At 31.4% G+C, this 278,037-nt stretch overlaps 1 protein-coding gene and 1 pseudogene across 1 annotated transcript; both read left to right on the top strand.

The window, feature by feature from the left end:
• The first annotated feature begins 52,206 nt into the window (after nucleotides 1-52,206).
• LOC139500896 (uncharacterized) lies at nucleotides 52,207-265,366 on the top strand. Its single transcript, XM_071289791.1, has 14 exons — nucleotides 52,207-52,254; nucleotides 59,978-60,148; nucleotides 70,386-70,457; nucleotides 77,981-78,052; nucleotides 224,098-224,169; nucleotides 247,967-248,038; nucleotides 251,826-251,977; nucleotides 256,415-256,597; nucleotides 257,008-257,190; nucleotides 257,706-257,888; nucleotides 258,402-258,584; nucleotides 258,995-259,177; nucleotides 262,099-262,134; nucleotides 264,274-265,366. The coding sequence occupies exons 2-14, from the start codon at nucleotides 59,985-59,987 to the stop codon at nucleotides 264,873-264,875; spliced, it is 2,157 nt and encodes a 718-aa protein (XP_071145892.1). The 5' UTR covers nucleotides 52,207-52,254; nucleotides 59,978-59,984; the 3' UTR covers nucleotides 264,876-265,366.
• LOC139501837 (uncharacterized protein KIAA1958-like) lies at nucleotides 176,902-179,233 on the top strand (annotated as a pseudogene).
• Nucleotides 265,367-278,037: the final 12,671 nt, after the last annotated feature.

The raw sequence follows: 278,037 nt of genomic DNA, 5'->3' as shown, positions 1-278,037 counted from the left end.
AGTTTTCAACATATTCCGGGATTAAAGGCATCTTTTGTTCGAGGTATGAAGAAATCATTAAATTTGATTAAACTGCTTTATGACCAGCGGCAAATATTACAGTCATAATGAAACATATATAATAACAAGTTTGTGATGCAAAACATTGCTCTAGTGAAATAACAATTCCAGTTAATAGTTTCTTGTTTACCAAACCAATGATCAATGTAGAAAAACGTCTGAAATAAACAATGATTGATTTATTGATTATTGGTGTTTAATGCCACTTTCATCACTATGAGATATTTCATACGAACAGTAATTTTTATTATCTGAAAATGCCGAAAAATTGAGAGAAAAATAAAGTTGTGCTAGCATGAGCCAAGTGAATAGTTCATGCATACATATATTTTGTCGCTGCGATGCTGTCCCATTGAGGGAAACTCACATCTCTCTTTCACGTCAAACTTGCGCATGTCTTTTGGGTTTTTTTTTTTTGTCGTTAGGTTGCGGTTCATTGACGTTTACACCACACTTGTTTTTGATGGACATTGTAAATTTTCAAACATGCAGTAAAGGAGTTATTGTAGGCTGATAAAAGCTGAAGAGAAGACAAATAGACCTGACAGAAAAAAAAGAAATGATCTTATTTTCAAAAATGACCTGTTGGCTCGCTCGTATTTCGGTTGTCCATAAATATAGTTCCTGTCATTTTTATGAATGTGAACTATAAGTACTGTGTCTTTTAGGTGGACATTAGTGGCTTAAAATTATTAGTTATGCTATTTCTTTTATAGGGAAGATTATCGTCATTTTTAAATATTTATTTTAATCAGATGGCATTGTGAATTTAAGTGTCAGAGTTGTATGGATGGCAAATCTGTCTAACTAACAAACGAAATAGAAAATCGTAGGTTAAAAAATGCGACTTTTCCAATGTGTCTATTGACTCCATTTAAATATCTAAGCAGTTCAAAAATGTTCACAGTCGAGTATAAGTCAAGATTTTCCAGAGATTTTCATCTTTTGTTTTCCTTTAGTAGCAGTATACTTCAAATGTGTAAATGCCAAAAAAATGTCTTCACTGGGAGCCCCAGAGCTGAAACATGTAGACTTCAGTTTGGCAGGGACTTAACTCTAAGGCTAGTTTTTGGTCATTTTGCACATAGGAACTTTACAGAAACAGTTAGTGTTAAACCATTGTGCTTCACGACGACGTGTCTTCTTAATTACAGAATGATGCATTGAAATAGAGACTGCGCGATACATTCACAGAATTTTAGAAGTTTTTCGACATATAAAACACCCTTTCATTTTGAAAATTAATATTCTATATTTAATGGTGTCGACTTAAAGTTGCAAGACGAGTTTACTTTAAGTATGAAAAGTTTAACTTAGTATATATTTATAAACAAAAGGTCTCCACACATAAATTAAGATGGACACAAAGACCTAAAAAGCAGCTCCTACCTATATTTTTTTGTCCGTAAAACCCTTTATCATTAGTTTATTATACTTCTTTTCGTGTACAATTTTTTTGGACAAACAATCGATTGTCGTTTTCAAAATATTCCGGGTTTAAAGGCATCTTTTGTTCGAGGTATTGGAGAAATCATTAAAATTGATGAAACTGCTTTATGACCAGCGGCAAATATTACAGTCATAATGCAACATATATAGTAACAAGTTTGTGATGCAAAACATTGCTCTAGTGAAATAACAATTCCAGTTAATAGTTTCTTGTTTACCAAACCAATGATCGATGTAGAAAAACGTCTGAAATAAACAATGATTGATTTATTGATTATTGGTGTTTAATGCCACTTTCATCACTATGAGATATTTCATACGAACAGTAATTTTTATTATCTGAAAATGCCGAAAAATTGAGAGAAAAATAAATTTGTGCTAGCATGAGCCAAGTGAATAATTCATGCATACATATATTTTGTCGCTGGGATGCTGTCCCATTGAGGGAAACTCACATCTCTCTTTCACGTCAACTTTGCGCATGTCTTTTGGTTTTTTTTGTTTTTTTTTTTGTCGTTAGGTTGCGGTTCATTGACGTTTACACCACACTTGTTTTTGATGGACATTGTAAATTTTCAAACATGCAGTAAAGGAGTTATTGTTGGCTGATAAAAGCTGAAGAGAAGATAAATAGACCTGACAGAAAAAAAAAGAAATGATCTTATTTTCAAAAATGACCTGTTGGCTCGCTCGTATTTCGGTTGTCCATAAATATAGTTCCTGTCATTTTTATGAATGTAAACTATAAGTACTGTGTCTTTTAGGTAGATATCAGTGGCTAAAAATTATTAGTTATGCTGTTTCTTTTATAGGGAAGATTATCGTCATTTTTAAATATTTATTTTAATCAGAATATTCCGGGTTTAAATGCATCTTTTGTTCGAGGTATTGGAGAAATCATTAAAATTGATGAAACTGCTTTATGACCAGCGGCAAATATTACAGTCATAATGCAACATATAAAGTAACAAGTTTGTGATGCAAAACATTGCTCTAGTGAAATAATAATTCCAGTTAATAGTTTCTTGTTTACCAAACCAATGATCGATGTAGAAAAACGTCTGAAATAAACAATGATTGATTTATTGATTATTGGTGTTTAATGCCACTTTCATCACTATGGGATATTTCATACGAACAGTAATTTTTATTATCTGAAAATGCAGAAAAATTGAGAGAAAAATAAATTTGTGTTAGAATGAGCCAAGTGAATAGTTCATGCATACATATATTTTGTCGCTGGGATGCTGTCCCATTGAGGGAAACTCAAATCTCTCTTTCACGTCGACTTTGCGCATGTCTTTTGGGTTTTTTTGTCGTTAGGTTGCGGTTCATTGACGTTTACACCACACTTGTTTTTGATGGACATTGTAAATTTTCAAACATGCAGTAAAGGAGTTATTGTAGGCTGATAAAAGCTGAAGAGAAGATAAATAGACCTGACAGAAAAAAAAAGAAATGATCTTATTTTCAAAAATGACCTGTTGGCTCGCTCGTATTTCGGTTGTCCATAAATATAGTTCCTGTCATTTTTATGAATGTAAACTATAAGTACTGTGTCTTTTAGGTGGACATCAGTGGCTTAAAATTATTATTTATGCTATTTCTTTTATAGGGAAGATTATCGTCATTTTTAAATATTTATTTTAATCAGATGGCATTGTGAATTTAAGTGTCAGAGTTGTATGGATGGCAAATCTGTCTAACTAACAAACGAAATAGAAAATCGTAGGTTAAAAAATGCGACTTTTCCAATGTGTCTATTGACTCCATTTAAATATCTAAGCAGTTCAAAAATGTTCACAGTCGAGTATAAGTCAAGATTTTCCAGAGATTTTCATCTTTGTTTTCCTTTAGTAGCTGTATACTTCAAATGTGTAAATGCCAAAAAAATGTCTTCACTGGGAGCCCCAGAGCTGAAACATGTAGACTTCAGTTTGGCAGGGACTTAACTCTAAGGCTAGTTTTTGGTCATTTTGCACATAGGAACTTTACAGAAACAGTTAGTGTTAAACCATTGTGCTTCACGACGACGTGTCTTCTTAATTACAGAATGATGCATTGAAATAGAGACTGCGCGATTCATTCACAGAATTTTAGAAGTTTTTCGACATATAAAACACCCTTTCATTTTGAAAATTAATATTCTATATTTAATGGTGTCGACTTAAAGTTGCAAGACGAGTTTACTTTAAGTATGAAAAGTTTAACTTAGTATATATTTATAAACAAAAGGTCTCCACACATAAATTGTAATGGACACAAAGACCTTAAAAAGCAGCTCCTACCTATATTTATTTGTCCATAAAACCCTTTATCATTAGTTTATTATACTTCTTTTCGTGTACAATTTCTTTGGACAAACAATCGATTGTCGTTTTCAAAATATTCCGGGTTTAAAGGCATCTTTTGTTCGAGGTATTGGAGAAATCATTAAAATTGATGAAACTGCTTAATGACCAGCGGCAAATATTACAGTCATAATGCAACATATACAGTAACAAGTTTGTGATGCAAAACATTGCTCTAGTGAAATAATAATTCCAGTTAATAGTTTCTTGTTTACCAAACCAATGATCGATGTAAAAAAACGTCTGAAATAAACAATGATTGATTTATTGATTATTGGTGTTTAATGCCACTTTCATCACTATGGGATAATTCATACGAACAGTAATTTTTATTATCTGAAAATGCCGAAAAATTGAGAGAAAAATAAATTTGTGCTAGCATGAGCCAAGTGAATAGTTCATGCATACATATATTTTGTCGCTGGGATGCTGTCCCATTGAGGGAAACTTACATCTCTCTTTCACGTCGACTTTGTGCATGTCTTTTGGGTGGTTTTTTTTTGGTCGTTAGGTTGCAGATCATTGACGTTTACACCACACTTGTTTTTTATGGACATTGTAAATTTTCAAACATGCAGTAAAGGAGTTATTGTAGGCTGATAAAAGCTGAAGAGAAGATAAATAGACCTGACAGAAAAAAAAGAAATGATCTTATTTTCAAAAATGACCTGTTGGCTCGCTCGTATTTCGGTTGTTCATAAATATAGTTCCTGTCATTTTTATGAATGTGAACTATAAGTACTGTGTCTTTTAGGTAGATATCAGTGGCTAAAAATTATTAGTTATGCTGTTTCTTTTATAGGGAAGATTATCGTCATTTTTAAATATTTATTTTAATCAGAATATTCCGGGTTTAAATGCATCTTTTGTTCGAGGTATTGGAGAAATCATTAAAATTGATGAAACTGCTTTATGACCAGCGGCAAATATTACAGTCATAATGCAACATATAAAGTAACAAGTTTGTGATGCAAAACATTGCTCTAGTGAAATAATAATTCCAGTTAATAGTTTCTTGTTTACCAAACCAATGATCGATGTAGAAAAACGTCTGAAATAAACAATGATTGATTTATTGATTATTGGTGTTTAATGCCACTTTCATCACTATGGGATATTTCATACGAACAGTAATTTTTATTATCTGAAAATGCCGAAAAATTGAGAGAAAAATAAATTTGTGCTAGAATGAGCCAAGTGAATAGTTCATGCATACATATATTTTGTCGCTGGGATGCTGTCCCATTGAGGGAAACTCAAATCTCTCTTTCACGTCGACTTTGCGCATGTCTTTTGGGTTTTTTTGTCGTTAGGTTGCGGTTCATTGACGTTTACACCACACTTGTTTTTGATGGACATTGTAAATTTTCAAACATGCAGTAAAGGAGTTATTGTAGGCTGATAAAAGCTGAAGAGAAGATAAATAGACCTGACAGAAAAAAAAAGAAATGATCTTATTTTCAAAAATGACCTGTTGGCTCGCTCGTATTTCGGTTGTCCATAAATATAGTTCCTGTCATTTTTATGAATGTAAACTATAAGTACTGTGTCTTTTAGGTGGACATCAGTGGCTTAAAATTATTATTTATGCTATTTCTTTTATAAGAAGATTATCGTCATTTTTAAATATTTATTTTAATCAGATGGCATTGTGAATTTAAGTGTCAGAGTTGTATGGATGGCAAATCTGTCTAACTAACAAACGAAATAGAAAATCGTAGGTTAAAAAATGCGACTTTTCCAATGTGTCTATTGACTCCATTTAAATATCTAAGCAGTTCAAAAATGTTCACAGTCGAGTATAAGTCAAGATTTTCCAGAGATTTTCATCTTTGTTTTCCTTTAGTAGCTGTATACTTCAAATGTGTAAATGCCAAAAAAATGTCTTCACTGGGAGCCCCAGAGCTGAAACATGTAGACTTCAGTTTGGCAGGGACTTAACTCTAAGGCTAGTTTTTGGTCATTTTGCACATAGGAACTTTACAGAAACAGTTAGTGTTAAACCATTGTGCTTCACGACGACGTGTCTTCTTAATTACAGAATGATGCATTGAAATAGAGACTGCGCGATACATTCACAGAATTTTAGAAGTTTTTCGACATATAAAACACCCTTTCATTTTGAAAATTAATATTCTATATTTAATGGTGTCGACTTAAAGTTGCAAGACGAGTTTACTTTAAGTATGAAAAGTTTAACTTAGTATATATTTATAAACAAAAGGTCTCCACACATAAATTGTAATGGACACAAAGACCTTAAAAAGCAGCTCCTACCTATATTTATTTGTCCATAAAACCCTTTATCATTAGTTTATTATACTTCTTTTCGTGTACAATTTCTTTGGACAAACAATCGATTGTCGTTTTCAAAATATTCCGGGTTTAAAGGCATCTTTTGTTCGAGGTATTGGAGAAATCATTAAAATTGATGAAACTGCTTAATGACCAGCGGCAAATATTACAGTCATAATGCAACATATACAGTAACAAGTTTGTGATGCAAAACATTGCTCTAGTGAAATAATAATTCCAGTTAATAGTTTCTTGTTTACCAAACCAATGATCGATGTAGAAAAACGTCTGAAATAAACAATGATTGATTTATTGATTATTGGTGTTTAATGCCACTTTCATCACTATGGGATAATTCATACGAACAGTAATTTTTATTATCTGAAAATGCCGAAAAATTGAGAGAAAAATAAATTTGTGCTAGCATGAGCCAAGTGAATAGTTCATGCATACATATATTTTGTCGCTGGGATGCTGTCCCATTGAGGGAAACTTACATCTCTCTTTCACGTCGACTTTGTGCATGTCTTTTGGGTGGTTTTTTTTTGGTCGTTAGGTTGCAGATCATTGACGTTTACACCACACTTGTTTTTTATGGACATTGTAAATTTTCAAACATGCAGTAAAGGAGTTATTGTAGGCTGATAAAAGCTGAAGAGAAGATAAATAGACCTGACAGAAAAAAAAGAAATGATCTTATTTTCAAAAATGACCTGTTGGCTCGCTCGTATTTCGGTTGTCCATAAATATAGTTCCTGTCATTTTTATGAATGTGAACTATAAGTACTGTGTCTTTTAGGTAGATATCAGTGGCTAAAAATTATTAGTTATGCTGTTTCTTTTATAGGGAAGATTATCGTCATTTTTAAATATTTATTTTAATCAGAATATTCCGGGTTTAAATGCATCTTTTGTTCGAGGTATTGGAGAAATCATTAAAATTGATGAAACTGCTTTATGACCAGCGGCAAATATTACAGTCATAATGCAACATATAAAGTAACAAGTTTGTGATGCAAAACATTGCTCTAGTGAAATAATAATTCCAGTTAATAGTTTCTTGTTTACCAAACCAATGATCGATGTAGAAAAACGTCTGAAATAAACAATGATTGATTTATTGATATTTTGGTGTTTAATGCCACTTTCATCACTATGGGATATTTCATACGAACAGTAATTTTTATTATCTGAAAATGCCGAAAAATTGAGAGAAAAATAAATTTGTGCTAGAATGAGCCAAGTGAATAGTTCATGCATACATATATTTTGTCGCTGGGATGCTGTCCCATTGAGGGAAACTCAAATCTCTCTTTCACGTCGACTTTGCGCATGTCTTTTGGGTTTTTTTGTCGTTAGGTTGCGGTTCATTGACGTTTACACCACACTTGTTTTTGATGGACATTGTAAATTTTCAAACATGCAGTAAAGGAGTTATTGTAGGCTGATAAAAGCTGAAGAGAAGATAAATAGACCTGACAGAAAAAAAAAGAAATGATCTTATTTTCAAAAATGACCTGTTGGCTCGCTCGTATTTCGGTTGTCCATAAATATAGTTCCTGTCATTTTTATGTATGTAAACTATAAGTACTGTGTCTTTTAGGTGGACATCAGTGGCTTAAAATTATTATTTATGCTATTTCTTTTATAAGAAGATTATCGTCATTTTTAAATATTTATTTTAATCAGATGGCATTGTGAATTTAAGTGTCAGAGTTGTATGGATGGCAAATCTGTCTAACTAACAAACGAAATAGAAAATCGTAGGTTAAAAAATGCGACTTTTCCAATGTGTCTATTGACTCCATTTAAATATCTAAGCAGTTCAAAAATGTTCACAGTCGAGTATAAGTCAAGATTTTCCAGAGATTTTCATCTTTGTTTTCCTTTAGTAGCTGTATACTTCAAATGTGTAAATGCCAAAAAAATGTCTTCACTGGGAGCCCCAGAGCTGAAACATGTAGACTTCAGTTTGGCAGGGACTTAACTCTTAGGCTAGTTTTTGGTCATTTTGCACATAGGAACTTTACAGAAACAGTTAGTGTTAAACCATTGTGCTTCACGACGACGTGTCTTCTTAATTACAGAATGATGCATTGAAATAGAGACTGCGCGATACATTCACAGAATTTTAGAAGTTTTTCGACATATAAAACACCCTTTCATTTTGAAAATTAATATTCTATATTTAATGGTGTCGACTTAAAGTTGCAAGACGAGTTTACTTTAAGTATGAAAAGTTTAACTTAATATATATTTATAAACAAAAGGTCTCCACACATAAATTGTAATGGACACAAAGACCTTAAAAAGCAGCTCCTACCTATATTTATTTGTCCATAAAACCCTTTATCATTAGTTTATTATACTTCTTTTCGTGTACAATTTCTTTGGACAAACAATCGATTGTCGTTTTCAAAATATTCCGGGTTTAAAGGCATCTTTTGTTCGAGGTATTGGAGAAATCATTAAAATTGATGAAACTGCTTAATGACCAGCGGCAAATATTACAGTCATAATGCAACATATACAGTAACAAGTTTGTGATGCAAAACATTGCTCTAGTGAAATAATAATTCCAGTTAATAGTTTCTTGTTTACCAAACCAATGATCGATGTAGAAAAACGTCTGAAATAAACAATGATTGATTTATTGATTATTGGTGTTTAATGCCACTTTCATCACTATGGGATAATTCATACGAACAGTAATTTTTATTATCTGAAAATGCCGAAAAATTGAGAGAAAAATAAATTTGTGCTAGCATGAGCCAAGTGAATAGTTCATGCATACATATATTTTGTCGCTGGGATGCTGTCCCATTGAGGGAAACTTACATCTCTCTTTCACGTCGACTTTGTGCATGTCTTTTGGGTGGGTTTTTTTTGGTCGTTAGGTTGCAGATCATTGACGTTTACACCACACTTGTTTTTTATGGACATTGTAAATTTTCAAACATGCAGTAAAGGAGTTATTGTAGGCTGATAAAAGCTGAAGAGAAGATAAATAGACCTGACAGAAAAAAAAGAAATGATCTTATTTTCAAAAATGACCTGTTGGCTCGCTCGTATTTCGGTTGTCCATAAATATAGTTCCTGTCATTTTTATGAATGTGAACTATAAGTACTGTGTCTTTTAGGTAGATATCAGTGGCTAAAAATTATTAGTTATGCTGTTTCTTTTATAGGGAAGATTATCGTCATTTTTAAATATTTATTTTAATCAGAATATTCCGGGTTTAAATGCATCTTTTGTTCGAGGTATTGGAGAAATCATTAAAATTGATGAAACTGCTTTATGACCAGCGGCAAATATTACAGTCATAATGCAACATATAAAGTAACAAGTTTGTGATGCAAAACATTGCTCTAGTGAAATAATAATTCCAGTTAATAGTTTCTTGTTTACCAAACCAATGATCGATGTAGAAAAACGTCTGAAATAAACAATGATTGATTTATTGATAATTGGTGTTTAATGCCACTTTCATCACTATGGGATATTTCATACGAACAGTAATTTTTATTATCTGAAAATGCCGAAAAATTGAGAGAAAAATAAATTTGTGCTAGAATGAGCCAAGTGAATAGTTCATGCATACATATATTTTGTCGCTGGGATGCTGTCCCATTGAGGGAAACTCAAATCTCTCTTTCACGTCGACTTTGCGCATGTCTTTTGGGTTTTTTTGTCGTTAGGTTGCGGTTCATTGACGTTTACACCACACTTGTTTTTGATGGACATTGTAAATTTTCAAACATGCAGTAAAGGAGTTATTGTAGGCTGATAAAAGCTGAAGAGAAGATAAATAGACCTGACAGAAAAAAAAAGAAATGATCTTATTTTCAAAAATGACCTGTTGGCTCGCTCGTATTTCGGTTGTCCATAAATATAGTTCCTGTCATTTTTATGAATGTAAACTATAAGTACTGTGTCTTTTAGGTGGACATCAGTGGCTTAAAATTATTATTTATGCTATTTCTTTTATAAGAAGATTATCGTCATTTTTAAATATTTATTTTAATCAGATGGCATTGTGAATTTAAGTGTCAGAGTTGTATGGATGGCAAATCTGTCTAACTAACAAACGAAATAGAAAATCGTAGGTTAAAAAATGCGACTTTTCCAATGTGTCTATTGACTCCATTTAAATATCTAAGCAGTTCAAAAATGTTCACAGTCGAGTATAAGTCAAGATTTTCCAGAGATTTTCATCTTTGTTTTCCTTTAGTAGCTGTATACTTCAAATGTGTAAATGCCAAACAAATGTCTTCACTGGGAGCCCCAGAGCTGAAACATGTAGACTTCAGTTTGGCAGGGACTTAACTCTTAGGCTAGTTTTTGGTCATTTTGCACATAGGAACTTTACAGAAACAGTTAGTGTTAAACCATTGTGCTTCACGACGACGTGTCTTCTTAATTACAGAATGATGCATTGAAATAGAGACTGCGCGATACATTCACAGAATTTTAGAAGTTTTTCGACATATAAAACACCCTTTCATTTTGAAAATTAATATTCTATATTTAATGGTGTCGACTTAAAGTTGCAAGACGAGTTTACTTTAAGTATGAAAAGTTTAACTTAGTATATATTTATAAACAAAAGGTCTCCACACATAAATTGTAATGGACACAAAGACCTTAAAAAGCAGCTCCTACCTATATTTATTTGTCCATAAAACCCTTTATCATTAGTTTATTATACTTCTTTTCGTGTACAATTTCTTTGGACAAACAATCGATTGTCGTTTTCAAAATATTCCGGGTTTAAAGGCATCTTTTGTTCGAGGTATTGGAGAAATCATTAAAATTGATGAAACTGCTTAATGACCAGCGGCAAATATTACAGTCATAATGCAACATATACAGTAACAAGTTTGTGATGCAAAACATTGCTCTAGTGAAATAATAATTCCAGTTAATAGTTTCTTGTTTACCAAACCAATGATCGATGTAGAAAAACGTCTGAAATAAACAATGATTGATTTATTGATTATTGGTGTTTAATGCCACTTTCATCACTATGGGATAATTCATACGAACAGTAATTTTTATTATCTGAAAATGCCGAAAAATTGAGAGAAAAATAAATTTGTGCTAGCATGAGCCAAGTGAATAGTTCATGCATACATATATTTTGTCGCTGGGATGCTGTCCCATTGAGGGAAACTTACATCTCTCTTTCACGTCGACTTTGTGCATGTCTTTTGGGTGGTTTTTTTTTTGTCGTTAGGTTGCAGATCATTGACGTTTACACCACACTTGTTTTTTATGGACATTGTAAATTTTCAAACATGCAGTAAAGGAGTTATTGTAGGCTGATAAAAGCTGAAGAGAAGATAAATAGACCTGACAGAAAAAAAAGAAATGATCTTATTTTCAAAAATGACCTGTTGGCTCGCTCGTATTTCGGTTGTCCATAAATATAGTTCCTGTCATTTTTATGAATGTGAACTATAAGTACTGTGTCTTTTAGGTAGATATCAGTGGCTAAAAATTATTAGTTATGCTGTTTCTTTTATAGGGAAGATTATCGTCATTTTTAAATATTTATTTTAATCAGAATATTCCGGGTTTAAATGCATCTTTTGTTCGAGGTATTGGAGAAATCATTAAAATTGATGAAACTGCTTTATGACCAGCGGCAAATATTACAGTCATAATGCAACATATAAAGTAACAAGTTTGTGATGCAAAACATTGCTCTAGTGAAATAATAATTCCAGTTAATAGTTTCTTGTTTACCAAACCAATGATCGATGTAGAAAAACGTCTGAAATAAACAATGATTGATTTATTGATAATTGGTGTTTAATGCCACTTTCATCACTATGGGATATTTCATACGAACAGTAATTTTTATTATCTGAAAATGCCGAAAAATTGAGAGAAAAATAAATTTGTGCTAGAATGAGCCAAGTGAATAGTTCATGCATACATATATTTTGTCGCTGGGATGCTGTCCCATTGAGGGAAACTCAAATCTCTCTTTCACGTCGACTTTGCGCATGTCTTTTGGGTTTTTTTGTCGTTAGGTTGCGGTTCATTGACGTTTACACCACACTTGTTTTTGATGGACATTGTAAATTTTCAAACATGCAGTAAAGGAGTTATTGTAGGCTGATAAAAGCTGAAGAGAAGATAAATAGACCTGACAGATTAAAAAAAAAGAAATGATCTTATTTTCAAAAATGACCTGTTGGCTCGCTCGTATTTCGGTTGTCCATAAATATAGTTCCTGTCATTTTTGTGAATGTAAACTATAAGTACTGTGTCTTTTAGGTGGACATCAGTGGCTCAAAATTATTAGTTATGCTATTTCTTTTATAAGAAGATTATCGTCATTTTTAAATATTTATTTTAATCAGATGGCATTGTGAATTTAAGTGTCAGAGTTGTATGGATGGCAAATCTGTCTAACTAACAAACGAAATAGAAAATCGTAGGTTAAAAAATGCGACTTTTCCAATGTGTCTATTGACTCCATTTAAATATCTAAGCAGTTCAAAAATGTTCACAGTCGAGTATAAGTCAAGATTTTCCAGAGATTTTCATCTTTGTTTTCCTTTAGAAGCTGTATACTTCAAATGTGTAAATGCCAAAAAAATGTCTTCATTGGGAGCCCCAGAGCTGAAACATGTAGACTTCAGTTTGGCAGGGACTTAACTCTAAGGCTAGTTTTTGGTCATTTTGCACATAGGAACTTTACAGAAACAGTTAGTGTTAAACCATTGTGCTTCACGACGACGTGTCTTCTTAATTACAGAATGATGCATTGAAATAGAGACTGCGCGATACATTCACAGAATTTTAGAAGTTTTTCGACATATAAAACACCCTTTCATTTTGAAAATTAATATTCTATATTTAATGGTGTCGACTTAAAGTTGCAAGACGAGTTTACTTTAAGTATGAAAAGTTTAACTTAGTATATATTTATAAACAAAAGGTCTCCACACATAAATTGTGATGGACACAAAGACCTTAAAAAGCAGCTCCTACCTATATTTATTTGTCCGTAAAACCCTTTATCATTAGTTTATTATACTTCTTTTCGTGTACAATTTTTTTGGACAAACAATCGATTGTCGTTTTCAAAATATTCCGGGATTAAAGGCATCTTTTGTTCGAGGTATATGAGAAATCATTAAAATTGATGAAACTGCTTTATGACCAGCGGCAAATATTACAGTCATAATGCAACATATATAGTAACAAGCTTGTGATGCAAAACATTGCTCTAGTGAAATAACAATTCCAGTTAATAGTTTCTTGTTTACCAAACCAATGATCGATGTAGAAAAACGTCTGAAATAAACAATGATTGATTTATTGATTATTGGTGTTTAATGCCACTTTCATCACTATGGGATATTTCATACGAACAGTAATTTTTATTATCTGAAAATGCCGAAAAATTGAGAGAAAAATAAATTTGTGCTAGCTTGAGCCAAGTGAATAGTTCATGCATACATATATTTTGTCGCTGGGATGCTGTCCCATTGAGGGAAACTCACATCTCTCTTTCACGTCAACTTTGCGCATGTCTTTTGTGTTTGTTTTTTTTTTGTCGTTAGGTTGCGGTTCATTGACGTTTACACCACACTTGTTTTTGATGGACATTGTAAATTTTCAAACATGCAGTAAATGAGTTATTGTAGGCTGATAAAAGCTGAAGAGAAGATAAATAGACCTGACAGAAAAAAAAAGAAATGATCTTATTTTCAAAAATGACCTGTAGGGTCGCTCGTATTTCGGTTGTCCATAAATATAGTTCCTGTTATTTTTATGAATGTAAACTATAAGTACTGTGTCTTTTAGGTTGACATCAGTAGCTTAAAATTATTAGTTATGCTATTTCTTTTATAGGGAAGATTATCGTCATTTTTAAATATTTATTTTAATCAGATGACATTGTGAATTTAAGTGTCAGAGTTGTATGGATGGCAAATCTGTCTAACTAACAAACGAAATAGAAAATCGTAGGTTAAAAAATGCGACTTTTCCAATGTGTCTATTGACTCCATTTAAATATCTAAGCAGTTCAAAAATGTTCACAGTCGAGTATAAGTCAAGATTTTCCAGAGATTTTCATCTTTGTTTTCCTTTAGTAGCTGTATACTTTAAATGTGTAAATGCCAAAAAATGTCTTCACTGGGAGCCCCAGAGCTGAAACATGTAGACTTCAGTTTGGCAGGGACTTAACTCTAAGGCTAGTTTTTGGTCAATTTGCACATAGGAACTTTACAGAAACAGTTAGTGTTAAACCATTGTGCTTCACGACGACGTGTCTTCTTAATTACAGAATGATGCATTGAAATAGAGACTGCGCGATACATTCACAGAATTTTAGAAGTTTTTCGACATATAAAACACCCTTTCATTTTGAAAATTAATATTCTATATTTAATGGTGTCGACTTAAAGTTGCAAGACGAGTTTACTTTAAGTATGAAAAGTTTAACTTAGTATATATTTATAAACAAAAGGTCTCCACACATAAATTGTGATGGACACAAAGACCTTAAAAAGCAGCTCCTATCTATATTTATTTGTCCGTAAAACCCTTTATCATTAGTTTATTATACTTCTTTTCGTGTACAATTTTTTTGGACAAACAATCGATTGTCGTTTTCAAAATATTCCGGCTTTAAAGGCATCTTTTGTTCGAGGTATTGGAGAAATCATTAAAATTGATGAAACTGCTTTATGACCAGCGGCAAATATCACAGTCATAATGCAACATATATAGTAACAAGTTTGTGATGCAAAACATTGCTCTAGTGAAATAATAATTCCAGTTAATAGTTTCTTGTTTACCAAACCAATGATCGATGTAGAAAAACGTCTGAAATAAACAATGATTGATTTATTGATTATTGGTGTTTAATGCCACTTTCATCACTATGGGATATTTCATACGAACAGTAATTTTTATTATCTGAAAATGCCGAAAAATTGAGAGAAAAATAAATTTGTGCTAGCTTGAGCCAAGTGAATAGTTCATGCATACATATATTTTGTCGCTGGGATGCTGTCCCATTGAGGGAAACTCACATCTCTCTTTCACGTCGACTTTGCGCATGTCTTTTGGGTTGTTTTTTTTTTGTCGTTAGGTTGCGGTTCATTGACGTTTACACCACACTTGTTTATGATGGACATTGTAAATTTTCAAACATGCAGTAAAGGAGTTATTGTAGGCTGATAAAAGCTGAAGAGAAGATAAATAGACCTGACAGAAAAAAAAAGAAATGATCTTATTTTCAAAAATGACCTGTTGGCTCGCTCGTATTTCGGTTGTCCATAAATATAGTTCCTGTCATTTTTGTGAATGTAAACTATAAGTACTGTGTCTTTTAGGTGGACATCAGTGGCTCAAAATTATTAGTTATGCTATTTCTTTTATAAGAAGATTATCGTCATTTTTAAATATTTATTTTAATCAGATGGCATTGTGAATTTAAGTGTCAGAGTTGTATGGATGGCAAATCTGTCTAACTAACAAACGAAATAGAAAATCGTAGGTTAAAAAATGCGACTTTTCCAATGTGTCTATTGACTCCATTTAAATATCTAAGCAGTTCAAAAATGTTCACAGTCGAGTATAAGTCAAGATTTTCCAGAGATTTTCATCTTTGTTTTCCTTTAGTAGCTGTATACTTTAAATGTGTAAATGCCAAAAAATGTCTTCACTGGGAGCCCCAGAGCTGAAACATGTAGACTTCAGTTTGGCAGGGACTTAACTCTAAGGCTAGTTTTTGGTCAATTTGCACATAGGAACTTTACAGAAACAGTTAGTGTTAAACCATTGTGCTTCACGACGACGTGTCTTCTTAATTACAGAATGATGCATTGAAATAGAGACTGCGCGATACATTCACAGAATTTTAGAAGTTTTTCGACATATAAAACACCCTTTCATTTTGAAAATTAATATTCTATATTTAATGGTGTCGACTTAAAGTTGCAAGACGAGTTTACTTTAAGTATGAAAAGTTTAACTTAGTATATATTTATAAACAAAAGGTCTCCACACATAAATTGTGATGGACACAAAGACCTTAAAAAGCAGCTCCTATCTATATTTATTTGTCCGTAAAACCCTTTATCATTAGTTTATTATACTTCTTTTCGTGTACAATTTTTTTGGACAAACAATCGATTGTCGTTTTCAAAATATTCCGGCTTTAAAGGCATCTTTTGTTCGAGGTATTGGAGAAATCATTAAAATTGATGAAACTGCTTTATGACCAGCGGCAAATATCACAGTCATAATGCAACATATATAGTAACAAGTTTGTGATGCAAAACATTGCTCTAGTGAAATAATAATTCCAGTTAATAGTTTCTTGTTTACCAAACCAATGATCGATGTAGAAAAACGTCTGAAATAAACAATGATTGATTTATTGATTATTGGTGTTTAATGCCACTTTCATCACTATGGGATATTTCATACGAACAGTAATTTTTATTATCTGAAAATGCCGAAAAATTGAGAGAAAAATAAATTTGTGCTAGCTTGAGCCAAGTGAATAGTTCATGCATACATATATTTTGTCGCTGGGATGCTGTCCCATTGAGGGAAACTCACATCTCTCTTTCACGTCGACTTTGCGCATGTCTTTTGGGTTGTTTTTTTTTTGTCGTTAGGTTGCGGTTCATTGACGTTTACACCACACTTGTTTATGATGGACATTGTAAATTTTCAAACATGCAGTAAAGGAGTTATTGTAGGCTGATAAAAGCTGAAGAGAAGATAAATAGACCTGACAGAAAAAAAAAGAAATGATCTTATTTTCAAAAATGACCTGTTGGCTCGCTCGTATTTCGGTTGTCCATAAATATAGTTCCTGTCATTTTTGTGAATGTAAACTATAAGTACTGTGTCTTTTAGGTGGACATCAGTGGCTCAAAATTATTAGTTATGCTATTTCTTTTATAAGAAGATTATCGTCATTTTTAAATATTTATTTTAATCAGATGGCATTGTGAATTTAAGTGTCAGAGTTGTATGGATGGCAAATCTGTCTAACTAACAAACGAAATAGAAAATCGTAGGTTAAAAAATGCGACTTTTCCAATGTGTCTATTGACTCCATTTAAATATCTAAGCAGTTCAAAAATGTTCACAGTCGAGTATAAGTCAAGATTTTCCAGAGATTTTCATCTTTGTTTTCCTTTAGAAGCTGTATACTTCAAATGTGTAAATGCCAAAAAAATGTCTTCACTGGGAGCCCCAGAGCTGAAACATGTAGACTTCAGTTTGGCAGGGACTTAACTCTAAGGCTAGTTTTTGGTCATTTTGCACATAGGAACTTTACAGAAACAGTTAGTGTTAAACCATTGTGCTTCACGACGACGTGTCTTCTTAATTACAGAATGATGCATTGAAATAGAGACTGCGCGATACATTCACAGAATTTTAGAAGTTTTTCGACATATAAAACACCCTTTCATTTTGAAAATTAATATTCTATATTTAATGGTGTCGACTTAAAGTTGCAAGACGAGTTTACTTTAAGTATGAAAAGTTTAACTTAGTATATATTTATAAACAAAAGGTCTCCACACATAAATTGTGATGGACACAAAGACCTTAAAAAGCAGCTCCTACCTATATTTATTTGTCCGTAAAACCCTTTATCATTAGTTTATTATACTTCTTTTCGTGTACAATTTTTTTGGACAAACAATCGATTGTCGTTTTCAAAATATTCCGGGATTAAAGGCATCTTTTGTTCGAGGTATATGAGAAATCATTAAAATTGATGAAACTGCTTTATGACCAGCGGCAAATATTACAGTCATAATGCAACATATATAGTAACAAGCTTGTGATGCAAAACATTGCTCTAGTGAAATAACAATTCCAGTTAATAGTTTCTTGTTTACCAAACCAATGATCGATGTAGAAAAACGTCTGAAATAAACAATGATTGATTTATTGATTATTGGTGTTTAATGCCACTTTCATCACTATGGGATATTTCATACGAACAGTAATTTTTATTATCTGAAAATGCCGAAAAATTGAGAGAAAAATAAATTTGTGCTAGCTTGAGCCAAGTGAATAGTTCATGCATACATATATTTTGTCGCTGGGATGCTGTCCCATTGAGGGAAACTCACATCTCTCTTTCACGTCAACTTTGCGCATGTCTTTTGTGTTTGTTTTTTTTTTTGTCGTTAGGTTGCGGTTCATTGACGTTTACACCACACTTGTTTTTGATGGACATTGTAAATTTTCAAACATGCAGTAAAGGAGTTATTGTAGGCTGATAAAAGCTGAAGAGAAGATAAATAGACCTGACAGAAAAAAAAAGAAATGATCTTATTTTCAAAAATGACCTGTAGGGTCGCTCGTATTTCGGTTGTCCATAAATATAGTTCCTGTTATTTTTATGAATGTAAACTATAAGTACTGTGTCTTTTAGGTTGACATCAGTGGCTTAAAATTATTAGTTATGCTATTTCTTTTATAGGGAAGATTATCGTCATTTTTAAATATTTATTTTAATCAGATGGCATTGTGAATTTAAGTGTCAGAGTTGTATGGATGGCAAATCTGTCTAACTAACAAACGAAATAGAAAATCGTAGGTTAAAAAATGCGACTTTTCCAATGTGTCTATTGACTCCATTTAAATATCTAAGCAGTTCAAAAATGTTCACAGTCGAGTATAAGTCAAGATTTTCCAGAGATTTTCATCTTTGTTTTCCTTTAGTAGCTGTATACTTCAAATGTGTAAATGCCAAAAAAATGTCTTCACTGGGAGCCCTAGAGCTGAAACATGTAGACTTCAGTTTGGCAGGGACTTAACTCTAAGGCTAGTTTTTGGTCAATTTGCACATAGGAACTTTACAGAAACAGTTAGTGTTAAACCATTGTGCTTCACGACGACGTGTCTTCTTAATTACAGAATGATGCATTGAAATAGAGACTGCGCGATACATTCACAGAATTTTAGAAGTTTTTCGACATATAAAACACCCTTTCATTTTAAAAATTAATATTCTATATTTAATGGTGTCGACTTAAAGTTGCAAGACGAGTTTACTTTATGTATGAACAGTTTAACTTAGTATATATTTATAAACAAAAGGTCTCCACACATAAATTTTGATGGACACAAAGACCTTAAAAAGCAGCTCCTACCTATATTTATTTGTCCGTAAAACCCTTTATCATTAGTTTATTATACTTCTTTTCGTGTACAATTTTTTTGGACAAACAATCGATTGTCGTTTTCAAAATATTCTGGGTTTAAAGGCATCTTTTGTTCGAGGTATTGGAGAAATCATTAAAATTGATGAAACTGCTTTATGACCAGCGGCAAATATTAAAGTCATAATGCAACATACATAGTAACAAGTTTGTGATGCAAAACATTGCTCTAGTGAAATAACAATTCCAGTTAATAGTTTCTTGTTTACCAAACCAATGATCGATGTAGAAAAACGTCTGAAATAAACAATGATTGATTTATTGATTATTGGTGTTTAATGCCACTTTCATCACTATGGGATATTTCATACGAACAGTAATTTTTAGTATCTGAAAATGCCGAAAAATTGAGAGAAAAATTAATTTGTGCTAGCATGAGCCAAGTGAATAGTTCATGCATACATATATTTTGTCGCTGGGATGCTGTCCCATTGAGGGAAACTCACATCTCTCTTTCACGTCAACTTCGCGCATGTCTTTTGGGCTTTTTTTTTTGTCGTTAGGTTGCGGTTCATTGACGTTTACACCACACTTGTTTTTGATGGACATTGTAAATTTTCAAACATGCAGTAAAGGAGTTATTGTAGGCTGATAAAAGCTGAAGAGAAGATAAATAGACCTGACAGAAAAAAAAAGAAATGATCTTATTTTCAAAAATGACCTGTAGGGTCGCTCGTATTTCGGTTGTCCATAAATATAGTTCCTGTTATTTTTATGAATGTAAACTATAAGTACTGTGTCTTTTAGGTTGACATCAGTGGCTTAAAATTATTAGTTATGCTATTTCTTTTATAGGGAAGATTATCGTCATTTTTAAATATTTATTTTAATCAGATGGCATTGTGAATTTAAGTGTCAGAGTTGTATGGATGGCAAATCTGTCTAACTAACAAACGAAATAGAAAATCGTAGGTTAAAAAATGCGACTTTTCCAATGTTTCAATGCGACTTTTCCAATGTGTCTATTGACTCCATTTAAATATCTAAGCAGTTCAAAAATGTTCACAGTCGAGTATAAGTCAAGATTTTCCAGAGATTTTCATCTTTGTTTTCCTTTAGTAGCTGTATACTTCAAATGTGTAAATGCCAAAAAAATGTCTTCACTGGGAGCCCTAGAGCTGAAACATGTAGACTTCAGTTTGGCAGGGACTTAACTCTAAGGCTAGTTTTTGGTCAATTTGCACATAGGAACTTTACAGAAACAGTTAGTGTTAAACCATTGTGCTTCACGACGACGTGTCTTCTTAATTACAGAATGATGCATTGAAATAGAGACTGCGCGATACATTCACAGAATTTTAGAAGTTTTTCGACATATAAAACACCCTTTCATTTTAAAAATTAATATTCTATATTTAATGGTGTCGACTTAAAGTTGCAAGACGAGTTTACTTTATGTATGAAAAGTTTAACTTAGTATATATTTATAAACAAAAGGTCTCCACACATAAATTGTGATGGACACAAAGACCTTAAAAAGCAGCTCCTACCTATATTTATTTGTCCGTAAAACCCTTTATCATTAGTTTATTATACTTCTTTTCGTGTACAATTTTTTTGGACAAACAATCGATTGTCGTTTTCAAAATATTCTGGGTTTAACAGGTCAGGACCACTACCTTATATGGAAATGCATAAATTAGCATACTTATGTTCTCGCACATGTAATTGTTTATTTACATGTGACGCAATTTATTTTTACCTAGGTTTTTGACCAATCCACTAAATGAGTCACAATGCATGATGGACTACTACGTGTTTACAATCAACCAAGAACACGTGTTATTTACTGAAATACAACACATTTTTTCGTGCAATGCGGGATTCACAATTTCGCTTAGTTTTTCATTTTGTGTATCCTCATTTATAGTTCGTGATATAAAGTATTACTTCCATGCTCAGATTAACGAAGAGTTGTTTCTATGCGAAGAAAAAAGGGTTTGAATTACCCGATATATAGCCATTAACATGTTTGATGATGGCACAGAAATTTCATGTATTTGTCCACCAGAAGCAACGAAACAACAGCGAAAAAACCCATAAGACAAACTTACTGGTGTAAAGTAAGCCGTCGATAACAGCCGGGGCTGATATTCAAGAGTACAGCAATGTTCGTATAGATAATTAAAGGCAAATGTGGGATCCTTGAATTTTGTGTTCGTAAAAAAGGCGAAGAAATATTTACATACATGGCAGTGTTAACAAAATCTATAAGTATTTTTGTTTGTCACATTTCAGTATATGGGACTTCCAAACTGTTCCCCTTTTTTTGAAGGTAGTGAAGTCAGCAACTGTAGTTTCAGTTTGTTCGTTTTTTAACGGGCTCGGACATTTGCCAAACTGAATAAAATCATTACAGCTGATTTCTTAAACCTGCAAAGTAAAACTTTGGTTGGCTTGCTTTGTTTGTATAGTTGTTTATACAAGCTTTGAAAATAAGATTGACATCTTTAAACAATATATTTATATAGGCATAGTTTAACTTGTACATTTTATATTTTGTACAATATACAAACAAAGCAAGCAAGCTAACCAAAGTTTTGCTCCACATGCATTAGGAAATAAGCTGTAATGATTTTATCAATATGTATGTGCGACAAGGTGGAAAATTTAATATGTTTTTATGAAAATTGCAGCGTTGGGTCTATAATAAAAAAGAAGATGTGGTATGATTGCCAATGAGACAGCTGTCCACAAGAGATCAAAATGACACAGAAAATAAAAAAAACATTTATAGATCACCGTACGGCCTTCAACAATGAGCAAAGCCCATACCGCATAGTCAGTTATAAAAGTCCCCGATATGACAATGTAAAACAATTCAAACGAGAAAACTAACGGCCTTAATTATATAAAAAAAAAATGAACGAAAAACAAATATGTAACACATAAACAAACGACAACCACTGAAATACAGGCTCCTATACAATATATTTTGTTTTGATGGGATAGATTTCTTGTCCTTCTATATATACACATGGAAAAAAGTATTGCAACACCTTGATTTTTTAAAAATTGAAAAATCAGTCTCTTATTTTGGATGGAATATGATAAAATATTTGTAAAATGATATCGAAACGTAGTTAATGATAACATTGGCTTTAAAACGAACAAAAAATGTATGAAAAAAAAAGGTTTTATCGAACCAAAATTTTTATAACAAAATGAAGTGTTTTTTGTACAAAAAAATGCATTTTACAAGTTTTACTGTAGTCGAACTTTACAATGTCAGACATTTCAAAATTAATCTTTAGATGATTGTTCACATCATGGTTGGTCGATATACGCCAAATAATTAGAACTTTATGCGCAGCTTCCATTCAAACGGATAACCGCATCTTAATGTCTTCTGATTCCTGCCATAAGTTGACTCATTTGTTGCTAAGCTAGCAGCAACCATTCTTGACACAAGGTATTGTTTATTTCATGACCTGTTTGAACTGGGGTGTCCTTTCGTGCACTTTACGCCCATCAGTGTCCCATATATGCTCGATATGGTTCAAATTCGGGCTACGAAAGGGCCAAGGAAGATAAACCGAATTCCATTGGAACAATGGATCTTCCTCCACAACGTTAATTTCCAACTTTGGCGAGCTCTGCACAATATTGGATACGGGCATCTGTGTGTCTGTTCGTAGGCAAAGGTCCCCGAAATGGTATTATCGCACGATAACCAGTAGCGATGAGCCGATCTTGAACAGTTCTTGCTTAAAGGCTCCTGTATGGTCATTATTCACTTTTTAGGATTGTATTTTTTGCAATGGGGTTCCTTCTGACCAACCTTCATTATGCTTAATTTTCCCTAGCAGATGTTATAGGGGATCTTCTTGACCTCGGAAGGTCTTTAACATCGTTTCTTGCCTGGATTTTATTCTCAAAACGACTTATAGTGGAATGGAGATGACCAACAATACGTGCAATTATCACAGCGGCATACCTGCTTCCCTCATGTTGGATATCTGCCATCTTGCTGCAGTTATGAGTTGTGGATGACCAATTACAAGGTGTAAATAACATAAATTTATAAACTTGGTTATTTTAAGTGTTGAAAACAATGAGGATTAAAACATCTGTTTTAGTGTTTACGAGTACAGTAGCTGCATGTGCAGATAAGAACTGAAAGAGTCGATATTTATTGATTAAACTCATGTGATATTTAAATAATGTTTAACTAGTTCTATTTCAAAAAATAATTTAATAAAAAAATAAAAAGTATTTTTTTAATTTGAATTTTAATTTGGTGTTGCAATACTTTTTTCCAGGTGTATATTTAATTTGGCCGTTTTTGTTTTTTTTTTGGTTTGTTTTTGTTTGGATTGTTTTACACAAGTAATTTTTGGGTCATTAATTGCTTACTTTTCAGCATTGGACTTATAACTGCTTACTTTACTAAATTATGTCTTTGTTGGAAAGATGTCTCATTTGGCACTCATACCTCATCTTCTTATTTCTATATACAAAGCACGTTTTAGAAAAAAAAATAATAGGTAATATGGCACCCACAATGATCCAGAGACTTTCAATATTGGAGATATTTTACATATGTCAACAGGACAGCAGCCGAACGATAAAAAAAACCTCTGAGGTATATTTTCTGATAAAATTAGCAACAAACGGATATTATCGATGGATGAAACTATAAAATATGTATTGAGCTATATACCGTACCCGCTCAGTGGCGGATCAGGGGGGGGGGGGGGTTCCGGGGGATGGACCCCCCTTTTTTTGGACGATCAGTGCATTTGGATGGGGACATTTAGTTGGAACCCCCTCCCCTTTTGTCCAGGGTTAGGACCTCCCCCCTTTTAAAATGACTGGACCTGGCCCTGCCGCTTTCATAACACTATTAGTTCAGGTCCTGATAAAAAAATACACATTCAGTACAGAAAGAAGTGTTTCAATGAAAGTTTCGTGTTTTTCTAGGCAGAAATGATTTTGCAATGACATTATACAGGTTAAAAGAGCTCAAATTATTTTCTTACTAGACAGTGGTCACTTCATTGGATATTTCACTGTGTCGTGGCGTGAAATTAATGCAGGTTCAATTCATAACAATGCACAAAACCGGTTCAACTACTTTTGTAAGGCGAAAAAGAAAGTCGAATCGTGAAGCCAATAAACAATATTTTTTTAATCTGAGCATGCAAATTGAAGATTACGTTATATATTTTACATTAAATATATTTGCAGAATAAAAACTTTGGTAATGAGAGTCCCAGACAATATATTAATTGACTGTTTTCCCACTAATTCCACGTGTTTTAAGTAGTAGTTTACTCGTAGTAGCCCACAATGCAATTGTAGTTCATTGAATCGATTGGTCAGTTTTTCAAGGCCATATTGGCCTTGTGTTTTGGAAATTACTATGCAAATATATTCTGACGTCAGAAAATCTAGAGTTCTCGACCTGTTTAAAGGCATCTTTTGTTCGAGGTATTGGAGAAATCATTAAAATTGATGAAACTGCTTTATGACCAGCGGCAAATATTACAGTCATAATGCAACATACATAGTAACAAGTTTGTGATGCAAAACATTGCTCTAGTGAAATAACAATTCCAGTTAATAGTTTCTTGTTTACCAAACCAATGATCGATGTAGAAAAACGTCTGAAATAAACAATGATTGATTAATTGTTTATTGGTGTTTAATGCAACTTTCATCACTATGGGATATTTCATACGAACAGTAATTTTTAGTATCTGAAAATGCCGAAAAATTGAGAGAAAAATAAATTTGTGCTAGCATGAGCCAAGTGAATAGTTCATGCATACATATATTTTGTCGCTGGGATGCTGTCCCATTGAGGGAAACTCACATCTCTCTTTCACGTCAAACTTTCGCATGTCTTTTGGGGGTTTGTTTTGTCGTTAGGTTGCGGTTCATTGACGTTTACACCACACTTGTTTTTGATGGACATTGTAAATTTTCAAACATGCAGTAAAGGAGTTATTGTAGGCTGATAAAGGCTGAAGAGAAGATAAATAGGCCTGACAGAAAAAAAAAAGAAATGATCTTATTTTCAAAAATGACCTGTTGGCTCGCTCGTATTTCGGTTGTCCATAAATATAGTTCCTATCATTTTTATGAATGTAAACTATAAGTACTTTGTCTTTTAGGTGGACATCAGTGGCTTAAAACTATTAGTTATGCTATTTCTTTTATAGGGAAGATTATCGTCATTTTTAAATATTTATTTTAATCAGATGGCATTGTGAATTTAAGTGTCAGAGTTGTATGGATGGCAAATCTGTCTAGCTAACAAACGAAATAGAATATCGTAGGTTAAAAAATGCGACTTTTCCAATGTGTCTATTGACTCCATTTAAATATCTAAGCAGTTCAAAAATGTTCACAGTCGAGTAAAAGTCAAGATTTTCCAGAGATATTCATCTTTTGTTTCATTTAGTACCTGCATTCTTTAAATGTGTGAATGCCAAAAAAATGTCTTCACTGGGAACCCCAGAGCTGAAACATGTAGACTTCAGTTTGGCAGGGACTTAACTCTAAGGCTAGTTTTTGGTCATTTTGAACATAAGAACTTTACAGAAACAGTTAGTGTTAAACCATTGTGCTTCACGACGGTGATGAATTATTGTAATGTTCATTTTCATCCTGTCATATGTTTTTTTTTACTTTGATGACAACAATGCCTTAATTTCTGATATATTGATTATAGCAAGCAGCTGTAAATGATAATGAGGCATACAAATCATAAGTCTCAGGGAATAAAATAAATGAAAAATGTTTTAAATTAAAATGTTGAAAGTGTCGAAATCGACAGCGCAACAAAAACAACATCATAATTACCTGATTATTTTTTGTTGATTGCACATTTGTTCAGCACAAATATCCTCAAACTGTTCAAAACTGTATTAATATGGAAAAAGAAATCACTTTTTATCTTTACTTACAACATACTGCTCAATATTTCAGGATGTTGCAATCAACTTTTTCATAAATAAAAAAAATCACTAAGATGTCCCTTATTTTGATGTTTAAACATGTTAAATTACGGGTAAATTTTATGGTTTGGAAAAAGGGTAAATAAATTTATTCAACTATTATCCTTGACGGTTATTTTTAGACTTGTGGTAGTTCAACAAGCTGTACAATTCATGTAAGAATTGGAATTGTGTATGGTTTAATACATGCTGATTGTAAAAAAAAACATATGATACAATGTAGATACAATATCTACATGTATAACTTTTTTTTCAAAAATTTACATACGATAACTCTCATAATTCTCTTGATTATTTCTGTGGCATTGTCTTTGGAATCCATGATTAATCAAGGGATTTCCCCTTAAAGGAGGTTATCTAAAAATGATTTGGAAAGTAAATATAATTTAATGTTATATGTATTAATTATGAATTTAAATAGATATAGTAAAAAAATGATTGTACAAAGGTAAATAATAAAAGACAAAAAAGTAAAGTTAAAAATTTCAAAAAAAGAAAAAAAATATATACTTAATAACTTTGCTTCCAAAAATTCAAGTTATTATTATGCAGTTCATAAATAAAATGAAATTTTCATGATATTAGTAGATTGGCATGCTAAAAACCTCCAATTATTTAATTTTATTTCCGATGATGTTTTTCTTTGAAAAGGTTACTTTATATTAACATTTTTATTAAAATATTACCATTACAAAACTTTTAAAAATCATCTATATATATAATTATTAAGGGCATCCGATACAGTTTCAAGGGAGGTAACTCTAGGCGCGACGTTCAACGTTCAAATTCCCATAAATGTGCCACTTTGCGCATCTTGACCGCAATGTCACGCAATGCTTCAATAAATATATAATTCCTGTAGGTTAATAATTTTACCTTATTGTCACTTACCACAGCTTCAGAATGAACCCATTCTGATTAATTTACGATGAAGAATATCGACTCCGAAAATTTTATAACATTGCTAATCTTTTTTACAAAATTGCACAAATCCCCAATTTTCAGTCTCAATTATCTCGAAAACAAGCACGGTAACGTATGTTTTTTTGTAGTTTTTTTTATAACTAGCCAAAGCCTACAACATATTTCAAAATTATAAAAATGACATTATATCGAGAAACTGTATTGGATGCCCTTAAACACAAATGATGCATGAACTTCTTTTTTCCAAAGGTCGTCATTTTGTCTCTCATTTCTGTCCACATCTTCTCTTCTATTATCTTTTGTAAAGTGAAAGATCCTGCTGTTTTCCTATGACCGTATCAAATGTCCAATAAAACAAACACTACCATGACCAAAAGTAATCGATATACGTCAAAGTATGTTTGATCTTAACATATGTCAGGCTTATTTTTAAGATTGTAACATGATGTAGTATAATTCGCAATGACTAGTATATTATTGTTCAAAGTTCAGTACTTTATATTTCCCCATCCGTAATAATTGTCTAAAATGTTAATTTTGTATATGTCATTCTTCATAGAAAGGCTCACATGATAGAAAGCACGCAATCTTCACAAAAAGCGTAAACGGAGATTACATTCCAATTAAGGAGCTTACATTTAGACGATTTTATCCTTTATAAAACAAAAAGGTGTTTCTGAAATAGGTGTTTCTGAAATAGGTGTTTCTGAAGGGAAGAGTTTTACAGAATTTAAAGTTGACACGTTTAATACACCATTCCATGGAGATTACGAGCTTAACAAATATCTGCAGTACTTACATTACAAAACGTCTGTGTTACAGTTTTTTAAATATTGAAATGAAGTCAAAAAAGAACTTTTTGAATATGAACCAATTATTCATTAACTTTGGTTTCATATTACCATCATTTTTCTTATTTTGTTATAGTTCCTTTTGAGTTTGTGTCAAAGCTTAACAATGTCAGATAAAATCTCACTTTGAACTGCAGGAGAATATTCGTTTTTCGTAGATGTAAAATTTAACAAAACCCCATCGGATTAGGGATGTGCTCCTCCTCATTTTAATTGAGTTCGAACGATTGAGCGTTTAACCTTACACCTTGTAAATTTGAACCTAGCTAGAATAATTTCTGCTATAAGACTAGTATGTATGTGTTACAGCGCGAAAGCTTGGATTCCGGAAGTGTTTAAACATGGTTAATACGAAATCAACTTTAAAATCTATTTTTAACTTAATATAGTACATGCGAGATAATAGACCTCGTGAGTATATATTTAAATGGCCTGCTTTGTTCAATGAAAATTTTAAATTATGAAATATTATACTGAAAAGAAAAACAATAAATTCAAATCATTTAATTGCTTTGAACCTCTAAATTAATATCTATAGAGAAATTCAATACTTTTTAAAAATAATTCTAGTTATGTATTGAGTATTAGAATTGAGACCTGAATAGGGATGCAGGAGGTCAACGGAATAAGCTAGTGTATGCTTGTTCATACTGCAAATTTGATTTATTTGGTTTAATCGAGGAACTCAAAATGAAGACATGTAGATATTGTTAAAGATATAAGTTAAAGCTATAGACCCTCTACAATTCCTTTCTTGTTGTTTTTCGTCATCAACATTTACTCATTTAAAGATAAACTGTTAAGTGAAACAGTAATTACTCTATAGATAAATTGCCCTTTTATCACACAATACTATACATTGATAGTCAATGGAGGGAATTCTTATGCAGGTGTTAGAATACATCTAGCTCCGTCATCAAATTTTACTGCAATCATGCTTTTTATTTTTATTTGTTCGATACTTTTAAAACGATAAGTATATTTGTTCAAGAGATATTTCATACCTAGACACTTTATCCATTATGGACATGATGCAAGGTAGTTGCATTCAAAATTAATAAATAACATCTATTTTTATTGGCTTTTTTAAATATACATGTATATTTTAAATGATTTTCTTCGATGTAATTTCTTGAATGTTTTTATTTGTCTAATTCTGTCGGCGAAAAAAAATTATTTTCTTTGGAATACTAAACTAAATTATGGCAATTTGCACGCTGAACTGTTTTGGTTAGCTCTGAAACATTTTTTTTTTTGCAAGAACTAAACTTTTGAAAAAATCAAATGAAAGCAAAATGTATACGTTACTTTCAAAGTTACATTTGTGAAGCGCTTTGGCTGCAAGCGGTGATAATGGCACAGCTGTTAATACACTGAGACAAAACGAAACAATAACTTAGCAAATAACAATGTGATAGTCCCGTGTGCAGCCATCTTTCGATGTTTTGAAACGTAAACGGCAGGCTGTAGTGTTAAAGGAAATTTTGGAAATAAACCGGCTATAATTTATGAATATTTATCGTAGAAGATATGGTTTTATTGGCAATGTGGAAACGCGGTTGTAAGCAATGATAGGGCACCGGTATAAATCTTTAATGCTGTGTAAAGGATGTCAGGATACCCACTCATTTTCTTGCGTCATATCTATCAATTCGACGTTATATATTAATTTGTTTAGACTTAAAACATTCTTGAATATTGATTAATCAAACATGAATACGTTTAGATAGTTCAATATTTATTTGTTTGAATACTATTCCAAACTTAAGTTTTTCTCTTCTATGTTAATTGTCTTCGAAAATTTCACATCTATATATATATTCGGTTATACAACTAATTTGTAGCAGTTCAAGAAGAGTCTGTTAGTTATCCAACTCAAGTAGTTCCTAGTGGAGCGAGATATATAGAACTTGCATTTTCTGATCGTACGGAAGTTTACGAGTTTCGTTCAACCGAACCATATGATCCAAGAAACTGTCGTATACGACTTCCTTTTCTTACAGATGCAACATTTGGTACAGAGGAATCCGCTAGCTGTCATAACAATACAGTTACTTCTAATATTAGAGGCCATTCATTAACATACAGGTAATTTTAGATAAAAATTGCGGTTTTATGTAGGAATGGTAAGCATTTTTATGTTCTGAGACTTTGTGATTTACATGTACAACAACCAGGTTTAAATAAGTTTATTATAATTTCGATTAAAAGTAAATTATTTCACACGAAAAGATTCATTATCTTTGGGATATCAATGTTTGTATCAAGCTAGAAACAATACGATCATCATTACAGATAAATCTTCATTATTGTTGCTCCACTAAATTATTCCTGGAATAGAGAATAGACATGTTGGAAAAACTCGCTTGTCACGGGAAAAAATGCGCAATTACACGAAAAATGGAAATTGCTAAAAACCCTTGATTGCTTGTGACAAAGATAGAATGAAATTTAAAACAGTGTGGCTGTGGCCATTGATTGACACATTAAATTCATCCATTGACTGGGACAATTTACGTGAACGTTTGTCTGTATTTTCCCAATAACAGGTATATATCTTCTTAAACTAATTCGCCATCCCCCACCTCCCAACCTTTAACGAGAAAATAAGTATGATCACTGTAAAGATTAGCGCCGTCGATTTGCCTTGTGAAAATGTTTACTTTCTTTTCGCTCCTTATGATCCCTGATTTAGACATATTATGAAAAAGTGTGTTTCAAACTGTTTTCTTAACGGTCGGTGACAAGTATTTAATAAATATTCAAAAAGGAGCCCAACAAAACAATAGATGCTGCAAAGTGAATCGTTTTAAAACTGCAACAAAAACAAGTAAACTGGATGTATTTTGTATTAAGGCCAATAATTAACCTGGCAAAAGGTAACATACAAACCACTCAAAATGATGTTGCAGGTAACTGTTGACGTACACTTCCCGTACAATGCATCGTTAAACATCTCAATGTTCTTTCTAGCTCACAATATTCCATATGAATCAATGGAAATGTCAGGCGTTTTAGAATGGTCAGCAAATCGGATTTGTTTTTTCTCTATCAATTTATGAATTTTGAACAGCGATATACTACTGCTGCCTTTATTCATGGTATTACAAAAAAAATGTGTGAAATCTCGTTCTGTAATATCGGTGATAAGATGCCGGTATTTCGGTCCCTTCCATATAAACATATCCGTAGTCATCTGTGACACAAGTATATTTTTTAACGGTCAATCAACTCGTGATGTCGTTCGTAAATCGTTACAAGGGATGAATTTTGCATTGGCTCCATTGTAATCAGCAACGATCCGTTAAGAAATTCATTATGGAAACGCAAGCTATGGAATATGGCATATATTGTAAGACAATTTCTTCATGTTCAGGCGCTACAGGAATGTTGCTAAATAGAAATGGAAAGTTAACAATCGGATAACTGAAATCTTCGCTTGTTTTGTAAAGTTCTGCTCTGAAACGACCCTTATTGACAAGTTCTTTACGTGCCTCACGATATGAGGCTGAATTAACTATATATGTCAATTTCCTCTGAGATATATGTGTTCAATTTAGTAACCATTTGTTTTGGTTGTTTTGCAATTAAACCATTAATATAGCGAGATGATAATGATATACATTTGAAGTTATCTCATTCGCAATGAAAAGCTCACGCATTGAAGTCTGCAACAAAGTGCCTTTTTAGATACATATAATCTGAAAAATCAGTATTAAGAGTTGTCCATCCTTTCCCATGATATGTTTAAGTAACTGATTAATATGTTCTTTTCAAATTGTAGCTAATTATTTTCTGTGTTTTTATGTTTAGTATGCAAATGTAAGCAAATTATTTAGGTTGCCTGTTCTATTGAAACACAGTTGAGCTACTTCTTCTAGCTGTTGATATTTTTTTATTTTCAGTATGCAGGTGGAAGCAAGAGAGGCAAGTGATGGAACCAGCACTAGAACTATTTATAATCAGTCGTAATGTTTGTCCGCGAACATAGTTTTCCGACCAAAATTGGCACTCCGGATTATGTAATAAAGATGTGATTTTATATTTTCTATTAAATTTTAATACAAAAAAGTCCTTCTCATTCTTTGCAACTTTATCCGCAATTCCGGACATCATAGTCTAGTTGATAGTCATAATACTAAGAAGATGTTGTATTATTGCCTATAAGACAACTATCAATGAAGGACCAGATGTGAATAACCACATGCCACCATGCCGCCTTCAACAATGAAAAAACCCAATCTGTATGGTAAGATCGACGAACCCCGAGATACCAAATATGAAACATCAACATCTTCCGGATAATGCACATACGCAATGAATAGAATTAACGTGTGGTATACCAAAAAAATACTCCTGTAGAATCTTCTGAATAGAAAATTGACAGGTTATAATACGGAACACGTTTAATCTATAAATTGTGTTGAACTTCCAATGTGTTAAAAATGAGATGTGTGGCAAAGCGTAAAAAGGACAACAATGCAACAACACAATAAAACATGAAAGATACCAAACCAGAGATAAGCATAATGCAGCAGGGCCTTTCAAAATATAAATTTGTATTTAATGATTACAATATAAATCTCCAGAAGTCTAGATAATTTATGACCCTATATTTATGGTACAGAGAATTCTAATATCAACCATGCACAGTGTTAACATCACTGTGCTATTTTTATCCCAACGTACTAATAAATATGGAACCCGACTTTATAAACTTTGAATATTGCAAAATAATCTTGACCAATGAAATTGTAGGATTTGATGCTTCTTGATTGTGAAGAATGAATATAAATCATGTTCTCAGTTATGGAATTATCCTATTGTTGAGACCTTTTTACGACAGTTAAAATTGAGGATGGAAATGGGGAATGTGCCAAAGAGACAACAACCCGACCATAGAAAAAAAAACAACAGCAGAAGGTCACCAACAGGTCCTCAATGTAGCGAGAAATTCCCGCACCCGGGGGCGTCCTTCAGCTGGCCCCTAAACAAATATATACTAGTTCAGTTATAATGAACGGCATACTAATTTACAAATTGTACACAAGAAACTAAAATTAAAATAATACAAGACTAACAAAGGCCAGAGGCTCCTGACTTGGGAAAGGCGCAAAAATGCGGCGGGGTTAAACATGTTTGTGAGATCTCAACCCTCCCCCTATACCTCTAGCCAATGTAGAAAAGTAAATGCATAACAATACGCACATTAAAACTCAGTTCAAGAGAAGTTCGAGTCTGTTGTCAGAAGTAGTAACCAAAGAAAATAAACAAAATGACAATAATACATAAATAACAACAGACTACTAGCAGTTAACTGACATGCCAGCTCCAGACTTCAATTGAACTGACTGAGAGATTATGATTTCATCATATGAACATCAGGCACAATCCTTCCCGTTAGGGGTTTAGTATCATACCATCATAACATATATGAGAAGAACATAACCCGTGTCATGTCAACAACTGGTTTTTGAATAATGTGTTTAGTTCCGATGCAAAGATCCTATAAGTGAATCAATATTAACGCCAAAATATGCAATCTTTAATGACCTGACAACAGTATCGTAACTATATCCCTTCTTAATAAGTCTATTCAAAGGTTTTGTAAGTTTTTGAGGTGAATACTGACACCTTTGTGCTTGATAAAGAATATTTCCATAAAAAAATTGAATGTGAAATACCTGAACGTATGAGAAGTCTGCATGTTGCGCTATATTTACGAATGATGTCCTTATACCGATGATAAAATTTAGTAAATATTTTGACTAGTTTGTGATATCGAAAACCCTGGTGTAATAATTTTTCAGTAATACATAAATTTCTCTCATTTAAATATAAAACATTGTTACATACACGAGCGAATCGTACAAGTTGAGATATATAAACACCGTAAGATGGTGACAAGGGAACGTCACCATCTAAAAATGAATAATTAACGATATGAGATGACAAATCATCTCTTTTATCATAAATTTTAGTAGTCAGCTTTCCGTTAGTGATATAGATATCAAGATCGAGGAAAGGGCAGTGGTCATTGTTAGTATTAGCTTTATTTAAAGTAAGTTCAACAGGATAACTTTCTTTAATATACATACTGAAGTCATCATTATTGAGAGTCAAAATGTCATCCAAATATCTAAAAGTATTATTAAATTTATTTATCAGATGTTGTTTTGATGGGTTTTTGCTTATTTTTGTCATAAATTGTAACTCATAGCAATACAAAAACAGGTCCGCAATAAGTGGTGCACAGTTAGTCCCCATTGGAATTCCGATAATCTGACGATATACGGAATCCCGAAATCGAACAAAAATGGTATCTAGTAAATATTCAAGGGCATATATAGTATCAAAACATGTCCAATTGACATAGTTTTTTTGTTTATTGCTACTAAAAAATGACCTGAACATATATATTCACATTCTGACTTTTTAAATGCCCATTTAATTAGGTGTGTGAATTTTTTCTTAATGAGGATGTGAGGCAATGTGGTATACAGGGTAGAAAAATCAAAACTTTGAACAGATTCAAAATCACCAATATAAGCATGCAATTTATCAAGTACTTCCAACGAGTTCTTGACACTCCAAAAGTAATTAATTCCACTATTTTCGAAGGCCTTATTTGAACAATTTATTATTAGGTTTTTAATTGTACCAAGTGTGCTGGTAAGAAGAATAGACAATTTAGTAGTGGAACAATGGCTTGACGACAAAATAAATCTATATTTGTAAGGTGTTTTGTGTAGCTTCGGAAGCCAGTACATAGTTGGGACTTTCATTGTATTTGGCTCTGCTTGTAAAGCGGTAGCTAAAAGTTTATGTTTGTTGCAATCAATGTTTATGTTCTACACATGAGTTACATCTGCCCCAAATCACATTTATCAATCTGAAAGGATTTTTGGTTGAAACTGACCGATAAAACTTAATATTTCTAAAGAAAAAAATGCATATTTAAGTTTATGTATTTGTCAACGGCGCGAAAGCTTGGATTCCGGAAGTGTTCATAACTAAAGTTAGAAATTCCCTCAAAAATCTATCTTTATCTCATTGCAAAATGGTTAAGGTCTCACTGCGTTTCTAGTATCAATAACCACTTCACTGCGTTATCATTTAAACTACTCCAAAAATAATTTAAGATGTTATACTGATCTCAAATAAAAAAGCAAAGGTCGACTATTTGGTCAAAATCTCAAATCATATTGAGTTAGCCCCCTTAATAGACTTTATATGATATTTATAGAAAAATATATACTTTTTAAGATATTTTCTGAATTTTGAAATTAGAATTAAGTCTTGGATAGGGATACTGGAGGTCAACGAGATTAGCTAGTATATGATTGTTGATACTGTAATTATGATATAAATTGATTGCCCTCTAATTCCACAATGACATTGATTGTCCATTGGAAAGTCATCTGCATGTGTAAGTTTAGATCTATATCTGTCATCAAAGTTCACTGGTATCATCTTAGACTTCTTAATTGTTATTTGCATGCTTTTTAAACGATGAGTATAGTTGATCAAAAGAGAATTTACAAATTCATTTTATACCTAGAAATTCTTTATGGAAGGTAGGTGCATATTTTCATTTATTAAAAAAAAAAATGGCATCCACAAAAAAAATATTTTGGGAATACTTAGTAAAAATGTGCCACTTTGAATGCTGAACTGTTTTTGGTTAGTTCTGACAAAAAGTAATTTTGTTTGCAAAAACTAAACGAACGAAAAAATTAAATGTAAACGAAATGTATGCGTTACTTTCATAGTTAAATTCTGTAAGCGTTTTGGCTGCACACGCGGTGAAAATGGCAATGCTTACGAAACAATTACTAAGCTGAAAAAAAACAATATGATAGTCTCCTAAGTAGCCATCTTTAAAATTTCTAATACTTGATGTTTTGAAACGTAAAAAGCAAGCTGCAAGGTTATATGAAATTTTGGAAATACATCAGTTATAATTTATGAATATTTCTCGTAAACGATATAGTATTGTTGTCAATGAGAAAACTATCCATCAAACCCTACACGGCGTGATTGTAAGCAATGATGAGTCACCTTCGCAGAATAAATCGTTTCTGATGTGCAAAGGATTTCAGGAAACTCCTTCATTTTCGTACTTCATATCTATCTTTTTTTTTACGTTATATATTTATTTCTTTAGTATTAAAACATTCTTCAATATTTTTTAATATTAGGTTTAAATACTTTAATTTGTTTAAATACTATTTCAAACAGAAGTTTTTTCTTCAATGTGTATTGTCTTCTGAAAATTTACACATACATATTTGGTTATGCACTAATTTGTAGCAGTTCAAGAAGAGTCTGTTAGTTATCCAACTCAAGTAGTTCCTTGTGGAGTGAGATATATAGAACTTGCATTATCCGATCGCACAGAAGTCTAAGAGTTTTGTTCAACTGAACCATCTGACCCAAGAAACTGTCGTATACGACTTCCTTTTCTTACAGATGCAACATTTGGTACAGAGGAATCCGCCAGCTGTCATAACAATACAGTTACTTCTTATATTAGAGTCCCATCATTAACATACAGGTATTTTTTGATAAAAATTGCAGTTTCATAATTTCAATCCTGGTATCTATGATGAGTGTATGTAACGTTGGAATAGTAGACATTTGTATGTTCTGAGACTTTGTGATTTAAACGTACAGCAACGAGGATTAAATAAAAAAGTATTTTTCAAACTGTTTTATAACGGTCATTGTCAAGTACTTCATGAATATTTAAAAACGATACAACAATAACAATAGATGTCACGAAGTGAATCGATTTAACGGCAATTATAAACTGCAACCAAAAAAAGTAAACTTGATGTATTTTGGATTAAGGTCAAGAATGGACCTTGACACAGGTAACATACCAACCACTCAAAACGATGTTGCAGGTATAATTGGTGACGTGCAAAAGGTGTTGTGCCTTTCCCGTGCGGTGCATCAAATCTTAATGTTCTTTCTTCCTCACAATAGATCATGCTTCACTGATTACCCCCGTCGTGTTGCTCACTTAATTAAAATTGGTGATCAATCTCATTCGTTGATGTCGATGATAAGATGACGGAATTTCAGTTACGACCATATAAACATATACGTGGTCATCTGTTACACAAGTACATTTCATAACGGTCAACTATTTCGTGGGGACGTTCGAAAAGCTGTACAAAGGACAGGTACAACTTAACCAATTAAACCCCTTGTTTAACTGACTCAATTCTAAGCAGCAACGAGTCCTCTTTTTGCCCCACGAAATGGTTGACCGTTATGAAATGTACTTGTGTAACAGATGACCACGTATATGTTTATATATATTTTTTTTCTACATTTGAAAATACCTGTACCAAGTCAGGAATATGGTAGTTCTTGTCCATTCGTTTTTGATGCGTTTTGTTATTTGATTTTGCCATGTGATTATGGACTTTCCGAATTGATTTTCCTCTGAGTTCAGTATTTTTGTGATTTTACTTTTTTCTAAAGAATGTCAGTTGTTGACAAACAAGACATCTAAAAAACAAAAATGACCAATGAAAAATTACGAATCTTAAAGATGCCATACTGAGAATATGAAACATTTTGTTATTCTAAAATATTGATTTATTCCATCCATAAACAAGATTTTGAATGACACAAAGTACATTCGAATTCGTTTGCCAATGCGTTCCAATGAAAGATTCCAATGAACTATCTAGCATTATAATGGTGCAGCCGATTTGTGGAGATAAATAGTTATTGATATCAAGTAAAGTAAGAGTTGTCCCTCCTTTACCCATGATGTTTATTAGTCACTTAAAATGATGGCCATTATTTAAACAATTTTGATTTAATTCTTATAGGTTTTTCATTATTATTTTTAGGATGGAAGTGGAAGCAGGAGAAGCTAGTGAAGGGACTAGCACCAGTTACATGCATAACCAGTCGAAAAATTTCTTAGTTTAATATGGTTTTTGGATCCGAAGTTGACAATCTTGATTATATCATAAGATGTGATTTCATGTAAAATGTATATCTTTAAAATATAAATATAAAAAAGTCCTTCTAATTTTGTGAAATTTCATGAGCTGTTCCTGGCATCATTTTCTTCTTGATATTTCACAAAAAACTAAGAAAATGTTGTATGTTCCATCTGATAGCCTTTGAGACAACAATCAATGAAGTACAAAAGATATGAATAACTACACGTCACCTTCAACAATGGTCAAAACCTATACAGTATAGTAATTTCAAAAAGAGCATGAGATTAAAACAAAATCAAAGGCATAATCTATACTCAAAACAATAAACGAAAACCTTTTAATTAACATCGATATCCTCTCGATAAAGCACATATGTGTTGAATGTAACGGGGTTAACAGTAAAATGATTTCATAGATAGTGTAATTTATATCATTATTTAAATCAAAAAAGTAAACACAATATAACATTGAGTTAACGGTTGATTCATTGTTGGTGTTTGACTTCTAGCAGGAACGGCTATATCATGTGTGTTAGTTTTTATTGTAGAAACACGGAAAGAACAACTTAACTTCGGCATGATTCACCATCACGCAATCACGAGTTGATTGACCGTTATGGAATAACTGTTTCACCGATGTATCGGATATGTTCCTTATGTCGTTGCTACAATCCACTTCCCTATTCACGAATGTGACCTAACGAATTAGACTATTTACCGGCAATTACAAGAATGAAGGACATTTAATTTGTTTTACATTAATCAGTACACGTGCTATGTCATTGATAAATCTTATAAATATTAGCATTGATGTAAACGGGAAACACTGATACCCTGTTATAATTATAAGATAATAAATATATAATTTTTTACCTTATATGTGATAAAACATTCCAAAGCATGTGAACTTTGAGAAGGATTTCCAAATATGATTCTTCAAAAAAAATTAATTCAAGTCAGCGTTAACTGTTGTCAATGGCCATTTGAAACATAACATCCATACTATTTTCTTTTTCCCCTATGTTTCTATTGTGGTTATTGTACCTTTGACTATGGATTGATGCTTTAAAAAAATCATAAAAATTCCATTTTTCGTCGCAGTTAATTTTTCCTTTACAGATGAGATTGAAAAATTATGAAACAATCTAATTATCAAGAAAAAAATTATTTAAATCAATGTTTTCTGTAGTCAACTGCATTTTGAAATGCGAACTCCGAACCTCCGTTCGACAGATGTTGTATGTACAGTTTACAAATGGATCGACATAATAAAACGGTTGACTTTATAACAGTTTCTGCTTTGCCCACTTTCATCATTTAGAAATAAAAAGTGGTAATTGTTATTTAAAGTTCTATCGAATTTGAAGAGATTTGATACAGATAAATGTATCAAAATGACGTTTTGTGTTTATGAATTTAATATACCGTGGCCACACAGGCACTTGTCCACATGCACTTGTCTCAGACTGTTTTTCCCTATATACCTTAATGTGTGTATTATAAAGGAATATTGGAATTTGTTTTCTGAGACAAGTGCCTGTGATTATAAAGAAGACTTAATTCAAATACACATACGAGACATCATGTGTCATAATAAAATTATATCTCGGTGAACAATTAAAAACTATGAGAGTTTTTATAAAAATTTCTTAAACAACTTGGGTCATCTCGCTTGGAAATGTCCAATATTCTTGAACATGGTTTGTAATAACATAAGCAACACGACTGGTGCCACATGTGGAGCAGGATCTGCTTACCCTTTCGGAGCACCTGAGATCACTTCCAGTGTTGGTGGGGTTCGTTTTGCTTAGTCTTTAGTTGTCTATGTTGTGTCTTGTGTACTTTTATTTGTCTGTTTGTCTTTTTCTTTGTTAGTCATGGAGTTGTGAGTTTATTTTTGATCTATGAGTTTGACTGCCACTCTGGTATATTTCGTCCCTCTTTCGACAGGTAAATTGCAAATACTAGTTAAGTAAGATCACACTTGAACATATGTGTCTCCTATGTGCGGACTTCCAACCTTGCTAATGATTTTTGTAGACGAACGACTAAGACCCCTAAATATAACTTGAACTTGACAACCAAGTCGCATGATAACCTTCTGCAGGGCGGGGTGTACTTCAATCCTTTATTGGCAGGGATGAGTCTATATCTTTGCCTTATCCCACCCTTTTTTATAAAGAAATACATACCCGGATATCATACATTTCATGACCAAAACAATGTAAAAATACATCTGATACTGTTATCGTGATTACACTTTCCATGGAGATATCAATATATTCAACAAATATCTAATGCTTTAAACGACTGTTGTTCAAATCGAAATCTGATTATCCTCAGATACATACTAACCTAATCAGCAATCCTGTTAACTTTTTGACCTTATCATATATAATCAAGCTTGAAAAAAACCTATTCTAGAGTCTAATACCTACCACTCATTTTACTGGAAATACCATGATACGCGTCAGCCTGTACAGCATCCTTAAAACAAAAATACGAAAAGGTCGAATATTTAGTGAACGCTGCATCTTTCCTTTTAAAAATATGCATGCAATGAAAAAAGTGTTAGTTACATTAGATACAAAAACAAATGTGTTTCTATGCTGCTGTGATTTTCATTAGTGTACTGAAGTGGATTTTTTTTCTTAACATTTGTTTGTGAGGGTTACAAACTAAATAAAGGAGATCATCATTTTGTATGTTCTCTTTGTTGGGAAATGGATATACAAGACGATGATTTTTTTTCATATGTGTTTTTTTTCTAGTTTGCAAAACTCAATTAAACGCAATTAATAGTTGCTTGCTGTACGTCAAGAGGCAACTATTTACTATTGATAAAATAGGTAGAATCTTTTAAGCGGCAGGCAGGATGAAGAGTAGTAAATGGTGACTGTCACTAGAAAACAATGGTGAGCTGTATAGCCACATAAACTTTCCCTTTAACCAGGGCACCTTTGAACCTTCAAATTTATAGCATTGATTCTAAAACTTAAAGAGTGGTATTCTCTCTACATGCACTCAGACTGGACTAAGCTACGAATCCATAAACAAACAAAGCCATATGTGACTAGTGACCATATTTCTAACAAAGTAATACGTTTGCTAGACAAATCCTGATTTATGAACTGTTCAATGCGCAGAGGTTTGATGTCTTGGAAGTTTATTCTCAATTTGTACATGTTAACTGTAAAAAGATGTTCTGTTTGTAATTGCATTACAAATAAAATTAAAAACCAATTGAACAATTTTTTGGGTCTTTCCACCCATAAAGGTAAATTTTTATATTCAACTATTAAACTCAGTAAGATATATCATATCCAACGTCAAATGATAGCTTATTGTACACTGATTCCAAAAATATAAGGTTTCTATACATTTGTTTGAATAAGGGAGATAAATTGTTACTTCCGGTTTGAAGCATGCCACTTCAGGTTTCATTTGATAGTTTTCTTGATACTGATTCCAAAAAGATATGGTTCAATATACTTTTACATAAAATAAGTACAAAAAATAGCTACTTCCGGTTGAATTTTTCATGGTCAAGTGGCTTGCAACGTAATGCAAAAGTCCCATGGCTTTATCATGTATACATATGAGGTAAAAGCAAAGTTCTAGAACGCAATTTTACCTATGACTTTGCGCTCAATTTCAAGGTCGTAAACCAAGTGTTTCAATCAAAAGACTATAGGTCTTAATTATATATGGTTAATGAGTAATATCACTATATGCCTAATTCTTAATATAAGAGAGGAGAAACTCCAATTTAATGTTAGCGTACCCTTTCAACCAAAATTTATGTGTGACGACCTGTCGCAACTTACAGTTTAGTAAATAGTTGTTGTCGATATCTTATACCGTTTTTGAAAAGAATTGAAAATAAGCCAAAATCAATTTTTAATATGACCTTTACCTCTGACCTTGACCTAATTTTCTTATTTCTGGATCAAGGACCTCAAATCAAAAGATCATAGGTCTCTATCACTTATGGTTTACAAGATAGAATTGCATATCACTTATAACAAATGCTTAACGGGAAATAAGTCGAAACGCGCGTCTGGAGTAAGTGTATAATTTTAATCCTGGTACCTATGATGAGTTTATCCCATATGGAGTGTTCGTTTAGATAAATACTTATTAACTAGATGTTATCTAATACATAAAATCCTGAACTTTTTGGAAAAGTAAAATAACAAAAATACCGAACTCCGAGATTTTCAAAGCAGAGTCTGCATGTACTGTCCCAAGTCAGGAGCCAGTAAATCAGTGATTGTCGTTTGTTTATGTGTTACATATTTGTTTTTCGTTCATTTCTTATATAAATCAGACCGTTAGATTTCTCGTTTGAATTGATTTACATTGTCATTTCGGGGCCTTTTATAGCTGACTATGCGGTATAGGCTTTGCTTATTATTGAAGGCCGTGACATATAGTTGTTTTAAATCATTTGACTAGTGACGCCGCTCACGAGACCCCCGACAGAGTCCATTATTGGCATATGGAGGAATGAGTTTAGGTGAAACAAGATCAACGCTTTGCTGTCCGAAGGCCTAGAGCCAAAACACAGGCCGAGCTTTCTCTACCGGTAACGTAAACGGTTGAAGTACCAGGGTATAATTAATTCAATGAGACAAAATATGAATGGAAAATCCGTATACATATACAAAACCTGTTTACATTGCATTATCATATTCAACTTATAACATTTAGCACTTATAATTTCTCAATAAAAAACATCTGCAGTGAACAATGAAAATCACAACAGGAAAATATATTAATATACATTTTTTATTTGATGTAAAATAATTTCTGTACTCGTTCCTATTCTTTATTTTGACGCCTTCTACTTCTTTGAAAAGATGTAACTTGAGTTAAGCCTTGTTCTTTGTTTAATTGCTCTGCTATTGCATAAGCCATTCCCCATTCACTAGTGACAATGATGATCTCTTGGAAATTTAATAATGATGACTGTGTTGCTTTCATGATTTCAGCTGCCAGAACTGATAAAAGGTTGCATAAGGGGTCTCAAGGCCATTAGGACCTGAAAATATATTGGATATTTTGGTTTAAAACAGCCCGGCATAAAGTTAAAAAAATTAAAACCAATAATTGAAGCACCCTGCTACCATAATATTTATATAACTGCCATTATGGAACTCTTTTGTACATGAGGCATGACAATTATAGTATACAGGGTATGGTATCATATCCTCAATCTGAAAAACAACAATTGAAAAAAATGTCCTTTAAATCAGTAAAAATGTAGTACACTTTAAAAGCATGCGGAGAATTTTTTATAATTACATTTGATAAATATGAATTTCGGATTGTTTAGTGATAGATGATTTTAATATTGTAAAAATATAACGCGGTGTCCAGAAGGAATGGAGGCAATTCTGTATTTATCTTTTTCTAGTCACATGACATTCATAAAGTCCATCACTTATAATCACTATGCCCTTGTAATCATTCCTTTTGACTGACACTGAACACACATTAGCATCTACTCTCAATTTTTTAATAGACGCTTTTCAAAATTTGAACCTTAATACTCATGTAATGTTTTGTTTGCTGAAGGTTGATTCTGTAGTTTTGCCTGTGTACTAAATGATTTTGCTGAAGGCTTCCGTTGGAAACATTTAAAGTGCTTACTGGAATCTTGCTGTACAATTGCAATCATGCCTTGATATCTGTCTATGAAATGGATTTCTATCAATGAAGTTATCTTCGTTGCTTTAAGCTGTAATTTATAACTGCATTGCAATACATTTGTTAACCAATTTCACTGGGGGAAAGCGGCTGGTCGTAACTTCAGTAACGAACGGCCGAATATGGTAGATAACAGTATCGATTAGATTTTATATTTCTTAAATACCTTGATCAAAAGCATTGTTGGTAGAGAAACTTGGTAATTGTCTGTATAATATGTAGGAAAACACGAATATCAAGCGTTCTCGAGATAGAATAACGAAATAATGGTTTATACCTGTAACTTGGCATTGCACAAGGTCATGTTTTTCTCTGGCTGTTTAATTTTATGATGTCTTTACACTAAATCCATTGGATGTTGGATGTGTACGGATTGATAGTTTAGTCTTAGATGCATGATTTTTTTAGTAGTTGTTAGTGGCTTTGAACTAGCTGTCAGATAACTGCGAGTACTCTCAGATCTGTTCATTGTGTCTTTTTATGTCGGGATGTGTAAGTACCCGGCCACGTCCACTTATATTTTTGTCCATCTGATGAGTTAAGCCTTTTTCAACTGATTTTTATAGTTCGTTCTTATGTTGTACTGTTATACCACTGTCACAGGTTAGGGGGATGGTTGGGATCCCGCTAACATGTTCAACCCCGCCACATTATTTATGTATGTGCCTGTCCCAAGTCAGGAGCCTGTATATTCAGTGGTTGTCGTTTGTTTATGTGTTACATATTTGTTTTTCGTTCATTTTTTTTACATAAATAAGGCCGTTAGTTTTCTCGTTTGAATTGTTTTACATTGTCTTATCGGGGCATTTTATAGCTGACTATGCGTACGGTGACCTATAGTTGTTAATGTCTGTGTCATTTTGGTCTTTTGTGGATAGTTGTCTCATTGGCAATCATACCACATCTTCTTTTTTATATTATACGACGGTAAAAAAAAGAAGCCGTACGTAACTTTGAATGTGGTCGTTCGTATCGTGAAGTATTAATATAGAACGGCTGTTCGTGACGTTAAAAGAACAAACTAAGCACAATGTGTACATCATGTATATGACTTTATGACATGTACATGTATTTTGGAACATAAAATTTGGAATTTGTACTTTTACTACATCAACAAAATGTACGCATCGAAATGTTGTATTGCTATTTTATTTGACAAGTAACATACATGAAGAAATTTTACTAAATAAAAAACAGAGCATTGAGATCAGACAGATAATTATAATACGAATGACAATACATACATATATAAGAAAACATTACTGTCCAAATAGACATCTAGTATGGGCTTTGCTCATTGTTGAAGGCCGTACGGTGACCTATAGTTGTTAATTTATGTGTCATTTGGTCTCTTCTGGAGAGTTGTCTCATTGGCAATCATACCACATCTTCTTTTTTATATCTAGAAATATATATAAAAAAGTATTCGTAATTCTTATTTGAAGCTATATATATGTTGTGTACAAGTTATAAGTGTTGTGACACCTTCCTTATTGCAACAGGTGATACAGGTTTATCTTATAAAATATACCAGTGTAATGTTTTAAATTAAAAAAAAAATACTTCAACCTAACATAAATTTAGTGCTATACACTTGACTTTTGTCTTCAAACTGGAAATGAGGATACCTGAATGGTTTAAATTCTAATTTTATATTTTTAATTATACCATATTCATATCCATACAAAATCTTTGTGTGGTCTTATAATGTTTTTGTATCAATGCTCATTATCATACTGTATCATGAAGTTGTGAAAATATGACAGAAATATGCGAAGCAAAAGACTGCTTGCTTGCATCATCCATTTTTGTACAGCAGGTCATAAAATACTGATAACTTGTACAAAAAATCTGTACAAATTATAATTTGTATAACATTACAACTTGTACACACATATATATCACGTAAAACCTTTTTTTTAAATAGTATGTAGTTGGATTTTAAATAAAGTTAAATGAAAATAAAATTCAAAAGATACAGAATCACCATTTATTCATTTATACTTGTTAATGTTTCTTCTAAATTAAGACATAAATTATGGAAATTTCTGTTGCTTAAATCTATAAAATCTCTTACAACGTTGGACAAAAGAAACGTTACATAGAAGAAAAAACCCGGAATATATAAATTTAACTTTTAAAAATATTGCGCTATATTTGAAGCATTCGGATAAAGAAAATCTTCATTGTTACCTGGAAATTCGGATTGCTTGAAAACAATGAAAAATTGCATGAAAACAAATGGTTTGTTTTTGTGTTTATAAATGTGACGTTTCTTTTGTCCAAGAATCTATAATACTAAAATTACGAGGTCCAATTTGTCAGCCGTCATCACGTAAAAACGATGAATCAAAGAATTCAACTTTATATATAACTAATATAGTACAATGGTGTTGATTAAAAATTACACCACTCTAGGCCCGTTTGTTTTCCACGTAATTAATATTGCCAATAATTAAGAAGTTCCGGATCGAGTCCGACACCGATACCAATAGTATATTCACCTGTTACCTATTACCTTATCTGTACGTTCCGCATCTGACAGGCGCACCACCAAACAGTGTGTTTAGAATTTTGCTGTAATACTGTTGAGTAAAAAATACTCCATTCCAGGCCCTTTTGTTTTTTTAATTATTAATATTACCAATAATTGATAGGTTCCAGGTCGACGGGTTCAAACAGAAAGATTTTGAAAGCAGAGAAAACTGTGCACCTTATACATGTTTATATAATCGGCATGACTTTATCAGGTGACAATACCAATACTAAAATAAGGCATACGCATAGTTATATATCAGTCACGGACAGGGCAATTTATCAGCATACATTCATTTGAAAGAAATAGTGAGTTAAAATGCCGTATAGCATTTTTAGACAAATTCATGTGTTACCAAACTGGCTGCAAAATAACATCTGACAGAGCCGATACAATTCTTAATAAAAGAAAATAAAAAAATCAATAAAACGAATAATAAAGAGATCAGACAGTGCCATTTATCTTTGTTCTTTAAACATTCCAATGGTCGTAAATTATACAGACTTTTTTTTATAAATGTTATATGAATTTTACGTTTTACAGTTTACCTGATATGCAACAGGCAAGGTGTGTTCTTTAAGCGTCCCCAAAACGCCCATTACTATTGTAGCAACCATTAAAGTTTATAGGGGCATAGACAGATTTCGAAATAAAAAGGCAAGATGACAATTTTGATGAAACAAATGTCGGCTTAATCTTGTGAAGAAGAAACGGGCAGGATATGGCAATATCTCAGAATCCAAATATTGTTGATAATTGAAAACAAATATACGCGCACAATTTGTCGCACCCTGAAAAATCACAAGGTTGTATCCTAAATAAGCACTTTCTGTCTCAAAAAATAATTCACTTTGGCACAAGAACTTGTAACGAATTTAATAATTTACAAAATATGAAACAAACAAGTTTGCGTTTAACATCTATGGCACGCCGTTATTATATTTATTCAATTTTGAGATATCTTATCTAGTTACATAAGATATCTTATAAACTAATTGAGATATCTTAATAACAAAATGAGATATCTTATATATTAATTGAGATATCTGATTTATTAAATAAGATATCTTATTAAAATGTTTATAAAGATATCTTATTAAATATATAAGATATCTTATTTAAAATATAAGATATCTTATTTAAAATATAAGATATCTCTATTAATTTATCAGATATCTTATTAACTATGTAATATATATTTTATATAGTTAATAATAGAGATATCTTATTTACTTAATAAGATATCTCCATAAGTTAATATTATATCTCTATTAGTTTATAAGATATTTCTATTAATTAATAAGATATCTCTGTTAGTTTATAAGATATCTCTATTAATTAATAAGATATCTTATAAAGTATGTATTTAAAAGATATCTTTATAAAGAAGTAAGATATCTTATATACTTTATAAGATATCTTATTAATTAACAGAGAAATCTTATAAACTAAAAGAGATATCTTATAAACTTTTAGAGATATCTTATTAACTTATAGAGATATCTTATTTAATTGGTTATAAAGATATTTTATTTAATATATAAGATATCTCCATAAGTTAATAAGATATCTCTATTAGTTTATAAGATATCTCTATTAATTAATAAGATATCTTATAAAGTATGTATATTAAAAGATATCTTTATAAAGAAGTAAGATATCTTATATACTTTATACGATATCTTATTAATTAATAGAGATATCTTATTAACTTATAGAGATATCTTATAAACTTATAGATATATCTTATAAACTAATAGAGATATCTTATAAACTAATAGAGCTATCTTATTTACTTTCAAATTAAATAAGATATCTTATAAAAATTAAAGATATCTTAATACTTAATAAGATTTCTTGTTAAATAAATAAGATATTTTCAAATTTGAATAAATATAAAAACGGCGTGTCATAAACATCATGTGTATATCAGTGGTTTGTCAAATGAAGAGAAATAATTTGAATGTCAATTTTTTAAAATTTTTGATGTTCACGTTCATTTTCCATAGACATACAAATCAATGCAAAATTAATTAGATACATTAATGTTTAACACAAGAATCAGGTATTAACCCGGGATGATGTTCAGTGAGACACCCTTCAGTGAGACATCCTAATTGAAATTTAAATTTAAAGACGATTAGTTTTCTAAAAGCAGTATAAAACTATAAACATATTATAGTTATAATAATCAAAAGAATAATAATAATAATCCGAAAATTTGAAACTTTATATTATCCCATTTCAACAGATAAATTAAAACACAGTTGTTTTGAAAAAAAAGTTCATATTTTTTTTTATATGTATAAATGAAAGTTCTACTAATTACCAGACATAGTTATACATTTTCTTGTACTTGCCACAACATATTGGACTTCCAAGTTGGTATCATTCATGTTTGTGTCTTTATCTAGAGTAAAACGTAAGGCATTAAATCGAACATCCAGTCTATAGAACACATTTTCTATTCATTTTGTCTTTAAGAGGATTTGGGAAAAATTATTATAGAATATTCATTCTATTCCTCAAAGTATGTAAAAATGCATATTTTCAATTGAAGTGTCAAAAACTTGGAAGAAGAGCTGGACAGTAGGTGGCATAAATACCAGGCAAATATAAAAAAAATAAAATAATATTTCTAGATTGTACAGGCGGAGTAATGAATATGTATAAATCTTGTTTAGTTTCAGTAATTTTTCACGAAAATAAATCTTATCCATGACTGGAAACTTCCATACATATTATTTCATTTTGAATCCGTATTCCACGATTTGTCCGTATTTTGTAAACAGCGCAATATGTCACAGTGCATTAAAATTGTTAAATTGAAAGAAGTTTTCGGTATGCAGTTGACAAATCAATAGAATTATAAGTAAGTTACGCACAGCCGTAAAATTCGTTACGAACAATTATTCTATTTTCATTCTTAAAGTTATAACGGCTTCTTTTTGTTTTTTTACCGTCGTATAGAACCATTATTTCGTTATTCTATCTATAGAACGCTAGATATTCGTTTTGTCCTACATATTATACAGACAATTACCAATTTTTTCAACCAATACTTTCAATTAAAAGCATTTAGGAAATTTAGAATATTACGTGTCATCTGCCATATTGGGCTGTGCGTTACGGAAGTTACGAACGGCCGCTTTCCACCAGTGAATTTCTTTTTTGTCCACCAAAAATACCTGCAAAAAAAAAAATCCCATTACATTTTCTTCCAGTTCATGATAAATACAAATTCATAAACATATTGTATTTCGTATTTTTACCATTACGAAATATTATTAAGAAAAAAAACATTTTTTTTATTATACTTCAGTGTGTTTTTTCTATATCAAAAGTAATGAAATAGTTGTGCTATTTCATTCCACAGAACCATTTGCCATTCAATAGTTTCAAAGACTATTGCCCCGGTGAATAGTTTCATAATCATCTTTCCCGTACTTTTTCATGCTTATTTTTCATTGGACGACAATGATGTCATTGACTACTCTGCTTGGTTACGTATGCTTTGCAACGTCAAACTCCCGCTAATATTGTAAACGGTGGGATCTGTTTGTGTTGATTGTAATTTCACTTATAAGAAGCAATCATAAAAAAGAAGAAAAAATCTTCATGGGGATTTTTTTAAAGATCTAAAATGTAGTACCTTATCCTTAATATGGGTTCGCTCTCCGTATATTAAAAGTGAGTTTGCGTTTGGTGTATTTTAGCTAGAATTTGTTATAAGCACAGAAAGTTTAACACAAGCAAGTATTTCTAGTCTTGATTGAAATTAATGAAATATTTATTAATACAAAACGAATTATAAAAAAGTATAGTTCATCATGTGCATATAAAGTTATGTGATATTTTTGTTTTCTTGCAAATGATATATATACACTTTTAGAAAATTAGTTATTTGGTATATATAAAAAATACTTAATGGCTGTGTTGTTCAGTATAATAAAACACCTAATGACTGGGTGTGCGGGTAATAGCAAGTTTGTTGTCCCTTCGCATACCAACTATTGCTCTCGGCTTTGCCTCGAGCAATAGTTGGTACCTCAGGGACAACAAACTTGCTATTACCCTCACACCCAGTCAATAGGTGTATACTATTTTGCGTATTATCATGATTATATTCTATTTTTTATATTTAAGTACACTTTTTCTTTCTTAATTTATTTTTAAGTTTCTGTTTTGTCCTGTTAGGATAAATAAATATTCACATACTTCTCTGTTCAAGACGAGTTTCACTTAAATTTATATATGTCACTATCACAAATGTCTGAAGCAAACATCTGTTATAATAATTGCATATTTAATAAATGCTAAATAAAGCACTATTTATAGTAGTCATCTGGCACATTTTAACGTAACTATTATCCTTGTGCGTATTTGATTCAAGTTTAAAATCATTTGCATACTTCCGGTTTGCTTAGAGATAGTATGTAAACATACACATCATAGTATTTAAAACCAAAGGTAATATGTTTTACACATGGTATTCACACAAAATAACTTTTGAATGGTTGCACTAATACCGGATATTACCTACAAATGTCTTGCGAAATATACATTTACCTAAATGTGTTTCTCCTTTCTGAACTCCTAAAACGAAACTAAGGTGAACATGGTAAAATTTGCTATCCATATTTATATATAAACTCATCATAGATACCAGGACTTAATTTTGTACACACGCCAGACGCGCGTTTCGTCTACAGAAGACTCATCAGTGACGCTCGAATCCAAAAAAATTAAAAAGGCAAAATATAAACAAGATGCAAGTCTAGTCAATTTCACTTCGTAAAATTCGATTTTTGTCTTAAAACTCAGACTTTGTGATATCCTATTTTTGTATATATTAACCATTTAGGGAAGAAAAAAACTGTCAAACGTATGCAATATTATCACTACAAATGAGGAATAACATGTATATGTAGGACAAACAGGCGATACACTGTATTAAAGAACTATTAGATTAAAATGTTAAGGGGAACTGCAGCTAAAACAGTATTTGGCTCAGAAATGTACCGAAAAACTAAAGATGCCATTTGGATTAAAATATTAAAAACTTTACATCCTGACGGACTGAACACTATGTACGAACGAATTTGAAAAAAATATGAAAAAAGAAAAAGTGCGACAAATGAACGGCATATAAGTTATTGTAACGTAATGAACATGTATCAAAGCGATAAAATTGTTGTTTCAATGGTTCATGTGGTTTTGATGTAGGCCTCTTTTGTAAACATTTTAAGTGAGATCTTGCTGTGCAATTACTATCCTGCCTTAGTCTTTTTATCATTGGAGTTCCCCTAGTGAATTTCTTTTTGTCCACCAAAAGTACCTGCCAAAAAATAATCCCATCATATTTTCTTTCAGTTCATAATTAATAATTATTTATAAACATTTTGTGTTTCGTATTTTTACCATTACGAAATATTATTAGGAATGAAACCATTTTTTTCTATTTTGCTTATTATCATGATTCTATACTATTTTTTTTATATTTAAGTACACTATTTCTTTATTATTTTTTTTTAAGTTTCGGTTTTGTCCTTTTAAGATAAATAAATATTTAGAATATTTCTCTGTTCAAGAGAAGTTTCACTTAAATTTATATGTCGCCACCACAAATGTTTGAAGCAGCAAACATCTGCTATAATAAATGCACATTTTATAAAGGCTAAATGAACTAAAGTTTTTGTAATTCATGGTAAATACCAGTTGCTCTTGTAGTTATTTAAATGATATATCGGTGTAAATAAGTGTACTTTAGTTTAGCACAGAATACCACTATTTATAGAAGTTACCTGGTTGATTTTAGCGTAACTATTATCCTTTGTGCGTATTTGTTTAAAGTTTAGGTTTGCCTAGAGATAATATGTAAACACACAGATTATAGTTTTTACAACCAAAGGTAATATGTTTTTACACATGGTATTCACCCACAAACAACTGTTGAATGGTTGCACTAATACCGAATATTACCTACAAATGTCTTGCGAAATATACATTTACCAAAATCAAATCTAAATGTATGTCTCCCTTCTGCACTCGTACAACGAAACTAAGGTCAAGTTTGCTATCCATATTTATATATAAACAAGATGTAAGTTTAGTCAATTTCACTTCGTAAAATTCGATTTTTGTCTTAAAACTCGGGCTTTGTGTAACCTATTTTTGTATATATTAATCATTCAGGGAAGAAAAAACATGTCAAACGTATGCAATAATCTGTCCAAATGAGGAAGGAAAAACTGGTATATTTAGAACAAACAGGCGATACACTTTATCAAAGGATGTTGCTGAACTTTTAAAACATAAGAACAAACAAAACAGACAATCCAGTAGCAACCCACTTGATTCAACATAACCATTAGATTAAAATTCTAAGGGGAACTGCAGCGAAAAGAGTATATGGCTCAGAAATTTACCGAAAAATTAAAGAAACCTTATGGATCAAATTATTAAAAACTTAACATCGTGACGGACTGAACACTTTGTACGAACGATATTGAAAAAAATATGAAAAAAGAAAAAGTGCGGCAAATGAACATCATATAAGTTATTGTAACGAAATGAACATGTATCAAAGCGATGTAATTGTTGTTTACATTTTAAGTGATTACTGAGATCTTGCTGTGCAATTACTATCATGCCTTAGTCTTTGTCTATGAAATAACTTTATACATTGGAGTTATCTTCCCGTGCATTTTGTTGCAATTTAAAACTGCCTTGCTACCCATTTGGCAACCAGTTTCTTTTGGTACACCAAAAAGTACACGAAAAAAAACATTAAATTTTTCTTTAAATTCATTAAAACAATGTAATTAGTAGTTTTTTTCCAAAGTTACAAAATCCTATAAAAAAATTATAAGGGTCTGATGTACTTTATTCATTTTTTATTTTTTGCCCGTAACCATAAGTCACCATTCATTCTGCATTATTTTAAGTTTCGGTTTTAATAATGGTCATTCGGAATGTTTTGTTGTACAAGTAAAGTTTCATTTAAATAAACATATTTTAAAATCACAAATGTATGATCGAATCAAACATTTACTATAATCAATACATGTTCTATAAAGGGCTAAGTTTAACTAAAGTTTCTGTTCACGGTAAAAACCAGTTGCTCATGTAGTTACTGTTATTTATGTGAGCTCTCCGGTGTAAATAAGTGTGGTTTAGTTTATTTTTAGAACCATCGTTATATATTTACAACCTTTATATTACCGAACAGAATAGAACTATTTATAGAAGTTACCTGGCACCTTTAAACGTAACTATTATCCTTCTGCGTGCTTTGTTTAAGTTTTAAAAAATGCATATTTCCGGTTTGCTGAGAGAAAGTAAATATACACATTTTAGTTTTTACATCCGTAGGTAATACGTTTTTATACGCCCGTCAAAATTTGACGGGACGTATTATGGTATACAAATGTCCGGTGTCCGTCCGTCCGTCCGTCTGTCCAGCGTAAACATGTCGCACCGTAACTTGAGAACGACTTATACAAATTTCATGAAACTTAACATAGTTGTTTTGTATGATGGTCAAATGATCTGTATACTTTTGGGGGAAAATAAGATTAAAACTTTTTGAGTTACGGCACTTTGTAACTAAAACAGGGGTGTGTTTTTTTCACATGTCGCACCGTATCTCAAAAACGATTCTTTATCATGGCTAAAAACTTTAAACACTTCTTAGTTATATTAATCTTAATATCTGTATACTTTTTGGTGATGATTCAAAATTTTATTTTTGAGTTATTGAGTATTTTGTAAAAAAGGGGGAGGGTTTTTTTACATGTCGCACCATATCTCAAAAACGATTTATGATTATTGCTTAAAACTTTACACATGTCTTTGTTATATTAATCTGAAGATCTGTATTCTTTTTGGTGATGATTCAAAATTTCATTTTTGAGTTATTGAGTATTTTGTAAAAAAGGGGGAGGGTTTTTTTACATGTTGTGCCGTATCTCAAAAACAATTTATGATTATTGCTTAAAACTTTACACACTTCTTTGTTATATTAATCTAAAGATCTGTATACTTTTTGGTGATGATTCAAAACTTTATTTTGGAGTTATTGAGTATTTTGTTAAACAGGGGAGGGTTTTTTTACATGTCGCGCCGTATCTCAAAAATAATTTTTGATTATTGCTTAAAACTTTACACACTTCTTTGTTATATTAATCTAAAGATCTGTATACTTTTTGATTTTGATTCAAAATTTTATTTTAGTGAAATTGAGTTTTTTGTAAAAAAAACCAGGGTTGCTTAAACTTTCTCAGAAACTATTTATGATTATTGCATAAAACTTCCACACAAGACGTCGGGCGTATCATGCGCTCATGGCTCAGCTGTTTATTACACATGATATTCAAACACAAATAACTGTTAAATGGTTGCTCCATTACCGGACATTACCAACATTGGTCATGCGACGTATATAAATACCAAAATTAAAAACACTCACGATATGCTTCTCAATTCTGCACTTGTAGAACGAAACTGATGTCAAGTTTAATAATCCGTATAATCTAGATGTAAATCTAGTCTTGATCTTGATCTTCATCTTGATAGGTTTACGGTGATACACCCAAGGATATTAATACATCGCGCGTGTGTCAAGTTATTTATTTAAGATGCACCCCCCCCCCCCCTTACAATTTCACTAAAGGCTTTAGCTGGTTCTTCTGCTGTCTGAATTTTGATGAGGATATCCGGTGGTAGTAGGTTCCTGTCTTTAATGGTATTTGGAATGAAACTGTATTTTAATGTGTCTGTTTTCGTTCGAAGTCTGAGGAAATGTTGGCTGTGCAAGTTCTTGGTTGTCCGGAATGGTTTGTCAGTTGGTCAGATCGTAAGTTTGCTTGACCGTGTATACTTTTGCAGAAAAGGATCAGTCTGTTTTGTGTACGGCGGTCTTTTAGTGATGGTTGTTGCAGTTGTTCTAAAAAATTGCTGTCATACTTCCGGGTTCATAGTTGTAGTTTGATGTTATAAACCTAGCCGCTCTTTTCTGTACATTTTCCAGTTGGTCTTGGAGATATAGTTGATGTGGGTCCCAGGCAGTGCTTGCATATTCTAAGACAGGTCGTATCAGTCCTTTATATGCCTGGAGTTTAACTTCAAGTGGACATGCTAATAAATAGATTTCTTTTTAGTAAACCTAATGTCCTATAAGATTTATTACATATCTCCTCTATGTGCTTTCCCAGTATAGATCATTTGTGATGTTTACTCCTAGATATTTTATGGATGTTAAAAATTGGAGTTCCGTATTTTTAGCTCACCTGACCCACAGGGCCAAGTGAGCTTTTCTCATCACTTGGCGTCCGTAGTCCGTCGTCCGTCGTCGTCGTCGTCGTCTGTCGTTAGCTTTTACAAAAATCTTCTCCTCTGAAACTACTGGGCCAAAGTTAACCAAACTTGGCCACAATCATCATTAGGGTATCTAGTTTAAAAAATGTGTGGCGTGACCACGACAACCAACCAAGATGGCTGCTATGGCTTAAAATAGAACATAGGGGTAAAATATATATTTTGGCTTATAACTCTGAAACCAAAGCATTTAAAGCAAATCTGAAAGGAGTCAAATTGTTTATCAGGTAAAGATATATCTGCCCTGAAATTTTCAGACGAATCGGACAACCGGTTGTTGGGCTGCTGCCCCCAAATTAGTAATTTTAAGGAAATTTTGAAGATTTTGGTTATTATCTTGAATGTGATTATAGATAGAGATAAACTGTAAACAGCAATAATGTTCAGCAAAGTAATATCTACAAATAAGTTAACATGACTAAAATTGTCAGTTGACCCCTTAAGGAGTTATTGCCCTTTATAGTCAATTTTTAACCATTTTTCACAAATTTTAGTATTCTTTTAAAAAAATCTTCTCTGAAACTACTTGGCCAAAATTAACCAAACTTGGCCGCAATCATTATTAGGGTATCTAGTTTAAAAAATGTGTGGCGTGACCCGGCAAACTAACCAAGATGGCCGCCATGGCTTAAAATAGTACATGGCGTGAAATCTAGATTTTGGCTTATATCTCTGAAACCAAAGCTTTTAGAGCAAATCTGACAAGGGGTAAATTTGTTAATTAGGTCAAGATCTATCTGCCCTGAAATTTTCAGACAAATCTGACAACCCGTTGTTGGGTTGCTGCCCCCAAATTAGTAATTTTATGGAAATTTTGCAGATTTTGGTTATTATCTTGAATGTTATTATATGTTATTATAGATAGAGATAAACTGTAAACAGCAATGATTTTCAGCAAAGTAAGATCTACAAATAAGTTAACATGACTAAAATTGTCAGTTGACCCCCGAAGGAGTTATCTCTGAAACTAAGCATTTAGAGCAAATCTGACGAGGAGTAAAATTGTTAATTTGGTAAAGATTTATCTGACCTGAAATTTTCAGACAAATCTTACAACCAGTTGTTGGGTTGCTGCCCCCAAATTAGTAATTTTAAGGAAATTTTGGTTTTTATCTTGAATGTTATTATAGATAGAGATAAACTGTAAACAGCAATAATGTTCAACAGAATAAGATCTACAAATAAGTCAACATGACCAAAATTGTCAATTGACCCTTTAAGGAGTTATTGCCCTTTTATGTCAATTTTTAACAATTTTCATAAATTTTTGTAAATTTTTGTAAATTTTTATGAAAATATTTTCAACTGTTATTACTGGGCCAAGTTAATTATAGATAGAGATAATTGTAGCAAAAAGAATGTTCAGTATAGAAAGATCTACAAACACATCACCATCACCAAAACACAATTTTGTCATGAATTTATCTGTGTCCAATGTTCAATATGCAAATAGACCAAGGTGAGCAACACAGGCTCTTGAGAGCCTCTAGTTTAGAGTGTATTTAAATGATGTAATTTTCTTCTTGCGACTCAATGTCATCATGTTGCATTTTACTGGTTGAAATCTCATACCCCAATTAGTCGCCCAGTTTCCAAAGTTATCTATATCTTTCTGTAGTTTTGCACAGTCATCTTCAGTTTTAATTTCTCTGTAGCATACACAGTCGTCTGCATACAGCCTAATTTCTGATGTTACGTTTTCTGCTATGTCGTTAATATGGACCAGAAATAAGATTGGACCATGAATCGTTCATTGGGGTACTCCTGACAGGACTGACGATGTTTTGGATTTAAAAGATCGTGCGGTACGGTGTCAAATGCTTTTTCAAAATTCAAAAGTCTATTTCACTTCGTTTAATTCGATTTATGTCTTAAAATGCAGGCTTAGTGTCATACTTTTTTACTTATTTATATATATAAAATAAGAAAATAGAAAAAGTGCGGCAAATGAACGTCACATCAGTTACTGTAAAGTAATGTATCCAAGCGATGTTATTGTGATGCTGTGATTTCTTCTAATGGAGATGCCCGTAATTGCCGAAACGTATGGACACTTGTGTTCTAGAGTTCAGCCCCTTAACAAATGGCCGTATTCCCACTTAAGTTTCCCTCAACCAAATGTTATAAATTTTATACACAATGCGTATTACCACAAAATAAAAGTCGGGTTTTAATTAAGGTGGTGTATTTTTTACAGATTTAGAGTTATGCCCTTTACAAATGGAATAATTGCTATTTTTTTTTCGTTTCCGTTCTCTAATTTAATATATTGCCTCAACCAAATGTTATAAAACTTATACACAATATTTATAACCACAAAACTCAGATCAAGTACGAATATGGGGAGTCTCACTATTATCGTTCTTGAGATATGTCTCTTTATAACGTTATATGCAAGCGGGGGCATCATCTGTGTCCATGGACACATTCCCAATTTGTTTTTGTTGATGTATTATACTGATCTTCAAAACTCAAATTCTGATATATGAATCTAATAAAGTGAATCAGTAGAGAAAGCACTGATTGTAATTTGCCACTTTTCCTTTGTGGTGATTTTAATTGCGATATATTGTCCAGCACAAGAAACTCATTGAAAAAGTTACTTAACCATTTACATTTACAAAGTGTTGTTAGGGAGTCTACAAACTTTAAAACCCAAACTGGAACTTGCATTGCTTTATGTGTGACAAATCGGGAAAAACGTGATTTAATCGGCTATTGTTCTAACTTAGATATGCAGTTCTCATTCTCCTGTTTTAGCTGAATTTTCTTTAAAAACTTTTTAACAAAACTCGTTTTAAAGGCAAATGTATTATTCCAAGCGTTAAGATTATGAGGGTATAAAAAGCCAATTGGTAAAAACTGACTTGGATGATGTAGTTTTTAGCTCAAATAATTTTACTAATGTTTAAATGAATCTTTGGAACTATTTTCAATACATATATACCTACTTAAACTATTACAGTGTTACAAATAATAAATCATTTATGAAAAAAATAAAGTAGAAACAAGATAGATCTAAGACCCCGTAGTAGAACTTATTAACGTTAGTTCTGAAAAGTAAAATAACAAAAATGCCAAACTCGAAGAAAGTTCAAAACGGAAATTCCCTTATGTTAAGCTCAAAAAACACAAACCTAAACGGAAAACTACTGCCATAGTTTTGCCTAGATACAGACATATCCTTTTGTAGGAAACGGTAGTGGAATAACCCTGGGAGGCATTTCTGCTCCTGACAACAGTTATAAAATCTCTTTAAAGGGAAACAATAAGAATGAATTAGGCTAGACTAAATAAGATAGTGGTGTATTTGATGTCATTTTTAAATTTCGATGTTTAAAGGAGATCTATAATTATTTCTGTTAATTTTATTCGCATTGATATAAAGACTCTAGTTATGTTGGGAGTTTGACATCCTTACTGTATAAACACAAACAGTAAAGATAAAATATTCCTATTGCATTCTACATATTTCATAGAAAAGGATGATAGGAATCACACATTTCTGTGTTTTTACCAAAGTTGTCATTTGGTTGTTGTTTCATTGACGTGTACCGAAATACTCATTTTAATCATATTCTCTATGTGCTTATTACACACTGTTCGGTCAAATTATTTTATAGCGTACAATCTCACTTGTAATTAGTTCGATGGAAGTTTTATTATATACCACTAGCACTAGCTTTATAAGAAGCCAATTATAGTGTTTCCATTTTGTACGTTGGAAAGGAATCTCTCAATAGTATTGGGTCCTTAACAAAAGCGTTATGTCTGTCGCAACTATATTAACAAACTGATATTTATGCTGATTCCCTCTTTAGCACAATTATTTCAAATTGTGCAACAAACACAAATTATGTTTATACTTACTGCTTATCATGTCAGTAACAAAAGATAAACGTCTTGTATTAGATGCGAAATATTTTCTTTTTGTCGATAAAAATTTGAAAATACCTTGTGTTGATTAGTTTGCTATTTTTTTATAAAGATTGATTGGACAAAATAAAAATGAAATGAACATATGGTCGAACTTTACTCTCATTGACGACATTTTATTATTCAGCGAAATACTTATTTTGTTTTTATTGTTCACACAAATGGAAACAACACGTCATACATTGCATGTGTCCGACGCGTTTTTCTTGATCTTTTATGTTGAATGCAATGATTGAATTTAAGTATTTTTGACTCTATCAACTAGTTATATATTATACATCCGAAGTACTTTCACATTCTAATGGATTTTTTTTTTTCAGGCGTATAATGGAGAAAATATATTTTGTAATTTTTATGATTACATGCACTGTCTTTGAAGCCACGGTGAATGGGTGTCCTTCTTCATGTACCTGCACGAACACAGATGTTAGATGCGGAGAAAGATCTCTAACAACAGTCCCATTAGACATTCCAACTTCAACAAGAACATTGTGAGTGTTTCAAGTGTCTATTCAACTAAAACAAAACATACAAACTGTACGTTTGTTGGTGGTCATAAAAAAATCAGTATTTCAAAGTTAAGAAAAAATTTACGAAGCTAGTTTAATAAAATAATTGTGTAAATCAAGTATATTGCTACCTATCAGAATACCTGTCTCAGTATAACTTTGCAGAGGGAGTTGTTATTTCTCACTATGCAAGTACAACATAAGTTGTAGACATTTAAAGGTAAATATTTGTTTGAATGAACTGATACTTATCCGAATACCTGCATCAGTATAACTTTGCCGGAGTGATTTGTAAAACCACGATATGCACTTACTTACAAGTACATTTTTAGACTTTTAAATGTCAATATTTAAGGTTTTATCGTTACAATAAATATGCAAACACTGGAGCACTGATCTTTTATGCATGTTTTAACCTCTGCGTACAAAATAACTAACAACAGTATATTTTTATTGAATAATAAATCTTTTTAAACAACAAAGCTTTTCATTAGAAACATGAACCATTAATATATACTATTCATTTATAAAATGTACCTTGTCTGTACATATGAGTCAAGCAAAGAGTGTAAATTTATCTTTACAATAGGGTTTATAAGTTTTTAACCTCAGTACAAAAAATAACAATAAAAAAGGAAAATTACAATTTGACACTTTGTACATGGCATTTCTGTAATGATCACGCGTAATTAAAAGCAATACTATTTTTTTTTTAAACCAAATCAAAATAAAGAGATGTTGTAGGATTTCACTATGAAACAACTATAAATCAAAACAGTCCGAACGACAATCAATAGATAATAAACCGACTACTCACAATTCAAAACTGTCACCGTATGGTAAGATTTGAAAGGCTTCAGTCATTCTTGAAGTTCTTTTATATACGTCTTGTAAGTCTTCTTTTCGAATTTTAAAGGAGAAAGTTAAGATATCATGCAAATGTGTTACACCTGCAACACATGCATTGCGCCTTTCTTGAGTTGAGACCTCACCATGAGCTGTCTTTTGTCATAGTGTATTATTTTTGAAAGATTTCCGTGTTACTGACAGCTCATAGTTTTCCTTAAATTATCAAAGTTTTTAAACAAGATTCGAATAAGAGCATACTATTATATTTGTACACATCTGGATCTGTTAAGACTGTTTTTCCCCCCTCTTTGTCTTCAACAAAAATCTGTTATGCTATCTCATCATGTGTCTCAGTAGACATTTTTAAAAAGTCATTCATACCGTCACCTATCCCAATGCTGACTAATATATTAATATAAAAATAATTTGAAACTGATATTGATAAAAGTTTGATATAAACTTGAGAAAAAAAAAATCAAATCAAAAACGTTCTAAATGTAATACGTCCAAATATATATAATTTATAATTTCAATTATTTAGTAGCAACTCCTGTTTATTTACTTATCGGAGGAAATATTCTAACCACGGCTTGCAAACATTCAAAGATTCAACAATTTTTACACAGATAGGCTTTATTCATATCCTTGTCTTAGATTTGAGTGCTATACTTTGTGGTTACTTATTTTTCAATGTCTGTCTTGTCCCAATCGGTAAAAGTGCGGACTACCATTTGTCCTTAAATTTTTTTAAACTTTCTTTTCAACTTGTACAATTGGTTTAGTCCAAAGACTAGAAAATTATTGTACCGACGTTTTTTTTATTTGGTATTGTCATAGAGTAAGAGAAATAACATGTATCGATGGTTTTGTTTTTTGTGAACTATTAGGGTTATACAATTAACACGTACAGATGATTGTGTAGTTGGTAATGTCACAGGATTAAACATTTAAATGCTCCGATGGTTTTGTATTAGTTCATGTCTTATGGTCAGTGACTATTATATCATGCACAAATGGTTTTGTATTAGTTCATGTCTTATGGTCAGTGACTATTATATCATGCACCAATGGTTTTGTATTAGTTCATGTCTTATGGTCAGTGACTATTATATCATGCACCAATGGTTTTGTATAAGTTCATGTCTTATGGTCAGTGACTATTATATCATGCACCAATGGTTTTGTATTAGTTCATGTCTTATGGTCAGTGACTATTATATCATGCACCAATGGTTTTGTATTAGTTCATGTCTTATGGTCAGTGACTATTATATCATGCACCAATGGTTTTGTATTAGTTCATGTCTTATGGTCAGTGACTATTATATCATGCACCAATGGTTTTGTATTAGTTCATGTCTTATGGTCAGTGACTATTATATCATGCACCAATGGTTTTGTATTAGTTCATGTCTTATGGTCAGTGACTATTATATCATGCACCAATGGTTTTGTATTAGTTCATGTCTTATGGTCAGTGACTATTATATCATGCACCAATGGTTTTGTATTAGTTCATGTCTTATGGTCAGTGACTATTATATCATGCACCAATGATTTTGTATTAGTTCATGTCTTATGGTCAGTGACTATTATATCATGCACCAATGGTTTTGTATTTGTAGATGTAATAAGGGATGGATAATTATTAAGCATGCCTAATTAATAATGAAGTATGTTCTGATGTGTTTGTATTTTTGTTTTTAGTTCTAAAGTTTACATGATTAACATGTACCGATAATTTTTGAGTTTGATAAGGTCTTAATGTTGGACAAGAGACATTTATTATTGCGTTATCGTTAGATGCCCAATAAATCAATTTGAAATATCGGTGATTCTCAAGAGTAACCCGAAGGATGTCAGATGTTGAACAGGGCAAGTCGATATGCTCCCAGCAACACCGTTTTCCAATCCTTTTAGGGGTTGGGGGTTGGGGGTTTGGGGGGGGTCGGTCGTATAGCTCAATCGTTCGTTCTCTATATGTCTTGGTCAGTTTTGTTCGACTTATGAGCTTTGCATTTCTTTTTTACCTCATTTTTTTAAAGAAATAATGTTAGAATTACTTCTTTAATAATAGACCGCAAGTGACCAATATTATGATTGATTGCTGTCAGTTATCTGACAGAGTATACACATATGGTACGTACTGACCACTGACACATGGATAGACTACACAAAAGAATCCAGTCCATATCACATGTTTTACATACATTTTGTTAATCAATATTGTTCTTCGTCTCTTTTGTAGAATTGTTATGCTTCAAATATATGTATTCTTTATGTGCAGTCTTTTTAAAATTATTTAATAGATCGATTTTTGATTAGATTTTCGATGAAAATTTAATTTGTTTAGATTATGTAACAGATTGAAATATCTTTGCTATCTTTTTAAAAGACAAAGACTAAACTATTCATTTTGCAACATTACATTTTCTTAAAATAATGTTTTGAACACTTTAACCAGTTGAGGAACGGCATACCTAAACAGTGGCTATAGAATTGTATTAAAAGTATATATCAATACAATCGAAACGACCTTCTTAATAGGACCCTGTTTTTATTGTTTGCATGTAAATGGTTGGAATTGTTTTAGTTTATGGTAAGGTTTCAGGACCAGTGTAAGTATTAAGGTTAGTGTTTGAAAGTGGTTAGTTTTAGGGTGAATGACAATTAAGTACGGTCTGTTAAGGTAAACAAAAATATCTCAATGATTCAGACATATGTTTAAGATACGAGAAAATAGTTCTCCTACGTGTACTTTGAACGATATATAACAGGACGGTAAAGGGTATGATACTTACACAAAAACTATTCCCACAGAATTAAAATGAGAACGATTAAAATCGACATTATATCGTGTTTGCGATAGAGTCCCGAAGAATATAAAATCAAAATTGAATTTTGCAATCGTAACTTTAAAACGTTACTCATAAGTTAAGGAAAGCTGTCGTAAGTTACTACTGAACGAGGAAAGAAAACTGTTTAATCTGTTATTAATACTTTTACAAACAATATTTTACTAAAAACATAAAGGAAACCATTGTGCAAAGTACATAATATGTGTTAAGAATATGGGTTCCTTTTGGGCAACTAAGATAACTGAGTTTTATGTGACTTTATACTGATTGAACACAAATCCATTTACCTTTACCCTGTTGCGAAAAGATATTGACATAATTGCATAAAGGAATCAATCTATGTTGTCCGTAGGTCCTACTTAAAGTCATCCAACATTTGTTTCGACCTAGCTGTTATAAAATAAGCCAACTAAGATAGCTATTATTGTTTTTAAATTCATTATTTATAAAGCGGTATATTTGTTTAGGAACATCACGAGTTTTTATAGGTTCAAGAGATGACCATGCATTTGTTTTCATTTTACGTTCACTTGATCAGTTAAGCTATTCACGTATAATTTCTATTTAAGACACACATTAGTCAGAATCTATGATATTTATTAACCATATCTGCATCACTTTAATTTTACGACAAATATTTCATTTATAAAGTGTAAATTTTACCATTTTAAAGAAATGAAAAATTAGGACGTAAGATTGAGGCAATTCAATAATAGATAACCTTATAGATATCACTTTTGTTCATTGAAAGATTACCCGGCATCATTTTATGACAAGTTACTAAACTGCTACACTACCAATAATTTACCCACACTTTTTTGGTACATTTCTACCCTCGTGCATATCAGTACTGTTAGGAAAGACTGAAAACTTATAATGTTATACTTTCAATGAAATCAGTACTGATAAATCAAGAGGACACTTTAGTTCTAATATGAGCTCATTATAAGCATCCACCTTTAATGTTTTGGTACTTGTACGAAACTCAGGATTCAATGGTACATGATTAAATGTTGGGTTTTTTTTTCTGATGAGTGCCATATTGATACATCATTTGGTTTATAGGTCTTCAATTTTCACATCGAACATTCCCATGTCTGCTCCTGTCTCCATTGTTAATCATTCTGAGGAAAGAAAATGTAATGAATTTATAAAGGCTGCTATAAATTTTCTTATGTTAAAACTTTCCTCATTTCTGTGTTATGTATAAATAAAAAGAATGCACAATTTTGGAAGGGAATGGTCTGACATCAAAATGTACTTATTACTTTATATACTACCAGAAGTCCAGTAATGGACTGGACTTCTGATACTACATGTATATATTATAATCAATCAAAGTTTAAATTTGTTTCTAAATTAAAAAAAAAAGGAAAATATGATAATTTAATTCATCATCATCAAAGCATTGGTGTTTGCCAGTGGCAAGTATTTCATACACGTGTAGCTTTTACCATCGGTCTATTTATGTGCTCTTTATAATAAGATCCGTGAAACAACGACAAAAGACATTTAAATATATACTAACTACTTTATACAAAAGTACATTAATGTTTAATAAATTGAAGTGGAAATACAATTTAATTGAAAATTTATCGTACATAGTCATATATCATGTAGCACCAGAGATGTTATACATCTATCTATGGTAGCACACAGAAACGTGTCCGATTCCTCCAAAACGCGTCAATGTGACGTCAATGATTTGATAAACATGTCACATTGCACTGGCGAAACCACTTCTGCGGGAAGCCTGTCAAGCAGTACCCTCATAGACATACATTTTGTAAAAAGACATTTAGGCATCACCGGATAATATTAAAACAATAGAATTTACTTACTATTAAACGATGTTTTAAACTTTACAAAACTTATTAAATGCAATGTTAATGGATTTTTTTCTAAATACGCATGACATATTTTCCACTGGACATTAAGTAATCAATAGTTAAGTATGTTTTGTAAACTTAGCCTGCAGTTATGCTTGTTATGAATTACCTATGCTGAACAAACTAATGCTTATCAATGACATACAGTAAACATGGTCAAGCACCGGAAAAAAAATACAATATAAAATGTACATAGTTTTCTAAATTGTGAAGTACCTCTGTCTGAACTTTATTATAATAATAATCATATTGATTAAAAAAATCATAAATTAAAGCGCTTCAAATAAAAATAACTTTTTATTGTGCAATTTTTTTCTTAAACCAGACCTATAGTCTGTGTCTGCAAGCAGAATAATGCGTGCACAGTGTAGCATACCTTGGATATTTGTCTGTACGGATTACTAAACCTTTCCTCCAGATTTTTTTTTGGCACCTGCTTCCACTTTTTTTTCTAATAATTTATAATCCAACCGAAAAATATGGGTTCTATCGTATCCCATACCATTAATATTGAATTGCGGTAAACGTTTTTTACTTTACAGAGTATCATTGGGGGTATATTAGTTTTGAATATTCAGGCGTTTTTAACCGGACACATTCTTAAATTATCGGACACGTTTTTGAGATTGTAACAATACAAAAAAGGTTATTGTACTAAGTCAGGAATCTGGTATTCAGTAGTTGGTTTTCCCGTTTGAATGGTTTTACAATAATAAATTTTATTGAGAGCCTTCAATGGGTGTCGTCTGTTTATGTGGTTTATAAGTGTTTCTCGTTTCTCGTTTTTGTATAGATTAGATCGTTGGTTTTGCCGTTTGAATAGTTTACCGTGGCACTAATAATTTTTGGAGCCCTTTATAGCTTGCTGTTAGGTGTGAGCCAAGGCTCCGTGTTGAATTGCCGTACCTTGACCATAACTGTTTACTTTTATAAATTGTCACTTGGATGGAGAGTTGTCTCATTGGCACTCACACCACATTTTCCTATATCTATAGACCATTGGTTTTCCAGTTTGAATGGTTTTACACTAGTCACTTTTGGGGCCCTTTATAGCTTGCTGTTCGGTGAGAGCCCATGTAGGCACGGTGTTGAAGACCGTACTTTGACCTATAATGGTTTACTTCTACAAATTACGACTTATATGAACAGGAGACTTTTCTCATTGGCAGTTATACCACATCTTCTTATATATAATACAACACTGAGGCACCCAACCCATCCACCCGAATTACTCGTTTGTGAGGGCTGCCTAGAGTCAGAGACGGATTTAGGAGGGGTGAGGGGGGCAGGGGACCCCCACTTATGTAAATTTCTGGATCCGCCACTGAGAGTGGTTACACCGGGCCAAAAATGCATCGGACTGAAACAACATACTGGTTGTGTGTACGCTGACAATCAAATTAAAATTAAAAAAATGTATAAAATATTGTAAAAAATAATTTTTCATTTGAGTGCATTTACGTAACAATAACACAATGTAACCGTAGAAATAAATATCATTGTTACACTCGTACGTATTCATGCAGTTCCTTAGTCAACCCTAGGCCTGCATTTCGGCGATATAGCCGAAACTTCATTGTAACAATAACTTTTTTATGACTGTTACATTTCAATGTAACCATAGCCAGTACCAAAATAAAACAGAAATTTAAATATTTCACAGACATCTTTCTTTATAATATAAAAAAAGGAAGACTGTTGGATGATTTTTACCACATCAAATGCCCAATGATCAAATCCATATATCGCATTGCCCAGATTGCATAGTATGCTAAAAAAATATTTTAAAAAACCCGAAGTAACAGAAATGATGTTGTAAAACCATAACAAGATAACAAAACAACATGTATTACTCTACACGCATTATAATTATTAACTCTAAAGTCATTCAACCTTTGTTTCGACCTAGCTGTTATAAAATATGGCCATTAATACAATTTTTTTTGTTTTTTGATTCATTTTTTTTATCTTTCGTCAAATATTTCAGCTATCGACGTATACTTACTATGTGTTGCATGACACACATTTGTCAGAGTGTTTACTATGTATTCAAACAATTCTGCCTCACTCCATTTTCCACAAATAATTTATTTATTTTGTAAGGTTTACCATTTTAAAGAAATGAAAATTATGGACGAAAGATATATGCAATTGAAGAATAAGATAACTTAAGGGATATCACGTTTGTTCATTGAGAATTTATCTTGCATCAGTTTTACGACAAAATAGTAAATTGCTTCAGGGATGATTATTTTTTTATTACAATTTAGGCCCATATCCCAAGACGGATACTTTTTACAATCTGGCGCTATACATATTCGATTGATAATTATCATTTTCAGAACAACCAAACCATTTAACTTTGGTTAATGTTCACGTATTTATGTTCTATTTTGTTACACATGTTTGGATTTATAGGTATTCAACAGTATACCAATTTTATTTTAAATAGATATAAAAAGATGTGGTTTGAGTGCCAATGCGACACCTCTCCACCCAAGTCACAATTTGTAAAAGTAAACCATTATAGCTCAAAGTACGGTCTTCAACACGGAGACTTGGCTCATACCGAACAGCAAGCATTAAAGTGCCCAAAAAATGACAAGTGTAAAACCTTTCAAACGTGAAAAGTAACCGTCTATCTATATAAAACAAGAAACAAGAAACATTTATGAACCACATCAACAAACGACAACTACTTAACATCAGATTCCTGACTTAACAGGTACAAACCTTCACCCCTATCTGAAAAAAAACAGTGTAACATCACAACACAGAAAGACACACTATAAAATATCAATTGAAATGGCTTGACTCAATCAAAGGACATATTAACACAAGTTAACATACGCTGATCGAATAAATATGATCTATGATACAATGTAAATATAAAATCAATTAAATAAGGTGTGAATAAATAAAATCAATAAATCGCTGTGAGATGTTAAACAATTAGAAAAAAAAACATTGAACAAAAAGCCGCCAAATATTGAGACATAACGATATATTTTGGTTTCGTCTGGATGTTTTACACAACGAATAAATGAAAACGTTTCAATTTAGGCTCTAAAAGTGTTAATAATTATGCAAAAATGTAATAAATACTGAATCGGCAGGGCTACAAATTTTATCCCAATTTCTAGGTTTCATAAAAAAACACAACGGAAATATTGCGCGAATTATAATTTACACTTAAAGCATTGTTTGGAATTCAAAAGGACAATTTTGGTAACTGAATTAAAAACTGTTTACTGATATTCACTGATATTCCGTACGGCTGTCAATAGTTGTATTGACCTGGCTGCTGTTAATCATAATAACAAACACAAATGGTTTGTTATTCAAATTCATCCTTCGTGATGCGGATCTGAGGACAAGATTTTTTTTTTTATTTTTGTGAGAAGAGTAGACATTGGAAATGTTATTCTCTAACTGACAGTATAAAGATTAAAAGCACTGTCATCATGTCATGTATGCAAGGAATAATCAAATCAGTTTTTGAACAGACCTTCGTACATCACTGCCAGTTGTCTTTGATTTTTAAAACAAATGTAATGCAAATTGGAATTTTACAAATATTATTTTCAGGGATTTGAGGAACAATAACATTACAAGAATTGATGCCAACACATTTAAAGGATTGTCGGCGCTGAAAGAATTGTGAGTAACTTAACTCCACCAAGAAGAAAAAAAACCCATGTAGTGCTAGTTTGCTATGATAAATGCATTATATCACACATCTCATATTATTAATTTATTCATATTAAATCATTGTTGTTAAGATGATATCTTTAGGCATTTCTTTATTTTTTTAAATTATTTTATTGCAACGTTTCTACTTGTGTCGACAAGTAGCAAGGTCGCATTCATGAAATAGTTGATCGACACGAACTACTATTTAAAATAAACATGACTGATGTATGTGCATAGCAAAAAGTAAAATATAAAAATGTCGACCTCTAAACGGTAAGTCCTTCATCAAATTGCAAAATCAAAAGTTCAAATAGATCGAACGAATGGAATACAACTGTCATATCTTGACTTGGTGCAGGCATTTCCTTATGTAGAAAATAGTGGATTAAACCTGGTTTTATACCTAGCTTAACTGCTCACGCTTACCAACATCCACATTGTCGTTGTTGACGTCCTTGTCGGATTTATTTGAAAGTTTTCATTGAATGTGTTCAAGTCAAGACATTTATTATCAGATGAAAGAGCCCTCCGGAATAGCGACAAATAGAGGATTGTGTGGTTACCGTTTGAAAAGTTTTACGGACTTTTGAAAGACATTTTATTAATGATAAATGATGTTTTGGATTCTTATTTTTTTTCTTTTGGTAAATTGTTTGAAGAATTTTCTGTAGGTTTGTTTGTTATTCTGTATAAACTAATTTTCTGAATGCTATATTTATATATATATATTCTTTATAAGGCAAACGCCTTTAAAAAGAAGCTCTTAATGTCTATTAATCAACACAGTAATCATTTTCTCTGTTTTGTCTATCAATATTTTCTTTTAACTGAGAATCAAGATTAAATATTGTGCTTCCGCCACCCCGTCCAATTTAAGAACGTGTGTGTTATTCTATGAAAAACATTTGGTCATATAATTTTATTTTGCAGGAACTTATACGGAAATAAAATTTCAACGCTTGATGTGAATATCTTTACAGGTTTGACGGCTCTTCAGACATTGTAAGTAACTTGATCTTGAATAAAAAAAAATATTTTGTCATCATGTATGGCGAGTTTGCAATGATCTTACTTATATTTATGAAACATTTTCAATTTTGCAACCAAGATTTATAAATGTGTGTTCACAAGGTGTTTGGTAAACGGTTCCAATTTCAAGAAATCAAAAATTACCACGTTAGGTTTGATTTCATTGATTTTTTTAATATGATCTAAGGTATTATAAATATTTAGTTGCCCTGTGTCTGTCTAGCAAAAGGTAGTTTACTTGAACAGATACTTGACCAGATATGAAATTGTGATATGAACTCCACTAGAATCTGTTTTTCATAAAGTAACCTAACCGCGTTACCATTTTTTGCGAATATGTGTTCAACGTCAATGTAGGTCAGCACTTCATCTTTGAGACATAATTTTTCTAAGTATTTATTTACATTTGTAGCTTTTTCATTAACTGTGTGAATATGATTACTGTTCCCCTTTCTCGGAATAATACCACACACACAAATATCAATACCAATACACCAGTATTTGGAAATGCTTGTTTCACTTTTAATACAGCTTGTGTTAGAAAAACATTCACCTGATCACTGTCGTGTTTGTTAAGTCATTAGTACCAAAGCTTATGATGACCTTGCCTACATTTGAACCATTGCTTTTCACTCGGTGATTTTCAAAAGCCGCACCTAAACACTGATCATTTTTTTCTAGGATGGCACCATTTATAGAGGCATTGATTAAATTGTCTTCAAATCGACCAACTCTCAAGCAATTTGAAGCTCCTAACATTACGTTTGTCCCTGTTGATTTGGTGTGGTATGTATTAGGCGTTTGTAGATGGGTTTCTGCCACTTGTAGGGGTCAATGGACTGACTTTCATGTTTGTCGTTTTCCTGAGCTTACTTACCTTCGGGAATTTCACTTGCATAATTACCACAAGACTTAAACATGGTATTGTGTTTAAAATCAGGACAGGTATTACGGACATACCCGTTTTTGTTACAGAAAGAATATTTTGATTCGTTTTGACAATCCCTTGCAAAAGGCCCTATTTCTGAACAGTTATAGCAGCGCTTACTATGATCAGGTTCATCTTTGCAAGCATAGGAAGGATGGTTTCTTTGTTTGCAATGTAAACATTCTGCACGACTATTGTCAGCAAACATTCGGACATCATATCTCCAAAATGTTGTTTTGTTTGGTATTGTCGGAGCACAATTAGTGATTTGAATGTATCTTGAACCATTTTCAATATTTTTTCCACGAATATATCCCCGCTTTACTGAACCCGGGACGACTTTGGCATACTGGAGCATTTGTGTAGCTACATAGCAGTCATTTAGTTCATAAGGAAGGTCTTTGATTGTTATGTTTGTTATTGTGTTGTCTACATCAGTAAATTTAACGCTTTTGTTTTTATTGTCAAATAACACTTTACTAACCTTTCTTTGGCATCTATGTCGCTTAAAGTCACAACACAGCTTTTTCTGTCAATTGGGTGGATTTAACACTCTGTAATTTTATTTGTTTTTCAAGCTCATTTTGATATTTCATCGTGTGTTATTCCCTTAAGGAGGCTCGAGGGTATAAACATTTCAGAAAAAAATTAAACTTTTGTTTTTCATTACAAATTTTATTTATTACCTTTTGTAGTTGTTACTTTATCATATGGTACAAAAAACAATAAAAAAAATTAATTCGTATTGGCCTCAGATGACTTTTAAAATGTAAACATCATCTAAAAATTTCCAAATTATCTCCCTTTGGTGGAAAAATGCAATTTTTTGGCTTTAAAATTGAAATATCTCTTTTAACTCATCGGTGACCTATATTTTTTAATACAATTTCGATATATGCTTTACTTAAACTAATTTATTGTGAAATTTGAGCAATTTCTGTAATAAATTTCTTTTTTTATTTCGATATTACCTTTATTTCTCCTATTAGTTCAACAGAGAAAAAAAAACACTTTTACAAAGATGTATGCTTCTTTCGAAGGCAGATTTTGAGCGCAAATGAACGGTGACCCCATTTTTTATTTTATTTTTCTATAACTTATTTAACTATAAGATAAAGTTCATTTATAGAAAAATATTGAGAAATCCTATATAAATGATTTAGACCCGCGAACCCCCTTAAAACCACGAGTATAGAAATGAACCGAAAGTGTTGTTTGTAGTGGCCATTTTGAAACACTGGTGAGTTGGATTTAGATATCGCACAGAAAAAAATGTCAATAGAATCTCACTATTTCCTGACTACAAAAGTCTATAAGCACAGGAAACACATAGCAAAATTCTCTATGCATACGAAAATCCAAAAACAAATTGACTCCAAGACAAACGAAGGTTTTTATCATGCTTTTTCAAAAAATATAACAAAAAGTATGGGTCACCGAACTTTTTTTCACGCTACAAGTTGTGCAAAATTGTCAGATTTTGAATAGATTATGCAAAGCACATACCGTACGGTCAGCTATAAAAGGATCCGAAATGAAAAATGTAAAACAATTCAAAAGAGAAATCTAACGACCTAATAATGTACAAAACAATGAACGAAAAACAAATATGTAACACAGCAACAAACGTCAACCACTGAATTACAGACTCCTAACTTGGGACAGACTCATGCATACAGAAGGTGGCGGGATTAAATATGTTAGCGGGATCCCAAGTTCTTTTTTCAATTTAAAATTTGTAAAAGAAATAAAAAAAAATGCCAAATAAAGTGGTGTTGTTATAATGCACCTTACCGGTGTGGTATAATACTAATTAAGATAGTCAGATTCAATGGCACGATTATTTTGTTTTGACTTAGGAACCAGACACCTCCCACCCTATTTGAATCCGAACATGCATATTCTAAATTATATGGTTAAGATGTCAGTGTTATTATAAACAACCTGTTTGTAAAAGATTACAATTAATAAGCATTAAAGTAATTACTTTTTTACTTTCTTTTTTCATTTTTCATAAAGTGAAATATCCATCTTTGACAAAACCTGAAGTCAGGAAGTGTTTACATTGTTTGCAGTCATATCACTTAGTACTTAAATGATAAAAGCTTATCTGACATTTATTATCAGATGAAAGAGCGCTCCGGAATAGCGAAAATAGAGGGTTGTGTGGTGGACCGTTCAGAAAATTTTTATGATTTTTGAAAGACATTTTATTAATGATAAATGAAGTTTTGGATTCTTATATTTTCTTTGGTAAATTGTTTGAAGAATTTTCTGGTAGGTTTGTTTGTTATTCTGTATAAACTAATTTTCTGAATGCTATATTTATATATATATTTTTTCTTTATAAGGCAAACTCCTTTAAAAATAAGCTCTTATTGTCTATTAATCAACACAGTAATCGTTTTCTCTGTTTTGTCTATCAATATTTTTTTTAAAACTGAAAATCATGATTAAATATTATGCTTCCAACACCCCGTCCAATTTAAAAACGTGGATGTTATCCAAGGAAAATGAAAATATTTGGTCATAAAATCATTTGATGGATGAAAACATTTATGTAATTACCCGAAGAAAGCACAAAGTCGTGATACATGTACATATACATGTAACAGGGGAAAAAATATCCATACGTCAAAGTACGATTTGCAGTGTGGATCAAAAAGATTTTCAAAATACTACACAGAAATGTGTTAAATTATGCATGTTTTGGCAACAACAAATGTTGTATCACTTATTTATTAAATAGATTAAAAAAAAAACAATTACATTATTTGTTCGAAGTTTAAAATGTGGCTCAACGACGTTGTTTGGTATTTCAGTCTAACAGACGATAAACATGATTGTGTCTGCTTAACCAGATCAAAGATGGAAAATTAAAAAAAAGTAAAACACCAATTTGAAAAAAAAACGATAGTTTGCATTTTAATAAGACAAAATAATGACCGAACAGAGGTCATTATATAATGCCTTGAAGCAAGTTTCATTGAGACAATGGTAATGTATCATGCGGGTTGATTCTTCAAAAGAAAGACCGATCGTTCTAAAAGAAAATAACTCAATATAAGTAAAGCTACACTGGTATCAACGTTGCTGTTGGAAAATATGGTCACAACGACAATTGTTTTATTATTTAAATTCGTCATTAATAATGCAGTAAAACTTTCGCAGGACCAGATCATGAAGCAGACCTTGGGCATGTTAATTTTTACATGAATTATCTAAATCATACATGAAAATTACATATTTATTGAATTATATAATTTCTGCCAGTATGTATGCGGTATTTTAATCAGTTTTCGTAAAATAAACCACTTGTCCATTCTTTTTCTTTTTCCAAGGTAAATATGTTTGCATTGACGAATATGACATATATACAGAAATACGTTTCAACAATGTTATTTTGAAAGTACTTATACGGAAATAAAAATTCAACGCTTGATGTGTATATCTTTACAGGTTTGACGGCTCTTCAGATTTTGTAAGGGACTTGCTCTTGAATAAAACAAAACTTGCCATCATGTATGGCGGGTTTCGCAATAAATTAACTTATAATTATGAATCAGTTTCAATTTTACAACCAAGATTTATAAATGTGTGTTAATTTAATTAAGTATTACATGGTGTATGGTAAACTGTTCCAATTTCAAGAAATCAAAATTCCCACGTTAAGATTGATTTCATTGATTTTGTAATATAATCTAAGGTATTATGAATATTTAGTTGCTCTGTGCTGTTTAGCCAAAGGTAGTTTACTTAAACAGATACTTGACCAGATACGAAATTCTGAGTAAAATTAAAAACATGTGTACACTGTTGATAAACTATTTGTTTTTCTGATCGGATATTGTTTCATGTCTTATCGTTTGTAGTTTTTATTTTATTGTTCATTCCCGGTTCGTATGTAAAAGTAAAGATAATTAGTCACCCAGTTCATTATTATGATTATAGTTTAAAGCAACTATAATACGCGCAGGATTTATTTGTTTTACACAGTTTTATTATGAATAAACCCGACATAGTTAGTTAAAACAATTGATAACACATATTGACAAAATTCTATTCTAATAATGATGTAAATGTTAGAAAATACGTCAAATAACACCATTACATACCTAATCCAAATGTTTATCCAATTTTTAGAAATTTACCCTTGACGTCACTTTTTGTGGCGCTGATACATTCGTGAGACGCACAATTCTTTTTTTTTCTTGTTTAGTGTACTGTCGTTAATAAATAATAGGTATTCGTTGTTATTCTGTGGTTAACATTTCGAAATGTACTATTATATTATTTATTTATATATGATTCTGTCCTGATTGTTCTATTGCATTTATTTGTACTGTATTCCTGTCATGAAATGTTGTAATTTTAGCGGTATTGTTAACATTGCCATTTATAGCCACACAACCAGGTTAAACCCATCATTTGTTCTGAAAATGTCCTGTACCAAATCCGGAATATGGCAGTTTGTAACTTATAGTTCGTTTCTATGTATGTTGCATTTAGCGTATGTTTTTTGATGCACTATAGTGTTTCTGTTGTTTTGTTGTTTTCCTCTGGTAGATGATGTGTTTCCGTCGCTTTTAGTTGTTACCCGGATTGGTTTCTCTTAATCGACTTTTGAACAGTGCTATATTAATTAGTAGTACATATATTCTGATCGAGTGCAAAATTTGTAAAATATTTATTTCATTGTAACTCCAATTTACAAAAATGTTTTCATTTGTCACTGAACAAGAAAGGAAACCTGGTTTTGGACCAACAGAACTCCCCAAAAATTCTTTGATTAAAGTCATAAAAACTTCTAATTAAAAAAAAATGTTGCATATGTTTTTTTATAACTAAATGGCTAGTTTTTATCATAAAACTTATGTACATATACTTTTTTCTCAAGAAATTTCTATAATTTGTCCAAATTTTGAAGAAACTTAGTTTTTTTTAAGTGTTTGCTTACCGGAAACAATTTGCCAATATGTTTTCCGTGTGCAGTGAACTCAGCGTGACCTTTCTCGTAAAAATCTGGTGATCGCAATACGCATTGATCTGTCATTGATATAAACTATTATCTTATTGTACATGTTATATATGTACTCAATGTCAATGATTCGTTGCTGATTGTTTACTATAAAGTGATAATCGTTAAACTATGGCTTAAAAGCACGAAAATTAATTAGCTGCAATAATTTTACATTTTAAACGGACCAAGATCATTTTTTTTTATTATTATACGATATGGATGCGTAAAAAATGATATAAAATCGTGCACAGAAGACTTAGTTTATGATGTATACATGCAGTGGTTCACGAATTAGATAAACATTATTTTTCACCAGTTACTCATTTCATATGACTTTGAAAATACATAACCGAATTAAAAATTAGGAACTGGCCAGCATCATTTTGAAACTATTGTCTGCTTAGACATTTGATGTAACCATATCTTCGCCCGAGATTGAAATGATCAAAACAGGATTTTGATATCGAGTGCAGAAGATGCAAATTAAGATGTGCAAACACTTGTTACGACGAATATGTTGTAAATATGATCTCTATCATATTTATCTGTTTATGCAAAGTCATTATCGATTATGTGGTTAAACTTTATGAAGATCAGATTTTTTAGCTGAACATCAACATGCTATCTTTTGTATAAATAATTAAAGTCATACATGATTAATAGCTAGAATTTTATAGTATTATAAACATCTGTGTGTTAGTATACACTATTTCAGTTTCCAAAACAAAGTCTACTTATAACATTAAGGTGGAAGGGGTGTTTTAATTAAAATCCATATCATTTTTTAATAATTTGTATGGGTCACCGGACTTTTTTCACGCTACAGGTTGTGCAAAATTGTAAGATTTTGTAAAGATTATGCATGGAAAATCTAATTTTGCGTGATAAAAAGAAACCTACATGCTATTATTTTAAGATAAAATGTGGGAAGATATCTCTAATTTCAGATAAGAAAATGAAAAAATAGGATCACCGACCTTGTTTTCTTGCTACATATTAAAAGGTTAAATTCACAACACTTTCTATTATAAGAGTAATCTCCCCTACTATTTGAATTATCTCCCTCTATTTTGCAAATTTGAAGAAAAAAATCAAACACAAATAGGATGTTTTATTTAGAAATTACAGCCGTAAATATGATAAAACACATAATTTTCTATATTTACATCAAAAGTCTAACACATGAATTACATACTACTCTCAAAATCTGCACATTTTATTAAAGATCTAGACCAACTGTTATCTGCTACTTTAATATCCAAGATGGAGGAAGACAACCGAGCCACCTTAACAACAAATTTGAACTATATTTCCCAGATCAAATTTATAAATTATAGAATGAGGTGACTACCTACAACAGTTATTCAATTGTAGGTATAACCTACAGCAGGGTGTTGGCTACGGAAAATACCAGCAGTGGTTTTCGTCTGATGTGGATTAGCTGAACATGAACATTTTATATTTTGCATTAATCATTAAAGTCATACATGAATACACATAATAATAAAATTTTATGCAGAAATATATTTCAAAATTGTTATTTTGCAGGTGGTTGAGCAACAATCAAATATCAACGCTTGACATGAACATCTTTCGAGGTTTGACGGCTCTTCAGACATTGTAAGTAACTTGGTTCTATAAAATCAAACAAAACAAAAAGAAAACCAATTTCCCTTTATGTTTTGCGTGTTTATTGTCGCATTGATTTAACTTATCTTTTTGAAAATTTAGCAATTTCCAAATTTATATTCATTAATGCGTGCTTATTTAGGTTGAGATAACATGTAAACTGATTAATTTAAAAAAAAAATAAGAACGTAAATGTTATTGAACTTTTAATAAACTCTTATGTAATAGAAATGTTTTAAAAACAGAGGTTACCTGTATCTGTTTAGAAGAATGTAGTTTACTTGAGCAGATACCTCAGAACTCTGAATAAAGTTGAGACCAAACCTTGATAAATAGCAATACCATTATAAATAATACATTTGCACTTCCTTGATAAGAAGTACATATTTCAAGAACAGTAAATTCTTGGCACTATGGACAACTTCAATTTGACTTTGCCCCACATAATGACAGGAGAATATTTTGCAATATTCTAAGAACATTTTGACATACCGTTTTGAATAAAATGATAACCGTTTCTAAAAAATACAAATAAAGATATTTACGTTTAGATTTATGTTATTCAATTGATAAGACAACTCAAAGTCCTTTTATATCTGACTTTCTTCTCATTTTGTGTTTTTAGTAATAATCAAGTTATATTAATGTATCTATAAACATTTATCGCTATATATGACGATGCAATTATGACTCTGATCGAGTGAAAAAGTTATTTCTTCCATTTACGACCAAACAAAATATCAAAAGTTTTAAATAGTTTTTACTGAATGAGAAAGTGAACCGTTGAAAGACCAATATTACTCACAAAAAATTTGCTTTTTTGCCTAACATAATATACATAGATTTACGACAAAAGGAACGATTTTTCGTTCTCTTTTGTTAATTTTCTTTTCTGGATGTTGATGTTCCTTTGGCACCATCTTACAGTGTTTATACTAGTATTTCACAACTCGTTCGCTATTCCCGTGTCTGTTGCGACGTTTTTGATTTTAACGTAAGTAATCTATCTATGACTGGTAAATTATCAAGTCAGGGATTTGGTTACAACAAATTACTTAAAACCTTTACTTAATTCTTCAATAGATACAAGTATCAGTAAATTTAAAACAAGCTAAATATTATTGTTATTTACATATGCACATTCATGGATTTAAAATCTGTCGACGCTATCTTAGCATTGCACAAGGTCATACTTTTCTCTGACTGTTGATGACGTGTTTACACTAAATCCATTGGATGTTGGATGTGAACTGATTAATAATTTAGTCTCAGATGCAAGATTCTTTTATAAGTTGTTGGTGGCTTTGAACTAGCTTTCAATAATGGTTGAATAGTATAACATAAGAACGAACTACAAAAATCAGTTGAAAAGACTTAACTCATCAGATAGATATATATAAGATTCATCTAACAAAACACAGAGTGGACGTGGCCGTGTACTTGTAAATCCCAGCAACAAAAAAGACACTAAGTACAGATCTATGAGTACTTGCAGTTACTGACAGCTTTTTCAAAGACACTAATAAAACAATCATGCATCTAAGACTAGATTATCAATCAGTACACATCCGACATCCAATTGATTTAGTGTAAACATTTCATAAAGAGTCAGAGAAAAACATGACCTTGTGCAATGCCAAGATACAGGTATCTACAGATTGGAGCACCATGAATGTGTATATGTTTATAACAATACTATTTAGATTGCTATAAATGTACTAATAACAAAATCAATATTAATACCAATAAAACAATATTCAATGATCTAGTTACAGTGCTGACTTGGTAACCTTTTAGAATAAGTTTATTTAAAGGATCGATAAGTTTACTAGGATCGTTTCTGAATTTCCGGGGACAGTAAACAACATCTCCGTAAAAATGAGGATGTGCTATCCCATTTGAAATAGGTATTTACTACATAATTTTTTTATCAGTTTTGGTGGACGTTTCGTCCCCGAGGGTTTCACCAGCCCAGTAGTCAGCACTTCGGTGTTGACATGAATATCAATTATGTGGTCATTTTTATAAATTTCCTGTTTGCAAATTTTGAATTTTTCGAAAAACTAAGGATTTTCTGGTCCCAGAAATAGATTACCTTAGCCGTGTTTGGCACAACTTTTTTGGAATTTTGGATCCTCAATGATCTTCAACTTTGTACTTGTTTGGCTTTATAACTATTTTGATATGAGCGTCACTGATGAGTCTTATGTAGACGAAACACGCGTCTGGCGTACTAAATTATAATCCTGGTACTTTTGATAACTATTTACACCACTGGGTCGATGTCACTGCTGGTGGACGTTTCGTCCCCGAGGGTATCACAAGCCCAGTAGTCAGCACTTCGGTGTTCACCTATATCGTTATAGGTCACGATAGATATCTGGATCTGGGATTAAACAGTATTCTGATAAATAAACTTATCATAGCTACCAGCATTACAATTAGAAATTAAGACCAATATAAAGTTGAAAACTAAAGGTCACCGTATAGAATTCAACAATGAACAAAACGCATACCGCATATATGGTAAATGTTTCACTTGACTAATTTGCTGACATTCACATAAAAGGATCAAATTGCTGTGTAGATCGTTAAACACTTCTATAGTTAGACCAAACAGAAAAAAGCAAAAAAAGAGATCTTATGTACTGATTTTGTGTTATGGATAGATATTCCATATCCTTTGTTTTTTTTTCTTCTATTTTATGTCTTTTATTAAAAAACATCATACAAAACAAATGAAGTCAGTTGTAAAAGATCAAATACATCATTCTATTCCATGCAAAACCCGGACCATTTTTACCACCACAAAAAAACCAGTACATTAGGATTGATTTTATAATACTTTAAGGTGATAAAAACTTTGTCACAGGAAAGTTTATCCTGTATCTGTTTAAAACAAGGTAGTTTACTTGAGCAGAGATGAACAAATCATTTCAAGTGGACAATAAACATCTTTTGAGAGAACTTTACCAATTCGACTCTATACGTCTTCTAATAGTAATTCACATTATCAGAACAACCACAACATTGTTCTTTGAACTATTTCCATGTGACTTTTTCTATTTTCTTATTTAGATACAAATTAATATAAAATACGTATAATTAAATATCTATATTTAACGATCAAATTAAAATTTGCAGGTAGCGCGAAAGTTTTTATTAAACTAAAATCTGAACTTTTTATCATAGCTCTAAAACATTACCTCATTTGGCAAAGTTGTCGCAATCTCGCTTTCAAAAGTAAAATCTATTGATCTGGTAGTATTCATTTGCACAACGGAGAGAAGTAATACATATTTCCAAAACAGTAAAATCTTGTCACTTTTACAACTTCAATTTGACATTGTCCAAAAAAAATAAAACTACCAAATATCTATAGTAATTTTCCCCTCTTTTTCTGCAATATTCTTAGAATATTTATAAATTTCATATTGATTCAACTGGTTACCGTTTTTTAAAAATACAAATTAAGATGATGTTCGTCTTTAGGGTAATACAGAAGATATACATAAATTCTTACATTGGTAGCAGTTGATTATCGGATTTATCCAATCGAGATAATTAAATATCCGAATTTTAAATTCCGAGCATCGGGGAGGACTTTTAAGTTGATAATTTACAATCGTGATTGAAATTATCCGATAATCCACGAATAACTATGTAATAATCAGTAACTCTAATGAATATCAAATTCATTTTCATTTTTGATAAGCGAAAATCCCTTCCAGTGGCCTCCACATTCCACAAAATTGTCTATTTCATTAAAACTTGATCATCGGCAACCAGACGTTGATTAATTGTTTTATATATTGGTTACGGAAAGGGTTGAATAGCCACAAAATTAGGGAAAAGTTATTATAAGAAATCTATAAAAGTTATCGCTGTCTGACGACAACATAATGACTAAATGCAAAAGTCAACACATAATTGTTCCATCAATAGACCACAAGTTTTACCCCAATTTTAACTAAAAGAGAGAGTAAAACCATTTAAAGACCAATATTACTTCCAAAAATTCATTGACCAGTTTTCAAAGAGACAAACAACACTTCCAATGCTTTCTTTTTCGAATGCAAATATGTTTGGATTAATAAAAACGGAAAATGTATGCAAATTACGTTGTTGAAATATATTTATTGTTTTGAGGGACCTAGCTGTCAACCGATTTTTTTCGAAACTTGATGTAAACATATTTAAAGATTTGACGTCTCTGGAGGCATTGTAAGTAACTCGATTCACAAAAGAAATATTTGACTCCATGTGTTGCTGGTTTGCAATCGCAATGATTTGATTTATCTTTTGGGAAAACTTTGCCATTTTTTTTAACAATTTATAAATGTTTGTCAATTCGATTTAATATATGTAAAATGTACAATTGTAAAGAAATAACAAATAAGAACTTTTAGATTAATGTTTTTGGATTGTTCATACAAGTTTGGGAATTATTTCAAAGGGGAGGTTTCTCTGTATCTGTTTATGACAATATAGTTTACAGGTGCAAAGATGAGACCAAACCTTAAGAAATTGAAGTCAATGAAGAGTTGATAAAACTAAAGGGTTAAACGTATAACCAAATCCGAGCAAATAATTAAATATGTTCATGCTGTACATTCTACTATTTTTATGAACGAAAAAAAAAATGACGTTTAGATTGACTTGCTTATAATTGAATGTATATGATATCTTAAAGTTGTCTGAATTGTTCAATCTAGAATGGAGAGGTTACGCAATATCTTTTGATGACAAGATTGTTAGCTAGATCAGGGTAGGTCAAATTCTTCTCAAATTGACATATAACCTTGCTTAGTGAACAATCGCTATCTATTTTGCGTTATACATCTTTGAAAAGTAGTTCACATTTTATCAATTTTGTGTCTTAATTAGAAGAAAGTTAATTCTAACAGGATTGAAAAAAATCATTTCAAATTAACACCAAATGATGTAATTACGTTTCGATGGATCGATCCATTTTATGCAGAAATTTGTTTAGAAAAAATTAATTTACAGGTACCTATACTAAAACCAAATTTCAACACATGACATAACTCTCTTTAAATGGTACCATTTTAAGAAATAGATAATAGGGACGTTTAGATATATGTAATTGAATTGATAATATAACTTAGGTGACATTAATTTAGTCAATGAAAATGTTGCCTAAATCTTTTTATGGCAAGATAGTTAATTAAAACCGGTTAGTATAAATATCCTGACAAATAAATTTAACTGAGGTACCACGATTAAAAATTAAATTAAGACAAAAAATCTGGCAACTATAAGTCACCGCACGGAATTCAAAAATGAACAAAACCCATACTGAATAATTAGCTATAAAAGGCTCCGACAAATGTAAAAAAGTTCAAAAAAGAAAACTAATGACCTTATGTAAAAACAATAAATGATAAACAGGTAAGACATACAACAATATACAACAACCCTTTTATCATGTGATGACATTATCCTAAAAGGATTAAATTCCTGTGTCGGTCTTATTACACGCCTTAGATGTACGTACACTAGACAGTAAATAACAGAAAACGATTTGATATGTTTTAGATCTATTATGAATGTATGTTATGAACCTTTACTTAATCATTCAAAATTGACAAATCAAGTACACTATGCATGATTGATATATTATGGGAATTTATGATAATTTAAGGTGATATGAAATTTGTCAATCGAGAGATTATTCTATAACTGTTTAGGACAAGATGGTGTACTTGAGCAGAGATGACTGAATCATTTCAAATTAGAACTAACCATCAAAGAGGAATACCATTTTCCGGCGCTATGCGTCTTCGAATAGTATTCACATTTTGTGAACAACCACAACATTGTATTTTGAAATATTTCCATGTGCATTCTCTATTTTCTCCTACTTTAGGATAATTAACCAGATAAAAAGTAATTCAAAATATGTATAAACAAATATCAAAGTATGACGATACGATTTTAATTCGTTTTTAAAGCGAAAGTTTTTCGAAAACTAAAATCTGAACTTTGCATCGTACAAATTTAGTTCTGAAACAGTCCTTCATTTGCCAAACTTGTGGGAAGTTACTTATGAATAAGAAATGCAAACCATTTTTTTAAAGCAATACCACTTCCCAATATAAACTCATTTGATAATAAAAACACAAAGAAACCATTGTGCCAAATGTAATCCATGAATGTAGGATTTTAAGGGTTTTAATATGGACAACTTAGGCAATTGAATTAAAACTTAAGAACTGATTGTCTTGCCAGCTAAAGCATGACAATTTTTATTTAACTGAAATCTAAACTCTTCATCGTGAATCTATAACGGTTTCCAGTTTATCAAAGTTGTCGAAAGTTACTGCTGAATGAGAAAAGCTTACCATTTTCAAAATTAAAATGGTTTTATTACCAAAACCACAAAGGAAACCTTTGTTCAAAATACGTAATATCAGTGTAGGTATTTATGTGGCTAATAAGAACAACTTAGGTAACTTAATTAAAAATCTGGAATGATATTCCTATCCGCAGCATTTTGTATCTTGTCTACTTACATGGTGCTCCGTGTAATTCACCATAAAAGTTCACATATAACAGCTCGATATGACAATGATGAAATGATGACATGATGTTTTAATACTTGAGGTAAAAAGAACCAAATATAAGTATAGCTACAATGGTATCGTTGTAGCTGTTGTAAAATATCGTCACTTGGACAAATTTTTTTTGTATTCAAATCCGGCATTTAGTATTAAGAAACGCTGTTGAAAAACAGATTTAATAGAAGACTTTGCGCATGTTATTTTTACATATATAATTTAAGTCATCCATGATAAATAACTTTTAGAATAATTCATTGTAGTCCTTGTTTTCCAAGGTAAGTATTATTGCATTGATGAATATGAAATATTTTATGCAGAAATACGTTTCAAAAATGTTATTTTGCAGGTCCTTAAATGACAACAAAATTTCAGCACTGGACGTGAATATCTTTCAAGGTTTGACGTCACTCAAGATATTGTAAGTAACTTTATGCCGCAAAAACATAATTTGCCTTCATGTGTTGCTGATTGCTGTCGCAAAGATTTATCTTCTCTTTTTGCTACCTCAGTTTTATATTAATAAGAATTAAAATGTGCTTTGTTATTTAAATGCAATATCAGTATTCAGTTCAAATATATAATCTTAAATTAATCCTATTTCTATCTTATTCATTCTTATGTGACGTCATTTTTCATTTTTTGATGCTCTGTTTTACTAATTCAAATGACGTCATTTTTTCGTCATTTTTCAGTTTCAAATAGGACGTCACTTGGCGTAGAGGTTTAAACGTATTCGGGTGTGTCTACTTTTGTGTTTCAAATGTCTGGTTATGTAAATGTATTTCAGTTGTTTCCTGTAATTAGTTAATACTTCAGCTTTATCATGTACATTTTTTTAATATTCATTTTATTAAATTTACTGTTTGCTAAAGTATAAATTACTCTAAATTATAGGGATTTTCTGGTTACTTAACAGAAAACCCTTGTCGTTTTTGGCACAACCTTTTTGATCTTTTGGTCCTCGATGCTGTTCAACTTTGTACTCGTTTCGGCTTTCAAACTTTTGTATCTGTGCGTCACACATAGGTCTTGTGTGGACAAAATACACTTCTGGCGTATTAAAATTTTGAACTTGTTGCCTTTTGTTGGCTGTTGTTCGTGTGATTCTTTGTCAATTGTGTTCTCCAATTTATTTATATTGTAGTCCTGTGTTGTCATTTTGATGTTATATTTCACATGGCCATAAAAGTGCGAGGTTTGGCATGCCACAAAACCAGGTTCAACCCACCATTTTTTCCTTTGAAAATGCCCTGTACCAAGTCAGGAATATGGTCATTGTTATATTATAGTTCGTTTCTGTGTGTATTACATTATAACGTTGTGTCGTTTGCTTTCTCTTATTTTTGAGTGTAAATTCACATTGCGATAAGACGTGTCACGGTACTTGTCTATCCCAAATTCATGTATTTGGTTTTGATGTTATATATATATGTTATATTTGTTATTCTCGTGGGATTTTGTCTATGTGTGTTACATTTTAGTGTTATGTCGTTGTTCTCCTCTTATATTTAATGCGTTTCCCTCGGTTTTAGTTTGTTATCCCGATTTTGTTTTTTGTCCATGGATTTATGAGTTTTGAACAGCGGTATACTACTGTTGCCTTTATTTGATAACATTTTGCAATTTACCTACTAAAATTGATAAATCCTGTTCATTCAATTTGGTATAACGTGTAAGCTAAACCAATTTTTAGAATTAAAAAAATTAGAACATTCAGATTAATGTTTTTGAATTTTTAAGATAAGTCAAGGTGATATAAATGTTTTGAAAACAGAGGTTACCTTGTATCTGTTTAGGGCAACGTAAATTACTTTTCGAAAAAAAAATTGAGACCAAACCTTGCTAGAGAGTAATAGCATAATCGATCTAGTGGTATACATTTGCACATCAGAGATTAGTAGTACATATTTCCAAAACAGTAAAATATGTGCACTTTGACAACTTCAATTTGACTTTGCCCAAAAGAAAGAACAAGAAAATGATACAAAGTTACCAAATATCTATGGTCATTTCCACCTTTTTTCTGCAATATTAATAGAATATGTATAGATGTCGTTTCAATTAATCTGGGTGCCGGTTTTTTTTTTCTTCAAAAAAGATATGGACTAGCGGATTTAAGTTCTTTAAGGTATAGAACCACTAATTCAGGCCCGGTCGGAAAGAACATACAAGAAAGTAGTACATATTTTAAACAAAATAGTTCCTACGCATAGCTGTATCTTTGTCAATAGTGGGAATATTTTGGTAGTTTTTGTATCAAATGAAAGCTTGGGCACTTGGGATTAAGGCAGAACCCTTGTTAAAAGTTTTACTTGAATAATAAAGAAGTATATGAAATTTTTATAGGAGGGCACATTTGGCCTGTTGTTCAGATGAGAAGTTCCTGTTTTTGTACTATCAAACTTCTGGGAACCAGTACACTCTAATATGCAATTAAAGGTATGTTGATTCTTTCAGCACAAGTCAGGATAAGGTACAGTTTTGACATGAAATAACTGCCACTTTATTTGAACTTAAGACAAAGTAGCCATAAATGCTTGAAATTGCAGAATTTAACATAAAAAGCAATGGGGCTATGAATTAGTGGTTTTATATCTTAAATGATGAGATTAATCCAAGTACTTTTCTCTCTGACCTCCTTCTTTTTTGTTTTTTTATGGTAATAACCAAGATATAACTTTTTATAACATATCAAAGATGATTATACACATCGTTATAGCAGTTGTATATTTCGATAAAATCCGACTCTGATCTGTTACAAAAGTCAAAACATAATTGGTCATAACTTGTATCCCAATCAACAATGCTTTGGTCAATTCTTACTGAACATGAAAGGGAAACCTTTTTTATACCAATATTACTCCCCAAAAATCCTATTATAAAAACTCAAAGGAAACCATTGTGTAAAAAATAGAGCATGGCTCGGACTTTCATATGGTTAATACGAACAATTTAGATAACCGAAATAAACATTATGGACTGATATTTCTGCCGGCATCATTTCATCACTAGGTCTGCCTAGACATAACCCCATTGAGTTTAACCATATCTTTGCTCGAGATTGAGATGTTGAAATGGGAGTTTTGATATCGAGGGATAAAAATGCGTATCATTATGTCAACACTCGTGACGACGAAGCTGTAGTAAATATGGTATTAAGAACATTTTGTTTGTATTCAAATTTGTAATCAATTATGTGATTAAACTGTCTGAAGACTAGATTGTTTTAGCCGAACATCAACATGTTATTTGGTGCATTAATCATTTAAGTCAAAACTATAACCTTGTATTTTTATGTCAACACTTGTTATGACGAAGCTGTAGTAAATAAGATAAATTCGTTTGTATTCAAATTTGTGATTGATTGTGTGATTTAACTTTCTAAAGACTTGATATTTTAGCCAAACATCAACATGTAACTGGTTGCAGCAATCATCTACGTCATACATGAACTTTAACCTTGTGTTGTAATGTAGACATTTATTACATTGTTTACAATGAATAACAGTGATTTCCCAGTAAAATAAAAACCGATAACTTCACATGTGAAATAAACGCAATTAGTTCACTCCCCTAACGTAAAACAACAATTTGGTTTCTACATTGTTTTCAATTCAAAAGCCCATTGTCAATGTAAAAAAAGAATAACTTATCAAGAAATATTGAACTCGTGATCGCACAACACTGATAATTAACGTATACGCTACGCGCATTTGTGAATTAACGGGTTGTTTGGTCACTCGTTGAATATTTTTCTAATTATAAATTATAATCCTGGTACATTTGATAACTAATTATTGTCCGCAGTAAAACGGTATTTAATTTTACCAAGTTGTCTTTACCTGATACTTAACGAGAAAGGTAGAAAATTATCAGACCAATATCACTTTACCAAAAATATTTTAGTAAATAAATTAAAAGTAAATGGTTATGAAAAATGCAATTTACCGTAAAGTAATAGATGAGGTTGAAATGGACAACTTAGGTAACTGAACTGAAACTGTTGGCATTATTTGGCGGTTATTTATTTGTCTACATGCACACAACAACGTAATACTTAACGTAATGGTCACTAAATATGAAACTCATTAAATGGAGGGACAAATGATACAAGTCAGAAGACATCACTTCAAATCTTTAAACACTGTTGTACAAGATGGTCATTGAATTATTTGTATTCAAATTCATCATTGATAATGCGGTAATACTATCTAAGAACAACATCGATTTCTATATACTTAAGGGCAGATGTTGAAGATGTTTTCGTCTAATGATAATAATGGAAGCCATAAATGAATGAAAACTTTATATGATATATAAGAAAATCTACCAGTATGATGTCAATATATATCAACCAGTTAATAAACAGATATACTTCTGTTGGTCAATAACTGCAATGACGAATACACTAATTTTTCGGAAAAAAATGTTACTGGTTTGATCTTGTACTATATCACCCTCTCCTTTTATTAATTGTTTTTTCAAGTAAGACAAGATTTTGAAAAAGCAACATATATAATCAATGTTCTTATCTTTTTAAAAATATTTTCCATCGAGCTTTTAAAATATGGATCGATTTAGTTTGTTGAATGTTTAAAGACAACCATTTTGATGAAAATAAACAAACGTCGTTTAAATTGATCCTATTGATGGTCATAAATTGCCTTTGTTTTCAAAGATATATTAATTTGTGTCAATTGTATTTAGTATTACAAGTAAAACTAGAAAGATATGCAAGAAATAACAATTAAGGTTATTGAATTGCTGGTATACGGTAAGGAGTCTGAATTTGTAAATGGAGAGGTTTGCCTATATCTGATTAGGACTAGATAGTTAACAGGATTAAAGACGACAGCATTCTTAATCAAATTTAGATAAAACCTTGATGAATAGGAAAAGTATTATCGATCTTTTTATGTTTCAAATAACTAAATACAACCACCTGGTTGTAAGTACATTGTAAACTTTATATATTTGAACACCACACGATTTAAGTGTCGAAATAAAACACGTTCCTCTGTCACCCTCAAACAGTGACGTTACAAAATAACAATGAGAATAAACTTTACAAACAATTTGAAGAAATTTATTTAACAAATCAACATGAAGGATCTGTCAGTAATACCTTTAATTGGTTTTCAAACAGATATACTATACTTCAATTTTTCTACTGTAAATATGTATGGATTGTGAATACAAAATATTTTATGCAGACATATGTTTAAAAAATATTATTTTACGGGTGGCTGAGTTCTAATCAAATTGAAACGCTTGACGAAAATATATTTAATGGTTTGACGGCTCTGGAGTATTTGAAGGTAATTTGAATCCTTAAACAACTGTTTGCCCCATCTGATGCTGGTTTTCCATGCAATGATGTAATTTGTCTATTTTTAATTTTTTTAATTTCGTGCACAGATATATTAGTTTGTGTCAATTTGATTTTTGTATTATATGAAAAGTGTACAATTTAAAGAAATAACAAATGATGACTTTAGATTTATGATATTGTATTGCTGTTATTAGTTAAGGGGGATAGAAATTGTCACATTGGAGAGGTTTCCCTGTATTTGTTTAGGACAATATAGTTTACAGGAAAAAAGATGACACAATTCAAGCAAGCCTTAATTAAGAGTAATATCATTTTCGATCTTGTGCAATATATTTCTACATTTTTTTAGTAGTACATATTATCAGACCGATACAATATGTGCACTTTAGACTATTTCAGTTTAACTGACTGTATATTGCCCCAAAATTAAAGGAAGATTATATAAATAAACTCATCATATATACCAGGATTGAAATTTTATATTTGCGCCAGACGCGCGTTCCATAAAGCTATTGCATATCTATAATAGCCATTTTGTTTTGATTTTTTTTTTTAATTGGCTGCACAATTCCTCAAAATATATAAAAATAAAATAATAATTGTGTATCTTTTCATATAAAAATAATAAAAAATGGTTGGAAATCGATAAAACAGTGAATTTAGTGAACATATTTTTTTTTAATGGGTCGTATCTTTCATTAATTGTCTAGATTTTATGTTAATATGAAACATGCATTAATAAATATTGATATATAATGATATAAAGCAAAAATTAAAATTGTTCAATTTCTTCTCCAAAACAGTATTTCATTTGGCAAAGTTGACGTTTCTTACTACTGAATGAGAAAGGCGGAAAATTATCATATAACTATGTATTATATTATAAAAATCTGTCACTATGTTTCCGTTGTTCCGTTGTTTTCCTTTTATAGTAGTACATGTATTCTATTTTCCGGATAAATGTTTCATAATGATAAAGAAATAAGGGATGATTTAGAAATTGGCATGTTGTGTATACATGATCTAATGGTGAACACTATACTAGTGTATGTTGCCCACTAGCTGTCCTTATGTTTTTTTTTTTGTTGTTTGATTGCTGTTTCGTTGTCGTTAAACCCAATATGATTTCTTACAGTTTCAATTCCGTTTGATGTAGTCTACGTTTAATTCTGTTCAAAACAAACCATAGTTGATAGGGTTATTCAATATATAAGACTTACAATTTGCTCAGAGGAAAGTAATAGAATAGGTTTGTATATACATTTTATCGTTTCACTTTTTAAGTTTTAATTCCCAATAATTTTATTTTAAGTTATTAATTTTAAAGAGTTATCTAAACGCAATCTAAATGGTCACAAACTTACCAGTTAATTGTTTCCCTATGTGACACCTACACGCAGGGTTTCCGCTGGCGGTAAATAATAATTGTGGCGATAAAAATTCGTCATTTGCGAAAGAATTTGGCGAAAGGAATATATATATAACGATTTATTTTCCTCCATCTTGTTTATTTACTTTTTTTCAAGTTTCTCGGACTTTAACCGATCAGACAATACTCGGAATTCACCTTGACCTCATTAAGATTTGGACAGAAAATCAATAATCAGCTGATCGCATTTTATAACTATCGACAACAAAGGACTAATTAATAAAGGTGTTGATTGAATTGTTTGACAAAATGATATGGTTAAATGGCTTCCGCTAAATGTCACATACAAAATTTATTTACCACTTTGCGACGCACGTGTTTGAAGCAAACTTTTGACGTCTCCTCTCCTTTTAAAGATAGTTTAGAAAAGAAAGCTGTTGTTGTGACGAAAAATGTTCAAACGCAAGACAAATCTCCGATTTAAAACTTTAATTATCCTTTGACTTACATATAGGTAATTGATTAGGGAGACTACTTTAAAGTCGTTTGAGTGACACACGTGTTTCAAGCGTAGTTGTACGTCTCAACTTTTTCATTTACGATGATCAAGAAAAGAAAACTGTCGTTACATGAAGAAATATATCCAAAAGGTTGGGAACACCCACTCGAAGGAGAGTAACCCTTCAATGTAATGACTACACATGAAATGAGGGATCAATTTCGTGTGATAAAAGCTTTTGTTTTATTGTAAAGACCACTTCTTAGTTTCTTTATATTTTGTTATATTCCAGGACTTATATCTTCTTTATTATAAAAAGTATAGTGGCACCCTCATTTTTAAAAGTTGTTTAAAACACAATGAATATTTTCCCCTTTTAAGTTAAAAAAATCTGTTGTTTTAATGTAAACGTTTAGTGTTCATTCATTAAAATGTAGACTCTAAAATAAGTTTGAGAGAATAATCATAGACACAATGGGGCAAAATCATCTTATGTAAGGAAAAAGGGGGGAGGGGGTAGAAAAAAAGGTAAATTTTAAACGAAAAATATATTTGTTACTTTGCGAAAAAAAAAAAAAAGTGGCGAAAAATATATTGTTTTGGCGAAAGAGGTGGCGAATAAAATAATTGACCCAGGGGAAACCCTGCCTTCACGTAAACCTAATTTTAATAAAATTTAATTGGTCGTAGTAAATTCTATTGAGCACAAAACAAATCCTTTTCTTTTTAAAATATGAAAAAAAAAAAAAAATGTACTTGGAAACAATGACCTAATACTTTAAATTACTCAAAAATTATCATTAAATCTTCCTATGAATGAGAAACTGTTTTCCTCATGAAAAATGTTTGAAATAGTTAAACAACTTAATCAACTAAAATATATCCAAGGGATTATTATTATGCCTGTACATGTATATAAATGCCGGATACCATATATTACATACATTTGTATATTGAATAATCAATAAAATATAGTGCTGTCAAATAGAAACATTATCATACATTATCATATGGATATCAAAAATCAAAACAATTCACTTTTTCTTTCAATATGATTTGCAAACAGTCCTCTTTCCAGAGCATTTTTCTGTCTGTGCTATTGCTCTGTGTAGGTTAATTATTTTAAGCATCAAGTGTATAATTTGATCTCTGAAACACATTATATATATATATATATATATATATATATAATATATAGAATTAAGTCAAAGTAAACATTAAACTAATGCATGGCGGAAAAGAAATATACGAAAACGATAGATGCAATGTGCATGTAGCCTTGCAAATGATATTAAAAATTATGATTAATTTATACAACTTAGGACTTTAATTTAAGTATTGTTGATGGGATGTTGAAGTTTCCAGAACATAGAAAATACAAAAGAAAATCTATCAGTACACTATTCTATCAAAATGTGCTTGGTGTCCATTTTACAATATAGTGTTTAAGAACTTTGTGTTTTCTTATTCATTCTGACATCTGTGTCCCTGGATCTGAACCAGAAATTGAGAAGACGTTATGCGTATCTATTTATCTTTAAAAATTATATTTTATTTTCAAAACCTGGGATAAATCACTGATTTCCAATTTTAGACCAATCTCATTATTATCAGCAGTGGGAAAAGTATTTGAAAAAAAATTGTATTTAAAAATGTATGAAATTACTTAATTAGTTATATTTCAAATACAGGAAAAGCGTTTCTGTTTCAAGTTCATATTCGCCTTTTGAGAATACTAATCCAGGAGTTACACAAGGCTATGTATTCACCGTGTATCATCAGTATAGCGGATAGAGGTACTAACCAAGCGGGCGTGATCGATTTTGACCTCATACGGCAACGAAAATCTTTGTTTTGTTCACATAATATCAATGTGTATCTCAATCTAAACATAATTGTTTTAAGAAATGACTTGGTCGCAGGTTGATGATTAGAGATGTTTCACTATTTTAAAAAAACAAGAACGATTACTAAAAACATGTCCAAATACTTGTCAAAGAAGTCGGCACTCGTCTCATCCGATATAATTTTATATTCAGTGCAACTCTTTTTCTGATAGAAGGCCATTGTGTGTGTGTAATACGTATAGTTGTATCAATAATTGGCATTGAAATTTTTCATGCATACGTTTTTCTCGTTATTTTATTCCGAAAAGAAGCATTTCTGTACGGTGCATAGTTAAGTTGCTGTACACCGTACAAAAAAAACAAAATTTTCATACTCGTTTATTACCCAAAAAGTTTCAAGGAAAGAGTAATCACCGGTAGGTTTATAATTGGTAACTATGGCATTTGCCCTGTATTATACTTCTTTCAGGTAAAACATTTAAATGTCTCGACAATTGTATCGAAATTGAAAGTTGGTGTTGACATTCACAACTATTTACGCACTTACAAATTAATTGTTCTTATTAGAATATAAAATATGTCTTATAAATAGGAAAAAATTGATGCGAAAATTATTTTGGAGCAGGAATTTCAGATGTTGATAAAACAAAACAAAGACTTTCGTTACCGTGTCAGTTTAAAATCGACCATGCCCGCTTGGTTAGTACCTATATCCGCTGTACGATGATACACGGTGGTATTAGGTTCCCTACTATTCCTTATTCATGTATATGACATAGCTGGTATTTTGATTAAGTCTAACTCGATTGTGTGCTAATGAAACATCCCTTTCTTATTCAAGTATACTTATTAGTCCTTACACAATAGCGAATGTCTTAAATAGCGATTTAGAACAAATTTAATCATGGTCTAAGGATTGGTTTATTGCTTTTAATCGTAACAAGACAATTACTATGCTATTCTCTTGTAATTCTTCTCCAGATGATATTAAAATTGAACTTCAAAATCAAGTAGTAGAATTGTCTCCTGTCATAAACATTTAAGTATTAATTGTGATTCTAATTGTAAATTCTATACAATATAGAAAACGTTTTAAAGTGTGCAAGCACAAGATTAAATTTCTTAAAAAATTGAAATATGTATTGACTAAAAATTATCTTATTCGCATAAACTTAACACTTAAAAGACCAATTATGTAATATGCACGTGAGTTATGGGATGGCTGTACTCAACAAGATTCCGACAATCTAGAACATGACGTTCAGTTGGAAGCAGGAAGATTAGTAACTGGGTTGCCTGTGTTTGCTAGTCCGGAAGTTATATATATTTTCAGTGGTACAGGTAGACATTTGCTAGTGGACAGTAGAAAATTGAAAAAAAGCTCAATATGTTCTATTCTTTACATAAAGTGGGACTGCCTCTACGATTAAATGCCATTTTTTCAGTATAGATAAAATATCAGAAAATCTTTTTTTTTTCATCTACTACTATCGAATGAAATAGCCTAAACCCTGACATATGTATGTCCAGAAATATGAATATATTTATCTAACTTGATACAGACACAATTGGACGCCAATCTTTATTATTAATGACAGTTGATTGGATAAAAATGATGGATTGCCACGCCTATATTAAAACTGACATCCTATGAACAGACTTAAAATAGCTCCCAGTATTCGAATTTGATTAAAAGAAAAAAATTATATCTCGTATTGTTTCAATATTAAAAGTGTTGAGTAACGTACATGTAGTTGAATTTTCGATTAAATTTGTGAAGGCGTGTATATCCCCATTTGTTAGGTTATTAAACACGAAGAAATAAAAAAAATATATCAGCTGGTATTAAGAGTTGAAAATATTAGCAAATTAAATTGATGATACAGTATAATTTTTTTATTTGTGTTCCTCGACAGTGTTTGCTAAATATTTTTTTCTCGAATCCCGAAAAGTGAAGAGTTTTTAATACGTGTAAATTCCGAAGTCACACAAACGATAAAGTCCCAACCCGACGTTCATAGATTGTTTGTTCAAGAGTTTAGTTTCATTTTTTTTTAAAATCAGACACGTAAATAATAAAGATTATTAGTGCTAGCTTCACAAAGAAAGTATCCAATGACATGCATAAAATATCTAATGCCATGGGTCACGCATGGTCTTATTTTATAGGGATGCCTATGTGGCACATCAAACATAAGATTGATTTAACAATTGTACTTTAGAATTTCAACAAATCTTAAATTCACTTGAATACATTAACCTGTTATCTTATCGACTTTACAGCTAATTTCCTATGCTTGTAGAGTAAAACTTTAGCAGGCTTGCTTGCTTTGTTTGTATAAATAAAACACGAATTAAAGCTTTGTAAATAACATTGACATCTTCAAACAATATAGAGGTATATTTTAATCTGTATATATTATATTTAAATTTGATTGGACATTATCCCAATTACAATTGTATAATATACAAATTAAGCAAGCAAGCTAACCAAAGTCTCGCTTTACATGCATTATGAAATTAGCTATAAAGTCAACATGCAGATAGCCGTTATATCCTGAGAAAAGACCACGATGAAATTTGAAAGTTAAACAGATCTTATTTTTCACGGGAATAAATATTTTGTTAAACCGTTGAAGTGGCCAGATTATCAATGACGCAATTTTAAAAATAAGACGACAAGGTCGAAAATAGTTCTACACGTCTTATAGCAAATAAGTCTCCTCACTCAGCTTGTGGTTATGTGGTGGTGGTGGATAGATTCACACCGACTTACAATTGACCTTTTCTCTGCGGTTACAAGGCTCGTTGTCGAAATCAACACTAGGGAGATACCATTAATTTTTTACAGGGTAGGGGTGGGTGAATTGTGGCCAGGATGAAAAATGTTGTCCTGCATTTTTCTTTAAATGTAATCTCAAAGTAGATGTAGTCCTGCTTTTTTTTTTTTTTTTTACACTGTATTCTGTCCTGCCTATCTTAGTTATTAATTTATCCTGACTCGTTTCTCATAAAGTCATCATGACTTTCCTTTTTGGTAAGATGACCATACTGACTTTTTTCTTTTAACTCTTTCATGCTTTTTTTTCAATTTTCATATGTCAGACAAATTCTTCGTGCATGTGACTTCATACTTCAAACGGGAAGAAATGTCTTAATTGATAAGTTCTACATTGCATTTAAAACATCCATTGAAAAAATATTGTATAATTAGAAATCCTTGCCCGCTGTTGGAAGTGCAGTTTCGCCATTTTTCGTGCTTGTCATAAGACGATATTCTAGGGGTTTCGATTGTTAAACTCGTTAAATCAAATAACGAACATATTCCATCTCAAACTGAGAAAGAGTGGCTCATTTACATTTATCAATGATTATCGTTTATAAGATGTTGTACTTTCAATGTTATTTATAAACGCAGAGTAAAATTTTGATGTTTGGTATACAAATTTTAAATTATTCATCATAAAAAATATTCAGAAGACAATGGGACATATTGAAGAATCATTTTTTATTTATTGTCTTATAACAATTTTTATTCACAAAGGCTTATAATGATAAATGAAATCAATGTTTTTGCTGTCAATATTTCAAATGCAGATTTAAACCTTATCAATATTAAACCCAATCCTGCAAGCAGCTGTGGTCATCCTGTTAAGGATTTTTTAAGTGCCTTTTTATCAACGAAGGAAGAGAAACATTGTTTTCAAAATTAGAAAGATCTACTTTGTCCATTTTGCTTTTATCGGCTGGTTACGGTGACCTTTCATTTTAACAAAACAAAGACATTTTTGAGTCTGTGCAATCTTATGTACACTAAGATTTAGAACATTCAATTAAAATGTGGAATTCCTACTTCCCAACTCTTCACTCAAGTTCAGTGTTATATATTACTCTTATACGTTTTGTTTTTAAAAGAAGGCTATATTTTGTCAAATGACGAGCATAATAACATCAAAGCGAATTGCAAGAAGCGGTTTCGTATTTCGTTATAGAAAAAGAAAATACTAATAGCTTAATATGTAAAATAACGACTCTCGTACGGTGTCGCGTTTATATCTTTTTAATGCATTGGTGCAATTGGATGCAAAAAATAACGACCATAAATTGTCAGGTTTGCGAGATCAGAGAGTAACCTAACAACTAAAAATTGAAAACCTAGAGATCAATGTTTAAAATTCGTCAGCAATGAGCAGTTTCCATAAATAAAACATGATTTAGTCGAATATTTTGCGAGTAAAGAAAAAGGGACTACCGTAGATTTGTTATTAACCCCAAATGTTTGATAGGTACAAATCAGTATTCAGGAGTTACCTTTTTTTGCATTACACCACATTACAACAGAAATTAGAAAAGACATGTAGGGCCTCGGAGTATTTCTAAGACATTGTTGTTTTCCTGTTCTATCTAGCGTTCTTTCTGGAAAACACGATGTTAGATTTTATAAATGCTGACAGGCACCGACCATTGAAAAACAATCGATCTGTTTAAATAAGAAATTAAAATTATTGTTTAGTCTTTTTATGGCAAATAAAAAAAATGACCGTTTGATTTAAAATTGTTTACATGTTAAATCATTTAGAATAGATTTATGAAAATAACGTATTTTAATGTGAAAAGGCTAGACTTTAATGTGTGACGTAGGGATGTGATTGGGTGGTTTTATTTACAATTATTTCCCATTATTTCCCTAGTATAAATCTGCAATAATTATTGTATCATCATGTTGTTTGATTTTAACATTATAACACAACTAAGAATATGACGGATGAATTTATAGTTAGCTGTTTTTAAATGTTCAGTGGCAACTATTAGGTGTATCATTAGGAGGACATTTGCAATGTTATAATAACATTAGATGTATGTTTCATTATAATACGTTATTCTGATTGGCTACACTGCAATCTTGCGTTATTCCTTAATCAATTTCATTACACAATAAATGTATTATTCATACTGATACGAGGTCCCACAATAGAGTGCGCAGGTAAATAAAATAAAAACTTGATAAAAGTCGTGTTTTCATAATCCTAGCTAAAAAATGTAATTATAAGTATTGAATGTTTCCTTTTGTAACTTCATAGGGTTGTAAAGGCGTTGACCTTGCGCACATTTTAAAAGAAAGCGCTTAAATGTACCTTGGTCAACGCGTTTACACCCCAATGAAGTTACAATAAGAAGCATTCAATACTTAGAACAAATATGAACAAGGACATCATGTGTTATTCAAACATGTGTATTTCGGCACAAGCGATGACCTATAGACCTTGTGTATCATATGTATATTTAGAGTGGAAAATAAAGAAAACAAATTACAAAATTAGAATAGAGTATAACGGGCAAAATAAAGAACAGAGGAAAATGGCATAAGAAAATTAAAGAATAGAGAAAAATGGTATAAGAAAAATAAAGAATAGAGGGAAATGGTCTAGTTTTTTCCAGGACAATGTGATGATTGTTTAAAGTCAAGTGCATTTATAGGTAAAATAACACACAATCGTTAATTTGTACATTGGTAGGGATTTATGTTTGGAATTGATTAGGCACATAATGAGTAATTGTTTTTATTTGAAATTTTTCGAATATTTGTTTTTTTTTCGTGTGATTTTAAAATAATTAAAAAAATCTATAATAAGAAAAAAAGAAATGGTTTAATTACGACATATAGATAAAACTGCTATTCAGTCGATTTTAAAATACATGCTATAAAAGAGAATACATAAAAATATTGAAAAATCTTTTTGAACAAAAAGTCAACCTTGAGACCCCGATTATACTTTTGTAAGTACACTAAATTAATTCCGACTTCCATCATAAATAACTTGAATTGTTCATTTGGAGAAAAAAAGGGTGATACCTTAGGCTATTTTTAAAAAATATTGACTGACTACTCTGCAGACTGTAGTCTACTCGCACTTTCACCAAGTTCGTATTTCTACGGCTAAAAAAAATATAATCGTATCTTTTAAATTGTTTTTTATTTCAGTGTTTATTTTTCAAACTTTTTATGTTAATAATGTTGGATCAACATCAAGTCAGATTAAGTTATAATTTACTAAATTATTAATTACAAACTGAAAAATGCACCAATCCAAATTGCACGTATATTATCACCTATATAAAAAGATTTAACAGAACACAATTCATGTTTTATATTTTAAAAAAAACATATACGCTAAACGAAACTATGCACGCCAAGAAACGATGTACGCTCAACGATACGATATACGTTAAACGAAACGATGTCCGCTAAACGATACGATATAAGCTAAACGATACGGTATACGCTAAACGATACGGTATACGCAAAATGAAACGATGAACGCAAAACCATACGACGATAAAAGGGCGCTTATGTGATCTTTTATGGTATGGTTTATGGTACATCGTTCGTATTGTTTACTTTTACGTTACACGGACTGTATAACATTTATAAATGCATAAATTCGTAAATGCAAACAAATTGGCAATAAATTGGCAAACGGAAGTCTTATATATCCGTTTGTAAACTAGTTGATATATTGTACATATATATTGGCAAGAGTAATACACCGGTGTTCAAAAGTCATAAATCGATTGAGAGAAAACAAATCCGGGTAACACACTAAAACCGAGGAATACGCATCAACTATCAGAGGAAAACAAAGGACCAACAGGAACACTGAAGTGCAACAAAAACAAACGCCCACATACATAGAAACGAACTATTTGATAATAAACTGACATAATCCTGATTTTACATTTTAGAAAAAAGGGTGGTTTGAATTTGGTTTAATGGCTAGCCAAACTTCTCGCTTTATGACAATGTTAAAAAAAATCGCTCAAATGACAACACTACCTGACAGAAATACAACACAAACTCACGCAAAAACATTCAGCACAGAGAAATGCACAAACATATAAACCAATAGTCTTCACTAAATGCAAACCGCAGAACAACAACGTACATATTCAATCAACAACAGACATCATCGGATATCTCAATCAGTGCATCTCGAACTTTATACAGTTATTTTAACAATATTGACAATGTTGGTATTGAAAGGCAATTTTATAATTATTTGGACTACGAACAATAAAACATAGCACATTATCCAACCACCACCATAACATAAACATCAAAAATAAATACATGAATGTTGGATGTACAAAACACCGAGACGCGTTGTATAGCAATGCAAATTTACATGCACTCGGTATAACAGTCATATTTGGGATGGTCACGTTCGGTACTTAGCCGACAGATAACAAAGATATTAAACCACAATCGAAGACGTGGTAAAATTGTCATTTGTTAGTTGAGACACAGCCACATCAACCAATTCGTGATGGTGTTCATAAAATTGTACGGTGTTTCATTTCAAATCTTTACTCTGTTGGAGCAGTTTCTGCGTAAGCAGTACACGCCTGTAAAAATACGATTTGATTATTGATTTAATTTTGACGTTATTTGAAAGTTTACAAATAAGATTTGTTAACGGTACATTTCCATGAAATCACAAATAAGACCGATAAACGTTATGTTATTGAATTGAATTGAATAGATTACCTTAGCTGTATTTGGCAAAACTTTTAGGAACTTTTGGTCCTCAATGCTCTTCAACTTCGAACTTTCTTTGGCCTTTTTATCATTTTTTTTCGAGCGTCACTGCTGAGACTTTAGTAGATGAAACACGCGTCTAGCGCAAATATAAAATTTTAATCCTGGTATCTATGATGAGTTTATTTATATATATGTTATTGAATTGATAAGACAGCTCAAAGTTCATTTACCTTTGAATGTCTTCTAATTTGATCCGTTTGGTGTAATAAACAAGATATTAGTTATTATAACATGTATAAGATTTGAATAAACAAATATCGCTATAATACGAGAAAATTCGTATTCTAATCGAGTGTAAAAGTCAAAACATAATTGTTCCATTGTATCTCTAAATGTGTACCCCAATCTGCAAAAGTGTAATTGGTTTTTATTGATTGGTCAAGAGAAAACGTTTTAGGACCAATACAACTCCCCAAAAATTCTTTGATAAAAAATATAAAGGAACCCACTGTGCAAATATAATATATGGGTAACGGATTTTAGGTGGTTTAAACGAACACCTTAGATTATCAAAAATCAAGAATTATTGACTGATATTCTCCAAGTATCGTTTTTAATATGTTGTCTGCTTAGACATAATTCCATTTAGTTTAATCAACTATTAGCTTGAGTTGGAGATGTTGTAATGAAGATTTACTGCAATATATCAACCAGTTAAAAATATATACTAGACTGCCGTCGGCCCATGATTACTTTGACGAATACCCTTTTCTTTTTATTCATTAATTATTTCAAGTAACATAAGTTTGAGAAAGCAAACATATAATCACTGTTTTTGACTTTTGAAAGACGTATTGCAATTTCTTAAAGATATTTTTACATCGTTTAATTTATTTCGTATAATGTTAAAAGTGTGGCATTTTTTATAAAATATAAAGGTTATTTGAATTGATGTTACTGAATATATCAGATATTAATATGTCAATGGAGTGGTTACCTTGTATCTTTTTACGATTGAATAGATAACTGGAACAGGAATGACAAACTGTTTAGTATGATTAAGATTTATCTTTCCTTTTTCTGTATTTGACTTTTTCATTTCTTTTCTGAGTTTTTCAAAATTCATCTGCTAAGTTGAAAGTGAAATGTGAAAATTTAATGTTAATTTGGTTTTGGTATCATTTCTAAGAAACAATTAATACAGACGTGTATATCTATGTAATAAAATTGATAATATGACGTTGGTGACATGAATTCCCTATATCGTTTTAGGTCACGATAGATAACTGGATCCGGGATGAAACAGTATTCTGATAAAATAAACTTATCATAGCTACCAGATTTACAATTATATATTAAGACCAATATAAAGTTGAAAACTAAAGGTCATCGTATAGACTTAAACAATAAACAAAACGCATACCGCATAATTAGCTAGAAACGGCCCCTACGGCAAATGTACCACTTGACTTATTTGCTGACATTCACATAAAAGGATCAAATTGCTGTGTAGATCGTTAAACACTATTATAGTTAGACCGAACAGAAAAAAGCAAAAAAAGAGATCTTATGTACTGATTTTGTGTTATTGATCCTTTGTTTTTTTCTATTTTGTGTCTTCTATGAACACATCATACAAAACAAATGAAGTCAGTTGTAACAAATCAAAAACATCATTCTATTCCATGCAAAACTTGGACCATTTTTACCACCACAAAAAAAACTCAGTACATTAGGATTGATTTTAAACATACTTTAAGGTGATAAAAACTTTGTCACAGGAAAGTTTATCCTGTATCTCTTTAAAACAAGGTAGTTTACTTGAGCAGAGATGAACAACTCATTTCAAGTGGACAATAAACATCTTTTGAGAGAAATCACCTTACCTATTCGACTCTATACGTCTTCTAATAGTAATTCAGATTATCAGAACAACCACAACATTGTTTTTTGAACTATTTCCATGTGACTTTTTTCTATTTCCCTCTTATTTAGGATAATCAACCAGATACAAATTAATATAAAATACGTATAAGCAAATATCTATATTTAACGATCAAATTAAAAAATGCTTGTAACGCGAAAGCTTTTATCAAACTAAAATCTGAACTTTTCATCATAGCTCTAAAACAGTACTTCATTTGGCAAAGTTGTCGCAATCTCGCTTTCAAAAATAAAATCTATTGATCTGGTAGTATTCATTTGCACAACGGAGAGTAGTAATACATATTTCCCAAACAGTAAAATCTTGGCACTATTACAACTTCAATTTGACAATGTCCCAAAAATATAAAGCTACCAAATATCTATAGTCATTTTCCCCTCTTTTTCTGCAGTACTAGTATTCTTAGAATATTTATAAATTACATATTGGTTCAATTGGTTACCGTTTCTTAACAATACAAATTAAGATGTTGTTCGTCCTTAGGGTAATACAGAAGATATACATAAATTCTTACATTGGTACCAGTTTATTATCGGATTTATCCAATCGAGATAATTAAATAACCGAATTTTAAGGTCCGAGCATCGGGGAGGACTTTAAAGTTGATAATTTACAATCGTGATTGAATATATCCGATAATCCACGAATAACTATGTAATAATCAGTAAATCTAATGAATATCAAATACATTTTCATTTTTTATAAGCGAAAATCCCTTCCAGTGGCCTCCACATTCCACAAAATTGTTTATTTCATTAAAACCTGTAAGCATCTTTTGATTCATTCAGTCAGCTGATGACGGTTATGAACCGTAAACTCATTCAATCTTCGTGTGAGATCATCGTCAACCACACGTTGATTAATTGTTTTATACATTGGTTACGGAAAGGGTTAAATAGCCACATAATTAGGGAAAATTTATTATAAGCAATCTATAAAAAGTTATTGCTATCTGACGACAAACTAATTACTAGATGCAAAAGTCAACACATAATTGTTCCATCAATAGACCAAAAGTTTTACCCCAATTTTAACTAAAAGAGTGAGTAAAACCGTTTAAGGATGTACTTAGGTGAGGTTTTGGAAATTGTGTTAAATGTTCGGACTCCTTGGTGTTTTTCCATACAATACAATGTAAAATATTTTTCATATAAAAATTAACAGATCATGAAAGGTTGTTTACCAAAATTTTAGAAGATTCTTGATTTTTTTTGTTTAATTTTGAGACCCAAATAATACCTGTGCAAATATAAGGTAAAAGTCCGAGTCAGCCTTTTCCCGCCATATTTTAAATCTCAAATATCTCGAAAAGGAGGTCCATGACCTATCAATATTTTTAGCTTACCTTTTTCCTTAGTTGATACTCTACCAGCTTAAGGTATCAATTTAAATTTCTTAATTTCTTAATTTTTACCTAACCTCACCTAAGTACATCCTTAAAGACCAATATTACTTCCGAAAATTCATTGACCAGTTTTCAAAGAGATAAACAACACTTCAATGCTTTCTTTTTCGAAAGTAAATATGTTTGGATTAATAAAAACGAAAAATGTATGCAAATTACGTTGTTGAAATATATTTATTGTTTTGATGGGACCTGGCTGTCAACCAATTTTTTTCGAAACTTGACGTAAACATTTTTAAAGATTTGACGCCTCTGGAGGTATTGTAAGTAACTCGATTCACAAAAGAAATATTTGACTCCATGTGTTGCTGGTTTGCAATCGCAATGATTTGATTTATATTTTGGGAAAACTTTGGCATTTTTTTAACGATCTATAAATGTTTGTCAATTCGATTTAATATATGTAAAATGTACAATTGAAAAGAAATAACAAATAAAAACTTTTCGATTAATGTTTTTAGATTGTTCATACAAGTTTGGGAATTATTTCAAAGGGGAGGTTTCTCTGTATCTGTTTATGACAATATAGTTTACAGGTGCAAAGATGAGACCAAACCTTAAGAAACTGAAGTCAATGAAGAGTTGATAAAACTAAAGGGTTAAACGTATAACCAAATCCGAGCAAATAATTAAATATGTTCATCATGTTCATGCTGTACATTCCACTATTTTTATGAACGAAAAAAAAATGACGTTTAGATTGACGTGCTTATAATTGAATGTTTATGATATCTTAAAGTTGTCTGAATTGTTCAATCCAGAATGGAGAGGTTACTCAATATCTTTTAATGACAAGATTGTTAGCTAGAGCAGGGAAGGTCAAATTCTTCTCAAAATGACATATAACCTTGCTTAGTGAACAATCGCTATCTATTTTGCGTTATACATCTTTGAAAAGTAGTTCACATTTTATCAATTTTGTATCTTAATTAGAAGAAAGTTAATTCTAACAGGATTGAAAAAAATCATTTCAAATTAACACCAAATGATGTAATTACGTTTCGATGGATCGATACATTTTATGCAGAAATGTGTTTAGAAAAAATTAATTTACAGGTACCTATACTAATACCTAATTTCAACACATGACATAACTCTCTTTAAATGGTACCATTTTAAGAAATAGATAATAAGGACGTTTAGATATATGTAATTGAATTGATAATATAACTTAGGTGACATTAATTTAGTCAATGAAAATGTTGCCTAAACCTTTTTCTGGGAAGATAGTTAAGTAAAACCGGTTAGTATAAATATCCTGACAAATAAATTTAACTTAGGTACCACGATTAAAAAAGAAATTAAGACAAAAAATCTGGCAACTATAAGTCACCCCACGGAATTCAAAAATGAACAAAACCCATACTGAATAATTAGCTATAAAAGGCTCCGACAAATGTAAAAAATTTCAAAAAAAAAAGAACTAACGACCTTATGTAAAAACAATAAATGATAAACAGGTAAGACATACAGCAATATACAACAACCCTTTTATCATGTGATGACATTATCCTAAAAGGATTAAATTCCTGTGTAGGTCTTATTACATTCCTTAGATGTACGTACACTAGACAGTAAATAACAGAAAACGATTTGATATGTTTTAGATCTATTATGAATGTATGTTATGAACATTTACTTAATCATTCAAAATTGACAAATCAAGTACACTATGCATGATTGATACATTATTGAAATTTATGATAATTTAAGGTGATACGAAATTTGTCAATCGAGAGATTATTCTATAACTGTTTAGGACAAGATGGTGTACTTGAGCAGAGATGACTGAATCATTTCAAATTAGAACTAACCATCAAAGAGGAATACCATTTTCCGGCGCTATGCGTCTTCGAATAGTATTCAAATTTTGTGAACAACAACAACATTGTATTTTGAAATATTTCCATGTGCATTCTCTATTTTCTCCTACTTTAGGATAATTAACCAGATAGAAAGTAATTCAAAATATGTATAAACAAATATCAAAGTATGACGATACGATTTTAAATCGCTTTTAAAGCGAAAGTTTTTCAAAAACTAAAATCTGAACTTTGCATCGTACAAATTTAGTTCTAAAACAGTCCTTCATTTGCCAAACTTGTGGGAAGTTACTTATGAATAAGAAAGGCAAACCATTTTTAAAGCAATACCACTTCCCAATATAAACTCATTTGATAATAAAAACACAAAGAAACCATTGTGCCAAATGTAATAAATGAATGTAGGATTTTATGGGTTTTAATATGGACAACTTAGGCAATTGAATTAAAACTTAAGGACTGATTGTCTTGCCAGCTAAAGCATGACAATTTTTATTAAACTGAAATCTAAACTCTTCATCGTGAATCTATAACGGTTTCCAATTTATCAAAGTTGTCGAAAGTTACTGCTGAATGAGAAAAGCTTACCATTTTAAAAATTAAAATGGTTTTATTACCAAAAACACAAAGGAAACCTTTGTTCAAAATACGTAATATCAGTGTAGGTATTTATGTGGCTAATAAGAACAACTTAGGTAACTTAATTAAAAATCTGGAATGATATTCCTATCAGCAGCATTTTGTATCTTGTCTACTTACATGGTGCTCCGTGTAATTCACCATATAAGTTCACATATAACAGCTCGATATCACAATGATGAAATGATGACATGATGTTTTAATACTTGAGGTAAAAAGAACCAAATATAAGTATAGCTACACTGGTATCGTTGTAGCTGTTGTAAAATATCGTCACTTGGACATTTTTTTTTGTATTCAAATCCGGCGTTTAGTATTAAGAAACGCTGTTGAAAAACAGATTTAATAGAGGACTTTGAGCATGTTATTTTTACATATATAATTTAAGTCATCCATGATAAATAACTTTTAGAATAATTCATTGTAGTCCAAGGTAAGTATTATTGCATTGATGAATATGAAATATTTTATGCAGAAATAAGTTTCAAAAATGTTATTTTGCAGGACCTTAAATAGCAACAAAATTTCAGCACTGGACGTGAATATCTTTCAAGGTTTGACGTCACTCAAGATATTGTAAGTAACTTTATGCCGCAATAATTTGCCTTTATGTGTTGCTGATTTCTGTCGCAAAGATTTTTCTTCTCTTTTTGAAAACATTTTGCAATTTTCCTACTAAAATTGATAAATCCTGTTCATTCAATTTAGTATAACGTGTAAGCTTAACCAATTTTTAGAATTAAAAAAATTAGAACATTCAGATTAATGTTTTTGAATTTTTAAGATAAGTCAAGGTGATATAAATGTTTTGAAAACAGAGGTTACCTTGTATCTGTAAATCACTTTTCGAAAAAAAAAATTGAGACCAAACCTTGCTAGAGAGGAATAGCATAATCGATCTAGTGGTATAAATTTGCACATCAGAGATTAGTAGTACAAATTTCCAAAACAGTAAAATATTAGCACTTTGACAACTTCAATTTGACTTTGCCCAAAAGAAAGAACAAGAAAATGATACAAAGTTACTAAATATCTATGGTCATTTCCACCTTTTTTCTGCAATATTATTAGAATATGTATAAATGTCGTTTCAATTAATCTGGGTGCCGGTTTTTTTTCTTCCAAAAAGATATGGACTAGCGGATTTAAGTTCTTTAAGGTATAGAACCACTTATTCAGGCCCGGTCGGAAAGAACATACAAGAAAGTAGTACATATTTTAAACAAAATAGATCCTACGCATAGCTGTATCTTTGTCAATAGTGGGAATATTTTGGTAGTTTTTGTATCAAATGAAAGCTTGGGCACTTGGGATTACTGCAGAACCCTTGTTAAAAGTTTTACTTGAATAATAAAGAAGTATATGAAAGTTTAATAGGAGGGCACATTTGGCCTGTTGTTCAGATCAGAAGTTCCTGTTTTTGTAATATCAAATTTCTGGGAACCAGTACGCTCTAATATGCAATTAAAGGTATGTTGATTCTTTCAGCACAAGTCAGGATAAGGTACAGTTTTGACATGAAATAACTGCCACTTTATTTGAACTTAAGACAAAGTAGCCATAAATGCTTGAAATAGCAGAATTTAACATAAAAAGCAATGGGGCTATGAATTAGTGGTTTTATATCTTAAATGATGAGATTAATCCAAGTACTTTTCTCTCTGACCTCCTTCTTTTTTGTTTTTTTTATGGTAATAACCAAGATATAACTTTTTATAACATATTAAAGATGATTATACACATCGTTATAACAGTTGTATATTTCGATAAAATCCGACTCTGATCTGTTACAAAAGTCAAAACATAATTGGTCATAACTTGTATCCCAATCAACAATGCTTTGGTCAATTCTTACTGAACATGAAAGGAAAACCTTTTTTTAATACCAATATTACTCCCCAAAAATCCTATTATAAAAACACAAAGGAAACCATTGTGTAAAAAATAGAGCATTGCTCGAGACTTTCATATGGTTAATACGAACAATTTAGATAACCGAAATAAACATTATGGACTGATATTTCTGCCGGCATCATTTCATCGCTGGTGTCTGCCTAGACATAACCCCATTGAGTTTAACAATATCGTCGCTCCAGATTGAGATGTTGAAATGGGAGTTTTGATATCGAAGGATAAATATGCGTATCATTATGTCAACACTCGTGACGACGAAGCTGTAGTCAATATGGTATTAAGAACATTTTGTTTGTATTAAAATGTGTGATCAATTATGTTATGAAACTGTCTGAAGACTAGATTGTTTTAGCCGAACATCAACATGTTATTTGGTGCATTAATCATTTAAGTCAAAACTATAACCTTGTATTTTTATGTCAACACTTGTTATGACGAAGCTGTAGTAAATAAGATAAATTCGTTTGTATTCAAATTTGTGATTGATTGTGTGATTTAACTTTCTAAAGACTTGATATTTTAGCCAAACATCAACATGTAACTGGTTGCAGCAATCATCTACGTCATACATGAACTTTAACCTTGTGTTGTAATGTAGACATTTATTACATTGTTTGCAATGAATAACAGTGATTTCCCAGTAAAATAAAAACCGATAATTTCACATGTGAAATAAACGCAATTAGTTCACTCCCCTAACGTCATACAACAGTGTGGTTTCTATATTGTTTTCAATTCAAAAGCCCATTGTCAATGTAATAAAAAGAATAACATATCAATGAATTCAAGTATCAAGAAATATTTAACTCGTGAACACTGATAATTAACGTATACGCTACGCGCATTTGTGAATTATTCGGTCACTCGTTGAATATTTTTATAATTATAAAATATAATCCTGGTACATTTGCTAACTAATTATTGTCAGCAGTAAAACGGTATTGAATTTGACAAAGTTGTCTTTACCTAATACTTAATGAGAAAGGTAGAAAATTATCAGTCCAATATCACTTTACCAAAAATATTTTAGTGAAATAAATTAAAAGTAAATGGTTATGCAAAATATAATATACCGTAAAGTAATAGATGAGGTTGAAATGGACAACTTAGGTAACTGAACTGAATATTCGGAGGTTATTTATTTGTCCGCATGCACACAACAACGTAATACTTAACGTAAGGGTCACTAAATATGGAACTCATTAAATGGAGTTACAAATGATACAAGTCAGAAGACATCACTTAAAATCTTTAAACACTGTTGTACAAGATGGTCATTGAATTATTTGTATTCAAGTTCATCATTGATAATGCGGTAATATTGTCTAAGAACAAAATCGATTTCTATATACTTAAGGGCAGATGTTGAAGATGTTTTCGTCTAATGATAATAAAAGAAGCCATACATGAATAAAAACTGTATATCATATGATGAAAATCTGCCAGTATGTTGTCAATATATATCAACCAGTTTATAAACAGATATACTTCTGTTGGTCAATAACTGCAATGACGAATACACTAATTTTTCGGGGAAAATGTGACTGGTTTGATCTTGTATTATATCAGCCTCTTCTTTTATTAATTGTTTTTCAAGTAACACAAGATTTTGAAAAAGCAACATTTATAATCAATGTTCTTATCTTTTTAAAAATATTTTCCATCGAGCTTTTAAAATATGGATCGATTTAGTTTGTTGAATGTTTAAAGACAACTATTTTGATGAAAATAAACAAACGTCGTTTAAATTGATCCTATTGATGGTCATAAATTGCCATTTGTTTTCAAAGATATATTAATTTGTGTCAATTGTATTTAGTATTACAAGTAAAACTAGAAAGATATGCAAGAAATAACAATTAAGGTTATTGAATTGCTGGTATACGGTAAGGAGTCTGAATTTGTAAATGGAGAGGTTTGCCTATATCTGATTAGGACTAGATAGTTAACAGGATTAAAGACGACAGCATTCTTAATCAAATTTAGATAAAACCTTGATGAATAGGAAAAGTATTATCGATCTTTTTATGTTTCAAATAACTAAATACAACCACCTGGTTGTAAGTACATTGTAAACTTTATATATTTGAACACCACACGATTTAAGTGTCGAAATAAAACACGTTCCTCTGTCACCCTCAAACAGTGACGTTACAAAATAACAATGAGAATAAACTTTACAAATAATTTGAAGAAATGTATTTAACAAATCAACATGAAGGATCTGTCAGTAATACCTTTAATTGGTTTTCAAACAGATATACTATACTTCAATTTTTCTACTGTAAATATGTATGGATTGTGAATACAAAATATTTTATGCAGACATATGTTTAAAAAATATTATTTTACGGGTGGCTGAGTTCTAATCAATTTGAAACGCTTGACGAAAATATCTTTAATGGTTTGACGGCTCTGGAGTATTTGTAGGTAATTTGAATCCACAAACAACTGTTTGCCCCATCTGATGCTGGTTTTCCATGCAATGATGTAATTTATCTATTTCTAATTTTTTTTATTTTCGTGCACAGATATATTAGTTTGTGTCAATTTGATTTTTGTATTATATGAATAGTGTACAATTTAAAGAAATAACAAATAATGACTTTAGATTTATGATATTGTATTGCTGTTATTAGTTAAGGGGGATAGAGATTGTCACATTGGAGAGGTTTCCCTGTATTTGTTTAGGACAATATAGTTTACAGGAAAAAAGATGACACAATTCAAGCAAGCCTTAATTAAGAGTAATATCATTTTCGATCTAGTGCAGTATATTTCTACATTTTTTTAGTAGTACATATTATCAGACCGATACAATATGTGCACTTTAGACTATTTCAGTTTAACTGACTGTATATTGCCCCAAAATTAAAGGAAGATTATATAAATAAACTCATCATATATACCAGGATTGAAATTTTATATTTGCGCCAGACGCGCGTTCCATAAAGCTATTGCATATCTATTATAGCCATTTTGTTTTGCTTTTTTTTTAATTGGCTGCACAATTCCTCAAAATATATAAAAAATAAAATATCAATTGTGTATCGTTTCATATAATTATAAAAAAAAATGTTAGAAAATCGATAAAACAGTGAATTTAGTGAACATATTTTTTTGTAATGGGTCGTATCTTTCATTAATTGTCTAGATTTTATGTTAATATGAAACATGCATTAATAAATATTGATATATAATGATTTAAGCAAAAATTAAAATTGTTCAATTTCTTCTCCAAAACAGTATTTCATTTGGCAAAGTTGACGTTTCTTACTACTGAATGAGAAAGGCGGAAAATTATCATATAACTATGTATTATAATATGAAAATCGGTCACTATGTTTCCGTTGTACCGTTGTTTTCCTTTTATAGTTGATGTGCTCCGCTCGGCTTCAGTTTGTAACCCAGATTTGTTGTCTCTCAATCGATTTATGACGTTTGAAAGCGCTATACTACTATTGCCTTTATTTTCAATATATATCAACTAAGTTACAAACCGATATATTAGACATCCGCTGGCCAATGTATTGCCAATGTTAATCTGTTTGCATTTACGAATATGCCAAACGTAATGATGAAATACGTTATGATATATTGTAGGTCCCTTTAGACCAATCAAATTTCAAAATTCCAATGTATTGCTGGACTGCTCTTGTATTATACTACACCTATTATTTAATTCATTGTTTTTAAAGTAAAATAAGTTTTAAGTATGCAATATAAATAATCAGTGTTTTATTTTTTTTTTCAAATAATGCTATTTTCCGAAAGATTTAAATACTGTTTAATTTATTTGGTATAACATATAAAGTCTACTGTTTTCAAAGAAATGAGATGTCGTTTAAATGATACTATTTGATAGATCAGATAGCGCAATGTCATCTACATTTTGTCAATAGAGAGGTTACCATTTGACTTTTCATATTAAATTAGTTAACTTGAGTAGGAATGACAAACTGTTCAGTATAATTGAGATTAAACTTTAATAATGAGTAAATCTCATTTTGAGCACTATCAACATATAGTAGTTTATGATGCTTTGTATTTTACTTTTCTTTTCTCCTTTTTAAAAACCGCCTGCGCTTCTTAGAGAAATGAATGAATTTCGCTTTAATTTGATTTGGTATCATTTTAAGAAATAACATAGTAATAAGGATGTTTAGTTTTATGTCATTGAATTGATTATATTTTTAATGTGGCATGAATTTAGTCAATGAAAAGTTGCCTTGATCTATGTTATGACAAATATCAGGTACAGAACCACTATTTAAAAGGAAATTTAGACAAATATATAAGTTAGCAACTATAATAAAGGTAACAGTAGTATACCGCTGTACAAAACTCATAAATCCATGGACAAAAAAACAAAATCGGGGTAACAAACTAAAACCGAGGGAAACGCATTAAATATAAGAGGAGAACAACGACACAACACTAAAATGTAACACACAGAGAAATAGACCAAGCATCAGACAAAATCCCACGAGAATAACAAATATATACATATCAAAACCAAATACATGAATTTGGGATAGACAAGTACCGTGACACGTCTTATCGCAATATGAAAATACACTCAAAAATAAGAGAAAACAAACGACGCAACGTTAAAATGTAACACACACCGAAACGAACGATACTATAAAAATGACCATATTCCTGACTTGGTACAGGACATTTTTAAAGGAAAAAATGGTGGGTTGAACCTGGTTTTGTGGCATGCCAAACCTCGCACTTTAATGGCAATGTTAAATATAACACTGAAATGACAACATAATATTACAGGACTACAATACAAATAAATAGGAGAACGTATTAGACAAAGAAACACATGATTAATGGATGACAAAAAGCATCAGGTTTAAAATTCAATACGCCAAAAAAGCGCCTCGTCCACACAAGACTCACCAGTGACGCCCAGATATAAAAGATCGAAAGTGAAAAAAGTACAAAGTTGTACAGCACTGGAGATCAAAAGTTGTAAAAGGTTGTTTCAAATACGGCTGTGGTTTTATGCTTGGGATAAGAACATCCTTATTATTTAGAACAATAAATGCTATTGCAAACAGTAAATTTTATCAAATGAATATAAAAGATATACATGATAATGAAACTGAAGTATGAACTAATTACAGAAAACAAACACAGAAAATCAGTCACCGCATGATATTCAACAGTGAACAAAACCAATGTCGAATAATTAGCTATAAAAGGTCCCGACATAACAAATGTACAAAAAGTTCAAAAGGGAAACGAAAAAACTACACTGAAAAATTATTATATAGAGCAAAACACGACGACCCTTGACTTATGTGCTGACATTCGTCAAAAGGATTAAAATCCTGGGTCTTTTAGCACTCATATCAGACAAAAATAACATAAAGCGAAGTTCAAAAGAGAAAACTAACGGCCTGGTTTATGATAGTTTTAGATATTTTATGAAAGTATGTTATGAACCTTTATTTAATCATCCAAAATAGACAAACCAAGTATATTATGATTGATTTTATTGGAATTTTATGGTTATTTAAGATGATAAGACATTTGGAAATGAACTGCGGTTTACTACTGTTGCCTTTATTTATCCTGTATCTGTTTAAGACAAGATGGTGTACTTGATCACAGATGACAGTATCATTTCAAAGTGAGACCAATCCTCCTTTAAGAGGAAAACAATTACCAATCCGGCGCTATTACATCCTCGAATAGTATTCACATTTTCTAAACAAACATAACAGTTCATTCGAACTACTTCCAGGTGCCTTTATTTTCTTTTTCTTCGGGATACTTAACCAGATACAAAGTAATATATGTATAAGAAATTAATTTCAAGATATAACTATACAAATTGAATCAACAATTAGAGCGAAAGTGTTTATCAAACTTAAATCCCAACCTTGTATCGTTCAATTGTATTTCTGAAACAGTACTTCATTTGAAAAACTAGTGGGAAGTTTCTTATGAATACGAAAAGAAAACTATTTTCAACGCTATATCATTCCAAAGGTGAACTCATTTGATAATCAGAAACACAAATGAAACCGTTGAGCCAAACTTGGTATATGAGTGAAGGATTTTATGGGGTCAACTGAATTGAAACAAAATTGAACAGCTTTATTTTTTTCATTGTTTTGTATTCATGTTCAGCATTGAGAATACCGTAAAACTATCTAAAATTTAAATTTTATAGCAGACATTTACGATGTAATTTTTGACATTGATCATTTGAATAAATATAATGTATGGCAAATAAGACAATTTCAATTTTGAATTTATCAACTTCCCCCAACTGAGTAGCAATCAACCAAATTAACCTGCATATGGGATATAAATTTTCCATCTCATTCAGTATTCAAGAACTTGCATCCTCTACTCAGACTTTATAAAAACATCACCATTGTCTGAGCAGAAAGTTGATGAACCAGGGTTGTGTAAAAAGATGAATGAAAAAAATGTCATCGGAAAATACCAGATCCTAATTACGTGTTACATGTAAAGTGTTCTATTATTTGTCTTTGTAGATTGATAACTTGTACGGTTTATACAAAAAATAAGATGTGGTATGATTCCCAATGAGACAACTCTTTATAAGAGACCAAATGACACAGAAATTAACAGCTAAAGTCACCGTACGGCCTTCAACACTAAACAAAGCCTGTACAGCATAGTCACTTATAACAGGACCCAAACTCACAAATGTAAAACAATTCAAACGAGAAAACCAAACGGCCTAATTAATGAACCAAAACATTAACGAAAAACAGTATGTAACACACAGCAAAAAACGACAACCACTGAATTACAGGGTCCTGACCTGGGACAGGCAAATAAATACAGAATGTTGCTGGGTTAAATATGTTTGCGGGATCCAAATCCTCCTCCTAACCTGGGACAGTGTTGTAATAGTACAACATAAGAACGAACTATATAATCAGTTGAAAAAGGCTTAACTCATCAGATGGAGACTTATAGAAATACATCTAACAAATGTACAGATTTGAGAGAACTCGCAGTTTTTGACACCAAGTTAAAAGCCAATAACAACTAATAAAAATAAGAATGCATCTAAGACTAATGTATCAATCAGTACACATCCAGCATCTAATGGATTAAGTTTAAATACGTAATAACCAGTCAAAGAAACACATGACCTTGTGCAATGCCACGATACAGGAGTCCACAGATTGTAGATCCATGCAAGTGTACATGTATATAACAATAATATTTAGTTTGCTTTTGATAAACCGATAACAAAATCAAAATAAATACCAATACAAAAAATATTCAAAGATCGAATCACAGTATTTGAAAGGTGACCATTTGGAATAAGTTTCTTTAAAGGATTGATAAGTTTACCAGCATCGTTTCAAAATTCCCGGGCACGGTACACAACATCTCCATAAATTTGGGGATGTGCTTACCCGTTTAAAATAAGTTTTGACCATCCAAAAAAAGGAAAATTAACAATAGGGAACAAAACAATCGTCCCTTGTGTCGTAAATTTTAGTGTGGAGTTTCCCTCGTAAAACTGAAATATGTAAATCCAGGAAAGGACAGTTATTAGCGTATACATTTGATTTATTTGAGGTAAGTTCCTTTGGGTGAATTTCGACAGTATCTTTTGAAAATTCTTGATTATTCAATGAATAAATATCATCAAGATAACTGTAAGTGTTGTTAAATTTTTAATTAAATGCAATTTAGACGGGTCTTAACTGAAGAGGGGCAAAAGTTACTAGAGGGACAGTTAAACTCATAGATCGAAAATAAACTGACAACACCAATGCTAACAAAGAAAAAGACAAACAGACAAATAATAGTACACAAGACACAACATAGCAAACTACACTCAGCAACACGAACCCAACCAAAAACTGGGGTTGATCTCAGGTGTTCCGGCAGGGTAAGCTTTTGATCGTCCTTCTGATTCTGTCATAAACTGTGATTCATAACATTACAAAAACAAGTCCGCTATGAAAGGGGCGCAATTAGAGCCCATATGGGGACATACAATCCGACGATAAACTTTGTTGTTGAAGCGTACATAAAAATTATCAAGGAGAAAATTAACAGCTTTAATCATCTCATTACACCTCCAGTATGTATATCTAGCATATTTACCTTTCCCATTAGAGAAGAAGGCTTTAAATTAGTTACATCAAATATATTTGCATTCAGATTTTACGAAACGACCATTTAATCAAATAGGAAATATTTTGTTCGACGATTTACAGTGTCAAGTTAAAGGAGTATTGTTTTCTGATGTTACTGACGTATCACTCAAAACAAAGTTCTGCTGTTTTTTGTTTTTTTGTGTATGTTTACGATATAATAGGTGGTTCTGTTCATTTGTCCATATTCCATATATTCGGTTCAGCTTGATTAAATAAAAAAACAGGTTTAATTCATCATTTTCTTCATAAGGAAATGTCTGTTCTAAGACAGAAATATGACAGTGGTTTTCCATTCGTTTGATGTGTTTGAGCTTTTGATTGAGCCATTTGATAAGTGACTTACCAGTGCTGAATTTTTCTCGGAGTTCGGTAGTTTTTGGATTTTAATGTTATAGTCCTTCATAAAAGATATTTATTAAATTATAAATATATGTTAGTATGTATGCAAAATTTCATTCAGTTTTCACAGATATACCACTCTTCCATTTTTCTTTTTCCCAGGTAAATATTAACATTGATGAATACAGTCCATGTAACGTAAAAGTTAACACTTTTTTCGATCGAGAATCGTACGTACAGCGTACGGTAATCGTTCGTATAGAGTTCGGTCATCGTTCGTACATCATTCGTATAGCGTCCGTACAACGCTCGGTCAGCGTTCGTTCATCGTATGGTAAATGTCGTCGTGTAGGGTTCTGTATATCGTATGGTTCATGGTATCGTTAAGCGTTTTATTTGTCGTATGGTACATGGTATGGTTTAGCGTTTAGCGTTCCGTTCATCGTATGGTATGTGATATCGTTTACCGTTTCATCAATCGTATGGTATATCGTTTTGTTGAGCGTCTGATATACACGTATGTTAGGGTTTTATTTCAGAAAGTTATTTCAATTATTATAATTTTGAGTTAAAATGTTTAATATAAAAAGATTCGAGATAAAAAAAAAATTTATAAGTTTGGATTGGATTAAATCTCAAACTAATAAGATTATGGAATATATATAAAACGAAGGGGAAACGTTTTCTACCATCCCATTTTGACATGAATAACATGAGACCAAATACCGCGATATAAGTCTCTCTCTCTCTCCTCCACTAAATATGTCTCTGATCCAAATATTTCCTTGACACAATAAATTATATATATAAGGTTCTATTAATGAGGCTTTATATGAGATACACGTTTTAAAACAATATGTATTAAAAAAAAGACAACACATCTATGGTATTTGTTTCCTTCAATGTCAGAGTCTGATATAAACCTAAAATTGCCAGGGATATATACAAATTCGTCGAAGATATCTATGGAATCAGCGTTGCTTGTGATTCGTGCTGTTGGTGTAAAAACTGTTATTTTGACTGTAAAAAATGAGTAAAATACAGAATTAAAAAAGAACTCTACCTTTTTTATATTTCTTTAATTTAGAGGTAAGCTTCTGGCCACGTTTCACCTATTCTGTCGCAAATCATTTACCTTAAATAACGAATCAATTGTATTCTAAAAGAATTTGATTTGTTCTTTGTACGAATACATGCAATATTTGTCACTGGACGTTAGGTATGCAATCGATGATCAAATATAAATCTACAGTATTTATAAACATACTGCAATTGTATATATGAAAGAGACTAAATAATATATTTTTTTTAAATTAGTTTACACATATTTGGAGGATCGAAATAATCAGTTCTACAAATAGTTGTTATTAAAAGACTTGACATTTTACAAATATCACATGCATCTTTGAAATTTTTTATCGACGCACCAAACTTTACCTTTCATCGTGGATAGCTCATTTTCCGATTCACTTAAGGTTTCTAACGATCTTCTTACTTGTTCATTACATTCTAAAATTAAAATCCTACACAAATTGCAAAAACTTTTGTTCTCCGGCTAGACTGCGTAAAAGATGAACACTATTTTGTTTGTGTACACACGGTGTTTTGAAGACCGATATCGAGTTTCGCTGAAAAACTTAATTACACCAATTCTTTTTTTTTTTGCATCACTTTATTGTTAAAACTGCAGCATTCATTTGCGCGTATAAAACAATCATTTAATTGCGACAATATTATAGACTTGTTTTCAAATGTTTGTTATTAGTGCACTAAGGAGGTCCTTTCTGGTATTTACAGCTACAAGTAGAAATACCGCAAAGGGCCTCCTTAGTGCACTAAGAACAAAATAGTGCACTAAGGACCTGATCGAATGATAGAATTGACACAAAAAGCATGGCACACAGAAGGAGACTTTCTTAAAGTACATAATGTCAAATTTTATAATCATATCTTTAGTAATTATCAAGTTATTTAACAGTTGAAGTCAGTATTCTAATGTTTCATGTACATGTACGTGTAAATAGGTTAATCCTTTCGAGGTAAATATGACACAATTAATAAAATTGAGAATGGAAATGGGGAATGTGTCAAGTTCCATTTATTGGCGCAATTCATATTATAAGAAAAGAAGAAATGGGCGCGATCATTCAAATCCTTACAGTCTTTACAATATGACAAATTACACCTAACCGTTTTGACAAACCAGTAAATTCTTCGCCCGGGGATATGCATCTGACATTAATCTTCCTTCAGCAACTTTACAATACCCATCCGTGTCATTTCCGTATATTGTACATCTAGATAGCATGTGTGATATATATTCTCCTGAAATATCCATTTAAGTGATTTTTTTAGAAGAACTTCATATCGGGTAACATTAAATATACATAAACAAAAAAATACAATTTTATCTTATTGACTTATTCGTAAATCGAAAAACGCACAACTCTGAATAGAATCATTTAGCATTGAATGATTTCTCTAACTCAAAAATAGTTATACATGTACATGTAGATGCCTCTTAAATTTTATTTTTCTCGTTGGGTTGCTTGTCCATTAATTGACGTTTACGCTATATTCTTTTGTTCAGTATTTGTGAAAAGCCGCTCATCTATCAATTTCACAAGAAATGTAATACTCGTAGGTCATGAACATTGAAGTTTAACTTGCTATCAATTTTTCGTATATGCACAAAGATCAAATAAAATGAAACACTTTGAATATAGTTTTAAAAAAACCGGTTATTTTTGTTTCAATTCTTTTTCTGTCTCTTTTCCTAATAATTATGACACGTGTCACTGGTTAATATAGAACTAATCAACCATTAATAATCCCATACAACAAAGTTTTGATTTGTTGTCATACTTGCTTATATTATCAATATTACGTATTGTTTTCGGCTGAGACTACTACATGTATAACAGTTATAGTAGTCTCAGTTTTCGGCAATATTGTAACAATATCCTTTAGAATTGTATTTGCTTCAGTCATTTATATATATTAATTTTTTTCATGATTTATATTTTTAGATTAATAAATAATTGCATATTTTTTTAAGCATTATTTATTTGACATTTTTAATATTTATTTGACGTGCATACCGATTTGATTGGCAAATAACTGTATAAACACTTGACGCATATATGAAAATTTCGGAAAAATTAGGTGAATATTTAATATTCGGCTCTTAGGATGTTTTCTTGTAGGTTAAAAGCAGTGGGACAATATACCTCTAAGTAGTAAAACTTTAAGATTTGTATTCTTTAAATTGTATAACTTTCATTTTCTGGCTTTCTCCCCAATTAAATTATATTGATAATCACGTTTTAATGCCAGATCTTTTATTATTTGTTCTGTTAAATCAAAGACATGTAGTACATGTATTCTATTTTCCGGATAAATGATTCATAATGATAAAGAAATAAGGGATGATTTAGAAATTGGCATGTTATGTATACACCTATCTATTGGTGAACACTATACTAGTGTATGTTGCCCACTAACTGTCCTTATGTTGTTTTTTTTTATTGCTGTCTCGTTGTCGTTAAACCCACTATGATCTCCTACAGTTTCAATTCCGTTTGATGTAGTCTACGTTTAATTCTTAAACGAAGTCTAAATGGTCACAAACTTACCAGTTAATTGTTTCCCTATGTGAAACACCTACACGTAAACCTAATTTTAATAAAAAATTAATTGGTCGTAGTAAATTCTATTGAGCACAAATCAAATTCTTTTCTTTTATTTTTTTACTTGGAAACAATGACCTAATACTTTAAATTACTAAATTGCAAAAATTATCATTAAATCTTCCTATGAATGAGAAACTGTTTTCCTCATGAAAAATGTTTGAAATAGTTAAACAACTTACACTTAATCAACTAAAATATATCCAAGGGATTATTATTATGCCTGTACATGTATATAAATGCCGGATACCATATATTACATACATTTGTATATTGAATAATCAATAAAATATAGTGCTGTCAAATAGAAACATTATCATATGGATATCAAAAATCAAAATAATTCAGTTTTTCTTTCAATATGATTTGCAAACAGTCCTCTTTCCAGAGCATTTTTCTGTCTGTGCTATTGCTCTGTGTAGGTTAATTATTTTAAGCATCAAGTGTATAATTTGATCTCTGAAACACATTATATATATATAATATATAGAATTAAGTCAAAGAAAACATTAAACTAATGCATGGCGGAAAAGAAATATACGAAAACGATAGATGCAATGTGCATGTAGCCTTGCAAATGATATTAAAAATTATTATTAATTTATACAACTTAGGACTTCAATTTAAGTATTGTTGATGGGATGTTGAAGTTTTCAGAACATAGAAAATACAAAAGAAAATCTATCAGTACACTATTCTATCAAAATGTGCTTGGTGTCCATTTTACAATATATTGTTTAAGAACTTAGTGTTTTCTTATTCATTCTGACATCTGTGTCCCTGGATCTGAACAAGAAATTGAGAAGACGTTATGCGTATCTGTTTACCTTTAAAAATGATATTTTATTTTCAAAGCCTGGGATAAATCACTGATTTCCAATTTTAGACCAATCTCATTATTATCAGCAGTGGGAAAAGTATTTGAAAAAAAATTGTGTATAAAAATGTATTTAATTACTTAATTAGTTATATTTCAAATACAGGAAAAGCGTTTCTGTTTCAAGTCCATATTCGCCATTTGAGAATACTAATCCAGGAGTTACAAAAGGCTATGTATTTACCGTGTATCATCGGTATAGCGGATAAAGGTACTAACCAAGCGGGCGTCATCGATTTTGACCTCATACGGCAACGAAAATCTTTGTTTTGTTCACATAATATCAATGTGTATCTCAATCTAAACATAATTGTTGTTTTAAGAAATGACTTGGTCGCAGGTTGATGATTAGAGATGTCTCACTATTTTCCAAAAACAAGAATGATTACTAAAAACATGTTCAAAGCTTGTCAAAGAAGTTGGCACTCGTCTCATCCGATATAATTCTATATTCAGTGCAACTCTTTTTCTGATAGAAGGCCACTGTGTGTGTAATAAGTATAGTTGTATCAATAATTGGCATTGAAATCTTTCATGCATACGTTTTTTTCGATATTTTATTCCGAAAAGAAGCATTGTGTACGGTGTTTAGCTGACCACATAAATCTTTCTGTACGGTGCATAGTTAAGTTGCTGTACACCGTACAAAAAAACAAAATTTTCATACTCGTTTATTACCCAAAAAGTTTCAAGGAAAGAGTAATCACCGGTAGGTTTATGATTGGTAACTATCGCATTTGCCCTGTATTATACTTCTTTTAGGTAAAACATGTACATGTCTCGACAATTGTATCGAAATTGAAAGTTGGTGTTGACATTCACAACTATTTACGCATTTACAAGTTAATTGTTCTTATTAGAATATAAAATATGTCTTATAAATAGGAAAAAATCCATGCGAAAATTATTTTGGAGCAGGAATTTCAGATGTTGATAAAACAAAACAAAGACTTTCGTTACCGTGTCAGTTTAAAATCGATCATACCAGCTTGGTTAGTACCTATATCCGCTGTACGATGATACACGGTGGTATTAGGTTCCCTACTATTCCTTATTCATGTATTTGATTAAGTCTAACTCGATTGTGTGCTGATGAAACATCCCTTTTCTTATTCAAGAATACTTATTAGTCCTTACACAATAGCGAATGTCTTAAATAGCGATTTAGAACAAATTTAAGCATGGTCTAAGGATTGGTTTATTGCTTTTAATCGTAACAAGACAATTACTATGCTATTCTCCTGTAATTCTTCTCCAGATGATATTAATATTGAACTTCAAAATCAAGTAGTAAAATTGTCTCCTGTCATAAACATTTAAGTATTAATTGTGATTCTAATTGTAAATTCTATACAATATAGAAAACGTTTTAAAGTGTGCAAGCACAAGATTAAATTTCTTAAAAAATTGAAATATGTATTGACTAAGAATGATCTTATTCGCATAAACTTAACACTTAAAAGACCAATTATGTAATATGCACGTGATTTATGGGATCTATATATTTTCAGTGGTACAGGTAGACATTTGCTAGTGGACAGTAGAAAATTGAAAAAAAGCTCAATATGTTTTATTCTTCGCATAAAGTGAGACTGCCTCTACGATTAAATGCAATTTTTTCAGTATAGATAAAATATCAGAAAATCCTTTTTTTCATCTACTACTATCGAATGAAATAGCCTAAACCCTGACATATGTACGTCCAGAAATATGAATATATTTATCTAACTTGATACAGACACAATTGGACGCCAATCTTTATTATTAATGACAGTTGATTGAATAAAAATGATAGATTGCCACGCCTATATTAAAACTGACATCCTATGAACAGACTTAAAATAGCTCCCAGTATTCGAATTTGATTAAAAAAAAATTATATCTCGTATTGTTTCAATATTAAAAGTGTTGAGTAACGTACATGTAGTTGAATTTTCGATTAAATTTGTGAAGGCGTGTATATCCCCATTTGTTAGGTTATTAAACATGAAGAAATAAAAAAATATCAGCTGGTATTAAGAGTTGAAAATATTAGCAAATTAAATGTATGATACAGTATAATTGTTTTATTTGTGATCCTTGACAGTGTTTGCTAAATATTTTTTTCTCGAATCCCGAAAAGTGAAGAGTTTTTAATACGTGTAAATCCCGAATTCACACAAACGATAAAGTCCCAACCTGACGTTCATAAATTGTTTGTTCAAGAGTTTAGTTTCATTTTTTTTTTAAATCAGACACGTAAATAATAAAGATTATTAGTGCTAGCTTCACAAAGAAAGTATCCAATGACATGCATAAAATATCTAATGCCATGAGTCACGCATGGTCTTATTTTATAGGGATGCCTATGTGGCACATCAAACATAAGATTGATTTAACAATTGTACTTTAGAATTTCAACAAATCTTAAATTCACTTGAATACATTAACCTGTTATCTTGTCGACTTTGCAGCTAATTTCCTATGCTTGTTGAGTAAAACTTTAGCAGGCTTGCTTGCTTTGTTTGTATAAATAAAACATGAATTAAAGCTTTGTAAATAACATTGACATCTTCAAACAATATAGAGGCATATTTTAATCTGTATATATTATATTTAAATTTAATTGGACATTATCCCAATTACAATTGTATAATATACAAATTAAGCAAGCAAGCTAACCAAAGTCTCGCTTTACATGCATTATGAAATTAGCTATAAAGTCAACATACATACCGTTATATCCTGAGAAAAGACCACGATGAAATTTGAAAGTTAAACAAATCTTATTTTTCACGGGAATGAATATTTTGTTAAACCGTTGAAGTGGTCAGATTATCAATGACGTAATTTTAAAAATAAGACGACAAGGTCGAAAATAGTTCTACACGTCTTATAGCAGATAAGTCTCCTCACTCAGCTTGTGGTTATGTGGTGGTGGTAGATAGAGTCACACCGACTTACAATTGACTTTTTCTCTGCGGTTACAAAGCTCGTTGTCGAAATCAACACTAGGGAGATACCATTATTTTTTTACAGGGTAGGGATGGGGGAATTGTGGCCAGGATGAAATATGTTGTCCTGCATTTTTCTTTAAATGTAATCTTAAAGTAGATGTAGTCCTGCTTTTTTTTATTTTACACTGTATTCTGTCCTGCCTTTTTTAGTTATTAATTTATCCTGACTCGTTTCTCATAAAGTCATCATGACTTTTCTTTTTGGCAAGATGACCATACTGACTTTTTTCTTTTAACTCCTGTCATGCTTTTTTTCAATATTCATATGTCAGACAAACTTCTTCGTGCATGTGACTTCATACTTTAAAAGGGATACGACATGTCTTAATTGATAAGTTCTACATTGCATTTAAAACATCCATTGAAAGAATATTGTATAATTAGAAATCCTTGCCCGCTGTTGGAAGTGCAGAGTCGCCATTTTTCGTGCTTGTCATAAGACGATACTCTAGGGGTTTCGATTGTTAAACTCGTTAAATCAAATAACGAACATATTCCATCTCAAACTGACAAAGAGTGGCTCATTTACATTTATCAATGATTATCGTTTATAAGATGTTGTACTTTAAATGCTATTTATAAACGCAGAGTATAATTTTGATGTTTGGTATACAAATTTTAAATTATTCATCAAAAAAAATATTCAGAAGACAATGGGACATATTGAAGAATCATTATTTATTTATTGTATTATAACAATTTTTATTAACAAAGGCTTATAATGATAAATGAAATCAATGTTTTTGCTGTCAATATTTCAAATGCAGATTTAAACCTTATCAATATTAAACCCAATCCTGCAAGCAGCTGTGGTCATCCTGTTAAGGATTTTTTAAGTGCCCTATTATCAACGAAGCAAGAGAAAAATTGTTTTCAAAATTAGAAAGATCTACTATATCCATTTTGCTTTTATCGGCTGGTTACGGTGACCTTTCATTTTAACAAAACAAAGACATTTTTGAGTCTGTGTAATCTTATATACACTAAGATTTAGAACATTCAATTAAAATGTGGAATTCCTACTTCCCAACTCTTCACTCAAGTTCAGTGTTATATATTACTCTTATACGTTTTGTTTTTAAAACAAGGCTATATTTTGTCAAATGACGAGCACAATAACACCAAAGCGAATTGCCAGAAGCGGTTTGGTATTTCGTTATAGAATAAAAAATACTAATAGCTTATGTAAAATAACGACTCTCGTACGGTGTCGCGTTTATATCTTTATAATGCATTGGTGCAATTGGATGCAAAAAATAACGACCATAAAATGTCAGGTTTGCGAGATCAGACAGTACCCTAACAACTAAAAATTGAAAACCTAAAGATCAATGTTTAAAATTCGTCAGCAATGAGCAGTTTCCATAAATAAAACATGATTTAGTCGAATATTTTGCGAGTGAAGAAAAAGAGACTACCGTAGATTTTTTTTTAACCCCAAATGTTTGATAGGTACAAATCGGTATTCAGGAGTTACCTTTTTTGCATTACACCACATTACAACAGAAATTAGAAAAGACATGTAGGGCCTCGGAGTATTTCTAAGACATTGTTGTTTTCCTGTTCTATGTAGCGTTCTTTCTGGCAAACACGATGTTAGATTTTATAAATGCTGACAGGCACCGACCAATGAAAAACAATCGATCTGTTTAAAATAAGAAATAAAAATAATTGTTTGGTCTTTTTATGGCAAATAAAAAAAATGACCGTTTGATTTAAAATTGTTTACATGTAAAATCATTTAGAATAGATTTATGGAAATAACGTATTTTAATGTGAAAAGGCTAGACCTTAATTTGTGACGTAGGGATGTGATTGGGTGGTTTTATTTACAATTATTTCCCATTATTTCCCTAGTATAAATCTGCAATAATTATTGTATCATCATGTTGTTTGATTTTCACATTATAACACAACTAAGAATATGACGGATGAATTTATAGTTAGCTGTTTTTAAATGTTCAGTGGCAACTATTAGGTGTATCATTAGGAGGACATTTGCAATGTTATAATAACAGTAGATGTACATTTCATTATAATACGTTATTCTGATTGGCTACACTGCAATCTTGCGTTATTCCTTAATCAATTTCATTACACAATAAATGTATTATTCATACTGATACGAGGTCCCACAATAGAGTGCGCAGGTAAATAAAATAAAAACTTGATAAAAGTCGTGTTTTCATAATCCTAGCTAAAAATGTAATTATAATAAAATTGAGAAAGGAAATGGTGAATATGTCAAAGCGACAACCACCCGACCATAGAGCAAACAACAGACGAAGGCAACCAATGGGTCTTCAATGTAGCGAGAATTCCCGCACCCGTAGGTGTCCTTCAGCTGGCCCCTAAAATATGCATAATAGTACAGTGATAATGGACGTCATACTAAACTCCGAATTATACACAAGAAACTAAAATTTAAAATCATACAAGACTAACAAAGGCCAGAGGCTCCTGACTTGGGACAGGCGCAAAATTGCGGCGGGGTTAAACATGTTTATGAGATCTCAACCCTCCCCCTATACCTCTAGCCAATGTAGAAAAGTAAAAGAATAACAATACGCACATTAAAATTCAGTTCAAGAGAAGTCCGAGTCTGATGTCAAAAGATGTAACAAAAGAAAATAAATAAAATGACAATAATACATAAATAACAACAGACTACTAGCAGTTAACTGACATGCCAGCTCCAGACCTCAATTAAACTGATTGAAAGATTATGTCTTCATCATATGAATATCAGGTACAATCCCTCCCGTTAGGGGTTTAGTATCATACTATCATAAAATATATGAGAAGAACATAACCCGTGTCATGCCAACAACTGTTTTTTTTAGAAATAAATGTGTTTAGTTCCGATGCAAAGACCCTATCAGTGAATCAATGTTAAAGCCAAAATATGCAATCTTTAATGAACTGACAACAGTATCGTAACTATATCCCCTTTTAATAAGTCTATTTAAAGGTTTTGTTAGTTTCTGAGGAGAATACTGACATTTTTGTGCTTTATAAAGAATATTTCCATAAAATTTTGGATGTGAAATACCTGAACGTATAAGATGTCTGCATGTTGAGTTATATTTACGAATTATTTCCTTATACCGGTGATAAAATTTAGTAAATGTTTTGACCAGTTTGTGATATCGAAAACCCTGGTGTAATAATTTTTCAGTAATACATAAATTTCTCTCGCTAAAATCTAATACATTGTTACATACACGAGCGAATCGTACAAGTTGAGATATATAAACACCATAAGATGGTGACAAGGGAACGTCACCATCTAAAAATGGATAATTAACAATAGGAAATGAAAAATCATCTCTTTTATCATAAATTTTTGTATTAAGCTTCCCGTTTATGATATAGATATCAAGATCGAGGAAAGGGCAGTATTGAATGTTTCCTTTTGTAACTTCATAGGGTTGTAAAGGCGTTGACCTTGCGCACATTTTAAAAGAACGCGCTTAAATGTACCTTGGTCAACGCGTTTTCACCCCAATGAAGTTACAATAAGAAGCATTCAATACTTAGAACAAATATGAACAAGGACATCATGTGTTATGCAAACATGTGTATTTCGGCACAAGCGATGACCTATAGACCTTGTGTATCATATGTATATTTAGGGTGGGTTGCTCCAAATTAAGGAGGTATAGATACAGGAAAATAAAGAAAACAAATTACAAAATTAGAATAGAGTATAACGGGCAAAATAAAGAACAGAGGAAAATGGCATAAGAAAATTAAAGAATAGAGGAAAATGGTATAAGAAAAATAAAGAATAGAGGGAAATGGTCTAGTTTTTTCCAGGACAATGTGATGATTGTTTCAAGTCAAGTGCATTTATATAGACAATAACTGTTTAGTGTCTTTAAATATCAGCTGTATTTGTACGAGGCTAGGAAACAAGGTGTATGCGAGCTTTTAGCGAGCTACTACGCCTGTTTCGAGCCGAGTACAAATACAGCTGATATTTAAAGACATTAAACAGTTATTGTCTTTATCCTGCAATTAGTTCTGTATATTGTTTGTGTTTTGAAAGACACAAAAACTAACATGTTTAGAATTTATTTTCGATTTGTAATCCCTTGAGGCCCGCGTAGTAATATCAAAATCACACATTACGCTGAAGACGGGTTTGCAAAAAGAATCTCGAATGGTCAACAATAATTCATCGCTCAAGGTGAATAATTATCTATTTTAACATAACAACTAATTTCAACAGTAAAAACAAATAATAAAATATTGTCAAATTTGAAACAGAAGTGTACGAGTTGTCCTACGCTTCAGACTTGACATTCACTAAACATGCATGCTGAAATTGACATGGTTAATTTTGTAACACAATCATACACATTCAAGTTTTGAAATCGACAATTGTCATCGTCATTGGAATGCAACTGGAATACACATTCTGAGGTCACACAGGTTCAAACAATACTCAGTCCGGCAGTGGGCGGAGCTTTATAGCGATATCTGTATAGTATACAGATACAGCATAGCGATATCTGTAGGGCTGTATCTGTATAGTAGGACACCCAATTGCAGGATAAAGGTAAAATAACACACAATCGTTAATTTGTACATTGGTAGGGATTTATGTTTGGAATTGATTAGGCACATAATGACTAATTGTTTTTATTTAATATTTTTCGAATATTTGTTTTTTTTTTCGTGTGATTTTAAAATGATTAAAAAAATCTATAATAAAAAAAAAAGAAATGGTTTAATGACGACATATAGATAAAACTGCTATTCAGTCGATTTTAAAATACATGCTATAAAAGAGAATACATAAAAATATTGAAAAATCTTTTTGAACAAAAAGTCAACCTTGAGACCCCGATTATACTTTTGTAAGTACACTAAATTAATTCCGACTTCCATCTAAAATAACTTGAATTGTTCATTTGGAGAAAAAAAAGGGTGATACCTTAGGCTATTTAAAAAAAATATTGACTGACTACTCTGCAGACTGTAGTCTACTCGCACTTTCACCAAGTTCGTATTTCTACGGCTAAAAAAAATATAATCGTATCTTTTAAATTGTTTTTTTATTTCAGTGTTTATTTTTCAAACTTTTTATGTAAATAATGTTGGATCAACATCGAGTCAGATTAAATTATAATTTACTAAATTATTAATTACAAACTGAAACATGCACCAATCCAAATTGCACGCATATTATCACCTATATAAAAAGATTTAACAGAACACAATTCATGTTTTATATTTAAAAAAAAACATATACGCTAAACGAAACTATGCACGCCAAGAAACGATGTACGCTCAACGATACGATATACGCTAAACGAAGCGATGTCCGCTAAACGATACGGTATAAGCTAAACGATACGGTATACGCTAAACGATACGGTATACGCAAAATGAAACGATGAACGCAAAACCATACGACATACGATAAAAGGGCGCTTATGTGATCGTTTATGGTATGGTTTATGGTACATCGTTCGTATTGTTTACTTTTACGTTACACGGACTGTATAACATTTATAAATGCAAACATTCGTAAATGCAAACAAATTGGCAATAAATTGGCAAACGGAAGTCTTATATATCCGTTTGTAAACTAGTTGATATATTGTACATAAAGGCAATAGTAATATACCGGTGTTCAAAAGTCATAAATCGATTGAGAGAAAACAAATCCGGGTAACACACTAAAACCGAGGAATATGCATCAACTATCAGAGGAAAACAAAGGACCAACAGGAACACTGAAGTGCAACAAAAACAAACGCCCACATACACAGAAACGAACTATTTGATAATAAACTGACATATTCCTGATTTTACATTTTAGAAAAAAGGGTGGTTTGAATATGGTTTAATGGCTAGCCTAACTTCTCGCTTTATGACAATGTTAAAAAAAAAACGCTAAAATGACAACACTACCTGACAGAAATACAGCACAAACTCACGCAAAAACATTCATCACAGAGAAATGCACAAACATATATACCAATAGTCTTCACAAAATGCAAACGCAGAACAACAACGTACATATTCAATCAACAACAGACATCATCGGATATCTCAATCAGTGCATCTCGAACTTTATACAGATATTTTAACAATATTGACAATGTTGGTATTGAAAGGCAATTTTATAATTATTTGGACTACCAACAATAAAACATAGCACATTATCCAACCACCACCATAACAGAAACATCAAAAATAAATACATGAATGTTGGATGTACAAAACACCGAAACGCGTTGTATAGCAATGCAAATTTACATGCACTCGGTATAACAGTCATATTTGGGATGGTCACGTTCGGTACTTACAAATAAGATTTATAAATGTTAACTGTACATTTCCATGAAATCACAAATAAGGCCGATAAACGTTATGTTATTGAATTGAATAGATTACCTTAGCTGTATTTGGCAAAACTTTTAGGAACTCTTGGTCCTCAATGCTCTTCAACTTCGAACTTTCTTTTGCCTTTTTTACATTTTTTTTCGAGCGTCACTGATGAGACTTTAGTAGATGAAACACGCGTCTAGCGCAAATATAAAATTTTAATCCTGGTATCTATGATGAGTTTATTTATATTTATGTTATTGAATTGATAAGACAGCTCAAAGTCCATTTACCTTTGAATGTCTTCTAATTTGATCCGTTTGGTGTAATAAACAAGATATTAGTTATTATAAGATTTGTATAAACAAATATCGCTATAATCGAGTGTAAAAGTCAAAACATAATTGTTCCATTGTATCTCTAAATGTGTACCCCAATCTGCAAAAGTGTAATTGGTTTTTATTGATTGGTCAAGAGAAAACGTTTTAGGACCAATACAACTCCCCAAAAATTCTTTGAATAAAAAATATAAAGGAACCCACTGTGCAAAATATAATATATGGGTAACGGATTTTAGGTGGGTAAAACGGACACATTAGATTATTAAAAATCAAGAATTATTGACTGATATTCTCCAAGTATCGTTTTGAATATGTTGTCTGCTTAGACATAATTCCATTTAGTTTAATCAACTATTAGCTTGAGTTGGAGATGTTGTAATGAAGATTTACTGCAATATATCAACCAGTTAAAAATATATATACTAGACTTCCGTCGGCCCATGATTACTTTGACGAATAACCCTCTCTTTTTATTCATTAATCATTTCAAGTAACATAAGTTTGAGAAAGCAATATATATAATCACTGTTTTTACTTTTGAAAGACGTATTACAATTTCCTAAAAGATATTTTTATATCGTTCAATTCATTTCGTATAATGTTAAAAGAGTGCCAAATTTTGATAAAATAAAAACGTTGTTTGAATTGATGTTACTGAATATATCAGATATTAATATGTCAATGGAGTGGTTACCTTGTATCTTTTTACGATTGAATAGATAACTGGAACAGGAATGACAAACTGTTTAGTATGATTAAGATTTATCTTTCCTTTTTCTGTATTTGACATTTTCATTTCTTTTCTCAGTTTTTCAAAATTCATCTGCTAAGTTGAAAGTGAAATGTGAAAATTTAATGTTAATTTGATTTTGGTATCATTTCTAAGAAACAATTAATACAGACGTGTATATCTATGTAATAAAATTGATAATATGACTTGGGTGACATGAATTCCCTATATCGTTTTAGGTCACGATAGATAACTGGATCCGGGATGAAACAATATTCTGATAAATAAACTTATCATAGCTACCAGATTTACAATTATATATTAAGACCAATATAAAGTTGAAAACTAAAGGTCATCGTATAGAATTCAACAATAAACAAAACGCATACCGCATAATTAGCTAGATACGGCCCCTACGGTAAATGTACCACTTGACTTATTTGCTGACATTCACATAAAAGGATCAAATTGCTGTGTAGATCGTTAGACTCTTCTATAGTTAGACCGAACAGAAACTAACAAAAAAAGAGATCTTATGTACTGATTTTGTGTTATGGATAGATATTACATATCCTTTTTTTTTCTATTTTATGTCTTTTATGAACACATTATACAAAACAAATGAAGTCAGTCGTAAAAGATCAAATACATCATTCTATTCCATGCAAAACTTGGACCATTTTTACCACCACAAAAAAAAACCAGTACATTAGGATTGATTTTATGATACTTTAAGGTGATAAAAACTTTGTAACAGGAAAGTTTATCCTGTATCTCTTTAAAACAAAGTAGTTTACTTGAGCAGAGATGAACAACCCATTTCAAGTGGACAATAATCATCTTTTGAGAGAAATCATCTTACCAATTCGACTCTACACGTCTTCTAATAGTAATTCAGATTATCAGAACAACCACAACATTGTTTTTTGAACTATTTCCATGTGACTTTTTCTATTTTCTTCTTATTTAGGATAATCAACCAGATACAAATCAATATAAAATACGTATAATCAAATATCTATATTTAACGATCAAATTAAAAAATGCTTGTAACGCGAAAGTTTTTATTAAACTAAAATCTGAACTTTTCATCATAGCTCTAAAACAGTACTTCATTTGGCAAAGTTGTCGCAATCTCGCTTTCAAAAATAAAAATCTATTGATCTGGTAGTATTCATTTGCACAACGGAGAGTAGTAATACATATTTCCCAAACAGTAAAATCTTGGCACTATTACAACTTCAATTTGACAATGTCCCAAAAATATAAAGCTACCAAATATCTATAGTAATTTTCCCCTCTTTTTCTGCAATATTCTTAGAATATTTATAAACTACATATTGATTCAATTGGTTTCCATTTCTTAACAATACAAATTAAGATGATGTTCGTCTTTAGGGTAATACAGAAGATATACATAAATTCTTACATTGGTACCAGTTGATTATCGGATTTATCCAATCGAGATAATTAAATAACCGAATTTTAAGGTCCGAGCATCGGGGAGGACTTTAAAGTTGATATTTTACAATCGTGATTGAATATATCCGATAATCCACGAATAACTATGTAATAATCAGTAAATCTAATGAATATCAAATACATTTTTATTTTTTATAAGCGAAAATCCCTTCCAGTGGCCTCCACATTCCACAAAATTGTTTATTTCATTCAAAACTGTAAGCATCTTTTGATTCATTCAGTCAGCTGATAACGGTTATGAACCGTAAACTCATTCAATCTTCGTCTGAGATCATCGGCAACCACACGTTGATTAATTGTTTTATACATTGGTTACGGAAAGGGTTAAATAGCAACATAATTAGGGAAAAGTTATTATAAGCAATCTATAAAAAGTTATCGCTATCTGACGACAAAGTAATGACTAAATGCAAAAGTCAACACATAATTGTTCCATCAATAGACCGAAAGTTTTAACCCAATTTTAACTAAAAGAGAGAGTAAAACCGTTTCAAGACCAATATTACTTCCAAAAATTCATTGACCAGTTTTCAAAGAGATAAACAACACTTCCAATGCCTTCTTTTTCGAAAGTAAATATGTTTGGATTAATAAAAACGGAAAAATGTATGCAAATTACGTTGTTGAAATATATTTATTATTTTGAGGGACCTGGCTGTCAACCAATTTTTTTCGAAACTTGATGTAAACATTTTTAAAGATTTGCCGCCTCTGGCGGCATTGTAAGTAACTCGATTCACAAAAGAAATATTTGACTCTATGTATTGCTGGTTTGCAATCGCAATGATTTGATTTATCTTTTGGGAAAACTTTGCCATTTTTTTAACGATATATAAATGTTTGTCAATTCGATTAAATGTATGTAAAATGTACAATTGTAAAGAAATAACAAATAAGGACTTTTACATTGTTTTAGATTAATGTTTTTGGATTTTTCATACAAGTTTGGGGGATGAGGATTTTTTCAATGGGAGGTTTCTCTGTATCTGTTTATGACAATATAGTTTACAGGTGCAAAGATGAGACCAAACCTTAAGAAATTGAAGTCAATGAAGAGTTGATAAAACTAAAGGGTTAAACGTATAACCAAATCCGAGCAAATAATTAAATATGTTCATGCTGTACATTCTACTATTTTTAGGAACGAAAAAAGAAATGACGTTTAAATTGATTTGCTTATAATTGAATGTATATGATATATTTAAGTTGTCTGAATTGTTCAATCTAGAATGGAGAGGTTACTCAATATCTTTTAGTGACAAGGTTGTTGGCTAGAGCAGGGAAGGTCAAATTCTTCTCACATTGACATATAACCTTGCTTAGTGAAAAATCGCTATCTATTTTGCGTTATACATCTTTGAAAAGTAGTTCACATTTTATCAATTTTGTATCTGATTAGAAGAAAGTTAATTCTAACAGGATTGAAAAAAATCATTTCAAATTAACACCAAATGATGTAATTTCGTTTCGATGGATCGATACATTTTATGCAAAAATTTGTTTAGAAAAAAATAATTTACAGGTACCTATACTAAAACCAAATTTCAACACATGACATAACTATCTTTAAATGGTATCATTTTAAGAAATAAATAATAAGGACGTTTAGATTTATGTAATTGAATTGATAATATAACTTAGGTGACATTAATTTAATCAATGAAAATGTTGCCTAAATCTTTTTATGGCAAGATAGTTAATTAAAACCGGATAGTATACATATCCTGACAAATAAATTTAACTTAGGTACCAGGATTAAAAATGAAATTGAGACAAAAAATCTGGCAACTGTAAGTCACCGCACGGAATTCAAAAATGAACAAAACCCATACTGAATAATTAGCTATAAAAGGCTCCGACAAATGTAAAAAAGTTCAAAAGAGAAAACTAACGACCTTATGTAAAAACAATAAACGAAAAACCGGTAAGACATAAAACAATATACAACAACCCTTGTATCATGTGATGACATTATCCTAAAAGGATTAAGTTACCGTTTAGGTCTGATTACACTCCTTAGATGTACGTACACCAGACAGTAACTAACAGAAAACGAATTGATATGTTTTAGATCTTTTATAAATGTATGTTATGAACCTTTACTTAATCATTCAAAAAAGACAAATCAAGTACACTATGCATGATTGATATATTATGGGAATTTAATGATAATTTAAGGTGAAACGAAATTTGTCAATCGAGAGATGATCCTATAACTGTTTAGGACAAGATGGTGTACTTGAGCAGAGATGACTGAAGCATTTTAAATTGAGACTAAACATCAAAGAGGAATACCATTTTCCGGCGCTATGCGTCTTCGAATAGTATTCACATTTTTTTAACAACCACAACATTGTATTTTGAAATATTTCCATGTGCATTCTCTATTTTCTCCTACTTTAGGATAATCAACCAGATGCAAAGTATTCAAAATATGTATGAACATATATCAAAGTATAACGATATCATTTAAATTCGCTTTTAAAGCGAAAGTTTTTCGAAAACTAAAATCTCAACTTTTCATCGTACACATTTAGCTCTAAAACAGTCCTTCATTTGCCAAACTTGTGGGAAGTTACTAATGAATAAGAAAGGCAAACCCTTTTTAAATCAATACCACTTCCCAATATAAACTCATTTGATAATAAAAACACAAAGAAACCATTGTGCCAAATGTAATACATGAATGTAGGATTTTATGGGTTTTAATATGGGCAATTTAGGCAAGAGATATTAAACCTTAAGGACTGATTGTCTTGCCAGCTAAAGCATGAAATGTTTTATTAAACTGAAATATAAACTCTTCATCATGAATCTATAACGGTTTCCAATTTATCAAAGTTGTCCAAAGTTACAGCTGAAGAAGAAAAGCTCACCATTTTCAAAATTAATTATTTTTTTACCAAAACACAAAATGTGTAATATCAGTGTAGGTATTTATGTGGCTAATAAGGACAACTTGGGTAACTGAATTAAAAATCTGGACTGATATTCCTATCAGCAGTATTTTGTAACTTTAGTCTACATACATCGTGCTCCGTGTAAATTCACCATATAAATTCACATATAACAGCTCGATATCAAAATGGTGAAATGATGACATGATGTTTAATACTTGAGGTAAGAAGAACCAAATATATTTATAGCTACACTGGTATCGTTGTAGCTGTTGTAAAATATCGTCACTTAGACATATATATTTTGTGTATTCAAATCCGGCATTGAGTATAAAGAAACACTGTCTAAAGACCAGATTTAATAGAAGACTTTGAGCATGTTACTTTTACATATATAATTTAAGTCATCCATGATAAATAACTTTTAAAATAATTCATTGTATCCCTCGTTTTCCAAGGTAAGTATTATTGCATTGATGAATATGAAATATTTTATGCAGAAATACGTTTCAAAAATTTTATTTTGCAGGGCCTTATTTGACAACAAAATTTCAGCACTCGACGTGAATATCTTTCAAGGTTTGACGTCCCTCAAGTACTTGTAAGTAACTTTATGCCGTAAAAACATAATTTGCCTTTATGTGTTACTGATTTGCTGTCGCAAAGATTTATTTTCTCCATTTTGCAATTTTCCTACTAAAATTTATAAATGCATGTTCATTCAATTTGGTATAACGTGTAAGATTAACCAATTTTTAGAATTAAGAACATAAGAACATTCAGATTAATGTTTTTAAATTTTTAAAATAAGTCAAGGTGATATAAATGTTTTGAAAACAGAGGTTACCTTTTATCTGTTTAGGGCAACGTAGTTTACTGTTCGAAAAAAAAATTGAGACCAAACCTTGCAAGAGAGGAATAGCATAATCGATCTAGTGGTATACACTTGCACATCAGAGATTAGTAGTCCATATTTCTAAAACAGTGAAATATTAGCACTTTGACAACTTCAATTTGACTTTGCCCAAAACAAAGAACAAGAAAATGATACAAAGTTACTAAATATCTATTGTCATTTCCACCTTTTTTCTGCAATATTATTAGAATATGTATAAATTTCGTTTCGATTAATCTGGGTGCCATTTTTTTTTTCAAAAAAGATATGGACGTGCGGATTTAAGTTCTTTAAATAATGAGATTAATCCAAGTACTTTTCTCCCTGACCTCCTTCTTTTTTGTGTTTTTAATGGTAATAGCACTAGTAACCCGAATTTAACTTGAACGGACAAAAACGTGTTAACGCTATTTAAATGAGATTGATCGTTTATTGATAAAGATTGACAAAAATTAAAAATTATATTTAATTCATATCAATTCATATCAATTCATTTTAACGCCAGTCAAATAGATTTCTCTGCGGTGAATCAATTGAAATAAAGTTGCTGGTTAGTTGCGTTAAACTAATAGGCCACGCCCCCGTTAAACTATTTCAAACATGCATTAATTCATTTTAAACATGGATGAGACCCGAGCTTTTTACAGGTAAATCACCCAAGCAAAACGGCCTCGATGTATCTATCGTTTTTTGTTTCAAACTTTAAATGCGTAGTCTTATTAAGTCACATGCTCCACAATTTAATTAAACGAACGTATAATACACGTGACATTTTCATATATAAGGCATTTAAATAAAAACATTAAAATATATATGCACGCGTGGTTTAAAAATGTCAAACTAGGGAATCTGTTGAAAATAAAATAGTTAGATGGATAACATAAATTTAATTTGCTCAAATGCACTAGATCTTTATCGCACATATATATGTGCGTTTCAAAAATTACTGAATGCTATGAAACCTCATGGCATGTAAGTAACATGTGATCCTTTGCGAGGTCCTTTGCAACTATTTGCGAAACTTTATGTATTCCTGTATATTTACCGTTTCTCTTTTCTCTTTTTATGTTTACTATATTGTACTCGTAAATCAAATGTAGACATGGAAACTTCACAGCAATTATTTATTGTGTACATAATTTAAATCGATGTATCTTATATTTCCGGTAAGCAACAAATATTCATTCTCTTGCCGTATATTGATATACGGAAAAGCTTGTAATGAAAAACAAGGTTTTGATGAATTGAATAATAAAATTGATGAAGACAATGTTGACGTATGTTGAATATGATAAACAGAAAGTCATACCCAAAATTATAAATGAAGTAGCAGCCCACTGAACTTTTAAAACTGTGTTAAATTGTAATACCGGTCACTGGCCAAATCGGGCGTTAATTGTGGAAGAGAAGCAAATATCAAACAAAAATATTGTTCTTACGATTCTGTAAAAAGATTATTGTGCTGTCATGCACCCTGACGTACTTGTAATAAATGAACATATATATATGAGATAAATTTTAGTCTGCGATAACGATGGGTAAGTTGATTTAAGTTTAACGACCTAGACTGGCTATTTATCGGCATACTCTCACGTTTTTTAATGTTTTAAAAGAAAACATATATTTACGTTTTGGGCATTAAATATAAGTCTACTTACCAAATTGAAATGAACATAAACATTGTTAAAAAAAAATGGAAAAGAAACATTCTGCATTGTTGTTTTCATATAATTTTATTTCCTATATATTTGAGCGGAAATTTCTAAGTTAAAACTGATTGTAGTATAGATAAAATATTTCATCTATGTGCTCTCGTTGAAGTTCGCGTTACATATTAAAATGAATTTCATTGGTCGGAACGTTTGCAAACTTTCAATTCAATACACAATATAGAGTCCAGTTCGGCAAAAAAAAATCAAATTAAGACTCTACTTTGTCCGATTAAACAAACAGAATTTAGAAAAATAACACTTTTACGATTCTTTCAATAGTTATCAGGAACCAGGATTATAATTTAATACGCCAGACGCGCGTTTCGTCTACATAAGACTCATCAGTGACGCTCAGATCAAAACAGTTAAAATGCCAAACAAATACAAAGTTGAAGAGCATTGAGGACCCAAAAAATCCTAAAAGTTGTGCCAAATACGGCTAAGGTAATCTACTCCTGGGCGTAAGAAAATCCTTAGTTTTTCGAAAAATTTAAAGTTTTGTAAACAGAAAATTTATAGAAATGACCATATAATTGATATTCATGTCAAAATATCTATCTTTTTCTCCGCTGAAAACCATTACTATTGATATTAGAACAAGTCAAAAGTTGCCGGAGCCGGTTGATTTATGATGCATACGAAACTTTAATAATTAATTATACGGTTTGTATTTTTCCAAATAACTACTATATCCGATAAAAATCGAAAAATAAATTATCGGTTAAAATTACCGATTTTTCTATGAGACAAACATTATCCTTATATGAGTCAAATTTGTAATATAGATTCATAAAGGACAAACCATATCCTCATGTTTTTTTATGCAACACTAGTAAGCATAGTTCGTCTGTTCTCGCTTCAAACCAAGCCATCATAAATACACCAGAGATGACTAAAATGAAAGTCTTTTCGCTCATTGAGATTTTTTGGGAGGTTCGACCATTAATTACCGTAAATTTTCGATTTTTGTAAAATTACGAAAAATATGTTATAATCCTTGACCTTCCCGAAGCTTATACTTCGTTTAGTCGATTGTATGAAAGTTTTTTTTAAGAAACCGGTCTTTTACTGCAAAAAAAAAAAAAAGATAAAAGCGATTTTTGTTTGAAGTAACGAATCTCATTCTTACAAGAAAATGAAAGTTTTCGTGTTTTAGGTTGTGCTGAAGCAAACGTAAAAGTTGAAATAAAAATTACACTCCGAGATTACACTAAAGACATTTCGCTAGCACACATGGGACTAGATTTATTAATTGTTCAATTGCAAGTCAAAATTAATAATCATGCAAAACAAATGATAAAACTTCCCAATTTAAAATTGAGAAAAAACCGACAGGAAACCAAAGTACAAAGGTACGGCATTTATTTAAAACAATCTCCATCCAACTTCAAAATGTGAGGTAAATCGATTAGCTTACGCTAGCCAAGCAACCAACAGACAAAATAAATCTTGACTCTCCGATCAAGACTATCTATAGACACGGAATAAAAAATAACGGAAAATAATAGCATGTTAGAAAGGTTGCAAACACATTTATACAAACATGAAGCAGCTGTTTTTTTACTGAACTGGTCAGTGGTAATACAAAACTAGGGTTTCAAAAATATGAAGAAAAAGAAAAAGACATTTAAACATGCTAAAGTTTCTGAAAAAGCAAATCAGACATAGTGTTTAACTGAAATTGAAAAAAAAGGATCATGATAGTCTATAATATGTAAACATTTATTTCAGAAAGCCAACAACAAAATGAAAGGAAACTATGTATTGCTTAAAAACATTGACCAGGGCCGTAACAGCCTCATGTTTGAAATTTTAAAACAAAGTCACAGTACAAAGGCTTGTCTTCATATCAAATTGTTTTCACGGCGAATGTCTTGCAAGAAGCAAACTCCCATTACTCCGATGTCGCCCCTGCTTAATTTTGCGTGATCCATGCATTCCCTATTTCCATTCTCAATTTTATGTTTCTGAATTACTTGTCTTTTGTTCATTTACTTCCCTACTAAATGTCTATAGTCTAAGTGTTAATTTTCATTTGTAAATGTCTGGTTTCGCAATAATGCATGTCCACCAATATCCAGACATTGTGCGAAAAAATATAGTTTAGAAGATATTATTCTATGCTGAATACAGAAAACATATAGTCGTTTCTTCATGAAGATTTGAACTCTATCATTAAAGAGAACCAAACTGGCTGTCCTTTTTGAGTATTTCCATCTGGTGTCTTACATTTAAGGGTTTAACTAGTATTAACATGATTAAGTCGTGTCAACTTACTGTCAAGACAGACGCCTTTATAGAAAATAAAGGAATATGGGGTAAACATACACGGGACCTAATCGAACACAAAGTCAGAGCTTAACAAAAATACAAATTATCAATGGTCAGCGTTTTTATTCCTGTTCATCTTTATAGTCGCTAGAGGGTCTTCAACGATGAAAGAATCTGAGAGTACTTAAGTTTCTGACAGCTAGTTCACACTGTTACGTTTGGAGTCTTCCTGTCCGTCATCCCGCAATCTGATAATATGATTATCTGTCTCAGGACCTGCGCATATATAAAATACTTGCCACTGAACATTGAACCAAGTAAAATCAATACACATCGTTTCATATATAAAAATCAATCTACAGATGATTATGCATTTCTTAGTTGGTTAGATTCCCTTTTGTGGGAGTTGAACACTTTGCGGGACAATTTTCTTCTCATGGGAAGATATATTTTTCCCATGGGAATATTAGTTTTTTCTTTTCTTTTTTTTTTCAGAATTTGTAAAAGTGCTATGAAATATCGAAATGGACTGACAATCATGCACTAGTAACCAATGACTGGAACAATATAACAGGCATTTCAATAAATTAAAAGTATTTCTATCATACTTTTACACTCAAAAGTCTTTTTATATCGTTGAATGATTGATAGAAATTCTACCGTTCAACGAATGATTTTACAATTTGAATCTTTCACCTTTGTTTTCGGTCAATATCATCGTGCATTTCATGTAATATTGTTCGCTGAACTGTCACGTATCAGAAACATGCCTTTTGAATTTCAGAATTAAAATTATAATTTTGTTTTAATCTATAATTATACATGGGGAATGACGAATCGTGTTTTAGATAGTTTTCTAATTATAACCTTTTAATTTCGTGAATTTACATCATAATTATTATGAATGTAATTATTCTTTTTCGTCTACGTAACTCGATATGCGTGTTTTTCGCCACTACAAAGATGAGCACGAACTTTTTTTGTTCAAATTTCCTCATCATGCTTATGCAATGTTGTAACTCGTCTACACAAAAATCTTTTATTTCAATTCATTTTTGGTCTTTTCTAGATCTTTTATAACCCCTCAGGTAATTTTCAAAGAAAATCCAGAGTTTTCGGCATTTACAAGGACGCGTACGGATGAGGATTAAATATAATCTTTTTGTGATATATTCACTTGTACTTTACCCGTAGGCTGTCTTCGTGTACTGCAATTTATGGTTTACATGTTTAAAGGAATACGAATACTTTATTTCTCATAAAACTTCAATTATTAGTTATCAAGAACATACATACACATAACTATAAGGTAAAATTAGTACATGCATGTGTAAACGATACAATTAAATTAGCTTGGAGGACTGACTTTCACATTTATAACTTTTACATAGTTTTTCTAATATTACAATATTTGATGAGTTTAACTGTTGATCAGCTTTAAAGATATAAGGGTTTGACTAACAGTAGTTCCTTAAACATTTCCTTCTTTTTCTATAGTTTATATGTTCTACAATTCATAATGTAATGGTACTCATCATCAATGTTGTTTGTGTCACAGAGACGACATATTCTGTCTTCTCTGTGTAAATCCTGAAACCTTCTGGACTCAATCGGCAACTACCACATCTATATCTGCGTAATATATGAATTTAGAAATGTAAAAAGGAGTTTTCTAATTGATAATTCTTTTTGATAATATGACAGCATTATGTTTTATGCGATTCTGCATAAAAGCAAAGAATTCTTCTTGAAACTGGTCTTTGGGTTTCTGTTTAATACATTTTGACACCCATTTATCACAAACTGTGCACAAGGACGGAAAACAAATATACGTCCTTGCTGTGCACTATAATTCGAAATAGTTGTAATTTGCAATTTTTTTTAATTTCTATTGTTTCCTCACTAGATAGGTGAAAGTATGTATAACATTTATTGTAAATTGCGAAAATGCATTACGAGCATAAATTTATAATTTTAAGTTAGAATTTAGAGTCTCAACTTTTTTTCAAAATCTCTGTAATATTACTCATGTATTATATATGTTTAAGTCAAAGGCGTTTGATTGGATAATAGGTAAAGGTAGGCGTGGTTTTTGGTAACTTTCCTCCAATCAACTGCCCCATTTGAGAAACCTGTGTGCGCTGATGCGTGTAAACTGGGTATTGTAACGGTACGTGTCTTACATCAGAACCTATCGTGCGTGACCAATGTTTATTGTATAATTTCTTGTCACGTGGTCAAATTATCTGAAATACAAGTTCTAAAGGTGCACTACAGCAGAATTACAGTTTCAGTTGTTATAATTCAGACACAAATTAATATGGTTATTTTGAAATCTGCTGCATGGTTTATTCCATTGGCAATCATATTCACGAAAAGTTGTAAATCTTGAATATTCTGTAATATCTTTATGAAGCGTGATTGAGAAATAGATTCACACAGATACTGCAATCATTGTCATCTTTAAAATTTACTTTGCATGCACTAAATTTCTAATCCATTTGTTTAGAACAATAAAATATGTTTAAACTACTAAATATCTAAATGAGATTACATAGGAATAACTTGTGGTGTATTCATGTATACTAGTATGTAATAATAATAAAAAGAAACCAACAGCACTATTTGACGAAGACGAAGACGAAATAAAGGATTGAATTTTAACGTTCAGTGACATATATTACAATGATGTCGAAACAGAACTTGAACTTGACAATAGGTTGTCATAGAACCGTCGCTTTTCCAAAGTACGCTTAGTTGCGATTTCACAACTTCGGGTTCGCATTATAGTTATACATGTACAAAATAACTTACAATAAACAAATTCTGATGATTTCTTCAACTGTTCGAGGACTTTCTAGTTGTAATATAAATCTGCGATTTTTCTATATTCGTACTTTCGACGAAGCAAAGCAGTTCGATCTAGATCTGGACATGTATCATCATTAAACATTTACAATATTCAATAGTTGTACATTTTTTTTGGTACATGTAGAACATGTAGAAAAATCCGTCTTTTTGAATAAAATCTTAATTTACGTACCATTGTAAAATTGAGAACGGAAAATGAGGAATGTGTCAAAGAGACAACAACCCGACCAAAGAAAAAAAACCAACACTGAGTAGAAGGTCACCAACAGGTCTTCAATGAAGTGAGAAATTCCCGCACCCGGAGGCGTCCTTCAGTTGGCCCCTTAACAAATAATTACTATATATATATATATATATAGTCCAGTGATAATGAACGCCATACTAATTTCCAAATTGTACACAAGAAACCAAAATTAAAATAATACAAGACTAACAAAGGCCAGAGACTCCTGACTTGGAACAGGCGCAAACATGTTTATGATCTCAACCTCCCCCTATACCTCTAGCCAATGTAGAAAAGTAAACGCATAACAATACGCACATTAAGATTCAGTTCAAGAGAAGTCTGAGTCTGAAGTCAGAAGATGCATATACGGACCCTGGATTTAAATCAGATATGATCTGGCGGTTTTTTATCTTTTTTTCAAAATACATATTTTTAATTGTGACTATCTTTAGTTTCGAATCTTTCTTTCATTCTAATTAATTTAGTTTAAATGAAAATAAGGAAATTGGAATTAAAACACTGTTGAAGAGAAACTACATATTCGGGTTAAATTCACCTTAGTTTGTTAATTCAAGTTTGACATCTAACATCTTAATCCGTAATCCACATTTACCCGACAACCTTAAATTGTTTATTGAATTTTATCAATCAAATATCCTCACACAGGAAACTAGACAAAATAAGTTATTTGTAATGGTATTTATCAAAACTAAAATGATTGAAAATATCTTTGTAGAATATGAATTTGCCTAATAAGCGAATAATTATAATACATATATTTCAACATCTTCAATAGAGAGATTACTGATAAGATGCCCAAAATATATGTACATGTATACATATTGCGATTAGTGCTATATAGTATGTCAATGATATCGAATGCCCGCTGAGTGTTAAACATGTTTGACACTGCTGGTTTTAATTTTCTGACTCGAGTATAAATTTAAGAAAAGTTAATAGTTTCTGAATATTTTTAGATTCAATATTTTATCATTATTATTATTTTTTAAAGTCTCACCACATACAAACATAAAATGAGAATCACAGAACTAAACAAAACATTTAAACATTTGCATTGTGTGCATCAATCTTTAAAAAGATAAATGAGACGCGTCTAAGACACAATATATAAATATAAACAAATGTTTACTCATTTACATTCAAAATTTACAGTGTCCGTATATAACAAATGAAATGAAACATCTTTTTATTTAAGAACAAGTGAAATAAAATGCCGTTTCTTTTCAATAAAATATTGTTGATGTTTTTGGCATCTATTGCAGCAACATTGTCGTTATTGAATAAATATATAAATTTTTCGCTATTTAATATTTATCAATTGAAATGTTAAGCCTAATGTATTATTATATGTCTATAATGGGCATTTTAAAAGGACAGGAATATAAAAAAGAAGATGTGGTATGATTTCCAATTAGACAACAGTCCACAAGAGACCAAAATGACAGAGACATTAACAAATATAGATCACCGTACGGCCTTCAACAATGAGTAATGCCCATACCGCATGGTCAGCTATAAAAGGCCCTGATATGACAATGTAAAACAATTCAAACAAGAAAACGAATCGCCTTATTTATATAACAAACAAAAAATGAATGAAAAATAAATATGTAAAACATAAACAAACGACAACTACTGAATTGCAGGCTCCTGACTTGGGACAGGCGCATACATAAATAATGTGGCGAGGTTAAAATTGTTAGCGGGCTCCCTATCCTCACCCTAGTCTCGATCAGTGGTATAACAGTACATGTACAACATAATAAAAAAAAAAGAGGGTTTGGATGGGGTTCAATGATTAGAGAATAATGCCCTTGAAAAATGACGATTAGAGAATAATGGGCATAAAAAATAAAGATTAGAGAAATGCGTGGTCTAAAAATATAATGAACATTGAATGATCAATAAAAGAAAACGCTAAAAGATACCTGAATTTTATTGAATGATTAATAAAAGAAAATGCTAAACATTATCTGGTAACAGAATTTTCTCTTCTTAAAATTTAAAGAAAATTATCAAAGTTATCATTGTAAAAATATGATAAAAGTGAAAACAAACTTGGTAAACCTTTTTTGGTTTCGTGGTAACAGACTATAAGATTCAGTCAATATGAACGGGTTTCCGATACTTCTACTCGGGCTTTAAATTCAGTGGCGGATCCAGAGGGGGCGTAGAGGGCGTACACCTCCCCTTTTGCTTGGACTTTTTTTTTAAATGATTAATCAGACTAGACTTCGTGAATTAATAGGGAGATGCAGCATCTAAAATGTCCAACCCTTACACCTTACCAGCAAAATCAAAATCATTTATTTAAAGTGAAAAATCGCGAATTATCCCTTTAAGGCTTGTTGAAGATCTTCATCAAATAACGAATGAATATAAGAAGATGTGGTATGCTTGTCAATAATTTAATTCACCGTACATGTGGAATACCGTATGATAGTTTTTTTGGTCTAAACAAAAATACATCTACTACATGTCTTTGATTTAACAAATGATAAAAGATCTGGCATAAAAACGTGATTCTGAATATAATCTAAAAATTGAAGAGAAAGCCAGACTAAGACGTTATACAATTTAAAGAATACAAATCTTAAAGTTTTATTACTTAGAGGTATACTGTCCCCTTCTTTTAACCTACAAGAAAACTTCACGAGAGCCGATGATTAAATATCCACCTTGTTTTTCCGTATATATACTGAGCTAAAAAGGTTTAGCAACACTTTTTTTTATATATTTTTTTTGTTGTTTTTGGAAAAAAAATATTTAAACATCATTGATATAATCCTTAGTTTTACCTGTAACAGTCGTACTTTTTTTCCTGCTGATTGATTTCGCGCCATTTCAGCTTTGCACGTGTCAATGATGTTTTACCTTCTATACCTGTAATTTTAAAACGATATTAAAAAATTCTTTTTCACTAACGTTCAGAAACACACCATTGGTAAGAAAAACACAAACACCGTTGAAAAATTTGCTTGGGGCGTCAACCTGGCCACCCCGAAAATGACAGTCAGAAAGGTCTTGAAACGGTTGATGCCGGAATGAGGGTTGTTGACATCATGGCTCGATTTAATGTGCACTAGACAACAGTTCAGAGACTAACAAACAGATATCGACAAATTACAACTGCATAGGATAGGTCGATATCTCGTAGACAAGAAAAAACTATCGTCAAGGGAGGAGCGCTTCCTTCGCTTTACGTCAACACGTGACAAGTTTTTTTCGGCTCAAAAAGTACTGCATTGACTAAGGGAAGTTGCTGGTGTTCCTGTCAATCCTTCATTGGTGCACTAAGGGCATGGCTGAGAAATTGATTTTGAGAAACACTATACTCATTTAAGCATTTTGACCCTCCCGCGCTCCATACAAAGAAAATCCTAATTAATGTGAGTGATAAACATTCATGTTGCTTCTGACATATCATAATTCCCTTTTTGTGTTATTAAAATTATATGTTTAAATTTTATGATTTTGTAATAAAACAAAATTTGACAATTTTGTTGCTAAACTTTTTTGGCTCAGTATATATATAACTTAAGAAGCAATTCAAAGGATATTCAATTTGTTTCAATATTGCCGAAAACTGAGGCTACTATAAATTTTATACATGTAGTCGTCTCAGCCGAAAACAAAACATAATATTGATAATATAAGCAAGTGTGACAAACCAAATTGAATCACAAATTTGTTGTTTGGGATTATTCATGGTTCACTAGTATTCCTTTCACGAATTTGGCTATACTTTTGGACCTTTTGGATTATAGCTCTTCGTCTTTTATATTAAATTTGCTTTTGATTTCATATATTTTGGCCTCGAGCATCACTGAAGAGACATGTATTTTCGAAATGCGCATCTAGTACAAGAAAATTGGTACCGTTAATTGTATTCTATATTAACCAGTGACACGTGTCCTAATTTTTAAGAAAAGGGATAGAAAAAGTATGAATCAAAAATATCCGGTTTTTCAAAACTATATTTTCAAAATGCATTGCATAATTTAAACCGATTTAAAGTGTTTCATTTTATTGTATGTTTGTGCGTATACGAAAAAATGATAGAAAGTTAAACTTCAATGTTCATGACTTACAAGTATTATAATATTTCTTGTAAAATTGATAAATGAGCGGTTTTCACAAATACTGAACATTAGAATATATCGTAAACGTCAATTAATGAACAAGCAACCCAACGAGAAAAATATAATTTCAGAGGCATCTACATGTACATGTATAACTAGTTTTGAGTTAGAGAAATCATTCAACATGTTCATTGCCATATGATTCTATTCAGATTTGTGAGTTTTTTCGATTTACGAATAAGTCTATAAGATACAAAAAATTAATTGAAGCAAAAAAAAAGAAAGAGACGTGAAATAACGAATTAACATAAGTTTACAAATACATACCTAGGTGCATTTACCAAAACAACATTTGAACTTATTAATACATTTTTTCATATTATTGTAATTTTATGTTTATGTACCCGATATGGAGTTCTTCTGAAATTAAAAATCACTTGAATGGGTATTTCTGGTGTATATACATGTATCACACTTGCTATCTACATGTACAATATACGGAAATGACACGGCTGGGTATTTTAAAGTTACTGAAGGTAGATTACTGGCAGGTGTATATCCCCGGGCGAAGAATTTACTGATTTGTCAAAACGGTTAGGTGTAACTTGTCATATTGTAAAGTTTTGAATCGCGCTCATCTATTTTTTTTTTTATTATATGAATTGCGCCAATAAATGAAACTTGACACATTCCCCATTTCCATTCTCAATTTTATTAATTGTGTCATATTTATCTCGAAACTATTAACCTCTTTACACGTACATGTAACATTAGAATACCTACTTCAACTGTTGAATAACTTTATAATTACTAAAATTCAAAATTATGTACTTCTCCTTCCCTATGCTATGTTTTTGTGTGTCAATTCTATCTTTCCATCAGGTCCATATATAGTGCACTTTTTTTGTCAGTCTAAGTGCACTAAGGAGGCCCTTTCAGTTTGCGATTTCTGTACCTACATGAAAATACCTAAAAGGACCTCCTCAGTGCACTAAGAAGAAACATTTGAAAAGAAGTCTATAATATTTGCGCAATTAAATGATTTTTTTATTGGCGCTAATGAATGTTGCAGTTTTTATGATAAAGTTATGCAAAAAAAGAATTCGCGTAATTAACTTGTGGTGCAAATTAATTCTTTTTTAGCCAAACTGGATATCGGCCTTCAAAACATTGTGTATACACAAACAAAGCAAGATTTATCTTTTGCTCAGTCTAGCCGGAGAATACAAGTTTTTGCAATTTGTGAAGGATTTTAATTTTAGAATGTAATGAACAAGTAAGAAGATCGTTAAATCGGAAAATGAGCTATGCACGATGAAAGTTTGGTGCGTCGATAAAAATTTCATGGATTCACTTGATAATTGTAAAGTTTCAAGTCTTTAAAAATAACACCCATTTGTAGAACTGATTATTTCGATCCTTCAAATATGCATGTGTAGAATAATAATAAAAAAAATATATATTATTAAGTCTCTTTCATATAGATACTGTAGATTTGTATTTAAACATCGATTGCAAACATAACGTTCAGTGAGAAATATTTCATGTATTGGTACAGAAAACAAATCAACTTCTTTCAGAATACAATTGATTGGTTATTGAAGTAAATGATTTGCGACAGAATCAGTGACACTTGGCCAGAAGCTTACCTCTAAAATAAAGAAATATAAAAAAAAGGTAGAGTTATTTTTAATTCTGTATTTTACTCATAAAGGACTTAAGCACTTTTTACAGTCAATGCCGAAAATATGAAATACATCGATTTAAATTATGTACACAATAAATAATTTTTGTGTACATAGTTTTCCGTGTCTACATTTGAATACGAGTACAATATAGAAAACCATCATGTTATATATTTAACTATTTTTTTTCAACAGATTCACAAGTTTTGCATTTTTAAACCGCGTGTGCATATATATTTTAATGTTTTTTATTTTAATTCCTTACATATGAACATGATACGTGTATTATTCATTCGTTTCAACGTTTTAAATTGTGAAGCATGTGACTTTAATAAGACTATACGCATTTAAAGTTTGAAACAAAAAACGATAGATACATCGAGGTCGTTTTGCTTGGGTGATTTACCTGTAAAAAGCTCGGGTCTCATCCATGTTTAAAACGAATTAATGCATGTTTGAAATAGTTTAACGGGGGCGTGGCCTATTAGTTTAACGCAACTAACCAGCAACTTGATTTCAATTGATTCACCGCAGAGAAATCTATTTGACTGGCGTTAAAATGAATTGATATGAATTGATATGAATTAAATATAATTTTTAATTTTTGTCAATCTTTATCAAATAACGATCAATCTCATTTAAATAGCGTTAACACGTTTTTGTCCGTTCAAGTTAAATTCGGGTTACTAGTGTAGCCATGATATAACTTTTTATAACATGTATAAGATGATTATACACATTGCTATATCAGTTGTATATTTCGATAAAATCCGACTCTGATCTGTTACAAAAGTCAAAACATAATTGGTCATAACTTGTATCCCAATCAGCAACGTTTTGGTTAATTCTTACTGAACATGAAAGGGAAACCGTTTTTAGACCAATATTACTCCCCTAAAATACTATTATAAAAACACAAAGGAAACCATTGCGTAAAATATGGTGCATGGCTCGAGACTTTCATATGGTTAATACGAACATTTTATATAACCGAAATAAACATTATGGACTGATATATCTGCCGGCATCATTTCATCACTGGTGTCTGCCTAGACATAACCCCATTGAGTTTAACCATATCTTCGCTCGAGATTGAGATGTTGAAATGGGAGTTTTGATATCCAAGAAATATGCGTATCATTATTTCAACACTGGTGAGGACGAAGCTGTAGTAAATATGGTATTAAGATCATTTTGTTTGTATTCAAATTTGTGATCAAATATGTGATTAAACTGTCTGAAGACTAGATAGTTTTAGCCGAACATCAACCTGTTATTTGGTGCATTAATCATTTAAGTCAAAACTATAACCTTGTATTTTTATGTCAACAATGTTACGACGAAGCTGTAGTAAATAAGATAAATTTGTTTGTATTCAAATTTGTGATCGATTTTTAGCCAAACATCAACATGTAATTTGTTGCAGTAATTATCTACGTCATACATGAACTATAACCTTGTGTTGTAATGTAGACATTTATTACATTGTTTGCAATGAATAACAGTGATTTCCCAGTAAAATAAAAACCGATAATTTCACATGTGAAATAAACGCAATTAGTTCACTCCCCTAACGTCATACAACAGTGTGGTTTCAACAGTGTTTTCAATTCAAAAGCCCATTGTCCATGTAATAAAAAGAATAACTTATTAATGAATTCAAGTATCAAGAAATATTGAACTCGTGATCGCACAACACTGATAATTAACGTATACGCTACGCGCATTTTGAATTAACGGGTTGTTTGGTCACTCGTTGAATATTTTTCTAATTATAAATTATAATCCTGCTACATTTGATAACTAATTATTGTCAGCAGTAAAACGGTATTTAATTTGACAAAGTTGTCTTTACCTTATATTTAACGAGAAAGGTAGAAAATTATCAGACCAATATCACTTTACCAAAAATATTTTAGTGAAATAAATTAAAAGTAAATGGTTATGCAAAATACAATATACCGTAAAGTAATAGATGAGGTTGAAATGGGCAACTTAGGTAACTGAACTGAAACTGTCAGCATTATTCGGTGGTTATTTATTTGTCTGCATGCACACAACAACGTAATACCTAACGTAATGGTCACTAAATATGGAACTTATTAAATGGAAGGACAAATGATACAAGTCAGAAGACATCACTTCAAATCTTTAAACACTGTTGTACAAGATGGTCATTGAATTATTTGTATTCAAGTTCATCATTGATAATGCGGTAATACTGTCTAAGAACAACATCGATTTCTATATACTTAAGGGCAGATGTTGAAGATGTTTTCGTCTAATGATAATAGTGGAAGCCATAAATGAATAAAAACTTTATATCATATGATGAAAATCTGCCAGTATGTTGTCAATATATATCAACCAGTTTATAAACAGATATACTTCTGTTGGTCAATAACTGCAATGACGAATACACTAATTTTTCGGAAAAAATGTTACTGGTTTGATCTTGTATTATATCACCCACTACTTTTATTAATTGTTTTTCAAGTATCACAAGATTTTGAAAAAGCAACATATATAATCAATGTTCTTATCTTTTTAAAAATATTTTCGATATTTATTTTTCGATTTAGTTTGTTAAATGTTTAAAGACAACCATTTTGATGAAAATAAACAATCGTCGTTTAAATTGATCCTATTGATTGTCATAAATTGCCATTTGTTTTCAACGATATATTAATTTGTGTCAATTGTATTTGGTACTACAAGTAAAATTAGAAATATATGCAAGAAATAACAATTAAGGTTATTGAATGGCTGGTATACGGTAACAAATCAACATGAAGGATCTGTCAGTATGTCTATAATACCTTTAATTGGTTTTCAAACAGATATACTACACTTCAACTTTTCTTCTTTTTCTACTGTCAATATGTATGGTTTGAGGAATACAAAATATTTTATGCAGACATATGTTTAAAAAATATTATTTTACAGGTGCCTGCATTATAATCAAATTGAAACGCTTGACGAAAATATATTTAACGGTTTGACGGCTCTGACGGAATTGTTAGTAATTTGAATCCACAAACAACTGTTTGTCCCATCTGATGCTGGTTTTCCTTGCAATGATGTAATTTATTTATTTTTATTTTTTTTTATTTTCGTGCACAGATATATTAATTTGTGTCAATTTGATTTTTGTATTATATGAAAAGTGTACAATTTAAAGAAATAACAAATAATGATTTTAGATTTATGATATTGTATGGCTGTTATTAGTTAAGGGGGATAGAAATTGTCACATTGGAGAGGTTTCCCTGTATTTGTAGGACAATATAGTTTACATGAAAAAAGATGACACAATTCAAGCAAGCCTTAATTAAGAGTAATATCATTTTTGATCTGGTGCAATATATTTCTACATTTTTTTAGTAGTACATATTATCAGTTATCGTTTCAAATAAACAATTTAAAAAAAAATGTTTGAAAATCGATAAAACATTTTAGGTGCATTTAGTGAACATATTTTTTTTTTTTGTAATGGGTCGTATCTTTCGTTGATTGTCTTGATTTTATGTTAATATAAAACATGCATTAATAAATATTGATATATAATGATATAAAGCAAAAATTTAAAGTGTTCAATTTCTGCTCTAAAACAGTATTGTATTTAGCAAAGTTGTCGTGTCTTACTACTGAATGGGAAAGGCGGAAAATTATCAGACCAATGTCTCTTCCCAAAAATATTTTGATAAAATAAATTTAAAATATAATTTTGCGTAAAGTAAAGTATGAGGTTCAAAATGACAACTAAGGTAACTAATTGAAAACGTTGTGCCAGCATCCTTCGGGGGATATTTTCTGCATGCACAGAACCAAAATTTATGCTACTTAACGCCATGGCCACTGACTTTGGACCTGCTTAAATGACAGAATAAATCAAACACGGTAGAAGACCACACGTATGATCTACCAGCACTGCTGTAAAATATGGTCAGTGAATCATTTGTTATTAAATTAATCATTAATATTGCGGTAAAATTGTCTAAGAACAACGTTGATTTTTATAGATTTAAGGGCAGACATTGAAGATATTTGTCTTATAAGGATAATGTAAGACATAATTGGTAAATAACTATGTATTATATTATGAAAATCTGTCACTATGTTTCTGTTGTTCCGTTGTTTTCCTTTTATAGTTGGTGTGCTCCTCTCGGCTTTAGTTTGTAACCCGGATTTATTTTCTCTTAATCGATTTATGACTAATGAAAGCGCTATACTACTATTAAATTGAGAATGGAAATGTGGAACGTGTCAAAGAGACAACAACCCGACCAAATAAAAAACAACAGCAGAGGGTCACCAACAGGTCTTCAATGTAGCGAGAAATTCCCGCACCCGGAGGCGTCCTTCAGTAGGCCCCTAAACAAATATATACTAGTCCAGTGATAATGAACGCCATACTAATTTCCAAATTGTACACAAGAAACTAAAATTAAAATAATACAAGTCTAACAAAGGCCAGAGGCTCCTGACTTGGGACAGGCGCAAAAATGCGGCGGGGTTAAACATGTTTGTGAGATCTCAACCCTCCCCCTATACCTCTAACCAATGTAGAAAAGTAAATGCATAACAATACGCACATTAAAATTCAGTTCAAGAGAAGTCCGAGTCTGATGTCAGAAGATGTAACCAAAGAAAATAAAGAAAATGACAATAATACATAAATATCAACAGACTACTAACAGTTAACTGACATGCCAGCTCCAGACTTCAATTAAACTGACTGAAAGATTATGATTTCATCATATGAACATCAGGCACAATCCTTCCCGTTAGGGGTTTAGTATCATACCATCATAACATATATGAGAAGAACATAACCCGTGTCATGCAAAAACTGTTTTTAGAATAAATGTGTTTAGTTCCGATGCAAAGACCTAATCAGTGACTCAATATTAACGCCAAAATATGCAATCTTTAATGACTTGACAACAGTATCGTAATTATATCCCTTCTTAATAAGTCTATTCAAATTCTATTGCATTTATTTGCAATATGTTAACTAGTTTACAAACCGATATATTAGACATCCGCTGGCCAATGTATTGCCAATGTTAATCTGTTTGCATTTACGAATATACCAAATGTAATGATGACATACGTTACGCTATATTGTAGGTCCCTACAAATAATCAGTGTTTTATTTTTTTTTTTCAAATAATGCAATTTTTCGAAAGATTTACATACTGTTTAATTTATTTGGTATATCATATAAAGTCTACTGTTTTCAAAAAATGAAGATGCCGTTTAAATGATGCTCTTTGATAGATCAGATAACGCAATGCCATCTGCATTTTGTCAAAAGAGAGGTAACCATGTGACTTTCATGATACATTAGTTAACTGGAGTAGTAATGACAAACTGTTCAGTATAATTGAGATTAAACTTTAATTATGGGGAATTTATTAAATAATTCTCAATTTGAGCACTACCCAAATATAGTACTTTATGATACTTTGTATTTGACTTTTCTTTTCTACTTTTTAAAAACCGCCTGCACATCTAAGATAAATGAATGAAGTTCGCTTTAATTTGATTTGGTATCATTTTAAGAAATAACATAGTAATAAGGACTTTTAGATTGATGTTATTGAATTGATTATCTTTCTTAAGTGACATGAGTTTAGTCAATGAAAATGTTGCCTTGATCTATGTTTTTAAAAAAAGTTTGTTATTTGCTTTTTTTTAAATTGACTGCACAAATTCCTCATAAAATATAAAAAATGATACGTGTGTATCGTTTCAAAAAAATAATAAAAAAAGAAATGTTAAAAAATTGGTAAAACAGTTGAAGTGAATTTAGAAAACATAGACTGTCTTGTAATATATCCTATCTTTCGCAAATTATCCGGATTTTATATTAATATAAAGCATGCATTAATAAATATTGATATATAATGATATAAAGCAAAAACTAAAATTGTTCAATTTCTGCTCTAAAACTGTATTTCATTTGGCAAAGTTGTCGTTACTTACTACAGAATGAGAAAGGCGGAAAATTATCAAACCAATATCACCTCCCAAACATATTTTGTTAAAATAGATTAAAAGGAAATTGTTATGTAAAATATAGCATTGCGTAAATTAATGTATGATGTTCAAACGCACCACTTAGGTAACTAAACTTAAATCGTTCTGTCAGCATCCTTCGGGGGCTATCGTAGGTTAGGCATTAAAACAATACACAAAAACGTATATTATATACAGCAATACACAACAACCCTTGACCTATGTGCTGACATTCGCCAAAAGGATTAAATTTCCAATTAGACCAAAATAACAGACAGCGAATTGATATGTTTCAGATATTTTATGAAAGTATCTTATGAACCTTTATTTAATCATTCAGAATAGACTACCAAGTACAATATGATTGATTTTATTTGAATTTTATGATAATTTAAGATGATAAGACATTTGTCAATGAACAGCGGTATACTACTGTTTCCTTTATTTGTCCTGTATCTGTTTAGGACAAGATGGTGTACTTGACACAGATGATAGTATCATTTCAAATTGAGACCAAACCTCCTTAAAGAGGAAAACAATTATCACTCCGGCGCTATACGTCCTCGAATAGTTTTCACATTTTCTGAACAAACACAATATTTTATTCGAACTACTTCCAAGTGCCTTTATTTTCTCCTTCTTTAGGATAATTGACCAGATACAAAGTAATATAACACATGCATAAGAAATTTCAAGATATAACGATAAAATGTGAATCAACATTTAGAGCGAAAGTGTTTATAAAGTTTGAATCTCAACTTTGCATCGTACAATTTACATTTTAAAAACTTATGGGAAGTTAAGGCAAATAATTTTCAAAGCAATATTACTTCCCAAGATAAACTCATCAGAAACACAAAAGAAACCGTTGAGCCAAAGGACAAGGTACGATAAGCTATTGCAACTGGCCCCCTATTTTCGTTGAAATTAGAATGCATAATATCCAAGAAACATGGCTATTTCTAAAGAGAATAGTGTTTAATCTAACAAAAAATCAATATAACTTTTCTTTTTCCGTGTGAAAAAATTATCAAATACCTCTCTCTTTCTCATGATAAACGTAAATTTTATGAAAATCTGAAGTTTTTACGTACGTTTGAGCAATTTTTAACTATGAGCGGACGCGAGTACCACGAAGATATTTCAATGTGTTGTTTGTCGTAAGGAAATAATTCTCTGTTCTAAATATATTCGTGGTACTCGCGTCCGCTCATGTTCAAAATTCCTACACTGAAAATTCTTTGTTTTTACGAAACGTCAATAATATGTGAACAAAGGATCGGAACGAACTTGCATTTCCGAATTTGCTCGAGTATCTTATTTTAACTCAGGTGATCTTGATTGAGTTATAAAACGTCAATGCCGGGAAGGAAAAAAGCTTTTTCGTTCTTTATCATGTTTACGGGCTTTTTATAAGTTTTTTTTTAAGTCGGGCAATTAAAGGAACAAGTGATTTTGCATCATTTTTTTTAAAGTGACAGTGGCGGTGTTGTCAAAGAACAACCAGCAAACTGTACATTCAACAACACTAAATGAATAAAGACCCTACCAAATTATAACCTTTTTATCAGTGTACAACGTACGTAAATGGCAACTGAAAATTTAAATCGATTTCACGTGGAAACAAAATTAGAACCGATATTACCTCCCCTGTCAATGGATTATACAGGAAATTATTTGATATATATTTTTTTTAAATAATTTTAAAGAAACAAAAATCTTAACTCATTAAATTTTTGTAAACCTTTGAAAAAATACAAAGACAAATATGACACTATATAATAATCTCAACAAAATTCGACTTTCAAAATCCGAAGATACATTACAGATGCATGCTTAATTATTTAAAACGAAAATCCATGCGTCTACTCTCGTATATAAGCTGATCAGACAGCTATTACTTTGCTAAAAGCTGACATTACAACATGATAAAAGTTTCAGTTAAAAAATATAATACTATCTTTTCTGTGACTATTTTATTTTATTTCTTTTCACTTTTTCTTTTTTAGAATCTTTTCTCTAATATAAAATAAAAGGAGAAGCTGATATGTGTGCGACTTGTTAATCGATAAAAGGATAACAAACTATTTTTTGTAAAAGAAATAAATTGTCTTTTTGACCCATTCCCAATCCTGTCCATTCCAATTTTAGACAAATTGAATGTTGTTAAACTTGTATTTTGTGTATCATCTCAATGGATGTAGGAAAGACATTTCCTTACTCAAGAGAAGCACAACTTGTACCTGTTAGATATTGAGGAACAAAAAGATTCAGTGTCTTTTTGTCTTTGGAATGTACAAGTACACGGCCACGTCCACTTATTTGTATTTTTATTGATCTTAGCCTTTTTTAACTGATTTTTAAAGTTCGTTCTTATGTTTTACTGTTACACCATTGTCCAAGGTTAGGGTGAGGTTTCAGGTTTTAAAAAAAATGGACGTTTATGTCAATTTTGAAAGTCAGCAGCCAAGTTTACACATTTCTACTCTAACTTATAATTATCAACTATTTTTTTGTGCTCCATGTATGTAGTAAAGAGCATGCATTCGTCCTCTCAGAACCTGAACGAACATTAAGTTGTTCCCTTGTCCGTCTATAAATACTTTCATGCATACATTGTAGTTCCGTCCGTCTGTACGTTCCAAAATTGGTTTCCCATCTCTAACTTTAGTTTGCCTCAACCAAATGTTAAGAAACTTATACACAATGCTTCTCACCACAAGACACAGATCAAGTTCGATTTTGCTGGCGTCACTTGATATGCATTTTAACAAAAGGAAAAAATGCTGAATTTTTTGTTTCCGTTTTCCAACTTTCGTTTGTCTGTACCAAATGATATAAAACTTATACACACTGTTCATTACCATAAAACACAGATAAAGTTTGAATGTTGATGGCGCAACTTTTCCAGTTCAAGAGTTATGCCCTGTACTAAAAACATGCCAAGAAATTGCCTCCGTTGAAATTCTGCAAACACCCCATAGAGCAAATTACATGGATGATTAATATTGACCATTCGGTATATGGCCGTGTTCTAAGCGACACGTACATGAAGGTCATAAATTAATTTCTTGAATGAAATCAAATCTTTAAAAGCTACTAAGGACTGCCGTAGGAGGTCGACTGGAATTTTTAGCGAGGATTTTTTGGCATGGAGTAACAGATAGAAAACTCAGGGTTATAATTCATAGAACAGAAAAGGGGCAGTGGCAAATATTTCATGTATATTTTGAACACAAAGAGAGAATTTACCCGCATCCTTTGCCAAAAAAAAACTTTCTTTTTCTTATTTGTGCCTTCGGACTTTATGTTTTGAATTGCAGTTTCACTTTCCATATTCTGTTTTAATTCAAATGTAAGCTCCACGTGGTAAAAATCACGTGATGCAGGAATATAGTATCTTGGAGTTGGGTTATTTCTTTCTTTTCGGGCGGGGACTCCAAGCAAACAACATGCATGTGTATAACGGCACTGTAGATTTTCGTATTAAATAAAGAAAGTTGCCGGTCCGGTAAATGAATAAATTGGTTAGAAAGCAAGGTTTTAATTTAAATTAGATTCCTAAGCTTAATTCGAGGGTTGAAAATAGAAAACACAAATAAAAGGGGTGTCCACAGGGAATATTTGTATCTTATGAACTCTACATGTATATTTGCAATTTTTTTTTTTTTTTATTTAATCAAAAAAGAGAAAAACAAATGTAAGATAAATTGTGAATGGCCTTTCTTCCTTTCTCCCATGCCAAGAAATTGCCTCCGTTGAAATTCTTCAAACACCCCATAGAGCAAATTACATGGATGATTAATATTGACCATTCGGTATATGGCCGTGTTCTAAGCGACACGTACATGAAGGTAATAAATTTATTTCTTGGATGAAATCAAATTTTTGGCTACTAATGGCTGCCGTAGGAGGTTACCGGAATTTTTAGCGAGGATTTCTTGGCATAGCAACATTGCTGAATTGTTCGTTTCTTTCTCTAACTTTAGTTTGCTTCAACCAAATGTTATGAAACTTACAAACAATGCTTATAATCACAAAACACAGACCTAATATGAATTTTGGTGATTTCTTTTTTCTGTTCTATGGGTAATGCTCCTTTACAAATGAAAAAAAAAATGCTGATATTTTGTTTCCGATCTCTTACTTGAGTTTGTCTCAATTCATTCAATGTTATGAAATGCATATACAATGATTATTGCCACAAAACTCAGTTTAAGTTCAAATTTTAGTAGCGTCACTTTTAAAGATCTTGAAATATGCCTCTGTATAATTTTATATGTTAGCGGGGGAATAAACTGAGTCCCATGCCAATGAACACATTCTCCGTTTATTTAAGTTAAATTATTCAATCTTTGGGTGTTTATTCATCAGAGCATGCGCAATTCATATTGTTTTGAAAATAACAATATATAAAAAAAAAATATTGTGAAAAAGGGGGAGGGGGTATATGTCATAAGGCTGAACATTGTTAGCAGCAAAGAATATTAGATTATTATACAGTATGCAAAACTAAAAAAAAAATATGTATCTGCTGTCTCTCTTTTATATGAAAATACATACTAAGATATGCATAAAAATTATTTTATCTGATTTGCGATGGTTGATAAGCAAGATAGTATATCATGGATACGTTCCTGTGTAACCAAGGAAACACTGAATTAAGAATTATATTGGAATTGCACATCTGCACTTAACATGCTTAAGGTACTCATAAATATCCTTTAGTTCCACGTTTCAAGCTTAAAAATTACACTCAGTGATACTAAACATCTTTTTATATGTTCTTCAACTGTTAACTTAAAACTAATATAGGAGTCGACTTAATATGAGTTGTATGAAAACATTTGAATTTTTCATTTTTTTTATGGATAAAATTGGATAAAAAAATACTTTTGTGTGGTCACTAGGCAACATTGTGGTTGCTAGGTTACTATTAAGAACTTTTTAAAATGATAGACCCAACAATAGTAAATATTCAAGTGTTTGGTAACACATTACCATTCATTTTAATAGATTCAGACGTCTTTTTCCTTGGGCAATTGCAATAAAGTTGGATATTATACATTTATATAGTTCGTTTTATAAAAAAACGTTGCTAGGCAACTAAATAAACACATAATCACAAAATGTTCAACATTTATTTAGTCACTATGCATAGACTAATGATGGATTGAATATGAAGTCATTTGAAGAGGGGGCCAAAAATGCCCCTTATTATACCTTGTATATGAGTGTAGGATTTTTTGGGGTTAATATGGTCAACTGAATTAAAAAAAATGAGCAGCTAATTTTTTTTTCATTATTTTTTTATTCATATTCAGCATTGAGAATGACGTGAAACTGTATAAAAATCTATTTTTTTTGCAGATATTTAAGATGTTATTTTTAACATTGATCATTTGAATACATATAATGAATGTATGGCAAATAAGACAATTTCAATTTTGAATTTATCAATTTCCCCCAACTTAGTAGCAATCAACCAAATTAACCTGCAAATGGGATATAAATTTCCCAACTCATTAAGTATTCAAAAACTTGCATCCTCTACTCAGACTTTATAAAACGTCACCAGTGTCTGAGCAAAAAGTGGATGAACCAAGGTTGTGTAAAAAATGTATGAAAAAAAGTTGATTACGTGTTTTAAATAGCAATTCTCTGTAACCACCAACCAAGTTGCGGCACGCATAGTCTCAGATTTTCTTGAAACTTGGTCTGTTGGTAGCTATCGATAAACTAACAAGAAAAATGTTGACAAAAAATTTGTTTATGCCCCCGTTGCCATGGTTACGGGTCCCCTTGGATTTTGCCTCAAAAATACATATTTTGAGGATCAAAAATTACCAATTTTAAGCAGATATCATGCAGACATTTCAAGTTTTATGAATATTTTGACTATAATTAATTAAAATATAACACTTTATGAGAAAGATGAAAGATAAAAATTATTTCTGAAAAAAGGGGAAGAAGGGGGCAGCACTGGTTCAAAAAGTGGAATTTTCAATGTATTCAAAAAGGCAAATAATAGGCATTTTGCATGACATAATTTCACACTTTTGCATCAACAACCAATTATACTACAGTGATAAATGTAAATTATGGCTGTTGCCTAGGAATAATGAATCATTAAAGGTTTGGGAAATAGGTAGCTAGGGTGGTTGCTATGGGAACATAAAAGTGTCATTTTTGATATTTTGAAGAAAAATTTTGACATTGTTATTTAAATAGTTCAAAAACAGTGACAAATACAAAATAAAAATTACTTGGGACATGTTGTGCATTCAATGACCTGAAAGTTGAACTCAAGGTCAAAGGTTATTTATGACCTTGACTTTGACCTTCGGTCTTTTTTTATTTAATTTTGTTAGAAATTTTATCAAAAAAAAACAAAAAGTATTTAAAAAAAGTGTTTAGAAAAAATTTTGCTTACATTTTGTTTGAAAGCAAAATACCAGAGGTCAAGGTCACGTTAAAAGTTCAAAGCAACGGCTCTTACTTGATTTAAAGTACCTAGCAACCATGCATAGTTGGGTTCAGATTGATACGAACTATGATATACATCCTAATAAAAAGTTGAGGGGTCAATATTTTCAACATAAACTATACCAGCCATTCTCATATAATCAGAAAATGCATATCAACCATCCTTGTATTGGTGCTTTACTAAAGACTTAATTCATTCTTCCATTTAGACTCTCAAATTTCTTTAAAGAACATGTATTTTGTTTCTTTAATAATTCACATACATGAGTGTACTCATGTAAATTTCAGTTAATCGCCAGCAAATTTGTATCCTGTTCTTACTTAAATTTCAAATGCTGTTTTTTTCAAAAGTATTTCATCAATATTACGAAAAAATACCAGTTGAATTATTATATCATTTACTAGGGGTATCGTGTTTAACTTGTATGGTCTTAATCTTGAATCTTCAACGCATGTAAAAAAGTTATGTAACAAAACATTATTTTTGTTAAAACTTATATGGATAAATGAACAATTTAATAGTAAAAAATACCAACAAGACTCAATCATTTACTCAAAATATTCGAAAATTTCTTTTTACTCCATATAGGCGTTTTGCCTTTTAATGAATACTAGTACTTAAAGGGAAATTCCGCGATTTTTTACTTATCATCTAATTATGTTCATCTTAACATAAAAAACACATTTGCAAAGTTTTAAATTTATATTCCTTCTAATAACGGAGAAAATCAAGTATTTGTAACTTTTTTGGTTGAATTCTCGAGTGGGTCGTGACGTATAAGCCCGATTTATTGAATTCTGGGAAAAAATAAAATCTGTTTAACTCTTATAGCTTATCGACAATATACGTAATTAAAAGCGCACAGCTGACGAATGGTCGTAGTTATTAACCACAATATAATAATGAACGAAAATGAATATGCATATACCGTTTTGTATTCATTGAATTAAACTCCTATAAAATTATATGTCTCTGTCTCTAGTAAATGTTTTTGAATAAATTTAATTAATTATTGTTGAGATTTTATTCATAAAATATTTATTGAATATTTTTACTATTTACTTGTCTATTTACCGTTATTGTTTTGATAATCATTTCAATGCAACTAATGTGTGAGCAGAGTGCGTATATTATTTTGTAAAGGTCATTGTATATTTCTCGACTGGAGGTCAATTCGTTTACCTTGTAGCTATTTAGCCGCAGGTGTGAGTTCAAGCGTACACAGGTATAAATGTTGTAATTTGGAAAGGATATACAGAAAGGATTAGAAAGAGTATGATGTCACGATGTTAATACAATAAGATTTAATACACGATGAGAATAAAGATTCAATAATTAAATTGTGTAAATTAATTGAAAATAAAATTCAGATTCATAAATCCGAAAATGTATACAAATAAAAGGAAACAATTTTTGATTACTTTCTTAGCGGCAATTGGCGTAAAGATTCAAATTTGAAGTAAAAAATAGTAGTTTTAATCTTTAATAAAAACTAAATGCAATATTACCCAATTTGATATACCATTGTACATCTGTTTGATATCATTGACTTTACCGGAATTTCTTAACTTGTATTCAAATCTGGCTGTGTTTAAATGCTAATAAAACTATTGCAATTTTAAAGTTTTTAATTGACAAAAAAATACAACATACATGATTTTTTTTTAAGTTTCTTTTTAACATTTTATTCTTACATAATTAAATTCATTTGACAATCATTTACACGAACTTTTTGTGAAAAAATACCAATTATCTAAGCTAAGGCATTATTTTTTTTAAGGATTTTTGAGGATTTTTTTTTTAATTCTATGATAATATATGTGCAATGTTGAACATGATAACCGTCATTAATCCAAATAAGTAATACAGTATTTGTAATAAAGTTATATTTTAGTCATGCATAACTGATATTGACGAATTTAGAATAGTTCGTCCATACATCGTTGTTCTTGAAACAATCCTTATTAGTATACATGTAAGTTTCCTGACGTGTAAGAGCCATTGAGGATGATCTCCAGAGAAAGCAGACTAGTAGCGTTTCGTTCGTTTGTTTGTTGGGAAAGGAGAGGAAATGCAACCGCTTGTACAGATAAACAACAGAATTACCATACAAGCATTTATAGTCAACACAATCAGAAACAGTTCCCATCGTTAGACGGGGAATATGAAGGCTTTCAAGAATGAACAAGTGACATGTCTAACTCGAACAGTTAGAAAACGGACTATCGACATCGACCGCTTGTTCTTGATATTTGAAATTGTATGCATATATACGTATACGTTTATGATAGTGATGAGTTCTTGTGTCTGACAAAAACTAAATTCCTTCATGGTAATATCTTGTCATACGTTTATATTGGTTTGTAAGTTAATTACTCAAAATCGTTATTTGAAAATCCTGTTTGTGAGATGTATATTCATTTCAATACAAAAATTTCGTCTATATATTTCACAAGTGTATAACACGGAGAAGCTCTGAAGGTCCATTACTCCCATTTTGTTTGGGTGTGAACCATCGATGTTGACAGCAATCATTATATCAAAGAATAAGATGATGATGGTAGAAAGAATTATGGGCGTCATGTGGCAAATATTACATGCATATCGAACAATGAGTTGTCAATCTGTATGAAAAGATTTCCAATACAACCATATTATTGAGAAGGAATGTTTACATGCTATACTCTCGTACTAGTATTACAGGGTTCTTGTGGCGTTCACCTTAGACACACATCTTTTTAACGATGTTTAAAAAAAAGACAGAACCAATTTAATGTCATATTTCCCTATTTTTTAAAATATAACTAAAAGTCTTTCATCTGACAAGAATACCCTTATTTAGCGAACAAGTAATTTATTCTTTTTTCTGTTATTGAATACCAAGAAAGAAAAAAAAAATCCCGAAATTAATTTGAAACTTTGATACTCAAAAGTTTCCCAACAAAATATTCACATCCCTTCGGGATAATTAGTGTTCGTCCAGTGGCATATATAACAATTGTGATGACGAATTCCTTCCTTTGTTCGAGAACAATCTTATTGAAATATAAATCTGTGATTTTACTATGTCCACAACTTCAATGAACCAAAGCAAAAGTTATACATCGACCTGTATTTAAATCAAATTGGTTCTCTTCTTCTTCTGGTATACAATAGTCTATCGACATTCGATGATTACATACTGTTGGCATACGTGGACTAGTCTATTTACAACACTTTTATCCCTATTTATTCAAAATATATGTTTTTTTCTTATGTTCAATGCAATGTATACATGTATATATTTTAAATTGCGCTACAGTTCCGTAACTTTCTATCCAGTCGTATAAACGAATCGTCGGCAAGTGCGTACATTTTTTTTAATCAATATTTCTGGTATGTTCTAATCTGTCCTTCACTTTTGACAATGAGTATATATTACATTTTCCCAATTCACCCTTGGAAAAAATATTTAAATAGATTTTAATTTCATCAAATCTTATTTGTTGGGTATTATTTATATTTTTTATGAATAATATTCTTTACACCAGAAATGTTATTCATAAACAAGCGTATGAGTTTGGTAATGACAAGTAAGACAGAGTTGTATATTATACATCTGATAGTTCAAAATGGAAAGTTAAATGTTATCAGCCGTGTACACTGATCAATACCTGCAGAAGTGAAACGATGCGTGAACTTGCAAGCCCGACAGGAAATCGCTTGAATACCTGGACGTGTCACCTCATACCCCTCACAATACCTTTGGAAGTAATACCTTTAGCCATGCTGGTGATCAGAAGAGGGAAGATGAAAATTTATTTGAAAACAGTTTATTACTTTAAAGAATTATGAACAAATTAGATTTTCGAAAACAATTTTCACGGAACACTTATTTATGATTTCAACTTTGACTTTTCACCTTATTCCAATATCAAGTTTAAAAACAACATACCATGGTTAGTTAGTCGGATAAAACAACCGTACGATTGACAAGATATCGACACGCAATTACGACTACATCGGTTACTGTAGTTTTGTTTCTTTGTGGTTTATAGACATATCGTTTCATTAATCGGGAATGAAGGACAAAATGGCGGAACGCAGAGAATTAATACTCTAAATTTAAAATCGATGGTGATCGCTTATCTCGCGGAATAAAACTTTAATATCTATGAATTTGAGCATTTTTATACAGAATGAACATAATATCAATTTTTGATTTTTTTGCGAAGTTTCCCTTTAAGGAGAAAAATTCAAATAACAGCATTTTTTCTTGTTTCCTTATCCCAATTATGTACTCTTTTTTAGTTACTCTTGTAGCTATACATGTATAGCTTATTGTATATTAATATAATTATGTAAATACTTACATAAACGATAGTTACCCAAAATTGACTTAAAAGGGTATTTACTCTTATTAGGGGTTGTCAAATGAATCTAAGGTAGATTCATGGTATACCGCCATCTTAGATTGCACAATCACAGTACAAATTGGTCTTGTTATTTGCCTAAATCGACAACAGAGAAGGTACTTTTAAAAAGGGGCGTTTCGGCCCCCTCTCAAAAGAAGTCTTTATTCAAACCATTGCTAGCTTTAGTATAGAAACTTAAAAAAAAATGATTTTTTTTTGTTCCGGTAAAAAGAAGGTTGCCGAGCAACCATCTTTACTTCTTAATATAATTAGCACATACGAATTAATGTATCTGTACAAATAACCATATTTTCCAGATAAGATGGTTGGTTTGAGAATAACTTGAAGTTACAAATGAATAGTCACTTCAATTTGAGTTCATAAATTGCTTAGCAACTACTTAGCAACAGAAACATTCCTGAGCATTGGTTAATAAATTGTGATTTGTAACCTCTGAAGTATGAATCTAGCAACATAAATTTTATGAAAAAACAATTTTTTTTAATAAAAATTTTCTTTTTAAATGAGCCATTTAAGGAGAAATAACACTTTCAGTAAAAAAAATATACTGGACCTCTAGGGATTATTTTTGAATTATTACTTATAGCGAGAAAACGAGTTCAGTGACACCATTGTTTCTTTTTATTTCTTAAAACATATGATGAAACCTATCTTCCCACAATTATTAAAAATTCTATCTCAAAGTTATTTTTTTCAAGAACAATCCAACCAAATTGAGGCAATTTTCAATGATTCGTAGCTTGTGAAATAGCACGGTTTAAGACCCAACCCTTTTATTATATTTAAAAAAAAGCATAGTAAATAGTTATCAAAGGTACCAGGATTATAATTTAGTACGCCAGACGCGTGTTTCGTCTACATAAGACTCATCAGTGACGCTCATATCAAAATATTTATAAAGCCAAACAAGTATAAAGTTGAAGAGCATTGAGGATCCAAAATTCCAAAAAGTTGTGTCAAATACGGCTAAGGTAATTTATGCCTGGGATAAGAAAATCCTTAGTTTTTCGAAAAATTCAAAGTTTTGTAAACAGGAAATTTATAAAAATGACCACATTATTGATGGACTAAAGTTCATTTCTTTGGATACTGTTGTGCAGTCTATATTTTTTTGAATAATTAATGTCTGGTTCCCTTTGAAAGTTTCATTCCATTTGCTATATCCAACAGACTGTGTGATGAGTTTTTTTTCAAATCCGGGAAAGTTTTTTGCCGTGTATCATAAAGAGCTGAGCACTTGAGTAAAAAGTGTCCTAGAGTTTCTGTTTCCAAATGACACAGAGTACAATGTACTTTTTCTTGTTCCCTTTTGAATTTCTGCATGTCACATTCTGATGGTATGTACTGGTTAGTAATCTTGCTTTGATTTGTGCCTATTTTACCTCATATGTAATTGATGGTAAAGAGTTCCATACTGGGTGAGTCTGATGTATGTTGGAGCTCTGCTGGATTTAAGAGTGGGTTTTTCTTTCATTTCGGTTTGTAGCTTACTTGTCCATTTATCGGCTATGGCTGTGTTAATTTGGTTTTTCCATTGAAATATTGTTGGAAGATTTTTTAAATGCAACTAATTAAACTGATGTAAATATTTCCAATGTAAATTCTTGAGTACCAATTTACTTATTTTAATCTTTTTTATCAACATCCTTTTAAAACTTCTTAACATAGCTAATGTCTTTTTTAAGTATACTAAAAAGAAAAATAATGGCCTGCTGTAAATATATCCCCTTACCACCTTTTCTGTTGTATTTATGTTAATTTTAAAGAGAAGGTCTATATTTTACTAATAAAAAATATACCACAGGACTAACAATCCTCATCTTGCAACGCCTCTCCGTAGACAAAAAGAGGACTACTGGATAAGACTATTGGGAACTGGTTGCAATGACAAAATTGATGGTATAGGTATTAAGTCCTTTGTGTAGCTCGGTGAATGCGATGAATATTTTCAACTTTACTCCTCGACGTAGACACAGTCATAGACATCGTCATTTAACTACTCTGCATGATGTCTCTATTAATGACTTGCCGCCATTTATACAAAAACCGTGAGGTATTCATCCCATTCGCACGAAACTTTATTCATTACCCCTTTCAAAACTTCATTCCCTGTTCAATTTATGTTTGGAAACCACTGTTACAAACCCTCATTCAAACTAATACAAACATACAGCTATCATTTCGGAGTTGCAAGTCACAGACTTTTCAAACCAGTTCGCATTGGAAAAGATGAAAAAGAGAAAAGATCTTTTCTTAATCTTTCCTTTGCCAACAAAGGTCTCGATGGAGTCAACTAAGGCAATATCCTTTATCATAAATAAGTTCAGTCGAAAATACCTCCTTATTTCAAAGATCAGTCTATATCAATCATTTCTTATACCTATACCAAACCAAATGCAACTTAAATTTTCAATTACAAACACGTTTTGATCTCAATATTGACGGCTTCAAGTCTAAACCTCCTGATTGCACTTTTGCTAGTTTCCAATTCACATATAATCCGGCTAGCCACGTTATTACTGGTGACCGCAACATTATCAATAACACTTCCCTGCGAAATGTGTTATCCAAAGGTCCGAAATTTCGTGAGCCTAAATCCATCAATTGGATATACAACTTCAAAATACCGATGGATTCAGTCGAGGATTATGCCAGGCAATGGTCTAAGAAGACGTAGATACTATTTCCGAATGGATTAAGGCTGTGAGGTCGATGATACAAATCAGAATTCAGATACTGAATGGGTCTTTCAATACCCATGCTACGTCAATCTTTGCAAAACACTTGTCCTACCTCCATGACAAATATGTTGGTGTCCCCGCTGATAAAGCCCCAAACAACATCGTGTTTGTGTGTAAAACTAATACATTAACTGCTTGATAATGAATAAGGTATTGACAATTCACTTGGAAACTCAACATATAAACTCACGACACTTACCAAGGAGGAAATTCTGTATACTCATAGGTCTGTTCTATGTTCCTTTGGAATTTCAACCAAAGATGAAGAACTGGATCTTCCATCATGGTATTGTTACGCCCTGGTGATTTGAAAGCTTATATTGTCACTGTGATATTAACTTGTGTAAATAAGGTAGATGTGTTTATGTTATTACTGTGGTCTCCGTGTCCACACTTGACATATGCAGATGTCCATTGTTGTGTTCTGATTCTTATTTTACTGGAAAAAAAAGCTTACCTGGACCTTACATTATATACTTACTTCTTTAAATCTATATATCGACTTTATTTATTTGTGTAATTGTTCGTTTTGTGTTTTTTTATACTTAGTTTCAGTATAACGCACTAAATGTAACGTTACGTGTTCCTGTTCTTGTTTATGAATAACTTGTGTATTACGCATGTTCCTACAGGGAGCTTCTCTCCAAGAACCCCATGCAGTTACCAGTCTCTCTTAAACTATAATTTGCTGCACCAAGAAAAAGTACTTGGTGACAATATTAAATGCTGACGAACTGTTTGCTCGGGTAACTCACTAACGATGCACCGAGTATTCTGAATAGTATAATGCCGTTTCCCAAGTAGATTTGCTGCACCGAGTATGCTGAATATTTGAATGCAGTGCACCAAGTAGAATTTCCTGCACCAAGTATGCAGAGTATTACAATGCAGTGCACCACGTATATTTGCCTGCACCAAGTATACAGAATATTAGAATGCCGTGTCCCAAGTAGATTTTCTTGCACCGAGCGCTAGGAGAATTGATTTATTAAACTTGGTGCAAGTAATGTACCTTGCCCTATTGCTTATTAATTAGGTCTTTCCACTTTTCTGTGGAAAGACCTATTGTTTTTCTTCTGATTATTTTTTTTTTTCTTCCGCCTAATTTTGTTCTTGCGATAAACATTTGTTTCGCAATATGTCGCTTAGATATTTTGTATATGATATCGAACAGTTTATGCGCTTTTGAAATTTACCCTGCGTAAACAAATACTTTTCTTTGTAGGAGTTATCTCCCCAAACACTGTTTTCCTTGTTAGCGCATCTCCTTCGCAACCGTAAAAGATTATGACAAATTTATTTTACAAAATTGCTCGTTATATCCTTCGCATGATTTGTCCTATTTTGACCGAAGCGATATGACCGCTCCATATGAGAGTTATTTCCCCTTATGCATCTGATATAAGTGATATGAATTTCTATCTTATAAACCATAAGTGATAGAGACCTAGGATCTTTTGATTTGAGGTCCTTGGTCCCAAAAAATGAAAATTAGGTCAAGGTCAAAGGTCAAGGTCATATTTTTATATTTGAATTTGGCTTATTTTCACTTATATCCAAAGACTGTATAAGATATCAACAAATTATTTTTACTAAATTGTTAGTTGCGACATGTCGTAAGATGTAAATTTTGATTGCAAGCGTACATTGAATGTGAAAGGGAGTTTTCTCCCCTCTTGTATTAAAAAATACGCGTTTGGTGATATAACTCATTAACTAAATATAATTAAGACCTATGGTCTTTTGATTTGAGGTCCTTGGTTTATGACCTTGAAATTGATCTCAAGGTCATAGCTTAATTTGACGTTCTATATTTTGACCTTTGCTTTTATTCTATATGTATACATGATAAGATATACAACTTTTAGAAAAAGGTATCAAGCCATTTAACCTTGAAAAAAAACAACCGGAAGTGACCTTTTGTAAACCGGAAGTAGCTATTTTTTGTACTTTATTAATATAAAAGTATATAGAACCAGATATTTTTGGAATCGGTTTCAAGTAAATATTTAAATATAATCGGAAGTAACATTTTTCAAACCGGAAGTAACAAATTATCTCCCTTATTTAAAATAAAATGTATGGAAACAATATATTTTTGGAATCAGCTTATTAGGAGCTATCATTTGACAATTGAAATGACATTTTAAACTTAGTTTCACAACTTTTCATATCAAAAAGGATGGAAAGACCTTCAATTGTTCTCTGAATTTTTTTTTTTTTTTCTTCTGCCTAATTTTGTCCTTGCGATAAACATTTGTTTTGCAATATGTCGCTTAGATATTTGGTATATGATATCGAACAATTGATGCGCTTTTGAAATTTACCCTGCATAACCGAAAACTTTTCTTTGTAGGAGTAATCTCCCCAAACACTGTTTTCCTTGTGAGCGCAACTCCTTCGCAAACGTAAAATATTATGACAAATTTATTTTACAAAATTGCTCGTTATATCCTTTGCATGATTTGTCCTATTTTGACCGAAGTGATATGAATGCTCCATACGAGAGTTATTTCCCCTTATTCATTTGATATAAGTGAATTTCATTTCTAACTGGTAAACCATAATTGATAGAGACCTAGGATCTTTTGATTTGAGGTCCTTGGTCCAAAAAAATGAAAATTAGGTCAAGGTCAAAGGTCAAGGTCATATTCTAAATTTTGAATATGGCTCATTTCCACTCATTTCCAAAAAAGGTTTAAGATATCGACAAATTATTTTTTCTAAATCGTTTGTTGTGACATGTCGTAACACGTAAATTTTGATTGCAAGGGTACGTTGAATGTGAAAGGGAGTTTTCTCCCCTTTGGTATTTAAAAATACGCGTATGGTGATATAACTCATTAACTAAACATAATTAAGACCTATGGTCTTTTGATTTGAAGTTCTTGGTTAATGACCTTGAGATTGATCACAAGGTCATAGCTTAATTTGACGTTCTAGATTTTGACCTTTGCTTTTACCCCATCTGTATACATAATAAAATCATGAGACTTTTTGACAAACGGTATCAAACCATTTAAACTTAAAAAAAACAACCGGAAGTGACCTTGTGTAAACCGGAAGTAGCTATTTATTGTACTTTATTACATAAAAGTATAAAAAACAAGATATTTTTGGAATCAGTGTCAAGTAAATAGTCAAATATTATCGGAAATAGAGTTTTTCAAACCGGAAGTAAGAAATTATCTCCCTTATCTAAAAAAATATTGTTTAGAAACCATATATTTTTGGAATCAGCGTACAATAAGCTATCATTTGACGATTGAAATGACATTTTAAACCTATTTTTACACCTTTCATATTAAAATACATTGTTTTGGTGGAAAGACCTTCAGTTGTTCTCTGAACAATTGGTTTTTAATTATTAACGTATTTTGTTTCATGAACTACTGTATTAGATGTATTGTTTAAATAGAAATAATACGATTTATGAACTTCCTTTATGATTTTTATTATTACTTCCTTCACCGGAGGCCGACAAAAGTAACAACGGGTATCCTGACAAGAAAACCCCGGAACGTAACAGTATTGGATACCTAAACTACATAAGTGTCCTTACAAACAACGGTATATTGCTGGGTCTTCAAAGTGCTCCACGAAACCTCTTTCTAAATTTATTACATCTATTTTATCAGCAATCAAAGCCGGGCTTCAGAGTTATTGCGAAACTGCCTATTCTAGAGGTGGCGTGAATCAGATATGGATACTAAAAAATTCCAAAGATCTTTTAGAGTACATACATTCTAAGACTCTTTCATCTTGCAATAGTATTAAAACATTTGACTTTTCTACACTTTACACAAGTATTCCCCATTCCGAACTAAAGAACAAATTGAAAGAGTTGGTATTATTTTGTTTCATAAAAAAAAATGGCTAACGTAGATACAAATCCTACTTTGTAAAGGATCACTATGATTCAAACCAAAAATTGTCTAAAACTGACATTGTCAAGATGCTTGATTTCTTGATTGACAACATATTTGTTATGCTTGGAGGACGTGTTTTTCAACAGACTGTCGGCATTCCAATGGGAACCAATTGTGCCCTCTTCTTGCCGACTTTATTATTATGAATCTGACTTCATACAGGAACTTCTCAGGAAGAAAGATAAGAAGTTAGCAATATCCTTTAACTTTACTTCCGCTATATAGATGATGTTCTCTCAGTAAATAATTCAAAAGTTGGTGACTATGTTGAGCGCATCTATCCCATATTGGTAGATAAAGGATACAACAGATACAGTTAAGTCGGCCTCATATCTTGACTTACATCTAGAAATTGACAATGTGGGTCGGTTGAAAACAAAACTTTACGACAAAAGAGATGATGTCAGCTTCCCAATTGCGAAATTTCCATTTCTAAGTAGCAACATACCAGCAGCGCCTGCATACGGAGTATATATCTCCCAATTGATACGATATTCCCGTGCTTGTATTTCCTATCATGATTTCCTTGCTAGAAGGTTGCTGCTCAAAAGGAAGCTATTAAACCGAGAGTTCCAAATGGTGAAGTTGAAATCATCCCTTCGTAAATTTTACGGACGCCATCACGAGTTGGTTGACCGTTATGGAATAACCGCTTCACAGATGATATCGAAGATGTTCCTTACCATGCTTACGTCGTTACTACAATCCCCTTCCCTTTTCACGAATGTGACCTACCGAATTAGACTATTTACCGGGTTTGTAATAACATGAACAACACGAGGAGCGCCACATGTGGAGCAGGATCTGCTTACCCTTCCGGAGCACCTGAGATCACCCCAAGTGTTTGGTGGGGTTCGTGCTGCTTATTCTTTAGTTTTCTATGTTGTGTCATGTGTACTATTATTTGTCTGTTTTTCTTTTTCATTTTTAGCCATGGCGTTGTCAGTTTATTTTCGATCTATGAGTTTGACAGTCCCTCTGGTATCTTTCGCCCCTCTTTTACTACCGTATGACATGGGTGCTCCGTTGCGGAGGAATCTACTAAGAAAAGAAAAGATACCTCGATTTAAAATGAAATTGAAACCAATATTAAAGTTGCTACTGTAAGTCACCGCACAGAATCATTTCAAATTGAGACTAAACATTCTAAAAGAGGAATAACATTTCCGGCGTTATACGTCTTCGTATAGTATTCACATTTTATGAGCAACCACAACATTTAACGTTGAACTATTTCCATGTGCCTTTATTCTCTTTAGGAAAATTACCGAGATACAAAATAATATAAAATATGTATAAAAAAAATCAAGATATATCAATAAAATTTGAATTCAATTTTTTATCTATTCAACTTTGCATCGTACAAATATATATCTAAACAGTACTTCATTTGGCAAACACAAGAGAAGTTATGAATGAATAAGAAAGTCAAACCATTTTCAAACCAACATCACTTCCAATTTTAATTTATTTGATGATCAAAAACACAAAGGAAACTATCGTGTCAAATGTTATATATGAGTGTAGGATTGTATGGGATTAATATAGATAACTTAGATAACTTCATTCAAAAATTTGGACTTACTTTCTCGCATTGACACTTTTGTCTGCTTACACCGAATGGCGCTTTTTTCACCCTATTACAGCTCAATATTGAGATGACGAAATGAAAGGATGTTTTTGATTTTTGATGTAAGAAGAACCAAATTAAAGTATAGTTACACTGGTATCGATGTAACCGTTTTAAATATGGGTAAACAGATATAAGTTTTGGTATTCATAATCAGCATTGAGTATGCCATAAAACTGTGTAAAAATCGGATTTCTTAGCAGCAATTAAAAATGTTAATTTTAATATTGATCAATATAAAAAATAGAAGTCGAAATTATTGCAAAAAAAAAATTTTAATTTTGAAAATATTAATTTCCCCCAACTTAGTAGCAATTTACCAACTTCACCTGCAGATTAGATATATATTTCCCAGCTCATATGGCATTCAAAAGCTTGCAGCTGCTTCTAAGACATTATAAAAGGTCATACGTGTGTGAGCAGATAGTTGTAAAGAAATAACAAATAAGAACTTTTAGATTAATGTTCTTGGATTGTTCATACAAGTTTATGGGATAGGGATTTTTTCAATAGGGAGGTTTCCCTGTATCTGTTTATGACAATATCGTTTACAGGTGCAAGATGAGACCAAACCTAAAGAAATGAGAGTCAATGAAGAGTTGATAAAACTAAAGGGTTGAACGTATAACCAAATCCGGGCAAATAATTAAATATGTAGATATAAGAAGATGGGGTATGAGTGCCAATGAGACAAATATCAATACAAGTACAAAAATTAAAAAAAAATGTAAACCATAATAGGTCAAAGTACGGTCTTCAACGCGGAGCCTTAGCTCACACCGAACAGCAAGCTATAAAGGGCCCTAAATATAACAAGTGTAAAACCATTGAGTGTTCTTCCCAGGATTTTTTTAAGGCGCAAAATTCAATATTTTTATAGTGGCCTTTTGTGATCTGAATCGATCAGTCATAAATCATAACATGCAATATTGCTTTTTATCTTACCTCCTATACATTTCTATGAATATGATTGGTTAAAAACGTCCGCGTGCAAACCGTGTATATTCAATATTAGGTTAGAAGGGGGGCGGGGCTTATTCCATACACGGTTAGTAGTGGAGTTACGTCCCTTTGTATAGTAAAGATGGCGTCGACGACAGGTTCGAAACGTTTCGCAACAACAACAAATGAAGAAATTGATGCAAAAAGATTGAATATGAATGCGGAAAATACCTTAAAAGCAAACAGAAAGTGTGCTAATATACTGCGGGACTATCTTCAGGAGAAACAACAAGATGATGAGTTTAAAAAATTTGATTGTGTCCGACTGAATGAGACTCTGTGTCATTTTTATGTCGACCTACGGAAAAGGGATGGTGAACGATACAAAGCATCGTCACTGGAGTCCATCAGGCATGGCATTAACAGATACCTTAAGGCTCCTCCGCACAGTTAAACGTTTGATATTGTGAAGGATTCTCCATTTAATGACAGTAACGCAAACTTTAAAGCCGTCTTGGCAGAATCGAAACGTTTTGGACTAGGTGACGTTGAATATTTCCCCGTTATTAATGAAGTTGATCGTGAAACACTGTATACATCTATGTATCTTTCATCTACAACTCCAACTGGCCTGGCAAATAAAGTTCAGTTTGACATCAGACTTTATTTTTGCAGAAGAGGAATTGAAAATATGCACAGTATGACCAAATGTACCTTCACAATTAAAACTGACATTAAACAGGATTAAAATATGTTACTAAGGCTAACTTACTAAAAACCATAGGGAATCGGATAAGGAGCTTGTCTCTGGAGTAATGCCAGAATCACCAGGTGAGTGTATGACAATAAAGGGGGGGGGTGTTATTAGACAATTGAAAGGATGAGAAAAAAAAGATAATTAGAACATTACACCATACTAATTGTGTACAAAAAATATATGATAAAATTGAGAATGGAAATGGGGAATGTGTCAAAGAGTACACAACCGACCAAATAAAAAACAACAGCATTACTAACTTTATATCAAATATACAACATTGGCGATTGCCACACAGACATGAATGACAATCAATGATATTCCTGAAAATATAAAAACTTAAAACAACAAGTACATTTAGTAACTATAAATAGTTATGAAAGGTAGCAATATCATTATCTAATTATAGACTAAGACAGGAATCTGTAATTTATTGTTGTGTTGTTTATTGCTGTAAGTAAAATGCATATCATACATGTATTTCTCATTTGAATAAATTTACATGTGTCATTTCGGAACCTTCTACATGTCTGAAATATCAATGTAAATACAAGAAATACATATACCAATTGTTGAAGGCTGTACGGTGACCTGTCATTTATAGTTAAACGTTGTTAATGTCTGTGTCATTTTGGTCTCTTGTGGACAGTTGTCTCATTGGCAATCATACCACATCTTCTTTTTTATGCCCCACCTACGATAGTAGAGGGGAGTTATGTTTTCTGGTCTGTGCGTCCGTTTGTCCGTCCGTTCGTCCGTCTGTCCGTTCGTCCGTCTGTCCCGCTCCAGGTTAAAGTTTTTGGTCAAGGTAGTTTTTGATGAAGTTGAAGTCCAATCAACTTCAAACTTAGTACACATGTTCCCTATGATATGATCTTTCTAATTTTAATGCCAAATTAGAGTTGTTACCCCAATTTCACGGTCCACTGAACATGGAAAATGATAGTGCGAGTGGGGCATTCGTGTACTGAGGACACATTCTTGTTATATATAGTACCTACGTCTTTGTTGTTGATGTTAAACCTGAAAATATCTAAATGATTACTCTATATTTCAGGATCTGTGTATTGTCCTGTTGCCTCATACGAGAACTATATTCGTAGATTACATCCATCAAATGATCGTTTATGGCAGAAACCGTTGGATAGTTTTTCCACAGAGGCTGATGTCTGGTATTGTAATATGCCACTAGGAGAAAAAAAAACTAAGTACATTTATGTCAGAACTCAGTAAGAAGTGTAAGTTGTCTATTGTTTATACCAATCACTCAATACGAGCAACTGGAGCCACAGTTTTATCACAAAACATGTATGGATCTGCGCAAATAATGGCAGTCACTGGGCACAAGTCCGTACAGTCACTCACAACGTACCAGCGTGTTGATACTAACGAGAAAATTAAAATGGGTAAAACTATATCTGACAATCTTGTGCAAAGAGCAGTTATTGCTTCCAACCATTCATGCAATAGATCCAAAAGTGATGATAGTGGGTCATTTATGGAACAAATACAAGATATTGACATTGGAGATATTTTAGGAGACTTTGATGACAACGGGCCGAAACCCATCCAATACAGACAAACAACCACATGCATGCAGTCGACAAAACCTCAGAGTCAGATCTTCTATGACAATGTAACTGTTATACACAACCTTACCATCAACAAGTAGTTGTGAGGAAATTATCACACTTGTCATGTTGACATCAACATTAATTTTTCAATTTGTACACAAAAAATGTGTTGCATGTTGACTTCGACACTGTTTGTCGCCTAAATGTATTGAACATTTTGTTTTAATTAATATTGTTATATCAAGGTTATTGATATTAAATTGTTAATGTTGACATTTGTTTTTCTCTTTCAATAAGACCAATGAAAGTAGATTCTTAAAGTTGTAGATTTGAACACTTTAATATAAAGACCTGGTATGATTGTAAATGAGACAACTATAGTCGAGATTCAACAAATAAAGATAGTCGGTAAGATAAATTCGTTACATAGTGTGCTAGTAACCTAATACGATATATACGGGGTAAGTAAATTCCATATGGGGTTCGAGCTTCGCTCTCACCCCATATGGAATTTACTAACCCCGTATATATCGTATTAGGTCACTAACACACTATGTAACTAATAGTGTTGTGTGTTTAATAATGCAGAGTATTAATGAATTTACTATATATGAAATAAATTGATTTTAAACACAAAAGTTATTCAGTTATATTCAGTCAATTAAAGAAGTCAAAATATAAATATTCATCTCTGTACTCTCTGCTACTTCTAGGGATATTGTTTCAAGATAGTGTTATTTTGTTGGACAGTCTGTTCCTCAACGTTGTCTTAATCCTCTTCAGGGTTGAAAACCCCCTCTTATAATAACTTTTGCTTATACTCCCTTAACATTTCTAAGCCATGAAAACTCAGTCAGCCACTTGTCACTGAAACCAGAAACATGGTGCTTGCTGTTATCACTTGCTAAAACTTTAGATCAGTTGGGATTAGGTGAAGCAACTATAGCATCGGCTTATACTGACAGCTGAGTGTACAGGGAGATGTATTCCCCTTTTCATAAGAAGTCATAGATGTGGAAAAAAACTACACCTTCCATCATGTCTTTTGCTTAGAATTCACCCTTTGTTATTTGCAGAGAACATGTTCATTCAATATTAATAAAATTGAATATGGTTAAGATAGTTGGTATACAACTTTTTAAAACAAAAATATTTTAATGAACATGCAGCTGACAAGTTTCCGAGGTTCGACATTTATATCGGCCTGGGGAGAACACTTCATTTAAACCGGAAAACCAACGGTCTAATCTATATAAAATACGAGAAACGAGAAACACTTTTGAACCACATCAACAAACGACAACTACTGAACATCAGATTCCTGACTTAGGACAGGTGTAAACAATTGCAGCGGGTTAAACGTTTTAATGTTACCAAACATTCCCCTAATCTGAAACAATAGTGAAACATCACAACATAGAAAAACACACTATAAAATATCAATTGAAATGGCTTAACTCAATCAAAAGACAAATTAACACGATCCAACATACACTGAACAAATAAATTTGATCTTTGATACAATGCAAATATAAAATCAATAAAATATACCGTGTGAAATGTTAAACAATTTTAGAAAAACAACAATAAGCTAGAACAAAAATATGCACCATTAGCATTTGTACACAGGTAAATGAAAATAATTTTGTAGTTAGGTATCATGTACAATTCAAACGGAGAAAGGAAATAATTTTACAAAATAAATAATTTTGATGTTCATAGTACGAAGAAGTGAAAATTTATAGTACTACCAAATACTTATCAAAGCTGGTATATAGGCCAGTTATTACCCTGAATAAGTAAACATTAAAAAACAAAAAAGTATTACAAATAGTATCAACAGGTCAAATAAGATTTGAGAGTACTCGCAGTTACTGAAAGCTAGTTAAAAGCCTAAAACAATTAATAATAAAAAATCATGCATCAGAGACTAAAATCAACTAAAACACATTCCAGGGATTTAGCATTTTAACGTCATCAACAGTCAAAGAAGACATGACTTGTGCAATGCCAAAAATAAATGTATCGACAGGCAGTAGGATAGTTAGAAGTTAACCTCTTTATAGATCAAAATCAACGTGGTGTGTCTTTATACATCCCTTTGAAAAGAATACAAATTGAGTTATGTTTTAATTTGCTGATGACAAAATCGATATTAGTGCCAAATTGAATGTAAACTATATTTAAAGATCTAATTACAACATTGGTAAGATAACCTTTACTTATAAGTTTATTTAAAGGTTCGATGAGTTTACACGGATCACATAGTGATTTCTGCGCTTTCAGTACAATATTACCGTAACATTTAGGATGTGAAATACTGTTTTTAATCAGTTTTCTACAGGTACAGCCAAATTTACTAATCAAATCTTTGTATTTATGAAATAATTTAGTAAAAGTTTTACGTAAGTTATGGTAAAGAAATCCCTGACTTAATCATTTACCAGTGATATCACTACACACACGGGCAGAACGAACGAGTTGGTATATATAAACACCGTACGATGGAGCCAAAGGAACATCGCCGTATAAAAAAGGAAAATTAGCAATAGGGAATGAAAAATCGACTCTTTTGTCGTAACTTTTAGAATGCAGTTTTCCTTTAGAGATTGAAATGTTTAAATCTAGAAAAGGGCAACTACTGCTGTTTATGTTAGATTTAGTTAAAGTAAGTTCTTTATGGTAAATTTCGGTAGTATATTTAGAGAACTCTGGATTACTTGACGAAAAAATATCATCCAGATAACGGAAGGTATTGTTGAATGTATCAACCAAATATAACAATGACGTGTCTTTAATGGGTTTGGTCATAAACTGAGATTCATAGCAATACAGGAATAAATCTGCTATTAAAGGGGTGCAGTTAGTGCCCATATGAATACTTACTACTTGTCTATACCATTTATCGCCGAAACGTACATATATGTTGTCCAGGAGAAAATTTAAAGCTTCCATCACATCTTCACATTTACAGTAAGTGTATCTAGCATACTTTCCTTTTTCTTTACAGAAACAGGCTTTAAACGAGTTACAGCAAATAAATTTGCAATGAGATTTTTCAAAAGACCATTTAATTAAATATGCAAACGTTTTCTTGATAAGATTGTGTGGAAGTGTAGTATAGAGAGTAGAAAAATCATAACTGTCGACAGAATTAAACGGACCATCAAAAGCGTGGTTTTTTTTTTATCTAAAACCTCTCAAATTAATTAATACCATTATTTTCATAAGGTTTATTACAAAAGTTATTAACAAGTTCTTTGATAGTAGTAAGGGAGGTAGTTTGGTTGGTTCAGATTGGTAGTAGAACACTTACTAGATGCGCAGATGAAACAGAATTTAAATTGGTTTTTTTTGTTTTGCAATTTAGGTAACCAGTACATAGTAGGGAATTTCAAATGTTCGGAAGAGGCTTTAAGCTTGGTAGTGTCAGTGATATTCTTGTTCATAATTTGAATTTCTGTGGAGCGTACGGACCTGAATGTAGAAGAATTTATAATTTCGTTTTGGAGAACTTCTTTGTTGTATATGCGTCACACCACCACTATATTATTGGCTGCTTTGTCTGCCGGTACGAACACAAACCGCTTTGCGAGTACTTGGAGTTTATTTTTTATTCTAGAAAAGGGAATATTATGGACCCTATTACTAATTTCAGAATTGTTTTCAAAATGAGATATGCGAATATTAACAGTATTCATAATTTTATTCAAATAACTGTCTAGAGATTTTTTATCAGCATTTTCACGTTTACACCAATCTTTACAGTAGACAGACAGAGCATCTTTAATGACCAGATGACACTGTTTCCAATCTATTTTAGATGGAGGACGATATTTCGGTCCTTTCTTGGGAAAAGTTATGACCTCAAGGTCTTCGACAATGTTAAGGTCTCCTGTAAGGACATGACCATAGGGAACATATCTAAAACTAGTCTTAAGTGGAAGGAACATTATTTTCTATATTGACGTCTGATGTAACTGACGTTTAATTAAAAATCAAACTTTTTTTTATATAAGAATACGAAATAATAGGTGGTTCTATATTATGTGCATGCTTTACATTCTACTATTTTTTTAACGAAAAAGAATAAATGACGTTTATGATAGCTTAAGGTCGTCTAAATTTTTCAATCTAGAATGGAGAGGTTACTCTATATCTTTTGATGACAAGATTGTTGGCTAGAGCAGGGAAGGTCAAATTCTTCTCAAATTGACATATAACCTTGCTTAGTGAAAAATCGCTATCTATTTTGTGTTATACATCTTTGAAAAGTAGTTCACATTTTATCAATTTTGTATCTTAATTAGAAGAAAGCTAATTCTAACAGGAATTTAAAAAATCATTTCAAATTAACACCAAATGATGTAATTACGTTTCGATGGATCGATACATTTTATGCAGAAATTTGTTTAGAAAAAATTAATTTACAGGTACCTATACTAAAACCAAATTTTAACACATGACATGAATCTCTTTAAATGGTATCATTTTAAGAAATAAATAATAAGGACGTTTAGATTTATGAAATTGAATTGATAATATAACTTATGTGACATTAATTTAGTCAATGAAAATGTTGCCTAAATATTTTGATGGCAAGATAGTTAATTAAAACCGGATAGTATAAATATCCTGACAAATAAATTTAACTTAGGTACCACGATTAAAAATGAAATTGAGACAAATCTGGCAACTATAAGTCACCGCACGGAATTCAAAAATGAACAAAACCCATACTGAATAATTAGCTATAAAAGGCTCCGACAAATGTAAAAAAGTTCAGAAGAGAAAACTAACGACCTTATGTAAAAACAATAAACATAAAACAGGTTAGACATACAGCAATATACAACAACCGTTGGTTATGTGCTGACATTATCCCAAAAGTATTAAATTTCTGTGTAGGTCTGATAACAGTCCTTAGAGGTACGTTCACCAGACAGTAAATAACAGAAAACGAATTGATATGTTTTAGATCTTTTATGAATGTATGTTATGAACCTTTACTTAATCATTCAAAATAGACAAATCAAGTACACTATGCATGATTGATATATTATGGGAATTTCATGATAATTTAAGGTGATACGAAATTTGTTAATCGAGAGATTATCCTATAACTGTTTAGGACAAGATGGTGTACTTGAGCAGAGATGACTGAAGCATTTTAAATTGAGACTAAACATCAAAGAGGAATACCATTTTCCGGCGCTATGCGTCTTCGAATAGTATTCACATTTTTTGAACAATCACAACATTGTATTTTGAAATATGTCCATGTACATTCTCTATTTTCTCCTACTTTAGGATAATTAACTAGATACAAAGTAATTCAAAATATGTATAAACAAATATCAAAGTATAACGATACCATTTGAATTCGCGTTTAAAGTGAAAGTTTTTGTAAAACTAAAATCTGAACTTTGCATCGTACAAATTTAGCTCTAAAACAGTCCTTCATTTGCCAAACTTGTGGGAAGTTACCACTGAATAAGAAAGGAACCCATTTTTAGAGCAATACTACTTCCCAATATAAACTCATTTGATAATAAAAACACAAAGAAACCATTGTGCCAAATGTTTTACATGAATGTAGGATTTTATGGGTTTTAATATGGACAACTTAGGCATTTGAATTAAAACTTAAGGACTAATTGTCTTGCCAGCTAAAGCATGACAATTTTTATTAAACTGAAATCTAAACTCTTCATCATGAATCTAAAACGGTTTCCAATTTATCAAAGTTGTCGAAAGTTACTGCTGAATGAGAAAAGCTTACCATTTTCAAAATCAATTTGTTTTGATTACCAAAAACACAAAGGAAACCTTTGTTCAAAATATGTAATATCAGTTTAGGTATTTATGTGGCTAATAAGGACAACTTTGGTAACTGAAATAAAAATCTGGAATGATATTCCTATCCGCAGTATTTTGTAACTTTAGTCTACATACATCGTGCTCCGTGTAAATTCACCATATACATTCACATATAACAGCTCTATATCAAAATGGTTGAATGATGACATGATGTTTTAATACTTGAGGTAAGAAGAACCAAATATAAGTATAGCTACACTGGTATCGTTGTAGCTGTTGTAAAATATCGTCACTTGGACATACTATTTTTTGTGTATTCAAATCCGGCATTTAGTATTAAGAAACGCTGTTGAAAAAAACAGATTTAATAGAGGACTTTGAGCATGTTATTTTTACATATATAATTTAAGTCATCCATGATAAATAACTTTTAGAATAATTCATTGTAGTCCTTGTTTTCCAAGGTAAGTATTATTGCATTGATGAATATGAAATATTTTATGCAGAAATACGTTTCAAAAATGTTATTTTGCAGGTACTTATGGCAGAACAAAATTTCAGCACTCGACGTGAATATCTTTCAAGGTTTGACATCACTCGAGACATTGTAAGTAACGTTATGCCGCAAAAACATAATTTGCCTTTATGTGTTGCTGATTTTGTTATCTTCTCTTTTTGAAAACATTTTGCAATTTTCCTACTAAAATGATAAATGCCTGTTCATTCAATTTGGTATAAGGTGTAAGCTTAACCAATTTTTAGAATTGAAAAAATTAGAACATTCAGATTAATGTTTTTGAATTTTTAAGATAAGTCAAGCTGATATAAATGTTTTGAAAACAGAGGTTACCTTGTATCTGTTTAGGGCAACGTAGTTTACTTTTCGAAAAAAACAAATTGAGACCAAACCTTGCTATAGAGGAATAGCATAGTCGATCTAGTGGTATACATTTGCACATCAGAGATTAGTAGTACATATTTCGAAAACAGTGAAATATTAGCACTTTGACAACTTCCATTTGACTTTGCCCAAAAGAAGGAAGAAGAAAATGATACAAAGTTACTAAATATCTATTGTCATTTCCACCTTTTTTCTGCAATATTATTAGAACATGACATTGTATAAATTTCGTTTCAATTAATCTGGGTGCCGGTGTTTTTTCTTCAAAAAAGATATGGACTAGTGGATTTAAGTTCTTTAAATGATGAGATTAATCCATCTCTCTGACCTCCTTCTTTTTTGTGTTTTTTATGGTAATAACCAAGATATAACTTTTTATAACATGTATAAGATGATTATACACATCGCTATATCAGTTGTATATTTCGATAAAATCCGACTCTGATCTGTTACAAAAGTCAAAACATAATTGGTCATAACTTGTATCCCAATCAGCAACGCTTTGGTCAATTCTTACTGAACATGAAAGGGAAACCGTTTTTAGACCAATATTACTGGTCCGAGACCACAATTATTTCGTAGTGCATTTCTTTTAGAACATAAATGAAAATAAAAAAAGATCCCACAGGTTTCTCACAGAAACTTTTACAGTGTGTTGTACTACTTTTGGGACAAATTATATTAAAATTATAGAAAACTTCATCGGCTCTAACTCAAAATATGGACAATTATTTGTTTAGGGCGTCTTGAATTCTTTTGACAGCTTCCGAAGTGCTAATTTTAAACCTTTTTCAGCTGGACCAAATCACTACTTTCCTTTAAAATTCTGGACCCAAATTTTTTTACAGTGTAATTTCACCCCTACTTGCAATTTGAGGCATTAAACATGGAGAAATAAATTTGGAAGGGGTATAAAAATTAATGGCAAGCAACCCACCAAAGGAAACCATTGTGTAAAAATTAGTACATGGCTCCAGGCTTTTATATGGTTAATACGAACAATTGAGATAACCGAAATAAACATTATGGACTGATATTTCTGCCGGCATCATTTCATCACTGGTGTCTGCCTAGACATAACCCCATTGAGTTTAACCATATATTCGCACAAGATTGGGATGTTGCAATGGGAGTTTTGATATCGAGGGATAAATATGCGTATCATTATGTCAACACTGGTGACGACGAAGCTGTAGTAAATATGGTTTTAAGATCATTTTGTTTGTATTCAAATTTGTGATCAATTATGTGATTAAACTGTCTGTAGACTGGATTGTTTTAGCCGAACATCAACCTGTTATTTGGTGCATTAATCATTTAAGTCAAAACTATAACCTTGCATTTTGATGTCAACACTTGTTACGACGAAGCTGTAGTAAATAAGATAAATGTGTTTGTATTCAAATTTGTGATCGATTGTGTGATTTAACTTTCTAAAGACATGATATTTTAGCCAAACATCAACATGTAACTTGTTGCAGTAATTATCTACGTCATACATGAACTTTAACCTTGTGTTGTAATGTAAACATTTATTACATTGTTTGCAATGAATAACAGTGATTTCCCAGTAAAATAAAAACCGATAACTTCACATGTGAAATAAACGCAATTAGTTCACTCCCCTAACGTCATACAACAATGTGGTGTCTACATTGTTTTCAATTCCCATTGTCAATGTAATAAAAAGAATAACTTATCAATGAATTCAAGTATCAAGAAATATTTAACTCGTGAACACTGATAATTAACGTATACGCTACGCGCATTTGTGTATTATTGTTGAATATTTTTCTAGTTATAAATTATAATCCTGGTACATTTGATAACTAATTATTGTCAGCAGTAAAACGGTATTTAATTTGACAAAGTTGTCTTTACCTAATACTTAACGAGAAAGGTAGAAAATTATCAGTCCAATATCACTTTACCAAAAATATTTTAGTGAAATGAATTAAAAGTAAATGATTATGCAAAATATAATATACCGTAAAGTAATAGATGAGGTTGAAATGGACAACTTAGGTAACTGAACTGAAAATGTCAGCCTTATTCGGAGGTTATTTATTTGTCTGCATGCACACAACAACGTAATACTTAACGTAATGGTCACTAAATATGGAACTCATTAAAGGGAGGGACAAATGATACAAGTCAGAAGACATCACTTCAAATCTTTAAACACTATTGTACAAGATGGTCATTGAATTATTTATCAACCAGTTTATAAAGAATATGGATATACTTCTGTTGGTCAATAACAGCAATGACGAATACATTAATTTTTCGGAAAAAATGATACTGGTTTGATCTTGTATTATATCACCCTCTCCTTTTATTAATTGTTTTTCAAGTAACACAAGATTTTGAAAAAGCAACATATATAATCAATGTTCTTATCTTTTTAAAAATATTTTCCATCGAGCTTTTAAAATATGGATCGATTTAGTTTGTTGAATGTTTAAAGACAACCATTTTGATGAAAATAAACAAAGGTCGATTAAATTGATGGTCATAAATTGCCATTTGTTTTCAAAGATATATTAATGTGTGTCAATTGTTTTTAGTATTACAAGTAAAATTAGAAATATATGCAAGAAATAACAATTAAGGTTATAGAATTGCTGGTATACGGTAAGGAGTCTGAATTTGTAAATGGAGAGGTTTGCCTATATCTGATTAGGACTAGATAGTTAACAGGATTAAAGACGACAGCATTCTTAATCAAATTTAGATAAAACCTTGATGAATAGGAAAAGCATTATCGATCAACTAAGCAAATACAACCACCTGGTTGTAAGTACATTGTATATATATTTCAACACCACACGATTTAAGTGTCGAAATAAAACACGTTCCTCTGTCACCCTCAAACAGTGAGGTTACAAAATAAATATGTATGGATTGAGGAATACAAAATATTTTATGCAGACATATGTTTAAAAAATATTATTTTACGGGTGGCTGAGTTCTAATCAAATTGAAACGCTTGACGAAAATATCTTTAATGGTTTGACGGCTCTGGAGTATTTGTAAGTAATTTGAATCCACAAACAACTGTTTGCCCCATCTGATGCTGGTTTTCCATGTAATGATGTAATTTACCATTTTTTATTTTTTTATTTTCGTGCACAGATATATTAGTTTGTGTCAATTTGGTTTTTGTATTATATGAAAAGTGTACAATTTAAAGAAATAACAAATAATGACTTTAGATTTAAGATATTGTATTGCTGTTATTAGTTAAGAGGGATAAAAATTGTCACATTGGAGAGGTTTCCTTTTATGTGTGTAGGACAATATAGTTTACAGGAAAAAAGATGACACAAGTCAAGCAAGCCTTAATTAAGAGTAATATCATTTTTGATCTAGTGCAATATATTTCTATATTTTTTTAGTAGTACATATTATCAGACCGATACAATATTTGCACTTTGGACCATTTAAGTTAACTTTGTGACTCTAAATTAAATGAAGATTATATAAATAAACTCATCATATATACCAGAATTGAAATTATATATTTGCGCAAGACGCGCGTTCCATGAAGTTATTGCATATCTTTTATAGCCATTTGGGTTTTTTTAAATGGCTGCACAATTCCTCAAAATATATCCAAAAAAAATAATTGTGTATCGTTTCAAATAAAAAATTAAAAACAATGTTAGAAAATCGATAAAACATTTTAAGTGAATTTAGTGAACATATTTTTTTTTGTAATGGGTCGTATCTTTCGTTGATTGTCTTGATTTTATGTTAATATAAAACATGCATTAATAAATATTGATATAAAATGATATAAAGCAAAAATTTAAATTTTTCAGTTTCTGCTCTAAAACAGTATTTCATTTGGTAAAGTTTTCGTTTCTTACTACTGAATGAGAAAGGCGGAAATTGTCAGACCAATATCACTTCCCAAAAATATTTTGATAAAATACATTTAAGGAAATTGTTATGTAAAAAATAATTTTGCGTAAAGTAAAGTATGAGGTTCAAAATGACAACTAAGGTAACTAAACTGAAAACGTTGTGCCAGCATCCTTCGGGGGCTATTGTCTGCATGCACAGAACCAAAATTTATGCTACTTAAGGCTATGGCCACTGACTTTGAACCTGCTTAAATGACAGAATAAATGAAACAAGGTAGAAGACCACACGTATGATCTGCCAGCACTGCTGTAAAATATGATCATTGAATTATTTGTTATTAAATTAATCATTAATATTGCGGTAAAATTGTCTAAGAACAACGTTTATTTTTATAGATTTAAGGGCAGACATTGAAGATATTTGTCTTCTAAGGATAATGTAAGACATAATTGGAAAATAACTATGTATTATATTATGAAAATCTCTCACTATGTTTCTGTTGTTTCGTTGTTTTCCTTTTATAGTTGATGTGCTCCTCTCGGCTTTAGCGTGTTTAGTTTGTAACACGGATTTATTTTCTCTCAATCGACTTATGACTTTTGAAAGCGCTATACTGCTTATTTGCAAAATATCAACTAGTTTACAAACCGATATATTAGACATCCGCTGGCCAATGTATTGCCAATGTTTATCTGTTTGCATTTACGAATATGCAAAATGTAATGATGAAACGTTATGCTATATTGTAGGTCCCTACAGACCAATCAAATTACAAAATTCCCCATGTATTGCTAAATTGCTCTTGTATTTTATTCATTGTTTTTAAGTAAAATAAGTTTTTAAGAATGCAATATAAATAATTAATGTTTTATTTTTTTTCAAATAATGCAATTTTCCGAAAGATTTAAATACTGTTTAATTTATTTGGTATATCATATAAAGTCTACTGTTTTCAAAAAATGAAGATGCCGTTTAAATGATGCTATTGGATAGATCAGATAACGCAATGCCGTCTGCATTTTGTCAAAAGAGAGGTAACCATGTGACTTTCATGATACATTAGTTAACTGAAGTAGTAATGACAAACTGTTCAGTATAATTGAGATTAAACTTTAATAATGGGGAATTTGATAAATAATTCTCATTTCGAGCACTACCAAAATATAGTACTTTATGATACTTTGTATTTGACTTTTCTTTTCTACTTTTTAAAAACCTCCTGCGCATCTTAGATAAATGAATGAAGTTTGCTTTAATTTTATTTGATATCATTTTAAGAAATAACATACATGAACATAGTAATGAGGACTTTTAGATTTATGTTATTGAATTGATTATATTTCTTAAGTGACATGAGTTTAGTCAATGAAAATGTTGCCTTGATCTATGTTATGAAAACATAGTTTGTTTTTTGCTTGTTTTTGAATTGACTGCACAAATTCCTCATAATATATAAAAAATGATAATTGTGTATCGTTTCAAAAACATAATCCAAAAACAATGTTAGAAAATAGATAAAACAGTTGAAGTGAATTTAGAAAACATAGACTGTCACGAAAATCTATGATAAACGGGACGATTTCAACTTCCCAATTATCAATTTCCCATTTCTCAGCAGTAACATACCCTCTGCCCCTTCGTATGGTGTTTACATATCACAATTGATACGTTATTCACGTGCTTGTTCACACTATACGGACTTCATATACAGGAGTGTGGTCCTTACGCAGAAACTGCTCCAACAAAGTTATGAGGAGGACAGATTAAAATTGACACTCCGTAAATTTTATGGACACCATCACGATTTGGTGGATCCATACCATGTTTCGTTGACCAAACTAGCTAAGGACATTTTTACCACATGGTAGATTGTGTTTTGTCATAATGTCGTCTAATCTTTTAATTACCAAACGTGACTTATTCCCGATTGTGACTGTTTTGCCGAGTGTGAACTCGCATTACTATAAGACGTGGTACGGTACTTATCCATCCCAAATTCATGTATTTAGTTTAAATGTTTAATGTTATATTTGTAATTCTCATCGGATTTTGTCAAATGTGTTGACGTCTTTTCTATTATATTTATGTGTTATGGTAAAGAAAATTAATCACCCCCTTCATTTATCAGATTTGATTTCGTTCAAAGTAATCAGTACGATATTTTACGTTTGAAGTTAGATTCATAACAAACCTGACATAGGTTTATAATATAGTTAATTGCTACCTCAGTTTTATATAAATAAGAATTAAAATGTGCTTTGTTATTAAATGCAATATCAGTATTTAGTTCAAATATATAATCTTAAATTAATCCTAATTCTATCTTATTCATTCTTATGTGACGTCATTTTTCATTTTTTGATGCTCTGTTTTACTAATTCAAATGACGTCATTTTTTCGTCATTTTTCAGTTTCAAATAGGACGTCACTTGGCGTAGAGGTTTAAACGTATTCGGATGTGTCTACTTTTGTGTTTCAAATGTCTGGTTATGTAAATGTATTTCAGTTGTTTCCTGTAATTAGTTAATACTTCAGCTTTATCATGTACATCTTTTGAATATTCATTTTATTAAATTTACTGTTTGCAAAAGTATAAATTACTCTAAATTATAGGGATTTTCTGGTAACTTAACAGAAAACCCTTGCCGTTTTTGGCACAACCTTTTTGATCTTTTGGTCCTCGATGCTGTTCAACTTTGTACTCATTTCGGCTTTCAAACTTTTGTATCTGTGCGTCACACATAGGTCTTGTGTGGACAAAATACACTTCTGGCGTATTAAAATTTTGAACTTGTTGCCTTTTGTTGGCTGTTGTTCGTGTGATTCTTTGTCAATTGTGTTCTCCAATTTATTTATATTGTAGTCCTGTGTTGTCATTTTGATGTTATATTTCACATGGCCATAAAAGTGGGAGGTTTGGCATGCCACAAAACCAGGTTCAACCCACCATTTTTTCCTTTAAAAATGCCCTGTACCAAGTCAGGAATATGGTCATTGTTATATTATAGTTCGTTTCTGTGTGTATTACATTATAACGTTGTGTCGTTTGTTTTCTCTTATTTTTGAGTGTAAATTCACATTGCGATAAGACGTGTCACGGTACTTGTCTATCCCAAATTCATGTATTTGGTTTTGATGTTATATATATATGTTATATTTGTTATTCTCGTGGGATTTTGTCTATATGTGTTACATTTTAGTGTTATGTCGTTGTTCTCCTCTTATATTTAATGCGTTTCCCTCGGTTTTAGTTTGTTATCCCGATTTTGTTTTTTGTCCATGGATTTATGAGTTTTGAACAGCGGTATACTACTGTTGCCTTTATTGTAATATATCCTATCTTTCGTAAATTCAAATTTCTGCTCTAAAACTGTATTTCATTTGGCAAATTTGTCGTTATTTAATACAGAATGAGAAAGGCGGAAAATTATCAAAACCAATATCACCTCCCAGAAATTTTGTTAAAATAGATTACAAGGAAATTGTTATGTAAAATATAGTATTGCGTAAATTAATGTATGATGTTCAAACGCACCACTTAGGTAACTAAACTTAAATCGTTCTGTCAGCATCCGTCGGGGGCTATCGTAGGTTAGGCATTAAAACAATACACAAACACATATATTATATACAGCAATACACAACAACCATTGACCTCTGAGCTGACATTCGCCAAAAGGATTAAATTTCCAATTAGACCAAAATAAGAGAAAGCGAATTGATATGTTTTAAATATTTTATGAAAGTATCTTATGAACCTTTATTTAATCATTCAGAATAATCAAACCAAGTACATTATGATTGATTTTATTTGAATTTTATTATAATTTAAGATGATAAGACCTTTGGTATACTACTGTTTCCTTTATTTGTCCTGTATCTGTTTAGGACAAGTTGGTGTACTTGACACAGATGATAGTAACATTTCAAATTGAGACCAAACCTCCTTAAAGAGAAAAACAATTATCACTCCGGCGCTATACGTCCTCGAATAGTTTCATGTTCTGAACAAACACAACATTTTATTCGAACTACTTCCAAGTGCCTTTATTTTCTCCTTCTTTAGGATAATTAACCAGATATAAAGTATATAACACATGCATAAGAAATTTCAAGATATAACGATAAAATGGAAATCAACATTTAGAGCGAAAGTGTTTATAAAACTTGAATCTCAACTTTTCATCGTAAAAATGTATTTCTAAAACAGTAATACATTTGAAAAACTTGTGGGAAGTTACTATTGAACACGAAAGGCAAATAATTTTCAAAGCAATATTACTTCCCAAGATAAACTCATCAGAAACACAAAAGAAACCGTTGAGCCAAATTTGGTATATGAGTCAGCCTAAGCAGGACTAGAACTTAAAGTATAATACTGCACTCTCAATATGTTAAAATTTAGTCATAAAAAATCACCAAAGTCAGCACAATACAAGACAAGAACTGACATACCGGTATTAATGATTATGTGACTTACGATTTTTGCTTTATCCTACATATTGGTCTTTTAATCTTGTTCCTAAAACCGAAAAAATCTTATATTACAATAAATTTATATTTTTGATTGGAGACCAGAATATTGTAGAAAAAATAGCTAAAAATTATTTGCGTTTCAATGTAAGAAAGAGTCCAGGAAACGCTCATAAACGCTCGTTGATGAACCAAGGTTGTGTAAAAAAAGGAATGAAAAAAAGTTGATTACGTGTTAAAGTGTTCTTTTATTTGTCTTTGAAAATTAACAACTTGTACGGTTTATACAAAAAAGAAGATTTAGTATGATTCTAAATGAGACAATTATTCACAAGAGACGAAATGACACAGACATTAACAGCTATAGGTCACCGCACGGCCTTCAACAGTGAGCAAAGCCTGTCCATCATAATCAGCTGTTAAAAGACCCGAACTCACAAATGTAAAACAATTCAAACGAGAAAACTAACGACCTAATTAATGTATAAAAAAATGAACGAAAAACAGTATTTAACATAGCAACAAACGACAACCACTGAATTACAGGCTCCTGACTTGGGACAGGCAACTAAATATAGAATGTGGCTGGGTTTAACATGTTAGTGGGATCCCAATCCTCCTCATAACCGGGAACAGTGGTGAAACAGTACAGAATAAGAATGAACACTATAACCAGTTGCAAAAGGGTTAACACATCAGATGGATACAAATAGAAATACACATGTACATCTAACAAGTGTACAGATTTGAAAGTACTTGCAATTTTTGACAGCTAGTTAAAATCCAATAATAACTAATAAAAATAATCATGCATCTAAGACTAATGTATTAATCAGTACACATCCAACATCCAATGGATTTAGTGTAAATACGTAATGAACAGTCAGAGGAAAACATGACTTTGTGCAATGCCAAGATACAGGAATCCAAAGATTATAGATCCATGCAAGTGTACATGTATATACAATATTATTTTAGTTTGCTTTTATTTAACTGATAACAAAATGAATATAAATACCAATAAACATAATATTCAAAAATCTTATTACAGTAGTTGAAAGGGAACCATTTGGAATAAGTTTTTTAAAAGGATTGATAAGTTTACCAAGATCGTTTTCAAAATTTTCATAGAAACGAACTATTTGATAATAAAGTGCCATATTCCTGACTTGGTACAGGACATTTTAAGAAAAATGGTGGGTTGAACCTGATTTAATGGCTCGCCAAACCTCCCGCTTTATGACAATGTTAAAACAAATCGCTAAAAAGACAATACTTCGTGATAGAAATACAGCACAAACTCACGCAAGAACATTCATCACAGAGAAATGCACAAACATATAAAACAATAGTCTTCACAAAATGCAAACCGCAAAACAACAACGAACATATTCAATTAACGACAGACACCACCGGATATCATGGATATGTCAAACAGGGACGCGCTTACGTAACTAACATGCAATCTCGAACATTTACAGATATTTTTCCAATACTTGTCCAAACAATTGTCATGACAATGTTGGTATTGAAAGGCAATTTTATTTGGACTACAAACGATAAAACATAACACATTATCAAACCATAACAGAAACATCAAAAATAAATACGTGAATGTTTGATGTACAGAATACCGAGACACGCTGTATAGCAAAACAAATTCTCACTCGGTATAACAGTCATATTCGGGAGTACGTCACGTTCGGTACTTAACAGACAGACCACATTGATGTTAAAGCACAATCGAAGACGTGGTAAAAACGTCATGTGTTAGTTTAGACAAAGCTACATCGTATAGATCAACAATTCGTTAAGGTATCCATAAAAATGTACGGAGTTTCATTTCAAATCTTTACTCTGTCGGAGCAGTTTCTGCGTGCACACTCCTGTAAAAATACGATTTGATTATTGATTAAATTTGACATTATTTTGAAAGTTTACAAATAAGATTTATAAATGTGTGTTCATTTAATTTGGTATTAAATGTTAACTGTACATTTCCATGAAATCACAAATAACACCGTAAAACTTTATGTTATTGAATTGTTTCATAAACTCTTGATTTGATTTTTGTCAGTGGATACGTTACCCTGAGATAGTTATGTGAGCATAGACGACAGAATTAGAATTAGAATTAAAAACAAACTTTGATTAAGAGGAATAGCATTATCGATCTTGTCCTACACATTTGCATATCGTTGATTAGCATTTCCAGATCAGTAAAATCTTTCCACTTTAGACTACTTCATTTTGAATTTTCCCCTTATATCAGTAGTCATTTTCCTCTCTTTTGCTGCAATATTCCTAAATTATATACAAATTTTGTTTTGATTAAACTGAGTACCGTTTCTAAGAAATAAAAAAATAAGGTATGGACGTTTATTTAAAAAAAATAATATTGGTACCTATGATGAGTTTATTTACAACCACTGGGTCGATGGTATCACCAGCCCAGTAGCCAGCATTGTGTTGACTTCAGTTATCATTGATATGTTTATAATCATAAATTAACTGTTGAAACTTTTCAACAGTTAAATTCATCGGCAGATACCAAGATCTTGTTGATAAATATTCCGTATCATCTTCGCAAATAATACAGGATGGTCTTGAAGTATAGATTCTAAGTACTGACGTTGATCATTATCTTGATTACGTGTTATAATATTCTTACAAATCATACAAGACAAATGAATTCAGTTGTAAAAGATCAAATACATTTTTTCTATTCCATGAAAAACCCGGACCATTTCTTTTCCACCACAAAAAAAACCCAGTACATTAAGATTGATTTTATTTGCATTTTATGATAATTTAAGATGATAAAACATGTGAATGAGGTTATCCTGTATCTGTTTACGACAAGGTAGTTTACTTGAGCAGAGATGAACGAATCATTTTAAGTTGACCCTTAACTACTTTAAGAAAAATTACTTTATCAATCCGACTCTATACGTCTTCGAATAGTAATTTACATTATCAGATCAACCATAACATTGTTCGAACTATTTCCATGTGAATATTTTCTATTTTCTCCTACTTAGGGATAATTAACACTAGTAACACGAATTTAACTTGAACGGACAAAAACGTGTTAACGCTATTTAAATGAGATTCATCGTTATTTGATAAAGATTGACAAAAATTAAAAATTATATTTAATTCATATCAATTCATATCAATTCATTTTAACGCCAGTCAAATAGATTTCTCTGCGGTGAATCAATTGAAATCAAGTTGCTGGTTAGTTGCGTTAAACTAATAGGCCACGCCTCCGTTAAACTATTTCAAACATGCATTAATTCGTTTTAAACATGGATGAGACCCGAGCTTTTTACAGGTAAATCACCCAAGCAAAACGACCTCGATGTATCTATCGTTTTTTGTTTCAAACTTTAAATGCGTATAGTCTTATAAAAGTCACATGCTTCACAATTTAAAACGTTGAAACGAATGAATAATACACGTATCATGTTCATATGTAAGGAATTAAAATAAAAACATTAAAATATATATGCACACGCGGTTTAAAAATGCAAAACTTGTGAATCTGTTGAAAAAAAAATAGTTAAATATATAACATGATGGTTTTCTATATTGTACTCGTATTCAAATGTAGACACGGAAAACTATGTACACAAAAAATATTTATTGTGTACATAATTTAAATCGATGTATTTCATATTTTCGGCATTGACTGTAAAAAGTGCTTAAGTCCTTCATGAGTAAAATACAGAATTAAAAATAACTCTACCTTTTTTTATATTTCTTTATTTTTTTTGTTCCAAGTGTCACTGATTCTGTCGCAAATCATTTACTTCAATAACCAATCAATTGTATTCTGAAAGAAGTTGATTTGTTTTCTGTACGAATACATTAAAAATATTTCTCACTGAATGTTATGTTTGCAATCGATGTCTACAGTATCTATATGAAAGAGACTTAATAATATATTTTTTTTATTATTATTCTACACATGCATATTTGAAGGATCGAAATAATCAGTTCTACAAATGGGTGTTATTTTTAAAGACTTGAAACTTTACAATTATCAAGTGAATCCATGAAATTTTTATCGACGCACCAAACTTTCATCGTGCATAGCTCATTTTCCGATTTAACGATCTTCTTACTTGTTCATTACATTCTAAAATTAAAATCCTTCACAAATTGCAAAAACTTGTTTTCTCCGGCTAGACTGCGCAAAAGATAAATCTTGCTTTGTTTGTGTATACACAATGTTTTGAAGGCCGATATCCAGTTTGGCTAAAAAAGAATTAATTTGCACCACAAGTTAATTACGTGAATTCTTTTTTTGCATAACTTTATCATAAAAACTGCAACATTCATTAGCGCCAATAAAACAATCATTTAATTGCGCAAATATTATAGACTTCTTTTCAAATGTTTCTTCTTAGTGCACTGAGGAGGTCCTTTTAGGTATTTTCATGTAGGTACAGAAATCGCAAACTGAAAGGGCCTCCTTAGTGCACTTAGACTGACAAAAAAGTGCACTATGGACCTGATGGAAAGATAGAATTGACTCAAAAAAACATAGCATACGGAAGGAGAAGTACATAATTTTGAATTTTAGTAATTATAAAGTTATTCAACAGTTGAAGTAGGTATTCTAATGTTATATGTACGTGTAAATAGGTTAATAGTTTCGAGATAAATATGACACAATTAATAAAATTGAGAATGGAAATGGGGAATGTGTCAAGTTTCATTTATTGGCGCAATTCATATAAAAAAAAAAGAGATGAGCGCGATTCAAAACTTTACAATATGACAAGTTACACCTAACCGTTTTGACAAATCAGTAAATTCTTCGCCCGGGGATATACACCTGCCAGTAATCTACCTTCAGTAACTTTAAAATACCCAGCCGTGTCATTTCCGTATATTGTACATGTAGATAGCAAGTGTGATACATGTATATACACCAGAAATACCCATTCAAGTGATTTTTAATTTCAGAAGAACTCCATATCGGGTACATACACATAAAATTACAATAATATGAAAAAATGTATTAATAAGTTCAAATGTTGTTTTGGTAAATGCACCTAGGTATGTATTTGTAAACTTATGTTAATTCGTTATTTCATGTCTCTTTCTTTTTTTTTTGCTTCAATTAATTTTTTGTATCTTATAGATTTATTCGTAAATCGAAAAAACTCACAAATCTGAATAGAATCATATGGCAATGAACATGTTGAATGATTTCTCTAACTCAAAACTAGTTATACATGTACATGTAGATGCCTCTGAAATTATATTTTTCTCGTTGGGTTGCTTGTTCATTAATTGACGTTTACAATATATTCTAATGTTCAGTATTTGTGAAAAACCGCTCATTTATCAATTTTACAAGAAATATTATAATACTTGTAAGTCATGAACATTGAAGTTTAACTTTCTATCATTTTTTCGTATACGCACAAACATACAATAAAATGAAACACTTTAAATCGGTTTAAATTATGCAATGCATTTTGAAAATATAGTTTTGAAAAACCGGATATTTTTTATTCATACTTTTTCTATCCCTTTTCTTAAAAATTAGGACACGTGTCACTGGTTAATATAGAATACAATTAACGGTACCAATTTTCTTGCACTAGATGCGCATTTCGAAAATACATGTCTCTTCAGTGATGCTCGAGGCCAAAATATATGAAATCAAAAGCAAATTTAATATAAAAGACGAAGAGCTATAATCCAAAAGGTCCAAAAGTATAGCCAAATTCGTGAAAGGAATACTAGTGAACCATGAATAATCCCAAACAACAAATTTGTGATTCAATTTGGTTTGTCACACTTGCTTATATTATCAATATTATGTATTGTTTTCGGCTGAGACGACTACATGTATAAAATTTATAGTAGCCTCAGTTTTCGGCAATATTGAAACAAATTGAATATCCTTTGAATTGTTTCTTAAGTTATTTTAATATATATACTGAGCCAAAAAAGTTTAGCAACAAAATTGTGAAATTTTGTTTTATTACAAAATCATAAAATTTAAACATATAATTTTAATAACACAAAAATGGAATTATGATATGTCAGAAGCAACATGAATGTTTATCACTCACATTAATTAGGATTTTCTTTGTATGGAGCGCGGGAGGGTCAAAATGCTTAAATGAGTATAGTGTTTCTTGAAATCAATTTCTCAGCCATGCACTTAGTGCACCAATGAAGGATTGACAGGAACACCAGCAACTTCCCTTAGTCAATGCAGTACTTTTTTAGCCGAAAAAAACTTGTCACGTGTTGACGTAAAGCGGAGGAAGCGCTCCTCCCTTGACGATAGTTTTTTCTTGTCTACGAGATATCGACCTATCCTATGCAGTTGTAATTTGTCGATATCTGTTTGTTAGTCTCTGAACTGTTGCCTAGTGCACATTAAATCGAGCCATGATGTCATCAACCCTCATTCCGGCATCAACCGTTTCAAGACCTTTCTGACTGTCATTTTCGGGGTGGCCTGGTTGACGCCCCAAGCAAATTTTTCAACGGTGTTTGTGTTTTTCTTACCAATGGTGTATTTCTGATCGTTAGTGAAAAAGAATTTTTTAATATCGTTTTAAAATTACAGGTACAGAAGGTAAAACATCATTGACACGTGCAAAGCTGAAATGGCGCGAAATCAATCAGCAGGAAAAAAGTACGACTGTTACAGGTAAAACTAAGGATTATATCAATGATGTTTAAATATTTTTTTCCAAAAACAACAACAAAAAAAATTATAAAAAAAAAGTGTTGCTAAACCTTTTTGGCTCAGTATATATACGGAAAAACAAGGTGGATATTTAATCATCGGCTCTCGTGAAGTTTTCTTGTAGGTTAAAAGAAGGGGACAGTATACCTCTAAGTAATAAAACTTTAAGATTTGTATTCTTTAAATTGTATAACGTCTTAGTCTGGCTTTCTCTTCAATTTTTAGATTATATTCAGAATCACGTTTTTATGCCAGATCTTTTATCATTTGTTAAATCAAAGACATGTAGTAGATGTATTTTTTTTTAGACCAAAAAAACTATCATACGGTATTCCACATGTACGGTGAATTAAATTATTGACAAGCATACCACATCTTCTTATATTCATTCGTTATTTGATGAAGATCTTCAACAAGCCTTAAAGGGATAATTCGCGATTTTTCACTTTAAATAAATGATTTTGAAAATGAACTTATTGATAACTATACACTTTTTAATTCTAAATAATTATGTTTATCCAGAGACATATAATTGTATTATATGTCTCTGGAACAAGCATGTGCATACAATAATGCATGTATGTATACGCATGAGGTTCTCGCTACATTAAAGACCCGTAATTTAGGCCTTCCTCTTTTGTCTGCTCTATAGTCGGGTTTTTGTCTCTTTTACACATTCCTCATTTTCATTCTCAATTTTTGTAATATACGACGGTATATTGTTCCTGTATCAAATACCATGTACATGTACATATATGAGGCTATGAAAGTAAGTTTACAGAAATAAAGATGATAGTGGAATAAGCACTTTAAATTACAGAATAAAGAGAAGAAAATATAAAGAATAGATTAAATGATTCATGATTGCTTAACGCCCAGTTACAAATATTACACTCTACCCCTCCATCTTTTTGTCCATCCTATTTAAAATGATTCTTATAGGAGGGTCTGAGTTGGGGGGGGGGGCTGTTTTTCTGTAAACATTTAATTTTCACCCCTTTTTTTCTAATCTTCAAAAAATAAGTCTATTCTTTAAAAGTAATTTTTTACGCATTATTCTCTAATTTTTCCCCAGTATTCTTTAATCTTTAAAAAAAAAAGTAAAAATCATTCTTTTAAATGAATGAGAACGGTGATTTCCAAACAACAGCAAGGCTTTCATTTGTTACTCAACAATGACGTGTTGGTGTGTATTGTTCTGCATGATTTAAGTGCTAGTTCTATGAAGTAACAAGTCCAAGTTTTCATCAGTTCTTTCCAGTGATTTTGACTACACATAAGAAGATGCCAGTGAGACAACTCTTCGAAGAGACCAAATGACACAGAAATTAACAACTATAGGTCACTGTACGGCATGCAACAATAAGCTAAAGCCAACCGCATAGTCAGATATAAACAGGGGTGGATTCAGGCTTTTTGAAAGAGGGGCTGTAGTTTTGTAACGAGGGGAGCGAGGCGAAATTTGTTTTTGCCCCTTTTTAGGACTTAAAACATAAAATAAGTGAAATATGCACTTTTTAAACGGTTCCTGGCGTGGGGCATGCATATTTTGTAGTTGCTGGTAAGGTGTAAGGGTTGGACATTTTAGATGCTGCATCTCCCTATTAATTCACGGTCTAGTCTGATTAATCATTTAAAAAAAAAGTCCAAGCAAAAGGGGAGGTGTACGCCCTCTACGCCCCTCTGGATCCGCCACTGAATTTAAAGCCCGAGTAGAAGTATCGGAAACCAGTTCATATTGACTGAATCCTATAGTCTGTTACCACGAAACCAAAAAAGGTTTACCATTTTATCATATTTTTACAATGATAACTTTGATAATTTTCTTTAAATTTTAAGAAGAGAAAATTCTGTTACCAGATAATGTTTACAATGTAGCATTTTCTTTTATTAATCATTCAATAAAATTCAGGTATCTTTTAGCGTTTTCTTTTATTGATCATTCAATGTTCATTATATTTTTAGACCACACATTTCTCTAATCTTTATTTTTTATGCCCATTATTCTCTAATCTTCATTTTTCAAGGGCATTATTCTCTAATCATTGAACCCCATCCAAACCCTTTTTTTTTTATTATGTTGTACATGTACTGTTATACCACTGATCGAGACTAGGGTGAGGATAGGGAGCCCGCTAACAATTTTAACCTCGCCACATTATTTATGTATGCGCCTGTCCCAAGTCAGGAGCATGCAATTCAGTAGTTGTCGTTTGTCTATGTTTTACATATTTATTTTTCATTCATTTTTTTTTGTTATATGAATAAGGCGGTTCGTTTTCTTGTTTGAATTGAATTTTGATCTCTTGTGGACTGTTGTCTAATTGGAAATCATACCACATCTTCTTTTTTATATTCCTGTCCTTTTAAAATGCCATTATAGACATATAATAATACATTAGGCTTAACATTTCAATTTATAAATATCAAATAGCGCAAAATTTATATATTTATTCAATAACGACAATGTTGCTGCAATAGATGCCAAAAACATCAACAATATTTTATTGAAAAGAAACGGCATTTTATTTCACTTGTTCTTAAATAAAAAGATGTTTCATTTCATTTGTTATATACGGACACTGTAAATTTTGAATGTAAATGAGTAAAAATTTGTTTATATTTATATATTGTGTCTTATACGCGTCTCATTTATCTTTTTAAAGATTGATGCACACAATGCAAATGTTTAAATGTTTTGTTTAGTTTTGTGATTCTCATTTTATGTTTGTATGTGGTGAGACTTTAAAAAATAATAATAATGATAAAATATTGAATCTAAAAATATTCAGAAACTATTAACTTTTCTTAAATTTATACTTGAGTCAGAAAATTAAAACCAGCAGTGTCAAACATGTTTAACACTCAGCGGGCATTCGATATCATTGACATTGACATACTATATAGCACTAATCGCAATATGTATACATGTACATATATTTTGGGCATCTTATCAGTAATCTCTCTATTGAAGATGTTGAAATATATGTATTATAATTATTCGCTTATTAGGCAAATTCATATTCTACAAAGATATTTTCAATCATTTTAGTTTTGATAAATACCATTACAAATAACTTATTTTGTCTAGTTTCCTGTGTGAGGATATTTGATTGATAAAATTCAATAAACAATTTAAGGTTGTCGGGTAAATGTGGATTACGGATTAAGATGTTAGATGTCAAACTTGAATTAACAAACTAAGGTGAATTTAACCCGAATATGTAGTTTCTCTTCAACAGTGTTTTAATTCCAATTTCCTTATTTTCATTTAAACTAAATTAATAAGAATGGAAGAAAGATTCGAAACTAAAGATAGTCACAATTAAAAATATGTATTTTGAAAAAAAGACAAAAACCGCCAGATCATATCTGATTTAAATCCAGGGTCCGTATATGCATCTTCTGACTTCAGACTCAGACTTCTCTTGAACTGAATCTTAATGTGCGTATTGTTATGCGTTTACTTTTCTACATTGGCTAGAGGTATAGGGGGAGGTTGAGATCATAAACATGTTTGCGCCTGTTCCAAGTCAGGAGTCTCTGGCCTTTGTTAGTCTTGTATTATTTTAATTTTGGTTTCTTGTGTACAATTTGAAAATTAGTATGGCGTTCATTATCACTGGACTATATATATATATATATAGTATATATTTGTTAAGGGGCCAGCTGAAGGACACCTCCGGGTGCGGGAATTTCTCGCTACATTGAAGACCTGTTGGTGACCTTCTGCTCAGTGTTGGTTTTTTTCTTTGGTCGGGTTGTTGTCTCTTTGACACATTCCTCATTTTCCATTCTCAATTTTACAATGGTACGTAAATTAAGATTTTATTCGAAAAGACGGATTTTTCTACATGTTCTACATGTACCAAAAAAATGTACAACTATTGAATATTGTAAATGTTTAATGATGATACATGTCCAAATCTAGATCGAACTGCTTTGCTTCGTCGAAAGTACGAATATAGAAAAATCACAGATTTATATTACAACTAGAAAGTCCTCGAACAGAATTTGTTTATTGTAAGTTATTTTGTACATGTATAACTATAATGCGAACCCGAAGTTGTGAAATCGCAACTAAGCGTACTTTGGAAAAGCGACGGTTCTATGAAAACCTATTGTCAAGTTCAAGTTCTGTTTCGACATCATTGTAATATATGTCACTGAACGTTAAAATTCAATCCTTTATTTCATCTTCTTCTTCGTCAAATAGTGCTGTTGGTTTCTTTTTATTATTATTACATACTAGTATACATGAATACACCACAAGTTATTCCTATGTAATCTCATTTATATATTTAGTAGTTTAAACATATTTTATTGTTCTAAACAAATGGATTAGAAATTTAGTGCATGCAAAGTAAATTTTAAAGATGACAATGATTGCAGTATCTGTGTGAATCTACTTCTCAATCACGCTTCATAAAGATATTACAGAATATTCAAGATTTACAACTTTTCGTGAATATGATTGCCAATGGAATAAACCATGCAGCAGATTTCAAAATAACCATATTAATTTGTGTCTGAATTATAACAACTGAAACTGTAATTCTGCTGTAGTGCACCTTTAGAACTTGTATTTCAGATAATTTGACCACGTGACAAGAAATTATACAATAAACATTGGTCACGCACGATAGGTTCTGATGTAAGACACGTACCGTTACAATACCCAGTTTACATGCATCAGCGCACACAGGTTTCTCGAATAGGGCAGTTGATTGGAGGAAAGTTACCAAAAACCACGCCTACCTTTACCTATTATCCAATCAAACGCCTTTGACATAAACATAAATAATACATGAGTAATATTACAGAGATTTTGAAAAAAGTTGAGACTCTAAATTCTAACTTGAAATTATAAATTTATGCTCGTAATGCATTTTCGCAATTTACAATAAATGTTATACATACTTTAACCTATTTAGTGTGGAAAAAATAGAAATTAAAAAAAATTGCAATTTACAACTATTTCGAATTATAGTGCACAGCAAGGACGTATATTTGTTTTCCGTCCTTGTGCACAGTTTGTGATAAATGGGTGTCAAAATGTATTAAACAGAAACCCAAAGACCAGTTTCAAGAAGAATTCTTTGCTTTTATGCAGAATCGCATAAAACATAATGCTGTCATATTTTCAAAAAGAATTATCAATTAGAAAACTCCTTTTTACATTTCTAAATTCATATATTACGCAGATATAGATGTGGTAGTTGCCGATTGAGTCCAGAAGGTGTCAGGATTTACACAGAGAAGACAGAATATGTCGTCTCTGTGACACAAACAACATTGATGATGAGTACCATTACATTATGAATTGTAGAACATATAAACTATAGAAAAAGAAGGAAATGTTTAAGGAACTACTGTTAGTCAAACCCTTATATCTTTAAAGCTGATCAACAGTTAAACTCATCAAATATTGCAATATTAGAAAAACTATGTAAAAGTTATAAATGTGAAAGTCAGTCCTCCAAGCTAATTTGATTGTATCGTTTACACATGCATGTACTAATTTTACCTTATAGTTATGTGTATGTATGTTCTTGACAACTAATAATTGAAGTTTTATGAGAAATAAAGTATTCGCATTCCTTTAAACATGTAAACCATAAATTGCAGTACACGAAGACAGCCTACGGGTAAAGTACAAGTGAATATATCACAAAAAGATTATATTTAATCCTCATCCGTACGCGTCCTTGTAAATGCCGAAAACTCTGGATTTTCTTTGAAAATTACCTGAGAGGTTATAAAAGATCTAGAAAAGACCAAAAATGAATTGAAATAAAAGATTTTTGTGTAGACGAGTTACAACATTGCATAAGCATGATTAGGAAATTTGAACAAAAAAAGTTCGTGCTCATCTTTGTAGTGGCGAAAAACACGCATATCGAGTTACGTAGACGAAAAAGAATAATTACATTCATAATAATTATGATGTAAATTCACGAAATTAAAAGGTTATAATTAGAAAACAATCAAAAACACGATTCGTCATTCCCCATGTATAATTATAGATTAAAACAAAATTATAATTTTAATTCTGAAATTCAAAAGGCATGTTTCTGATACGTGACAGTTCAGCGAACACTATTACATGAAATGCACGATGATATTGACCGAAAACAAAGGTGAAAGATTCAAATTGTAAAATCATTCGCTGAACGGTAGAATTTCTATCAATCATTCAACGATATAAAAAGACTTTTGAGTGTAAAAGTATGATAGAAATACTTTTAATTAATTGAAATGCCTGTTATATTGTTCCAGTCATTGGTTACTAGTGCATGATTGTCAGTCCATTTCGATATTTCATAGCACTTTTACAAATTCTGAAAAAAAAAAAAAAAAAAAAATAATATTCCCATGGGAAAAATATATCTTCCCATGAGAAGAAAATTGTCCCGCAAAGTGTTCAACTCCCACAAAAGGAAATCTAACCAACTAAGAAATGCATAATCATCTGTAGCTTCATTTTTATATATGAAACGATGTGTATTGATTTTACTTGGTTCAATGTTCAGTGGCAAGTATTTTATATATGCGCAGGTCCTGAGACAGATAATCAAATTATTAGATTGCGGGATGACGGACAGGAAGACTCCAAACGTAACAGTGTGAACTAGCTGTCAGAAACTTAAGTACTCTCAGATTCTTTCATCGTTGAAGACCCTCTAGCGACTATAAAGATGAACAGGAATACAAACGCTGACCATTGATAATTTGTATTTTTGTTAAGCTCTGACTTTGTGTTCGATTAGGTCCCGTGTATGTTTACCCCATATTCCTTTATTTTCTATAAAGGCGTCTGTCTTGACAGTAAGTTGACACGACTTAATCATGTTAATACTAGTTAAACCCTTAAATGTAAGACACCAGATGGAAATACTCAAAAAGGACAGCCAGTTTGGTTCTCTTTAATGTTAGAGTTCAAATCTTCATGAAGAAACGACTATATGTTTTCTGTATTCAGCATAGAATAATATCTTCTAAACTATATTTTTTCGCACAATGTCTGGATATTGGTGGACATGCATTATTGCGAAACCAGACATTTACAAATGAAAATTAACACTTAGACTATAGACATTTAGTAGGGAAGTAAATGAACAAAAGACAAGTAATTCAGAAACATAAAATTGAGAATGGAAATAGGGAATGCATGGATGACGCAAAATTAAGCAGGGGCGACATCGGAGTAATGGGAGTTTGCTTCTTGCAAGACATTCGCCGTGAAAACAATTTGATATGAAGACAAGCCTTTGTACTGTGACTTTGTTTTAAAATTTCAAACATGAGGCTGTTTCGGCCCTGGTCAATGTTTTTAAGCAATACATAGTTTCCTTTCATTTTGTTGTTGGCTTTCTGAAATAAATGTTTACATATTATAGACTATCATGATCCTTTTTTTCAATTTCAGTTAAACACTATGTCTGATTTGCTTTTTCAGAAACTTAAGCATGTTTAAATGTCTTTTTCTTTTTCTTCATCTTTTTGAAACCCTAGTTTTGTATTACCACTGACCAGTTCAGTAAAAAAACAGCTGCTTCATGTTTGTATAAATGTGTTTGTAACCTTTCTAACATGCTATTATTTTCCGTTATTTTTTATTCCGTGTCTATAGATAGTCTTGATCGGAGAGTGAAGATTTATTTTGTCTGTTGGTTGCTTGGCTAGCGTAAGCTAATCGATTTACCTCACATTTTGAAGTTGGATGGAGATTGTTTTTAAATAAATGCCGTACCTTTGTACTTTGGTTTCCTGTCGGTTTTTTCTCAATTTTAAATTGGGAAGTTTTATCATTTGTTTTGCATGATTATTAATTTTGACTTGCAAATGAACAATTAATAAATCTAGTCCCATGTGTGCTAGCGAAATGTCTTTAGTGTAATCTCGGAGTGTAATTTTTATTTCAACTTTTATGTTTGCTTCAGCACAACCTAAAACACGAAAACTTTCATTTTCTTGTAAGAATGAGATTCGTTACTTCAAACAAAAATCGCTTTTATCTTTTCTTTTTTTTTTTTTTTGGCAGTAAAAGACCGGTTTCTTAAAAAAAACTTTCATACAATCGACTAAACGAAGTATAAGCTTCGGGAAGGTCAAGGATTATAACATATTTTTCGTAATTTTGCAAAAATCGAAAATTTACGGTAATTAATGGTCGAATTGAAGCTTAATACCTACCAAAAAATCTCAATGAGCGAAAAGACTTTTATTTTAGTCATCTCTGGTGTATTTATGATGGCTTGGTTTGAAGCGAACTATGCTTACTAGTGTTGCATAAAAAAACATGAGGATAGGGTTTGTCCTTTATGAATCTATATTGCAAATTTGACTCATATAAGGATAATGTTTGTCTCATAGAAAAATCGGTAGTTTTAACCGATAATTTATTTTTCGATTTTTATCGGATATAGTAGTTATTTGGAAAAATACAAACCGTATAATTAAATATAAATCAATTGCTTTTAAAAAGCAATTGTAAACGGTCTTTCCCCTTTTGAAACATAGATTGATTGGGGGGGGGGGGGTGTTTGTTTTGTTTGTTTGTTTGTTTGTTTGTTTGTTTGTTTCTGTAAGGGGTCTATAGTATTGTGTTACCGGAGAAGTTTCATGTTTAGTTTGGAAAGTTTTTCTTTTATTTTAGGTCCAGCGCGCGCGCCAGATTGAGGAGACATCACGTGACGCGGGTATATAATAACGAAAACTTAGTCTTTTTATTTCTTTTTAAACAGACAACATCTATAGAGATGGAATGTACACAATGTAATTTCTTTTGTCATTGTAGGAAATTGACATTTTGATCACAGTTCACCAGCAGTGCATGATTTGGATTTAATTGATCCGCTGTAACTTTAAAACACGTTTAAGGATTATTTTCTTAAAATGTACATTTTTCATCACCAGTTTGTAACAGATAAGTTTTTCAATCCAGGAGCGGACATTTTTATTGTAGGATTTCACTGAGATTTACGGACCTAGCAAGCGATTTTTACGGCATTGCCATTTCTTTTCTCTAGGAAAAGTCCTGAGAGATATCGGCACCACGTTGTTTTATGAACCTTTAGTACATGTATGCCCTGCTGACTGTAAATTGGGATCGATTGGACTTGTAGTTTCAGTGTTTAGGTGATAACAAGGAGGTGGATTTTTTTTTCAGAAGAGATGTAAGATCAATATTAAAACCCAATTCTTCAGAGAACAATTGAAGGTCTTTCCACCTCGATAATAAGAATGAAATTTAAAAAACGATGTTAGAAAATGTCACTCTTTGTTGATGTTATTTGGTTCTTCAAATTGATATAAAAAATAAGACTAATAGGTATATGCAGAAGACTTGAAATTATTTTTAGCAAAGGTCAAAATCTAGAATGTCAAATTGACCTTTGACCTTGACCTCAATTTCAAGGTCATAGGTCAGGGATCTCAAATCAAAAGACCCCAGGTCAATCATTTGTATGGTTGTGGAGAAATACTGATTTCAAATACATAAGGGGAGAAAACTCCTATAAGGGTTAACCAAAACACTTCGACTGAAATAGATTGAAGTTGCGCCTTTTTGTAAACAGCAATTTGGCAAACAAATCATATCATTTACTGTAACAGTTTCTTTTGAACAACGATAACAAGCAAAATTCAAAATTTATAACATGACCTTGACCTTTGACCTTGATATCAATGTCAAGGTCATAGGTCAGTGAACACAAAACGGAAGTCCGGAGGTCAATCACTTGTATGGTTGTGGAGAAAATCTGATTTGAAATACATAAGGGGAGAAAACTCCTATAAGGGTTAACCAAAACACTTTGACTGAAATAGGTTGAAGTTGCGCCTTATTGTAAACAGTTATTTAGCAAACACATCATATCATTTACTGTCACAGTTTCTGTGGTATAACGATAACAAGCAAAATTCAAAATTTAGAACATGACCTTGACCTTTGACCTTGACCTCATTTTCCTTCAAATGGACCAAGGACTTCATATCAAAAGACTGTAGGCCTCTACGACTTATAACGTATGAATTGATCCAACAAATCGCCTATCTTAAATTTTCAAAGGGAAATAACTCCCTTAAGATGTCTTCCGATCACTAAAGTCAAAATAATTCAAATCATTCTCAAGAGTAGACGACCAATTTGGTGAAAACAGTTTGCTAAAATCTTTCACGGTTTTAGAGATATAGCGATAACAAGAAAAAGGGGACGCAGGGAGATAACTCCTATAAGAATAAGTGTTCGGTCACACAGGGTGAGTTTGGAAACCCCCATTACTGTACAACATCATTGGCCAAAAAATCCATTCTATATGTTGTAAGACAAAAAAGCATCTCAGACGGCAGAAGAAAAAAAAAAATTAAAAACCAATTGTTCAGAGAACCATTGATGGTCTTTCCACCAGTTAAGACCTTTTTATATAAAAATATTACAATTTGGTTTAAAATGTCAATTTTAGCGCCAAATGACAGCTTATTGAACGCTTATTCAAAAAAATATATGGTTTCTATAAAAAAAATATATCGAAAAGGGAGATAATCTTTTACTTCCGGTTTAAAAAGTTTACTTCCGGTATTGTTTGATAGTTAACTTGACACTGATTCCAAAAATATATGGTTCTATATACTTTTACATTGATTTAGTACAAAAAAAGCTACTTCCGGTTTACAAAAGGTCACTTCCGGTTGTGTTTTTTAAGGTCACATTGCTTACAACTTAATGCAAAAAGTCCCATGGCTTTATCATGTGTACATATGAGGTAAAAGCAAAGGTCAAAATCTAGAACGTTTAATTAGCATATGACCTTGAGCTCAATTTCAAGGTTATAAACCAAGGACCTCAAATCAAAAGGCTCTAGTCGTCTACTTTATATTGTTAATGAGTTATATTACCATACGTATGATATTAAATATAAAAAGGGGGAAAACTTGCGTCAAATGTCTACGTACCCTTTCGACTAAAATTTATGTGTTACGACATGTCGTAACCAACAATTGTGTGAAATTATTTTGTCGATATCTTGTATGATTTCTGAAAATAAGAGATAACAAGCCAAAATCAAAATTTTAATCATGACCTTGACCTTTGACCTTGACCTCATTTTGATTTTTTTGGACCAAGGACCTCAAATCAAAAGACCCTAGGCCTCTACCACTTATGGTTTTCCAGTTAAAAATGCATATCACTTATATCAAATATAAAAGGGGAAATAATTCTCATATGGAGTCTCCAGATAGCTTCGGTCAAAATGAATCAAATCATCCTGAGGATATAACGAGCAATTTGGTAAAATAAATTTGTCGGTTTCTTATACGGTTGCGAAGATTAAGCGATAACAAGAAAAACAGTGTTCGGGGAGATAACTCTTACATGGATAAGATTTTGGTTACGCGGTGTCAGTTTCAAAAGCGTATTAATTGTTCGATATCATATACCATATATCTTAGTGACATCTTGCAAAACAAAAAAATTGCGAAGGAACAAAAAGTTGGCGGAAGAAAAAAAATAATAAATATAAATCAATTGCTTTTAAAAAGCAATTGTAAACGGTCTTTCCCCCTTTGAAACATAGATTGATTGGGGGGGGGGGGGGTTGTTTGTTTGTTTGTTTGTTTGTTCGTTCGTTTCTGTAAGGGGTCTAGTATTGTGTTACCGGAGAAGTTTCATGTTTAGTTTTGAAAGTTTTTATTTTATTTTAGGTCCAGCGCGCGCGCGCCAGATTGAGACATCACGTGACTTGGGTTTATAATAACGAAAACTTAGTCTTTTTATTTCTCTTTAGGTCGGGACGTTAAACAGACAACATGTATACAGATGGAATGTACACAATGTAATTTCTTTTGTCATTGTAGGAAATTGACATTTTGATCACAGTTCACCAGAAGTGCATGATTTGGATTTAATTGATCCGCTGTAACTTTAAAACACATTTAAGGATTATTTTCTGATAATGTACATTTTTCAGCACCTGTTTGTAACACAGAATAGTATTTCAATCTAGGAGCGGACATTTTATTGTAGGATATCACTGAGATTTACGGACCTAGCAAGCAATTTTAACGGCATTGCAATTTCTTTTCTCTAGGAAAAGTCTTGAGTGATATCGGCACCACGTTGTTTTATGAACCTTTAGTACATGTATGCCCTGCTGACTGTAAATTTTGGGATCGATTGGACTTGTAGTTTCAGTGTTTAAGTGATAACAAGGAGGTGGATTTTTTTTTCAGAAGAGATGTAAGATCAATATTAAAAACCAATTGTTCAGAGAACCATTGATGGTCTTTCCACTAACAACATATTTTGATGTGAAAATATTAAAAATTCAGTTGATATGTCAGGTCCTATGACTTTATGATGTCTAAATATGAAATTGGAGCAAAGGTCAAAATCTAGAACGTCCAATTAACCTATGACCTTGACCTCAATTTCAAGGTCATAGACTTAGGATCTCAAACCTAAAGACACTTGTTCCTTAATATGTATGGTTCATGAGTAATATCACTTTACGCATAATTCTAAACATAAGAGGGGCGAAAACTCCCATTTATTGTCTACGCACCCTTTCAACCAAAATTTATAAGTTACGACATGTCGCAACTAACAATTTAGTAAAAATAATTTGTCGATAAGTTATACGGCTTTTGAAAATAAGTGAAAATAAGCCAAAATCAAAATTTATAATATGACCTTGACCTTTGACCTTGACCTTATTTTCATTTTTTTGGACCAAGGATCTCAAATCAAAAGACCCTAGGTCTCTATCACTTATGGTTTACCAGTAAGAAATGCATATTCTTATATCAAACATAAAAGGGGGGATAACTCTCATATGGAATCTATATACGGCTTCGGTCAAAATAAAACAGAACATCCTGAGGATATAACGAGCAATTTGGAAAAATAAATTTGTCGGTTTCTTATACGGTTGCGAAGCCTTAGAGATAACAAGGAAAACAGTGTTTGGGGAGATAACTCTTATTTGGGAAAGTATTCGGTTAAGCAGAGTTGGTTTCAAAAGCGTATAAACTGTTCGATATCATATTCCAAAAATCTAAGCGACATCTTGCGAAACAAAAAAACAGCGAAGGAAAAAAATTAGGCGGAAGAAAAAAAAAAAAAAAAAATAATAATCAGAAGAAATCCAATAGGTCTTTCCACGGAAAAGTGGAAAGACCTAATAATAATAATCAGAAGAAAACCAATAGGTCTTTCCACGGAAAAGTGGAAAGACCTAATAATCAGAAGAAAAACAAAAGGTCTTTCCACGAAAAGTGGAAAGACCTAATTAAAGTTCAATTCTTCTTGAATAATTGATAGGTCTTTCCTTCCATTTTCTTTTAATTATACTGTCATAAATAAATATATCATATATATATATTGATTGATAAATTTATTGATTAGTTGGTTGGTTGGTTGGTTGGTTTATTAGTTAAACACTTGATACAGGATCTCTTGAAACAAGCGAAAAAAAGAGACCTTGGATTCCGTATTAAACACATGAAACGGAAACATGTATTGAATGATTGATTGATTGATTGAATGATTGGTTGGTTGGTTAAACACGTCGGTTAAATATGCTGGTTAAACACGTTGGTTGGTTAAACAAGTTTAATAGGCTCAATTAAAACAAGCAAACAAAAAAAAACAACCTTGGATCCCTTATGAAAAACATTAAACGGAAACATTGATTGATTGATTGATTGATTGATTGATTGATTGATTGGTTGATTGATTGATTGATTAATTGATTGAATGATTGATTGGTTGGTTGGTTGGTTGGTTTGGATTCAAACACACATAAAACTGTTTAAATAGTGCCAAAAACACATAATTTGATGACCTTGACCTTTGACCTTGTGACCTTCGTCAAGGTCATTGCTCCACAAGGTCATTGCAAAAGACCCTATGGGGCAAGGACCTTTTGTTTAAGAGTTTTGCCTAAAAATGGCTTTTTAAAAACCATTAGTGGGAGTTATGTCCCTTACATGATGGTAAAATCAATATTGTCATAATGTAAAACAGTTGTCCCTTGAAGTACCAATCATTTTTCACTGCTGAAATTTTCTGTATCAATAACCGTTCAATAGTTATAGGGAAATGAAAAACTTTTGAAAATCTAAAATATGACCTTGACCTTTGACCTTGACCTATATTTTTAAGTTTTGGTCCAATAAACTCAAATCTGAAGACCCGCAGTCTTTACGACTTACGGTTCATGAGATTTATATGCATATCGAAAATTAAAATATTCAAGGGGAAATAACTCCTATAATAAGTCACTGGATCGCTTCCGTTAAAATTATTTGAACTTGTATTATTTGGCAAGGAACCATTTGCCGGTAAGTCTTATAGTTCATGAGTTATAGCGATAACAGTGTTTTTTGTAATTGGGGAGATAACTCCTATAACGTAAATAGTACACTTCGGTGCCCTTAATACAAGATAGCTTGTATTGACCCGATACTTGGTACCAAAGATTATTTTGATATCTTGCGTACTTTTCTTGGGGATTGACTTTGAAAACGGCGGAAGAAAAAGAATAATAATTAAAAACCAATTGTTCAGAGAACAATTGAAGGTCTTTCCATCAAAACAATGTATTTTGATATGAAAAGTTGTGAAACTAAGTTTAAAATGTCATTTCAATTGTCAAATGATAGCTCCTAGTAAGCTGATTCCAAAAATATATTGTTTCCATACATTTTTTTTTAAATAAGGGAGATAATTTGTTACTTCCGGTTTGAAAAATGTTACTTCCGATTATATTTGAATATTTACTTGACACTGATTCCAAAAATATCTGGTTCTATATACTTTTATATTAATAAAGTACAAAAAAATAGCTATTTCCGGTTTACAAAAGGTCACTTCCGGTTGTTTTTTACAAGGTTAAATGGTTTGATACCTTTTTCTAAAAGTTGTATATCTTTATCATGTATACATATAGAATAAAAGCAAAGGTCAAAATCTAGAACGTCAAATTAAGCTATGACCTTGAGATCAATTTCAAGGTCATAAACCAAGGACCTCAAATCAAAAGACCATAGGTCTTTATTATATTTAGTTAATGAGTTATATCACCAAACGCGTATTTTTAAATACAAGAGGGGAGAAAACTCCCTTTTACATTCAACGTACGCTTGCAATCAAAATTTACATCTTACGACATGTCGCAACTAACAATTTAGTAAAAATAATTTGTTGATATCTTATGCAGTCTTTGGATATAAGTGAAAATAAGCCAAATTCAAATATTAGAATATGACCTTGACCTTTGACCTTGACCTAATTTTCATTTTTTGGGACCAAGGACCTCAAATCAAAAGATCCTAGGTCTCTATCACTTATGATTTATAAGATAGAAATTCATATCACTTATATCAGATGCATAAGGGGAAATAACTCTCATATGGAGCGGTCATATCGCTTCGGTCAAAATAGGACAAATCATGCGAAGGATATAACGAGCAATTTTGTAAAATAAATTTGTCATAATCTTTTACGGTTGCGAAGGAGATGAGCTAACAAGGAAAACAGTGTTTGGGGAGATAACTCCTACAAAGAAAAGTATTCGTTTACGCAGGGTAAATTTCAAAAGCGCATAAACTGTTCGATATCATATACCAAATATCTAAGCGACATATTGCGAAACAAATGTTTATCGCAAGAACAAAATTAGGCGGAAGAAAAAAAAAATAATCAGAAGAAAAACAGAAAAGTGGAAAGAACGTATAATAAACAAACGAAATACAGTAAGGTCTTTCCATTTAAGAAAGGAAAGACCTTAATTATTAAAGTTTCGTATGCATCATAAATCAACCGGCTCCGGCAACTTTTGACTTGTTCTAATATCAATAGTAATGATTTTCAGCGGAGAAAAAGATAGATATTTTGGTCGTGGTTGAAAGAATCGTAAAAGTGTTATTTTTCTAAATTCTGTTTGTTTAATCGGACAAAGTAGAGTCTTAATTTGATTTAAAACATTAAAAACGTGAGAGTATGCCGATAAATAGCCAGTCTAGGTCGTTAAACTTAAATCAACTTACCCATCGTTATCGCAGACTAAAATTTATCTCATATATATATTTTCATTTATTACAAGCACGTCAGGGTGCATGACAGCACAATAATCTTTTTACAGAATCGTAAGAACAATATTTTTGTTTGATATTTGCTTCTCTTCCACAATTAACGCCCGATTTGGCCAGTGACCGGTATTACAATTTAACACAGTTTTAAAAGTTCAGTGGGCTGCTACTTCATTTATAATTTTGGGTATGACTTTCTGTTTATCATATTCAACATACGTCAACATTGTCTTCATCAATTTTATTATTCAATTCATCAAAACCTTGTTTTTCATTACAAGCTTTTCCGTATATCAATATACGGCAAGAGAATGAATATTTGTTGCTTACCGGAAATATAAGATACATCGATTTAAACTATGTACACAATAAATAATTGCTGTGCAGTTTCCATGTCTACATTTGATTTACGAGTACAATATAGTAAACATAAAAAGAGAAAAGAGAAACGGTAAATATACAGGAATACATAAAGTTTCGTAAATAGTTGCAAAGGACCATATGTTACTTACATGCCATGAGGTTTCATAGCATTCAGTAATTTTTGAAACGCACATATATATGTGCGATAAAGATCTAGTGCATTTGAGCAAATTAAATTTATGTTATCCATCTAACTATTTTATTTTCAACAGATTCCCTAGTTTGACATTTTTAAACCACGCGTGCATATATTTTAATGTTTTTATTTAAATGCCTTATATATGAAAATGTCACGTGTATTATACGTTCGTTTAATTAAATTGTGGAGCATGTGACTTAATAAGACTACGCATTTAAAGTTTGAAACAAAAAACGATAGATACATCGAGGTCGTTTTGTTTGGGTGATTTACCTGTAAAAAGCTCGGGTCTCATCCATGTTTAAAACGAATTAATGCATGTTTGAAATAGTTTAACGGGGGCGTGGCCTATTAGTTTAACGCAACTAACCAGCAACTTGATTTCAATTGATTCACCGCAGAGAAATCTATTTGACTGGCGTTAAAATGAATTGATATGAATTAATATGAATTAAATATAATTTTTAATTTTTGTCAATCTTTATCAATAAACGATCAATCTCATTTAAATAGCGTTAACACGTTTTTGACCGTTCAAGTTAAATGGGGTGACTAGTGTAACCAGATACAAATTAATATAAAATACGCATAATCAAATCTCTATATATAACGACAAAAATATACTTCATATGTAGCGCGAACGTTTTTATACGCCCGTCAAAATTTTGACGGGACGTATTATGGTATACAAATGTCCGGTGTCCGTCCGTCTGTCTGTCTGTCTGTCTGTCCGTCCGTCTGTCCGTCTGTCCGTTTGTCCGGCGTAAACATGTCGCACCTTAACTTGAGAAAGACTTATCCAAATTTCATGAAACTTAATATAGTTGTTTCTTATGATGGTCAAATGATCAGTATACTTTTTGGTGAAAATAAGATTTAAACTTTTTGAGTTACGGCACTTTATAACTAAAACAGGGGTGTGTTTTTTTCACATGTCGCACTGTATCTCAAAAACGATTCTTGATTATGACTTAAAACTTTTAACACTTCTTAGTTATATTAATCTCAAAATCTGTATACTTTAAAATGATGATTCAAAATTTCATTTTTGAGTTATTGAGTATTTTGTAAAAAAGGGGGAGGTTTTTTTTTACATGTCGCGCCATATCTCAAAAACTATTTATGATTATTGCTTAAAACTTTACACATGCCTTTGTTATATTAATCTCAATATCTGTATACTTTTTGGTGATGATTCAAAATTTCATTTTTGAGTTATTAGTATTTTGTAAAAAAGGGGGAGGTTTTTTTTTACATGTTGTGCCGTATCTCAAAAACGATTTATGATTATTGCTTAAAACTTTACACACTTCTTTGTTCTATTAATCTAAAGATCTGTATACTTTTTAGTGATTATTCAAAATTTTATTTTTGAGTTACTGAGTATTTTGTAAAACAGGGGAGGGTTTTTTACATGTCACGCCGTATCTCAAAAATAAGTTATGATTATTGCTTAAAACTTTACACACTTCTGTGATATATTAATCTAAAGATCTGTATACCTTTTGGTTTTGATTCAAAATTTTATTTTGGTAATATTTAGTTTTTGTAAAAAAAAACAGGGTGGAGGGTTTCACATGTCCCGCCGTGTCTCTAAAACAATATATGGTTATTGCTTAAAACTTTCTCATAAACTATTTATGATTATTGCATAAGACTTCCACATAAGACGTCGGGCGTATCATGCGCTCATGGCGCAGCTGTTTATTATTAAACTAAAATCTGAAGTTTTTATCATAGCTCTAAAACGGTGCCCCATTTGGCAAGTTACTGCTGAATGCGAAAGCTTACCATTTTCAAAGCAATATCACTTTCCAAAATAAAATAATTCGATCAACTAGAAAAAAAGAACCATTGTGATAAATTTGATACTAGTATATGAGTGTAGGGTTTTAAGCTGTTAATATGGACAACTGTGGTAACTGAATTAAAAATTCTGGACTGATATTCCAACCAGCAGCATTTTGTAACTTTTGTCTACTTACATCGTGCACCGTTTTTAAAAACACAAAGGAAACCATTGTGTAAAAAATAATGTATGGCTTGAGATTTTATGTAATTAATACAAACAACTTAGATAACCGAAATAAACATTATGGACTGATATTTCTACCAGCATCATTGCATCACTGGTGTCTGCCTAGACATTACCCGATTTAGTTTAACCATATAACCATAACACTGGTTACGACGAAGCTGTAGTAATATGGTCTGTAACATCATTTTGTTTGTATTCAAATCATATGTACTGGTTTTGTGTTATGGATAGATAATCAATATCCTTTGTTTTTTTTTTACTTCTATTTTATGTCTTTTATGAACACATCATACAAAACAAATGAAGTCAGTTGTAAACGATCAAATACATCATTCTATTCCATGTAAAACCCGGACCATTTTTACCACCACAAAAAAAACAGTACATTAGGATTGATTTTATGATACTTTAAGGTGATAAAAACTTTGTCACAGGAAAGTTCATCCTGTATCAAATTAAAACAAGGTAGTTTACTTGAGCAGAGATGAACAAATCATTTCAAGTGGATAATAAACATTTTTTGAGAGAAATAACTTTAACAATTCGACTCTATACGTCTTCTAATAGTAATTCACATTATCAGAACAACCACAACATTGTTCTTTGAACTATTTCCATGTGAATTTTTCTATTTTCTTCTTATTTAGGATAATCAACCAGATACAAATTAATATAAAATACGTAAAATCAAATATCTGTATTTAACGATCAAATTAAAATTTGCTTGTAACGCAAAAGTTTTTATTAAACTAAAATCTGAACTTTTCATCATAGCTCTTAAACAGTACTTCATTTGGCAAAGTTGTCGCAATCTCACTTTCAAAAATAAAATCTAATGATCTGGTGGTATTCATTTGCACAACGGAGAGTAGTAATACATATTTCCCAAACAGTAACATCTTGGCACTTTTACAAATTCAATTTGACAATGTCCTAAAAATATAAAGCTACCAAATATCTATCGTAATTTCCCCTCTTTTTCTGCAATATTCTTAGAATATTTATAAATGTCATATTGATTCAATTGGTTACCATTTCTTAACAATACAAATTAAGATGATGTTCGTATTTACGGTAATACAGAATATATACATAAATTCTTACATTGGTACCAGTTGATGATCGGATTTATTTAATCGAGATAATTAAATAACCGAATTTTAAGGTCCGAGCATCGGGGAGGACTTGAAAGTTGATAATATTCAATCGTGATTGAATATATCCGATAATCCACGAATAACTATGTAATAATCAGTAACTCTAATGAATATCAAACACATTTTCATTTTTGATAAGCGAAAATTCCTTCCAGTGGCCTCCACATTCCACAAAATTGTTTATTTCATTAAAACCTATAAGAATCTTTTGATTCATTCAGTCAGCTGATAAGGTTATGAACTGTAAACTCATTCAATCATCGTCTGAGATCATCGGCAACCACACGTTGATTAATTGTTTTATACATTGGTTACGGAAAGGGTTAAATAGCCACAGAATTAGGGAAAAGTTATTATAAGAAATCTATAAAAAGTTATCGCTATCTGACGACAACATAATGACTAAATGCAACAATCAACACATAATTGTTCCATCAATAGACCGAAAGTTTTACCCCAATTTTAACTAAAAGAGAGAGTAAAACCGTGTAAAGACCAATATCATTTCCAAAAATTCATTGACCAGTTTTCAAAGAGATAAACAACACTTCCAATGCCTTCTTTTTCGAAGGTAAATATGTTTGGAGGGGTAAATTCAGTAAAAAATCTCCCATTGACTTTAATGCTAATCTATGTGTGGAAATAAATGTATACCTGATTTACCTTTAGAAATTAAAAACTTTCATATATCATTCATGAAAGTACAAATGTAGCCCTATCTTTTGCAACAATAAAAACATAGGGTCATGCGGCATTTTTGGGCATTCACATGGCCTTGTTTACAAGCAAAGTAGATTCGCACTGAATTCCTATACTGACCCCCGTTACTTTTCAACCCTGTAGGGAAAAAAAAATAGTACATTCAGCATTTATTTTTTATTTTTTTTCAACTCTAGTTTTGATCCATCTACCATAAAATATTTATTACAAACATTATCTACCAATCAGAAGAGCACATGACTTCACTTTTAGACAGAAAGCTCTCCATTACAGTTGATAAAACTAAAGGGTTAAACGTATAACCAAATCCGGGCAAATAATTAAATATGTTCATGCTGTACATTCTACTATTTTTATGAACGAAAAAAAAATGACGTTTAGATTGATTTACTTATAATTGAATGTAAATGATATTTTAAAGTTGTCTGAATTGTTTAATCTAGAATGGAGAGGTTACTCAATATCTTTTCATGACAAGATTGTTAGCTAGAGCAGGGAAGGTCAAATAATTCTTCTCAAATTGGCATATAACCTTGATTAGTGAAAAATCTATTGTGCGCTATACATCTTTGACAAGTAGTTCACATTTTATCAATTTTGTATCTTAATTTTTAATTCTAACAGGAATGAAAAAAATCATTTCAAATTAATACCAAATGATGTAATTACGTTTCGATGGATCGATACATTTTAAGCAGAAATTTGTTTTAAAAAAATTAATTTACATGTACCTATACTAAAACCAAATTTCAACACCTGACATGAATCTCTTTAAATGGTATCATTTTAAGAAATGAATAATAAGGACGTTTAGATTTATGTAATTGAATTGATAAAATAACTTATGTGACATTAATTTAGTCAATGAAAATGTTGCCTAAATCTTTTTATGGCAAGATAGTTAATTAAAACCGAATAGTATAAAGTTCCTGACAAATAAATTTAGGTACCACGATTAAAAATGAAATTGAGACAAAAAATCTGGCGACTATAAGTCACCGCACGGAATTCAAAAATGAACAAAACCCATACTGAATAATTAGCTATAAAAGGCTCCGACAAATGTAAAAAAGTTCAAAAGAGAAAACTAACGACCTTATGTAAAAACAATAAACGAAAAACAGGTAAAACATACAACAATATACAACAACCCTTTTATCATGTGATGACATTATCCTAAAAGGATTAAATTCCTGTGTAGGTCCTATTACACTCCTTAGATGTACGTTCACCAGACAGTAAATAACAGAAAACGAATTGAGATATGTTTCAGATCTTTTATGAATGTATGTTATGAACCTTTACTTAATCATTCAAAATAGACAAATCAAGTACACTATGCATGATTGATATATTATGGGAATTTCATGATAATTAAAGGTGATAAGAAATATGTCAATCTAGAGATTATCCTATAACTGTTTAGGACAAGATGGTGTACTTGAGCAGAGATGACTGAAGCATTTTAAATTGAGACTAAACATCAAAGAGGAATACCATTTTCCGGCGCTATGCGTCTTCGAATAGTATTCACATTTTGTGAACAACCACAACATTGTATTTTGAAATATTTCCATGTGCATTCTCTATTTTCTCCTACTTTGGGATAATTAACCAGATACAAAGTAATTCAAAATATGTATAAACAAATATCAAAGTATAACGATACCATTTAAATTAAGTTTAAAATAAGTTTTTCGAAAACTAAAATCTGAACTTTGCATTGTACAAATTTAGCACTAAAACAGTCCTTCATTTGCCAAACTTGTGAGAAGTTACTAATGAATAAGAAAGGCAAACCATTTTTAAAGCAATACTACTTCCCAATATAAACTAATTTGATAATAAAAACACAAAGAAACCATTGTGCCAAATGTAATACACGAATGTAGGATGTTATGGGTTTTAATATGGACAACTTAGGAAATTGAATTAAAACTTAAGGACTGATTGTCTTGCCAGCTAAAGCATGACAATTTTTATTAAACTGAAATCTAAACTTTTCATCATGAATCTATAATGGTTTCCAATTTATCAAAGTTGTCCAAAGTTACTGCTGAATGAGAAAAGCTTACCATTTTCAAAATTAAAATGTTTTTATTACCAAAACCACAAAGGAAACCTTTGTTCAAAATACGTAATATCAGTGTAGGTATTTATGTGGCTAATAAGAACAACTTAGTTAACTTAATTATAAATCTGGAATGATATTCCTATCCGCAGCATTTTGTATCTTGAATACTTACATTGTGCTCCGTGTAAATTCACCATATAAGTTCACATATAACAGCTCGATATCAAAATGATGAAATGATGACATCATGTTTTAATACTTGAGGTAAGAAGAACCAAATATAAGTATAGCTACACTGTTATAGTTGTAGCTGTTGTAAAATATCGTCACTTGGACATTTTTTTTTTGTGTATTCAAATCCGGCATTTAGTATTACGAAACGCTTTTAAAAAACCAGATTTAATAGAGGACTTTGAGCATGTTATTTTTACATATATAATTTAAGTCATCCATGATAAATAACTTTTAGAATAATTCATTGTAGTCCTCGTTTTCCAAGGTAAGTATTATTGCATTGATGAATATGAAATATTTTATGCAGAAATAAGTTTCAAAAATGTTATTTTGCAGGTACTTATGGCGGAACAAAATTTCAGCACTCGACGTGAATATCTTTCAAGGTTTGACGTCTCTCAAGGAATTGTAAGTAACTTTATGCCGTAAAACATAATTTTCCTTTATGTGTTGCTGATTTGCTGTCGAAAAGATTTATCTTTTCTTTTTGAAAACATTTTGCAATTTTCCTACTAAAATTGATAAATGCCTGTTCATTTAATTTGGTATAACGTGTAAGCTTAACAAATTTTTAGAATTAAAAAAATTAGAACATTCAGATTAATGTTTTGAATTTTTAAGATAAGTCAAGGTGATATAAATGTTTTGGAAACAGAGGTTACCTTGTATCTGTTTAGGGCAACGTAGTTTAATTTTCGAAAAAAAATTGAGACCAAACCTTGCTAGAAAGGAATAGCATAATCGATCTAGTGGTATACATTTGCACATCAGAGATTAGTAGTACATATTTCGAAAACAGTGAAATATTAGCACTTTGACAACTTCAATTTGACTTTGCCCAGAAGAAAGAACAAGAAAATGATACAAAGTTACTAAATATCTATTGTCATTTCCACCTTTTTTCTGCAATATTATTAGAATATAAATTTCATTTCGATTAATCTGGGTGCCGGTTTTTTTTTCAAAAAAGATATGGACTTGCGGATTTAAGTTTTTTAAATGATGAGATTAATCTAAGTACTTTTCTCTCTGATCTCCTTCTTTTTTGTGTTTTTTATGGTAATAACCAAGATATAACTTTTTATAACATGTATAAGATGATTATAAACATCGCTATATCAGTTGTATATTTCGATAAAATCCGACTCTGATCTGTTACAAAAGTCAAAACATAATTGGTCATAACTTGTATCCCAATCATCAACGCTTTGGTCAATTCTTACTGAACATGAAAGATAACCAGTTTTATTACTCCCCAAAAATCCTATTATAAAAACACAAAGGAAACTATTGTATAAAAATAGTGCATGGCTCGAGACTTTCATATGGTTAATAGACATTTGCGAAAACTCGCATACACCTACGATTAGGATTACGATTACACTTACAGGTAACATTTAAACTGATATTTCTGCCGGCATTATTTCATCACAGGTGTCCGCCTAGACATAACCCCATTGAGTGTAACCATATCTTCGCTCGAGATTGAGATGTTGAAATGGGAGTTTTGATATCGAGGGATAAATATGCGTATCATTATGTTAACACTGGTGACGACGAAGATGTAGTAAATATTGTATTAAGATCATTTTATTTGTATTAAAATGTGTGATCAATTATGTTATGAAACTGTCTGAAGACTAGATTGTTTTAGCCGAACATCAACATGTTATTTGGTGCATTAATCATTTAAGTCAAAACTATAACCTTGTATTTTTATGTCAACACTTGTTACAACAAAGCTGTAGTAAATAAGATAAATTTGTTTGTATTCAAATTTGAGATTGATTGTGTGATTTAACTTTCTAAAGACTTGATATTTTAGCCAAACATCAACATGTAACTGGTTTCAGCAATCATCTACGTCATACATGAACTTTAATCTTGTGTTGTAATGTAGACATTTATTACATTGTTTACAATGAATAACAGTGATTTCCCAGTAAAATAAAAACCGATAACTTCACATGTGAAATAAACGCAATGAGTTCACTCCCCTAACGTCATACAACAATGTGGTTTCTACGTTGGTTTCAATTCAAAAGCCCATTGTCAATGTAATAAAAAGAATAACTTATCAATGAATTCAAGTATCAAGAAATATTGAACTCGTGATCGCACAACACTGATAATTAACGTATACGGTACGCGCATTTGTGAATTAACGGGTTGTTTGGTCACTCGTTGAATATTTTTCTAATTATAAATTATAATCCTGGTACATTTGATAACTAATTATTGTCAGCAGTAAAACGGTATTTAATTTGACAAACTTGTCTTTACCTAATACTTAACGAGAAAGGTAGAAAACTATCTGACCAATATCACTTCACCAAAAATATTTTAGTGAAATAAATTAAAAGTAAATGGTTATGCAAAATACAATATACCGTAAAGTAATAGATGAGGTTGAAATGGACAACTTAGGTAACTGAACTGAAACTGTCAGCATTATTCGGCGGTTATTTATTATGTCTGCATGCACACAACAACGTAATACTTAACGTAATGGTGACTAAATATGGAACTCATTAAATAGAGGGACAAATGATACAAGTCAGAAGACATCACTTCAAATCTTCAAACACTGTTGTACAAGATGGTCATTGAATTATTTGTATTCAAGTTCATCATTGATAATGCGGTAATACTGTCTAAGAACAACATCGATTTCTATATACTTAAGGGCAGATGTTGAAGATGTTTTCGTCTAATGATAATAGTGGAAGCCATAAATGAATAAAAACTTTATATCATTATATGAAAATCTGCCCGTATGTTGTCAATATATATCAACCAGTTTATAAACAGATATACTTCTGTTGGTCAATAACTGCAATAACGAATACACTAATTTTTCGGAAAAAATGTTACTGGTTTGATCTTGTTTTATATCACTCTCTCCTTTTATTAATTGTTTTTCAAGTAAAACAAGATTTTGAAAAAGCAACATATATAATCAATGTTCTTATCTTTTAAAAAATATTTTCCATCGAGCTTTTAAATATGGATCGATTTAGTTTGTTGAATGTTTAAAGACAGACTTTCGATTTATGTTATTGAATTGCTGGTATAAGGTAAGGGGTCTGAATTTGTAAATGGAGAGGTTTGCCTGTATCTGATTAGGACTAGATAGTTAACAGGATTAAAGACGACAGCATTCTTAATCAAATTTAGATAAAACCTTGATGAATAGGAAAAGTATTATCGATCTTTTTATGTTTCAAATAACTAAATACAACCACCTGGTTGTAAGTACATTGTATATATATATTTTAACACCACACGATTTAAGTGTCGAAATAAAACACGTTCCTCTGTCACCCTGAAACAGTGACGTTACAAAATAACAATGAGAATAAACTTTACAAATAATCTGAAGACATTTATTTAACAAATCAACATGAAGGATCTGTCAGTAATACCTGTAATTGGTTTTCAAACAGATATACTATACTTCAATTTTTCGACTGTAAATATGTATGGATTGAGGAATACAAAATATTTTATGCAGACATGTTTTAAAAATATTATTTTACGGGTGGCTGAGTTCTAATCAAATTGAAACGCTTGACGAAAATATCTTTAATGGTTTGACGGCTCTGGAGTATTTGTAAATAATTTGAATCCACAAACAACTGTTTGCTCCATCTGATGCTGGTTTTCCATGCAATGGTGTAATTTATCTATTTTTATTTTTTTTATTTTCGTGCACAGATATATTAATTTGTGACAATTTGATTTTTGTATTATATGAAAAGTGTACAATTTAAAGAAATAACAAATAATGACTTTAGATTTAAGATATTGTATTGCTGTTATTAGTTAAGGGGGATAAAAATAATTGTGTATCGTTTCAATAAAAATAATTAAAAAAATGTTAGAATTTTAAGTGAATTTAGTGAACATATTGTTTTTGTAATGGGTCGTATCTTTCGTTGATTGTCTTGATGTTATGTTAATATAAAACATGCATTAATAAATATTGATATATAATGATATAAAGCAAAAATTTATATTGTTCAGTTTCTGCTCTAAAACAGTATTTCATTTGGAAAAGTTGCCGTTTCTTACTACTGAATGAGAAAGGCGGAAAATTATCAGACCAATATCACTTCCCAAAACTATTTTGATGAAATAAATTTAAAGGAAATTGTTATGTAAAATATAATTTTGCGTAAAGTAAAGTATGAGGTTCAAAATGACAACTAAGGTAACTTAACTGAAAACGTTGTGCCAGCATCCTTCGGGGGCTATTGTCTGCATGCACACAACCATAATTTATGCTACTTAACGCCATGGCTACTGAATTTGAACCTGCTTAAATGACAGAATAAATCAAACACGATAGAAGACCACACGTATGATCTGCCAGCACTGCTGTAAAATATGGTCATTGAATTATTTGTTATTGAATTAATCATTAATATTGCGGTAAAATTGTATAAGAACAACGTTGATTTTTATAGATTTAAGGGCAGACATTGAAGATATTTGTCTTATAAGGATAATGTAAGACATAATTGGAAAATAACTATGTACTATATTATGAAAATCTGTCACTATGTTTCTGTTGTTCCGTTGTTTTCCTTTTATAGTTGATGTGCTCCTCTCGGCTTTAGTTTGTAACCCGGATTTATTTTCTCTCAATCAATATGACTTTTGAAAGCGCTATACTAATATTGCCTTTATTTGCCATATATCAACTAGTTTACAAATCGATATATTAGACATCTGCTGGCCAATATATTTCCAATGTTAATCTGTTTGCATTAACGAATATGCCAAATGTAATGATGAAATACGTTATGCTATATTGTAGGTCCCTACAGACCGATCAAATTACAAAATTCCCCATGTATTGCTAGATTGCTCTTGTATTATACTACCCCTATTATTTTATTCATTGTTTTTAAAGTAAAATAAGTTTTTAAGAAAGCAATATAAATAATCAGTGCTTTTTTTCTTTCAAATAATGCAATTTTCCGAAAGATTTAATTACTGTTTAATTTATTTGGTATATCATATAAAATCTACTGTTTTCAAAAAATGAAGATGCCGTCTAAGTGATGCTAATGGATAGATCATATAACGCAATGCCATCTGCATTTTGTCAATAGAGAGGTTACCATGTGACTTTCATGATACATTAGTTTACTGGAGTAGGAATGACAAACTGTTCAGTATAATTGAGATTAAACTTTAATAATGGGGAATTTGATAAATAATTCTCATTTCGAGCACTACCAAAATATATAGTACTGTATGATACTTTGTATTTGACTTTTCTTTCCTACTTTTTAAAAACCGCCTGCGCATCTTAGATAAATGAATGAAGTTCGCTTTAATTTGATTTGGTATTATTTTTAGAAATAACATAGTAATAAGGGCTTTTAGATTTATGCTACTGAATTGATTATCTTTCTTAAGTGACATAAGTTAAGTCAATGAAAATGTTGCCTTGATTTAGTTTTGAAAAAATAGTGTGTTTTGCTTCTTTTTTTTAATTGACTGCACAAATTCCTCATACAGTACTTGCAACCTTAGGCGTTACTGTTTGACGTGAACTGGACTGATCGGTGAATGATCGGTGACAGATGTTTGACTGATTGATGAATGATCGGTTATCGATGACCCATACAATCCGTCAGATACGTCAACTAAGCTATGTGAGAGTTTCCGTGACGACGGTCATCGATCAGTCAGTTCTTTAATTTTAAGCACGGATCGGAGGGATACCTGTATATTTAAAATTCGTATGTGAAACGAACTCTGCAATAGTAACATGTGACAAACGCGGACTTCGACGAAGACACCTTGGTCGATCTCTAAAAGGAAGTCGTCAAACGAGGCAGTCAATTATACAAACTGTATAATTATTATATTTATTATTATGTTTGCATCTTTGTCCTTCTTAATACATATAGCGTTCAATTGGACAGCTTGACACCGATTTACACAACAGTAATGTACCGGCAAATAAACCTCAAACAACTGCCTAAACAGATGAACAGTTTGCATTGATTTTGATAAAGCTACCCTTCTTTCTAACCTTTGTTGTTGAGCCTTTCTTTCTACAACTCGGAATATAACGTGCATTTCATTTTGTATTCCTTAGCAGTAACTATTATATTGTTCCAATGCATAAAATAAAAGCATGGTTTAAAACAATGTAGTCACAATTCGTACAGAAATTTCAGCATCATTTATGTACAAAGATTGCAAAATTTTATTACATGTATCATCATGGAAGTAATATTTATTTCATTTTACTTCCTTGGTCTTCTGCATGAAACACATATGCATTTAAGACCTAAATATATTATATTTGAGTTGCCATTACATACATCATGTACATTACCAAATGCAAGTGTTTGGTGGCCTCGAAAAATTTAAAAAATAGAGAATAATGGGCATCATGGGCATACTGTGCAGAATAATTGTCAATATTAAGAATAGGAAAAAATATATGTTATTTCTCGGTATAAAAATATAAAGAGGAGAGAATAATGGGCTCAAAAGAATTGGAACATGTTGATCTTAAATGTGTAGGAATTAGACTTTCTTATAAATTGATTTGTTATTTAAATTAGTTAAATTCTGAATTGAATGGTTTAATATTTTTTTTCTTGTGGGGGGCTCTTTTATAGCCTCCCATACAATATGTTTTTTTTTCATTGTAGAAGGATGTGGTATGGTATCCTATAATAACTTGCATCCACTTCATTTGAACTAACTCAAATCAAATCTTCTGGTTTTAATAGTAAACTCAGACAATTAATGCATTTGCAATGTGCCTATCTGGTAAGGAGCCTCTAATCTAGTGGTTGTTGTTGGCTGTCATATTTGCTTCTGGAAATTATTTTGTTGTAAACTAGGATTTTAGATTTATTATTTGAATTGTTTCACTTTACATGTCAGGACCTTTAATAGATAACTTTAAATGTTATATACAGTATGGGATTTTACTATTGTTGAAGACTGTTGTTGCTTACATCTATAGTGGATAGTTGTTTCATTGGTAATCATGTCACATATCCTTACATGTATGACCCTAGCTTATTCTAATATTGATGTTGGAATTAAAAAAAAATATCATTGAAGGTGTGGAGGGGGTTCACAAAATATAGAATAATAGACAAAAAACATAAAGATTAGAGAAATTAGACCCTAAAAATAAAGAAGAGAAAAAAAATGAGGTGCTTGAATATGAAAAATTGAGATTCTTATTGGACAAAAGTATATAGAATAGATAAAAATGACCTTTTAAATAAAAGAATAGATATAGTTTATTGAATAAATGTACATTTTTACCCATACATCATAGAAAAAAACAACAAAAGAACAAAACATTATATACATGTATGTATGTATCATGCAGTTGTTGAGTCCACCCTACTCAGTGACCATGACTTTTTAACAAATGGAGAAGCATACTGTACATTTGACAGACAAGAAAGACATAAAACCAATTTATCCAAATTATCCATATTATCTATATCGGAATAGATATTTCTAACTTTCTGCAAAAATACAAATCTCAAACCTTTATTTTTTGTACATGTAAATAATAAGTATTAAAGAATAGAGAATCAAAGGACCCCCATCCAAACCCTCATGATTTGATGGCTTAAAATCTGCAGTAATCCTGGTTATTTCAACAAAAACCACAAAGATGAATTTGACTATTAGTTCATAACCGGCAAGAATAAGTAACAACAACATCTGATTAAATATTTATTTTGTAATTTAGAATTTAATCTTAAATTGTAACACTATTTATATAACGATTGATATCGATAATGAGATACAAAAAAAATGATCTTGATTTTAAATATGAATCTACAATATATCAGAAAAAGGAAGACAACAAATCTTTCTAAATCAAGTATTAATAAGCTAAATTTGAGTATTTGAAATGTAAAGTTGTTACCTGACGTTGAATTATCTAATTATTAAGTATTACTTATATACATGTATACTGAGTATGCTGAATTTAAATGTAACTATTAATGTCTAACAGAATAGTTTGTTAAACATTCATGCGTACTGAAATGAAAACTTGAAATGAACTTGTTTCCAAAAGACCATATTTGAATATGTATTAAAATGAAACTTGTATAACCATAATTAATTAGTCTGTAGGTATATTATAAAAAGTATTCATAAATGATGAAAGTTTCACCCTTATGTACCTACACTACTTATTTACAAAGTTTAGATTTATGCATAAAAGAGTAAATAGGTGTCTCCAAAAATTGAAAAGAAAAATTGCAGCCTGCCTTTCTACTTCTCCAGTATATTAGCAAAGGCTGTATACACAATACTGGTATATAGTGCCATTACTTATTTGTACAATACTCAACATTTTTAAATCACTTATTTTTTTTATTTTTTGTGTATACTTATTTTTCAGACTCTGATTTGTACCTGACAAAAGTATTATTGTTAAACTGCTACTAACTATTGATTTCTAAAGGATCAGTTTCACTAGAGTGATTATTTGTGTGATGCTGAATACTCAATTCTCAAATAATAAAGACAACATGTACAGGGGTAACCTTTTCTTTATACATATATTTTTATGTATGTATCTGTTGTTCTGCTTCTCTTTGTTTTAAATTTCATGTCCATAATTTCTGAGATCAGATCTGAGCATTCATGTCCTGCATGTTCTGACATCTTTCTTAGTGTGAAAAATGAAGTGTGACCTTTCTGTTTTGGGTTTTTGATAAAAACATGGGGGGAAATCAGTTGCAAATAATTTATAATGGTCTATATGGGTTTACAAAAAGGATAATAATGGCCAAAATTATATACAATGTTAACGGGGAAAAAATAACTAAAATTATAAAGAATAATGGGGTACTAAAGAATGAAGAATAGAAAATATTGGGAGCTTAAATAAAATGAAAAGAGAATATTGGGGGGCTAAAATATAAAGAATACAGAAAAATGGCATTTATGTCACGATTTGGTGTCACGATATCAGAGTAGCATGGGTTCGAATCCCGGCGAGGGAAGAACCAAAAATTTGCTAAAGCAAATTTACAGATCTAACATTGTTGGGTCTATGTTTAGACGAGTTGTATATACATTATGTACACAGCCATGTATCACCATCATTGATGGCGATCCGATGGATACATCTGTTGTAGAGTTGTCACTGACTCAGACGTACTTATAAATATAATTATTTTCTGTGACTGTATATTACATTAATTTGTAGGATCCTTTACTATAGATAATTTAGCTGATCTGTAACAATAACATCTTCATGCCTTATATATCATGTACTGTAGTACGCCGCTAGATTAAAACTGACGAGGAAAGGTAACACACGGCCAGCGAAAGCTCTTTTATTGAGAGCCCAGGTGGTCGTGTGGTCTAGCTGGACGGCTGCAGTGCAGGCGATTTGGTGTCACGATATCACAGTAGCATGGGTTCCAATCCCGGCGAGGGAAGAACCAAAAATTTGCGAAAGCAAATTTACAGATCTAACATTGTTGGGTTGATGTTTAGACGAGTTGTATATATATATATAAAAAAACATTTAAAGAATATAAACATTTAACATGTTTAAAGAATATAAATAAACATTTAAAGAATATAAACATTTAAAGAATAGAGAATTGAAAAAAAACACCCTCAGAACCTGATGTGATTATTTTAAAATTTGTATGACTATGCCCTAACACAAAGTTTGCAAACCCATCCAAAGTATTGTTTTACATGTTTTAAAAGTGAAAGACAAAGTATTTCTTTCCTTAATGTTTTTTAGGTAGCAATGTCAGAGACATGGCATTATATTTGTCTTTTTTTTTCAAAAAAATCATACTGCATTGATTTAAATATTTCAGAGACAAACATAAAATTGTCCATTTTTGAAGCACTCTCCCCCCCCCCCCCCCCCCCCCCCCCACATGTTCTGTTCGTGTACTTCAGAAAATAGGAAATTGATTTTTTATGCATGTTACATTTATTTATGCACATTTATGCACATGTATCAGTAAGAATGTTGTTTACACAATAATTAAAGTAAAAAATTGACACATAGGATTATATGTATTACACAAATTTGTGATGACAGGTGTTTCAAACTTAGGACACACAGGAATAAACAAATATATTAATTCATATGCCCACCAATGTGATAGAAAGCAAAAATTTAAATTGTTCAATTTCTGCTCTAAAACTGTATTTCATTTGGCAAAGTTGTCGTTACTTACTACAGAATCAGAAAGGCGGAAAAGTATCAAACCAATATCACCTCCCAAAAATATTTTGTTAAAATAGATTAAAGGGAAATTGTTATGTAAAATATAGTATTGCGTAAATTAATGTATGAGGTTCAAACGCACCACTTAGGTAACTAAACTTAAATCGTTCTGCCAGCATCCTTCGGGAGCTATCGTATGTTAGGCATTAAAACAATACATAAAAACATATATTATATATAGCAATACACAACAACCCTTGACTTATGTGCTGACATTCACCAAAAGCATTAAATTTACAATTATACCAAAATAACAGAAAGCGAATTGATATGTTTTAGATATTTTATGAAATAAAATTGAGAATGGAAATGGGGAACGTGTCAAAGAGACAACAACCCGACCAATTAAAAAACAACAGCAGAGGGTCACCAACAGGTCTTCAATATAGCGAGAAATTCCCGCACCCGGAGGCGTCCTTCAGCTGGCCCCTAAACAAATATATACTAGTCCAGTGATAATGAACGCCATACTAATTTCCAAATTGTACACAAGAAACTAAAATTAAAATAATACAAGACTAACAAAGGCCAGAGGCTCCTGACATGGGACAGGCGCAAAAATGCGGCGGGATTAAACATGTTTGTGAGATCTCAACCCTCCCCCTATACCTCTAACCAATGTAGAAAAGTAAACGCATAACAATACGCACATAAAAATTCAGTTCAAGAGAAGTCCGAGTCTGATGTCAGAAGATGTAACCAAAGAAAATAAACAAAATGACAATAATACATAAATAACAACAGACTACTAGCAGTTAACTGACATGCCATCTCCAGACTTCAATTAAACTGACTGAAAGATTATGATTTCATTATATGAACATCAGGCACAATCCTTCCCGTTCGGGGTTTAGTATCATACCATCATAACATATATGAGAAGAACATAACCCGTGTCATGCCAACAACTGTTTTTAGAATAAATGTGTTTAGTTCCGATGCAAAGACCTTATCATTGACTCAATATTAACGCCAAAATATGCAATCTTTAATGACTTGACAACAGTATCGTAAGTATAACCCTTCTTAATAAGTTTATTCAAAGGTTTTGTAAGTTTCTGAGGTGAATACTGACACCTTTGTGCTTTATAAAGAATATTTCCATACAAAATTGGATGTGAAATACCTGAACGTATTAGAAGTCTGCATGTTGAGCTATATTTACGAATGATGTCTTTATACCGATGATAAAATTTAGTAAATGTTTTGACTAGTTTGTAATATCGAAAACCATGGTGTAATAATTTTTCAGTAATACATAAATTTCTCTCGTTAAAATCTAAAACATTGTTACAGTATCTTATGAACCTTTATTTAATCATTCAGAATAGACAAACCAAGTACATAATAATTGATTTTATTTAAATTTTATGATAATTTAAGATGATAAGACATTTGTCAATAAACAGCGGTATACAACTGTTTCCTTTATCCTTTGTCCTGTATCTGTTTAGGACAAGATGGTGTACTTGACACAGATGATAGTATCATTTTAAATTGAGACCAAACCTCCTTAAAGAGGAAAACAATTATCACTCCGGCGCTATACGTCCTCGAATAGTTTTCACATTTTCTGAACAAACACATTATTTTATTCGAACTACTTCCAAGTTCCTTTATTGTCTCCTTCTTTAGGATAATTAACCAGATACAAAGTAATATACAACATGAATAAGAAATTTCAAGATATAACGATGAAATGTGAATCAACATTTAGAACGAAAGTGTTTATAAAACTTGAATCTCAACTTTGCATCGTGCAAATGTATTTCTAAAACAGTAATACCTTTGAAAAACTTGTGGGAAGTAACTATTGAATACGAAAGGCAAATCATTTTCAAAGCAATATTACTTCCCGAGATAAATTCATCAGAAACACAAAAGAAACCGTTGAGACAAATTTGGTATATCAGTGTAGGATTTTATGGGGTTAATATGGTCAACTGAATTTTAAAAAATTGAACAGCTTAATTTTTTTTTCATTATTTTTGTATTCATATTCAGCATTGAGAATGATGAGAAACTGTATAAAAATCTAATTTTTTGGCAGATATTTATGATGTTATTTTTAACATTGATCATTTGAATATAGAGAATGTATGGCAAATAAGACAATTTTAATTTTGAATTTATCAATTTCCACCAATTAATTTATCACACAATATTGACTACTGTTTCCCTATTTTGACATTTTTACCTATTACGTCTGTTTGTTTTATTCGCCCATTGTTGTAAATATAGTGGAATTGCATGCTATTGTCATACTAGTGAGAGGTTCAGCTTGATTTAAATTAAAACCAGGTTTAAATAATTATTTTCTTCATAAGGAAATGTCCGGACTAACGCGGAAATATGACAGTTGTTTTAAATACGTTTGATGTGTTTGAGCTTTTGATTGAGTCTTTTAAACGTGACTTACCAGTGCTGAATTTTTCTCGGAGTTAGGTAGTTTTTGGAATATATGTTAGTATGTATGCAATATTTCATTCAGTTTTCACAGATATACCACTGTTCCATGTTTTCCTATTTTCCAAGGAAATTATTTACATTGATGAATATAACATATTATATTAATGCAAACATTCGTAAATGCAAACAAATTAATATTGGCAATAAACTGGCCAACGAATGTCTAATATATTCGTTTGTAAACTAGTTGATATATGTTGTACATAAAGGCAAGAGTAATATACCGGGGTTCAAAAGTCATAAATCGATTGAGAGAAAACAAATCCGGGTTACAAACTAAAACCGAGGAATAAACATCAACTATTAGAGGACAACAAAGGAACAACAGGAACACTGAAGTCCAATAAAAACAAACGCCAACATACATAGAAACGAACTATTTGATAATAAACTGCCATATTCCTGACTTGGTACAGGACATTTTAAGAAAAAGGGTGGGTTGAACCTGATTAAATGGCTCGCCAAACCTCCCGCTTTATGACAATGTTGAAAAAAAATCGCTAAAAGACAATACTACGTGACAGAAATACAGCACAAACTCACGCAAGAACATTCATCACAGAGAAATGCACAAACATATAAAACAATAGTCTTCACAAAATGCAAACCGCAAAACAACAACGAACATATTCAATCAACGACAGACACCACCGAATATGTCAAACAGTGACGCGCTTACGTAACGAACATGCAATCTCGTTTTTTTTACAGATATTTTCACAATACTTGTCCAAACAAATTGTCATGACAATGTTGGTATTGAAAGGCAATTTTATAATTATTTGGACTACAAACGATAAAACATAACACATTATCAAACCGACACCATAACAGAAACATCAAAAATAAATACGTGAATGTTGGATGTACAGAATACCGAGACACGCTGTATAGCAATGCAAATTCTCAATCGGTATAACAGTCATATTCGGGAATACGTCACGTTCGGTACTTAACAGACAAACGACATAGATGTTAAACCACAATCGAAGACGTGGTAAAAAAGTAATTTGTTAGTTTAGACACAGCTACATCTTATAGATCAACAATTCGTTAAGGTGTCCATAAAAATGTACGGAGTTTCATTTCAAATCTTTACTCTGTTGGAGCAGTTTTTTGCGTGCACACTCCTGTAAAAATACGATTTGATTATTGATTTAATTTTTACATTATTTTGAAAGTTTACAAATAAGATTTATAAATGTGTGTTCATTTAATTTGGTATTAAATGTTAACTGTACATTTCCATAAAATCACAAATTTAGAATTAGAATATAAAACAAACTTTGATTAAAAGGAATAGCATTATCGATCTTGTACTATACATTTGAATATCGTGGATTAGCATTTCCAGATCAGTTAAATCTTTGCACTTTTAGACTACTTCATTCTGAATTTTCCCATAATATCAGTTATCATTTTCCTCTCTTTTGCTGCAATATTCCTAAATTATATACAAATTTTGTTTTGATTAAACTGAGTACCGTTTCTAAGAAATAAAAAAATAGATATGGACGTTTATAAAACAAAATCAATCTTGGTACCTATGATGAGTTTATTTATAACCACTGGGTCGATGCCACAGCTGGTGGAGTTGTAATTCCCCGAAGGTATCACCAGCCCAGTAGTCAACACTGTGTTGACTTCAGTTATCATTGATATGTAAATAATCATAAATTAACTGTTGAAACTTTGAATTTTTGAAATACTGATGAGTCTTCTATAGAAGAAACGCCCGTCTGGAGAAAATATTAAACTTCAATTCTGTACCTATGATAAGTTTATTTACATTTATGTAAATGAATTGATAAGACAGCTCAAAGTCCTTTCACCTTTGAACTTCTTCTAAATTGATCCTTTTATTGTAATAGACAAGGTATAAGTTATTATAAGATTTGTATAAACAAATATCGCTAGAAAATACTTATTCGAGTGCAAAAGTCAAAACATAATTGTTCCTTTGTAGCTCCAAAATTGTACCCCAATTTGCGTTTTAGAACCAATACAACTCCCCAAAAATCCTTTGATAAAAAATACGAAGGAACCCACTGTGCAAAATATAATATATGGGTAACGGGTTTTAGGTGGGTAATACGGACATCTTAGATAATAAAAAATCAAGAATTATTGACTGATATTTCTCCCAGGATCTTTTTAATATGTTGTCTGCTTAGACATAACTCCATTTAGTTTTACTGAATAATCACTTGAGTTGGAGATGATGTAATGAGGATTTACTGCAATATATCAACCAGTTAACAAATATATATACCAGACTTCCGTCGGCCTATTATTGCTTTTACGAATACGCCACATGAAATGAAGAAACGTATTACAATTTCCTGAAAGATGTTTTAATATCTTTCAATTTATTTCGTATAATGTTTAAAGTGTACCATTTTTGATAAAATAAAAAGCTTGTTTGGATGAATGTTATTGAATATTTCAGATATTTATATGTCAATGGCGTGGTTACCTTGTATCTTTTTACGATTAATTAGATAACTGGAACAGGAGTGACAAACTGTTTATTATTATTAAGATTTATTTTTCCTTTTTCTGTATTTGACCTTTTCATTTTTTTTCTCAGTTTTTTAAAAAAAATCGTCTTCTAAGTTGAAAGTGAAATGAAAAAAATTCTTTTTAATTTGATTTGGTATCATTTCTAAGAAACAAATAATACAGACATTTATATTTATGTAATATGTTATGATATTGTAATTATTGTATTGATTTATGTTGGCCTAATATGTGTGGTATGGCCTGATAGTTGTTTACAGAATTATTTAGAACTGTGCAGTTTAGAAATCACTGGAACAATTACAGAATGATTGGAACTTTCCAGAATAATCCTAATAAAAGATGCGTTATATATATAAACTTCTACATTTTACTAGAAACTTCTGTTGTAACTTTCTAGGATGTTCCATTATAGACTGTTCTAGAATCTTCCCTGACAACTATATATATACAGACACTAAAGTTAAAGACTCACTCTTGGATTTGGACTTAGACATCGATATACATTAGCATTCACAGCATTTGGATTGACACTTTTATTCTACAAACAACATCATACTGGATTGTGACCTTAATAGTGAACGTAATATTCAGATTAGATTCCGAAAGATATCCGGATACAGATAAAGATAAAAGATTGGACTCATATTTTGACAGTTAAGTTGACAGTAATATTTGTGTAATACTTCTTGTAAACTTTTGTATAATAAATATTGTTAAATTTTATTATTGATTTGTGTCTTTTGTTGGCTACAATTTAAAGGCGATTTCTGGCCGTAACAAATAAAATTGATAATATAACTTTGGTGACATGAATTAAGTCAATGGAGAAGTTTCCCTATATCGTTTTAGGTCACGACAGATAACTAGATCTGGGATGAAACAATATTCTGATAAATAATCTCATCATAGCTAAAAGCATTAAAATTGAAATGGATACCAATATAAAGTTGGAAAATAAAGGTCACTTTACGGAATTCAAAAATGAACAAAACTCATACCGCATAAGTTAGAAACGGCCCTTTCATGGCAAATATATCACTTTACTTATTTGCGACATTCATATAAAAGGATCAAATTCATGTGAAGATCGTTAAACACTTCTATAGTAAGATCGAACACACCTGCTTATGTAATGATTTTGTAACATAGATAGATACCCCATATTCTTTGTTTTTCTATTTTATGTCTTTTATGAACACATGATCCTCCACTGAATCATACAAAACAAATGAATTCAGTTGTAAAAGATCAAATACAATTTTCTATTCCATGGCAAAACCCGGACCATTTTTTTTCCACCGCAAAAAAAACCAGTGCATTAAGATTGATTTTATTTGCATTTTATGATAATTTAAGATGCTAAAACATGTGTGTGATGTTATCCTGTATCTGTTTAAGAGAAGTTAGTTTACTTGAGCAGAGATGACACTAAACTATTTTTAAGAAAAATTACTTTATCAATCCGACTCTATACGTCTTGGAATAGTAATTCACATTATCAGAACAACCATAACATTGTTAGAACTATTTCTATATGCATATTTTCTATTTTCTCCTACTTAGGGATAATTAACCAGATACAAATTAATATAGAATACGTATAATCGAATGTCTATATATCAACTTCATATGAAGCGCAAAAGTTTTTATTGAACTAAAATCTAAAATGTTCATCATAGCTTTAAAACGGTGCCCCATTTGCCCATTGGCAAGTTACTGCTGAATGCGAAAGCTTACCATTTTCAAAACTATATCACTTTCCACAATAAAATAATTGGATCAACAAAAAAACAAAAGAAACCATTGTGCCAAATATGATACTAGTATATGAGTGTAGGTTTTTAAGCTGGTAATATGGACAACTTTGGTAACTGAATAAAAAATTATGGACTGATATTCCAACCAGAAGCATTTTTTAACTTTTGTCTACTTACATCGTGCATCTTGTAATTTCACCATATAATTTCACAGATAACAGCTCGATATTGAAATGATGAAATGATGTTTTAATATTTGAGGTATGAAGTACCAAATAAAAGTATAGCTACACTGGTATCAACGTAGCTGTTGTAAAATATGTTCACTTCAAAAATTGTTTGTGTATTCAAATCCGGGGGTATTCAGAAAAACTGTCGAAAGACCGGATTTGATAGAAGACCTTCAACATACTCTTTACAACACATATCATTTAAGTGATACATGAAAAATAACCATTCAATGTATACCTAACATCTGTAAATATTTAATTCAGTTTTCCAACAGATATATCGCACGCGTCAGTAGTTCTTCAATTTCCAAGGTAAGTATTAATGCATTGATGAATTTGAAATATTTCATGCAGAAATACGTTTAAAAATTGTTATTTTGCAGGGACATAAGCCACAATCAAATTTCAACGCTCGAGGGGAATATTTTTAAAGATTTGACGGCTCTACGGGTATTGTAAGTAACTGATTCCACAAAAAATATTTGCTTTCATGTGTTGCTGGTTTGCTCTTGCAATGATTCAATTCATCTTTTTAAAATGTTTTGACATTTCTTCCAAAGATTTTTTTTCTAAAAAGAAATTCATCGGAAGATACCAAGATCTTGTTGATAAATATTCCGTATCATCTTCGCAAATAATACAGGATGGTCTTGAAGTATAGGTTCTAGGTACTGACGTTGATTATTATCTTGATTACTTATTATAATGTTCTTACAAATCATACAAAAAAATGAATTCAGTTGTAAAAGATCAAATACATTTTTCTATTCCATGCAAAACCCGGACCATTTTTTTCCACCACGGTTTTTCTTTGGCAAAGCTATCTTTACCTAGGCCTACTACTGAATGAAAAAGGTAAAAAAAATTATCAGACCAATATCAATGTACCAAAAATATGTTAGTGAACGAAATTAAAAGTAAATGGTTATGCAAAATAAAATATACCAAAAATTAATAGGTGAGGTTGAAATGGACAACTTAGGTAGCTGAACTGAAACTGTTATGTCAGCATTTTCGGGGGCTATTATCCGCATGCATACAACAACGTCCTACTTAACGTCATGGTCACCGAGTATGCAACTCATAAAATAGCGTGATAAATGAAACACGTCAGTAGACCTCACTTCAAATCTGCAAACACTGTTGTAATAGATGGTCATTGAATTATTTGTATTCAAATTCATCATTGATATGGGGTTATACTGACTAAAACAACCTCGATTTTTATTTACTTGAGGGTAGATATTGAAGATGTTTTCGTCTAATAATAATGTAAGCCATAGATGAAAAACAACTTTATAAAATATTGTGAAAATCTGCATGTATGTTGTCAATATATATCAACCAGTTAAAAAAAAACATATGTACTAGACTTCCGTTGGACAATAACTACTATGACGAATACCATGACTGTACTAAAAAATGTTACTGGTTTTATGTCGTATTCTATCACCCTCTCCTTTTATTATTTTTTTTTTTTCAAGTATCACAATTTTTTAGAAAGCAATATATATTATCAATGTTTTCATCTTTTTTTAAAACTTTCCACCAAGATTTTAGAATATGGATTTATTGAGTTTGTTTAATGTTTAAAAATTACTATTTTTATGAAAATAAAAAAAAAGCGTTTAAATTGATCATATTGAATAGATTAGATAACTGAATGTCATCAATTGCAATTGTCCTTCAAAGATATATTAATTTGTGTCAATTGGATTTAGTTTATTTAACAATATGAAAGGAAAAAAAAGACTTCCGTTTTATGTTATTGAATAACTGGCATAATGTAAGGGGTAGAAATTTTTCAACAGAGAGGTTTGCCTATACATTAATATGTTTAGGACAAGATAGTTTATCTGAGGAAAAATGACAGAACTCTAAATCAATTGAAAACTAAACCTTAAATAATGGCAACAGTAGTTTACCGATATTCAAACGTCATAACGTCGATTGAGCGAAAACAAATCTGGTTTACAAAGTATAACCGAGGGATACACATCAACTGCAAGATGAAAACAAAGGAACAAAAGGAACTCCGAAGTGAACAAAATACAAAAGCCAACATACACAGAAGAATAAAGAGAAATAAAAAATTTTATCTGGTGCAATGCATTTGTTCACTTATTTTAGTAGTTCAAAACGATACACAATGCACATTGGTCTATTTCAGTTTGACTTAATTGTATATTGCCCAAAAATCAAATGAAGCTATTTAATATTTATTGTAGCTTTTCCATTTTTTAAACTGTCTGCACAATTCCTCAATATACATATATATATATATATATATATATATATATAACAATTGGTATCGTTTCTTGGAAATAATTAATAAAATGTTAGAAAATTGACAAAACAGTTTAAATGAAAATAGCGAATTCAGATCTTCTTATAATATGTCATATCTCATATATATATATGAGCAGATACGACAGAATTTCGAATAAAATTTGGACCAAACCTTGCTTAAAAGGAAAATAACTTAGCTAACTGGAGCATGGATAACAAACTGATCATTATTATTGCGATTAAACTTTTAAAATTATAAGGCTTTGTATTTGACTTTTTTCATTTCTTTTCTCCTTTTCAAAACCCTTCTGAAATTTTAAAGAGAAATGTATAAAATTCCGTTTCAATTTGATTTGGTATTATTTCTAAGAAATAATTGAAAATTGAAAGGAATAGAAAAGTAAGGACTTTAGATTCATGTTATTGGACTGCTGATTTAAGTTATAGGAATAGAAATTTTGACAACGGAAAGGTTTAAGCTGGGGTCACACATTCACGATTTTTACTGCCGTCCTTGACAGGACCATTCCCGATTAAAATTTGTCAAAAGTCTGATCAAGATCCTGTGAATCGTGGATGGAAATTCGATTTGTATCTTTCGCCAGGTAAATTTCGACCGAGTCTGTCACGACTGCGTCCCGATTCTACCGAATGTAATCCGACAGAGATCAGATAGTGACAAGACAGTGAACCGACGCTGACGGAAGTTATCCGTTCGAAAACTGTCGGCATAATCGAGATGATCGGGTACTGTCGGAACGTAATCCTATCACGGTCCGCTCTATCGCATTGCAAACGGCTTTGTCTGGTCTCAGTCGTATTGTATTCTGTTATTATCGGGACTTCTCCAGATCATTCCCGTTCCACAGGACACCGTCCCGAAAACACAGAACATTGTTAGGAATTCGATCCGATACAGCAGAATCTGTCACGACATAGGCACGATTGTAATCCGACTAGACAAAATCGGCTGAGTTTCCCCGAATGTTACGGGACGCACCTAACTGTCGGGGTGCTTTGCCGAACTATTCGGACCCTTCCCGACCAGTAGGAATCTGTTACGAACTAAAACGACTGCGTTCAGACAATAATAGGACATTCCAGATAATTGAGGATACTAATCCGACTTTTCACTTTTCGTGTCGTATCGCTGTCTGATCTCAAACGGGAGCAATAATCGGCAATGTGTGAACCCCGCATTACCTGTATCTGTTTAGGACAAGATAGTTTTGGTCAGTTGGCTATGTCACAAATTTTCGTAATGAAGAGTTTCCCTATTTCTTTTGATAACAAGATAGTTACCCCTGATCGAGAATCGCAAACCATTTGAAACCAAGATTACTTCCAACAAATCCTATGATACAAAAAGAGGAAATCGTTGTTTTTGAAATATAATATATGACTTAAGGGTGTTTTAGTGCTAAAACAAACAACATAGGTAACTGGGTTAACAAGGTTGGACTGATTTTCCAGTCGGCATCATTTTGAAACTTTTGCCGGATTACACACAAGGAAACCATTGTGCAAAACATGATATTTGAGTTAAGAATTGTATACGCTTAATACGGGATAATTTAGATAACCGAATTAAACATTAAAGACTAATATTTCTGTCAGCATCAATTTGAAACTATTGTCTGCTTGGACATAACTCCATCTAATTTAACCATATCTTCGCTCGAGATTGAGATTTAAATATCGAAAACAGAAGATGCAAAAAAAGATCCATGGTTACGACGAGCCTGTTGTAAATTCGGTCTCTAAGATAAAATTTGTTTATTCAAAGTAATTATCGATTATGTGGTTAATTTGTCTGAAGACCAAATTTAAAAAAAATGTTTTAGTCGAACATCAAAATGTTATATTTTGCCTAAATCAATTAAGTCATACATGGATAATAACTTTTTGTTGATGCAGTATTAATTATTCACATCTTTCAGTAAGTATGCAATATTTCAACCCGTTTTCAAACAGATGTACTTCATTTACATTTGTCTTCTTTTTCTAAGGTAACTGATAAAGTGGTGAATACAAAACATTTTATGCAGAAAAACGTTTAACAAATATTATTTTACAGGTACCTGGATACAAACCAAATTGCAACACTTGACGTAAATCTCTTTCAAGGTTTAACGGCTCTGATCAAATTATAAGTAACTTAATTCCACAAACACTTTTTTGCCTTTAGGTGTTGCTGGTTTTCTTTGGCAATGATTTAATTTATCCTCTGGAAAAAATTGTCATTTTCTTCCAAATATCTATTTTAATATTTGTGCCAATTTGATTTAGAATTACATGTAAAATTAACTATATTAAAGAAATAACAAATGAGTACTTGAGATTTATGTTATTAGATTGCTGGTATAAGATAAGGGGTAGAAATTGGTCAACTGAGATGTTTTCCTTTATCTGTTTAGGACAAGATAGTTTACTGGAGCAAAGACGACAGAATTCTGAATCAAATTGAGACAAAACCTTAATTAAAAGGAAAAGCATTATCGATCTTATGCATTTTATTTGTACATTTTTTATTACTAGTACATATTTTCAGATCGATAAAATCTACTTTGGACTTTTTTAATTAACCTTTCGTGGTTATATGAAGCTGTTGCATATTCAAGTCAATTAGTTTTCTCTTTTTGAAAACTGTCTGGTAATAGTTATCAAAGGTACCAGGATTATAATTTAATACGCCAGACGCGCGTTTCGTCTACATACGACTCATAAGTGACGCTCAGATCAAAATAGTTATAAAGCCAAACAAGTACAAAGTTGAAGAGCATTGAGAACCCAAAATTCCAAAAAATTGTGCCAAATATGGCTTGGGTAATCTATTCCTGGGATAAGACAATCCTTAGTTTTTCGAAAAATTTAAAGATTGTCAACAAGAAATTTATTAAAATGACCATATAATTGAAGTGATCACTACTGGGCTGGTGATACTCTGAACAATTCCTCAAAATGTACCAAAATAAAAAGATTAAATTTAATATGTTATCGTTTCTAAGTCATAATGGAATTAATAATATAATTTTGGTCAGTTGGCTTTGTCATACATTTTCTTAAAAGATAGATACCCTTGATTGAGAAACGCAAACCATTGGAAGCAAATATTACTTCAAAACAATCCTATGATAAAAAAAAACAGGAAATCGTTTTTAAAATATAATAGATGAGTTAAGGATTTGTTAGTGTAAAACAAACAGCTTAGGTAACTGGGTTAACAAGTTTGGACTGATTTTCCAGTCGGAATCATTTTGAAAATCTTGTCAGATTACACACAAGGAAACCATTCTGCAAAACATAATATCTGAGTTAGTGATTTTATACGCTTAACACGTGACAATTTAGATAACCGAATTAAAAATTATGGATAATATTTCTGCCAACATAAATTTTGAAGTTAATGTCTGCTTGGACATAACTCCATTTAATTTAACCATATCTTCGCTCGAGATTGAGATGATGACAATAAGGTTAATATCGAAAACAGAAGATGCAAATTAAGATCACTGTTTACGATGAAACTGTTGTAATTGAGGTCTCTAAGATATATTTTTTTTTCAAGGTTATTATCGATTATATGGTTAACTATCTGAAGACCAAATTTTTAAAAGTTTTGTTTAGTCCAACATCAAAATTTTATATTTTGCATAAATCAATTCAGTCATACATGGATAATAACTTCTTATTTTATTGATTATTCACAACTTTCAGTAAGTATGCAATATTTCAACCAGTTTTCAAACCGAAGAACTACATTTACTTTGGTGTTCTTTTTCTAAGGTAAATAATAAGGTTGTGAATATAAAATATTTTATGCAGAAAAACGTTGTAACAAATATTATTTTACAGGTCCCTGGAAGACAACCAAATTGCAACACTTGAAGTAAATCTTTTTAAAGGTTTAACAGCTCTTGAAAAATTGTAAGTAACTTTATTCCACAAACACATTTTTGCCTTTAAGTGATGCTGGTTTGCATTTGCAATGATTTAATTTATCGTCTCGGAAAAAATTGCCATTTTCTTCCAAATATGTATTTTAATATTTTTGCCAAATTGATTTAGAATTACAAGTAAAATTAACTATATAAAAATATAACAAAAAAGTACTTTAGATTTATGTTATACGATTGCTGGTATAAGTTAAGACGGTTAGGATTTGTTAACTGAGAGGTTTGCCTCATCTGTTTAGGACAAGAAAGGTTACAGAAGCAAAGACGACAGAATTTTGAATCAAATTGAGACAAAACCGTAATAGAGAGGGATAGCATTATCGATCTTTCTATGTTTTAACTAACCAAATACAACCACCTGGTTACAAATGTATAAGTACATTGTATAATATGTTTTGACAACACACGAAATTAAGTGGCGAGATACAACATGTTTGTAAGTCCGCAATCCTCTGCCAACCTTAAACAGTGATGTAACAAAGTAACAATGAGAACAGAACACACATTTCAAATCATCTGAAAGGAATATAATCATCAAATCAACAAAAATTATCTGTCAGTGTGTCTGTAATTCCTGTAATTGGTTATCAAACAGATATATTACACTTCCATTTGTCTCTTTTTTTTTCTTCTGTAAATTTGTTTGGATTACTGAATATAAAACATTTTATGCAGACATACGGTTTTTATATTATTTTACAGGCACCTGCAAAATAACCGAATTGTAACACTTGACGTAAATCTCTTTAATGATTTGACGGCTCTGATTGAATTGTAAGTAACTTAATTCTACAAACAACTGTTGGCCTTCATATGATGCTGGTTTGCTATGCAACGATTTACAGTTGGGTGCAGACCAAGCATTACATAAAGTAAATGCAAGTTAACGCGGCGTGCACATATTTCGTTAGTTAACTTTAAATTTCGCGTTTACTAGTAAACGCCCGTTTACTTCATTAACGTTAACGCGGTCAAAATGGAAATTTCTAATGTCTACTCGAGTAAACGCGCGTTTACTCTGTGTCAGTTTACTTCAGATTTCACAAGTTTAATTTTACGTGCACGTAAAAGTAAACGGGCGTTTACTACAGATTTCTCAATTGTATTTTTACGTGCACTTGAAAGTAAACGCGCGTTTACTTTTCGCGTTAACTAATTGGGTATCTTATAAAATAATCGTCGTGTGCATTTGTACATTTATTTATGTTGTTAAAATGACTTAATATTTTACGTATATGTGTTTTGAACCTTAACATTCAAAAACACTTTTTATTAGAAATATAAACATTTATCTAGCGGATATTTCTAGATCATTACGAATTGTTTCGTCAATAAATTCTAGATGTACTTCCTGTAACATTTTCTGTCTAGTGTTTACTTTAAAGTCAGTAACAGATCCATTCTGACGGAAACGTCGTAGAAATGCACTTATCCCCTGTCTAGAAACTTGAACATTATCTGATCGTATCAACTCATCTCTAACTTCAGTATGTTTTTGCCAGATCTTCTTATACTTAATATCCTCTCACGAATGGTTTTACAGCTCCAGGACGAATTTCCATTTTGTTCTTATATGCAATGATTAATTTTCAATAAATTAATTAAAGAGGTGTCATTTCATTAAATGCAATCGTCAATATGTTGATCGAAAATGGACAGATGGATATTTTGATGTACCTTATTATGTGATATATTAGGTCAGTGTATCCAGGATACGAGGTCAATCTGCGTTAACGCGCGTTTACTACAAACAGTAAACGGGCGTTTACTTTTTTTTTTACAAAAATAGAAGACACGCCTTTTTCGCGTTAACGCGAAGTAAACGCGAAAGTAAACGCCCGTTTACTCTTTACAAAATTAGAAGACGCGCGGTTTTCGCGTTAACGCGGAGGTAAACGCGAAAGTAAACGCCCGTTTACTATTTATGTCTACTAAAATTTCGGAGTTAACGCAGAGTTAACGCGGCGTTTACATGAAGTGCACGCGAATAAACGCCGCGTTAACTTTTTAGGCCCGTTTACATGTAATGCTTGGTCTGTACCCAACTGTAATTTATCTCTTTATTTATTTTTTCATTTTAGTCTACAGATATATTAATGTATGCCAATTTAATTTTGTATTACATGAAATGTGTACAATTTAAAGAAATAACAAATAAGGACTTTAGATGTATGATATTGCATTGCTGTTATAAGTTAAGTGAATAGGAATTTTGACATCGGATAGGTTTCCCTTTATCTGTTTATGACAATAAAGTTTACAGGAAAAGAGACGACAGAATGCTTATTGCTATATGTTTCTTTATTTTACATTGGCTAGAGGTATAGGGGGGTTGAGATCTCACAAAACATGTTTAACCCCGCCGCATTTTTGCGCCTGTCTCAAGTCAGGAGCCTCTGACCTTAGTTTAGTGTGACGTCCATTTTCACTGAACTAGTACACAACTTTATTTAGGGGCTAGTTGAGGACCACCTCAGGGTGCGGGATTTTCTCACTGCGTTGAAGACCCATTGATGACTTTCGGCTGTTGTCTGCTTTTTGGTCGGGTTGTTGTCTCTTTGACATGTTCCCCATTTCCATTCTCAATTTTATTAATTAAGAGGAATTGCATTTTCGATTTGGTGCAATATATATTTGTACAATTTTTTAGAAGTACATATTGTCAGAACGATACAATATTTCACTTTGGACTATTTCAGTTTGATTTCCTTGTATGTTGCCACAAAGTTAAAATGAAGACTGTTCGAAGCAATTGGATATTTATTAAAGTCATTGATTTTGGCCCTATTTTTAAACTGTCTGCACAATTCCTAAAAATATATCAAATATATTTGATTTTGTATCGTTTCTAAAATATTATGAATAAGAATGTTTTCAAATTGATAAAAGAGTTAAAGTGAATTAAGTGAATTCAGACTTTCTTGTGATATCTTTCGTGTATTATTGGATTTAAAGTTAAAACATGCATGAAATATTGATATGTAACGAGATGAAAGTAAAATTTTAAAGTTGATATAAAACATGCATTGATAAATATCCATATATAATGTTATAAAGCTAAAATTAAAATTGTTCGAATTACAGCTCTTAAACAGTATTTCATTTGACAAAGATGTCTACTGAATGAAAAAGGCAAATATTATCAGACCAATATCACTTCCCCAAAAATATTTTGGTACAATAGATTAAAAGGAAATGGTTATGTAAAATATAGTATAGCTTAAAGTAATGTATGAGGTTCAAACGGAAAACTTAGACAGTTAAGTGAACTGAAAATGTTTTGGTAGCATCTATCGGAGGCTATAGGATCTACATGCACACAACAACGTTCTACTTAATGCCCTCTCCACTGACTTTGGATCTGATTACATAACAGGATATATCAAACATGTCAGGAGACCTCACTTAAAAATCTGCCGACACTTTTGAAAAATATGGTCATTAAATTATTTGAATTCAAATTACAACCTTGATTTTTGATAGATTTAATGACAGACATTGAAGATGTTTTCGTCTTATAACAATTATGTAAGACATGAATAAATAATAACTATTAAGTATATATTATATTACGGAAATCTGTCAGTATGTTTGCAATATTAAACAGTTTACAAAACAGATATATTAGACTTCCGTTTGCCAATTATTGCCAATGTTAATCTGTTTGCATGGACAAATATGCCAAACGTAATGCAGAAAAACACGTAAGGCTATTTTATACAGAACAGTCAAATTACAAAATTCTCCATATCTGGCTGGGTGCTGTCATATCATACCATTTCTCTTCTTTTACTCAATTCTTATACGTAGCATACGTTTTTGAGAATGCAATATATATTATCACTGTTTTAACTTTTTAGAAATCTTTTAAAATTTCCTCATAGATGGTTGAATAACGTTTAATAAATTTTGTATCATGTTTAAAGTCTATCATTTTCGAAAAACTATAAATAAGGATCGTTTAAATTGATGTAATTGAATAGATTAGACAGCTAATAAAAGTCATCTGAATTTGTCAATTGAGAGGTTATACTATATTCCTTTATGTTTAATATTTTTTTAACTTAATCAGGGACACACAGTTGTTTATGATTGAGATTAACCTTCCTAGAGTAAAATACCCTTATCAATCTGGCGATATCCGTTTGCACATTTTGAGAACAACCAAAACATTGTTCTTCATAAAGCTTTGTATTTGACTTTTTCGTTCATTTTTATTTTTTATTATACCACCTGCAATTTAAAGAGAAATGTATAAATTTATTTTTAATTTGATTCGGTAATCAGGACTTTTCGATTTATATAATTGATTTGAATTATCTTAAAGGATTAAATTCCTGTGTAGGTCGTTAAACGCTCCTATCGATGGATCGGACAAAAAATAACAGAAAACGAACATATATGTTGTAGAATATTATCGACTGGCATTATACTCGACGTCAGTTTGTTTTATGTATACATCATAAAAGAGGCATGCAATTTTATTTCTTTTAAATTTGAAAACAAAAGTTCATGTAATATTCAATGCATCAAAGAATTTTTTTTTTTTTTGTATAAACAGGAAGCTAGAAAATAATCCTCTGAATTGCTCTATCTGTATGATGAAAAAATTCAAGGATTTTCTTCAAAGGAATAATGACTTCGGATATTCCGGTGCAAGGTGCAAAGGTGAAGCCAACCTATTAATTAATCAGAACTTCGCCAACTGCAAAGGTATTATAATACAGCTAGTATAACAAAACGATTAAACCTCCCGGGCGGCCCGCTCACAGCAGTGTAACTGATCATGATATCTATAAACTGTACAATCAATTGTATCTGGGTAGGAGCTGTATATAGTTATCAAATGTACCAGGATTATAATTTAGTACGCCAGACGCGCGTGTCGTCTACATAAGACTCATCAGTGAGGCTCATATCAAAATATTTATAAAGCCAAACAAGTACAAAGTTGAAGAGCATTGAAGATCCAAAATTCCAAAAAGTTGTGCCAAATACGGCTAAGGTAATCTATGCACGGGATAAGAAAAAAAAAAACGTTTTTCGAATAATTCAAACTTTTGTAAACGGGAAATTTATATTCATATATTAAGGAAAAGTGGCATGATATCCATTGAGACAAATATATATCACTTTTGGGTATCGATACGGTATAGCCCACTTCAAAAAGCCGCAACGTAGAGAAAAGCTTAATTAATGCTATCAAAAATATCAAAACGGTGTAGAATCAACGTTGTCAATAGATACTGAAAGTCATAAAACGAATAATGCATGAAATATTTGGCTCTGAATTTGAATCACCAAAAAATCTGAATTATTAGAGAAGAAAGTGGCGTCGAGAATAACGGAGCTCTAGATAAAATCATTTACAAATATTTCAATAATTATCAGGTTTCGGCACACATCATTTCGTTGTCGAAAACTTTGTTTTCAATCCAAACTTACATCAAAAGGGCTTTTTTGTTTCTAAATTTGTGTATTGCACTCCCCATTCAGATGAAACTATTGAATTAATACGAAACTACTAAGTGACATTAAAGGTACTTTTTAACTATACTAGCACCGAATGTTTTGAAACATTGTGTCAAAAATAGCAATTCAGAGTAACAAATTAAACGTCAATTAGCATAAATGCCCATATATATTGACTTGATTTGGGCGGGGAACATAGTTCAATTGAACAACCTGTGATAAGTGTTATATTCCTAACTTGTGTTACTTACTAATACACAAAAAAAGACATTAATTGTCGAATTGCGCATCTGGTTCAATTAAATTAGAAACATTAATGTTATCAAATGAATACTCTGGGTATGAATTGATATATGCTGTAGCTAGATATTATACTTAGCATAACGAGAGGTCAAACTAACAAATATAAAATAAACACAATATGATAGATACTGTAATCTGTAGTTTAAGCCCTTTGATATCCTTTTGCGATTTTTCATCTATCTCTTTACTTATACAAACGTAGATCCTCCTTGAATTATTTGTTTTGTGGAAGTATCTTCTTGCAAATTTCCTTTTGGTTAATTTTTTTATGGTTTTGTATATTTAATACCGTATGTTAATGCTGTACTTTTCATTTTGAAAATGCATTAATACATAAGATAACGACTTATGATACACTATCATTAAAACAAACATCTAATACATACATAAAAGGACAGCTTTGTTACATTTAAAAAGTATTTCGTAAATAAAAAAAACAAAAAAACAAAAAAAACATATATAATTTCTACATGACATGTTTTCGTCGATAAAACATATGATAAAGGGAACTAGCTAAAAGAGGAACCATATTCTCATTACACATAAGATAACGAAGTTTTTCAATATCGCATAAATAATCAAAATCAACATACATACGTCAATCGTAGATATAGTACATGTATTACACCCACAACAAACTCAGAAATAAAAAATAATAAAAAATGGACTTCTTATTCTTCCAACATCATTTAAGTATATTCCAGTTTTACTCGTCTTGGGGTTTGTATTGTTGAAACTTCATTTTTTCTATGTGAATTTAAAAAAAAAATATGTCTTTGTGATCAGTGATGAGTTTGATATATATTTAATTTGTTTTCCTCTCAAGAATTTTATTTGAACTACTCTTTTTAAACAATTTGTATGTCAGAGAGACAACAGCACCTGTATGAATTACTACTCAGCATCAACTATGTTGTATTGGAAGTATTACAGATAAACCTTGATTGCATTTTTTTTTTAAATTCAAAATGAACTTAGAAAAAATAATGTATGACATTTCTTCTAAACTTGGTGTTGTATGTTTATAAAATTAAATGTAGTAATATTAAACTTGAAAAAACAAAAATAATGTCACTGACATATGCAAGTAATCCGAAGCCTGTGACGAATTAGACAAATTAAGGGGTGCCAAAAGCTTGATTTCCTTTTACTAATAGTATGCTAGCTATTTTTTAAAGGTAGCTAGGGTGTCTTCCTCCATCTTGGATTTTTTAATACCAGATAAAATCGGTCTAGATCTTTAATTAAATTTGCAAATTTAGAGAGTAGTAAGTAATTCAAGTGTAAACATTTTCATTCTAATATAGAAAATGACATGTTTAATCATATTTGTGGTTGTATTTTACAAAAAAAAACAGAATACTTTTATTTGATTCAATTCTTTCAAACTTTGCCACATAAGGGGAAACAACTGAAATGTAAGGGCAGATAATTCAGATAAATTTACTTTTACAATAGAATGTGTTAGGAATATACCTATTGTATTATTTAGCAAGAACATGAGTCCCGTCACCCCCTTTTTAGATCACCTGGCCCAAAGGGCCAAGTGAGCTTTTCTCATCACTTGGCGTCCGGCGTCCGTCGTCGTCGTCCGTCGTCGTTAGCTTTTACAAAAATCATCTCCTCTTAAACTACTGGGTCAAATTGAACCAAACTTGGCCACAATCATCATTGGGGTATCTAGTTTAAAAAATGTGTAGCGTAACCCGGTCAACCAACCAAGATGGCCGACACGGCTAAAAATAGAACAAAGGGGTAAAATGCAGTTTTTGGCTTATAACTCAAAAACCAAAGCATTTAGAGGAAATTTGACATGGCGTAAAATGTTTATCAGGTCAAGATCTATCTGCCCTGTAATTTTCAGATGTATCGGTCAACCCGTTTTTGGGTTGCTGCCCCTGAATTGTTAATTTTGAGGAAATTTTGCTGTTTTTGGTTATTATCTTGAATATTATTATAGATAGAGATAAACTGAAACAGCAATAATGTTCATCAAAGTAAGATTTACAAATAAGTCAACATGACCGAAATGGTCAGTTGACCCCTTTAGGAGTTATTGCCCTTTATAGTCAATTTTTAACCATTTTTCATAAATCTAAGTAATCTTTTAGAAAAATCTTCTCCTCTGAAACTAACTGGGCCAAATTGAACCAAACTTGGCCACAATCATCATTGGGGTATATAGTTTTAAAAATGTGTGGCGTGACCCAGTCAACCAACCAAGATGGATGCCACGGCTAAAAATAGAACATAGGGGTAAAATGCAGTTTTGGCTTATAACTCAAAAACCAAAACATTAAGAGGAAATATGACATGGCGTAAAAATGTTTATCAGGTCAATATCTATCTGCCCTGTAATTTTCAGATGAATCGGTCAGCCCGTTGTTGGGTTGCTGTCCCTGAATTGTTAATTTTGAGGAAATTTTGCTGTTTTTGGTTATTATCTTGAATATTATTATAGATAGAGATAAACTGAAAACAGCAATAATGTTCATCAAAGTAAGATTTACAAATAAGTCAACATGACCGAAATGGTCAGTTGACCCCTTTAGGAGTTATTGCCCTTTATAGTCAATTTTTAACCATTTTTCGTAAATCTTAGTTATCTTTTACAAAAATCTTCTCCTCTGAAACTACTTGGCCAAATTAATTCAAACTTGGCCACAATCATCTTTGGGTATCTTGTTTGAAAAATGTGTCCGATGACCTGGCCATCCAACCAAGATGGCCACCACGGCTAAAAATAGAACAGGGGTAAAATGTAGATTTTGGCTTATAACTCTGAAGCCAAATCATTTAGAGCAAAACTGACAAGGAGTTAAATTGTTAATCAAGTCAATATATATCTGCCCTGAAATATTCAAATGAATTGGACAACCAGTTGTTGTGTTGCTGCCCTCCAATTGGTAATTTTTAAAGAAATTTTGCCGTTTTTGGTTATTATTTTGAATACTCTTATAGATAGCGATAAACTGTAAACAGCGATAATGTTCAGCAAAGTAAGATCTACAAATCAGTCAACATGACCTAAATGGTCAATTGACCCCTTAAGGAGTTATTGCCCTTTATAGTCAATTTTTAACAATTTTCATTAATTTGGTAAATTTATGTAAATTTTTACCAAATATTTTTCTCTGTTACTAATGGGCAAAGTTCATTATAGATATAATTGTAAGAAGCAAGAACGTTCAGTAAAGTAAGAACTTCAAACACATCACCATCAACAAAATACAATTTTGTCAAAAATCCATTTGTGTCCTTTGTTTAATATGCACATAGACCAAGGTGAGCGACACAGGCTCTTTAGACCCTCTAGTTTTGCCTTGGTATTTTATCAACTACCTATAGCGCTTACATTGCTTTGATTTCTTTTAGTCATGAAATGTACAGCTCCTGGATTAAATGAGTTTACAACTACATCCACTAATACTGATGTTGTTCCAAGTACAGAAGTGACATACACATGTGAATTTGGTTACCAGTTACCAGCTGGAGATTTGGGAACCAGAATATGTCAGCTCGATGGTACATGGCCAGCACCTCCACCAACATGTGAAGGTAAGAACTATTTACCACTCATTATCATTTGAAGGGTAGCAATCATTACCAGGGTTCTGTGTTCTGGCTTCTGGTTTAAAAAACCCACAAGCATTTAAAAATATTCACTGGTCAGCATTGTTTAATTCATCAGCCAATTTTAAAACAGATTTGATATTCAATCATTGTTAGAAACATATTGTAGTGTAAATGTAATACAATTGATAAACATTTGAAAACAAATGGTATCTGGTTTAAGAAAAGTGTATAGAATTGTTGAAATCAGTGCAGTACAAGTAGAATATGATACATTAGATATAAAAAGCTCTGATACACAATTAAAGCAACAGTGCTACCGTTTTCCATCATTTCTTTTGCCTTAGTGTTTTATCAACTGCCTATAGCTCTTACATAGCTTTGATTTCTTTTAGTCATGAAATGTACAGCTCCTGGAATAAATGAGTTTACAATCACATCCACTAATACTGATGTTGTGCCAAGTACAGAAGTGACATACACATGTGAATTTGGTTACCAGTTACCAGCTGGAGATTTGGGAACCAGAACATGTCAGCTCGGTGGTACATGGACAGCACCTCCACCAGCATGTGAAGGTAAGAACTATTTACCACTCATCATAATTTGAAGCTTAGAACTATTGACCACTCATCATGATTTGAAGGTAAGAACTATTTACCACTCATCATGATTTGAAGGTAAGAACTATTTACCATTCATGATTTGAAGGTAAGCAGTTGTTACCAGTGTTTTGAGTTCCAGAATCCAGTCAACAAGACCACTGGCATGTAAAATTGTGCACTGATCAGCAATGTTTATTGCATAATCCAAATTTAAAACAGATTTGACATTCAATCATGAAAAGATGCATATTAACTAAATCAAATATATTTGATAAACGTTTGAAATTAAATGGTATATGGTAATATAAAAGTGTGTAGGATTTGAAATAAGTGAAGAATATGTACAATATGATACATTATATATATTATATATAATAAGCTGTGATAAGTAATTAAAGAAAAACTGCAACAGTTTTCCACCATTTTTTTTTTTGCCTTGGTGTTCTATCAATTGTCTATAGAGGTTACATTGTTTTGATTTCTTTTAGTTATAAAATGTACAGCTCCTGGATTGAATGAGTTTACAATTACATCCACTAATACTGATGTTGTGCCAAGTACAGAAGTGACATACACATGTGAATTTGGTTACCAGTTACCAGCTGGAGATTTGGGAACCAGAACATGTCAGCTCGGTGGTACATGGACAGCACCTCCACCAGCATGTGAAGGTAAGAACTATTTACCACTCATCATAATTTGAAGCTTAGAACTATTGACCACTCATCATGATTTGAAGGTAAGAACTATTTACCACTCATCATGATTTGAAGGTAAGAACTATTTATCATTCATGATTTGAAGGTAAGCAGTTGTTACCAGTGTTTTGAGTTCCAGAATCCAGTCAACAAGACCACTGGCATGTAAAATTGTGCACTGATCAGCAATGTTTATTGCATAATCCAAATTTAAAACAGATTTGACATTCAATCATGAAAAGATGCATATTAACTAAATCAAATATATTTGATAAACGTTTGAAATTAAATGGTATATGGTAATATAAAAGTGTGTAGGATTTGAAATAAGTGAAGAATATGTACAATATGATACATTATATATATTATATATAATAAGCTGTGATAAGTAATTAAAGAAAAACTGAAACAGTTTTCCACCATTTTTTTTTGCCTTGGTGTTCTATCAATTGTCTATAGAGGTTACATTGTTTTGATTTCTTTTAGTTATAAAATGTACAGCTCCTGGATTGAATGAGTTTACAATTACATCCACTAATACTGATGTTGTGCCAAGTACAGAAGTGACATACACATGTGAATTTGGTTACCAGTTACCAGCTGGAGATTTGGGAACCAGAATATGTCAGCTCGGTGGTACATGGCCAGCACCTCCACCAGCATGTGAAAGTAAGAACTATTTACCACTCATTATCATTTGAAGGTTAGCAGTCATTACCAGGGTTCTGTGTTCTGGCTTCTGGTTTAAAAAACCCACAAGCATTTAAAAATATTCACTGGTCAGCATTGTTTAATTCATCAGCCAATTTTAAAACAGATTTGATATTCAATCATTGTTAGATACATATTTTAGTGTAAATGTAATACAATTGATAAACATTTGAAAACAAATGGTATCTGGTTTAAGAAAAGTGTATAGAATTGTTGAAATCAGTGCAGTACAGGTAGAATATGATACATTAGATATAAAAAGCTCTGATCCACAATTAAAGCAACAGTGCTACCGTTTTCCATCATTTCTTTTGCCTTAGTGTTTTATCAACTGCCAATAGCTCTTACATTGCTTTGATTTCTTTTAGTCATGAAATGTACAGCTCCTGGAATAAATGAGTTTACAATCACATCCACTAATACTGATGTTGTGCCAAGTACAGAAGTGACATACACATGTGAATTTGGTTACCAGTTACCAGCTGGAGATTTGGGAACCAGAATATGTCAGCTTGGTGGTACATGGCCAGCACCTCCACCAGCATGTGAAGGTAAGAACTATTTACCACTCATCTAGGTGAATTTACCTATTTTGATATGTTGCAAGAAAACAAGTCTTTGGACCTTATTTTTAGCTCACCCGGCCCAAAGGTCCAAGTGAGCTTTTCTCAGCACTTGACGTCCTTCGTCTCTGTGGTCCGTCGTCGTTGTCATTATTTTTTTACATTTTGAACTTCTTCTAGAGAACCACTGAATGAAATAAAACCAAACATGGCACGAATGTTCCTTATGAGGTCAACGTTGACCAAGTGTTGTTACTTTGTTGCCGATCCATCATCAAAGATGCCCGCCAGCGGGGGACTTAGTTTAACATAGGGCCCTATGGGAAATGCATACAAATAACTTCTTCTAGAGAACCACTGAATGGAATAAAACCAAACATGGCACGAATGTTCCTTATGAAGTGTTGACCAAGTGTTGTAACTTTGTAGCGAATGCAACATCCAAGATGGCCGCCAGCAGGGGACTTAGTTTAACATAGGACCCTATGGGAAATTCATACAAATGACTTCTTTTAGAGAACCATTGAATGGAATGAAACCAAACATAGTGAGAATGTTCCTTATGAGGTGCTGACCAAGTGTTGTTACTTTGTAGCCGATGCATCATCCAAGATGGCCGCCAAAGGGGGACTTAGTTTAACATAGAATCCTGTGGGAAATACATTCAAATTTCTTCTTTTAAAGAACTGCTGAATGGAATGAAATCAAACATAGCATAAATGTTCCTTATGAGCTGCTGACCAACCATTGATACTTTGCAGCTGATCCATCATCAAAGATCGACCCCAGCTGGGGGCTTAGTATAGGATACAAAAGTCTCCTAGAGAACCACTGAATTGAATGAAATCAAACATATCATGAATGTTCCTTTCCTTATGAGGTATTGGCCATGTGTTGTTACTTTGTAGCGAAATTTTATCTTTTTTTATATGATTTCAAAAACCCAAGTAGAGTCAGGTGAGCGATACAGGCTCTTGAGAACCTCTAGTTTCTTTTTCTAATCTGAAAGCATATTATTAGAGCTATCTTCTCATATTTTATCTCAAAATTCTATAATGTAGTTTTTCTTTTAAGGCGGAAATTTGGGTTTTTCCATACATAATCTATACAAAATCTGTTACTTTTGCACAACCTGTAGCATGAAAATAAGTCCCGTGACCCATTCTTTTTATTATCTTTTAAAAAAAACCATGATATAAATTACATTTTGACAAATTATTCAAAAATTTTATTGATTTTAATTTAGACACCCCATCTACTTTAAAGAGAAAAGTTCCTTAGTTGTTCTGTAACTTAAATGAAGTTTTATTTTGTCTCATTATCACTCTACTTATAAGTAGAAGTAAATGTACCTCCGTTTTGTCGCATCATATATTAACCTTTTTTGTCTCGCTCATCTATTTCTAACACTTGCAATCCAAGACATGTCAAGGGAAGCATTACTCGTTGAAACACTGAAATATGTTTCGGTGCTAGTATAGTTAAAACTTTAATTTCCTGTGAAAAATTCGAAGACTATTGCATTTCTTCTTTATATGCTGTTGTCTGTTTGTTGAATAATTATTTTTCTATAGATACATATACTAGCACAGGCCAACATTTATTTTATCACCATCTGACATCGTTTCGCTAATGTACATAGCTGTTTTAAATGGTTTATAAGATAAAATTATTACAAATCAACAGGCCATTAACTTTTTCACACCCTTTAATCTATACCTATAAAAGAGTAAACAGTTATCAATTATACCGAAACCGGGTGCGCTATTCATTTATCTATATTTCCTGAAAGACGAAATGAAATGACTGTGATGTGCACAACATTTATAATATGTAGATAATGATGTATTTTTTTTATTGATTTATCTCCTTTTATTCACATGTAGCCCAACGTTTTATACCGTAAATTGAATTAAGAAATTGAAATGAATCAGGAACATCTTAAAGTTTGCCATGGTTTACATGTAGCAGGAATTGAAATTTTCTTCAAATGTTTTTTACAATTCTATTTTCTAAAGCAAGGAAATGACACTTTGATTTTTTTTTTTTTAAATATTTAAATGCCTTGATCTGATACAGGGAAATCTAACTTTTTTTGTAAGTCTACATATCCCTATAAATGTTCAAAATAAATTTGAACTATACATTCCTTTATTACAAGGGGGGGGAAATTGGTGTATATATATTAAATAATAATTTATATGTATGCTCTTTTCGGTTCTTTTCGGTCCTTTTCGGTTCTTTTCGGTTCTTTTCTGTAAATCGTCGCTCTTTTCTGTAAATCGTTGGACTGCAAATAATGAGACAGGGTGGGTCTCACAATAATTAGAACTTTCATTCTGATTTCTGATACATACATCTGTATAGTGTATACAGATTTTCCTGAAATAGTAATAATTAATCTCACATTTTTGTCCATTGTTAAAAGATCGGTATGTATTAATCATTTTATTGAACGCGCGTCTGGCGTACTAAATTATAATCCTGGTACTTTTGATAACTATTTACACCACTGGGTCGATGCCACTGCTGGTGGACGTTTCGTCCCCGAGGGTATCACCAGCCCAGTTGTCAACACTTCGGTGTTGACATGAATATCAATAATGTGGTCTTATTTTTTTTTATAAATTTCCTGTTTACAAAACTTTGAATTATTCGTAAAACTAAGGATTTTCTTATCCCAGGCATAGATTACCTTAGCCATATTTGGCACAACTTTTTTGGAATTTGGGATCCTCAATGCTCTTCAAATTTGTACTTGTTTGGCTTTATAAATATTTTGATATGAGCGTCTGATGAGTCTTATGTAGACGAAACGCGCGTCTGGCGTACTAAATTATAATCCTGGTACTTTTGATAACTATTATAACGTTTTAAAATTCTTTCTTTTTTTTACATTTTTTTGTCAGATTCATTTTCACCGCCAGAAACAGAATGTACAACAGGTAAGATCAGAGCTTAAAATTAATTCATGGAAAATATTTGTTTTCTATGAATAATGCTCTGGAGTAAAACAAAAAACTATTTAATAATGTTGATTTGAACATCTTTGAAAAAAAATGGCATACTTCTGGCTATAGTGTCAAGCCCATGTACACCAAACATAAACATCTCAAGAAAATTGAAATAAAATAATGAATTGCACATGAATTTTTTTTTTAATATGAAGTACGCGATTGTACTTCAAACTAAAATAAAAACATGATACGCCTGTCAAGAAAAATGAAAAAAAACTTTCTCTGCAGATGCCGGAATATACTCCTCAGTGGTACGTTTTCACTTAAAAACATAAAAAAGGAGATAAAAAAACAAATATTTTGAAACAGGAAAATACATTATGAAAAATGCAAAACACATTAACCAATTGATGCATTTTTTAAATGTTTTAAGCATAGTTCTTGTCTGTTTTCTTCTCCTGAATTATATGAACAAAAATTTGTTTGTGCATATAATTCAGGAAAAGAAAAGAAACAAGAACTAGGCTTAAAACCTTTTAAAAATGCATCAAATGTCATACCCTTCAATGGCCCTCATGCGTTATATCAACCTTTAGCCTTTCGGATTTTGGGCTTATATCATGACCTGATATGAAGGAACAATGCAATGTAATAAGCTATACTCATAAAGACTACTATATATCCTATATACCTTCTCAGATATGATAGTAGCTTGAAAGATTTCTTGAAATTGTATAAATATAAAAACGGCATGCATGAATTTAATTAATTTGTAACCAAACAAATCAAGCTGCGTGATTTATGTTATTTTTTTTATTTATTTATTTTCGTATTCTTTTTTAGTGTATCCCTACAAGACTCTACAATTAAGATACGTCTATTTAATAAATGAATGAACTTTTAATTGTTTTTTTTAGCAAAAAACGTCGAGTGACCCATATTGTTCTTTTCATTTCATAAAAGCTACTTAAATTGTTTTTGGCTTGAACACTTACTCATTTAGTTTTCTTTCTAGTCAGACAAACGTGATTTTGTAAACTCTGCCAATTTTGCACATCCTTCTAGCTTGAAAAAACTATATATGTGATCAAATCTTTTACATCCATTTTTGGAAATATCACGTTGCAAATCTACATGTTTGCGAATAAAATATAATTTTTATCGTTTTTAGTTTAAACACCCATCTACCTTAACATGTATCTAATAATCCTTACCCGTAAAATGCTTTTTGTAGTTGAAAATCAAAACATGTTTGTCGTATTGCGTTGTCAGGTTGTCAGATGAAAGTCGAGTATGATCGTTGTTTACATCTGCTGAACGATTCAAAAATAATAACAAATAATTTTCACATGATTTATTATTTTTGTTCAATACTCTTTGGCGAGACATATGCATTACTACCGGCGACTGCGGAGAACTTTCCATTTTTACGTTCCAGTATAATCTGCCTGTATAATATATGTCTACAAGTGGATACAATACATCAAAAGCAGAATTTCTTATAATGATTTTTTATTGAGATTACTCTAAGCGTAATCTTTAAATTTTCCTGTAATGTTTTGTAAGCATTAATTTGTCTGCAATTTTCATTGTCATTCGTTTTTGTGGTTTGTTTTGTCATGACGTTGCAGTTAGTCTTCGACTCATGAGTTTAAATGTCCCTTTAGTATCATCTGGCTTATAACTGTCATTGCATGCATCACATCTTTTGTGCAGATAGTGTTCTTATATGGAGTGCATTTATTGCATTACTCCGGCCATATAAATTACTTATTGTCTAAACTTACTGAAATCTGATCTCTCTCCTTGCTTTTAAATGTTTTATCTACTACAGACTTATAAGTAACACATTGAAACATTACTGCTTTTGAATTTGAAGAATATGTACAGTAAAGTTAAGAAATTAGAAATAGACTTTCTAGACTATATCGACTTTATCTAAATAGAATTTGGAGATTATCAATCCATGTATTTAATAGTCAATAATACGCTTACTGGAAATTTACAGTTAAAGATTTAATTGAATACTGAACATGACCTTTTTGACGCCATGTATACTAAATCAAACGTAGCAAAGTAAGATGTTGATTTCAAATTGCTAAGCATCATATTTTTATTGTTTTGAAGGTATAATGAATGCAGTAGTTATCATTCTTGTTTCGTGTGGGGCCGGCATTTTACCCTTTTTTTGTATTGTTTACTGTTGTGCACACAAAAAAGGTAAAAGAGCAAACATCAACCAAAATGTAAATAACCATGGAAATAACGCTAACCGAAACGAAGAAATCAGTCAGAATTTGTTAACAGAAAAGGAGAGTGATGAAGAATATGCAGAAATCGATGAACTAGAGGTGTCAGATTTAATTGTATCACCTTTGGAACAACGATATTTTACTGATAGTGATAGCTCAAGTGAGAATGCGTCAGATGAGATAAAGCTATCAAGCTTTGGTTATTCACATCCTACATTGCTACACCGAGACGAAGAAATCATCCAGAATATGTTAACAGAAAAGGAGAGTGATGAAGAATATGCAGAAATCGATGAACTAGAGGTGTCAGATTTAATTGCATCACCTTTGGAACAACGATGTTTTACTGATAGTGATAGCTCAAGTGATAATGCGTCAGATGAGATAAAGCTATCAAGCTTTGGTTATTCACATCCTACATTGCTACCTGCACCGCAGCAGTCCGGAAACGTGCAGGGGGATTCAGATGCATGTTAAAATCCCGCTGAAGAGCGTGCTTTGTGACATGTCATGTCTTAAATACACTTTTGATCTATATTTAGGAAGTATTAAGAAACTAATGTACAAACTCCATCAAGCAAAGTTAACCTTAGATGGAGTTTACTATTACCTTTATATCCCTTTTTTTAACAGAACCCTTAATATTTTGCTATTCTAATTTTGAAAATGTTTAAACAAAAATTGAAACTTGTCACAAGCATTTTGTAGAGTAAAATACAAAAGAAATCAAAAAATAAAAATACATTTCGATATTGTCGAACCCACTTGTTATGCCAATTATGACCTCATATGTTCAATTCAAATTTCTGTTACTTTTCAACATAATAACAGCTGAATACTAAGGATCAAATTTATTTAATTACAATAAAATATGTATTCCCACAGGATGATGACATTGTAATTTTTTTGGTGTTATTTTGTTTCATAGTTGTATAAATCATAAGGCAAATATCATATACTGTATTTATAATTATCATATACTTAGAATAAATAACATATGATTTTTACTGTATGATAATAGCATTAAATCAAAGTAAATTCCATATTTTTCGAATTGGTGCTTAGCGGGCTGATATAAAAAGTTTATCACATGCATCGAACGTTATCACATGCCTTTCCGTAACGTTATCACATGGCATTCCGGTGATACTCGGCAAATTCCGGAAAATACACCTGAATGCTACGTTTTTCGTGAAACATTACAAAAAAAGTGTACAAAACAATTATTTGGATACTGGAAATTATATTGTGTAAAATAATTTAAAAAAAAAAAAAAAAAAAAAAAAAAAAAAAATATTATTAAGTAAAATGCATTTTTTAACAGTTTCAAACATAATTTAGAAAGTTACTTGAAAAAAAGTTGACTTTCCAAACAGTGTTCATTATGTATATTGTTGAATTTTGTTGTTGTTGTTCGATTCGTCTAAATCAAAATGTTTTTCTTCTCTGTTGTCAGAGGCATATGATAGAAAAATTTCATATCGAATGTACTAAATTTGGGGTCTTACGTCCGTGAACTTTCAGTCTTTGAACTTCTTTTTGGGAACCACGTAAAAGGATCAATATATGAATCTGTTATTTTTCTCCATTGTTGAAGCATATGATAAAAAGATCATAACTCATTTTTCATATCGCATGTATTATCAGCCCTCGGTCAACATCAGCCCTCGAGCCATGCGGCTCTTAGGCTGATATTAAACCTAGGGCTGATAATACATGCGATATGAAAAATGCCATGTAATAATCTGATAATATAGTTCATCAATTTTTATTTCTGTCAATTGACTGTAGCAAAGATACAATTAAAAAATTGAAAATGGCAAAAGTCAGATCTCACGCTTCTAAAATTACCAAACAGCAGTTAACTACAGCGCTAACTTAGATTTACCAACAGAAACCCAACTACATGTAAGTACTGCTACTTACATGTAGTTGGGTTTTTTTTTGTTATACAGTTCTACATGGTTAACAGTCATTGTTGTCTTTGTTGACAAGTGTTATTATTGTTCCTTTTTTAACAGTAAATAGATACGGAATATTCTATTTTGTAGAACGAATTGCTATTAGTTGCCTCTTTTGCATGTGTAGATTTTATAACATTGAATGTCCATGTAAATGATCTATGCTCTTTCAAGTACTAAGATAAAGTTATTGAATTCTTGTGTGTGATCTGGTTAAATCCATCAAGTAAATATTTATTTTGGATCTATTTGTATATGTTGTTTGTTATAATATTGTGTGTATTTTTCGAACCCTTGTTTGCTCACATCAAGTCTATAGATTTAACACAATATGTATATAAAAAAAGTAAATGTTTTTGGTTTTTTTTTTCTGTTGTTGGTTTTTTTGGGTAGTAACATATTTCTACTCTGTACATTTTTTTACTATCCGTAATGCTAACTTGAATATTTTATCTTTGAATTCATTTATGATATATTTTACTTACTGATATTCTTTATGAAGTAACGAAGCATTAATAATTATCCTTACTGCTATTCTTTGTGAAGTATTGAATTCTTACTAATTTTACTCGCTGATTTTCTTTATGAAATATTGTAGCCTTACTAATTTTACTCACTGATATTCTTTATAAAGTAATATGGACTTACTCATTTTACTCACTGATATTCTTTATGACGTATTGTATGTTGTTATCACATAGTCCATTTCTGTGTATGTTGGTTTTTGTAACAGTTCAATGTTTATGTTGTTCCATTTTCTTTCCTCGTATAGTTGATAAGTTCACAAGGAAGCTATTAAACCAAGAGTTCAAAATGGTGAAGTTGAAATAATCCATTTGTAAATTTTACTGACACCATCACGAGTTGGTTGACCGTTTTGAAAAATCCGTTTCACTGGTGGTTTCAGTTATGTTTCTTATGTGGTAACTACAATCCGTTCCCTTTTCACGAATATGACCTACTGAATTAGTATATTTACCGGGTGTGTTTTAATATGAGCAACACGACGGGCGCCGCATGAGGAGCAGGATCTCCTTATCCTTCCAGAGCATATAAGATCACCCTCAGTTTTGGTTGGGTTTGTGTTGCTTAGTCATTAGTTTTCTATGCTGTGTCTTGTGTACTTTTATTTGTCTGTTTACCTTTTCTTTTTTAGCCATAGTGTTGTCAGTTTTTTTTTCGAATTATAAGTTTGAATGTCCTTTTGGTATCGTTTACCCCTCTTTTGGGGTATAAGAGCATTTAAAAGTTTGATTCAACACACCTCCATTATCCGTAAGTGTCGGTGAGAAAAGGAACAGTAAGTTGTCTATTTCCCTATGATGATAATGTGCAATGGTAGTAGAATCTCAGTTTTTGTACATGTTGCCTTTGTATCAATGCAATATACTTTAAAACAAACTGAGGTGAACAACAAAAAGTTACAACTCAAACCTTATGTCGAAGAAAAACTGACAACTCCATTGCAATAAACGAAAAGTGGAAGAACAGGTTCTTAAAACACTTCTTTAAAAATTAGGACTGCACCTCCCCGGGTGAATGTATGTGCTCCGAACGGGTTAGAAGCTCCATGTTACCTGGTTTGTACTAACATGAGAAACACGATGGGTGCCATATGTTGAGCAGAACCTGCTAACCCTCCGGAGCACCTTAAATCTACCCCAGTTTTTGGTGGGGTTCGTGTTGTTTAGTCTTGAGTTTTCTATGTTGTGTTTTGTGTACCATAGTTTGCTTGTTTTTTTTTTTTTTTTTTTTTTAGCCATAACATTGTCAGTTTATTTCGACATATGAGTTTGAATTCCTGTGGTGTCTTTCGCCCCTCTTTTAGAGGACTGTGTGTTATTTCGTGTGCATTATGTATATAAAAAAAATTATATAGTGTAGATTATCAAAATAATTATAGATTGTAGATTACGTTGTTTAAGCCATTCAAACATTTGATGACATGAACATGTGAAGGATTCACAAATCATATGTTTAATAACACAAACAATACCAATGCTAAATACAAACACAATGAAAGGTGGACAAAAAATAGCAAAACATAACATAAAAGAAATGAAGACTACACGAGCCCCATCAAAAACCGGGGAGAACTCAAGTGATCAGGAAATGTAAGCAATTCCTGCTCAACACGTGGCACAAAGTTAACAGCCGATAATAAGTCGCTAACGGTAGTGTCACAGTGTATGTTTACACCTTTTTACGCAAGTAAAAGCACAAGGATACCTGTAGAGATGAATTGAACTTTAGCCTTAATTTTTTTATGTAGCTGTAGCTTTTCATCAGGAAATTCTTAACAAAAATCGAATCTGTTGAATCAGAAAATTTAAAATACCAGTTGTATTTACAATGAAATCGAGTGCTCTTACGGTGACAGTTATAACGTATCTTCTGTCGAAATACCAGTCTGAACCCTGAAAAATAATTTCTAAGTTCTAGTAGTAATTCATCAGCTTATAAATTAGGAGTACCTTTCTTGTTAAAATATAATTCATTCAATGTTTTGTGAGTTTATGGTTTCAAAATCTCGGCTTGGGTAATCAACGAAGGAAGATCAAGTATCGAAATGTGCATCTGGTGCAGTAAAACTGGTACCGTGAATATTAATAAAAGTTCCACTTGATGAATATAATAAAAAAAAAAGTCATCGAAGTCTGTATCAATCAATACGGAACTTGATCAAAAGTTTACTTTGGCCTCTATATAGGTTGCACTTTGTAAATACAGCTGTTTCACAAACCACGACTCTTTTAGGGAGATTTATGATATTCAAAGATATGTTAATTTGTTTACGTACTGGTTCCCATTTATGATATCTGTGTTTCATCTCATAGAGACATCACTTGGGAATGTAACCAGAATAGAAAAACATAGAAGCGCCTAAATTTTTATTATTAGGAAGTCCAAACATGGAGGTAAGGGTAGTATAGAATTTAAGTATAAGTTTAAACTCTTAGAGGTTCAGGGCATATAAATGTTGTATATACGACGCACAGCCCTATATTTTTAACTTTGAATAAAATAGTAGTGCATATAAACTTTCTGTTCAGGGATATTATTTTTCACGGAACTTCATAGTAAAAGTATCACAGTTTTAGCCACAAAGGGATTCCTGTGGGAAATTGCATTGTCTATATTTACAGAATTGAAACCTATATAACATTAAGGGGGTGTAGTATGATTGTCAATGAGACAACTATCCACCAACATTCAAATGCAGTGGATGTAAGCAACTAGCCATAATACAGCCACTGAGTCTCTTCAACAATGATCAAAACGAACACCAGTATCGTCATGACAAACTTCAAATAAAAAATTGATTATAAACAGCAGTCTGATGCATGCTTTAAATAACACCAGATAACGCAAACAGCAAACAGTAACAAGCAATCAATAAAGGACTCCTGACTTTGAAATTGGTGGAAAAAAATAAAACTAACAACGATCGTCTCGTTTTAAGTATCCAAACTGATTTACATGAATGAGATAAACTATAATGAAATACGCACAGAGCGCAGTTTGATATGACCGTAGAGTTGGGGCAAGTACGGACACAACATTCACGCATGAAACAGCCCTCAATTTGGATTGTGATTAGATTTTTGACACAGCATAAGTATTTGACACAGAATGAATGTGGTCAAAGAACCTAAAATTTAAAATTGGACATTTACCTATTATGGTCAAGTATCTAAAACTTAAATATATGGTTAGAATCGGCATATGAAAGAACCCCTGAAGTTTAATTATTTACCCTTTGTAATCCGATATTTACCAATTTTATACCGGGCCCCGAAATTCAATATCTGAATACATGGTTTGAATCAGCATATCAAAGAACCTTATATATTTATTTTTTTGGTTGAAACCCCACAAAGTTTCATCTGGACCCCAATCTGAATCAACTTGAAAACTATACCAAAACTTTAAAAAAAAAATCTCGATTTGACATATCCAAAAAAAAACGTGAATTTAATTTTAGACCCTGTAGACCAATTTAAAACCCGGGTCCAAAATGAAAAATCTAAATACACGGATAAGTTTAAATGTCGACACTTTTGCCCTTAATGTAACTTGAAAATGGGGCCAAACAATACATAATTAGATTCGCCATATCAAAAAAACAAATAATGCTTTACATGTTTTCAACGGGTTGTTCACATAACAGGTGGATTGTTGTTGTAGTTTTAAATAGTGTTTAAAATTAGGTGTTGCATGGTGTAACCCTTCTCTTTCTTGTAAATTGGTCTGTATTAACTGTTACTAATGGGCGTGATAAATCAGGACAGTCTCGGTGTAGGTGTCAAAACCGATGACAGAAATAGAAAGCTTTTTATTTTATTTGTTTAAGGCGAAATATAGGGTCTCCAGTGCCTTTCAAAAGAGGGGCGAATGATACCAGAGGGACAGTCAAACTCATAGATCGAAAGTAAAATGACATCGCCATGTCCAAACAAAGAAAATTAAGACAAATAAACAAATTATAGTACGCAAGACACAACAAGAAAACTGAAGACTAAGCATCACAAACCCAATCAAAAATTTGGGTGATCAGGTGCTCCGGAAGAGTAAGCAGATCATGCTTGGGAAATACAAGCCCGGGAATATCGTATCAAGTCAGAAAAATATTCTCTTAAACAGAGTTGAAAGATACCAGAAGTACATTCAACTCATGAGTCGAAATAAACTGACAACATCATGGTTTAAAAAAAACAGACAAACAGACACACAGACACACAATAGTACACTAAATGGTGAGTGTTTTTCACTGTCTTGTTTGTTCTCTCTGTTACGCAATTGTATGTGAATACATTGCGTTCTGTTGTTTGAACGGTTGAATTGGTAGGTAGGCTTTGTCTGCTGTTGTTGATGAAGCTGCTGTTTAATGTCTTCAATTTCCTGCTTGTGAAAGGTTTCCATAGCAGTCATCTTTTCTAGTGATGTTTCTATTTTCTTTAACACACTGAAATCGTAACTTGACTCACCATAATTCGAAGTTGGATCTGTTTTCCTGGTTTACCAAATACTGACATGCGATTATGTTGGAACAATTTTATTTGATCGATTGCTTGCTTATACAGAAGTTGGTCTTGTGGTGGCACCATTTTGACCAGCTTAATTTTTCAACGAAAAGCTGGCACAATATCCAGATATGTGGAGTATACATGTAACTGTCAGGATAATTCTGTATGCTAGACAGACAGGTCGCTGTTATAGTCGTAACTTGGCTCATTATAATTCGAAGTTTGGTCTGTCTTCCGGAGTACCAAAGACTGACATGTGATCATTTAGGAACAATTATATTTTATCGATTGCTTGCTTTTGACAATTTTGGACTGGCTGTGGACCAGGTTTTTGAAATCAGATTCTATGTCTATGAAAAGCTGGCATATTTTTCAGATAAATTGTGTATACATGTAAATAAACTCATCATAGATACCAGGATTAAAATTATATATTTAATCGCGTTTCGTCTACAAAAGACTCATCAGTGACGCTCGAATAAAAAAATGTTAAAACTGTCAGGGATATTTTCTTTACCGGTACAGACGAAAGTCGGCCTGCCCAGTCAGTTAATTTCTCTTTTTTTGTGTCTTGCACTTATTAAGTTAGACTAGATTCACAAAGTTTATGGTAAATATTGAATATTTAACCATTTATCTGATTTAAGTCTGCGTCTGCATACGGAGTATATATCTCCCAATTGATACGATATTCCCGGGCTTGTATTTCCTATCATGATTGCCTTGATAGAGGGTTCCTGATCACAAGGAAGCTATTAAATTAAGAGTTCCAAATGATGAAGTTGAAATCATGCCTTCGTTAATTTTACGGATGCCATCGGGAGGGGGTTGATCGTTATGGAATTATCGTTTCACAGATGATTTCGGATATGTGTTCCTTGTGTCGTAACTATAATCCCCTTCCCTTTTCACGAATGTGATCTACCGAATAAGATTATTTACTGGGTTTGTGATAACATGAGCAACGCGACGGATGCCACACAAGGAGCAGGATCTGCTTACTCCTCCGGACCACCTGAGATCACCCCCTCCCCCCCGTTTTGTTTGTGTTTGTGTTTTGTTGTTTTTTGTTGTTTTTTTTTTGGGGGGGGGGTTGCTTAGTCTTTAGTTTTCTATGTTGTGTGTTTTTCTTTTTTAGCCATGGCGTTGTCAGTTTATTTTCGATCTACGAGTTTGTTTGCCCCTCTTATCTTTCGCCCCTCTTTTATGAATTAATTCAAAATAATCAATACTTTGGTCTCTGCCGATTAATTTAACATCACAATCTCCTGCTTTACTATGTAAATATAATATATTTTTTTCTTTTTGATCTATGGTAGTCCACGATAAACTATCAGCATACCCCATAAATTAAATATGGTCTTGGAGGTTTCAAAGTTTTATTTGTAGTAGAATATAGGGTGTAGGATTTGGTGCTGACAAGAAACAGTCTGGTTCCCTACATATTTCTGGTGGAGGTATTCTCTGGCGGTTCACTGCTGATGGTGCACATGATCTTAACTGTTAACGATGTCTTGTTACTGATACTAGCCATTCTAATTGCTTTCGTGAATAATCATGCTTTCAATGTCATTGTTATATTTAATTGGGTAAAAAATCAATAAAAAAAAAATCGGGAAAATTTCCCGAATTTTTCATTCTACTAATGAACTCAAAATCGTTAACTTTTTTTTCAGATCTAGTTCCTGTTCCGGTTTTCCCCGCATAAACTGTTTTGTGCAAGAATCTATAAAATATTTTGGGATGCTATGAATAACAAAGAAGCTAAATTCATTCAAGCATAGACATCACAATATGGCAACTAATTACATAACTATTAATGATGTAGTAATTTGAAAGATTAATCCTTCTTCTTTCTTTTGGTACCTCATATATAAAATTTAAAGAAAGATGAGTGGAATTACATCAGTTTAAAGATGTCTGATTGGGGATGAAAAATCTTTGTATTGTGCTACCTTAATTAAAAAAAAATGATTGATAACGTTGAAAAAACAAAAACATGTTCACGCTTTGAGCTAAAAAAAATCTGCCTCGGACAAAAGACCATACCCCTCCCACCTTTTTTAAGTTAAATGGATCCTCCCCAACTATCATGGTTTTCGATCAAATCTCAATATACAAATTTTCTTACAGCTTCATATCAGAGAGGTATATCGGTTATAGTACATATAATCATGATAATAATACCAAGAATTACATTTTAACAGACAATACTTCTAATTTCGTGACTTCATAAGAAAACCGGGAAAATAATAATAGCGTATACTTTGGTACTGCAGTAACTATAATTTTTTATAACAATGTGGTTTAAATCATGTATTAACAAATTTAAACGCTATGCATGGCCTGGTATCTAAAATAAAAACTATATGAATATTAAATTTTCAATATGGGTGTAAAGTTTATCGGTTTGAAATCTGTTGTGGTTGTGTTCTTTTAACATTTAATTTGAATAAACAATTATATAACTGAAACAATAACGGGATACATTTGTAACTCTGATGTATGTACGCCGTTTCATGTCCGTTTAAATGGGTGTTTCAAATATGGCTTAATCCTTTGCATCAGTTGTTTATTATTATCTGATTGAAACATATTATATTTAGACACCAAATATAACTATTCAAAATCATTGTGGATCATTATTTCATCATAAAGAATATATACTTTTAACGATTTGCAATTGTTTCAGACTGTAGTTTAAAAATAGAAGTTTTAGTTTTAAACAACTGGCATATTTTATCAAGAAAATGATTCATTGGAAAATACTTAAATGAATTATTAAAACGCTACCGAAATATTGAATAACATTATATAAACGTGTTCAATAAAAGTGCTACTAACTTAGTAATATTTGTTGCTTGATAAAAAAAAGGCCATGTTATATGTAGAAATAGGACTAACGCACACAGAAATTATACCAAAGAAAAAGCTTATCGTACCGCCAAGAAATTTGCCTGATTATTCGAAAATGAGTGCTAGATATGCCGGATTTGAAACTGTGTCCCAATTTGAAGTAAAAGAATTGTGTGAAAGACTTTCAAAACCAAAAAGACAACATACAGACGATGATCTTAAGATGCCAAACCGCAGTGCTCATGAAATTTTCAAAACCCGCTCAAATCACCACATAAAGACTCGATTTATAGGAAAGAAGAAAATGTCTACGAACGATATGCAATCTCTTGTAAATAGACTTTCTAATACGAAATCAGAACGTGTTCCTGATTCACAAAGAATCCATTCAAAAGAAGATAAGTATATGAAAGGTGTCGTGCCCAGCCATGCATGGAATGGACATATAAAACCTTATACAAAGTGTTCACACGAAAATTTTGAAAAGTACGTTCATAAAGTGCAAAATAATTTTTAACTTTAATGTTCTTTTTTATATGCATTGTCGACGCACATTTTCTCGGTCGATTTGAAATTCGTGCAATTCTGTTGGATATTTCTCTTGATCGATAGATTCTAATGGATTTAGGTGTTAAGATCGCTAGACCAAGTTGTCTACTTCAACTGCCACAGAAAATCGTACTGAAACATTTACAACTCTCAAAAAACATATTTACACACATTGGCTTTATCAAGTAGGAATAGAACATGGATTGTTGTTCAGATATTGGTAGCAACAAGATTGTTCAGATATTGGTCGCAACACCATTGTTCAAATATTGGTCGCAACACCGTTGTTCAAATATTGGTCGCAACAACATTATTCAAATATTGGTTGCAACGACATAATTCAGATATAGATCGCAATTGCATACATGTGTATATGGTTAATAAATTATATGTGTAAGCTATGATACTTATATATTTTTGTAGCTTTATTTTTAAGGATTTACACCTCTGAGGAGCCAAAATTTTCTAAAACTATTGGTAGGTGTTAATATAAGAAAATTTTATATTATGTTAAGTGTTGTTTTTTTCGTGTTAAACTATACTGTAAATTTGGGATTTTTCTCTTTTTTTTTAGAACAAAAAGCATATAATAATAACATCTTAGTTACGAATGATTGAAAAACGACATATATAAGACTTTTGAAAAGTAAAAATTAATATGGGATACATATTAATTTTTGATAAAATAATTTCTTTGAAAATTTCACCCATTTTCTTTATATGTTGGCTGATGACACTGACCAGATTGTTTATAAAATTGAAAATTTTATTACTTAAAAGCTATTTATTGCTCCAACACAATTTTCTTTTTACATAGTTCAGTTTGATTATGATGTTATTTTCAAATTCATTGATATTTTCCACTAGTATCACATGTTTGAAAGTAAATCCCGAACGAGATATCAACGAGACTGAAACATCAGAAGAATACAGAAAGTTTACCGACAATATGTATTCCCATATGATCGTTTTTAAATATGACGAAATTAAGAAAACAAAAATAAAACTTTACTAAGAAAAATAGCAAATATGTGAAAAGTCGAAATAGTTCCGAAATAGTTTTATGCATTTCAAGTTAAGATAATTAAAAACAAGTATTTCGATTGTTGTTATGGAATGGACGCAAAATGTAAATAAAATATTTATTATATCTCTTCTCTTTTGGGGTCATAGTTTAGTTATCCTGATGACGTTTTTGATTACTACAGACTCCGTCACTGATAAATAAAAAAAAAAAACAATTTATATACAAGTTTTGTATACTAAAAAGGTTATAAAATGGATTGAGGTTGCAAAATGATTAAATTCAATCAATATTTTTTTTTTATCTATATATATCTATCAGACATTTTATCACTATAGTTAACCTCGACATTTTATCACTAAAGTTAACCTCGACATTTTATCACTATAGTTAACCTCGACATTTTATCACTATAGTTAACCTCGACATTTTATCACTATAGTTAACCTCTACATTTTATCACTATAGTTAACCTCGACATTTTATCACTATAGTTAACCTCGACATTTTATCACTATAGTTAACCTCGACATTTTATCACTATAGTTAACCTCGACATTTTATCAATTCTTGGACTGTCAAGGGAGTTAGCATGTAACTATAAATTCCGTGTATCGGTCTAGAAAGTAATGTCTCTTTATAACACATAACCATTCTATCGTTGTGATTATGTATGTGATATTTCCTACTGTACTTTATGTGCAACCATCAATGAATCAATTATGGCTTGAACGAAATTTACAACTAGTATACATGAACATATAAAATGGATGGAGAATGGAAATGGAGAATATGTCAAAGAGAAAACAACCCGACCAAAGTGCAGACTAATAGGTCTTCAACACAGCAAGAAAATGTCGCACCCGGAGGTGGTCCTCAGCTGACCCTGATTAAAATTGTGTACTAGTTCAGTGAAAATGGACGTCACACTAAACTCAAAAACATATAAATGAACTAAAATAAAAAAAAAACGTAGAAGACTAAGATTCGACTAACATAGGCCAGAAGCGGCAGGATTAAACATGTTTTGTGAAAAGTCAACCCTTCCCTATACCTCTAGCCAATGTAAAATAAAGAAACACATAGTAATACGCACAGTTAAATTCTTTAAAAGTTATACAATTTGAATTTAAACTGCATAAATATCATCAGCATTTTTTACAAAAAAGTTATCTAGAAGTCCGAGTCCGATGTACGAATAGGTAACAAAAGAAAATAAGCCGGCAAATGACAATGATACATAAATTAACAAAGGACTACTAGCAGATTTGACATGCCAGCTACCTAAATATGTCTTTGTATGCCCCCGACGCAGAGGAGGGTGCATAAGAGTTAACTTTTCCCGTCTGAACGTACGTCCATACGTCCCAAAATTAGTTTCTGTTCTCTAACTTTTGTTTGCCTCAACGAAATTTTATGACATTTATATATAACTAGAATACACCCGCGAAATCGCGGGCATATACAGCTTGTAAACAGTTGTAGGATGAATTTTTGTAAACATATTATGTCTGGAGAATTTCATATAAGGTATCAAGAGCCCTCTCCCTTTTTTTTCCAAAGACCGTTATTCGTTTCCTTTCTGTCAAATTCAATTATTTTCGTGTTTCTGGCCTTATACCACAATTATTCTTCCCCTTTGCTACAGTGCAGTTTTTGGTAAAAGTCAAATTAAATTAAAAAATTTCACCGCTTCAATCATGAAATAAATGAAACTGGTTATAGACCATTATTATTCAAATAAAACATGCTTCTAGGACAATCCGTCTGTGCTTTTCCTTTTGGGAGCCCTATTAACATGCCAATGGTAGGATTTGAATCTTGTATAAATGCAATCTAATCAAAATATTGATCTCTGATTACGTTATATACTACATATGAGTATAACGTAATCAGAGATCAATTGGTATAAATGACTAAGGCTAATTTGAGTGGTGGTCGACATCCCAAAATTCGAAAAAAATATTCCCGGATCCCGTAAAAATATAAAACAACACGTTTAATAATTTATTGCGTCCGAAGCGCTTTTCTGGATTTCTGTAAGGATCAATCCCGAAAACACCCGATCCCGACGTCCCGAAAAACTCCTGCCTCCCTCTAATCTTTACCCTACATTCATTTTGGCCAAATCACTACTTTTACTTTCAACAATAAATTGTTATGCCCCATTTATGGGCATTATGTTTTCTAGTCTGTGCGTCCGTTCGTTCGTTTGTCCGTCC

This window comes from Mytilus edulis, chromosome 13 (assembly GCF_963676685.1).
Source record: "Mytilus edulis chromosome 13, xbMytEdul2.2, whole genome shotgun sequence".
Lineage (NCBI taxonomy): Eukaryota > Metazoa > Mollusca > Bivalvia > Mytilida > Mytilidae > Mytilus > Mytilus edulis.
Note: the sequence above shows the minus strand (reverse complement) of the source record. Positions and strands in the feature narration are given on the sequence as shown.

What these genes read in the sequence shown, in the direction of transcription:
- LOC139500896 (XM_071289791.1), top strand. Translation starts at nt 59,985, where the DNA reads ATGGAGAAAATATATTTTGTAATTTTTATGATTACATGCACTGTCTTT. An exon ending in CCAACTTCAACAAGAACATT is followed by an intron (nt 60,149 to 70,385) that starts GTGAGTGTTTCA and finishes TTTATTTTGCAG; the next exon opens with GAACTTATACGGAAATAAAA. An exon ending in TTGACGGCTCTTCAGACATT is followed by an intron (nt 78,053 to 224,097) that starts GTAAGTAACTTG and finishes GTTATTTTGCAG; the next exon opens with GTACTTATGGCGGAACAAAA.